Source organism: Cyclopterus lumpus, chromosome 17, assembly GCF_009769545.1.
Source record: "Cyclopterus lumpus isolate fCycLum1 chromosome 17, fCycLum1.pri, whole genome shotgun sequence".
NCBI classification, from domain to species: Eukaryota; Metazoa; Chordata; class Actinopteri; order Perciformes; family Cyclopteridae; genus Cyclopterus; species Cyclopterus lumpus.
In genome coordinates, this window is record NC_046982.1 from 5,720,577 (window position 1) to 5,948,390 (window position 227,814).

Sequence of the window (227,814 nt, forward strand, 5' to 3'; positions counted from 1 at the left end):
ATCACTCCAGTCCTGGACTCTAACAGACCTTCACATGACTCCAGTCCTGGCCTCTAACAGACCTTCACATGACTCCAGTCCTGGACTCTAACAGACCTTCACATGACTCCAGTCCTGGACTCTAACAGACCTTCACATGACTCCAGTCCTGGACTCTAACAGAGCTTCACATGACTCCAGTCCTGGACTCTAACAGACCTTCACATGACTCCAGTCCTGGACTCTAACAGACCATCACATGACTCCAGTCCTGGACTCTAACAGAGCTTCACATGACTCCAGTCCTGGACTCTAACAGACCTTCACATGACTCCAGTCCTGGACTCTAACAGACCATCACATGACTCCAGTCCTGGACTCTAACAGACCTTCACATGACTCCAGTCCTGGACTCTAACAGACCTTCACATGACTCCAGTCCTGGCCTCTAACAGACCTTCACATGACTCCAGTCCTGGACTCTAACAGACCTTCACATGACTCCAGTCCTGGACTCTAACAGACCTTCACATCACTCCAGTCCTGGACTCTAACAGACCTTCACATGACTCCAGTCCTGGCCTCTAACAGACCTTCACATGACTCCAGTCCTGGACTCTAACAGAGCTTCACATGACTCCAGTCCTGGACTCTAACAGACCTTCACATGACTCCAGTCCTGGACTCTAACAGACCTTCACATGACTCCAGTCCTGGACTCTAACAGAGCTTCACATGACTCCAGTCCTGGACTCTAACAGACCTTCACATGACTCCAGTCCTGGACTCTAACAGACCATCACATGACTCCAGTCCTGGACTCTAACAGAGCTTCACATGACTCCAGTCCTGGACTCTAACAGACCTTCACATGACTCCAGTCCTGGCCTCTAACAGACCTTCACATGACTCCAGTCCTGGCCTCTAACAGACCTTCACATGACTCCAGTCCTGGACTCTAACAGACCTTCACATGACTCCAGTCCTGGACTCTAACAGACCTTCACATGACTCCAGTCCTGGACTCTAACAGACCTTCACATGACTCCAGTCCTGGACTCTAACAGAGCTTCACATGACTCCAGTCCTGGACTCTAACAGACCTTCACATGACTCCAGTCCTGGACTCTAACAGACCTTCACATGACTCCAGTCCTGGACTCTAACAGAGCTTCACATGACTCCAGTCCTGGCCTCTCTCCACTGGCTCCCTGTTAGTTTTAGAATTGATTTTTAGATTTTGCTGCTCACTTTTAAAGCGCACTTGGGTCTGACCCCGAGCTACATCATTGAAATGTTAGCCCCATATGAGCCAGCTCACAGCCTTAGATCCTCCGGTGGGGCCCTTCAAGGCCCTTCAAGGCCCTTCTGGCCATTCCAAAGTCCAGGCTTAAATCAAAGGGTGACCGTGCACAGATAGACCCCTAGTGGTGCCCATTGCCCTGGATGAGAAAAGTGCCCCTTCTGCTGGAGCCCAATTGTTTCTTCATTCATCAGTATTTAAGAATAAAAATGACTCTCTGTCATCAATCCAAATGTGTTTTTTGATATCTATCATTTATTTGAGTTCCTCCCTCCTCCTCCATAAAATTCACATGATGATATGTTTTCAATGTCCTGTACACATAATCTTCAGAAAGTTCTAGGGCCCTAACCGTACTTAATGAAGAGAGAGACTGGCACCAAGGAGGATGCTCCTGTGAAGATCCTTTAATTTATCCAGAGCAGAGTTTTGATACGTTTTAAGTTAGAATATTTTTTTTATTGCATTTGGTTATACAATATGGCCTTGTTTTGTCTGTATTTGCCTGTTATTCATTTATTTATTCAATTTGATAATTTGAGTTAGTTTGTTAACAAAAATAAATATAGAAGTTGAAAATATCCTAGTGTGTTTTTTATTTATTATTATTTTTAATTTCATAAGTAATTTTGCGGTTTGAGCACCTGCCCCCCAGAATGTCTGCGCACGTGCCTGATCACAGCCCCTCGACTTTGGAACGACCTACCTGAGGAGATAAGGCTCGCAGAATCAGTAACTGCTTTTAAATCACTTCTTAAAACCCATTTTTATAGAACTGCTTTTAAGTGATGTCATCCTTTTATGCAGTTCCTTGGTTCTTTGTCTGTTCTGCTTTATTTTGTATTTGTATTTTTCTATTCCATTGTCTCCTTTGCCTCATGTATTTTCTGAAATATTTCTGAAATATTTACTTGTATTGATGTTATGTTTTGGCCTTGCTTCTATGTAGAGCACTTTGTAAACCCTGTTTTTAAAGGTGCTATATAAATAAAGTTATTATTATTATTATTATTATTATTATTATTACTGTGAGCTCCTGTGAATAAACCGGCAAGCTAAAGAAACCAACGTCTGCGAGTCGTTCCTGTGGACGTTAGAGTATCATGTAGCCTCTTGACATGTGTCAAGACTAAGATGCTCAGACACACAGACGCATGTATCCGGTCGTTTTTCAAAATAAAACATTTCCTTTTAAAAATAAAACGTCTTTTCGGTCTTGATTTTTGTTCTCGATTTTTCTTTCTGTGCATACCACATCATAGGCCTTGCATACAGGTTCCTGCTTACCCTCTCTGTCACACATGGCATGTGAGCAAAGCTTTTCGATACTGAAATATATCAAAATCAGGCTCAGGAGCTCACTCTCTCAACAGCACCTGGAGGCTTTTATGTTGATAGCTACTCAGACAGATGTTTTGCAGATGCTGGACAGTGAGAACATTTTATTTATTACCATGTGACTATAATGCACCTGGGCCGGCAGAGTTAGTTTAGGTTATATTTGTTAACTTATTGTTTTGTTATGCACCTGGACCAGGACAAACCTGATTCAGCCCTAACTATAAGCACTATCAAACAGGAAAGTCTTAAGTCTATTCTTAAATGAGGTGACTGTGTCTGCCTCCTGAACTGAAAGTGGAAGCTGGTTTTATAAAAGAGGATCTTGATAACTGAAGGCTCTGGGTCCCATCCTAATTTTTAGGACTCTAGGAACCACGAGTAGCCCCGCATTTAGTGAGCAGCTCTCTAGTGGGGCAATATGGTACTACAAGCTGCTTAAGATATGATGGTGCATCACCAATCAAGGCTTTGTAGGTGAGGAGAATAATTTTAAATGTGATTCTTGATTTTACAGGGAGCCAGTGCAGAGCAGCTAATACAGGAGTCATGTGATCTCTTTTCTTAGTTTGTGTGAGTACACGAGCTGCAGCATTCTGGATCAACTGGAGGGACTTAAGAGACTTATTAGAGCAGCCTGATAATAAAGAGTTGCAGTAATCTAGTCTGTAAGTAACAAACGCGTGAACCAGCTTTTCTGCATCTTTTTGAGACAAGATGTGCCTGATTTCTGAAATGTTGCGTAGATGAAAAAATGCAATCCTTGAGATTTGCTTCAAGTGGGAGTTAAAGGACAAGTTCTGATCAAAGATAACGCTGAGGTTCTTTACAGTGGTGTTGGATGCCAGGGAAATGCCATCTACAGAAACCACATCACCAGATAATTGATCTCTGAGGTGTTGAGGGCCGAGTAAAATAACTTTTTTGTCATCCATGTTTTTATGTCTTTAAGACATTCTTGAATTTTAGCGAGCTGGTTGGTCTCCTCTGGTTTGATCGATAGATATAATTGAGTATCGTCTGCATAGCAATAAAAGTTTATGCAGTGTTTCCTGATAATATTGCCCAAAGGAAGCATATATAAGGTAAATAAAATTGGTCCAAGCACAGAACCTTGTGGAACTCCGTGATTAACATTGGTGGTCATTGAGGCTTCATCGTTTACAAATACAAATTGAGATCAATCTGATAAATAGGATTTAAACCAACTTAGTGCGGTACCTGAAATGCCAATCGACTGATCCAGTCCTCCACTTTTCATTTAGTCACATCCACTCAAATTGTGAATGTTTTTTTTAAATCACTCCTTTAACCCAGTAAAACGGTGAAGAGGTTAAGTCTCCTGCAAAATGGGGGATTCATGGTGCCATCACCCCCCCCACCACCACCACCACCAATCATCACTTCATTTACTAAGCGCAACATCGCAGACGAGACTACGCTCATTTCCATTTATCCTCCGTCTGCAGACCGGTCACCTGTGAAACTAGTTTTTAAACCATGATTTGAAAGTGCACAGGCTTCAGATGTCTACCCCATCCCCTTCATTAGTGTTTATTCCCAGCCATAAAACCCGCTGGAGGGGCGCGCACCGCCAGCGCAGGTCGTTACATTGTAAAACACTGAGGGGGTGGGGGGCACACACACACTGCACATTGAGTGTCTCTGAGAGGTATTAAAGAATAAATTCCCCGCTTCCAATTAAAAGACGTGTTCCTCCTACGTGAGCGGAGGCAGGCAGCATTATCAATGAGGGGGAAGAAGACACAGTTACAACTCAGGAGGCACAATTACCGAGGCTGCTGCTGGTGTGCAATTAAAGTGTGCGCTGCTCCCCGATAATAAAACAAAGAACATATAGAGTGGACAAATGCAGGCCTTTCGGATGCGACTCCCAATCCCAACAGTTGATTTTGGGAGGGGACAGACGACTGAAATGTAAACACAAACTACATCAAAGGGAGAAGTACGTGGAGGGTACATTCTAAGGATTACTAATCACCATCTTGACACCTGAGGAAAGGGGTGGAATAACAAATACACTGCTCTTGGGAAAAGAAATAAAAAGGTTTTATTGTTGATAAGTTTCCCAGGGTAGGATCCAAATTAAATGCATGTGGAGCGAGCGCCACATTACCACACTGCCCCCTCAACTCTTACTCCGTGCGGGTTTGTTGGTGTTCGCTGGCATCGTTGTACAATATGAAGCTTTAAGCTATAGCGACAAGTAATGCAAGTGGAAAGCAACGGGCAGTTGAGTCCTTTTTTTATTTTATTATTCATGTGTCAACCCCTACATTTCAGCACATCCTCAACATTAGTATAAACTCCTAACCCTCCCACTTCCTGGTCCCCTCGGTGACTTCCAGGACTACGCTTGACCCTTGTACTGCTGGTGCAGCATGAGCACGTCTTCCTGGGAGACCCTGGTCCATCCATCGCTGTGGACGTGGTACAGGTTAACCTGCCCTCCACTGTAGGCGTCGCGGTACGTGGCCTGGTAGATGGCGCGGCGGCCAAGCTCACAGGCCTCCTCCACCGTCAGGTCCTGCCGCAGGCCGCTGTCAATCACTCCGTAGGCGTACATGGAGCCCGAGCCCACGGCGAACAGGTCGCCGCACACCCGGTTGCCCTCGGAGTCGACGTAGTACAGCCCTGGGGAGGGAGGACAAAAAGGCAGGTCAGGGAGGAGGGTGGGGGAGGCAAAGGAGCTCTAGGAAGAAACCTTCAAGGGAACAGCGTCCTTCCTTCTCCTGACTTTGTCGGGAAAGCTGAGACGACGTACATCCAACACCGCAGCTTTCGCACAAAAACTAAATGCTGTCTTGTAAAGAGCGAACACACACACAAACGCACACACACACACACACACACACGTCCTCAAGATGGGGAGAGAATATGAACAGCTGCAACCTCTCCAAGTGAAGTAAGGCCGGCAGATATGAACAGCTGCATCCCCTTCAAGTGAAAACGAAGCCGGCCACGGGAACCTGCTGACGAGGCACGGGCCACATCGCTGCCCCCGGGGGCCCTGCTACGGGTCTTATTGATCTCCTGCAAACAAAAATTAACTATCGACCCGCACAGGTAACGGCGCCTCATGAGGAAGGACAGAAGGGGGGGGGGGGGGACAGCGTGCTCACATCTAGACATCAGACACACATTCATATCCATCACACAAACTCAACATTCAGACATCTGTACCCTCAAGGCCTAATAGCCACACTTGAATGACATGTCGTCGTCGTCACCCCCCCCCCCCCCCCCCATTTTGTTCCGTAACCATGACACACTCGCTGGGGCCTGATCCCAGAGTGACGTGGAACGGGTGACTAGCCAGCACCAGCCTGTGAGCTCGCCCACGGCCAGTCCCCGCAGATGGTAAAAAGACAGCCTGCGGTAAAGAAAAGGCATGTTTTTCACAGCGCTTTCACAAAAGCGAGAAGAAAAAAAACGCTGTTAAAATCATACTCGCGGTGAGGAAACGCAGGGACACGCGCATATGAAATTGCCTGATATCCACCACATCGCTCATCTCCCACATTAAAAAAAACACTCCAAAATGCCCTCGGATTGCACATGCTCGCTTGACGAGCTCCCCGGCTAAACTAGTGACAGTCTATTAGGGATAGAGAGCCACTTGCTTTTCTGGGGGGTGGAGGGGGGGGGGGAAGGGCGAGCTTACCATTGCTTTCAACTGGCAAATTGCAGCTCCCGCAACCTGTCGTTAGCTTGCCGTGGTAATCGTCCCGTGCCTGTCTATGCACGGGGGTAATTTGCCATTTGGAGACGCGTCTGTTCCTCTTGAAGAACTGTAAGGGACTCGTTAAAAATATAATAGGCAGGGAGAAGAGGGTTGTAAAGGCGGCCTCTCACGTCGAGTGGCACGGTTGATGGCGGTGGATGAGGACTCTTCAGGAGGTCCAAGTATAGATGCAGAGCGGCACCGAAAAACACTTCCCACATCCATTTCCTTTCCAAAACACATCTGGGTCTTTGTAGAGCCCGACACGCCATCTCTTAATGGTCTCGGCGCCACTCAAACCCTGACGTAGAAAAGCACGCAGGCAGAGACGGGTGCCCAGAAGCCCCAAAAAATTATTGAACGTCCCGCTTAAAGCGGATGCGCGTATGATGGAGCACTGCAGCAGCGGCCAACAGAGACTCCTTCTACTCCGTCAATCCACTGACGGGTGCTTTCGGAGCCTTGCAGCTGGTCAGACTGACGGCTCTTAAGAGGGCGGTGGGAAGCACGGTGCGATGGATGGTTGGTTAGCATCAAATGGGTCAGTGTCTGTCCTTCCCACTACAATTCACCTCTGAATCAGGAGAGAGAGGAGGGAGAGAAAAAAAAAAAAAGAAAAAAGAAAGAGCAGCAGTTGAACAGACGGGAGGGGAAAAACATATATTACATCACTCTCCTGGGAGTGGCGGTAAAACTGACACATGGGTCTTCTCTGACGAGGTCTCATATCGTACACCGTTTCTTTTCCCCCTCTCCCTCTCATGGGGGGCTGCATCCCATTTAATCCCACGTCACCTTCTTGCAAGCTCTTTGTGTCCTTGTCGGGAGCAGTGGAGGGGGCTAGGAGAAAACAGTCTGTCGAAAGTAAAGCCGCCGCCGAGTTATCAAGCATTAACTGTACACTGATTACAAGTGCCATAACATTTGATGTTATTGCAGAGTCGTATTTGACAAGCTCCTCGACGCGGCTTTTATTCGATGCATTTTGCATGCAGCTTGAGACACTCCATCGAGGGAATAAGTGCTCTTGACATGATTGTAGCAGGCTAATGAGCTTCCCACCTAATCGAGATTGATTTCATTTACATGACATTTACCTCTCCATTCAGTCATTGGCGTTGTGTGGAGGGGGGGGAGGGGCCGTGGCAAAGCTCCCACACCTATTGAACTTATACAGGGATCATTATTTTCTCAATTGATTGTCCGGGGCTTGGCGCGTGTCATTTGCGTTTGTTGGCATAGAGGCGGGCCGACATTGTTCACGCTGTTCCCTCTGCTCCCCCGACAAAGGCGGCATCGATTGCAGCGGGTGTACGGGCATTACACGTGCGACCCAATTGTCCGGGGCTGAGACCCGGCGTCCATCATAGCGCCGCGTTCTCGCCGGCCCGCAGTCCTGGCTTCATTGATTTCCCATTACCGTGTCAGTGTGGCGGCCTCTTTAAGCACACCTTCTGTGATGTACGGCCTCACACTGTGTGGCATCCGAAAAGCCACCGCTGCTCCGGAGCACAAGAGAAGCAGCGCATGAGAGGCCGCAGTACCACCTAGTGGGGAGGTCTAAGAACTACATGGGCTTGCACTTCGAACGAAACACTTGCAACTGGGAAACCTATGGAAGCCCATTTCCGCACTGTAAGAAAAAAAATTAGGATCCTGTAAGTCATAATAATGAGATACTATCTCATTATTTCGACTTACTATCTCATTAAAATGAGATACTATCTCATTATTTCGACTTAGTGTCCGACTGAATGCGGGGCGTAACAGAGCAGAGAAGGGACGCATGGTGAAGAAACAGTGAAGCAGGTGAAGTAAAGATACGGTTTGAGTTAACACTACTCTCGTCACTGTAACTGCACTATAACCTCTGCAGGTAAAAGCCAATGAGAGGAGGCTAACGGCCGCTCAACTCCATGCAGAATAGCGATATGTTAAGCTATTTTCACCGCAGTGTCTCGGGAGGTTTTACTCGTGACAAGAGTAGTGTTAACTCAAACCGTAGCTTTACTTCACCTGTTTCTTTACCATGCGTCCCTTCTCTGCTCTGTTACGCCCCGCATTCAGTCGGACCGAAATAATGAGATAGTATCTCATTATTATGACTTACAGGATCCTAATTTTTTTTCTTACATTGGAGGAAATGGGCTTCCATAGGAACCAGACAAACGGCTTCAGAAAGTCCTTAAAATGATCAAATGATTAGCTGTGGATAGTCTGTTTTATATATCTATAAAGATTAACTGCTTATCCTGCATTGCAAGAGCTCACCACTCAAGTTTAACCTCTGTTTTGGGAAGTAATGAATGCAATTAATAATTTCTTTAAAAAGGCTAACGCATATGGCCGGTCTTTCATGACTAAAACTGCATTTAAATGAGTGAATTATTTTTGCTCACTTCACAAGCTGCAAAGCTAAAATAATTAGGCGAACTTACAAGTGGGCAGTTAATGTATGCTTTGATAAGTCTGAGTGTGTCACTCAGCCCTGAATTTGTGAAACTAAAGTTGGTTTTAACTATAACTCCATACTGTGTCGTTTTCTCAATCCAAATCTTAAATTAATTGAAAAGTTATTAGAATTTCTGGATTAATTGAGTAGTCAGAAAATGTATCTGCAACTCTTTTGACAACTTTATAATTTATTCATTCGTTTTTCAAGCAAATATTGCACATATATGATGTGAGGATTTAGTGCTTTTCTCTTTTATATTAAGTAAACGGCTTTTCTTTTGGTTTTGGACTGTTGGTTGGACAAAGCAAGACATTTTAAGACGTCACCTTGTGCTGTAGGATATTGTGATGGCCCTTACAACTGTTTCTCTGAAAGACCAATCGATTAATAAAATAACTTGTTTGTTAGTTTCAAATACGAAATTGAATTTCATTACATTGCAAACCCCATCTTTCCGTCAACAGCAAAAACTGAATTCTTTAAATTTTTTATTCTAGGTTTCACTTTTGGAAAATGTTGCTAAATATTTGAAAGACTAACCCCTAATAATCTACTTTGTGGTAGCCGTAGTTCGGTTTCTACAAAGCAGAATTGAATCGCCATGTGTGCATGTCATATGCAGCAGCCATTGTGTTTACCTGGGCCTCTCTTGTCCCAGCCACACACCATGGTTCCCATGCTGAGTCCCATGCCCTTGTACTGGTACACCATGTTGGCCAGCAGCTTGGAGGCCGCCGCCACCGAGATGCGCTCCTTGTTGCGAAGCTCGTAGATGCGGCACTGGCGGGCCAGCAGGCGCTCCCAGAAGCTGCAGTCTGCAGCTCCACCAGCCATGGTACCCAGCAGGTAGGGGTTGATCTCAATCACCTTCTTCACCGTCTGCGAGGCGATGTAGGAGCCCGCTGTGGCCCGGGAGTCCACCGCTACAATGACGCCATGCTGGAACTGAGAGAGGCAACAGCGGGAGGGGAAACACATTAATGGAGCAAATAGGCAGCGGGGGGGAAGGGGGTGGTCACACACTTATGGATCAGCGGAGTTTAATTACCTCTTAGCTACCTTCTATTTCTGTCTAGACGAAGCGTGCTGCTGCTCTACAACTGTGCGAGAAGACAGGATATGCGGCTAAGCTCTGCCAGAAAGCTGCTGCTGGATAAGAAGGAGGACCTTTGCCCTTCCCTCTAAAACCCTCCATCAGCGAAGTGGCAGTAACAACAGCTGTATAGCACTAAAGGGAAGACAACAGATTTGGCCAGCCAGAGGAAGATGTCTGCTGGAGAGGTTTTCATCTACCACCCACCCCTCTTCCAATCAGGGATTAAGGGATAAAGTTGGGAGTTATTTTATCTTTTCTTTTTATCAACAAATCCCCTGAAGAGCCCAAAACCAACCGCAGGGAGTTGGTTCAGTATTTAGAGGGCTTTGCACGCTTGACAGAGTGAGAGGGAAAAGCTGGCCGTTTGCGCTGTAATAACGGCATACGTCACCTGAAGTATGGCTCTTTTGTGTTTTTAATAGGTTTTTCAGACAACAATGGTGTTCCTATGCACAGAGGCAGAACTTATTTCAGACTATTATCTTGAAGCAATACTTCATTGATGGACTCAGTATTTTCACAGGACTTGTTGATAATTACAAAATAAGTGTCCTTATTTCTGTAGTACTGCATCTGGACTCACGCTAATCCTCTTGTATGCCCTGTTTAATTCTTTGTAGGATAAATGGACCGTGTGCCTTGAACTTTAAAAAATACATTCCCTCTTTTCTTTTTTTTAACATTCATTTTGCTTTAGGGGATCATACTGCTACTATATACACTGAGCTCATTTACAATAATGTTTTTTTTATGTTTATTAATGAGATAAACTGGTCTATTAAAACGGTGTGTTGCTTTTATGACGCAAGTTTAAAGCCAACGTTGTTGAAACATACATTTTCCAAGTTTGATGATGTCATGGGGACCAACCATTCAATATTTCTCAATCTGAATATTATGAAATAATGTTCAGATCATCCGATATTAAAGTTAACAACATTTACAGAAAGCATACGATTGCATAATTAAATAAACAAACGATGCATTTGAAAAAAATATATATATTGTTTCAATATTTACATTGGTGCAATTTTTAAAAAAGCATGCCAGGGCATATCACTATTTTCACCCATTAAATCTTCTACATGGTTTATTTTGTCTTGAATGCCAAATCGAAGAAGTACAAAAACATCTGGCTAACCATCTTTGAATGCCTCAGTTCTCTTTGAACAAGTTTATCCACGGTTGCTGTTATTTTTGGTAGTCATCATGCCTCCTACTCTCATTATATGAATCATTTATGTCATATGCATTGAATGTATTGTAACTCTGTTACGTTGTTTATTCTGTACACATGACATCTATTGTTCTGCTGTCCTGGGACAGCAGATGTCGAAGGTGTAAAGATTGTAAAGCCCTCTAAGGCAATGTTGGATTATACTAAATAAATCGAAAGTGTTAAACTTGAATATAATAAGACTTTAAGACACTTCTTTATCATATTTAACCATTAATACGCAATACAAAAAGACAGCACCTGTACTACTAGTAAGTTAGATAACATTAGGTAAATCACAAGTTGATTTCATGCCTATATTATTATTGTGCTGAAAGTGTTAACCAACATGAACATGAGCCGTCCACAGACCTGTCATCTTCGTTCCCATTCATGCAGGTGCAAATGAAGCCAGAGGATTAAAACGGTATTAACGTGTCTGTGTCGTACACAGTCAAATGGCATGCATGTGTCAAGAGTACACAGAGACCATCTGACGATCAGCGGACTGCTCTTCACCGCCAGAGACATTTAACACAAGTCATGAGGAAGCTAACGTGAACATCGGCTCCGGGAACGCGCTTCGTGGCTATGCTAGCATGCTAGCGGTGGACCTGTAGCGTTATGTAAACTCTCGGGACTGCAGTGTGCAGTCTAAAGGACTTTATCAAACACCTGTGTTGACACCAAGAACAGTCCGTCAGTCTAAGAACAGCAGCCAGCTACTAGTTAACTCACTTTAAAAGCCAAGGTGGTGGTCCCGTGCAGGAACTCTATTTTCCTCTCGACGTCATCATCCTCGCTGCTCTGGTGGTTCTTAACAGAAAAACTGAGCCCGTCTCCCGGCGTCGCGTCGAAGCCCAGCCCGCTCTGTCCGGGTCCGCAGCCAAAGCCGAGAGGTTGACAATTATCAAAAGAAAAATTCGCACAATCACTGTTCAACACACTAGCAAGAGCCATCTTTGAAATTGTCTGATGAGCAAGCCACTTCCGGCGGGAGAGGATGCGAACGTTTATCGGGTCGAGGTTGCAAAGAATCACAGCGCCCCCGGCGGACCGCAGATGTACTGCAGGGATGACAACGGTAGATAGAAAGCTGTGTGGATTGTGCAAACACCTTGCTAAACGAAAGCAACATTGTAAAGGCTACAGCCGTTTTAAACTACTTATAGTCAATATTTATTCTAGCTAAACTCTGAGGACGATGGCATACTTCTAAACTTGACCACCGACCACCAATGTTCTGCTTCAACCATCTGATGTGGTCACTCTTCTTCTTTCCTCCGCTATCTTCTCCCTCCTCTTCATGTCTCTGTAATATTCCTCTCTCAGGTCCTCTCTCGTTCTTTGGCTCCACCCCTGGGCTGTGATGTGGAAGAGGTCCACGCTGTTTCCAGAGTAGGCGTCCCTGTGAGTGGCTCTGAACACAGCTTCTCGTGCCAAGGAGACGGCCTCTTCTTTGCTCAGGCCCCACCTCAGTCCTCCATCCAGGACTCCGTAAGCATAAGGAGAGCCTGAGCCCACGGAAAAGACGTCCCCCTGCAGTCGGGCGCCATCGCTGCACACATATATCAGCTTTGGGCCGCTGTTCGGGGACGCAGAATGGGCCGTCACAGGAACATCTTGGCTACTGACAATCAATGATGGGTCCTCTGACCTCATCGCACAGTCGGCGTTACCTGCCTCCTTATCCCAGCCACACAGTGTGAGAGCCACGCACAATTCAGTACCTTTAAAGGGGTGCAGCATTAAAGAGAGGAGCTTGGCAGTGCCGCATATGGAAAGGCGACGTCTGTGCCGCAGGTGGTAGAGTCGGATCTCTCTGGCCAGAATTCGCTCCCACAGCATGCAGTCCGCGCCGCTCCCAGAGGAGGTGATGACTAAGTGGGAGTGAATCGGGGTGATCTTGTGAACGGCTGGACAGGCGACAAGTCCACCAGCACTGGCCCGCGTGTCTGCAGCTGCAATGACCCCACCTTGGAAGATGAAACCCAAGGTCGTTGTTCCATGAGACAGAGGGAAGGGCCTGCGAACCGTCGCCGAGTGGTTGGCCGGTCGATGGTGGAAAGGGCGAGAGTTTGGCAAAGTTGGCGTGAAGAACGTCAGTGGGATCCCCAAGTTTGTCCCAGATGTTTTCAGTCTCCTCGATCCAAAATTGCACAAGTCAGTCATGTGAAAAGATGCGTCCGTATCTTCGGAATGGGAGTGAGGAGCGTCTCTGAAGCCACAGATATCTTCCAAAGCCATGATAAAGCGGATACCGAGAGATCTCTTGTTCAGAAATTCAGAGTATTTTTCCCAACAATTGTCAGGGGAAAAGTAATCATTAAACACAGATTAAACCAAAGTCTGTCTTTCAGAAAACTGATCAAACTAAATTCTTAAACTCATGAATCTCACTGTATCATGGTGACAGCTGCCACCAAGTCTCACTCGCTCCTCTAGTCTGAAAGACCAACGATCGAACCCTTTTATAACCCTCCCAAATATGACACCTTGCACAAAAACACACGCCGGCCTGTGTTCAGAACCATTTGACTTGACATAAGTGATATTTCATCCAACCTGCTGTGAAAATAATATCCAGAGAAGCCCTTTTCTGCAAACCCTCTGTGTTTTGCCGAGTGACGGAGTCATCTTTCTGAAAGTGTGCAAGTTCATACATCTTCTTCTTTAAAAAAAAATCATTTTCACTTTGTTGTTACAGCAAAGCAGCGACCACCTTCAGCAGGATCTTGTGACAAACTTCCTCTCTGTACTGTAGCTGCCTCTAGTACAAGGCCTGGAGATCTATAATTTAGTTCTAGGAACTGAAGTAGGCCAAGGCCAAATAACAAATCACCTGATTGAATATCCATACCTGTTTTGAAATGATTCTGACAAAACATTTAAATATTTAACTGGTACTTTCATCTGTTTTTTAAAATAACCAAAAATCTGGAAGATGTTTAAAAAAAATGTTTACGCGAAAGCTTTTATGTGAAACATGAACTGTTGAATTCAACGTTCACACTTCGCAGTTATCGCGGTAATTTACGATACATGCAACTGCAGTACATACGACGCCATTTTGTGTCTACGTCATCTCGCAACTTAATGAGCACGTTAGCCCGTGCGGATCCAAGATGGCGTCCGTTTCCTCGTAAACCAGTGCTACGAGACAGCCCCTGTCTATCCATTCAGTCGGCTAAAACCATGGCGTCTGGCAGCACGGCGAGCAGGGTATCCTGCGGGAGAGACTTGAACTGTGTGCCGGAGGTAGCCGACACTTTGGCCGCGGTCGCCAAACTCGGGTGAGGATACCGCTGCACTCCGCGAGGTCTCTTTGTGGGGTTTTAGGGGGTACAAGTGAGCTTACGAGAGCGGCGCGCTGGTTTGCTAGCATGATGCCAGTGCGCGAGGCTCGCTAAGCTAGCCGGTCAATAACCAGCACGTGCCCATTCACAACGATGCATGATACCGGTGTGAAGTGTTTATTTTACTCGTACATGCTGTTCTGGTTGTATTGTTGTGTGAGCTGGCTGGGGAATAAGTGAAGTAAACCGTTGTGTTTGTTTGTGCTTCACCCCTGCGTGACATTTTGAATGATATCGATGCTAAAATGCGACGCTGCCTTTCTCTGGTGCGCAGGTTTGACTTCCTGTGCATGCCCCTGTTCCACGCGAGGTTCAGGAGGGAGTTTGAGTTGGCGCCCGCTAACTCCCGATCCGGCGCGCACACCCGGTCAGACCTGCTGCTGTGTGGAAGAGGTTGGTCTCTTTCTCCGCTCTTAAATCATGGAGCTTTTATTCTACGCTCTCTGTAAATAAGGGAACTGCACCCCTGGCTGCTGCAACAGGCCCCTGGTGGATGGCTGATTATGGTCGAAGCAAGGGTTCAATAACTTTATTTGAGCATTTTAGAAAACAAGAACCACGAATCTGTAAAATGTAAACATATGAACAAACAATAAAGTACACATTTGTTTTAAACAAAGCTGACAAGGTAAGTTGTTTCACAGACACTCAAAAACATTACATAAGAGATGATGGTTGTATGACAGCTTGAGATTCAAATATCAGTGTATCAGTTATAGTATACTGTTAAATATGTATGTCGTGACTTGTCTGTCCCCCAAACAAATTTAAGCTTCAGCCTTTATTTGCAAAACATGATGGCAGTACTCAAACGCAAAGGTTTGATAAACTGTTATAATAAATCAGTTAATGCCCTTTTTTCCAACTCATTGTGCTTTGTCTAGATTGGAATACTCTTATTGTTGGGAAGCTCTCTCAATGGATCGACGCAGATTCAGAGATCGAGACAGAGCGCCGGAACTCAGAGGCTGTAAGTTCCTCAACTTGGAGTATTTATTTGATGTACTTGTTGATGCTAAAAATTAAAATACAAAGTGTTTTGCTATCCAGATTTGATGTCAACCCCCTCTGAATCTGTCTCCAGTCTCGTCGCCCGCTCACCCTTCTTTTCCCTTTTTGTTTCCGTCCAGGCTCTGGCACAGGAGCTAAACTTCTCAGCCTACCTGGGTCTGCCCGTCTTCATGATCCCTCTAAAGGGCCCTCACTGTGCCAATCTAGCCCGTCTGCTGCTGAACCACATCCACACGGGACACCACACCTCGAATGTAAGACAGAACCCCAAACAAACCCAATGTGCACATGTAGATTGCTTTAAAAGAAAATTGTCTGCCAGAGAATTCTCATCCGCTAACTGTTGTCGTCTGATCAGTTCTGGATACGTGTGCCGCTGATGGCGTCGGAGGACATGCGGGAAGATCTGATCGAGAACGAACCGAGCACCTGCGTCGATGACACAAGTGTTGATGAGAAGACCTGGAGCTGGTAAGTCCACTTCCTGAGCAGGCGAGTGCAGTCTGCATGCTAAAACAGCTGCTATTGATTTCCTTTAAAACTGTGACTCATTTTGTTTACTTCTTTCGCTCCCTTTAGGTGGCACTCATTCAGAACCCTTTGTGATTACAACAAGAGGGTCTGTCTTGGTGAGAGAGAGCACACTGTGAAGCACCAGCCTGGGGCAAAGTCAGTGCATTAAGAATAAATCATTATGGTTGTGTCTGCTCCTGAAGATGTGGTTTTCTTTTTGCATTTCTGAAGCTATTGAAGTGGCAGCAGACATGCCGTCAGACGCGGTGATTGATAAATGGCTCGGAGAGCCTATCAAAGCAGCCATACTTCCCACCAGCATCTTCCTAACCAATAAGAAGGGCTTCCCTGTTCTGTCCAAAGCCCATCAGCGAATCATCTTCAGTCTTTTCAAGGTACGATTCCACAGCTTCAACTGAAATAATAAAAAAGTAAACAGCCGAACGGCGGAAGTGTTGGTTTTAATGAAAACAATCTGTCTTTTTCTCAGTTGGAGGCCCAGTTCATCTTCACAGGCACCACGCGCCACACAGAGAAGAACTTCCAGTCCTACCTGCAGTACCTGGAATACCTCAACCAGAACCGGCCTGCGCCCAATTCTTACGAGCTCTTCGCTAAGGGCTACGAGGACTACCTGCAGTCTCCCCTCCAGGTAAGGAAGTGCCCATCAGGTTTTCACAAATCAAGAAAATAAATGTTACTTTTTTAAGCGATAAAGACTAAAGGTGTGTTTTGATCTCCTCCTTCCTTCAGCCCCTCATGGACAATCTGGAGTCTCAGACATACGAAGTGTTTGAGAAGGATCCTATTAAATATTCACAGTACCAACAGGTAAGACCGTCAAACCCTTAAGTCAGCCTTTCAAATCAGACCTATCAATTCGGTATGTCTTGTGAATTTGAAGTATTCACGGAGTGCATGTACAGCGTTACGGGTGTCTTTCATTTAGAGAGCTCTCCAATCAACGTGTGCATCCGTAACTGAAGGGAGAGCTTCTACGGACAGGACTGATTGTCACTTGTGTAGTGCTCTCACACATCGACATATTGATCCACCTGCTTTATCCTTGTGTCTACAGGCTGTATATAAATGTCTACTTGACAGAGTTCCCGAGGATCAGAAGGACACAAACGTGCAGTGAGTATCTGTACCCCAAATTAAACATTAGCAACTGACAACACTTGAGACAATAATTTGAATTTGTTTGGCCTGGCAGTACACAGCCCCTTAGCTATACCACATTTAGATATCTGCTAATATACACCGGTAGTTCCTGAGCAGTAAACAAGAGAATAATGTTGCAGTTAAGAAAGTTAACACGGTAGCATGAAACACACATACTGAATTTGAAGCCGGTAAGTCTGCATCATTTTTTGGTGTTGAGCTCGATTGGTTTGTTGCTCGACTGGAGAAGGCTGAAACGATGCTGCGTCATTGTCGCAGGGTGTTGATGGTGTTGGGAGCCGGTCGGGGTCCCCTGGTCAATGCGTCCCTGCGTGCTGCCAGACAGGCTGACAGGAAGCTGAAGGTGTACGCGGTGGAGAAAAATCCCAACGCTGTAATCACGTGAGTGGAATACATGTCAAAGTTTGTGTCTGTGTAGTTTTCATCATCTGAACATACGGATGAGTCCTGTCCACTCTACCTATGAAGCAGGGCGTCTCTCTCCGTGTTCTTCACATAAATCATGAAACGCTCCTCTGATCTTACCTCGCACGCGATGCGTATCGCTGAGCGGGTTTTTTTCCTTTTTGAATTCGGTGCAATTTGGACACGTTCAATGTTTATACACTTTGAATAAACAGCAGCGGTGGAATTGATATCTGCTGAAGTGTTTTTCACTGCGGCCTGACTTTTTCAAGAGCTCATTCAGGGCCCTTGGCAAATGCTCTCGTTTTACTTTTCACCCTTTCTCCTAGCTTGGCATGTGGGTATTGGCAGTGGTAGAAGTAGTACTCAAAATCTCAAGTAAAACTGTTAATACCGCTCAGTAAAAGTCCTGCACAGAATGAAAGAACAGAAATGTTAAATGCTGGTGTTATTGTTGCCTCAAACAAACAATCTACCAACTTCTATCCTGGTTCAGGCTGGAGAATTGGCGCTTTGAGGAGTGGGGGGATCAGGTGACGGTGGTGTCGTGTGACATGCGTGACTGGGCGGCACCCGAGAAGGCCGACATCATCGTCAGCGAGCTCCTGGGGTCGTTCGGTGACAACGAACTTTCCCCCGAGTGCTTGGATGGAGCGCAGCACTTCCTCAAAGGTACTTGAGTTTTGTGGTCTTTGTCTCCCCTCCCCCTTTTTTATGTATTCATAAAAGTACCAACTAAAAAGGAAGATGCAAAGTCATTGAATGCAGGTCATCTGCCACATAAACCGCAAGGAAAGCATTTGTCCTCCATTACCCTTTCACGCTTCCCTGCATCTCAAAGCACTTTCTCTTTTCCTCGTCTGGGCACGTCTTCCTCAGATGACGGAGTGAGCATCCCCTCTTCCTACACGTCCTTCCTGGCTCCCCTGTCCTCCTCCAAGCTCTACAACGAGGTGCGGGGGTGCCGAGAGCGCGACAAGGACCCGGAGTGCCACTTTGAGACGCCCTACGTGGTGCGCCTCCATAACTTCCACCAGTTGGCTGAGCCCAAAGCGTGCTTCACCTTCAGACACCCCACAACAGGTAGGCGCAAACGCACTCGACTCGTATGGCATGCCCCAATAAAAAAATCCACTTCGACACGATGTGTTGTGAATATGTTGACGACTCTTTCGCTGCTCCGTCTTTCAGATATGAACAACAACCGGTATCAGTGCCTCAGATTCTCAGTGGGTTGTAACTCCGTGCTGCATGGTTTTGCTGGCTACTTTGAGACCACGCTGTACAAAGATGTCACACTCAGTAAGTCATCTTTATTAAGAGATGAAGTTGTGTTGTGCAAAGATTGGATCTAAATGTTTATATTGTGTGTAACAGGTATAAAACCGGCCACGCATTCACCTGGAATGTTCTCCTGGTTCCCCATCCTCTTCCCCCTCAAAGTGAGTCACAAAGACAAACACCTTCTCAATATGAACAGCACACATGCTTTGAATGCGCATATCAATGCCCAAATCTTCTTCCCGACAGCAACCTATCTCCATATCCCGGGACGAGGACGTTGCAGTGCGCTTCTGGCGCTGCAACAACGGGAAGAAGGTGTGGTATGAATGGGCCGTGACCGAGCCCTCCTGCTCCGCTATCCACAATCCAGCAGGACGCTCCTACACCATCGGCCTGTGATGATGACACGTCAACACACACACACACACTAAAAACACACGCGCTTCTGTAAGACTTGGTGGCAGTCTAATTGACCCGGCTCTCTCTTTTTTTATACATACACACCGTTAAAACCTGGACACGTGGTGCAAAACCCCTAAAGTGCAGTCCGGGTTGATCAATAGAGTTGATTGGATGAACCATGTTTTTCATTGTGTGTTTTTGAGAAGTCTGTTCAAGCAGGCATGGACCATCACCTGTACACAAAGTGTATTATTGCTGTGAGATTGGCTCATTCAGATTAGGTCAAACACCTTGTCCTCCCAACCCCCCACTGTTCTGAACAGGCGTTGCCGACACTCAATCCAACACAACCTTTGCCTTATCAAACACAGATTCCATACCGATACTTGCGTACTGATGAAATACCCTTCCCCTCAACACGAGAGGGTCGGAGGAAGGTTATGCCATTCAGGTCCCGTACATACTGTCTCTTAGTACTCTTTTTGTTTGTGTTTGAACCATGTCAATAAAAACAACACTTATGTACTCCTTGGGCTCTGAACTTTTGTCTTTTGGTACCATCCGCTCTGCAAGTTATTGGCATCATAATGTAATTTATTGTAAATTAATCATTTTAGAATGATACCACAAGTAATGTTTTCTTGTCTTTAATAGGAGACGGCAGGCTAAGCAGGGAGGATAGTTTGTTGTCCAGCAGATTGTTCCATCTCCCTCGGATGACAATCTGTTGGCTCCCAATAAATCAATAGATTCATGGAGAACTGACATGTGTACAGTTTCATTTTAATAGTTTATTTTGCTTTTAGTGTAAATGAGCCTTGTCCCTCATTAGCAGAGGTTTAGGCATTACACCCCTGTTGGATGTATCGACGCGTAGTCATCAGCTCTAAACTGCAGTTAGTAAGTGTTTTTCTGCATCGATGCAACTGTCAAAGTTCAATTTAACTCATGCAGACAATAAAAGCTGATAAATATGCTCTTCAATCACAGCTGACTGATCCAACTCAATATGATGTAATGCCAGTATGAGCATTTCTGGAGCCTGCAGTCCCACACACACATGCAAAACTAGGGACAATAGTAAAATAGAAAAATGCAGACAGTACACTTATCCAGATCATACACTGTTAAACTATTGTTTGCAGGCAGGCACGCGCACAGATAGACCCCTAGTGGTGCTCAAGCACCTGCCCTTTTGCACTGGATGAGAAAAGTGCCCCTTCTGCTGGAGCCCAATTGTTTCTTCATTCATCAGTATTTAAGAATAAAAATGACTCTCTGTCATCAATTCCCCCCAAATGTGTTTTGATATCTGACGGGGCATTTATTTGAGTTCCTCCCTCCTCCTCCTTCACTTAGTGCTCACGCAGTGCTGAGCCCGACGCCAAACGGGTGCAGCCTACTCCTTCTGTGACCTGCAGCATCAGACAAACAGGGAATGGCGGTGTTTGTTCACATGATATGTTTTCAATGTCCTGTACACATAATCTTCAGAAAGTTCTAGGGCCCTAACCGTACTTAATGAAGAGAGAGACTGGCACCAAGGAGGATGCTCCTGTGAAGATCCTTTAATTTATCCAGAGCAGAGTTTTGATACGTTTTAAGTTAGAATATTTTATTTTATTGCATTTGGTTATACAATATGGCCTTGTTTTGTCTGTATTTACCTGTTATTCATTTATTTATTCAATTTGATAATTTGAGTTAGTTTCTTAACAAAAAAAATAAATATAGAATTTGAAAATATCCTAGTGTGTTTTTTATTTATTATTATTTTTAATTTCATAAGTAATTTTGCCCCTTTTTTTGTGGGGGTTTGAGAACCTGCCCCCCAAAATGTCGTGTGACTAATTAAGTTGACAAGCCTACACTTACAAGTTCCCCATAAGCTATATAAGTGGTCAAATGGTGACTGGTGCTTGTTTTGGGCCTTTTTTTAAATGAAGAAGAATACAAAAATGAATAACAAGTTATATTCAGCAACTTTAGTGTCACCAACCTGTCAGGATCAACTCAGTGTGTGTCTTCAGGTTGTGTATTATTATCTCACCGAGTCCTAACCAGAAAGGGCGGGGCTGTGAGCCCTTTTGACAATTTGGGCTCCGCGGCGTTGATTGGTTGAAAATATGTAACGTTTCTAATTTATCGAGGGGGTCAGCTGGAGGTCAAAGGTCCGAGCATGAAGGTCACCTAACAGGCAGCCGCTGAACAAGGTGGGTCCTCGCTTCATGAGGCTGCGCGAGGTTTTACTCGGACGGGTTCATTGCTCACTCCAACCGTCTAGTCGGCGACACCGGAACCGCTCGTTAAATGTCGGTAACCGTTAACACCGTGACATGTACCAGTTTGTGACGTTACGTGTCTCGTTTGACTCTTTTCTAATTGGAGCGCGAGCCAACCTGCAGCCAAAGGAACACGGGACACCAATACCATCGGCGTGTTTCGCCATTGAGCGACGCCGGAAATGGGAGTTTTGTTAACCTTTTTTCAACAAATAAATAAAAAATAATTAACATTCTCCCTCTTGGCGGTCACAGAAAAGAGGGCGCCTCGATCTGAGGATGACCACCAGCAGCGGCAGCAGCGGTGTCGGCAGCAGCAGTAGCGGCGGCGGCGGCGGCAGCATCCGCGGGGCCAGTCCCTCGGAGCCCCGTGACCCCCGTGACCCCCAGGCGGAGGCCGGGACAGATGCCAGAGGACCCTCCGGGGTGGCTCTGAAGAAACGGATCGGCCTCCTCGGCGCCTGCGCCCTGATAATCGGTGCGTTTCCGTGAGCTGCTGGTGAAAAATGAAGCGTGTTACTACCCTCAGGCAGTGAAGCTCCCACCAGAGTTTCAAGACACAATTTTAAAGCAACACAAACATGTGTTATGACTGAATTAACTGTGTGTTGCATCAGCGGCACTTCTTACTGTGATGCTTTTATTGTCATAATGGGCTTCGGCTGAGTGGAACCAAAAGTTGATGTACTAAAGCTACATGGAGCAATGACACCAATAAGACTATAATCTCTCTCTCTCAACGCTCTCGGTTGTGAGGTATGGGCATCCTCTGTATGCTCGTCGCAGGTTTCCACGGTGATGTCGAAAGTAAAATAGACGATACGGGCGACTACCCGTTTTTGGAAGGTAATCCAAATTTATAATTGATCCCAACGAGCGGTTTCTTTTTTCTCCCACATGGGCTGAGCAGCAGTGGGCTTGTGGGGTGGAACGCATGGGGATACCCGTTTGGCCCGTACAGGTCCAGGATCAGGCTGCTCAAAATATATAATATTATAGCCCAGTATGGAACAAATCTATGAACCAGTAGAGTGGGCCATTGACAGAAATTTCACTTGTGGTGATCCAGAGGTGATATTAAAGTATTGTATCAAACCAACTTGGCGTCAAAGCACAGGGTAGGTCTGTGCAGTACAGAAGGCAATGGGCGATCATGTGGCAAGACATTGTATCTCTCCCTTTTTTTTGTATAGCCTAAGATCTGTGTCAGTGGCTTTAGTCTTGTTTTCATGCTCCCCACTCTTCACGAGCATAATATTTGCAACGTTATGCTTCTTCGTACTGAATAATTGTGACTTATTTCATTGCAGTCACATTAGTTTTATTTTATTTTTTAAATGGCATTGCTATGCAACTGCTTCTGATTTTGTTTTCTTAATTTCTCCTGTCCCTTTTTTTTTTTTCCTTTTCTGTTTTAACTCCCTCAGGTAACATCATTGGCTCAGGGATCTTTGTGAGTCCCAAGGGGGTCCTGCAGAACGCTGGCTCGGTGGGTCTGGCCGTCATTGTGTGGGTTTCTGCCGGAGTTGTCACAGCAATCGGTGCGCTCTGCTATGCGGAGTTGGGGGTGACCATCCCCAAGTCGGGGGGAGACTACTCGTATGTCAACGACATCTTTGGAGGACTGGCTGGGTGAGAACAAACGCCGTTTGTGTGAAGCCCCCCATGTTAAGGATTTAAAGAGGCAACGTCGAGCATTTAAGGAGCTCTATTGGCAGAAATGAACGATGATATTAATACTCGCCTCAAGGAGGCTTTAACGAATGTTTGCTGTCCTAAGAAACTACATTACTAGATCCAATCTCCCTCAACAACCATGTTGACATACAATGAAAGCCTTTCCTAATGTATTAAGTTGTGTTCCCAGACTGTCACTGACCCAGTTCCACTCATTTCTCGTGTCTTTAACAACCGTGCCTTTTTTTTTTTTAAATAATGCAATTTGGCAATATGCTTGATTTTTGAGTGCGACACAAGTCTGCTGCCATGTCTCATTGACCCCCTGCTGCTGTTGTCCCTCAGGTTTCTGCGTCTGTGGATCGCGGTGCTGGTCGTCTCCCCCACTACGCAGGCCGTGATTGCGCTCACCTTCTCGAACTACATCCTGCAGCCCCTCTTCTCCTCCTGCCTCCCCCCAGAAAGCAGCACGCGCCTGCTGGCTGCGGCCTGCCTGCGTGAGTCATGACATTAAACCCAATATTCAATGCCTGTCGTTTAAAGCCAGTGCATTAACAGACACGGAACATGACACGGCATTCAAAGCCCACTTTAAAGAATTCATTTCGGGCATCATTTCGGGCATCATTTTTAAACCCTTTTTGTTATAGGAACGTGTATGTGGGGGAGGAAAATGACTCAATTGAGATCATTTAATAATCTTTGCTTTAGCATAATTACAACCTCCGTACTAGTTTTGATCAAAAGGTCTGCGTTGCAAACTGGATATTGATGTCCCGGTCAACAAAAGACGTGGCATTAATAAGGCATGAGTTGTATTCTGGGCAGTGGAGACATACTGAGGACTTAATGTCAGGATATCTTTATCTATACTGCATTGAAGGCAATGTTCAGTCCCCATTGAACCCTCAGCCCTAGTCCAGACTAAACTTTAAACAATCACGCAGTATTCGGATGACCACATTTTGCACATTAGCATGCCGTCGCTAAACTAAGATGTGTTGGGCACGTGGTGTGCTGAGCTAAATGCTAACTACAGCCTCACAGAGCTGCTAGCATGGCCGTAAACTTGTGAGTGCATTTTATATTCCAATTTAATTATTATTCTTGTCTTTTAAGGTCCATAAAAGCTTTTCATTTTTACAATATATAATGTATTTTAAAGCAGCATTTTATATTCTACATTTACCCAATTTCTATTGAAGAGCCAGACATCTGTTACTTTAAAAATAGAATTTAACACTTGTTTTATTTGATCTCTCATAGAGATATGGGAAGGCACCATATTTGCATAGTTTGTATAATGGGCCAAAAGCACCACAGACATGGTTCTAACGTTTCTCTTGCTGTTCTGCAGTGTTCTTGACGTGGGTGAACTGCTACAGCGTGCGCTGGGCCATGTTTGTCCAGGATATCTTCACAGCCGGCAAGCTTTTGGCCTTGGGTCTCATCATAATCCTGGGTGTCGTCCAAATATGCAAAGGTAGCATGTCTCTTTCATCCAGACCGTTCCTTTAGTGTATTTATGTCCATATCTCTCTTTCTTTAGACGGTGGTTCCAATATCAGTTTTGACTCGGGTTGCATGATGTCTGCCATGTTCCCCTGTTTCACTTGATCAGCATTGAGAGGTCTGAATAGGGGAAAGTGTCCATGTTTCACAATACATATGTAGTTTGACTATTTCTTATTAACCCCCCCCCCCCTCCTATTTTCCCGACCCCCTACTAGAAAATCACTGTCTTCAGGTAGGATGCCAAGTTGGCAGCAATGCTTTAGCAATCCAGTGCCCCTGTGCCTCCCACAGGATTTGTGATTTCTATGTGAAAGGGGGATTACAGCTCTTCATCCCACTCATTAATCTGCAACGCATGCACTCATGTGACCTAGCCACATATACTTTGTGTGACATAGAAGCTGAAGATGCAGGAGGTGATTATTTCTTGCCTTCTGAGAAAAGAATATTCAGTGGGCTGAATTCTTAAACTGTTAAAAAAAAAAATAATGGGGCTTGATAGTCACAAGTTGGTTAATGCATCCGTGATCAAAAGGCCGTAATGAATAGTGTATAACACAGAAGGATCATAACGTTAAAAACCCTGTAAAGGCGTGCTGTGTCTGGCGCCCTCTGCTGCTCAGGCTGTGTAGTGAAGAACAACCTCATCAAGATGGACTTCAGGGGCCTTCTGACGTTGGCCGTGTGGTTCTCAGGTCACTATTACTGGTTGTCGCCAGTTAAAGCTTTTGAGACCTTCCGAGACTACGACGTCGGTCAGTTGGCGCTGTCCTTCCTACAAGGCTCCTTTGCTTACGGAGGCTGGAACTTCCTCAACTACGTCACAGAGGAGCTGGTTGACCCGTGCAGGTAACTGCTCAAGTATCAAAGCGCAGAAAGAACCATAGTTTATTAAAGGGTTTGAGATTAAAAATGCAAATGGTTTTATGAAGACCTTTTTCAAAAGAAATGAGAAGTTATAGAATACTTTGCGCGCGGAGAAGCAATGCACACGGTTCAAGCAGTTTGGAGATGCAGATGCAATGGATGGACTTCTCATGGTTCTCGAGAACCAATGACAAGTCCATCCATTTACAATTTTGTTTATATATATTTTTTTGCTTTATAAATCCAAATGTTTCACCGTTTGTTGCATTTCTCTGTGGGAGCATCAAACTTCAGTCACAGAAAAATGTTTAATACACCGTGAACCTTGTCTTGCATCCTCCCCAGGAATCTGCCTTACGCCATCTTCATCTCCATGCCTGTGGTCACCTTAGTTTACGTGTCCGCCAACCTGGCCTACATCACAGCCATGAGCCCCCAGGAGCTGCTGGCCTCCAATGCTGTGGCATTGGTGAGAGGGCACAGCCACACAAGTCAAAAATCTGAATGTATATGCGTGTCGCTAGAAGCATATCAGACTGTACTTACTTTGAAATGGTTGGTTGCATTTAGAGTAACCGCATTAATCTGACGCGTCGCATCACAGCAGAGCTATAATCCTTGTTTTAAATGTCTTGATTAGTCGCTGTTCTAATGTGTACTTGTTCTCTTCTCTCTGCTCCTAAAATTTCTCCCAGACATTTGGAGAGAAAATGCTCGGACTAATGTCATGGATCATGCCCATCTCTGTGGCGCTCTCCACCTTCGGGGGGGTCAATGGCTCCCTCTTCACATCGTCTCGGTCAGTTTGTGTTGCCCCTTCTGTCCAGTTCATCTTATTGCAGCTGCTATAGTTTTTGTTTTGACACTTGTTCCCATGCTGATTATTGCACCTGTACCTGGAGAGGGCTGGACAGGGGGAACATGAGAACCGTAAATAAAAAGAAAAAACATGGGCACTGTAAAAATTCATCAGCTTAAAAACTAGATTTCAGATTGTTTGGAAAGCCTGAATAGTACATTCTCCTTTTTTTTTTTTGAGAATTCTTTTTTTTAAGGTGCACATTTGAGTTGTAAGATGATCCTACTTGATCAATAATACCTCCCAAAGTACTGCACGCATTGTTCTCCTGTTCTAGTCCCCCCCCCCCCCCCCTCTGCATTTTTGAATTGTCGGTCTCTTCACCGGCGCTCCCATAATCACCCGAGCGTCTCCCCTCGCGTGAGGAGAACACAGCTGGCGCTGCTCTCGGGACTCTTAACGGCTCTCTGGTTCTGTCGCTCAGGCTGTTTTTTGCCGGCGCGAGGGAAGGCCATCTCCCACGTCTGCTGGCCATGATTCACATCAAAAGCTGCACTCCCATCCCAGCCTTAGTGTTCACTGTGAGTCTACTTTGTCTTTTTTGTCCTCGTCGTCTTGTGCCGAAACGTTAACCTCGCCTCTCCCCGCGTTCAGTTTAGCTCCACCCTGCTGATGTTGTGCACCAGTGACATGTACACCCTCATAAACTACGTGGGTTTCATCAACTACTTCTTCTATGGCATCACTATCGCCGGGCAGGTTGTGCTGCGCATCAGAGAGCCTGACCTGTATCGGCCGTTTAAGGTGAGGACCCGGTCGGAACAACTATGAATTTTAGGCCAAACGTCTATATAATTCATAACCAATGATCCAATTTCACAAAATCTTTAAAAAAATAACACTGACCAAGATAGCTGGCAAACAAAAATATTTATACTGATGAGACCATATCTACAACACCACCTGCTCTTCCTCCACCAGGTGAGCCTGATATGGCCAATGATCTACCTGCTGTTCTGGGCCTTCCTGCTGGTCTTCTCCCTCTACTCTGAGCCTGTCGTCTGTGGTACTGGTCTGGCTATCATGATGACCGGTGTCCCAGTATATTTCCTGGGAGTCTATTGGGAAAACAAGCCGCAGTGTTTTGATATTGCTATTGGTAAGGGCAACATCCTGGTGTCTTGCATAAAACAAAATGTTATTGGAACTCTGAGATGGCTGCCAATGGGAGTCTGCTGGTTAAATGTAGCCATTGACCAGATACACAGATGTTCCCCTTTGCTGCATTAAAGGTGAAGCTGCTTCATTTGGCTTCTTCACAGATTTCAAATGTAATATTCTACATGTGTAAAAGTACAAGATTTATTACCAAGTTAACCCACTGTGATGGAGTACATAACAAGACGTTAAAGGGTTACGTGTATTTCAATTTAAGAACAATGAACTCTTACGATCAACATGTTTGTCCCCCCTGCATCCAGGTAAAATTACTCATCTGTGCCAAAAGCTCTGTGTGGTGGTTTATCCAGTCATGGAGGAGAGCAGCGGGCCTGAAGATGAAGATGATGATGATGATGACGACGACGACGACTGAACATGTGCATGAACGAAAGCTGGAAATGTCTCAAACTTTTGGGTTAAAAAAAAAAAAAACTCTTGGTGAAGACCCTCAAAGTTATCATACATATTCACTTGTGTTGGACAACACTGGACTATCCCGCTCTGCTGTGACAACCTTAATGCTCACCACCATTTCAGTATGTGGTCTGGGGACAGATGGGAGATGAAATGTCACTTAGTTTGAATTCATGAAAAACTGAAATGATGACACACGGGTCTGTTTTCAGGTTGGAATTAAACTTTGTCCTGTCTTTAAGATGCAGAGGAGCATTTTAAGAAGTTGTATGTACTGTTCAGACGTTTATATTCACCCCTGATTATAGGAACACTAAAATGAGATTTACCACATGGCTTTATGTTTCTCATTCGACTCATGCCACGTTGTATTAATAATCCATTCAAAATGTTCCACTTTGAATACACAGAGGCATAGTTGGCTTTAGAGAGCAACACTAGAGTTGAGAGCTGGCTGATTATTTTTCCTTCATGTTCGCTGAAGCTTCTCCTTAACAAATTTAAGAAAAATACTATATTAAATATTTGTATTTTTTGTGTTGTTGGTATGTCTGTTAGATGACACTGGGCTGCTTGGTACCCCTCACTGCGTCTATATTGCCCTGCATGTAGTCTTTGTGGTCTTGGTACAGTGCTGCCTACTGCACCTCATTAATGTTTTAGCCACCTGTTGGAGCACCTGACGTAGAAGGGGCGGAGTCCACGCACAATGAGCGATCGAATTGCGGAAGTCATGGGTGGCTGTGACGAGCAAGGAAGGAACCTGGCTCAGGATTTCACATTGCCCTCAATAAGAGCGGAAAGTGGATGAATTTGCTTTTCGAAATAAAAGCCCGAAACGCCCGACTGCCAAATGATGCCTGGTTCAAGCCAGAATTCCTAATTCATGCAGCCTTGATCACATATTTATTTGCTTATGTTTATTCACTTACAAACGCCTACAACGGTACACATAATGTGATATTGTCTGAAACCACAAATATAATTTCCAAATGCAGGGTAAAAATACTGACGCGCACTAAGCCTCGGTCTCTCTGGGGCATTTGCACACTTTGCCAGTTGGGTAATCCAGCCTTTGCTCTACTTAGTGGTTTGTTGTCACAGATTTTTTTTGTGCCACTATTATGGATCAGCAGTGTGAAAGCTACTCTTTTAAGCGTTGTTATGAACCTTTTTCACCTCCTTTTCAAGAATTTAAAGGAATCTTTTCATCAAGAAAAGTCCACTTGCACTAAAAGGGAATAGTTGGGATATGTGTACGTTAAATATATTTATTGTGTTGTATAATATTTATAGGAGGATGCAACTTGACCTGGTCATGACAACTGCCAAATACATTTATCCAAGGTGTTCAATGATTATATTTGTACTGGAACAGTTTTCTACACTGGTAGGCTGGTTGAAAGGCCTGAAAAAAGGCTATACAGTAGACCACTGGTTGCTAAGTTACTGTAGCAATAAGCCCTCTTGTAGAACTGACTTGTCACAGCTGTGCTGTTCATACTATGACACGTCAAAATGTCTGCTGTTAAACATTGTGCTGGTGTTAAAGAACATATATTTGAACAGTTAAATTAATACAAATTTGGACACAAAACAGGATGTTATCTTTTTTGTATCGAGCCACACATTTCTCAGCCGGGTGGAGTTCTGCTTGGGGAATTTACATTCGTGACCTCAATATTTCGGAGGCCTGGCAGTGACCCTGGCTCTTTACCAATGCGTTTTTTTCAAGTAAGCTCATACCAGTGAGGCAGGTCGAACAACACACTACAATGCCCTCGAACTTGCATACCTAAATGACAAGCATAATTAATGTTATTAACTGCGGTCTGTGCTCAACCTGCTATGACGATGTCAAATTGTCTCGCAGGAAAAGAACGTCTACCTGAGAGTGATCAAATAGTGCATGATGACCTCTCCAGCCAAATCCCTGGTCCCTTTTGTTTGATTGCTAATGTTATCTAAATATTTTTAAAAGTCATTATCCGAATACAACATTTATCAAACGGGGTTTTATTTTGAAAGTTGTGACAGGAAGCCGTGTGATTATTATGTTTTTGTTGGGGGGAGGTTCCATTGAGACTGTATGGATACACAGTATTCAGGGTTTCCAGCCAACTGACTGCTGCCGTGTGTCAGAGGGGGTTCTGTTGAACCGGTTTCCTTTTTGAAATACTGGCGTCTCTCCGTACGGTGAAGAGGTACGTAACGTTAGTTATGTTCGGAGCTTCCTCCGTTCACGTTAACGGACTGCCACGCCAGCGCTCGAGCTCGACGCTCCCTCACCGGGGCTTGACAGCCAGGTTAGGTTAGCTCTATCCGGTCACTCGGCTAGCCGCTGCCTCGTTTCACTGACCGGCATCTTTAGCTTCGAGCTAACTCATATGTATGTATGTGTGTGTGTGTGTGTGTGTGTGTGTGTGTGTGTGTGCGTGTGTGTGTTACGTGAATGTATTTTTACAACGTAAATAAGTCACGTTAACGGGGAGGAACATATGGCGTGAATGACGCGATACGACACTGACACCAGGAGCAGAAGTCAGGTTTACCAGACTTGAAACGTAGTTTGAACATTTTTCTGTGTTTAAAAAAATAAAAATCTATACACAATTATGTTGCGCGCAGCCCCTCTAAAGATAAGGTGTAGTTATTATGGTGTAGTAACAGCTTTGTCGTGACCTTAACGTCACACACAGACACCTTTTTCAGTACCAGGAAGTGAACAAATGACCTGTGAAACTCTGCATAGTAGAGTAGTTTGTTCTATGTTAATTATTCTGCTAATATTTATCTAATTGAATTAATGTCCATGACATCACATACACACATACCAACACGCACATGCATCCTCCTCATCCACACACACACACACACACACACACAGCCATGTCTCCATCGGTGCCCCTGCAAGAGATGATCCGGGCCATCAGGTCAGCGAGGACGCAGTGTGAGGAGCGTGGTGTCATCCAGAGGGAGTGTGCAGCCATCCGGGCACAGTTCAGGCAGGCCGACAATGGGGGTCGATCGCACAACCTGGCCAAGCTGCTCTACGTGCACATGCTGGGCTACCCGGCTCACTTTGGTCAGGTGAGGGGCTTTTGCTCTAATGCCCGTCATGGGTTTGCTTGTGCATTGAGGGGGGTTAGCGGGGGTTAGAAAGCATCACGCAGCTGGAGGATCTGGGTCTCAAGTCATCGCTGAGTTGTCCTTGTGTTTGGGGGGAGGCGTTATCTGTGTGAGCGTGTGATGGAGCTAATACTAACGATATTAGTATTTTTACTGCTCTGTGCATTTTTCAGACTTTCCCTGTCATGAGAAAACTTTCAATTGTAGTTAATTCCCTCAAGCAAACTCTGCAGCATCGCAAACCCATGTCAAAAAGAACTGGGCCACTAAATCCCTCTCATCTCTCAGGGCTGCTGCTCTTTGCTGACCTCCACTTGGAGTGAGCAAAGAGCAGAAAATGTCCCCGGGGCCCCGTTGGTTATCGGTTGTGTCAGTCTTTTCGAGTCACTTCACATTTAAAGGGGGATGTTGCTGTTCCTGCTAGATGGAGTGCGTTCGGATGATTGCCAGCCCTCGCTACAGCGAGAAGCGCGTGGGATACCTCGGAGCCATGATGCTGCTGGATGAGAAGCAGGACGCCAGCTTGCTCATCACCAACTCCATCAAGAAGTAAAGAAAACACATTTGAAAACAAAATTAAAGTTGTATTTTCTGTGCAACTTTTTTTATTTGAACCTCTGTATTTAGCAGTTATAAACAACTAAAGGGGAACTAAAAACTGTCCACCTGACATTTCTATCAGAGTGTAATGCAAAAATAATTGGCGGAGCGCTCGTTTAATACTCATTTAATAAAAGGCTTATACTGCGTTAAAATAGAGTTATCAAAAAACGGAAACTGTTAAATATTTCTTTACATTTGTACTCTTCACATGAAGCATCTGCCACATATATGCGTGGCAGATGCTTCATGTGAAGAGTACAAATGTAAAGAAATTCCTTCCTAAATGCAGATGAGCGCTCTAAAAAATTGATTTTTTCAATAATGAAAGTTGGATAACACAATACAACATAGCTGTAATTATTATCTCTGCATACACCACTTATGAATGCTTTATATCGGCATACTATACTATACAGTGTAGTAGCATATTATACATTTATAATTTATATACATCTTATAAATACTAAATGAGGGGGTTAAATTACATGTTACCAGAGAGGGGGATATTATTGTATGATTTCAGTCCTACATTCTCGCACTCACTGTCGTCCTTTATGTTTGTTTGTTTGTTTGTTTGTTTGTTTTCCAGTGACCTCGCTCACAGCAACCAGTACGTGCAGTCTCTGGCTCTGTGCACGCTGGCCTGTATGGGCTCGGCTGAGATGTGCAGGGATCTGGCACCAGAGATCGACCGGCTGCTCCGAGCATCCAACTCCTACATAAAGAAGAAGGTGGGCACCAGTAACGCCGTAACAATATTCAATATATCATAAGCTAACGTTAGATATAGGCGTTCTCGTTGGCGTGATGGTCTTTAGTGGTCTCGTTTAGCCATTTGATAGCAACGGACTTTTTTAAAGCTTCCACATTCTAGAGAGGTGCATTTATTGATGTGTCTTATATCTATACATAACAACTAAAATGACGATTTGTATTTAAGGATCTCTTCCCTCAGAAACAATATGGCCTCGGCATTGAAAAAGACACCGTAGTTTGTTATGCCCTGCTCATTCCTACCGTTGGGGGGCTGATGTTCATGCAGCTTAAAGCAGTTGTTGTCCACCGACTCCAATCTGTCGTCAGCAGGGAGAACTAAAGCGGTTCCGCTGTCACTCCGCTCAGTGCGCCGTGATCTCACGGTGCTGACGAAGTGCTCGCCTCTGTTCTTCCAGGCGGCGCTCTGTGCTGTTCACATCGTGAGAAAAGTCCACGAACTGGGGGAGCTCTTTGCGCCCGCCGCTCGTTCCCTCCTCTCGGAGAAGAACCACGGTGAGTTGACCGCCGTGACTCACACCGGGGAGCTTTCCTCGTGGGCGCCGTTTCCGACCATTTCGCCCATCTCTCCCCAGGCGTGTTGCACGGTGCCGTGGTGCTCATCATTGAGCTGTGTGAGCGGAATCCAGAAACACTGGAGCGGTTCAGGAAGGTACTGTGGACACACACACACACACACACGTCTTGATCTGATGAGTTCAGTATCTCTCCTCGGATGCTGTCATTGTGTTTGTGTTGTATATTTCCAGACCGTGCCAGATCTGGTTCAGATCATGAAAGGTCTGGTCCTTTCGGGTTATTCTCCGGAACACGACGTGGCAGGAATCAGCGACCCCTTCCTGCAGGTCAGCACGGACCCGTGGGCTCATATTGACAAATCATATCTTTGCTCGATAATTAAAAAAACAAAAAAAACATGCACAAACATCAGGGACATCTTATCTGTTGTAATTAATTATTTTTTTTCTGACACTGTTACAACAGTCAAAAGATTTCATTTGATTTCATCTCAATGCAAACCAGGAACTTTCGAGCGCTCGGGTTAACATTTAAAAACAGAACATATGGGACATATAAAAAAGAAAATTGTGTACGGACTGCTAATACATTGTTTATATTGTTCTGTTATATTGTTGTTCAGTTTCTTTCTCTCTAACACGCACAGACTTTTATCGCTGATGGCGTGCACCAAAATAACTTCCCTCTCTCCGGTCTCCATCCTCAGGTGCGCATCTTGAGGCTGCTGAGAATCCTCGGCCGCAACAACGAAGGAGCCAGCGACGCGATGAACGACCTACTAGCTCAGGTACAATGTTCCCTTTCAGGACGAGTGAAGATGTCCGGTTTTTTGTAAAAAAAAAAATGTAATGCTATTTCTTTCTCAGCCAAATTCAAGTTTGTTTGTTTTTAGCGCTGAAACATTCTGCATTCCCCAATTTCTATTGATGAAGCTTTTCTTGTACATGTTTCAATATTTGTTATTTCAATAGTTTTTCATGTAACAGACGTAGTTAGTACCCGTTACAAATAAATGCACGTGTGTGTTTGACTTGCCGTTCAGGTGGCGACCAACACGGACAGCACTAAGACAGTGGGCAACGCCGTGCTGTACGAGACTGTCCTCACCGTGCTGGACATTAAGTCAGAGAGCGGCCTCCGGGTGAGAGACGGGCGGCCCTTCTCACCTTCATACACGGGGGGGGGGGGATGTGTTATGTCACCTAATTATTGTCTACAATGCTTCATTTCACCTGCGCTACAGGTTCTGGCCGTGAACATCCTGGGAAGATTTCTCCTGAACAACGACAGGAACATTCGGTTAGTGTCGCTTCACATTCCCGTGTCTCGTCCCCGCGACACCTCCTCCCTCAGTCCTTCCCTCCTTCCTCTCGGGCTCATTTGACCTTTTTCCATTCCACAAGGCCAGCGGCAGCAAGTCAGAGAGAAGCCGCTGTCAGTCTGAGCCCGCTAATCTCTTTCCCTGGAGCTGTTCCTCCAGAGCCGCTACAGAGGGCTGCTGTCTGTCTGTTAATGCTGATCTCTCAATTTTTGGGCCATGTCACTTTTTTTTTATTATCTGGCAATGTGTTACACGTCCCTCTGGATTTTGTTATGCTGTTCTTTCTTGGAATAGGGGTTGTGTGGCCAGGTGAGCCTGTCTGCTTTTAAAATTTTATTTTTTACCTACGGGGCCCCCGAGTCTCTCTGCTGCTGCTTGACAGTAATAGGACTGGTTTTATTCCTGCGAGACCTGCCTGGATAGATAGCATCTCCACTGTGCATACATACATATTTGAACAGTCCATGAGACATTTCAAGTGGAAAGATGAATTATTTATTTCGCCAAGTTGAGCAAAGTTAAATTTACTCTTGATTGTTAGCTGACTGTTAGAAAAATCACGTTGTAGAAGCTATTTGTTTGTGGGATAGATTCTGCTGCACTTCACACTCACATCCCATCACCATGACTCGGCAAGAAGCAGAAAACATGACGCTGTTCCGTGTGCGTGTCCAGGTACATTGCCATGACGTCTCTTCAAAAGATCGTCGGGACGGACCACAATGCAGTGCAGCGCCACCGGGGAACCATAGTGGACTGCCTGAAGGACCAGGACGCGTCTGTCAAGCGGTAACGTTCAACCTTTTTTTTTCTCTCCGCTCGCCAGGTACAGCCATTATGTCCCTCGCGCTTTTCCAATGACACCCCCCTGATTATTTTTTTGTCTTCAAATGTTCAAATTGGATCAGTTCATTTTGAAGATGCAGATGAGCGCTCTAAACGTATGTCACAATATCCTCGTTTTCTGATGCTCTCCTTAGAAGTAGTAACTCGACGTCTCCCCCTCCTCTCGATACAACCAAGCAAGAGGACATAACAGTGCTGTGTACAGGTGCTGATGCTGATCAATGGGCATGTGTATCTTCCACAAAACAAAACAAAAGCAGTAGGACGTGATTGATGGAGCAGGTTTTGTTGTCAGAATTGTTTATTGATCCTGTTTGTTCTCTGCTGGAAAAGATGAGTAGGATCTAGGGAGCTCACGTACGAATCCAATCAGCTCCTGTATCTATTTCCTGGGTGCACCTCAAAGGTACTTTTAGTAGTCTACTTTGTTTCCGCTTCACACTTTTGACCAACGCTCCATTGTGTTTACGTTCAAAACAATGAAGGTTATCCGTGATGTGAGCACGGGACTTAATAATATTAATATTACGATGCAACGTTATACAGTCTCTTGTGATGCATCGTCGATACTGGTGAATCAATACGTAATCGATACACTGTGATGTCAACTTACTGTACAAATTTAAAGTTTGATTTCATGCTTTGTTAAAAAACAATAATGCCCTTTTGACACAATGATGCGCCATCAATGTTTTTTCACGGTCATCATCTAATCACCTGCCTTGCGATTTATGAGGATAAAATATCATAAAGATAGCTTTACACCGTGAGCTTCCCGGGGATTTCCAGCTCCACTAATGAGAACGTGAAGAGAGCAATACGGTACCTAATTGGTTCAATACCTAATTGGTTCTCCTCACATGTCAGTGTGTTGCTCGAGAGCACGTCAGCAGAGTGGGGTTCTGTAGATACGGGAGCGTCTTCCTGCTCTGGATGTTGATGGACGCCGAGGGGTCGGCCATTGTTCTGCACCCGCTGAACTGCACCATTGCGTCCGGTCAGTTGAGAACACACTGGCCTCTCGGCTGCGTCAGCACAGAAGCGACAGCAGTCTAAATTTAGATTTTGAATTAAAAGAGAAATTGCACCGGACTCGCGGTTGCAGCACTCTTGTTGTTTTTTTTTTTTTAAAGGGCCGGCGTGCATCCTGCGTACACGCCCACCGACATTAATCCTCTCTTGCCATCCCTCCAGCCGCGCGTTGGAGCTCTCCCTGGCGCTGGTGTCGGCCTCCAACATTCGCTCAATGATGAAGGAGCTGCTCCTCTTCCTCTCCTCCTGCCCCCCTGAGCTCAGGGCACACGCTGCCAGCGGCATCTTCAACGCCGCAGAGAGGCGAGTGACACCGCGCAGACACACCAACGTGCATGTACACCTTGCGCGTGCATGGGAGCACACGTGTGCATGTGAATACATTTAATGTGACCCAGCTGTTAAAGTGTTTAGGCCGTAAGAAAAGAAAGGTCTCTGTGCTTCTGTATACGTGTGGCGTCCCGCTCTGTGTCTCAACCACGCGCACTGTCTCTTTAAGCGGCTCTGAGGCAATGAATAGTCCTCTATGTTTCTGCTGTACACTCTCTTCCTCTTGATGCACTTTGTTTCTGTGGATGATTTTGCAGATGGACTTGTGTGTGTGTGTGTGTGTGACTCGCCCTCAAGCACCACTGAGAGTGTGTGTGTGTGTGTCTCTGTCTCTGTCAGGTATGCTCCCTCCCAGCGCTGGCACATTGACACCATGCTGCATGTCCTCATCACGGTAAATACAGACCGGGCCACTCGCCCTGCTGCCCTCTCTCACATGGGTTTCTCTCCCTCACGACTCACGTCAGGTTGTCCCTCTGCCGTCATTAATGCACCGGGGGTTAGTGTAGATGCCAGGGGCCACATGTGTGAGGGCTGCGTATGCTGTGAGATGCTATGTTTGCATTTATATAGACAATATAGATGTTTGATAAAGATGTGGCCTGGATTAAAGCTTTAACGAGATGTGTAAATGTCCTTTTAAAAATGTAAACAAGCTGGGATGTGAAGCCTCCAAGTGAGGTCATTGTGTCTGGGAGGGGATGTAGGGCGACCCAAATACTTGGGCCAGCTGTCTAGCTAATGGAGTTTGGTATCTCGGAGTGTGTGTGTGTGTGTGTGTGTGTTTGATTCACTCTTGATTTCCACTCTGCCAGGCAGGGGGCGACGTGAGAGATGAGACGGTGCCCAACTTGATCCAGCTCATCACCAACGCCTCAGAGCTGCACTGTTACACCGTCCACAAGCTCTACCGCGCGCTGCTCGCTGACATCTCTCAGGTGTGTGTGTGTGTGTGTGTGTGTGTGTGTGTGTGTGTTAAAGGAGCACTGACTCATTGGTGGCTTCCTGCTGAACCTTTATCAAACCATAAACAGTGCTAAAGTGAGATTAGATCCATCATTGAAAGATTGTAAGACTGTAAATCCGCTCTCATTAAAGGTTACTTTAAATTGTACCCCCCCCCCCCCCACCCTCCCTCATTACAAATCAGTACCTCAGTTAGTTGATGCCATTTAAGTAGCATGATCTAACAAACAAAAAAGACAAAATACGATAATGCAGTTTTTGTTTTCAAGCAAAATAAAACAAATGAACAAACTCGACCCACAAGCGTAACCCTTCACTCAGAGTTAAAGAACAAAACAACAGGAACCTTGCCACAGGTGCCAGGACCAAACTATTTAATCGTAGGCTTTGACAAAGACTTCAAATACAATAAAGAGGAGATGTTGGTCTGCGGGTCCACACACACTCTCTCTCAGTCTGAGCAAAGCAGACACACATAGATCCACTCTGACAAAAATAAATCATGTTTAAAACGTGATGCTACAACTGGTCTGAGATCAGCGCGGCTAAGATGTGAACTTTAATCAAATATATCACAGTTCAGCTGGACAAAAGGGAGGACTATAATTAGTATTATCATTTATTTGAGTTTATTAATTAGACGTCCTTGGTTAATATCCATTCTCATGTAAATCATGTCATTTCAGTTGTGGATTGTTTTGGTGTGCAAAACACCAGCGACGTGAGCACATTTTCATATTCAGGAATGTCTGTCGGTCCGGGAGCAAACAGCAGCTTTGCTTCCACGGCCAAGAGAATAATAGCGAGGCTCTCGCTTTAAAATTGGCTGATGCGAGCAGGTTTATTTTTGGATGAAGTCGGATGAGATGCCATGTACTCATCTGCAGTGCGCTGCAGTTTCCCCTTCCGCCACACACATTAACCGCCAGTGAATTCAAGGGAAAGGTGGCTCTGATCTTCCCAAAATATAAAGCACTCATATTTGCTTTTTATTTTATGATTTTTTGTAACTCATTTTGTGGATACGTAGTTGTCTGATTGTGTCACATTTGTGTGCGTGTGCAGCAATCGCTGGTGCAGGTGGCGTGCTGGTGCATCGGAGAGTATGGAGACCTGCTGCTCCGAGGAGACTGTCAGGAGACTGAGCCTGTTCAGGTACCCACGTTATGGGATGCTTTAATATCCGTGGTCGGGATTCAGCCTTTTTGCTCGATCGTGAAAGGTGTTTACATTTGCAGCTCAGGTGGGGCACAAAGGAACAGGTCCTCCAGAGTCCTCAGCTCAGTTTCTTTATCATTCATCATTCTTTATCAAATGTGATGGATTATCAGCCAGATGAAGATGCTCTTATGCACACAAAAAAAGACGTCCGCTTTCAGACCCCGTATTGACCACGTCTCTCTCAATCAGGTCACCGAGGACGACGCCCTGGACGCCTTGGAAACGGTTCTGCAGTCGCACATGTCGTCGCCGGCGACCAGAGGCTTTGCTCTCACCGCCACCATGAAACTGAGCACGCGCATCACTGATAACGTGGAGTAAGAAACACTTGACCGGATACCGTTGAAAAGCACACAGTGACAGTAGGAGTTGCAGTGATGTCTGTTGTCCTCTGACTGCTGGTCTTTCTCTTCCTCACCAGTCGCATCAGAAGCATCGTCAGCATCTATGGCAGCTGCATAGACGTGGAGCTCCAGCAGAGGGCAGTTGAATACAATGCCCTGTTCAAAAAATATGACCACATGAGGTACGCCATGAAGAAGTCCACTTGTCCTGTTTGTTTTTTCCTTTAAAACTAGAAGTCGAACGCTTTTCATTGCAATGAAAGTTTTAGCGATTCCTACAATTAATGGTAGAAGCAGGTCTTTTTTTCCCTTCTTCTCCCCTCTGGCCATAAAGACGATGAGACGTTCCCTCTGTCTGCAGGGCAGCCGTGCTGGAGAGGATGCCTGTGATCGAGAAGAACTCCCCGGGTCATACCAACGGAGAGTCGACGGGGGAGGCCACCAAGGACACCCCGACAGCCAAACTCAAGCAGGGGGAGCTGCTGCTGCCGCCACAGCAACCCGCCAACCAGGTACGTTATGTCGACACAAAGTCAAGGCCGGGCCGATGACCTCTGACCCCGAGGCCGCTCTCTGTCAAAAGAAAAAAAGAAGATTTCCGGCAGGAAACAAAAAATAGCAGCAAACAAAAAATAGCAGGTTTTTCCGTGATGTGTTGCGCGATCCGTGACGTCTACTACGTCCCGTTGCATTTTTGCAGTGTGCAAGCCAGCATGCTTTTCTGGCTACTCGGACCCACATGATTCCATGCATATGAGCAAGAGGGTCGAAAGTTCAAGGTGCCACGTTATTAGGACGTGGTATGTCCCAGTGGAATGCATACTGCATGCAACGGTACATACTTTGTGAGGGCAGCTGCTGTTTGCGCTAAAAGTATTTATAAAAGCACCGATGTTCCAAGAACGCTGATTTGGTGGGAAATGGATCCGCTTGTTCTTTTATAGAAGAGAGAGGAGCCCAGCGAACCGGTTTGGCCGCAATGTTCTGGCGGAACGCACAAATACACGGGGCGACGGCGCGCTTGTAGACTTTGAACTGAAAGGCACAGAAGTTGCACCTTGAAAGCTAGTCGCTGCCTTTTCTTTTTTTCTGGTTTGTAAAGCTACGGGCGCATTCGCGTAACGTTCACAGAGCCTCGCTTTGAATACATGTGTTCTCATTGCCTCCTCCTGCCCCTGTCTGTGGGGGGTTTGAAGGTGTGTGATCTCTTGGACCTGCTGGGAGGCTCTGAGGAGACTCTGCAGCCCAGCCCAGCGTTCGGCGGCACGGCACCCGGCCCGTCCGTCAACACCGCCGGAGGAGACCTCCTGGATCTGCTGGGAGGGCTGGAGCTTACCCCGCTCGCACCAGGTGTGACTCTCAGAGTGACACACACACACACACACACTAGTTTACACTGAAATTAACACCATAGAGGAAATGATTCTGAACATGAAACTAGAGAATGCAAAGTTTGGGGGCTGAAACTTGTGTCCACTGAAACAAGCCTTCAGATAACCTCTCCAAATCTCCTTTTATGTTTTCCGTTCATTTTATTGGTTTGTTGAAAGGAATGCGTCGTTTATTTAATAAACGTCTGTTTTTTCCGTAGCTGACCCGGTGCCGGTTTACGACAAAGGCGGCGTGACTTTGACTCTGAGCTGTGAGAAGCAGTCGGACACCGGCCTGACGGTTACACTGACGGCCTCCAACGCCACCGACTCGGACATCAGCAGCTTCACCCTGCAGGCGGCCGTGCCCAAGGTGGGTCTCCCTCTCCCGCCAGCAGACGCATCTCTTTTGACCGCCAGCTGCCGTTCCACGGCGACACGGATGTTTCAGTTTGACAAGTGACCGTGTTCACTGGTGACTTTCAGTTGCTCATCGTAACTGAAAATAAATGTTGGGACAATGAACACCGATGTGTTGAACGCGTTTGGCTGCCACCGGGCCGGTCGCAACCGCTCGCGTTCACAGCAGCCCGTGTAACATTACGCCATTACAAGCTCGGCTTCTCCACCAAATACATGCGGCCACTAAATGTCCGGCCACTTGCCGACGTACTCCGTCGCCTCATTGATGGCACACGGATCTGGGGAGTCCCATTTGTCTGGGTTGCATTCGCTGCCCTTGATGGTTTAAGCCCTTAGATAGCTTGACGAGCTGTTCCCCTCAAACTGTAACGGGTCTCTAGGTTCCCTCACTAGCTCAGCCGAGGGTCCACCAGAAAGTCCAGCAGCTCGTGGCAGAATGGACATTTGTTTATCTCACACAGATGCCTCTTCCTGTCTCTCTGCATCTTCACCAGTCACCGCTGCTCGCAGCTTGTGGGTTTCAGACCCTGTCGTGTTCTTGGTGGTCGGCATCAGTGCAGCAAACGGAGCTGAACAACACGCATGTGTTGTCCTTCTTTAAAGTTATATTTGATTTCACCCCCCCCTCCCCAGAGTGTCCAGTTACACATGAAGGCTCCCAGTGGGGACTCTCTTCCTGCACGAGGCACAGCGAAGGTGACCCAGATGGTGGTCCTGAACAACCCAAACAAGGTGGGTTTGACACACACACACACACACACACAAAAAGGAGAACATTATTTAAATCCCAGTTGGTGCAGAGCCAGTCCGAGCTGTATCGCTACTAACTCCTCCTCCTCCCTCCTCCAGGTGAACCTGAAGATGAGGGTCCGCGTATCTTACACCCGCCTAGGGTCGGCCTTTCAGGACACGGTCCAGATCGACTCCTTCCCCGGACTCGACGCTGCCGGACGCTGACGCCGAACACTCACTCCAACGGGACAATGACTGTGTGTCTGTGGACGAGTCAGCAGGCGTCGCCCCTCACTGATGGAACGTTTTCCCCTCTGCTGTCACACCCTCCACACGACCGTCCAAGCTGCTGCTTCTGAAATTCCTGGTTCGGTCAGCGGTTCTCCGGCTGAAGAACGAATGTTCCTTTGGCCTTCCTCCGGAATCCAAGTGTAAATGTGACGGTGTGAATAAATATGGCACGAGTTTGGAATATGCCCTGATAATACACTAAAATATGAGTTAATGAGTTTTCTGCCCTTAGAACTGTGTACCATCCACTTTTTAAAAAGTTTTTTGACCAGGCTCCTCCCAGTACGCACCACTCGTTTATTTTCCTTTTTAAACATTTGCCTTTACCATCCTCACCTCTTCGAAAGCAGCTAATCACCTCCCAATGAGCCGTTGCTATCATAATAGGCTCTAATCCACTACATTTGATTTTCACTGTTTCAGTTTTTCTTGCCTCATTCACCCAAACGGCTCAGAGAACCCTCCTCCAGATTAATTCTCCTGTGCCTTTCATCCCCTCGTGAATTGCAATTATATTTGGGTTTGAGGCCAGGAAACGGTTTTGAATGCTCGCAAGGCAGTCATTGAACACCTCTTTTAATCATTATCATTCAAGCATGCTTTTTCCCTCCCAGTATCTCCCTGTCTTTTGTTTACAGAGGCTCCGGAGTTATTGTATTTTTCTGAAGACTGTATAGTAATACAAGCTGTAGATTTCAGATTTTAAGTATGCAAGCACAATTAGAGGATCAGTCTTTTGGGAAAACCTCTAACACAACCCTTTGTTGTAGAAGGAAGACGCACCTTCAGTGTGTCGTCTCATGATCACGGACCTCTCGTTTTAAAAACACTCCTGGATGTCAGCAATGGTGCTCTCAATGAACGTTCATCTTTTTCAGATCACCACTAAACTGTAAAGAAAATGACGGTGTATTCTGTCAGTGACGTCAACTGTCTTAAAAATCTTGTTTCGCGTCATTTTCTATTAAAAAAATTAATTAAATAAAAATGTTTTCAGAATCCTCAGTGGCATTGTGTGTGTGTGTTAGATGACAACGCTTCACTCAACTTCAGCATTTATTCACAAGCAAAAAGTTTTCAAACTGTTTTTTGTACTGCATGGGGTTCGGCATCAACTGGTCAAACTCAGAACGCCAATGTGGGTTTACAAAAAATACATCTACAAAGGAATTAGAACGTCTTTTTTTCCTCTCTTTTTTTGTTGCCGTTGTTGGTTGGTTATAATAATATTTTTTTCCGCGTGGGATTTCAGATATCTGTGCTGAAACATGGTTAGACGGTGACGAGACACGGAAAGCGTTGGCACTCATGACGAATAGGAGAGGCGTATGCAGGGCCAGCGCGGCGTTGAGCCGCCTCGGAGCGCCAACACAAGATGGAGCACCGAGCCCCCCTGGATCTTGTAGTCCGCAGCTGTCTTCTCATCATTCCTGAGAGAGCACAAGATGGTTTAGAAACATCACGGTTGGGAAATATGGGGCATCTCGCAGCAGCTACGGAGCAAGATGGTTTTGGCCACGATTGGGGGGGGTACTCACATCTGTTTGCCGCTGTAGATGAGTCTCTGTTGCTGTGGGGGGATCCCTTCCTTCTCCTCCACCCTTTCTTTAATCCGCTCCACCTTCATTCACATAAAACCAAGACATTTAGAAATGATACATTGCCTTCAGCAAGACGGGTTTGTGTGTCGTTTTTCTATCCTAGAGAGACACGTTGTATTTCACCTTGTCTGTGGGCTCTATGTCGATCTCGATTTCTTTTCCAGTGAGAGTCTGAAAAACAAAATGTAAACAGTCACATCAACACACACACAAAAACATTTCAATCAACACAAAGCAGAATTCACAACAACAAACAGACCACGTAACTTTGTATTGAAGTTTGTATGCGTTACACACAATTCTGTGACCCATCAGATTGTGACCTACAATATTGCTTCAAATGTTCGACCCGAGGGGCTCATTAGGGGCGTCTAGATAACAGACAGCCAGCGGTGCGTGAATAAACGGTTTACTTATTGATTCATCAATCCAACCGTTGTTTTTCTATTCCTAGAGCCACGTTTATTTATAAATAGAGGGAGGGGCGCACACAATTAATGGCGCAATTTCCCAGAGTGACGTTGTATTATCATTGGCCTGGTTTCGTCCCAGCCATGGCATTAGCAGGAGTAGCTGCAGGGCACCAACTTATCTAGTAGCGGAACTGGCTAGCCTGCTTTGGTGATTGCACTCAAGTTAGCAAGCTATCAAACAACAGACTAGCTCCTAACGGCGACGCGCACTGACGTTACCCGAAGAGCTGCACGCCAAGAGCTAAAAACCAGGCCGACATACAACGTTATTAGAAATATGTGTAAATTAGAATATAATAAAATGACTGCTCCCCCACTGACCCACAAATAAATTAGCGAACCGGGTCATTGGTGTTAGCGGGCTACCAAACAACAGCAGCTACGAGCCCGCGGAGAAACAACGGCCTTACCTTCACTTTGATCAGCATCTTGAATAACTAATACACCTCAACGCCAAATGATGTGAAATGTTTCCGTTTACTGACGAAAACACTTTGATATACTCGCGATTTACAGCCTACTTGTGTCAGGCTGACTTGACTTTACTTCCTGTGTCCACCGCTAAGCCCTCCGGACGGGAAGGCGTCCGACCACACGAGCAAAGTGGTTCCGCTCTAGGATAAAATATCAAATCAGCTATTTCTAAAGCTTTCATATGGACAGAAAATATTTGCATCCCCTAACTTGAGAAACATACAACATCATGCTTGACATTTTTTTTAATCTACAATTATACATCAAAATGTGTATTAAAAAGGTGCCTAAAAGTATGAAAATGGTATTGGCAAAATAAAAGTACAGTGATTTTACATTATTGGATCATTATAACTGATGGAGGTGGAGCTAATTTTTGTTTTATAAACTGATCTTGTTTTATAAACTGATCTTGTAAAATTATGTAAAATATTAATACGTGAAGTAACAAACTCCCAGTCCTAAAAAATACAGTATTGCATTTCGGAATAGTCTAAACGAATACTCCAAAAACTCTCCAGTAGAAGTAAACGCCGCCCTGCTCTCGCACAGATGTTAATCGTTTAGCTAATTTGTGCAGGACTACAAATAGTGTCAGTTCCAGAGGGTTCCAGATCATTCAGTCATGATGACTCATCTCTACCTTGGTGTGATAATCTTGGCTGTTTTCGCAACGCCCGTTGCCAACGCAGGTATTCTTTGCACATGGAAGTGCGTCAACCTTCTGTATGTTTTTCCATGTTCTGAGACTCATGAGAGGTTTGTTTGCAGATATCAAAGTTGTCTGTGCAAAAGACTCCATAAGCATCTTATGGAGGATCAGCGAGGAGTTGGTGCCGCATGCAGCCCGTCTCTTCCTCGGAACCTGCATGCCCTCCGGTTTGAATGTGCTGCCCACCGGAGAGGGGGAGGTCGTGTTCAACTACAAATTAGCAGACTGCAAATTTAAAAGACTGGTAATGCAAAAAAAAAAGAAAATCGTAACTAAAAATCCTCTCTGCCTCTCGTGTCTCAATAAGCTTGTTTTTCCACAGATGAAAGGTAAAAATATCTTCTTTCAAAATGAGCTGACTTACAGGCCACAGCCGAGGTCAAAACCGGCTGCCTTTCTGTATCCCATCGAGTGTGTTTATAAAAGGTAGTATTTATATTTCAATTCTATTTTTAAAGCTGAAACGTGAGCGAAAAGCAATGCTCCCGTTTGTATTGTTAGACCCGAAGGATGGATTCCAGCTTTCCTGAACCCTGCGTCGGGTATTTCTGAAGGCCGAGGCAGTCTAGTGTTCCACATGGCGCTGCTCAATGGTGAGTCCTTGCGCTACCAAATGCAACATTGGTCCACTCAAGGGGACGCGCTAAGACTTTTTCTTTGTGCCCTACAGATGAACTGACAAGTGTAGCAAAGACAAATGTTGTTCCCCTGGGCTCCTTTATGCCAATATGGGCGGCAGTGGAGCAGAAGTCCCATCAACCCTTGCTGCTGCTCATAGAGGAATGCGTGGCGAACGCTTCCCCAGAGCTGGAGCCTGGCAGCCATGTTCACCCCATCATAACCAATAAGGGGTGGGAGATTCATGCACTGATTCGTCTTGCCAATGATTTTCTGAAATTTAAAAGTATTGTTAATCTGTGTGCGATTTGACTTTCTTCAGATGTCTTTCGGATAGCAGGAAGGGAAACTCTATGTTCCTCCCTCGCTACCAGTCGTCTGCAGTGACCCTTTACCTGCAGGCCTTCCAGTTAGGTTTTGGAGAGGAGGTGAGGGGGAAACTGCCATAAGGAATATTGTAACTTTGTATTTCTCGTAACAAATTGTCCTGTGCTCCACAGGTGTACATTCACTGTAAACTGGTTGCATGGGATCCTGAAGTTTTTGATGAAGGAAAGAAAGCCTGCCATTATAAGAAGGAAAGCGAGAGGTAATTTGGGGGAAACCTGTATTTGCTTTCCTGCTGAGAGCTCAATGATGTCATGTGTGCCAAGTATGCATCTTGAGCCAAGAGGAGGTTGGCTGTTCTTGGAAGAACATCAAACGATGCAACTAGAAGAGAATGACCATCTAATAAAACTTTGAATGCACTATATTGTAGATTGAAATATTAATTCACTTGACACATATTTGTCATTATACTAATTACATAGAAGTATTTCTATGCTACCTACTTGCACAAGGTTTTCTCAAAAGAAATGGCAGTTAAACTCAACACATTTGAAACATACATTTGTTATGGGTTGTCTGATGTCCACAAAGTAGAATAACTCATTGCTCCTTTTCCAGTTGGGAACTACTCGATGACCCCTCTAGGAGCGCCATCTGTAGCTGCTGTGACTCAACCTGCAAGTCCCGCAACAAAAGAGGAGTTGACTGGGGTATCACTTTTCTGCCAAGTGTTTTATCCATATTTAAAAAGTAAAAATGTTCCATGAAGTCTTATAATAATTATTTTATTTTTTTTTCCTCAGAAACCAATGCTTTTAGTCACAATTCTGTGTTGGGACCCCTGATCATAATGGATTCTTCTACCAACAGTGTCTCAGGTGTTTGTTCCTGCATCTTACCCTCAATACAGTTTCAGCTCTGTTCTGAAATGGGAAGTTTGGTTAAACAAACTAAAGCTCTCAATGTGTTCTCAACAGGAGGCCCAGTCTAAGCTGACGAAGACTCCACGATGACCTCTGCCCCTGACTGATGGAAACACTGGGACGTCAGCTTGACATGATCTCAACTTTTAACTGTTTGCATATTCATTTGACTCTTCAAATGTCTTAAACTCTCTATCCAAATAAACCAGATGTGAACTCTTGCTGAGAATCTATTGTGTGTTTGGGCTGTAATTACTGCTCCAGGGACTGATCAAATCAATTGTTTATTAGGCAAATATTGTTGCACATAAAAGGAATATTTATACTTTAAAAAGAGTATATATTATAAAAGTGCCATGGGTATTTAATAAAAAACTGCAAGGGTGTTGAAGAAATAGAAAGGTATCCAGCTTTAAAATATCATATCTTCATGTGACCCTGATGTCCATGTGGTAAATGTTGTCCTGTAACGTCTCCTTGTTTGTCTCAACTAACTCCCAATACACTTAAATCTTTGACCAGGAAGCCCTTGAATTTTTAGTGTGCATCTTGGCTGTCAATTAAAACACGTTATTTGGTCTTCAGACTGCTATTTATAGGCCACGGGATTTAGAAGCTATATAAGCCCTGCTCTAAGACATAGCAATCTACCGAATACCTAACTTTTACTGATCTTTACATCATTCCTGATATTGCTATATATATAGAGAGAGAGAGAGAGGCAGTATTGTTGCAGATCATGTAAACAAAAAGGCTTATTAAAAATAAAACCACATCTGATTTTGGCCAATTTAGCCTGCAGGGGTTTTCTTAATCTGGCCCTAAATATAATATCAGGAGAGAATAGACCAAACTATTGTATAGGCATCTACTTGGTGAGCAGATATATTTGTTTTCAACTCTGCTCAATGAACCACTTCTTACATCAACGGTGCATTTCACCTGCAGCGATGGTGGGGAAAAAAAGTGTTTTTTGTTGTTTGGTTACCGTGCTTCATGGCCGTGATACATATTTAAACGTGTGTATACAATTGCTTTTGCGAGCTGCAATCAGTCTGAAGGCCTCTGCACCTGAGGCCGTCGACACACACCAGCTGAAAGAGGTTGTCTTGATGAAAATTGCCCCGGTAACAAGGAATAAAAACACCCACAGTGTCCAGAGCCAGTATCCATTCATGATGGCTTTCTTTTGGCAACGTGCACTGCTTGTGAGCCTGGCTGCTGCCGTGTCGGTATATGCAGGTAATATTGGACAAAACGCTGGACAAAGTTCTGATATTTTGCTCTAACAAAAGCTTGTTTGACTAGTAACTTGACTTCTTGTGTTGCGTCCCCTTCCAGACATGAAGCTGGACTGCGGCACCGATTTTGTGACGCTGGTGTGGACGGAGGGCAGGTCCCGGGCTGATACCTCGCTCTTCCGTCTGGGGAACTGCTTCCCCACCAGCTTCTCGGCCACAGAGGCTGTTTTCAGCGTGGACTTCGACGACTGTGACTTCAGGAGAATTGTGTGTAGAACCTCTACATATGTACCTGTAAACTGAGTCCACTGTATGTCCTGCAGCTTGGTAACATGTGTGTCTCTTGTAGGTAACTGGGGATCGCATGATGTTCACCAATGATCTGACCTACTCTTCTGACTCGGCCCCTCTGTCCTTCTCTCACCCCGTTGTCTGTGCATATGAGAGGTGGCTGTTCACACTACTTCAGCATTGGCAGTTTGGTAACATGGGAGCTGTTGCTTTAATCTTGCGTTTTGTTGCAGGCCTGAAGACTGGTACCCGCGGCTTTATGCCCCAATTTTCAACACGTATGGCCTTGGAGATCTAGAGTTCCACTTTGGCCTCATGAATGGTGGGTGTGAAGCGTGACCTCACTGGAGATGGCAGCTCTCCCAGTGACCCCTGTAATGACTCCTCTCCTATTCGCTACTGTAGCTGACTTCTCCGGCCCCGCTGAATCTACCTCCTTTCCTCTGGGCTCCTTTATCCCGATCATGGCTAGCGTGGCGCAGGAGAGCCATCAGCCCTTGCTGCTGTTTCTTCAGGAATGCGTAGCAGCTACCACACCGGAGCTGCAGCCTGAAAGCACTTTGTACCCGATAATCGCCAATGAGGGGTAATCTGGTTTCACCTTTCTAGCATTTTGTTGTCCAGGAATCAGACTTGACCGTTTCTTTCTCAACCACACAGATGTCTTGTGGACAGTCTGGTATCGCGCTCCAAATTCGAACCGAGGCAAAAATCCTCTGAGCTCCACCTTTCCCTTCAAGCCTTTAGGTTTGGTCTCGGTGAAGAGGTAACACTAACTTGTGCACGTTCATTTTGAGATTCATGGCTTTATTGGGAAAACTGGAAGCCAACTGCCTCACAACCTCACTTCTGACTCAACAGGTGTTCATCCACTGTAAACTTGTGGCTTGGGATCCCAACAGTCTGGACAACACCAAGAAGGCCTGCCACTACGTCAAAGAGCATGGGTAAAATGTCACTGAAACATTCACAATATGTTCTCTGGGTTCAATCAGACTTGTATGATGGAAACACTGAGATTAATTTTCTAAATTCTCCAATCCTCTTGAACTCAGCTGGGAGCAGTTGGACAACTCTGCATCCCGCTATCTCTGTGCCTGCTGTGAATCTGACTGCAAGTCCAGGAGGGTCAGGAGTTTAGCATCAGGTATTGGTGTGACTTCTGCTTATCAACTTGTCTGGTTTGACTTTTACTGAAACTTTTTTTAAATTTTAAAACAGGGAAGCGTGGTATGGCACAACAAGCTGTCCTTGGGCCACTGACCATCACTGATGTGAATTATTGACTTATTCTCCAGGTTAGTTTTAATTTGACATTGCACTACATATTAATCCTAAACAACTACTTAACCCAGTCTTGTATTCCCAAACAGGAAAGGATCCATCTTGCACACTGTCTCCTTCAATCTGAATTGGATTTTTATTCTTGTTTGTAAACTTCTAAAAGTGTGATTACTCCCCGCATTTAACATTGTAGTAATTCCATTAAAGCTGTAACGATACTTGAAAGCTCTCTGCTTATTGTTCTGTGTAATTGTCTTCAAGGTCCAGTATTTTCATAGTCGAGTTCTTGGCGACTGCTGGGCTTTATTTTCAAGAAGCCAAATCTTAAACATTTCAGAATTTTGAACCACATTTGTTTGAAGGGCTGTCATTGGGAACATCCTAATGGTTGTCATGGTAAAATAATGGCATATGATGTTTAGCCAATGATTAAGCTAAAATGCTTCTTGATCTTGGATATGGTGTGTTGCAACTGCTGATTAGTAGGCCTATTCAAAAAGTCTCATCCTAACTTTCTGTGCTCAACAAATTATGAATATATTTCTAAGGTCTAACCTTTTGTACGGTGACTTTAAAAAAAAAAGAAGCATTAAAACCATGTTTCACTACGTGACAAAGTAATCTTTTAAAAAATATTGGAGGTATACTGTCAATGATAAATGGGCTCCAACTGCAATAGCAGACGTTTGATCGAGACGCTCGGGAATGTTTGTCTTACGTCAATTGGAACGAAGATCAAGATCTGTGTCTGGAGTTGCTTTGCATGTCTGATTGCCTGACGTAGTTTGGGAAGGGGGAGTAGTTTTTCACTGGGTTTTTGCAAGGAACACATCGGCTAGAGTACGTGGAGACTACAAACATCTGCATTGTGAAAGTAGCAATCATGGCTTATGGGAGTGAGGATGAAGGTTGGGATTACTGACTGAGGTATGGATTGGCAAAGTGTAGTAAAATAAAAATGTCCGTAATTCAAGCAGTTCAGGAGCAGAGTCTGATAAAAAGGTCAACAGCGACGGATAGTCATGCCGAGGGCTGAAATCCCAAATATTTAATTGGAAAGTCACAGTTGTGTTTGAATATTTCCTTCTCGTTCTAGAGAAGGATGTAGGTACAGTGATGTATGCAAAGTAATGGAATATGAAGCAAATATTGTATATGCAATGAAGGGAGAACAACAAAATGCTTTACTGAGAATAAACATCCTGGATGGGGAAAGAAGTTCAAACTCATGTTCCTAGCTCAGCTACTAGACATAGGGGACTCATTTCTGGAGACGAGCTATCTCTCACAATGGAGGATATTAAAACAGAAATGAAAGTGATTGATGCAAAACGTATTACCCGAGAAAGAGCACAGACATTATCAGTAATCCTTGACTTTGAATATGACCTCCCAAGGAAAGTTCTGATAGGTCTCTTCAGCTACTGAGTAAGAGAGTTCCTTCCTCCAGCACCAAGATGCTTTCAATGCCAAAGAACGGCTCATACTGCCAGCCAAGTGTCAAGGTAAAGAACGATGTGCTCCATTTGGAGGTAATCACGCTTTTCGGAAGGATGTTGTAATTGTTTAGGAGATCACAGTACAGGTTTTGGGGGATTTCATTCCATCCAATTCACATTCCCAATTAACATGAGCTGCATGTCGGAGGAACCTGGAGAACATGGAGGGATCCCATGCTGCCACGGTGGAGAACGTGAGACTCCACACAGAAGGGGGATCGGGAATCGAATTCCGGCCCCGAATAATGTGAGGTAACAGTGATGGCTACTACACCACCATGCAGCCCCACTTTTGGGGGATATGAAGTACAAAAGCACGCAAGAGAAATACAAAAATTTAAAGTACTAAACAAAGTTTTGTATCATATGTTGTAGAAAGAAGAAAGATGTTAAACGAATATGAGAGTGGCTTTATAAAAGAAAGATCCACAGCAGATGCTCTCATTAACATAAGTAACAAAATAGATAAGACCCTTCACATGAAGGAAGGGATGGCTTTCGTTTTCTTTGACGTTGAGAAAGCGTATGATTCCATGTGGAGAGATGGACTGCTAATTAAAATGAACATAGGCACAGGTGGAAAGTTATATAACTAGACAATGGACTTTTTAAAAATCAAATAGAACATGTAAAGTTCAAGTAGGATCAGAAATCTTAGAAGGTTTTGACCTCATTAACGGGATACCTCAAGGTAGCGTCATCAGCCCGATACTTTTTAATATCATGATTAATGATGTATTTTAAAAGACAGGAACAATTACATACATACATGCAGAAAGCAATCATCAATGTAGAGAGATGGTCTTATGACTGGGGAGGTTAAACCAATGAAAGTAGTTATATGTTCAGATTCTGCAGCTGCAATATGAAGTATACAATCGGGTCAAACCGTTAGAGAGGATCTTTTAACTGAAGTTTATATGTTAATATTGAATTTACAACAATTAGGAATAGAGGTACACTTCTGTTGGGTACCGGCTCATCTTGGAGTAGAGGGAAATGAGGTTACAGATAAACTTGCCAAAAGCGCATTCAAATAAATTTATATTTTAGAAATTTATTTTTGGAAGTCAGAAGCAAAATCAGTAATACAGCATAATTCAGATTCAGATTCAAAATTATTGTCATTGCACAGAGTACAGATACTGAGGCAAAGAAATGTTGGTTAGCATCTGACCAGAGCAGTGCAAAGAAAGCAGTATATATATTTTAAAAAAGTGCATTGCAGATATAATATAGGTATAAATATGAAAAATCATGATGTTACACACTCCGGTACAGTAGGTGGCGGTATGCACCGTAAACCTTAATTTGTAAACTGTAAAAAAAGAAGAAGAAGTCTGAAGGCCTCTGCACCTGAGGCCGTCGACACACACCAGCTGAAAGAGGTTGTCTTGATGAAAATTGCCCCGGTAACAAGGAATAAAAACACCCACAGTGTTCAGAGCCAGCATCCATTCATGATGGCTTTCTTTTGGCAACGTGCACTGCTTGTGAGCCTGGCTGCTGCCGTGTCGGTATATGCAGGTAATATTGGACCAAAACGCTGGACAATGTTCTGATATTTTGCTCTAACAAAAGCTTGTTTGAGTAGCAACTTGACTTCTTTGTGTTGCGTCCCCTTCCAGACATGAAGCTGGACTGCGGCACCGATTTTGTGACGCTGGTGTGGACTGAGGGCAGGTCCCGGGCTGATACCTCGCTCTTCCGTCTGGGGAACTGCTTCCCCACCAGCTTCTCGGCCACAGAGGCTGTTTTCAGCGTGGACTTCGACGACTGTAACTTCAGGAGAATTGTGTGTAGAACCTCTACATATGTACCTGTAAACTGAGTCCACTGTATGTCCTGCAGCTTGGTAACATGTGTGTCTCTTGTAGGTAACTGGGGATCGCATGATGTTCACCAATGATCTGACCTACTCTTCTGACTCGACCCCTCTGTCCTTCTCTCACCCCGTTGTCTGTGCATATGAGAGGTGGCTGTTCACACTACTTCAGCATTGGCAGTTTGGAAACATGGGAGCTGTTGCTTTACTCTTGCGTTTTGTTGCAGGCCTGAAGACTGGTACCCGCGGCTTTATGCCCCAATTTTCAACACTTACGGCCTTGGAGATCTAGAGTTCCACTTTGGCCTCATGAATGGTGGGTGTGAAGCGTGACCTCACTGGAGATGGCAGCTCTCCCAGTGACCCCTGTAATGACTCCTCTCCTATTCACTACTGTAGCTGACTTCTCCGGCCCCGCTGAATCTACCTCCTTTCCTCTGGGCTCCTTTATCCCGATCATGGCTAGCGTGGCGCAGGAGAGCCATCAGCCCTTGCTGCTGTTTCTTCAGGAATGCGTAGCAGCTACCACACCGGAGCTGCAGCCTGAAAGCACTTTGTACCCGATAATCGCCAATGAGGGGTAATCTGGTTTCACCTTTCTAGCATTTTGTTGTCCAGGAATCAGACTTGACCGTTTCTTTCTCAACCACACAGATGTCTTGTGGACAGTCTGGTATCGCGCTCCAAATTCGAACCGAGGCAAAAATCCTCTGAGCTCCACCTTTCCCTTCAAGCCTTTAGGTTTGGTCTCGGCGAAGAGGTAACGCTAACTTGTGCACGTTCATTTTGAGATTCATGGCTTTATTGGGAAAACTGGAAGCCAACTGCCTCACAACCTCACTTCTGACTCAACAGGTGTTCATCCACTGTAAACTTGTGGCTTGGGATCCCAACAGTCTGAACAACAGCAAGAAGGCCTGCCACTACGTCAAAGAGCATGGGTAAAATGTCACTGAAACATTCACAATATGTTCTCTGGGTTCAATCAGACTTGTATGTTTGAACCACTGAGATTCATTTTTTTGACACTTCTCCGATCCTCATGAACTCAGCTGGGAGCAGTTGGACAACTCTGCATCCCGCTATCTCTGTGCCTGCTGTGAATCTGACTGCAAATCCAGGAGGGTCAGGAGTTTAGCATCAGGTATTGGTGTGACTTCTGCTTATCAACTTGTCTGGTTTGACTTTTACTGAAACTTTTTTTAAATTTTAAAACAGGGAAGCGTGGTATGGCACAACAAGCTGTCCTTGGGCCACTGACCATCACTGATGTGAATTATTGACTTATTCTCCAGGTTAGTTTTAATTTGACATCGCACTACATATTAATCCTAAACAACTACTTAACCCAGTCTTGTGTTCCCCAACAGGAAAGGATGCATCTTGCACACTGGCTACTTCAATCTGAATTGGATTTTTATTCTTGTTTAAACTTCTAAAAGTGTAATTCCTCCCCGCATTTCAGATTGTAGTAATTCCATTAAAGCTGTAACGATACTTGAAAGCTCTCTGCTTATTGTTCTGTGTATTTGTCTTCAAGGTCCAGTATTTTCATAGTCGTGTTCTTGGCGACTGCTTGACATGCACATCTGGTCATCAACATACACAAGAGCTTTAAAGCTGGGCTTTATTTTCAAGAAGCCTAAATCTCAAACATTTCAGAATCTTGAACCACATTTGTTTGAATGGTTGTCATGGTAAAATATTGATGGCATAATTTATTGCTCCTTAATGCACAACTGAATAGATGCGGTATTTCCACAGGAAATGGTCTAAACATCTCTGCATATTCTTCGCGCACATCTTTCAAGGCTAAACGCATTATTTTTGCAATGGGTTGAATTGCTTTCTACCAGAACTAAATTGTAACATTAGATTGGTTTGTCTTGAAGCACTCATGATACCTTGTCCCATCAGGTCCAACATTTACACTTCACTTGTCTTTTTTTTTTTTTTTTTTATTGTAGGTTTGTGTAAGGTAGTCAATCTAACATGTTTTTAATTTTAGTCATTTTAATATTCACCATCAAGAGTTAAGACTTTAAAAATGTTCTGTTCAGCACAAAGTTGTGATTAGACTCTTTGAATGCACATTATAGGCCTACTGATCATCCAACCCACACATAGCCAAGGAGACTTGTTGCAACACACCATGTCCTGCACAGTAAGTTCAAGAAATATAGCTGAATTGATCCTTGGCTCACTATTTTTGTGCTGCTGTGGATTGGGGCAATAGACTGGATGACATATGGATCAGATGGTCATTTAGATAGCGGACATGTTAGACCTGATGGGACAGGGTAATGTGAAGGGTGCTACAATACAAACCATGTAAATGTTCAAATGTATTAGTTCTGGATAAAGAACCATTTAACCCCAAGCAAAATACTGGGTTTCAAAACTCGTGGCCCGTGTGCCAATTGCGGCCCCCTACTTGATATTAAAGTTTAGTGTTAGTGCTCACGCGCACGATTTTTAGACACTTTCATTTGATTGAAGTCTGCGAAACCCCCTCTGGAGAACGGCCGGTCAACGCGGAAATACCACATCCGAAAGTAGTTTCTGAAGAACCGTTCCATGTTCTGAAGAACCTGTTCAACTGTTCATGTTCGTTTATTTTCTGAAGAACCCATTCAACCGTTCATGTTCTGAAGAACCGTTCATGTTCGTTCATTTTCTGTAGAACCCATTCAACCGTTCATGTTCTGAAGAACCGGTTCAACCGTTCATGTTCTGAAGAACCGTTCATGTTCTGAAGAACCCGTTCATGTTTTGAATTAATAAAGATTGAGAAGATAAGTGGATAAGTTGTACTTTTTTTTTGGAATGCCCAGCCTCACCCAGACTCTACCTCCAGCGGCCCCCAGGTAAATTGAGTTTGAGATCCCTGATCTAAGCTCTCCGCACCAATCCCACGACATGGTGTTCCAAGAATTCAGGTCTGACACATGGCACACACACATTTTTGCAAACAAACACCTACAAGAAGTTGAGAAATATATTTAGGCAGAACACATTCACATGAAGCCGTCTATCACAGTCACGGTATAGTCGAGAGAGCTAATCAAACAATTCTAAAATAGCTCAAATTTCCTCAAAAGGAGAGAGATCGTTTGACAGGGAGACCCATGCAGGGTCTACAGAGAGCTAGGAGACAGTCCTAGGCTTGACATATTTCCAGAATATTTTGGGGAAATAACTGACCAGATCTTTTTTCTCCAAGCAGGTAGCCGGAGCCCACCAGGAGCCAGCTGATGAGAGAGTCATCAGTTGAACCAGGTGACTGGATCTGCCTGCCAAAGCATCACAACTAACCGCTGAAGAGTTGCCGAATCAAGAGGGCAAACATCCTAAATTTCAGCCAGAAGCCCGGACTGGAGAACTTCTCTGTGCTTCTACCTTTCATCCTCAGCTGCATTTGTCTCTCCATCAACGATCTTCATCTTGTACCTGCCTGCTGTGTTGAACCTCACCATCAGATAATACATTTATTTATATAGCACCTTTAAAAACAGGGTTTACAAAGTGCTCTACATAGAAGCAAGGTAAAAACATAACATCAATACAAACATTTCAGAAAATGAGGCAAAGGAGACAATGCCATATAGGCAATGAACACAATAGAGGAATAGAAAATTACAAATACAAAATAAAGCAGAACAGACAAACTAAAATAGGGGAACCACAGAACTGCATAAAAGGACAACATTTTGGAGGTAATAAAGGTGTACCAGTCCGGTTTTGGGGAGTGGAGTCAGCAGGAAGAGTAGAGGGTGCTGGGGGAGCTGTAACAGTTCCTAATTTCGTGCCACCATCTCGCTCTTGGGGACTGTTGTTGAGATGACGAGCTGCAGCGATGCGCTCGGCCAATCAGAGGGAGGGGATGGAAAGCGATCAGACCAGGAGCAAACAAACCCTCCGCGGGAGGCTCTATGGATGCAACGGAGCCGACGAAGGAGTCCGAGCGCCTTGATGGCCGAGACGAACGGAGGAGCATAGAAGCCGTTGAGCCCGAGGAGCTGCGAGGTGGAACACTGCAGAACCACGCCAGCCGGGGAGGACGCAATCGCCAACCACGGACCGGACCACCGGAGCACCAGGACCGCCGAGAGGCGACCAGCCTCAGAGCAACAGCATGGAGTCGGCCGGCTCGCCGGCAGCAAGAGACCGTCGGCCAAACAGCAAGAGACTGTCGGCTAGCCAGCAAGAGACCGTCGGCCAGCCAGCAAGAGACTGTCGGCTAGCCAGCCAACGCCAGTTGTCCAGGATTGTCCAGGCGGCAGCAGTGGAGAGCATCCAGCAGGGAGTCGGCTGGCTCGTTGGTAGCCGCCGGCCAGCAAGCGACTGTCGGCTAGCCGGCCAACGCCAGTTGACCAGATCGCAGTGGTGGAGAGCAGGAGCCAACGGCAATCACAAAATAAAAAAATCATCCAAGATTTTCAGAAGAATGGCTACACTGTTAAATAAAATTACAAATAATTTAAATGAATGTTAAATTGTAAAAAAGGTAGAAAAAAAACAGTCCTAGACGGAGCGGCGTTAAGTTTCGCCAGCGTCCCCGTTGCCAGGACTACTAGTTGTGACTACACAACACAAGATGAGCCCCGCTTGCAGAGGACTACCGTACACCTTCAACACATTGATGCAAATTCTAACAAAACACAGAAGTCTAGATTGTTAATAATCAAAATAATATAGATGAAGTGTTTGAACTTGTTGTTCTGTTATCCGAGACAAATCGAGGACTGCAGGAGAGCACCGGGAAGGAGATTATGGAGAGGAAGGAGCGCAGAGAGGAACAGGAACACAGAGACACATACATAGATAGACACTTAGACAGATACGCAAACAATAGATCAAATTAGAACATTCAAGAATTTAAAGATGTTTACCTGTGTGATGAATAGAACCACACTGACACTTAGTATCATTTAGTTACCTTTAAGGACAGGGTTAAAAGGAGGGAGTGATGGTTTTCTTCCACAGGGACACGGGCGATAATAAAGATTGTATTGAAATGTTTACACTAAAGGTCTAAATAAAATCCATTACAAAGATGTGTATACTATGGAATAATATAAAAAGGATGGAATTGAGGAGCAATGTTTTTTATATATACTTGCACAAAGATATGATAATTAATAAGGGATATTATGAAGAATATTCTGAGGAATGTATTAGAAAAACAGGAGGAATTTCACACCCTGATGGGCAGACGGAGAGGCATTTCGGACCCCCTGAAGAGATCAATGAACAGACTATGCGCAGATGTATTTCCTGTAAAGCTAACCAATGAGAAGTGAATTTGTTTTATGCACGGGGCTTACAAAAATCTAATCTTAGATTCATGCCAAAGGAATGAAGCTACCTCGCCCAGACCAGAGAAACCTGGTGAGACGAGCTCTAGGGACGTGGACGTCACCTCGCTAGCGGGGAAAGAGCCAAAGCTGGTGCGGTATAGTTGGGCTTTATTTTAGATCTTTAGTGTGTTTATTTGGGGTACTTGTCATACTCCAAAACTCACCAAATGTTCCACAGGCTTGGTGAACATAGCCATCTGACATAGGTGTTATATGTGTCAATGTTACCATAGAAACGGTTATTTGTGTCCTGCATTGATTTGGCACATGCATTTTTCCTAGATGTTGATGAAAAGGACGGAGTTATGAATTCCGTCCTATTTCAAAAGGGGGATTGGGGTAATTAAAATGTGTTTGGAACAGAGGGGAAGACGAAGCAGTACAATGGGAAGTGCAAGAGAGAGAGGGAAGTGCAAGAGAGAGAAGTGGACCGTTTAAAGCGGACTGGAGAGCTTATGGTAGGTAGAGAGAAGAAGTAGAAAGAAGGGAAAAAGAAGAAAAAAAAGAAACATCCCTGATGAAAGGATAGAAAGAAAAGGAGTTTTTAAAAAGCTGGCTCTCCAATCTCAACATCCAGCGTCTGACTACCCGTGATGCCTTAGAGGGAGTGCATGGAAAGTTGTCTGCCACCTCTATAATGACCTTTATTCCAAATAACACAGCCCCAGATGGATCGTTCAGTAAGGTCTCAGATGGTTTGAGAGCAAGGTCCCATGAGTTGGCAGAACACTCAGGCAAAGACACCCCCCTGAATGATTGGCTAAATACTATGGTCTATATACTGTGTTCCTTTCAATAGTTATAGTAGTGATGGCCTTATGTGGATGTTGCTGCATCCCCTGTATTAGACAGTTATGCCTGAAGTGTATCACCACAGCAGTGGACTCCAAATTTCCCCCGTCACATCAAATGGTCCTGTTAGCAGAGGAGCTACAGTTGTTGGAGGAGGATGGCGAGGAGGGTAGGGTAAGATTCGACATCACTGGATCCAAAGAAGAAACTTAGTTAGACACCTCATTTCTTTACACAACTTGCGATTTTATACTGTTTTTGATTGTGCCATACTATGTGCTTAGAGGATTATATAGTAGAATGAGGGGGTTACAAATACCTAGAGACAACGGTTCTCTAGTACGAGGGTATATTAAGATCCTGGATATAGGTGGGTTTGCGCTTAGCTTTCTAATGGTACACTAATTGCAAAGCTAGCCCAAATCTGTAGGGAGACTAAAATGGATTGGCTGACGGCTAAGCCATTGGCACTGATGAGCATGAGGATGCAAACGAACCGTAGTACACATTTAACTTAATTGACAGCCTATGCCGTGCCGTACCTGAGGGGACCTCATAAAGGTCCCCCGTTGGATCTGTTAGTCAAAGAAATACGCTATGTTCAGCGATTTGCATACATAAAGTGCTTTTCCCGCAGGTAAAAGGAGCCACAGAGGAGAGACACGTGGGCCCGGACCACAGAAGGAGGCAGTCCATCAAGGGGAGTGGGTCTACCTCAAGACCTACAAGAGGAAGTGGGATGAGCCACGGCGGACTGTACCCTACCTGGTGGTACTGACCACACCCACCACCGTGAAGGTTGAAGGGAAGCCGCACTGGTACCACACCACACACACTGCACCACGGCGAAAGCACCTGACGGAAGGCCAGAGGACAAAAGAGGAGACCATCACGGCGAGAGGCGGGAGGCTAACCACATCAGGAGACCAGTCAGTGAAACCTCCCCCGGCCAATGCCAGCCAACCTATCGTGACGTGCTGAGGAAGCTGGAGGAGGAGAGTGCCCTTGACACTCAAGAAATACAGAGACCCCAACTGAAAGAACAATGCCCCAATCCTAAAAAAAAAAAATTTAAAAAAAAAAAAAAAAAAACCCATCAAGAGGAGGACGGGGTCCCCAGCGACAGGAGTTAAGTCATGATCAGGCTAAAGGTAAAATTGACCTGCGGTAATGTCTGTTTACTAGGGTGGTTCTAAAAAAAAAAAACTGCGAGTGTGACACACGTATTATATAACAATGTAATCTAGCTTGCATTTATTATCAGGTCGAACCTGGAAGAAAAAAAAAAAAAAGGCATTTTCTGCCATTTGCCTAATCGAGTTGCCTTAAGTGACAGTAGAGTGTAACCCTTATAAGAGGGCAGTTTTTTATTCTCCAGTTCTTTTAACGTACATGTGATAGTAGTGGATAACCAGATATAAGCAGTAACGGCCCCCACCCCAAAGAAGATCCTCATCAACTCATGCATTCAACCGCAAGGTGCTAGTAACCTTATGCATGAGTAGTTCCCTGCTGTACATGAACCAATACACCTTTAAGACAATTACCACCAAAAGATTAAGTGAAGAGCTTTCAAGTATAATTCCATCTTTAATGGCATTATTACAATCTCAAATGCACGAAGGCATGACAATTTTAGAAGTTCAAACAAGAATAAAAATCCAATTCAGATTGAAGTAGCCAATGTGCAAGATGGATCCTTTCCTGTTGGGGAATACAAGACTGGGTTAAGTAGTTGTTTAGGATTAATATGTAGTGCAATGTAAAAGGAAAAATTACCTGAAGTCAATAATTCACATCAGTGATGGTCAGTGGCCCAAGGACAGCTTGTTGTGCCATACCACGCTTCCCTGTTTTAAAATTTAAAAGTAGTTTCAGTAAAAGTCAAACCAGACAAGTTGATAAGCAGAAGTCACACCAATACCTGATGCTAAACTCCTGACCCTCCTGGACTTGCAGTCAGATTCACAGCAGGCACAGAGATAGCGGGATGCAGAGTTGTCCAACTGCTCCCAGCTGAGTTCAAGAGGATTGGAGAAGCGTCAGAAAATTAATCTCAGTGTTTCCATCATACAAGTCTGATTGAACCCAGAGAACATATTGTGAATGTTTCAGTGACATTTTACCCATGCTCTTTGACGTAGTGGCAGGCCTTCTTGGTGTTGTCCAGACTGTTGGGATCCCAAGCCACAAGTTTACAGTGGATGAACACCTGTTGAGTCAGAAGTGAGGTTGTGAGGCAGTTGGCTTCCAGTTTTCCCAATAAAGCCATGAATCTCAAAATGAACGTGCACAAGTTAGCGTTACCTCTTCGCCGAGACCAAACCTAAAGGCTTGAAGGGAAAGGTGGAGCTCAGAGGATTTTTGCCTCGGTTCGAATTTGGAGCGCGATACCAGACTGTCCACAAGACATCTGTGTGGTTGAGAAAGAAACGGTCAAGTCTGATTCCTGGACAACAAAATGCTAGAAAGGTGAAACCAGATTACCCCTCATTGGCGATTATCGGGTACAAAGTGCTTTCAGGCTGCAGCTCCGGTGTGGTAGCTGCTACGCATTCCTGAAGAAACAGCAGCAAGGGCTGATGGCTCTCCTGCGCCACGCTAGCCATGATCGGGATAAAGGAGCCCAGAGGAAAGGAGGTAGATTCAGCGGGGCCGGAGAAGTCAGCTACAGTAGTGAATAGGAGAGGAGTCATTACAGGGGTCACTGGGAGAGCTGCCATCTCCAGTGAGGTCACACTTCACACCCACCATTCATGAGGCCAAAGTGGAACTCTAGATCTCCAAGGCCGTACGTGTTGAAAATTGGGGCATAAAGCCGCGGGTACCAGTCTTCAGGCCTGCAACAAAACGCAAGAGTAAAGCAAGAGCTCCCATGTTTCCAAACTGCCAATGCTGAAGTAGTGTGAACAGCCACCTCTCATATGCACAGACAACGGGGTGAGAGAAGGACAGAGGGGTCGAGTCAGAAGAGTAGGTCAGATCATTGGTGAACATCATGCGATCCCCAGTTACCTACAAGAGACACACATGTTACCAAGCTGCAGGACATACAGTGGACTCAGTTTACAGGTACATATGTGGAGGTTCTACACACAATTCTCCTGAAGTCACAGTCGTCGAAGTCCACGCTAAAAACAGCCTCTGTGGCCGAGAAGCTGGTGGGGAAGCAGTTCCCCAGACGGAAGAGCGAGGTATCAGCCCGGGACCTGCCCTCCGTCCACACCAGCGTCACAAAATCGGTGCCGCAGTCCAGCTTCATGTCTGGAAGGGGACGCAACACAAAGAAGTCAAGTTGCTACTCAAACAAGCTTTTGTTAGAGCAAAATATCAGAACTTTGTCCAGCGTTTTGGTCCAATATTACCTGCATATACCAACACGGCAACAGCCAGGCTCACAAGCAGTGCACGTTGCCAAAAGAAAGCCATCATGAATGGATACTGGCTCTGGACACTGTGGGTGTTTTTATTCCTTGTTACCGGGGCAATTTTCATCAAGACAACCTCTTTCAGCTGGTGTGTGTCGATGGCCTCAGGTGCAGAGGCCTTTAGACTTCTTCTTCTTTTTTTACAGTTTACAAATTAAGGTTTACGGTGCATACCGCCACCTACTGTACTCCGGTACAGTAGGTGGCGGTATGCATGTAACATCATGATTTTTCATATTTATACCTATATTATATCTGCAATGCACTTTTTTTGTATATATACTGCTTTCTTTGCACTGCTCTGGTCAGATGCTAACCAACATTTCTTTGCCTCAGTATCTGTACTCTGTGCAATGACAATAATTTTGAATCTGAATTTGAATTATGCTGTATTACTGATTTTGCTTCTGACTTCCAAAAATCCATCCATCCATCCATTTTCAATACCGCTTATCCTCATTAGGGTCGCGGGGGCGCTGGAGCCTATCCCAGCTGACATAGGGCGAAGGCAGGGGACACCCTGGACAGGCCGCCAGTCCATCGAGGGCACATGTAGGGACATACAACCATTCACTCTCACATTCACACCTATGGGCAATTTAGAGATCAATTAACCTGCAGCATGTCTTTGGACTGGGCTGCACGGTGGTGTAGTGGCTAGCACTGTCGCCTCACAGCAAGAGGGCCGCGGGTTCGATTCCCAGTCCTTCTGTGTGGAGTTTGCATGTTCTCCCCGTGGCAGCGTGGGTTCTCTCCGGGCTCTCCGGCTTCCTCCCACAGTCCAAAGACATGCTGCAGGTTAATTGATCTCTAAATTGCCCATAGGTGTGAATGTGAGAGTGAATGGTTGTATGTCCCTACATGTGCCCTCGATGGACTGGCGGCCTGTCCAGGGTGTCCCCTGCCTTCGCCCTATGTCAGCTGGGATAGGCTCCAGCGCCCCCGCGACCCTAATGAGGATAAGCGGTATTGAAAATGGATGGATGTCTTTGGACTGTGGGAGGAAGCCGGAGAGCCTGGAGAGAACCCACGCTGCCACGGGGAGAACATGCAAACTCCACACAGAAGGACCGCTCCGACCGGGAATTGAACCCGCGGCCCTCTTGCTGTGAGGCGACAGTGCTAGCCACTACATCACCGTGCAGCCGGACTTCCAAAAATAAATTTCTAAAATATAAATTTATTTGAATGCGCTTTTGGCAAGTTTATCTGTAACCTCATTTCCCTCTACTCCAAGATGAGCCGGTACCCAACAGAAGTGTACCTCTATTCCTAATTGTTGTAAATTCAATATTAACATATAAACTTCAGTTAAAAGATCCTCTCGAACGGTTTGACCCGATTGTATACTTCATATTGCAGCTGCAGAATCTGAATATATAACTACTTTCATTGGTTTAACCTCCCCAGTCATAAGACCATCTCTCTACATTGATGATTGCTTTCTGCATGTATGTATGTAATTGTTCCTGTCTTTTAAAATACATCATTAATCATGATATTAAAAAGTATCGGGCTGATGACGCTACCTTGAGGTATCCCGTTAATGAGGTCAAAACCTTCTAAGATTTCTGATCCTACTTGAACTTTACATGTTCTATTTGATTTTTAAAAAGTCCATTGTCTAGTTATATAACTTTCCACCTGTGCCTATGTTCATTTTAATTAGCAGTCCATCTCTCCACATGGAATCATACGCTTTCTCAACGTCAAAGAAAACGAAAGCCATCCCTTCCTTCATGTGAAGGGTCTTATCTATTTTGTTACTTATGTTAATGAGAGCATCTGCTGTGGATCTTTCTTTTATAAAGCCACTCTCATATTCGTTTAACATCTTTCTTCTTTCTACAACATATGATACAAAACTTTGTTTAGTACTTTAAATTTTTGTATTTCTCTTGCGTGCTTTTGTACTTCATATCCCCCAAAAGTGGGGCTGCATGGTGGTGTAGTAGCCATCACTGTTACCTCACATTAATCGGGGCCGGAATTCGATTCCCGATCCCGGGTGTCCCTTCTGTGTGGAGTCTCAAGTTCTCCACCGTGGCAGCATGGGATCCCTCCATGTTCTCCAGGTTCCTCCGACATGCAGCTCATGTTAATTGGGAATGTGAATTGGATGGAATGAAATCCCCCAAAACCTGTACTGTGATCTCCTAAACAATTACAACATCCTTCCCAAAAGCGTGATTACCTCCAAATGGAGCACATCGTTCTTTACCTTGACACTTGGCTGGCAGTATGAGCCGTTCTTTGGCATTGAAAGCATCTTGGTGCTGGAGGAAGGAACTCTCTTACTCAGTAGCTGAAGAGACCTATCAGAACTTTCCTTGGGAGGTCATATTCAAAGTCAAGGATTACTGATAATCTCTGTGCTCTCTCGGGTAATACGTTTTGCATCAATCACTTTCAGTTCTGTTTTAATATCCTCCATTGAGAGAGATAGCTCGTCTCCAGAAATGAGTCCCCTATGTCTAGTAGCTGAGCTAGGAACATGGGTTTGAACTTCTTTCCCCATCCAGGATGTTTATTCTCAGTAAAGCATTTTGTTGTTCTCCCTTCATTGCATATACAATATTTGCTTCATATTCCATTACTTTGCATACATCACTGTACCTACATCCTTCTCTAGAACGAGAAGGAAATATTCAAACACAACTGACTTTATAATTAAATATTTGGGATTTCAGCCCTCGGCATGACTATCCGTCGCTGTTGACCTTTTTATCAGACTCTGCTCCTGAACTGCTTGAATTACAGCCATTTATCTTTCACTAAACTTTCTGCCAATCCATACCTCAGTCAGTAATCCCAACCTTCATCCTCACTCCCATAAGCCATGATTGCTACTTTCACAATGCAGATGTTTGTAGTCTCCACGTACTTTAACCGATGTGTTACTTGCAAAAACCCAGTGAAAAACTACTCCCCCTTCCAGAACTACGTCAGGCAATCAGACATGCAAAGCAACTCCAGACACAGATCTTGATCTTCGTTCCAATTGACGTAAGACAAACATTCCCGAGCGTCTCGATCAAACGTCTGCTATTGCAGTTGGAGCCCATTTATCATTGACAGTATACCTCCAATTTTTTTTTTTTTTTTTAAAGATTACTTTGTCAGGTAGTGAAACATGGTTTTAATGCTTCTTTTTTTTTAAAGTCACCATACAAAAGGTTAGACCTTAGAAATATATTCAGAATTTGTTGAGCACAGAAAGTTAGGATGAGACTTTTTGAATAGGCCTACTAATCAGCAGTTGCAACACACCATATCCAAGATCAAGAAGCATTTTAGCTTAATCATCATTGGCTAAACATCATATGCCATTATTTTACCATGACAACCATTAGGATGTTCCCAATGACAGCCCTTCAAACAAATGTGGTTCAAAATTCTGAAATGTTTAAGATTTGGCTTCTTGAAAATAAAGCCCAGCAGTCGCCAAGAACACGACTATGAAAATACTGGACCTTGAAGACAATTACACACACAAGAACAATAAGCAGAGAGCTTTCAAGTATCGTTACAGCTTTAATGGCATTATTACAATCTGAAATGCGGGGAGGAATTACACTTTTAGAAGTTTACAAACAAGAATAAAAATCCAATTCAGATTGAAGTAGCCAGTGTGCAAGATGGATCCTTTCCTGTTGGGGAATACAAGACTGGGTTAAGTAGTTGTTTAGGATTAATATGTAGTGCAATGTCAAATTAAAACTAACCTGGAGAATAAGTCAATAATTCACATCAGTGATGGTCAGTGGCCCAAGGACAGCTTGTTGTGCCATACCACGCTTCCCTGTTTTAAAATTTAAAAAAAGTTTCAGTAAAAGTCAAACCAGACAAGTTGATAAGCAGAAGTCACACCAATACCTGATGCTAAACTCCTGACCCTCCTGGACTTGCAGTCAGATTCACAGCAGGCACAGAGATAGCGGGATGCAGAGTTGTCCAACTGCTCCCAGCTGAGTTCATGAGGATTGGAGAAGCGTCAGACAATGAATCTCAGTGGTTCCATCATACAAGTCTGATTGAACCCAGAGAACATATTGTGAATGTTTCAGTGACATTTTACCCATGCTCTTTGACGTAGTGGCAGGCCTTCTTGCTGTTGTTCAGACTGTTGGGATCCCAAGCCATAAGTTTACAGTGGATGAACACCTGTTGAGTCAGAAGTGAGGTTGCGAGGCAGTTGGCTGAATCCTAAATCTAAAAATGAACATGCACAAGTTAGTGTTACCTCTTCACCGAGACCAAACCTAAAGGCTTGAAGGGAAAGGTGGAGCTCAGAGGATTTTTGCCTCGGTTCGAATTTGGAGCGCGATACCAGACTGTCCACAAGACATCTGTGTGGTTGAGAAAGAAACGGTCAAGTCTGATTCCTGGACAACAAAATGCTAGAAAGGTGAAACCAGATTACCCCTCATTGGCGATTATCGGGTACAAAGTACTTTCAGGCTGCAGCTCCGGTGTGGTAGCTGCTACGCATTCCTGAAGAAACAGCAGCAAGGGCTGATGGCTCTCCTGCGCCACGCTAGCCATGATCGGGATAAAGGAGCCCAGAGGAAAGGAGGTAGATTCAGCGGGGCCGGAGAAGTCAGCTACAGTAGTGAATAGGAGAGGAGTCATTACAGGGGTCACTGGGAGAGCTGCCATCTCCAGTGAGGTCACGCTTCACACCCACCATTCATGAGGCCAAAGTGGAACTCTAGATCTCCAAGGCCGTACGTGTTGAAAATTGGGGCATAAAGCCGCGGGTACCAGTCTTCAGGCCTGCAACAAAAAAAACATTTTTTTTAAAAAGTGTTAACAGCTCCCATGTTACCAAACTGCCAATGTTGAAGTAGTGTGAACAGCCACCTCTCATATGCACAGACAACGGGATGAGAGAAGGACAGAGGGGTCGAGTCAGAAGAGTAGGTCAGATCATTGGTGAACATCATGCGATCCCCAGTTACCTACAAGAGACACACATGTTACCAAGCTGCAGGACATACAGTGGACTCAGTTTACAGGTACATATGTGGAGGTTCTACACACAATTCTCCTGAAGTCACAGTCGTCGAAGTCCACGCTGAAAACAGCCTCTGTGGCCGAGAAGCTGGTGGGGAAGCAGTTCCCCAGACGGAAGAGCGAGGTATCAGCCCGGGACCTGCCCTCAGTCCACACCAGCGTCACAAAATCGGTGCCGCAGTCCAGCTTCATGTCTGGAAGGGGACGCAACACAAAGAAGTCAAGTTGCTACTCAAACAAGCTTTTGTTAGAGCAAAATATCAGAACTTTGTCCAGCGTTTTGTCCAATATTACCTGCATATACCGACACGGCAGCAGCCAGGCTCAAAAGCAGTGCACGTTGCCAAAAGAAAGCCATCATGAATGGATACTGGCTCTGGACACTGTGGGTGTTTTTATTCCTTGTTACCGGGGCAATTTTCATCAAGACAACCTCTTTCAGCTGGTGTGTGTTGACGGCCTCAGGTGCAGAGGCCTTCAGACTGATTGCAGCTCGCAAAAGCAATTGTATACACACGTTTAAATATGTATCACGGCCATGAAGCACGGTAACCAAACAACAAAAAACACTTTTTTCCCCCACCATCGCTGCAGGTGAAATGCACCGTTGATGTAAGAAGTGGTTCATTGAGCAGAGTTGAAAACAAATATATCTGCTCACCAAGTAGATGCCTATAAAATAGTGTGGTCTATTCTCTCCTGATATTATATTTAGGGCCAGATTAAGAAAACCCCTGCAGGCTAAATTGGCCAAAATCAGATGTGGTTTTATTTTTAATAAGCCTTTTTGTTTACATGATCTGCAACAATACTGCCTCTCTCTCTCTCTATATATATAGCAATATCAGGAATGATGTAAAGATCAGTAAAAGTTAGGTATTCGGTAGATTGCTATGTCTTAGAGCAGGGCTTATATAGCTTCTAAATCCCGTGGCCTATAAAGAGCAGTCTGAAGACCAAATAACGTGTTTTAATTGACAGCCAAGATGCACACTAAAAATTCAAGGGCTTCCTGGTCAAAGATTTAAGTGTATTGGGAGTTAGTTGAGACAAACAAGGAGACGTTACAGGACAACATTTACCACATGGACATCAGGGTCACATGAAGATATGATATTTTAAAGCTGGATACCTTTCTATTTCTTCAACACCCTTGCAGTTTTTTATTAAATACCCATGGCACTTTTATAATATATACTCTTTTTAAAGTATAAATATTCCTTTTATGTGCAACAATATTTGCCTAATAAACAATTGATTTGATCAGTCCCTGGAGCAGTAATTACAGCCCAAACACACAATAGATTCTCAGCAAGAGTTCACATCTGGTTTATTTGGATAGAGAGTTTAAGACATTTGAAGAGTCAAATGAATATGCAAACAGTTAAAAGTTGAGATCATGTCAAGCTGACGTCCCAGTGTTTCCATCAGTCAGGGGCAGAGGTCATCGTGGAGTCTTCGTCAGCTTAGACTGGGCCTCCTGTTGAGAACACATTGAGAGCTTTAGTTTGTTTAACCAAACTTCCCATTTCAGAACAGAGCTGAAACTGTATTGAGGGTAAGATGCAGGAACAAACACCTGAGACACTGTTGGTAGAAGAATCCATTATGATCAGGGGTCCCAACACAGAATTGTGACTAAAAGCATTGGTTTCTGAGGAAAAAAAATAAAATAATTATTATAAGACTTCATGGAACATTTTTACTTTTTAAATATGGATAAAACACTTGGCAGAAAAGTGATACCCCAGTCAACTCCTCTTTTGTTGCGGGACTTGCAGGTTGAGTCACAGCAGCTACAGATGGCGCTCCTAGAGGGGTCATCGAGTAGTTCCCAACTGGAAAAGGAGCAATGAGTTATTCTACTTTGTGGACATCAGACAACCCATAACAAATGTATGTTTCAAATGTGTTGAGTTTAACTGCCATTTCTTTTGAGAAAACCTTGTGCAAGTAGGTAGCATAGAAATACTTCTATGTAATTAGTATAATGACAAATATGTGTCAAGTGAATTAATATTTCAATCTACAATATAGTGCATTCAAAGTTTTATTAGATGGTCATTCTCTTCTAGTTGCATCGTTTGATGTTCTTCCAAGAACAGCCAACCTCCTCTTGGCTCAAGATGCATACTTGGCACACATGACATCATTGAGCTCTCAGCAGGAAAGCAAATACAGGTTTCCCCCAAATTACCTCTCGCTTTCCTTCTTATAATGGCAGGCTTTCTTTCCTTCATCAAAAACTTCAGGATCCCATGCAACCAGTTTACAGTGAATGTACACCTGTGGAGCACAGGACAATTTGTTACGAGAAATACAAAGTTACAATATTCCTTATGGCAGTTTCCCCCTCACCTCCTCTCCAAAACCTAACTGGAAGGCCTGCAGGTAAAGGGTCACTGCAGACGACTGGTAGCGAGGGAGGAACATAGAGTTTCCCTTCCTGCTATCCGAAAGACATCTGAAGAAAGTCAAATCGCACACAGATTAACAATACTTTTAAATTTCAGAAAATCATTGGCAAGACGAATCAGTGCATGAATCTCCCACCCCTTATTGGTTATGATGGGGTGAACATGGCTGCCAGGCTCCAGCTCTGGGGAAGCGTTCGCCACGCATTCCTCTATGAGCAGCAGCAAGGGTTGATGGGACTTCTGCTCCACTGCCGCCCATATTGGCATAAAGGAGCCCAGGGGAACAACATTTGTCTTTGCTACACTTGTCAGTTCATCTGTAGGGCACAAAGAAAAAGTCTTAGCGCGTCCCCTTGAGTGGACCAATGTTGCATTTGGTAGCGCAAGGACTCACCATTGAGCAGCGCCATGTGGAACACTAGACTGCCTCGGCCTTCAGAAATACCCGACGCAGGGTTCAGGAAAGCTGGAATCCATCCTTCGGGTCTAACAATACAAACGGGAGCATTGCTTTTCGCTCACGTTTCAGCTTTAAAAATAGAATTGAAATATAAATACTACCTTTTATAAACACACTCGATGGGATACAGAAAGGCAGCCGGTTTTGACCTCGGCTGTGGCCTGTAAGTCAGCTCATTTTGAAAGAAGATATTTTTACCTTTCATCTGTGGAAAAACAAGCTTATTGTGACACTTGAGAGGCAGAGAGGATTTTTAGTTACGATTTTTTTGTTTTTTTGCATTACCAGTCTTTTAAATTTGCAGTCTGCTAATTTGTAGTTGAACACGACCTCCCCCTCTCCGGTGGGCAGCACATTCAAACCGGAGGGCATGCAGGTTCCGAGGAAGAGACGGGCTGCATGCGGCACCAACTCCTCGCTGATCCTCCATAAGATGATTATGGAGTCTTTTGCACAGACAACTTTGATATCTGCAAACAAACCTCTCATGACTCTCAGAACATGGAAAAACATACAGAAGGTTGACGCACTTCCATGTGCAAAGAATACCTGCGTTGGCAACGGGCGTTGCGAAAACAGCCAAGATTATCACACCGAGGTAGAGATGAGTCATCATGACTGAATGATCTGGAACCCTCTGGAACTGACACTATTTGTAGTCCTGCACAAATTAGCTAAACGATTAACATCTGTGCGAGAGCAGGGCGGCGTTTACTTCTACTGGAGAGTTTTTGGAGTATTCGTTTAGACTATTCCGAAATGCAGAGGTGGAACTTAACAAAGTGAATTTGATCAAGTAGTTTACTGAAGCAATTAAAAAAGTATTTGTACACACATTTTAGTTAACCCCTCCACTTTGCAAGATTTCAGAGCCAAATATTGTAATTTTTTTTAATTCTGTTTATTTTTACTCTACTGTATTTTTCACTTCACGTATTAATATTTTACATAAATAAGTAAGATCAGTTTATAAAACAAAAATGAGCTCCACCTCCAATAACTGCAACATTACAATGCTTGCATGTTGCTGAATCAGTTATGATGATCCAAGAATGTAAAATCACTGTACTTTTATTTTGCCAATACCATTTTCATACTTCTAGGCCCGTTTTAATACAAATTTACTTTGATTTATAATTGTAGATTAAAAAAATGTCAAACATGATGTATGTTTCTCAAGTTAGGGGATGCAAATATTTTCTGTCCATATGAAAGCTTTAGAAATAGCTGATTTAAAATTTTATTTATTTTTGGGTCAGTGGGGGAGCAGTCATTGTATTATATTCTAATTTACACATATTTCTAATAACGTTGTATGTCGGCCTGGTTTTTAGCTCTTGGCGTGCAGCTCTTCGGGTAACGTCAGTGCGCGTCGCCGTTAGGAGCTAGTCTGTTGTTTGATAGCTTGCTAACTTGAGTGCAATCACCAAAGCAGGCTAGCCAGTTCCGCTACTAGATAAGTTGGTGCCCTGCAGCTACTCCTGCTAATGCCATGGCTGGGACGAAACCAGGCCAATGATAATACAACGTCACTCTGGGAAATTGCGCCATTAATTTTGAAGGGTCTTTTCTATTTTGTTACTTATGTTAATGAGAGTATCTGCTGCGGATCTTCCTTTTCTAAAGCCACTCAGATATTTGTTTAACATTTTTTTTCTTTCTACAACATGACATGATTTTTTTTCTTTAAAACCTTTGTCAAATAAAATCTTTTGCCATCAAAATATGTTTTTTATTCATCAAATGGTGTGAAAATAATGGGAGTTGTTCGATACTATGCTTTTCAACAACAACAACAACAACAACAACAACAAACAGGTCTTTTCTCACAGGTGTTGGGGCATTTCACATTTTAGACAGAGACAAGCAGCACATTGAGAAGGCAGAAGCGCTATACTGCACAGGAGGCTTGTGATGTCATTTTTAACTATGTTGAGGAAAAGAATGACCAGGTGGACAATGCTGAACATCATGAGGAAGAATCAACTGATCAGGAGGATTCAGGTTCAGAAGAGAAGGAAAATAAGGATGAGGTAATAGATCCAACATAAAAACAACGTGCTACTTCTTCCTCTGAAGAAGCCCCCAAGAAGGGTATGAAGTGAAATAACATAATGAACATTGTGTTGAGGTATAATCTGAAGTGTCAGAAGTGGAGGACTGCACTTATTATGATGAAGAGGAAGAATCAGAGGAACCAGCTGTGATAGAAGAATATTTCCAGTCAAAGGACAAAACATTGATCTGGTCTTCCCTCCCTCTCTCCCAGTGACGGACAACGCATGTTGACAGCTGAGAGAACAGAGAGACAAGCCACCATGGTCCAACCACATATTCAAGGTCTCGTATTGATGACATAAAGTCCACTTTTGACCTGTTTCTGCCCACGCCTATTGAAGAGGTGCTGCTGAACATGACAAACAAGGACAAGTGGAGCACGATGGATCCAATGGACCTGCAGGCATATGTGGGTTTGTTGATTCTCGCTTGTGTGTACCTATCCAGTAAAGAAGCTACAGCTAGTTTATGGCATGCCGAGTAAACCAAGGAAATATGGGATACAAATATGGGCAGCATGCGATGCCAGGACCAGTTATGCATGGGAAATGAAAGTATACACTGGCAAACCTGCTGGTGCGAAGCCAGAAAACCATCAGGGCATGCGAGTTGTCCTTGGCATGACAGAAGGTCTCCAGGGGAAAACGATCACCTTTCTTACATATTTCTTTTATTGATTTTTTGAAAAAAACGCGACAAAACATCATAAATGACAAAAAGAGAAAAAAAGACAGACAAGTAGAATATATGTATATAGTAAAGTAAATTAATAGGGGGCCATCAATCGCTCTTTACAATTGTTGATTCATTCTTTTCAGGTCAGCTGAGAACATTACTCATCTTTTCCCTGTATACAGTCCATTTCCCCCAGCGTTGTTCATGGGACCCTGCTTTGATCCTTAGGAAGAGAGTATATTTCCTCTACAATGTCTAGCCACTGTCCAGGGCTTGGAGGGTCACTTTTCATCTAGCTCCTTGCAATGGCCTTTTTACTTGTGAGTATCAGGATTTTAAAGAGGTAGATGTCCTCCATTTGAATTATGTCGCCAGGTGTAAAAAGTACACAATCCGTGGGTCCCTTGGAATCTTGTATCTCCTCCAGAGTCTGAATAACTCTGTCCCAGAATGTTTGTATTATTATAAATGTCCAGAAAATGTTTCGAGTGGTTGGCATTCATCTGCCCACACTCTCCAGCATGGCTGCTCTTTTTACTCAATTGTTTATGTTTTGTGTGGTGTGTAATGAGAAAGTGGATTAAGTTCTTCCAACCAAATTCCCTCCATCTTCTATAGCTGGTGGAAGTTTGTTGCGTTCTACACATTGAATGCAAATCATTCAGTTTAATGTTCAGTTCTACTTCCAATTTCAGTTTTACATAGTGTGTTTCTTCCGTTTCGGTTTTGTAAACTCCTGTAAAATTGAGACCAACTTTTAGAGTTTGTTTGCACCAGTCAATTTGATCACTTCCTTACCTACTGCTGATATTGCTTTTTTAATTTCTGTATCAGGTCTTAGCTGTAAATATCTGAACAGGTCCACATTTATATTAAATTATCTTGAGTTTTTCAAAGGATTTAAAGGTTTTCTGCATGGTGTTGGAGATGCTAGCAACGTCAACTCTATTCCTGAGCGCTTCTGTGTATCACATTCATTGACTTTGGAAATATATTCATAATTTCTTGGAATTAGACTTACTTGGAATAATAGGCCAACTAATCATCCCAACACACCATATCCAAGAAACATTGTAGCTGTATCATTGGCTTAACACATTTGTGCTGGTGTGGATTGGGGCAATAGACTGGATTACCTACAAAAAGATCAGACGACAATATAGGGAGAGTGTAAAGGTTGGCCCTGATGGGACAGTGTAATAAGGGTGCGTCAAGACAATCCATTTAAATGTTACAATTTAGTTCTAATAAAGAAAGCTATTCAACCCTGTGTAAAATACAAGTAGCCTTGAAAGAAACTCGAAGGAAAAAATATGCAGAGAGGTTTTAGAAAGACATCAATTCAGTATATTAAGGCGCAGTCAATATTTTCCCATGAGAGATTAGGATGTTCCCAATGACAGCCCGTCAAACAAATGTGGTTAAAGATTCTAAAATGTTTGAGATTTAGGCTTCTTGAAAATAAAGTCCAGATTTAAAGCTCTTGTGTATGTTGATGACCAGATGTGCATGTCAAGCAGTCGCCAAGAACACGACTATGAAAATACTGGACCTTGAAGACAATTACACACAACAATAAGCAGAGAGCTTTCAAGTATCGTTACAGCTTTAATGGCATTATTACAATCTGAAATGCGGGGAGGAATTACACTTTTAGAAGTTTACAAACAAGAATAAAAATCCAATTCAGATTGAAGTAGCCAGTGAGCAAGATGGATCCTTTCCTGTTGGGGAATACAAGACTGGGTTAAGTAGTTGTTTAGGATTAATATGTAGTGCAATGTCAAATTAAAACTAACCTGGAGAATAAGTCAATAATTCACATCAGTGATGGTCAGTGGCCCAAGGACAGCTTGTTGTGCCATACCACGCTTCCCTGTTTTAAAATAATTTAAAAAAAAAGTTTTAGTAAAAGTCAAACCAGACAAGTTGATAAGCAGAAGTCACACCAATACCTGATGCTAAACTCCTGACCCTCCTGGACTTGCAGTCAGATTCACAGCAGGCACAGAGATAGCGGGATGCAGAGTTGTCCAACTGCTCCCAGCTGAGTTCATGAGGATTGGAGAAGTGTCAGAAAATTAATCTCAGTGGTTCCATCATACAAGTCTGATTGAACATATTGTGAATGTTTCAGTGACATTTTACCCATGCTCTTTGACGTAGTGGCAGGCCTTCTTGGTGTTGTCCAGACTGTTGGGATCCCAAGCCATAAGTTTACAGTGGATGAACACCTGTTGAGTCAGAAGTGAGGTTGTGAGGCAGTTGGCTTCCAGTTTTCCCAATAAAGCCATGAATCTCAAAATGAACGTGCACAAGTTAGTGTTACCTCTTCACCGAGACCAAACCTAAAGGCTTGAAGGGAAAGGTGGAGCTCAGAGGATTTTTGCCTCGGTTCGAATTTGGAGCGCGATACCAGACTGTCCACAAGACATCTGTGTGGTTGAGAAAGAAATTGTCAAGTCTGATTCCTGGACAACAAAATGCTAGAAAGGTGAAACCAGATTACCCCTCATTGGCGATTATCGGGTACAAAGTGCTTTCAGGCTGCAGCTCCGGTGTGGTAGCTGCTACGCATTCCTGAAGAAACAGCAGCAAGGGCTGATGGCTCTCCTGCGCCACGCTAGCCATGATCGGGATAAAGGAGCCCAGAGGAAAGGAGGTAGATTCAGCGGGGCCGGAGAAGTCAGCTACAGTAGTGAATAGGAGAGGAGTCATTACAGGGGTCACTGGGAGAGCTGCCATCTGCAGTGAGGTCACGCTTCACACCCACCATTCATGAGGCCAAAGTGGAACTCTAGATCTCCAAGGCCGTACGTGTTGAAAATTGGGGCATAAAGCCGCGGGTACCAGTCTTCAGGCCTGCAACAAAACGCAAGAGTAAAGCACGACTCCCATGTTACCAAACTGCCAATGCTGAAGTAGTGTGAACAGCCACCTCTCATATGCACAGACAACGGGGTGAGAGAAGGACAGAGGGGTCGAGTCAGAAGAGTAGGTCAGATCATTGGTGAACATCATGCGATCCCCAGTTACCTACAAGAGACACACATGTTACCAAGCTGCAGGACATACAGTGGACTCAGTTTACAGGTACATATGTAGAGGTTCTACACACAATTCTCCTGAAGTCACAGTCGTCGAAGTCCACGCTGAAAACAGCCTCTGTGGCCGAGAAGCTGGTGGGGAAGCAGTTCCCCAGACGGAAGAGCGAGGTATCAGCCCGGGACCTGCCCTCCGTCCACACCAGCGTCACAAAATCGGTGCCGCAGTCCAGCTTCATGTCTGGAAGGGGACGCAACACAAGAAGTCAAGTTACTAGTCAAACAAGCTTTTGTTAGAGCAAAATATCAGAACTTTGTCCAGCGTTTTGGTCCAATATTACCTGCATATACCGACACGGCAGCAGCCAGGCTCACAAGCAGTGCACGTTGCCAAAAGAAAGCCATCATGAATGGATGCTGGCTCTGGACACTGTGGGTGTTTTTATTCCTTGTTACCGGGGCAATTTTCATCAAGACAACCTCTTTCAGCTGGTGTGTGTCGATGGCCTCAGGTGCAGAGGCCTTCAGACTTCCTCTTCTTCTTCTTAAGTTTTTTTTTTACAGTTTACAAATTAAGGTTCAAGGTGCACTTTATTACATTTGTCATTTTAAACACAGTAATATTGTTTTAAATATTATAAATTCGGCCTTTCAGTCTTTCTCTTTCCACACTGAACTTCCTGCACTCTATCAATAAATGTTTAACAGTTATTTTTAGGTGCACATCTCACATTTATCCGTCAGTCTTTTTCTTGGTCTATAACGTGTCATTGAGTCCTCTATGTCCTAATCTGAGGAAATGAGGTTACAGATAAACTTGCCAAAAGCGGATTAAACAAAAATGTGTATTTAGAAATTAATTTTGGGAAGTCAGAAGCAAAATGAGTAATACAGAACCGAATAATGACATCTTGACAAGATATGTTGAATAATGACAATTTATAACAAAGTGAGAAGTGATGAGAGTTAATGTAGAAGATGTTACTCTTTGCAGATTAAGATTAGGACATAGAGGACTCAATGACACGTTATAGACCAAGAAAAAGACTGACGGATAAATGTGAGATATGCACCTCAAAGCAACTGTTAAACATTTATTGAGGAAGTTCAGTGTGGAAAGAGAAAGACTGAAAGGCCGAATTTATAATATTTAAAACAATATTACTGTGTTTAAAATGACAAATGTAATAAAGTGCACCGTAAACCTTAATTTGTAAACTGTAAAAAAAGAAGAAGAAGTCTGAAGGCCTCTGCGCCTGAGGCCGTCGACACACACCAGCTGAAAGAGGTTGTCTTGATGAAAATTGCCCCGGTAACAAGGAATAAAAACACCCACAGTGTTCAGAGCCAGCATCCATTCATGATGGCTTTCTTTTGGCAATGTGCACTGCTTGTGAGCCTGGCTGCTGCCGTGTTGGTATATGCAGGTAATATTGGACCAAAACGCTGGACAAAGTTCTGATATTTTGCTCTAACAAAAGCTTGTTTGAGTAGCAACTTGACTTCTTTGTGTTGCGTCCCCTTCCAGACATGAAGCTGGACTGCGGCACCGATTTTGTGACGCTGGTGTGGACGGAGGGCAGGTCCCGGGCTGATACCTCGCTCTTCCGTCTGGGGAACTGCTTCCCCACCAGCTTCTCGGCCACAGAGGCGGTTTTCAGCGTGGACTTCGACGACTGTGACTTCAGGAGAATTGTGTGTAGAACCTCCACATATGTACCTGTAAACTGAGTCCACTGTATGTCCTGCAGCTTGGTAACATGTGTGTCTCTTGTAGGTAACTGGGGATCGCATGATGTTCACCAATGATCTGACCTACTCTTCTGACTCGGCCCCTCTGTCCTTCTCTCACCCCGTTGTCTGTGCATATGAGAGGTGGCTGTTCACACTACTTCAGCATTGGCAGTTTGGTAACATGGGAGCTGTTGCTTTACTCTTGCGTTTTGTTGCAGGCCTGAAGACTGGTACCCGCGTCTTTATGCCCCAATTTTCAACACGTACGGCCTTGGAGATCTAGAGTTCCACTTTGGCCTCATGAATGGTGGGTGTGACGCGTGACCTCACTGGAGATGGCAGCTCTCCCAGTGACCCCTGTAATGACTCCTCTCCTATTCACTACTGTAGCTGACTTCTCCGGCCCCGCTGAATCTACCTCCTTTCCTCTGGGCTCCTTTATCCCGATCATGGCTAGCGTGGCGCAGGAGAGCCATCAGCCCTTGCTGCTGTTTCTTCAGGAATGCGTAGCAGCTACCACACCGGAGCTGCAGCCTGAAAGCACTTTGTACCCGATAATCGCCAATGAGGGGTAATCTGGTTTCACCTTTCTAGCATTTTGTTGTCCAGGAATCAGACTTGACCGTTTCTTTCTCAACCACACAGATGTCTTGTGGACAGTCTGGTATCGCGCTCCAAATTCGAACCGAGGCAAAAATCCTCTGAGCTCCACCTTTCCCTTCAAGCCTTTAGGTTTGGTCTCGGCGAAGAGGTAACACTAACTTGTGCACGTTCATTTTGAGATTCATGGCTTTATTGGGAAAACTGGAAGCCAACTGCCTCACAACCTCACTTCTGACTCAACAGGTGTTCATCCACTGTAAACTTGTGGCTTGGGATCCCAACAGTCTGGACAACAGCAAGAAGGCCTGCCACTACGTCAAAGAGCATGGGTAAAATGTCACTGAAACATTCACAATATGTTCTCTGGGTTCAATCAGACTTGTATGATGGAACCACTGAGATTAATTTTCTAACACTTCTCTGATCCTCATGAACTCAGCTGGGAGCAGTTGGACAACTCTGCATCCCGCTATCTCTGTGCCTGCTGTGAATCTGACTGCAAGTCCAGGAGGGTCAGGAGTTTAGCATCAGGTATTGGTGTGACTTCTGCTTATCAACTTGTCTGGTTTGACTTTTACTAAAACTTTTTTAATTTTAAAACAGGGAAGCGCGGTATGGCACAACAAGCTGTCCTTGGGCCACTGACCATCACTGATGTGAATTATTGACTTATTCTCCAGGTTAGTTTTAATTTGACATTGCACTACATATTAATCCTAAACAACTACTTAACCCAGTCTTGTATTCCCCAACAGGAAAGGATCCATCTTGCACACTGGCTACTTCAATCTGAATTGGATTTTTATTCTTGTTTGTAAACTTCTAAAAGTGTAATTCCTCCCCGCATTTCAGATTGTAATAATGCCATTAAAGCTGTAACGATACTTGAAAGCTCTCTGCTTATTGTTCTGTGTAATTGTCTTCAAGGTCCAGTATTGTCATAGTCGTGTTCTTGGTGACTGCTTGACATGCACATCTGGTCATCAGCATACAAAAGAGCTTTAAAGCTGAGCTTTAATCATATTTTTTTAATTCAAGAAGCCTAAATATCTGACTCCTTTGTTTAAAGGGCTGTCATTGGGAACATCCTAATTGCCGTCATGGTAAAAATATTGACCGCCTATATGTTCCTCAATACACATAACTGAATGTCTACAATGAATGATCTCTAAAACCTCTGCATATTTTTCTTTGAGCAGGTCTTTCAAGGCTGAACACAATATTTTACTAGGGGTTGAATAGCTTTCTCGGCCAGAAATAAATTGTAACATTTAAGTTTGTCTTTCATCACTTATGACCCTGTCTCAAGTCCAACCTTTACGCTCTCCCTAAATGGTCATCTGATCCTTTTATTGACTGTTTTTATTAATGTATTTAACCAGGATAAAACCTCATTTGAGATTTAAAATCTCTTTTACAAGAGTGTCCTGGCCAAGACAGCAAAAGCACATTTAACAAAGTTTCAGACATACAACAAAACAGTGACAGACAATAAAAACTTTAGTAAAACTAAGATTCAAGTCATCACATCTCAGTTCACACAGGTGCACAGTCAGAAAAACATCTACCACCAGATGAACCTTCCTTTCTTACGTAGACCAGTCTATTCCCCCAATCCATAAGTAAGCTATACTGTTTCTTGGATATGGTAAATGGACCTGCACTTTTCTAGTCTTCCGACCACTCAAAGCGCTTTAACACTACGACATTGGGAGGGGCTAAGGTTCCACCTGCACATCAGGACTAACTAACATTCTCACACCGTAGGCACAGCTGCTGGAGCAATTTGGGGTTAAGTGTTTTGCCGAAGGACACATCGACATGGGCTAGCAGCCGATCCTCTGAAGGGTGACCCTGTTCACCACTGAGCCAGTCACCCCACTGGGGGGAGAGGGGGGGACAGATATGGTGTATTGAAACCAGTTTCTTGGTTGTGTTGGGATGATCAGTAGGTCTATTATTCCAAGAGCAAGTCTAATCCCAATTTCCCAATATATTTCTGAAGTCTATGAACTTTTTGGATGGTTACTTTTAAAATAAAATGACTAATAAAAACCATGTTGAATTGACTACCTAATACAAATGTCTTGGAAAAAGAAAAGCTGGCATACTTGTATACTGTCAATTAGGGTTAAATGGACCCAAATTGCAATAGACGTTTAATCGAGATGCTCGGGAATGTTGCTTTTACTACGTCAATTGGGATGGAGAATGAGATCTGTGTCTGGGATTGCTTTCCATGTCTGATGGCCTGACGGAGTTTGGGAAGGTGGAGTAGTTTTTGAGTTGTTGCAGGAACACATTGCTTGGATAGAGTATGTGCAGAATACAAACATTTGTATCGTGAATGTAGCAATCATGACTTTTGGGAGAGATAATAAAGGTTGGGATTATGGAGGTATGGATTGGCAGAAAGTGCAGTACAAAAAAAGAAAAATGGTCCTAATTCAAGCAGTTCAGGAGCAGAGTCTGATAAAAAAGATCAAGAGAGCGAAGGATTGCCAAAGGCCGAGGACTGAAATCCCAAATAACGATTGTAATGTCATAGTTGTGTTTGATGAGCATTTCCATCTCGCTCTAGAGAAGCATGTAGGTACAGTGAAGTATGCAAAGTAATGGAATACGAAGCACATATTGTGTATGCAGTGAGGGGAGAACAACAAAATGCTCTACTGAGAATAAACATCTGTGATGGGGAAAGAAGTTCAAACCCATGTTCCTGGCTCAGCTATTAGAGTGGCTGTAACTCATGGGGAGAGTGGTCGTCCTGTAACCACAGGGTAGCCGGTTCGACCCCCGCTCTTTCCTAAGTCGCACCCATGCCCTGAGATATTGAAGGTGCAGGACATTGTTGGCCTGTCTTGGATGACACCCGTTTTCAATGTCGCAAGGGGTTCAGGAACAGTGCAATGGAATTTAAATAAAGCATTTAATGTGTGTTTTGAAGTGGAGACTTTCATCTTTATTTCAATGGCATCTTTAACAGTTTTAGAATTGCAACCATTTTCAAAAGGCTCAAAGAAATTGGACAATTGTCTTACAAATGGTTTGATCACCAGATGTGGTCTGTTCCCTCAATATTAGGTCTGGAGATTTCAAAGTTTTGATTTTAGCCGATCCAGGAAAGTCTCAGCATGAGGACAGAAAAGTGTCCATGCAAGTGAAGGAGGACATTAAATTCCTGAAAAACGAATGAGTAACATTGTTTGATTCCTAAAAATACAGAATGTACTGCCAAGCTCACCAACACCAAATGGCCTGGAAGACATGTAAAGTAGAAATTTCCTTGGAGAAAAAACTCTTCATAACATGAATACTGAGGAGGTAGGCATCATTGTTGAAGTCTACAATCGAGAGGCCTTTATTAATCTGAAAACAGGGTTTACAACAAGGTGCAAACCACTGGAACACTGAAGAACAGGAAGGCCAGATTAGACTTTGCCAGATAACACGGCTGAATAAGCCTGATCAGTTTCAGATGAAGGTTCTTTGGACAGATGAAACCAAGATGAACTTGTACCAGAATGATGGTAAGGAACGACACCTGATCCAAAGCAAACCACATCATCTGGTTAACATGGCGTCTGCTTGTATGGCTGCCAATAGAACTGGGTCACTAGTGTTCATTGATGTCACAGCTGATAGAAGCAGGATTAATTTGGAGGTGTTTAGGGCTATACTCTCTACTCAGATTAAGCCAAATGCTGCAAAACTGACTGGACGATGCTCATACAGATGGATAACGACCCAAAACATACTGTGAAAACAGCCCAAGAGCTTCTCAAGACAAAGAAATGTAATATCTTCAATGGCCAAATCATTCACCTGATCTCAACCCTAGTGAGCATGCTTTTCCTTTACTTTAGTTAAAACGGAAGGCAGAAAGACCCACAAACCTGCAGCACCTGAAGAAGGCTGCATTAAAGGCAACGCATCTCAAGGGGGAAACTCAGCGTTTGTTGATTACTAGGGTGCAATCATGGACTGCAAAGGATTTTCCTCCAAGTATTAAAAATGATTATATTCACTATATTAGTTTGTCCAATTACTTCTGAACCTCTGAAAACGTGGGGAACTGCGTGACAATGGCTGTAAACAGTTAATGCCATATGTTATATCCATTGAAATAAAGCTGAAAGTCTACGCTTCAACCACATATTTACTGCTTTATTTAAAAATCATTGCTATCGTGTAAATAGCAAAAATGTGTTACCATCCAAATACTTATGGATCTCTATTTGTTTGAAGCACCATCATTGGGAACATCCTAATCACTGTCATGGTATAATAGTGACACTCCTGTAGTTCTACAGTGAATGATCCCTAAAACATCTGTGCATGTTTTTTTCTAGCAGGTTTCCTTTAAGGCAAACACAGTATTGAGAGAGAGATTAAATGGTTCTTTACCCAGAACTAATACATTTGTACATGGTTTGTATTGAAGCACCCTTCACATTACCCTGTCCCATCAGGTCTAACATGTCCACGCTACCTAAATGGCCATCTGATCCATATGTCATCCAGTCTATTGCCCCAATCAGCAGCAGAAATATATTGAGCCAAGGATTAATTCAGCTATATTTCTTGAACTTACTGTGCAGGACATGGTGTGTTGCAACAAGTCTCCTTGGCTATGTGTGGGTTGGATGATCAGTAGGCCTATAATGTGCATTCAAAGAGTCTAATCACAACTTTGTGCTGAACAGAACATTTTTAAAGTCTTAACTCTTGATGGTGAATATTAAAATGACTAAAATTAAAAACATGTTAGATTGACTACCTTACACAAACCTACAATAAAAAAAATATGACAAGTGAAGTGTAAATGTTGGACCTGATGGGACAAGGTATCATGAGTGCTTCAAGACAAACCAATCTAATGTTACAATTTAGTTCTGGTAGAAAGCAATTCAACCCATTGCAAAAATAATGCGTTTAGCCTTGAAAGATGTGCGCGAAGAATATGCAGAGATGTTTAGACCATTTCCTGTGGAAATACCACATCTATTCAGTTGTGCATTAAGGAGCAATAAATTATGCCATAAATATTTTACCATGACAACCAGTCAAACAAATGTGGTTCAAGATTCTGAAATGTTTGAGATTTAGGCTTCTTGAAAATAAAGCCCAGCTTTAAAGCTCTTGTGTATGTTGATGACCAGATGTGCATGTCAAGCAGTCGCCAAGAACACGACTATGAAAATACTGGACCTTGAAGACAAATACACAGAACAATAAGCAGAGAGCTTTCAAGTATCGTTACAGCTTTAATGGCATTATTACAATCTGAAATGCGGGGAGGAATTACACTTTTAGAAGTTTAAACAAGAATAAAAATCAAATTCAGATTGAAGGAGACAGTGTGCAAGATGGATCCTTTCCTGTTGGGGAATAAAAGACTGGGTTAAGTAGTTGTTTAGGATTAATATGTAGTGCAATGTCAAATTAAAACTAACCTGGAGAATAAGTCAATAATTCACATCAGTGATGGTCAGTGGCCCAAGGACAGCTTGTTGTGCCATACCACGCTTCCCTGTTTTAAAATTTAAAAAAAGTTTCAGTAAAAGTCAAACCAGACAAGTTGATAAGCAGAAGTCACACCAATACCTGATGCTAAACTCCTGACCCTCCTGGACTTGCAGTCAGATTCACAGCAGGCACAGAGATAGCGGGATGCAGAGTTGTCCAACTGCTCCCAGCTGAGTTCATGAGGATCAGAGAAGTGTTAGAAAATTAATCTCAGTGGTTCCATCATACAAGTCTGATTGAACATATTGTGAATGTTTCAGTGACATTTTACCCATGCTCTTTGACGTAGTGGCAGGCCTTCTTGCTGTTGTCCAGACTGTTGGGATCCCAAGCCATAAGTTTACAGTGGATGAACACCTGTTGAGTCAGAAGTGAGGTAGTTGGCTTCCAGTTTTCCCAATAAAGCCATGAATCTAAAAATGAACGTGCACAAGTTAGTGTTACCTCTTCACCGAGACCAAACCTAAAGGCTTGAAGGGAAAGGTGGAGCTCAGAGGATTTTTGCCTCGGTTCGAATTTGGAGCGCGATACCAGACTGTCCACAAGACATCTGTGTGGTTGAGAAAGAAACGGTCAAGTCTGATTCCTGGACAACAAAATGCTAGAAAGGTGAAACCAGATTACCCCTCATTGGCGATTATCGGGTACAAAGTGCTTTCAGGCTGCAGCTCCGGTGTGGTAGCTGCTACGCATTCCTGAAGAAACAGCAGCAAGGGCTGATGGCTCTCCTGCGCCACGCTAGCCATGATCGGGATAAAGGAGCCCAGAGGAAAGGAGGTAGATTCAGCGGGGCCGGAGAAGTCAGCTACAGTAGTGAATAGGAGAGGAGTCATTACAGGGGTCACTGGGAGAGCTGCCATCTCCAGTGAGGTCACGCGTCACACCCACCATTCATGAGGCCAAAGTGGAACTCTAGATCTCCAAGGCCGTACGTGTTGAAAATTGGGGCATAAAGCCGCGGGTACCAGTCTTCAGGCCTGCAACAAAACGCAAGAGTAAAGCAACGACTCCCATGTTACCAAACTGCCAATGCTGAAGTAGTGTGAACAGCCACCTCTCATATGCACAGACAACGGGGTGAGAGAAGGACAGAGGGGTCGAGTCAGAAGAGTAGGTCAGATCATTGGTGAACATCATGCGATCCCCAGTTACCTACAAGAGACACACATGTTACCAAGCTGCAGGACATACAGTGGACTCAGTTTACAGGTACATATGTGGAGGTTCTACACACAATTCTCCTGAAGTCACAGTCGTCGAAGTCCACGCTGAAAACAGCCTCTGTGGCCGAGAAGCTGGTGGGGAAGCAGTTCCCCAGACGGAAGAGCGAGGTATCAGCCCGGGACCTGCCCTCCGTCCACACCAGCGTCACAAAATCGGTGCCGCAGTCCAGCTTCATGTCTGGAAGGGGACGCAACACAAGAAGTCAAGTTACTAGTCAAATAAGCTTTTGTTAGAGCAAAATATCAGAACTTTGTCCAGTGTTTTGTCCAATATTACCTGCATATACCGACACGGCAGCAGCCAGGCTCACAAGCAGTGCACGTTGCCAAAAGAAAGCCATCATGAATGGATGCTGGCTCTGAACACTGTGGGTGTTTTTATTCCTTGTTACCGGGGCAATTTTCATCAAGACAACCTCTTTCAGCTGGTGTGTGTCGATGGCCTCAGGTGCAGAGGCCTTCAGACTTCTTCTTCTTTTTTTACAGTTTACAAATTAAGGTTTACGGTGCATACCGCCACCTACTGTACCGGAGTGTGTAACATCATGATTTTTCAGATTTATACGTATAATATATCTGCAATGCACTTTTTTTGTATATATACTGCTTTCTTTGCACTGCTCTGGTCAGATGCTAACCAACATTTCTTTGCCTCACTATCTGTATCTGTGCAATGACAATAAAGTTCAATCTGAATCTGAATTATGCTGTATTACTGATTTTGCTTCTGACTTCCAAAAATAAATTTCTAAAATATAAATTTATTTGAATGCGCTTTTGGCAAGTTTATCTGTAACCTCATTTCCCTCTACTCCAACATGAGCCGGTACCCAACAGAAGTGTACCTCTATTCCTAATTGTTGTAAATTCAATATTAACATATAAACTTCAGTTAAAAGATCCTCTCGAACGGTTTGACCCGATTGTATACTTCATATTGCAGCTGCAGAATCTGAACATATAACTACTTTCATTGGTTTAACCTCCCCAGTCATAAGACCATCTCTCTACATTGATGATTGCTTTCTGCATGTATGTATGTAATTGTTCCTGTCTTTTAAAATACATCATTAATCATGATATTAAAAAGTATCGGGCTGATGACGCTACCTTGAGGTATCCCGTTAATGAGGTCAAAACCTTCTAAGATTTCTGATCCTACTTGAACTTTACATGTTCTATTTGATTTTTAAAAAGTCCATTGTCTAGTTATATAACTTTCCACCTGTGCCTATGTTCATTTTAATTAGCAGTCCATCTCTCCACATGGAATCATACGCTTTCTCAACGTCAAAGAAAACGAAAGCCATCCCTTCCTTCATGTGAAGGGTCTTATCTATTTTGTTACTTATGTTAATGAGAGCATCTGCTGTGGATCTTTCTTTTATAAAGCCACTCTCATATTCGTTTAACATCTTTCTTCTTTCTCCAACATATGATACAAAACTTTGTTTAGTACTTTAAATTTTTGTATTTCTCTTGCATGCTTTTGTACTTCATATCCCCCAAAAGTGGGGCTGCATGGTGGTGTAGTAGCCATCACTGTTACCTCACATTATTCGGGGCCGGAATTCGATTCCCGATCCCGGGTGTCCCTTCTGTGTGGAGTCTCACGTTCTCCACCGTGGAAGCATGGGATCCCTCCATGTTCTCCAGGTTCCTCCGACATGCAGCTCATGTTAATTGGGAATGTGAATGGGATGGAATGAAATCCCCCAAAACCTGTACTGTGATCTCCTAAACAATTACAACATCCTTCCCAAAAGCGTGATTACCTCCAAATGGAGCACATCGTTCTTTACCTTGACACTTGGCTGGCAGTATGAGCCGTTCTTTGGCATTGAAAGCATCTTGGTGCTGGAGGAAGGAACTCTCTTACTCAGTAGCTGAAGAGACCTATCAGAACTTTCCTTGGGAGGTCATATTCAAAGTCAAGGATTACTGATAATGTCTGTGCTCTTTCTCGGGTAATACGTTTTGCATCAATCACTTTCAGTTCTGTTTTAATATCCTCCATTGTGAGAGATAGCTCGTCTCCAGAAATGAGTCCCCTATGTCTAGTAGCTGAGATAGGAACATGAGTTTGAACTTCTTTCCCCATCCAGGATGTTTATTCTCAGTAAAGCATTTTGTTGTTCTCCCTTCATTGCATATACAATATTTGCTTCATATTCCATTACTTTGCATACATCACTGTACCTACATCCTTCTCTAGAACGAGAAGGAAATATTCAAACACAACTGTGACTTTCCAATTAAATATTTGGGATTTCAGCCCTCGGCATGACTATCCGTCGCTGTTGACCTTTTTATCAGACTCTGCTCCTGAACTGCTTGAATTACGGCCATTTTTCTTTTACTACACTTTGCCAATCCATACCTCAGTCAGTAATCCCAACCTTCATCCTCACTCCCATAAGCCATGATTGCTACTTTCACAATGCAGATGTTTGTAGTCTCCACGTACTTTAACCGATGTGTTCCTTGCAAAAACTACTCCCCCTTCCCAAACTACGTCAGGCAATCAGACATGGAAAGCAACTCCAGACACAGATCTTGATCTTCGTTCCAATTGACGTAAGACAAACATTCCCGAGCGTCTCGATCAAACGTCTGCTATTGGAGCCCATTGATCATTGACAGTATACCTCCCCAATTTTTTTTTTTTTAAAGATTACTTTGTCAGGTAGTGAAACATGGTTTTAATGCTTCTTTATTTTTATTTTTTTAAAGTCACCGTACAAAAGGTTAGACCTTAGAAATATATTCAGAATTTGTTGAGCACAGAAAGTTAGGATGAGACTTTTTGAATAGGCCTACAAATCAGCAGTTGCAACACACCATATCCAAGATCAAAAAGCATTTTAGCTTAATCATTGGCTTAACATCATATGCCATTATTTTACCATGACAACCATTAGGATGTTCCCAATGACAGCCCTTCAAACAAATGTGGTTCATGATTCTGAAATGTTTAAGATTTAGGCTTCTTGAAAATAAAGCCCAGCAGTCGCCAAGAACACAACTATGAAAATACTGGACCTTGAAGACAATTACACACAACAATAAGCGGAGAGCTTTCAAGTATCGTTACAGCTTTAATGGCATTATTACAATCTGAAATGCGGGGAGGAATTACACTTTTAGAAGTTTACAAACAAGAATAAAAATCCAATTCAGATTGAAGTAGCCAGTGTGCAAGATGGATCATTTCCTGTTGGGAATACAAGACTGGGTTAAGTAGTTGTTTAGGATTAATATGTAGTGCAATGTCAAATTAAAACTAACCTGGAGAATAAGTCAATAATTCACATCAGTGATGGTCAGTGGCCCAAGGACAGCTTGTTGTGCCATACCACGCTTCCCTGTTTTAAAATAAAAAAAGTTTTAGTAAAAGTCAAACCAGACAAGTTGATAAGCAGAAGTCACACCAATACCTGATGCTAAACTCCTGACCCTCCTGGACTTGCAGTCAGATTCACAGCAGGCACAGAGATAGCGGGATGCAGAGTTGTCCAACTGCTCCCAGCTGAGTTCATGAGGATCGGAGAAGTGTTAGAAAATTAATCTCAGTGGTTCCATCATACAAGTCTGATTGAACATATTGTGAATGTTTCAGTGACATTTTACCCATGCTCTTTGACGTAGTGGCAGGCCTTCTTGGTGTTGTCCAGACTGTTGGGATCCCAAGCCACAAGTTTACAGTGGATGAACACCTGTTGAGTCAGAAGTGAGGTTGTGAGGCAGTTGGCTTCCAGTTTTCCCAATAAAGCCATGAATCTAAAAATGAACGTGCACAAGTTAGCGTTACCTCTTCACCGAGACCAAACCTAAAAGCTTGAAGGGAAAGGTGGAGCTCAGAGGATTTTTGCCTCGGTTCGAATTTGGAGCGCGATACCAGACTGTCCACAAGACATCTGTGTGGTTGAGAAAGAAATTGTCAAGTCTGATTCCTGGACAACAAAATGCTAGAAAGGTGAAACCAGATTACCCCTCATTGGCGATTATCGGGTACAAAGTGCTTTCAGGCTGCAGCTCCGGTGTGGTAGCTGCTACGCATTCCTGAAGAAACAGCAGCAAGGGCTGATGGCTCTCCTGCGCCACGCTAGCCATGATCGGGATAAAGGAGCCCAGAGGAAAGGAGGTAGATTCAGCGGGGCCGGAGAAGTCAGCTACAGTAGCGAATAGGAGAGGAGTCATTACAGGGGTCACTGGGAGAGCTGCCATCTCCAGTGAAGTCACGCTTCACACCCACCATTCATGAGGCCAAAGTGGAACTCTAGATCTCCAAGGCCGTACGTGTTGAAAATTGGGGCATAAAGCCGCGGGTACCAGTCTTCAGGCCTGCAACAAAAACATTTTTTTTTTTTTTAAAGTGTTAACAGCTCCCATGTTACCAAACTGCCAATGCTGAAGTAGTGTGAACAGCCACCTCTCATATGCACAGACAACGGGGTGAGAGAAGGACAGAGGGGTCGAGTCAGAAGAGTAGGTCAGATCATTGGTGAACATCATGCGATCCCCAGTTACCTACAAGAGACACACATGTTACCAAGCTGCAGGACATACAGTGGACTCAGTTTACAGGTACATATGTGGAGGTTCTACACACAATTCTCCTGAAGTCACAGTCGTCGAAGTCCACGCTGAAAACCGCCTCTGTGGCCGAGAAGCTGGTGGGGAAGCAGTTCCCCAGACGGAAGAGCGAGGTATCAGCCCGGGACCTGCCCTCCGTCCACACCAGCGTCACAAAATCGGTGCCGCAGTCCAGCTTCATGTCTGGAAGGGGACGCAACACAAAGAAGTCAAGTTGCTACTCAAACAAGCTTTTGTTAGAGCAAAATATCAGAACTTTGTCCAGTGTTTTGTCCAATATTACCTGCATATACCGACACGGCAGCAGCCAGGCTCACAAGCAGTGCACGTTGCCAAAAGAAAGCCATCATGAATGGATACTGGCTCTGGACACTGTGGGTGTTTTTATTCCTTGTTACCGGGGCAATTTTCATCAAGACAACCTCTTTCAGCTGGTGTGTGTCGACGGCCTCAGGCGCAGAGGCCTTCAGACTTCCTCTTCTTCTTCTTAAGTTTATTGGCGGACTACAAATTAAGGTTTAAGGTGCATACCGCCACCAACATCATGACTTTAGGACATTTGTTATTTATATTAATATTATGATAAATGTAAAACACAACCCAAAATTGTTCCCGGTAGCTGTGTCTACAGTGTATGAATGTGAGTCGCTTTGGATAAAAACGTCAGCTAAAAGAAATGTAATGCAATGTATTGTAAAAAGACTTAATATAGCTAGCACCCGGCCTTTCAGTCTTTCTCTTTCCACACTGAACTTCCTGCACTCTATCAATAAATGTTTAACAGTTGCTTTGAGGTGCATATCTCACATTTATCCGTCAGTCTTTTTCTTGGTCTATAACGTGTCATTGAGTCCTCTATGTCCTAATCTTAATCTGCAAAGAGTAACATCTTCTACATTCACTCTCATCACTACTCACTTTGTTATAAATTGTCATTATTCAACATATCTTGCCAAGATGTCATTATTCGGTTCTGTATTACTGATTTTGCTTCTGACTTCCCAAAATTAATTTTTTGTTTAATCCGCTTTTGGCAAGTTTATCTGTAACCTCATTTCCCTCTATTCCAACATGAGCCGGTACCCAACAGAAGTGTACCTCTATTCCTAATTGTTGTAAATTCAATACTGACATTTATCCTCTTGAACGGTTTGACCCGATTGTATACTTCGCAATGCAGGGAAAATGTATTTGTGTATGTACTTATTTAGTTCATAAAATTTATTTTAGGAAGTCAGAAGAAAAATCAGTAATACAGCATGGAATAATTACATCTTGGCAATACATTTAGAATAATGGCAACAAGGGTAGGAATTATAACAAAGTGAGAAGTGATGAGAGTAAATGTAAAGAAGAAGATGTTACTCTTCGCAAGGACATACATGACTCAATGTCACGTTATAGACCAAGAAAAAGACTGCACCTGTAAAGAAACTGTTGAACATTTATTGATAAAGTGCAGGAAGTTCAGTGTGGAAAGAGAAAGACTGAAAGGCCCGGTGCTAGCTATATTAAGACTTTTTACATTTTTATAATATTTTATTATATTTAAAACAATATTACTGTGTTTAAAATGACAAATGTAATAAAGTGCACCTTAAACCTTAATTTATAAACTGTAAAAAAAAACTTAAGAAGAGGAAGTCTGAAGGCCTCTGCACCTGAGGCCATCGACACACACCAGCTGAAAGAGGTTGTCTTGATGAAAATTGCCCCGGTAACAAGGAATAAAAACACCCACAGTGTCCAGAGCCAGCATCCATTCATGATGGCTTTCTTTTGGCAACGTGCACTGCTTGTGAGCCTGGCTGCTGCCGTGTCGGTATATGCAGGTAATATTGGACAAAACACTGGACAAAGTTCTGATATTTTGCTCTAACAAAAGCTTATTTGACTAGTAACTTGACTTCTTGTGTTGCGTCCCCTTCCAGACATGAAGCTGGACTGCGGCACCGATTTTGTGACGCTGGTGTGGACGGAGGGCAGGTCCCGGGCTGATACCTCGCTCTTCCGTCTGGGGAACTGCTTCCCCACCAGCTTCTCGGCCACAGAGGCTGTTTTCAGCGTGGACTTCGACGACTGTGACTTCAGGAGAATTGTGTGTAGAACCTCCACATATGTACCTGTAAACTGAGTCCACTGTATATCCTGCAGCTTGGTAACATGTGTGTCTCTTGTAGGTAACTGGGGATCGCATGATGTTCACCAATGATCTGACCTACTCTTCTGACTCGACCCCTCTGTCCTTCTCTCACCCCGTTGTCTGTGCATATGAGAGGTGGCTGTTCACACTACTTCAGCATTGGCAGTTTGGTAACATGGGAGTCGTTGCTTTACTCTTGTGTTTTGTTGCAGGCCTGAAGACTGGTACCCGCGGCTTTATGCCCCAATTTTCAACACGTACGGCCTTGGAGATCTAGAGTTCCACTTTGGCCTCATGAATGGTGGGTGTGAAGCGTGACCTCACTGGAGATGGCAGCTCTCCCAGTGACCCCTGTAATGACTCCTCTCCTATTCGCTACTGTAGCTGACTTCTCCGGCCCCGCTGAATCTACCTCCTTTCCTCTGGGCTCCTTTATCCCGATCATGGCTAGCGTGGCGCAGGAGAGCCATCAGCCCTTGCTGCTGTTTCTTCAGGAATGCGTAGCAGCTACCACACCGGAGCTGCAGCCTGAAAGCACTTTGTACCCGATAATCGCCAATGAGGGGTAATCTGGTTTCACCTTTCTAGCATTTTGTTGTCCAGGAATCAGACTTGACCGTTTCTTTCTCAACCACACAGATGTCTTGTGGACAGTCTGGTATCGCGCTCCAAATTTGAACCGAGGCAAAAATCCTCTGAGCTCCACCTTTCCCTTCAAGCCTTTAGGTTTGGTCTCGGTGAAGAGGTAACACTAACTTGTGCACGTTCATTTTTAGATTCATGGCTTTATTGGGAAAACTGGAAGCCAACTGCCTCACAACCTCACTTCTGACTCAACAGGTGTTCATCCACTGTAAACTTATGGCTTGGGATCCCAACAGTCTGGACAACACCAAGAAGGCCTGCCACTACGTCAAAGAGCATGGGTAAAATGTCACTGAAACATTCACAATATGTTCTCTGGGTTCAATCAGACTTGTATGATGGAACCACTGAGATTAATTTTCTAACACTTCTCTGATCCTCATGAACTCAGCTGGGAGCAGTTGGACAACTCTGCATCCCGCTATCTCTGTGCCTGCTGTGAATCTGACTGCAAGTCCAGGAGGGTCAGGAGTTTAGCATCAGGTATTGGTGTGACTTCTGCTTATCAACTTGTCTGGTTTGACTTTTACTAAAACTTTTTAAATTTTAAAACAGGGAAGCGTGGTATGGCACAACAAGCTGTCCTTGGGCCACTGACCATCACTGATGTGAATTATTGACTTATTCTCCAGGTTAGGTTTAATTTGACATTGCACTACATATTAATCCTAAACAACTACTTAACCCAGTCTTTTATTCTCCAACAGGAAAGGATCCATCTTGCAAATTGGCTTCCTCAATCTGAATCCTGAATTGGATTTTTATCTTAAAGTGTAATGCCTGCATTTCAGATTGTAACAATGCCATTAAAGCTGTAACTATACTATACTATCGATCTTGCACACGCTAATCTGATTTGTATTGTTTTTGTAAACTTCTAAAAGTGTAATGCTTCATTTCAGATTGTAATAATACCATTAAATATGGAACTATACTTGAAAGCTCTCTGCTTTATCTTTCTAAATGTATTGCATTCAAGGTCCAGTATTTTCATGTTGTTGTAGAAACATGCACATCTGGTCATCAACTTCATACACAAAAGCTTTAATGCTGGGCTTCATTTTCAAGAAGCTTAAAAAATGTCAGAAATATCTTTACCCACATTTGTCTGCCGGTGTCATTGGGAACATCCTAATTGCTGACATTGTAAAATATTGACACCATTGTATTTTTACAGTGACTAATCTCAAACATCATTGAAAATTGGTTTCTGTCAAGGCTAAAAACTGCAGTTTACGAGGGTTAAATTAATTTCTTTACCCTGAACTACAAAGTCATTACAACCACAAGTCGATGTATAGAAGCACTATACAAACTTGACCCAGTCAAAACATCACTACCTAAATGGCCATCTGAGCCTTATATCGTTAGTTTGGGTGATCTGTAGGCCTATAAAGATCACCACTTTGTGCTGAACACATTTCTAAATCTTTTGGAAGGGTGAAGAAAATGGCCTAAAACCACGCTGAATTGACTACCTCACACAAACTTCTAAAGGCATGCTTGTCTCCTGTCAACGATGGTTAAATGGGCCCTAACTGCAATAGCGGACGAATCACAGGCGAGATGCGGGGGTTTACTGCGTCACTCGGCCAGAACGAGATCCGCTACTTGCGCTGAGGCGGCCGATCCGAAGTCAATGAGGACACTTCTAACTCACTCCTGAGCACATTAACGGGTACGGTGGGCAAGATAACCATGTGTGCGGATGTCCTCTAAAGGGAAATGACAGTTGAGTCGCTTTCTTATCTTCTGTTCGTAGCCAAACGTAGCAAGTGCAATTTCCATAATGTAAGCTAATGTTAATTAGCGTTAGCCATTTTGACGTCACTGCACAGGTGTAGTAAAAACATTAAGTGTGGCCATTAGGCTTGTCAGGACATACTATGCATGCTGCCTCACTGGAACGACTGTAACACAATACATTGAATGGGACCGCAATTAAGTTAATCAATTACACTTTCTTACCTTGCTATGACTTGGCAAAATGGTTGTTGTGAAAAGGGCCTATAGTATAAATTGTTAGCATTGTCAATAAGTAATATTAGCTAGCTAGCTTTGTCTTCACTTCAGACAACTGTACCTAACTACTGGTGTGTGTGTGTGTGTGTGTGTGTGTGTGTGTGTGTGTGTGTGTGTGTGCGCGCGCGCGCGCTCGCGTGGAGTCGGAGTACCCTAACCTAATGCCAAAGTGGTTCAGTTATTTGTAACTTTTTGCATGAGGGTGTATGTGATGAATTTACATTGTGTTAATTTGCGATTATGGGCAAGAAATTGCACAACCCTAAATGTTTATTAAAACCTATCTACGTACTGGAACATCATATGGACAAAATATCATACCTGACACCTTTTGAACAGGCCTTTTATTATCCTTGTGCAGTCATGCTAATATATTGTTGGTAGTTTCCACAAGTCTGGGGAGACTGGAGTGTTTGAGACATGTGGGACCGACGTTGGGTACTAAGGCCTGGCTGACAGCCGATGTTCCACTTTGTCCCAAAGGTGTTGTCTGAGATGAGGTCAGGGCTCTGTACAGGCCAGTCAGACCGGGAAAACCGTTTCTTTATAGACCCGGCAGGAAGCTGTGGGATATTGTAATGTTGAAAAGGGCCAAAGCAGGAAGTCCACACCAGGAAAAACAACCCAATACTAAAAGTACACAAAAGTGTGTTACCACATACTCATGGTCATATACTCTAATATTTCATGTTACATAATCACATTTGTGTTGAATGTGTTTGCACAGACGGAACCCCACAGGACTAAAAATGGACTGGTTCCACTGTAACCAGTGCTTCACAAGGAGAGGGTCGAGGTTTGCTGTGTCCAGCTGTGGCCACATCTGCTGTGAAGCATGCATTAAATCTAGTGAGACTAAGTCAATTTGCTTCCATCTTTTAACTATTATTTTTCAAAGTTACTGGGAGGAACTTTTAACTGGTTGTGAAACAGTCAAATTAATACAGATGGCCCTATCTGACCTACATAAGTAAACAAGACCATCAGCGAGTGCTGGAAGCAAACACAGACGACACACTGCTGGAGAGCCAGGCCGTATTGCTGGGCTCGCTGGAGGGAAGGGAGGCACAAGAGATCCAGAAACAGAGCGGGGCAGACTGTCAGACCCCGCTGCAGTAAAAAAAGAGGTTTTCTGAAGGGAATCTGGTGCTTGGAAAACCCTACCACTTTCGTCCAAACGGACAGAACATGAGACTTACTTGTAGTAACTTTAACATCATTACTTAAATTAGACAGTTGGAGGCTAGTTATGGTTCTTGTGATTATGTCTTTTCCCACAGAGCAGTGCAGTGTATGCGGGTCCAGCTGCAGTTACTTGCCCATCACAGATGAGGTTGGTGAGTTTATCATCTCCACTGTAGGTTACTGTCTGATCCAGAGATTGACCTTATTTAAAATAGCCATCTTATTATATTTGCACAACTATTCTATTTCAGATGAAGCCACAGGAAAAGGTGTTTTTCAAGGACCCCGTGAAGCTCATCCAGTCAAGGCTGGAGCACATTTTAAAGGTCTGTCTCCTCTGTGCAGCGGCCACCCAAGCTCCCTCTCTGCTGTCATTTTAATTGCTGTACAGGGAGTTTAAATGTCAGAGCAGCCAGTCAATTAGTAACCGGTGAGTGAGTCATTCAACAAGAGATCAGTTAGGGATATTTGACAAGATTAAAAGCATCCTAAATGGTCATCATCTTGTGGGAATCTCTGAGCTTTAATCCAAAAGCAAAAAAATTGAATCACATAATGTTTTTATTTTCACTAAAATAATATTTGATAGTGAGGTCTTCATGCTCCTCAGATTACACTTTTTCAGCGGACACAGACGGAGAGAGTCACGGCGCACTTCAAGCATAAATCTGTTGAACTGGAGAGGCGTCTGAAGGATGTCACTGAGCAGGGTTACAGGTACTTTCCATATCTATTGTTGTTTCTTTGTGGCCCTGTAAGTAACCTCCCAGATTACAAAGCTATTCTTCCCACTTCTGTCATCATAAGGCAACTCTCTGAGCTGAAAAGAGAGAACGCTGACTTAAAAAAGCAGCTTTCCGAGCTGAAAAGAGAGACTGCTGATTTGAAAAAGCCACTTTCTCAGCGAAGGGTAAGTTTTCTGGAAGTTCAATATAGAAAATGTTAGTGTTGCCAAACTTGCCAACGTTTAGGTAATAAGTTACATATCTAATTTAGCTTGCGCACTTTGTGTTTGCCACAGGTTTCTCCAGGACAGTTTCATACAAATGGGTAAAACCATATTTTCCTATTCTGTTTAATCACAAACCTTCCTGTATTTCAACTTTTAACTTATTGTCTCATATATAGAACTCAACGGATGTCACTCCCTGTGGCTGTCACCTCTCCAGGTAAACCCTGTGCTTTAAGTTGAATTGTTACAGTTAATGTTTTTGCTGTTGGTGGTCCATTTTGAATGTTATAATTCAAGTTGATGAACGTGTGCATGTTTTCTTCAGTTACCCCTCGTTCAAGAACCATGAGGTACATACTACATGCTGATGGATTTCATTCTGTATTTGCAACATCATTATGTACCAACACTTAATGAAATGATTGCAAATCATTTTATACGGAAATATGTTGTCTGTGTCTTAGTTACTTTGGTTCAGCCGAGTCTCAAGGGTTGGCCAGAGACAGAGGTCCCAGTCTGTCCTCCCTCACAGTAAGTCTCAGAGTTATATTGTAATTTTCTGTAGAAATGATATATTGTTGGAAATCTTAAGTGTTTTCCCAAAAACTGAAGAAAATACATATATATATACATATACATATAACAGTTTGACATCCAAAATGTGTAATTTACATAAAAACTGCCCCAAGTCCCTCTGCAGCCATTTCATGTCTCACCGCCTGTCTTGGGGAGATAAAGACATGGATGAGCAACAACTTTCTCCAGTTAAGCAGTAGCAAAACTGAAGCCCTCCTTGTTGGCACTCCACACCAGGTTCAGTCATCCTCCATATCTCACCTTCAACGTTCAGGTCATACCCCTCTCCTCCACAGTCACTAATCTGAGAGTTAGGTTTGATCCTCACTTGACCTTTAATGACCATATAAAACACATGTGCAAAACCTCCTTTTATCATCTCAAAAACATCTCCAAACTCCGCCCCACTTTAACCCTGTCAGATGCAGAGAAGCTCGTCCACGCATTCATCTCCTCTAGACTGGACTACTGTAATTCACTCTTCACTGGGATCACTGGCAAGAACATCCAGAAACTGCAATACATTCAAAACAGCGCTGCCAGGATCCTGATGAGAGTCCAGATATGTGAGCACATAACACCCGTTCTCCACTCACTCCACTGGCTCCCTGTCTCAACCCGGATTGACTACAAAGTCCTACTCCTCACCCATAAATGCATAAATGGAAATGCACCTCCGTACCTACAAGAACTCATTACTCCCCAAACCTCCACCCGCACCCTCAGATCTACAAACCGCTCGCTCCTTCGGGTCCCCAACACCAAGCTCCGCACCATGGGCGACCAGCCTTTTGCTTATGGAACCTTCTGCCTGACCACCTAAGGGCAACACAGACCCTGGACTCTTTTAAGACTGGCCTAAAAAACTTTTTATTCATGAAGGAATTTATGACTGAGTTGAGTTTTATGACTTGTCAACTATTCCTTTTTTATTATAGTTAGTTTTAACTATGTACTGGCTCTGTGGCACTCTGAGATTCTTGAATGAAGAGTGCCTTACAAATAGAATGCATTATTATTATTGTTATGAATTCACGGTCAACTAAATAGCTTTTACCGAAGCTTTTCATAAGGTCCATCTTGCTCAGCGAATGGAGTTTGTTCTGTTAAGAAGATGCTATCTCCATGACAACTCCATCCACTGATGAATAATATGAAATGTGGTTGAAATCTCTGAAAAGGGAAAGTAAGTAAGAGCAACGTGCATGCTAAAACCCTGAGTGGATCAATTTAGGAAAATTATTGAGTACGAGTGTTTAAAATCTGCTCAAGACAAAACAGAAGTGACGTGTGCTGAGATCATAAATATGAATCACTGCTAATTTTGACACTGAAGAGGTTGAAAATGGAAATGTGTATGCTTATGATGGATTATAACCTCATAATTATGAGCCTGATGCTCTAGAGACTGGCAATAGGATATTGGCAATAAATTAAGTCGTCCAATGTTTTTTCACACTCATTACACATTCATGCGATTAACGATTAACTTTAAATTTGGACTTCTGTTTTTGTCAGACTCCTGGATCAGCTACCTCTATTTCGAGCCACAGTTCTCTTCATGAATATGTACACAGTAAGTATTGTTGCAAAGACACTTTTGTAACTACCAGAGGTTCTGTTACTTAACTGGATACGTTATACAGTCTATCTTTAATCAAGATCCGTTCACCTGTTTTAAATAGGAACACACACATCCTTTAGCACTCCTACAAGGTAAGAAATGCTTTACAAATACCTTACCATGAAACATTGACGTCGATGGGAAGATTTTCTCATGCAATTGCTGAGGCAGTCTATTTCTGTCATCCTCAGAACTCAACGCCAGACACCTAATGTTTTCCCGTTCCAGTTTATGAATGGATTATCAATACATTCACCCAGACGTTAATGAAAAAGGCCCTAACAATTGTACCACTTATGGAGCCTGTAGCCATGTGTGTTTGTTTCATTGGTCTTGGCCCATTAAGATTTGGCACCAATGATTTAATGTCTTCTACATTGTTGAGTACAAGTACTTAAAAGCGTTATGTTTACATGGATGTTGTCCTGTTACCATGTGATCCATCTGTTTTATTAATGTATCTGCCAAATTGTGTTATTGATCATTGGTTGACTAATGGCCCTCCATTTTTTATAGCAACAATTTATAATACAACCGTTGCTGGATAAAGCATTTTGCATACAGCAGAGAATTTACATATAATGAAAAAATTAATTTGGTCTGTCAGAATCAGTCGCAGTCATTACAGCACACAGAAAAAAAACATTGCTTGCACGCATGATTAGAAAGGCAAATCCTTTACTGGTTTCCAGTGACACAATTGTGCAAATGAGGACTTGTTTCTTATACATGGAAGACATCTGCAAAGGAAGACACTAAGCGTTATGGACATTTCCCCACAGCATGACACTTGCATTAACTTTTCATTACTAAAAGAATGACAGAACACAGTGATGGACACTGTTTTATCAACAGTCTGGTCATCTAACATTTATCCAGACTTTTCTAATGAACTCTGACTCAATTTAAAGCCTACTACTACTAAGAAGTACTTTAAAATGTGGAGTTTTTCTGAACGGATGACCTGAATGTGTAATGTTTGTGCTACAGTTCATAATTTGAGTTATTAGAAATGTATGTTTTCTTTGGATTCAAACCATTTGCTACTTATACAGTACATGGACCCCCCCATCCGTTATTTTGTCTAGTTAATCTAGATTATAAACCATCAAGTCACACTCTATAGCTATTAAAACAAAATAGATATACAAATACTGACTGAATTAATGAGTGCAAATCAAAATTGAAGTTTGCAATTCTGACATCTGTATGCTGTGAATGCTGCCCTCTTGGTACTGTTATCCTTGTGAATCGTGTGTTACAGCAGAGCGTCTAAAGGAGAATCTAGGAATGTGTATCAGAAATATGCTGGAGATATTAGTAGAATTAGCTGGACCGTGCTGTTTCAAAAGACATGATAATAGGTTTCAGTGTTAAGGGGTCAAAAATGACATGGTTAAGTTAGGAACTAATGTTTTGTAAAATAATTGGATTTAATGAATATGACAGCAGGCTCTAAAACCAAAGTGCAAGATGTCAATTTAAAGTGTACATGTCCAGTGTGCTTTTCATGAAAAGGAATTATTGGCTGTAAAGGAATGATTACACACAGTGATCAGTCAACAAATTCATCAACAGACATCTTTCTTGAACAGTTACTCGTCTGCTTTAGTCAGGTACTACAAGTACAACCTGTTTAAATTATACTGCTACAATAGCATACTAAAACTTCTGTAGTAGAGATATCTAAACGAACATAATAAGATCAAAAAAATAAAACAAACCAGTGTACAAGTTACTGTTCTATTTACAGCAACACGGGCAGCACAATTATATTTCAAGTCCAAAATATATATTAGGATAAGCAGGAAATGCAGCATATGTATCAAAAACAAACCTTTTTTTAGGCTTGTGGTGGGAAGACCGGATGTTACAAACCTGCTAAATTAAAGCAATTTAAACCAAAGTAACAACTATGCTTGTTGGTGCAAAGGATGCAAGCAGCACTCCACCAACCTAAAGAAATGTTCTCGAGTCTGGTTCCAGGGTCTTAATCAGCAACAATTAGTTTTTGTTCAGTACCTCCAGCATCCTGAGCTGCAAACCAATCTCGCACTTGCTGGTAGCTCATTTTAGATTTCTTGCATAGAGAGTCAAGGTCTCTTTCGTGTAGTGAGCCTGTTGCAAGGTGATACGTGACCAATGGCTGGATATCAGGAAGATCTGCACTCGTTGCATTTGCTTGAGATTTTCGTTTGCGGCTTCCTCCAGCCCGAGTAGATGTTCCAGAGCCACTTCCGTTTGTCAAACCACTGCTGCTTTGCTGAGCTGCAAGTTCTGCCAAGAACTGGTCGCGGACGCCCTTCACCCAGCGCAGCTGGCCATTTTTAACAGCATACCGTGTGTCCCCAAACCACTGGATAACATCTGCCCGGGGTAAATGTGTAAGCTTAACAAGTTCAGTGTAATCTTCACTCTTGGGCCACTGGCAGCGCAAGAAGTGCTGCTTCAACACATCAAGCTGCTCCTTGGTTTTTCTTGGTCGCCCAGCCGGGGTGAGGGCAGTGGATGCGGATGAGGGAGCCTTTGAGACGCGCAAAGGTGTTGGTGAAGGACTAGCTTTGGCTGACTGGGCTGACTTCTTTGATGTGCTGATGTTGTTTGAAAGCGGTTTATTAGGGGAGGCAGTCGGCGGTGGGCTGCCAGAGGGGGAAGAGCAGGGAGAGGTTTTTAATACATCCGATGGTTCCTGTGGAACATCTGGCTCAATTTTGCAGGTCTTGGTGAGCTGCAAGGGCAGCTCCTCACTTTGTTCCTCGTCTTTCAAACTGTCCCCGTCACCAGAAAGCTCCTCCATACCGTCATACACTTCTGCCTCAATGACCCTGTCCCCGAATGCTTCCAAGCTGTTGGACAAGAAGGTCTGAAAGAAATGTGAATTTCTAACCCCATTGCTACGGGCTGCCTCCTGGCCCTTCACCCCGTTTAGTTGACTGGTCTTTTGTGTAATAAGTGGGAGAGGTTGGATTTGTTGATCGTGTTTACCTCCAGTGTGTTGCGAGTAGTTCTGGGCTGCGGCAAGGCTCCCTCGACCAACCCTAAGCTGGTACCGGCTGTCACTGAACCACTTGCGAATGTCGTTACGACTCAGCCCAGTTTCTTCCTGCAAACGTCTAAGCTCTGCTTCCGCAGGCCAGTTCTCTCTCAGAAAACTCTTTCGGAGGGCAGCAAGCTGAGCTTTAGACTTTTTGTAGCGCCCATGGCGGTGCTGTCGTGAAGGCGACTCCGAAAGGTCGAGGGAGACATCGGCCGCTGTGCTAGCTGGCGTTTCCGCTGGTGGGCGGTAGAAATAGGAATCCTGAGGCGGTGGGAGGGTGGAACTGAAACACGGGGGAGTGGGTTTGGCTGGTTTATAGGAATCTGGTGACTCACACTTTAGTTTCTTCTTTGGGGGACTCGGGGGAACACGCTCTACCTCATTTTTATCCTTATCCTTCTCCTCAATCACCAATTCCTCACTGTTGTCACCCTTGCTCTTTATTTCAGCTTCCTCGTTGGTTTCCGTAGAGTCATCACAAATCTCAGGCACTGCAAGCTTTCGCCGTGTCTCCTCTATCTCCTCTGAGGACCAGCTGATACCGTATTTAATTCTCTGCACCATAAACCACACCTTAACTTTGTCCAGTGGCAAGGCACATACCCGAGCCAGGGTGCTAACCTCGCGAGACGATGGATATGGAAACAAGTTAAAGGCTTGGATCAGCTCTGAGATTGTGTCGAGTTCGCGGGTTTGATCCGACTGCGTCCATACCAGCTTCAGTCCCTCTGATACGAGAGGCAGACACACAACAGAGTTGTGGTTGGTGGTGAAACTAGCCACACCACTCACATTGCTGTCAGCTGAGTGGCGCAAATCCTTGGAGGAGCGTTTAGCTTCAGGTTTCCCTTCACATTCTGTCTTTGTTGCTTTTCCTTCAAAATGCGCCTTAATGCCCATGAGTAGTCCATTTCTGCCAATATGTTCACTGTAGGTCGCCATCTGGGATATCAAAATAGGCTCTTTCACCTAGAAAAGAAATTTAAAAAAAACAACACTGATTTAGTTGCCATTTTCCTACTCGTCTCAGCTGCCAAACAATTTTTTTTTGTACGGCTAAGAGTACAAACTATGATGTTAAAAAGAACTTTCAGTTCTCATTCAAAGTCAATTATCTGACAGCTGTTCCCCCTCCCCCACCCCATACTTTGCACTCCTTATTCTGAACTCCCAGTGAAACTAGTCGTATACTCTGTCCAGACTGGGTTCCCCTCCCCCAGTGGGGTGACTGACTTTTGTTTTGTGTGAGTGGGGGGATCGGTCGCAAAGGGGGTGGGTGCGCGGGGAATGGGGATCCATGAGAAATCCATCACAGTCTACTTTCTCACCCTTTCCCAGTTAGGCTTTGTTCCACTCCCAGATCCTCAGTCCCTAAAGATGAGTGTAGCCTCTTCACAAAGGCAGATGCCACAAGAGCGACCTGTGGAAGGAGAAAATGAGTTGCATTAGTCACACTCAAGTCCAAGTCTAGGCACTCTAAGCCCTTAACTAAAAGTAATTTAGTTCTTTAGCAACAGGTGCTAAGCCAGTACATCAACCCATCACACGTCTCGTAGTTATAATGCTAAATACAAGGATTACAAAAATTCAGATATAGCATTTTTTTTGGTGCACTTATTCATTTATTACATCTATTATATTATATTACATCACTATATTAATACGGTGCTTGTGACTACTTATTGTGTATTTTTAGTAACTGTGTAGTCACTTTTAATTTACCAGGAGAGGCTGCTATATTTGGAGTAAATATTGGACATTTAAGTAAGGTTACGCCATGGTCCCTTGAACCAAAAACATTAGAAAACAATTATGAAACCAGAGTATTCGTCATCCGTGACACACTAAACCCACGGGGTGAGATCATGTGGTGACGTCCGATGAGTTACTTCCCCGCACTGTGCGAGTTCGTGCGTTGTATTTTGGTTTTAGTGTGACAAAAAGCTATAAAAGTTGCTCCCGGTGCCAATCACAATAGCAGCCCAGTGTGTCTCCTCCTCCCCCCCCTCTCCCTTTATGGCGTACTAACTAAACCGCTCCACACTGCACAGGCGCACTTCACCACCAGACACGCTTCACTGAAACACACAAATAAACTTACCGAAATGCAGGTCTAACCCGGTTTCCCCCGGTCCGTTAAAGCGTCGAGGAAACAAAAAGAAAGCAGGAGTTACCCCTCCGCCGCTCCGCCTTTTATGGCCGAAGTTTAGAGCAAGAGCGCGGAAACAATACCGTCCGTCTGTCGGTTTGACCCTCGTCTTATTTATCAAGCACCTCGACGGATTACGGTCGGGACACAAAGATGCGAGGCGACCAAGTTTGTCGCCTTTTCGGAGGAGTTCAGTCGTCGGTTCGGTCGTTTCCCCGCGCCGGGAACAAAATATCTCAATCCGCGAGATTCTGGTGGGAATCTGAGTCGCCGTTACTTCGCCCTCCTCGGTCCATCCGTTGTTGCTTTTGTTCTTTAACTGAGAAGTGTTTTCGCCGTCCGGTCTGATCGAGGCGAGGCGGAGCTGAGGACCAGGAAGCCCACAAGGCCCAACCGACTCTCCCACACGGTGACGGCGGGGTGGGCGTGGCCGTCGGAGAGAGCGGGCCGCGGATTGGACGGGACGAGGCGCCCGGATAGTAACTCCGAGGGCAGTGGGCTAAACATGTAGCACGTCACCACCCACCCACCAGGCCCCACCACGCGAGGCCCACAAACACGTCTTAGGGATTTCCAACGAGAACCATCCTCTTGTTAAATTGAACCACCGCTTTAATCCAACTCCAAGCAGAACAAACACATGTCTACAGGAACCCTCCTTCTAGCCTCCCCGAGGACCACATTGATGCAGCTTCTGCTCAGACCCGGCCACAAAAGGACACTGTTTTCTGGAAATGTGGCAATTTTAGCAACATGGGAGAAGTTACGTTAAAGATTTTAAATATTACACATTCATGGCATTTCATACGGATTCCTCTCCCTTTGAGCAGGCAAATAACTAAACGAAGATGATGGTTTTCAAGTTGAGATGCAAATTAAACTGAACAGTTCATTGACCATTTGAGTCAAATAAAATGTGCATAAAATCCAAATAATTAAAAGCATGGCTATCGATTCCTGAAATATTGCCAAAATTAAAGACCCAGCATGGTTTAGACATACTGATAAACCCAAGGAAAAGTTTACAGCCCGTTAGATTTTCCTTTGTATTATAAACAAAATGGACGCATACAATCAGTGTTCCAGTGATACGGTGCTTTGGTCTTTGAGCAATTTGCTGATTTCAATGATGCTGTGTTTCTTAGTTCGAGGTAGCCATTATAATTTAATGTTGGTGCTAAATAATATGATAAAATAGACAAGATGTAGACAATCTTTCTGCAATAAATTCAACCCTTTTTATTAAAGACATTTGTTTCTATCAGTTTGAAGATGCTTTGTTATTTATTTCAATAAGGAATGAGAAGTGAAAACAGCCACAAGTTAACGTTCCTTTATTTAAGCAGCTGTTACATAACCGGTCACATATCATAGTAGTGCTAGTAGAAGTAGTGTTGGGCGTATTTACACATTATATATATTCATTAGAAATATAACAAAGCTAGAAATTAGTCAAAAATACAGATTTAAATGTTTCATCCGTAAATAGATGGTGCATACTGCTTAAGAAAATACTTAACATGTGGTAATAAATTCACATTGTGCGGCTTCACTCATAGTAGTGTTAATGTTAAATTAATGTAGATCTCAAACTTCATAGAACTGCCTTCATTAAGAACTCTCGTACTCGTACACATACATACACACACACACACACACACAGCAATTTCAATAATACTCCTTCATAGAAACATGGCAACTATATGTTTAGCTAGAATTTGGCACATATGGTTGACATAAAGTATGCTATTGCCACTTCAGTGCTGATGTGGGAACAGTTTAGAAGCGGTTACTAGCGAGGGTGAGCACAAAGCGTGGCAGGTGTATGAATGAAGGAACAACAGCCGACAGCCAGGAGAGATAAGGGACCCGGCTCAGGAGGAATGTCAGAGAAGTGTAATCGGTTACACTCCGTCCTGGAAATGAACAGAGGAACAAAACATTAGAATCACGTGACTCCGCATCATCAACACAGGCAGCTGATATAAACTCACCATCAATGTCTTTTATGCCATAGCGCTTTGCCAGGTCGCAGGTCAGAAGTACTTTCCCAGTCAGAGACATCAGATGTTTATCTTTCAGGAAGGAGAAAGTATGCTTAGTTTGCAAATGAACAATTATTAACAGTTGAGCAAGTAAAAACATTCTTTAAAAACTACATCTGCCAAGTTCCTCAATTGCTCATTTCTATAAAACCTTCCTGGCTCGTATTCAGTGAGCCGAATACCGTCTCATACAGTGCAGTCCTACCTTTTGCCAGGTTGACAATGCACATCCCGCTCACTTCTGTGGATTCCCCATTGGCAAAGACTTCTTTCAACTGAGCCAAAGAAAACAGATTTAGCAAAAGACTAAAACAACTAAAATAGTTACCGGAGAAACGGATTTGCTGTGACCTTACCATGGGATCGCCACCCTGTGGTGTTTCTTTCTCCAACACCAACTGAGTCACCAACTCTGTTTGTACGGCTCCCGGCCACAGACTGACAGAAGCCACTCCCCTTTTTTTAAGCTCAACAGCCATGTCTGCTGCCAGCCTGTCACACTGCAAAAAAACAGGTTTTTATGACACCGTCTGACCTGATTATACAGCACATGTACTTTAATGTTATTTGGCTCTTGATAACATAAATCTGGGACTAAATGAGAACCTACTGCGGCTTTGCCAACGCCATATGGCACATTGAAGAGATACCGCAGACCCCCCATGGAGGAAATTGTGACGATCAGACCCTGACCTTGAGCCACCATTATCCGGGATGCGTAAACTGAGAAGAAATAGTGTCCCCTGCCCGACAAATGAAAATAGATATCAGTCAAATCATTGTTACCTGCTCCTGTTGTAAAATACCTGCAATACAGTGCCAATGAATACTGCTTGAATTTACAGTAAACATGTCGCACTACGTTTCCTGAAAAAGCATCACCACTCACAAGGAGATGACTCGGTCGACTCGTCAGACATGACTAAACAAAAGCAGCATACCTGAGGCCGGTGTTGTTGATGGAATCCCAAATGGACGGATCGGTTTCCCAGAACTTCTTCCCCATATTCTCAAAGATGGCCTGGAAAGACCCATCATGTTTTAAGAGTTCAGGCACAAAGTTTACGCTTGGCGCTCCTTACAGCATGAAGTGTTCCACAAGTAATTCAAGTGCATCCGGTGGCGTTCACGCCAGTGCATCTACCTGGACTCCAGCATAGGCATTGTTCACCAGGATGTCCAGCCGGCCATTCTGCTCACGCTTGATCCGTTCAAACAGGTCTTCGATGTCTTTTTCTTTCGTGGAATCGCAGATCACTGGCACGCAGTTTCCACCCCTCTCCTTCACCTGCGTATGAGAACAAACGTGTCAAACTGACTCGAGACTCGGGCGCCAGCATTTCAGGTGCAGCCGCTATCGAAGCCGCCGAGACCCGAGCTGAGCCTGCGGATCGCAAATGTATTGCGCCGTTGTCGGTAAGAAACGCCGTCGTCCGCCACCACGTGTCACGGTCTGATAAGAAATCCACGCTCCAAACGTCACCTGTGCAGCAGTTTGTTTCAGACTGGTCTCCTGGCGCCCGGTGATGTAGACGGTGGCTCCGGCCTCAGACAGCTGGAGAGCGATGCCCCGGCCGATGCCTCTGGAGGCCCCCGTTACTACACACACCCAGCCAGACAAGGACATTCTCCCTAGGGGGCAGCACACGTAAGATAAGAAATAGGCTCAAATACACCAAGACGACTTGAAGTAGGTAAGAGGTCTGTCAGTTAGATATCATCAGGTAGACATCATCATGTAGATATCAGGTAGACATCATCATGTATACATCATCAGGTAGATATCATCAGAGGTTAAGTGGGAAATAAAAAAGCTGGAACAATGTGAGCCAACTGCTTAGAGTTCACCTCAAATTGAGAGGACACCTTGTTTATCATGATATCAGTAACTTAACGGTGATAGTTACTGATTATGAATGAAGGTAAACTTTGGACCCATCGCATAATTAATAAATAATAGAAATACATACATACTTTAAAATGCCACAGCGGTGTTATTGCTAAATGTTAAAGGAGGATAACACAACATAATGAAAGTGTTTTGATTGTTGTGACTACTGACTATGACGGCGTCATGATGACAACCAGAAACATATGTTTCAAATAAAACGAGAAAAAAACAAATGTATAACGAGCTCAAACTTAATTCTCATTCTTGTCACAGAGCAGCTCACTTTTTCTTCTTTTTAAAAAAACAACATTTTCCAAAATGTCCTGGTTAAGATAAGCTATAGTACGGCTTATGACGGCTGGCTATGCCACACCATTGTATCACATTGCAAAGAACCATAATCAGAGGGGAGACTGTTATTCAACACAGGTTACTTGAAACATTTTTAGAAATCGCTTGAACAAAAGCAAACAATACCTGATTCCACAGAAAGCGCCTGACCTCAGTTATAGTTCTTCCGAGGAAAGCGACAAGGAAACGTATCGGTAGTCAAATGTCACGTCTGCTTTATGCTGCTCTTATTATATCAGTGACGAGTGCTGCGAGATACAACGAGAGCGATGGTATTTATGAGGCCACTAAGGCACCGTATTCTCTAGTCGTAATATCGCGAGAAGACGCCAAACGAATCAAAGAGTGGAGTAGAGCCGCTCCGTCTCGTGAGCTACTGACGGCGTTTCGGTGTCAATTATTTCGTTAAATGAGTGAAAAACAACTGTAAGTGTCGTGTTTGACCCTCTAGAAGTATTCGTTACGGGTTTCACCTAGTTGTAGGAGTTGTAGGCAGTTGGTGTAGAGTTTTACAATAGTTTATATAAAACGATAGGCCGGAGATTTCAGGGAACTTTCTTACTGTGAGTGTCGGAACTGGGGTCTTTGTTTTAGCTTACGGTTTTACACACGATGGCGCCACAGTCCTCCTAAAAATACACCAATTAATGTTCGTATTTCAGGGCCTGTGTGTTCACAGGAGAAACGGAGGTTTAGCAGTAAAAAAATAAAGCAGCAACACAAAATGTGTTAATTTCCTATTCTGTGTTTTTGATAGAAGAGAGGCAGAGGTTATGAGCTCTGAGCTGATTAGCAGCTGTATACTACCGTAAAGGAATCACTCGAGGTCTTTGCTCTGGCTTCCTGTCCAACGAAGAATTGACTTTAAAATCCTGCTGCTGGTTTATAAAGCACTGAATGGTTTAGGGCCTGAATCGAGACAGCTGTCAGGCCTCCAGACGTTACAAACCACCCAGGGAAACCATAAGTATCTCCAAGGATTCTTCCCCAATCCCCACGCTCGCAAATCATGAGCAACTGCTAAAGCTAAATATTGCTATCCTGGTTTCTGATCGTCTGCATGTCGCTATATGTTATAACGTCTTGAAATTTGTCCAAGAGCTCACATACGATCTTGCAACCAAGAAGGAAGCGCTGCAGAAAAGCGTCAACACTAGGCCGAATGAGAAGAATAAGAAAAACGCCACGTTGAGTGAGTAAAGAGGGAACATGCTGTCTAGTTCATAACTGTGGTAATGGTCTGAAATATATGTTTACAATATACCATTTCTGTGTTTCTCAGTTTTTGAAGTCTCAGCTCTGCAATACCAATTCAGAAACCTCGAAAAAGAGATGCACAATGACAACGCAACATCGTCTTCAACAATTACTCGTAAGTGTCTCATTTTCTTCAGATCTCTGAATCCCCTTCATAAAGATGTCATACCGTAATTAAGCAATAAGGTTCGAGGGGCAGGACTGTATTGTACAATAATGTCCAGCTCAAGGGGCAAACCCTTGAACAGGACATTATTGACGATACAGTCCTGCCTCGAGGACCTTATTGCTTTTATAATATGGTTGCCAGCAACATTATAAATAGTAAGTAAATAGTAAGCTGCCTTTCACCACAAAATAGTTGTAGCCACCAAACGTTGTGTATCGTATTTCAGTAGCCGAGAGAAAATAGTCCCCATGTGTGGGGCTGTTGCTATGCAACAGACCAACAGCATTGGGAACATCACGTTTCTTAGCCTAGCAAGATCTTGCACCATCTCATTCATTCACATTGCTCATTTTATAAAATTTGCCATTAAAATAACAAAGATGACAATACACTTTCTACTGTAACCGAGCGTTCTGGGTTCGTGGGTGAGGTTCACTTATAACCGGTTAATAAACGGAGTCGGGAGATAAGACATGTCGTTCAGCCCACGGCTTCGCTCTTAATTTTGATTTGTCCCCCCACAGTTCAGTTACGTTTCCCCTCTACGGCAACCCCGAAGGGACATATCATCTCCAACACCAAAACACATGAGACAGTCTGTTACACTACGACACTTTGTTCATGTTGATTTGGATATCTCCATATACTTGTGCATCCGTGGAAAACGTTTCTCGTGTCCCCTTTGTCTCTGATGATCTCGCTTCTGACCACTCTTGCTCTCTTTGCCGGTGGCTCGGTGGTGAAGTGCCTTCTCCAGAAGGATATTATTGTTATTATTATTATTATTATCACTCCAACGCTGTCTTTCATTTAGATTTGGTGCCAGTAGCTTTGACGGGAGCTTTTTTTCGTTCGCTAACCCCTCGTCAAAATATAAAAGTTCACATGAAACATGTTTGGTAACTGTGAAGCTTGAAATGAAACTAACGGGCGCACAAAATCTACCTGTTATTGTGAGTGCGCACTGATATGGAACGCTCAGATAAATGTAAACAGGTTGTACCGGACTTTATGGCTGAATAAAGTACACCCAGTTTTCTCAATGAGCATTCTCAACCAATCAGAATGCTTGATTTCATCTACCCGTATTATAATGCACAACAGACTTGTCTAGAGCTGAGGAAGCGACTGCGGGCCAAAACGGCGGAGCACTCTCGGGTTCAAGCTAAGCTCCAGGGTAAGTTATGAAGTCTTGCTGGAGTGTTTTGGTTGCTGCAGGGGAAATATACAGCAATGACTGACATTACTTTTCAATCAGCCCTTCAGACTCTGCTTCAAGCCAAAGAAAGGGAACATGCTGCTGCTCAGGCTGAAGAGAGGTGAGTTGATTGTTCTCAGTAGGACTCTGAAGAGAGCTTTTTCTGACCTGGTTTCCCTCTTTTCACACAATAGAGCTGCAGAGGAAACTGCGTTTGAAGAGTGAAGAATGCTCTCGTCTTGAGAGAAGGCATCAGGGTGAGTTGTAAATATGACTTCAGTTAAATGCTGCGATGATTCATGTTTTAGTGTCTGTTATGGTTCGGTGTACATGTGTGTGTTTCTTTCAGAGGTAAAGGCTGAACTGGAACAGAAGATTGCAGAGCTGAACAGAACCGGAGACTCCAAAGCAGCACTCAGTGAGTGACGTCACACTGCAGCGTGGCCTTTGTAACTTCAGTGCAATGTTCACATATAGCAGACACGCCCTTTTACATGAGAGCCGTCTCCTGCTCAGTTGGTTCCAGAAGCATGAACTGTGTGGTGATGTCTGCTCTGTTTACCCGAGTCAGTTCTCAACGTGATAAATCTGCACGAGGATCCGAAGACTCTGAATCACCGGATCTCCACCACACAGATCCAGACCTGATCTCAGGTGAACAGTTCACTCTGCGAATGTGTGTCTGTATTGTTTTTTCCATTTGGTTCAACCAAATGTAACTAGTGAGTTCAAAAACAACAACAGGTATTGAGAAGACCAAATGACGTTGAGATTGAATGGAGGCGCCCGGATAGTAACTCCGAGGGCAGTGGGCTAAACATGTAGCACGTCACCACCCACCCACCAGGCCCCACCACGCGAGGCCCACAAACACGTCTTAGGGATTTCCAACGAGAACCATCCTCTTGTTAAATTGAACCACCGCTTTAATCCAACTCCAGGCAGAACAAACACATGTCTACAGGAACCCTCCTTCTAGCCTCCCCGAGGACCACATTGATGCAGCTTCTGCTCAGACCCGGCCACAAAAGGACACTGTTTTCTGGAAATGTGGCAATTTTAGTAACATGGGAGAAGTTACGTTAAACATTAATGTATGTTGTATACATATTAATATATTTATTTATATATACACACATACATACACACATGTATACATATACATGTATATATATATACATGTATACATATATGTATATATATACATATACATATGTATATATATACATATACATGTATACATATATATGTGTATATATATACATATATATGTATATATATATACATATGTATATATATACATATACATGTGTATATATATACATATACATGTGTATATATATACATATACATGTGTATATATATATATATATATAGACACACACACACACTCATGTGTAGCCACCGAGAGAGAACCCAAACGCTGAAAACAGTGCAAGGAACTTTATTCTTCTGAAAACCAAGGAATCTCACAAAACAAAAAGCTCTACACAGGGAGATCACTAGGGATATAAACAGGAAGAACCGACACTGGGGTAGGAGACAAACAGGGTTTAAATACACTGGGAAGGTGCAGGTGATTAGACACAGGAGGAAACAATCAGGGAGAGGGCAGACAATCACAGGGACAGGAGGTGCAGGGAAACCGAGGACAGGAGACAAGGACATCAAAATATAACAGGAAACAAGACACAAAAATCCAAGACCGTCACACACGCACACACACACACACTGTTTAGAAGCGGTTACTAGTGAGGGTGAGCACAAAGCGTGGCAGGTGTATGAATGAAGGAACAACAGCCGACAGCCAGGAGAGATAAGGGACCCGGCTCAGGAGGAATGTCAGAGAAGTGTAATCGGTTACACTCCGTCCTGGAAATGAACAGAGGAACAAAACATTAGAATCACGTGACTCCGCATCATCAACACAGGCAGCTGATATAAACTCACCATCAATGTCTTTTATGCCATAGCGCTTTGCCAGGTCGCAGGTCAGAAGTATCTTCCCAGTCAGAGACATCAGATGTTTATCTTTCAGGAAGGAGAAAGTATGCTTAGTTTGCAAATGAACAATAATTAACAGTTGAGCTGGTAAATGCTTCTCAGCAATTCAAAAAATAAAAATGAATTCCTCAAATGCTCATTTCTATGAAACCTTCTTGGCTCGTATTCAGTGAGCCGAATACTGTTTGTGCTGCTATTTTATTATATATTGTGCATTTTTCATACTTAATATTAATACTTTATGTTTACTCTGTAACGTAGCTTGCTGCTACAACCAAATTTCCCCCTGGGGATGAATGAAGTATCCATCCATACAGTGCAGTCCTACCTTTTGCCAGGTTGACAATGCACATCCCGCTCACTTCTGTGGATTCCCCATTGGCAAAGACTTCTTTCAACTGAGCCAAAGAAAACAGATTTAGCAAAAGACTAAAACAACTAAAATAGTTACCGGAGAAACGGATTTGCTGTGACCTTACCGTGGGATCGCCACCCTGTGGTGTTTCTTTCTCCAACACCAACTGAGTCACCAACTCTGTTTGTACGGCTCCCGGCAACAGACTGACAGAAGCCACTCCCCTTTTTTTAAGCTCAACAGCCATGTCTGCTGCCAGCCTGTTACACTGCAAAAAAACAGGTTTTTATGGCACCTGATTATACAGCACATGTACTTTAATGTTATTTGGCTCTTGATAACATAAATCTGGGACTAAATGAGAACCTACTGCGGCTTTGCCAACGCCATATGGCACATTGAAGAGATACCGCAGACCCCCCATGGAGGAAATTGTGACGATCAGACCCTGACCTTGAGCCACCATTATCCGGGATGCGTAAACTGAGAAGAAATAGTGTCCCCTGCCCGACAAATGAAAATAGATATCAGTCAAATCATTGTTACCTGCTCCTGTTGTAAAATACCTGCAATACAGTGCCAATGAATACTGCTTGAATTTACAGTAAACATGTCGCACTACGTTTCCTGAAAAAGCATCACCACTCACAAGGAGATGACTCGGTCGACTCGTCAGACATGACTAAACAAAAGCAGCATACCTGAGGCCGGTGTTGTTGATGGAATCCCAAATGGACGGATCGGTTTCCCAGAACTTCTTCCCCATATTCTCAAAGATGGCCTGGAAAGACCCATCATGTTTTAAGAGTTCAGGCACAAAGTTTACGCTTGGCGCTCCTTACAGCATGAAGTGTTCCACAAGTAATTCAAGTGCATCCGGTGGCGTTCACGCCAGTGCATCTACCTGGACTCCAGCATAGGCATTGTTCACCAGGATGTCCAGCCGGCCATTCTGCTCACGCTTGATCCGTTCAAACAGGTCTTCGATGTCTTTTTCTTTCGTGGAATCGCAGATCACTGGCACGCAGTTTCCACCCCTCTCCTTCACCTGCGTATGAGAACAAACGTGTCAAACTGACTCGAGACTCGGGCGCCAGCATTTCAGGTGCAGCCGCTATCGAAGCCGCCGAGACCCGAGCTGAGCCTGCGGATCGCAAATGTATTGCGCCGTTGTCGGTAAGAAACGCCGTCGTCCGCCACCACGTGTCACGGTCTGATAAGAAATCCACGCTCCAAACGTCACCTGTGCAGCAGTTTGTTTCAGACTGGTCTCCTGGCGCCCGGTGATGTAGACGGTGGCTCCGGCCTCAGACAGCTGGAGAGCGATGCCCCGGCCGATGCCTCTGGAGGCCCCCGTTACTACACACACCCAGCCAGACAAGGACATTCTCCCTAGGGGGCAGCACACGTAAGATAAGAAATAGGCTCAAATACACCAAGACGACTTGAAGTAGGTAAGAGGTCTGTCAGTTAGATATCATCAGGTAGACATCATCAGAGGTTAAGTGGGAAATAAAAAAGCTGCAACATGGTGACTCAACTGTCCAGAGTTCACTTCAAATTGAGAGGAGCTACATTTCTTCCGTTGCCTTACACAACTCCTATTTTCCCAATGTTGAATAACAATTCAGCATTGCTCAAGTGCAGTCGACACCTTGTTTATCATGATATCAGTAACTTAACGGTGATAAAGTTACTGATTATGAATGAAGGTAAACTTTGGACCGATCGCATAATTAATAAGTAATAGAAATACATACATACTTTAAAATGCCACAGCGGTGTTATTGCTAAATGTTAAAGGAGGATAACACAACATAATGAAAGTGTTTTGATTGTTGTGACTACTGACTATGACGGCGTCATGATGACAACCAAAAACATATGTTTCTAATAAAACGAGAAAAAAACAAATGTATAACGAGCTCAAACTTAATTCTCATTCTTGTGACAGAGCAGCTCACTTTTTCTTCTTTTTAAAAAAACAACATTTTCCAAAATGTCCTGGTTAAGATAAGCTATAGTACGGCTTATGACGGCTGGCTATGCCACACCATTGTATCACATTGCAAAGAACCATAATCAGAGGGGAGACTGTTATTCAACACAGGTTACTTGAAACATTTTTAGAAATCGCTTGAACAAAAGCAAACAATACCTGATTCCACAGACAGCGCCTGACCTCAATTATAGTTCTTCCGAGGAAAGCGACAAGGAAACGTATCGGTAGTCAAATGTCACGTCTGCTTTATGCTGCTCTTATTATATCAGTGACGAGTGCTGCGAGATACAATGTGAACATCCCGAGTCTCTTATCTGCATCTTAGTCCCTCCCACCAGGAATGTATGGAGAGACGCAAGGAAACCATTCGAGGAGAGAGGAAACGAGGCACGGGCGTTTGTAGGGTGAAAGAAAGGGGGCTAAGCACAGCGCGCAGCAACTTTTTCTTGGGGCCCCTGATATCCATTGTTTCTGACAGTTCATAGATTGGTTCAATCAGAATGTGATTTTGCTTTGTAGTTTTGCTTGCATTCAGTATATGATAACACAAGAGACAGAATTTCAGGGTCATAGTGATATTTTATGCTCATTTGGACACTATCACTGAGATAAAGATGGACTAGTTTAGTATCAAATATACCATTCATGCAAAGAATAGAGAGATGTCTTGTATTTTCGAATTCGCTCGTTCACACTCTTGCTCACTGGAGACAGTTTCTAACTTCCCTTTCATTTGCCTCAAATAAACCTGAATGTAAGCAGGTAACACTCGTTAACAGCTACCGACAGCCACATTCTGTAACTACCTGGACTTACAGGTAAACCTGAATGTAATCAGGTAACACTCGTTAACTACTATGTGGAGCCATGTATTCCTATAGACCTCAGTAGTAATGACTTCATGAACTTCTTCAATGAAAAGATTCTAACTATTAGAGGCAAGATTGATGATCTCTTGCCCTCAACCAGTGCCGATCTGTCCTCAAGTGGAGTGGCCTTGGAAATGTCTGTATACCCTGGTGTATATTTGGATGGCTTTTCTCCCATCAACCTAGACCAATTGTCTTCAACGGTTTCTACTTCTAAACCGTCTACCTGTCTCTTAGACCCCATCCCAACGAGGCTGCTTAAAGACCTTTTGCATTTAATTGGCACCTCTCAGTTGGATATTGTTAATGCGTCTTTGCTAACAGGCCATGTACCACATTCCTTCAAAGTAGCTGTAATTAAACCTCTCCTGAAAAGCCCACTCTTAATCCAGAGGTGTTGGCTAACTACAGACCGATCTCTAACCTTCCCTTCCTCTCTAAGATCCTTGAGAAAGTAGTCGCAAATCAGTTGTGCGACTTTCTACATCAGAATAGTTTATTTGAGGAGTTTCAGTCAGGATTTAGAAAACACCACAGCACAGAGACAGCACTGGTGAAAATTACAAATGACCTCCTAATTGCATCAGATTAAGGACTCATCTCCGTACTGGTATTATTAGACCAACACCATTGATCATGACATCCTATTACAGAGACTGGATCAGTCGATTGGCATTTCAGGTACCGCACTAAGTTGGTTTAAATCCTATTTATCAGATTGATCTCAATTTGTATTTGTAAACGATGAAGCCTCAATGACCACCAACGTTAATCACGGAGTTCCACAAGGTTCTGTGCTTGGACCAATTTTATTTACCTTATATATGCTTCCTTTGGGCAACATTATCAGGAAACACTCCATAAACTTTCATTGCTATGCAGATGATACTCAATTATATCTATCGATCAAACCAGAGGAGACCAACCAGCTCGTTAAACTTCAAGAATGTCTTAAAGACATAAAAACATGGATGACCTGCAACTTCCTGATGTTAAACTCAGACAAAACCGAAGTTATTTTACTGGGCCCTGAACACTTCAGAGATCAATTATCTGGTGATGTGGTTTCTGTAGATGGCATTGCCCTGGCATCCAACACCACTATAAAGAATCTGGGCGTTATCTTTGATCGGGACTTGACACAAAACAAACTAAGTTTAAATGTTATGCATTAAATAATGCATAACGTAATGCATTAACCTGTCTACAGGTTGAATTGGATGGTGTCAGTTGATTCAATTCAATTCAATTCTAGAATTCTTGCACCTTCCATGAAGTGCTCACATTCTCTCCCTGGACACAACACCTGTTTATATTCAAGAGACCAGTCAACTACCAAGAAACTTTCGTGTTCAACTAAATCAAGACTTCATAAACTTCATTATGAACGACGCGATCATCAAAGTGGAGGATGTGGAATTTGAAATCAACACGACCATCCTGTGTAAATGCAGCCGCTACTTCCTGTGAGTTGATTATCTGAAGCATGTTAATGTATATCCTTCAAATTAGCAGAAAAATAAGGGGTAATGATCTGAGAGACTAATCGCAATACGTAATGAGTTCAGTTATTTATTATTATATTATTATTATTATGTGAACACTACAGTAGTCTGTCAGTTCCATAGTAATGTGCTTTTAAGCAGATCAGTAAAGTGTAGTAGCATTGAGTATTTTGTGTGTTCAGAAAAGTGACCAGATTAATTTAAGGCAAATTGAGATGGTCGATTCAATGCACAAATGGAACAGAGAAGCTGTTCACAGCTACAAAACACTGAGATGAATTGAGATCACAAAAGAAAACAAAAATGAAAAACAAATGTAATATCAAATATTTGTGACATTCTTATGTTGCGTTCACACCAAACGCGTCGCGAATATTCGCAAAGCGATTTACTCGCGTGAGTTTCGTCGCCCGACAAGTTGTGTTCATTCCCGTGCTGCGTTCATACCAAACGCGCGTCTAGATCCCATGCAAAGTCAATGCACAGGCACGTTAGACGCGAAAAGGGGGCGTGGCTTATCTTTTTCTTGGGTTATCTCCGTGGCTTGTCTCCGTAATTAAGCAATAAGGTTCGAGAGGCAGGACTGTATCGTACAATAATGTCCGGTTCAAGGGTGTTGTTAGGCCCTTGTTATCAATGTTAGAAGAAAAATCTCCATTTCCAACCCTTTGCTTTTGTGTCTACCCTTAACCCACAGTGATCTCTTCCAGTGCTCTCTTCCAGACAAAAGGGTATTTGCCATACGGGGAATGTCTCCCGACATTATGCGGCTCATCATTGAGTTTGCGTACACCGGCTCCGTTTCGGTGACGACAGAAAACGTGCAGGAGCTGCTGCTGGCGGCTGATCGGCTCAACGTGATGGACGTCGTGCAGAATTGCTGCGACTTCCTCGGGGAGCAGCTCTGCGCGGAGAACTGCATCGGCATCTTTCGCTTTACCGACATCGTCTTCTCCACCAAATTGCAGCGCAAGGCCTACCGCTACATGGTCGACCACTTCGAGGAGGTCGCTCACCACGAAGAGTTCCTGCATCTGCCCCTGCAGCAACTCATCGACATCCTCGAAAGAGACGACCTCAACGTGAGAAATGAGAGCGTCGCCTTCGAGGCCGTCCTTCGCTGGATCGACCACGTACCCGAAGAACGGAAAGCACACCTGGCCGTGCTCTTGTCTAAGGTATGATAACCTTCTGTCACTTTGTTTAGACTTACACCTTCAGCATTTGGCCTGTGGTGACATCTCGATTGCAGTAACAGTCAATTTAACAACCTTAGTTTCAGGATGCTTTCATACAGTTTGTGTTCAGAGACAAAGTGTTTTACAAACTTGGTCTTAGCCAATAAAACCTTGTTGCTGCCCTTTCAAATGTTAAAACGCTATATGATAGCATTCTGAAAGGAGACTGGTCAAAACCAACAGTACGTTAATCCTGCTATCTAATACTGTATGTGTATCCAAGCCAGATGTAGCTTATTATTTTTTTCTTTGAAAGCATTCATCCACGGTCCACTATTAAACATTTCCCCGACTAAAATATATATAGAATGTCACCAGTCCATCAAGTTCAATTCAACGATCCTGTCCCGTTTCTCTCTGTAGGTACGACTGGCCTTGACGACTCGGGTTTACATGCGGCTCAATGTTTTGTCCAATGAGCTGGTGAATACCAACGCTGAGTGCCTGACAATGGCCTGGGATTCCCTTGAAGCCATAAGTCACATCAGGACAAGCAGGCCCTCTGTTGCTCATCTCAGCAAACCGGACGCCCGCCCTCGCCTGCCGAACGCCATCCTGTTGGCCATCGGAGGCTGGAGTGACGGCGAGCCAAACAACGGCATCCAGGCGTACGACATCCGCGCCGACTACTGGATCAACATGACAAACAATTGCGAGCGGCCCCGCGCCTACCACGGCTCCGCCGTCCTCAACGGGAGCATCTACTGCATTGGCGGCTCCAACCGGGTGGAGTATTTCAACAGCGTGCGCCGGTTCGATCTGAGCACGTGCGTCTGGCAAGAGGCGGCCTCCATGTGCCACCGCCGCTGCTACCTGAGCGTCACCGTGCTGGGCGAAAGCATCTATGCCTTGGGAGGCTTTGATGGGTGCACGTGGCTCAGCAGCGCCGAGCGCTACAGGCCCGAGACCAACCAGTGGAGTCTCATCGCGCCGATGCAAGAGGTCCGGAGCGACGCCAGCAGCACAACGCTGCACAACAAGGTATGATATGACAAGTAATGATAATGATTTAAAGAAACTTTGGTAAGATAATGCAACGTATTAGATGTTAGAGACCAATACCAATAGTTGGGACGATTAGGGTGATTCCTCGGTGATGATTCCCAATATGATCCTGCAATAGAGTAGAAAAATATCTCTGTATAATTTATAACCTGTTGAAGCCGGGAGAAGTGATTCTTTACTTAAAACCCCTCCTATTCTCCCCAGGTTTACATTTGTGGGGGGTTCAAGGGGAACAAGTGCTTGCAAACGGCTGAATGTTACAACCCAGAGACCAACCAGTGGACAATGATCAGCCCCATGAACAGCCGGCGCAGCGGATTAGGCATCGTTGCATATGCAGGTCGTGTCTATGCAGTAAGTACACAGGAAACGGTGACATGCCAACTCGTGTGAAGGGATTTAGTCAACAGTCAACAGATGAATCTTTTTTGTTTACCATGTATTTCACTCCCAAAAGGTCGGCGGCTTCGATGGCACCGACTGTCTGTACAGCGCAGAGGCATACGACCCCGAGAACAACAGCTGGCATGAAGTGTCGCCCATGTGGACTCCCCGCAGCAACTTCGGCATCGAAGTGCTCGAAGATCGGCTCTTTGTTGTCGGGGGCTTCAACGGCTCCAACCTCTCCGACATTGTCGAGTGCTACGACGCGACGACTGATGAGTGGACGCGGGCTTGTGACATGGAGATTTGCCGCTGTGCCCTGAGCTGCTGTGTGGTGTCCGGGCTCCCCAACATGGCCGGGTACGTTGTCTCCCGGGACGCCCTGCCGTTTATAAAGAGGATGCAAACTCGGACGTACATTCCTGAACTGTGCCCTGTGCCATCATCATCCACCTGGTTTTAAGACTTAAACCTACAAAAGAGAAATACAATTTCTTTGTTCATTAATCTGCTGTCACTTTCTTTAACTTTTCCGTTTGTGCAACTGATAAGTAAGTTGCATGTTCTGTGAGGAGGATGCTGTGTCCAACCCGCAGACACAGGGTTGAGCCAGAGTGCAGCACTGCAACAATAACTCCTAAATACGACAGAGCTGTTAGAGGGCTCATTCTAAGCTTCTCTAGTATCATCACCTGAACATAAGAATTGTTGTGTTTCGGGTTTTTAATCACGTTTTCGCATCGGCCATCGCAGTTCTCCTACTCGCTTGGCACAGCTTTAAGAAGTTTAACCGGCTGCAATCTGCATCGTCCCCGCTAGCTGCCGACAAATACACCCAATACACACACTACCTTTTAAATACATCGCATTCGTATTTCAATCCCCTTGTCCTGTCAAGTTTGAGACATTATAATAATCTATATTAATGCAAAGAATGTCGATAGTTATATCTTGTATTTCTAATTCGCCCGTTCATACTTCCGCTCACTGGAGACAGTTTACTAACTTCCCTTTCCTTTGCCTCAAGTAAACCTGAATGTAATCAGGTAACACTCGTTAACTACAGACAGACACATTCTGTAACTACCTGGACTTACAGGTCACTCCGTGCATCATTTACTTTGAGCTAAATTCCTGTCTGTCATTGACGAGAGATGTTACTTGGCTGAGTGAGAAAACCAGCGCAGCAGCCTCCCCAAGGTCCTAGTGCCCGGGGATTATAAGTATGATGATGGGCTATTGAATTTGAAGGGGGAGAAAACATACAAACCTGAACGCACGCACATATGTAGCATGTTAGAGTTATAAATAACGTGTCCATGTCAATAACAATAGTTTAATTTAATGACATAAAAACATTTTTTTTTTAATTTTAAAGCCAATAATGCAAAATGATTTGGGGGGGCTGAAGAACATTTTGGGGTGGCTAAAGCCCCCCCTAAAATAGGCTTAACGACGCCCCTGAAACAAGGAAATATGTTTTAAGAGAAATGAGGCGTCCTTTCCTCGAAAGCGTCACGTGAAGCAACGTTGGTTTCTGATGACTGTGGCCGCTGATCACATCTGGATCAGCTGTCAGTCGACTTATGAAGGAGATTGTCTCTGAACACATGATCAGTGGAAGACAGTTGTTTTCTCGTCCTGACAGTTTTTAGTGAACATTCTAACAAGAATCCACTTAAAATATTGAGACAAATGATCGTATAATGTTTTTAGTTGGTTTAATTGTGGTAAACTACTACTTATACTAATAAAGACACAGTTATCATGTTTTATCTGTGGTATGTTACCTGACAAGCAAACTGCGTTGAGTATTTATACACAGTGTGTGGTATTTATACTGTCTTCTGTGTCCTGCTTTTACGCGCAGGATTGATTTCTACCAGCGGAATGCTTATTTGTCTTATTTATTAATTATTTGTGTCTGTATGTTTTGTAATTCTAATTGTGACATCATGATAAAATAAACCACAATATGATTATGGTTTCTCTTCAACAATGGCATTATTTTTTTAGGCTCAATGTGTCAGGTTAAAGTTAAATTATTTAACTCATCAAACCCGACACTCAGTAATGATCAGCCTCACGTGACTGAATAGAAATGATGTAAAAAGTGTTTCCTCTCTCTCTGACTATAATTGTATCCATAACAAAAGTTATTGAGGGAAATAACAGATCAAGAAAAGACAAATATTTTGAAGAAATTTGTTTGTGGTCGTTTTGTTGTTCAGTTTTACAATGGGCAAATATATTTTAACCAGATGGTGAACACTAATCTAATATATAATTTGAGTTTAATCTGTGATCCGTCTTCACTCTGGTATGAAACTCCAGCGATCAGTCCGATCAGCTGCAGCGTCCAATCAAATAACTGTGAGGGGGCGTGTCGCGCGTTAAAACACTTCCTGGAAGCCCGCTCTCGTGCCTCCTCGATCATGGCTCCTTCGAGATTCCTCCTCGATAACTCAGAGCCGAATATGAGCTTTGGGACGGCCGTCAATATGGCGGCGCAGAACAACTTCCGGTTCAATCGAGGATTGAGGGAACGACAATTTGGGATGTACCCAATGTGAGGCCACCAAGGCACCGTATTCTCTAGTCGTAATATCGCGAGAAGACGCCAGACAAAGAGTGGAGTAGAGTGGTTCCGTCTCGTGAGCTACTGACGGCGTTTCGGTGTCAACTATTTCGTTAAATTAGTGAAAAACAACTGTAAGTGTCGCGTTTGACTCGCATGCTATACAAGTACTTATTATGGTTTTCACGCAGTTGGTGTAGAGTTTTACAATAGTTTATACAAAACGATAGGCCGGAGATTTCAGCGAACTATCTTACTGTGAGTGTCGGAACTGGGGTCTTTGTTTTTGCTTACGGTTTTACACACGATGGCGCCACAGTCCTCCTAAAAATACACCAATTAATGTTCGTATTTCAGGGCCTGTGTGTTCACAGGAGAAACGGAGGTTTACAAAAATAAAGCAGCAACACAAAATGCGTTAATTTCCTATTCTGTGTTTTTGATAGAAGAGAGGCAGAGGTTATGAGCTCTGAGCTGATTAGCAGCTGTATACTACCGTAAAGGAATCACTCGAGGTCTTTGCTCTGGCTTCCTGTCCAACGAAGAATTGACTTTAAAATCCTGCTGCTGGTTTATAAAGCACTGAATGGTTTACATATATTTGTGATCTGCTGCTAGCTTATGAACCATCCCGACCCCTCAGGTCCTCTGGGACAGGTCTACTTTCTGAAGAGTCAGAACTAAACACAGTTTTTCTGCTCAACATACCTGGAACAAGGTCCCTGAAAGCTGCAGGTCTGCTGAGACCCTCAGCTCCTTTAAATCCAGATGGAAGACTGTTCTGCTTGCTGTTGCATTTGAATTAAACCAGATTCAAGGATATTAATCTATTTCTGTATTTCACTAGTGCATTTTATTTCTTAAACTGCACTGAAACTTTTCTATTCTATCTTTAGCTTTTAATGTGTTACGGATTGTTTTTAAATCATCCTTTTGCATTATGTTTTATAGTTATAGTTGTATGTGAAGCACTTTGAATTTCCCGGTTGTTGAAATGTGCTCTACAAATAAACTTAAATAAACTTGTCTTGCCTTACTGACCAAACACTGTGCCGCACGTGCAGTAATGTCTCCGATATTAATCTGATAATCATGTTGTGGGATCTATAGGAATACTGCACTCATAGCATGCATTTTATTTCTGTCTTATGGTATGTGTAACTAATTGTTCACATGTTATTATTCCCAGTCTGTTGGCCCGTGACTGGGTGGATTATTGTCTTAGTCGCCAGATTGGATCAAGAGTACACACGAAGAGTGGGGCTACAGGTTGAATAAGGTTTCTTTTAATATAAATCATTTGAACAATTACAGTACAGTCTTGCTCTCAATAAGAGGGGGAACAAATGCAATAATTGTGGGTAGGGGCTTATTTAGGAGAGGCAAGTTATTGACATTGTATCGCCTGCTTGTTGGGAACTAATGAAACACCACTCACATTCATTCTTAATCAGCATTCCTAGTTTTCAATTTGTGTCTAAACTTGTGTTAACTGGCATCACGTAAATATTGACTCAAATGAAAAAATCATTTAGTCAATTATTTTCAACAACTTCAATTCAAATTAAGCAAATACTTTTTAATTAACATTTGAGCAAACACTATATATTTGCTTCTATTCAATATGTTGAAGACAAACTACTTCCTTGTCAGTTGTGGCCAAGGACGACCTCTTGTCTTTTTTAGGAAAGTGACTTTAAACTTAATCTTTTTTAAGATGATAATTCCCAGCAGGGCTTCTTCACCCAGTGCCAATCTGAGCAGAGGTCTGATCAATACCGGGAAACGCTTGTGTGCATGAGGATTTGTTTTGGAACACTTTTACTTTTTTGATGTGCAATTATTGTTTATAGAGGTTAAAACGTGAGCAATCTAATCTTCTACAAACACAAACTAAATGAGAAATAAATGAACACAAATAAATGAACAACTCTTTAAATGATATGCTACTTTTCGTTACGGTGCATTCATATTTTGAAAACCCCAGAAAGTTACATTTCTTCTTTCTGCATTCAAAATGTCCTCATTCAACGCGTCTACGTGTTAACGGGGTTAGTGATTCAGAGTTAGTTGTGCAGGTGATCACCTACATGGCACGTAGTCATGACTCGCCAAACAAAACCAGCAGCAACAACTCGTTAAACATTTACTGTTACACTATTTTATTGCAAGAAAAATGACCAGAATAAAAAAAAAAACATTTCGTCAATCATTATCAACCCATGTGCTTTACGAGAAGCCTGCGCATGAAACACTGTAAACAGAGGAAGAAGCTGAATAGTGATTCACTCATAAATGCTCCAACGGTGTTACGTTAGTAAACTCTTTTACAGCAGATTGGACATTATTCAAACAGCATGTATCTGCATGGGATATTTGATCTTGTATTTTGAGAACATTTTTCTTTTTTTTTCTTTCTCTATTCGAAGGTTAACAAAAAGATCACATGTCCGAAAATATAATGAATTACTATTCATCTACATTCACGCTGATTCTTAAATCCTATTCTCATATTTGTTGAGGTTACTGGTTCGCCAGTATGGACAGTTGACATGGAGACAATATAGATATATAGACAATATTGAGCATATATAGAGCAGTATTAGTCAGCCTGCTGCCTGGTGGGGTTCGTACCTCATTCCGATAGAGCAGTAGCACGCTTGGACCTCCGAAGTAGAGATCATTTTTACCTTGCTTCTATGTAGAGCACTTTGTAAACCCTGTTTTTAAAGGTGCTCTATAAATAAATGTATTATTATTATTATTATTACCCTCCAAATTCTCCCTATCCTTTCCCAGCCAGACATCCAGCGGAATCACTGGAGCCCCTTCGAACTAGAGAAAATATGGCGAACAGCCAGTACTTTGATGTTCAGTGGTGTTATAAGCATACTACAGCTCCGGCAGGTACTCAACCCACCTCCTTTCCTACTCCGGGCGCAGGGTCCGCAACAGATCATGCAGTGTCCTATTGAAACGCTCACACTGCCCGTTCCCCTGGTCATGATATGGGGTTGTTCGACTTTTCTTCATCCCATACACCCCTTCAGAGACACTGGAAAACCTCAGCCTCAAAGCACTTCCCCTGTTCAGAGTGCAACCTTGAAAGGACCCCCATATTTCACCAGGGTCTTTGCAACTGTGAGTGCACGCTGGTCTCTGGTTGGCACCGCAACTGTAAACTTGGAGAACACATCGGTAAAAAACCAAGACATTCTTTCGTCCATCTGATGACGGTTCCAGCACGGTGAAGTCCATTGTGACAACTTTAAGTGGCCTAAAAGCCAACAAACTCCCCAAATGCTGCAACCACCCTTGGCTGTGGTGCTTTAGAAACAATACAAACGATCACAAGTCTTACATAAAGCCTCAACATCCGCGAACATTCCTAGGCCAAGAGCACCGACTTCGAACCAACTTGAATGTTCTTTCTACCGCTTGGTGCCCATGGTCAGTGTGCATGCGAGCAAGCACCTCTCGGTGTAACACAGCTGGCAACAAAAGCTGCTTAACCTGTCCTTCCTTCTGGTCACACAATGTCCGGTACAGCACACCCTCCCACTCCACAATCCTTCCCCACTGTCTCAGAAGTCCAATTGTTCTGTCACATTCCTGCAACCTCTCGTCCCTACCAGGTTTTACACCCCTTACCCAGTATGTTCGACAGGACGATATTACGGAATCTACCTGCTGCAAGCTAGCCAAGGCAGACATGTCAAATGAAGGAAAGCTAGACATGGAAGCTTGCTGGGGGCTGGCACTGGTCTGCTGACACAAAGCCGTTTGATGGGGGTTTGGACAGAACTGTAAGCCTTCAACTGGAAACGGTGTTTTTATTCCCTGGACTGCTCATGAAACCAAGTTACTGGACAAAATGAATCAGCTTCTGGGGACGCTTGATAGCGATACATTTCTGAGTATGTTTGCCCTGGCGTCAAAAACTTTAAAAACATTTTGTTTATTGTTTTGTGCAGCACACAATTTATTTAAAACATGTTATCATAGGGCAATGACCTTTGGTGTAATCTTAGATGAATCTACATTTTCTTCTAGTCATGAAAGTCATTGCACTCACCAGAGAGGTGAATTCAGTACAGAGGAAGGTGAAACATGCTGCAAATGGTTCGGAAAACAAGTCACATCAGAGGTGAGTGTTGTTTTATTGCTCCACAAAATCTTTACAATAAGCACCACCCTCTACCGTTACCATCGATACAATGAACTCCAAATCTCAACAGCTGAGAGCCGTATCGAGACGCCGGTCAACTCTGATTCGCACAAAGGTTATGCCAGACACAGTAAATGGTTCTGTTTGTGTTTGTGTGTGTACGTTCAGTTCTTCAGATCATCTCACTGCAAAATTTGATCTGGGAATTGGATTGGAGATCAACAAGAGGAGATCTTCAGGAACAGCTGGACGGGAAGATCGGTGGGCTGCGAGGCGAAGGAGATGCAAACTCAGCCGGTCAGTATATCGCTCCCTTTCTGTACACATTTTCTTTTCATAACTCACCACGTTAAAGACTTTTCCTGACACACGTTGTTCCATGTATGACAGCATCATCTGCATACAGGGACATGAAACATGATCATGTGATAGCCAGACAGCCTGCACCAGTGGGTCAAAAGGTGAAGCGAAGAAAGTAAGGGAGAGAGGTTGCAGATGTGGCCTTCATGTCAAAAACTACACCCGAAACTTTTATCTCAGAAATATGTTCTCAAATACTCCTATTTAAGATATCCATGTTTACCTGCCTTCGCCCTATGTCAGCTGGGATAGGCTCCAGCGCCCCGCGACCCTAATGAGGATAAGCGGTATTGAAAATGGATGGATGGATGTTTATCTGGTTCTCTTTGTGGAATCAATAGTTGTTACAAACATGTCCAAATGTGTTTAAGATCTGCAGAAGGACCTGGATGCCAAAATGAAGGAACTGCAGTCCAACTCTGAGTCTTCCCTTGGTGAGTGGTGGAGCTGAGCTACCAAACAGGGACACTCATTGAGAAACTGGTCTGCATGGAGTCTGACGTTTTGATGGATAAAAGAAAACTAGAAACAATTTGAATGCTGTTCTTTAGTTGAACTGTTTTCTAATGTGTCCAGTTCAGCTCTTCAGGTTTCTACATTAACCCTGCAACTGGAGGAGCTAAAGAGAAGACGACAAAATGCTGAATCTGAAAACCAAGATTAAAGGTCAGAGTGTGCTTCATTGTCATTTTACAGTTAAATATTGCCCATATATTCCATCCTTGCTTGATATAAAGTATATTTTGTTTCTTTTGTTTTAATATTCATGTTTCTGAAATATGTGAAGTGTTACTCTCATTAAGGCACGAAGATTAACGGATGTACACGGTAACGTTTTATTGTTGTTCTGCAGAACTTTAAGGAATTACAGATGAGAAACATATTGAACTGACCCAAAAAACTGCAGAGCTGAAAGCAAGAAGTGCTCCACCACAAATAAGTGAGTAGAACTCGAACAACCCATTTAAAGAACCACTAGACTCTACTATATAGCTGTAATTAAGATGGACGTGCTAGAGCAAGGGTGGGCAAACTACGGCCCGCGGGCAAAAGTTTCTTTACTTTTTAGTTATTGGCTTTTACTTGTAATTCATATTGGTTCACACAAACACTCCATCAGGGGCGTCGTTAGGCCTATTTTAGGGGGGCTACAGAATGTGTCTGTAGTTGTTAACGAGTGTTACCTGATTACATTCAGGTTTACCTGTAAGTCCAGGTAGTTACAGACTTTCAATGCAATTCAATTCAATTCAATTCAGTTTATTTTGTATAGCCCAATATCACAAATTACAAATTTGCCTCAGAGGGCTTTACAATCTGTACACATACGACATCCCTGTCCCAGGACCTCACATCGGATCAGGGAAAACTCCACAAAAATATCCTTTGACAGGGAAAAAAGGGAAGAAACCTTCAGGAGAGCAACAGAGGAGGATCCCTCTCCCCGGATGGACAGATGAATAGATGTCATGTGTACAGAATGAACAGCATTTACAAAGTTACATAAACACATTACATGAATATGACAATGTATGAATGGAACTCCAATCCATGAAACAGAAGGAGGTAGAGAGGAGGCGCATCAGCAGGGCCAACGCGGGAGGCCGGCTCACCAGGCATCAGACACAGCCAGGTCCAATGGACCCTATGAGACGTGAAGTCACAACGACTCCGGGGAGGAAGTAGAGTTAATAAGGTGTAATGGAGGGATGTAAATTCATCCATAAGGAGAGAGAGAAGATGAGATAGGTGCTCAGTGTATCCTAAAACATCCCCCAGCAGCCTATAAGCCTATAGCAGCATATCAAGGGGCTGGACCAGAGCAAACCTGATTCAGCCCTAACTATGAGCACTATTAAAGAGGAAAGTCTTAAGTCTATTCTTGAATGAGGTGACTGTGTCTGCCTCCCGGACTGAAAGTGGAAGCTGGTTCCATAAAAGAGGAGCTTGATAACTGAAGGCTCTTGCTGAATGTGTCTGTCTGTAGTTAACAAGTCTTACCTGCTTACATTCAGGTTTACTTGAGGCAAATGAAAGGGAAGTTAGAAACTGTCTCCATTGAGCGATTGCGAACAAGTGAATTCGAAAAATACAAGAAATAACTATCGACATCTCTCTATTCTTTGCATTAATATAGATTATTATATTTTTTTCCATTGAATTACATATTTTACACTGAACTAGTTCATCTTTATCTCAGTGATAGTGTCCAGATGGCCATAAAATATCACTATGACCATGAAATTCTGTCTCTTGTGTTATCATATACTGAATGCAAGCAAAACTACAGAGCAAATTACACTATTTCTGAATGAACCAATCTATGAACTGAAAAATGTCAGTGCGCGCACACATTCACCAGGGTGACGCTCCCCTTGGGGCTTAGCCCCCCCTTTCTTGGAATCCTACAAACGCCCCTGCTCTCCATCCATCTGATACCGGCCCGGCCCGTCTGTCAAATTTTATAAGTCAATGTGGCCCCTGAGCCAAAAAGTTTGCCCACCCCTGTGCTAGAGTGTGATTATCAATGTTTGATGCTTTTTTTACAGTTATACAGATCATTGCAATACACACACAGATTGAAAGGTTGGTGAGTGTAGCAGCAAATGAGACATATTACGATAAGATAAGAGGTGAGTGACAGAAACATACCTTTCATTTCATAACCAGTCCAAGCAAAACACATGCTGACATGAAATAATGTCTCTTGTTTGCAGCTCTCGAAGACCATTCAATACATTACATTACATTATGATTTAATTAACGGAATTAAAGAAAATGAAAGTACTAAACAGAGTGAGTCGTCATCACAATGAAAGTAAACATTTGATTGTTCCATCGCCGCTGGTCGTTTGGTTGTTGACACTGAATTCATCCAATCCAACGTTTCTTCCATTTAATGCTTCAGTGTTCAAAATCTTGGCCCAGTGAGATTTGATAGTGAGAAAAGAGTCAGACACAAGCAGCACTGGAGAGAATGAAAGGTGGGGAGCAGCATGTACAATTTACAAATATATTCAGAATACTTCTTCATACATTTTGGGGAAATGAAACATCCGGTCGGTCTTTCTCGAAGATCTGCAGGATGAGCTGAAGCGCCTCAGAAATCCGATAAAAGAAAAGACACCGGCGCTGGACGAGAGAGAGAGAGAGAGAGAGAGAGAGAGAGAGAGAGAGAGAGAGAGAGAGAGAGAGAGAGAGATTGCTAATTTGTGTAAGTGTTCCGCTCTATTTTGGTCAGAAAACAAAAGTCTATACAGAATCATCAAATGGCATCAGAACACTAAAAGTATCTTGCTTTGTCCTTTTTTTAGCGGCTCAGATTATGGAACTCCAAAAGAAACTCAAACCACTGGAGGACGAGATATCAGACATGAAAGAGCTGACAATGTCACAGGTAAAGAACTAAATGTGATTGTTACAATGAATACGTACACTCATTTTGATTTTGTATTTCATTGATGTCGAAAAATAATTTCCAGAGCTGCAAGATAGACTGGATCTGACAAATAGGCAACTGCAAGACAGTGAACTCATGCTCAGGGTAGCGGATGCAAAGAATTTCAACTCGAGTGAGAGCATTTTTTTTTGTTTGCTTATGTTTCATGTTGTGTTTGTTTCGTTTGAAGCGCAGAATAACACTGCAACTGTGTCTCTGATAGTAATGGAGATTGCTGAGGACACAAAAGGCATCCCAAGCTGCTGAAAAACATATTGACGGTTTGTCAATGCTTCTTTCCTCTGCTGTCATCCAGCACATTATTTCTTACTGTGCATGCTGCAGTAGATCTTATGAGTATTCCTAAGACTAAGATTAATCCACTCTATAATGATCAAATATCTTTTTCATGAAGTATGGTTATTTCTGTCTTCTCTCAGAAATTGAACGACGACTACAAACACAACAAAAAGAGGACACAAGACTTGAAAACACAAACAAAGGCACATTTAGCGAAATGTGCTTTTTTTTCAGAAAGTTAGATGAGATTGATACCACACGTGCAGAAAGAGGTACAGCCAAAGGCCGGTTAGCTTAGCTTAGCACAAAGCCTGGGAACAGGGGGAAACAGCTAGCCTGGCTCTGTCCAAAAGGTTACAAACTGTGTCGTGGCCGGGTCAGGAACTAGTCCGTCAAACACAGGCCCCTGCTGAGCCACGACTTGGAGTTGTTACACTTTGTTTTTTGTACGTGTTAAAAAGTGATCTTTAAAAGGTGCCCCAACGTTTCTTTGTTACTAGTCTCTATGCTAAGCTAAGCTAACTGTCTTTGATCTACTCTGTCTCTCGGCAAGAAGGCGAATGTTGAGCTATTCCTCTAAACCTTGTTCTTGACACTCGCTGTTTGAGACGAGTCAGCGTTTCAACCTGCTTCCTCTGTCAGACTGAAAGCAAGAGGTCAAGGAACTAAAAATGTGCTGAACCAACAACAACAACACACAGCGTGACGGTGAGATCCTCCATGTGTACCCATTATCACTCCATACCTGGAGCTGATGTAGTTTTTGAACAAGATACTTTATCAAACAGATTTACAAAGACAACTGCAGCAGAGCCAGGAGGACGCGGCTGCTGCGCGAGAAGGATGCCACCCTGAAGCTGCTGCAGCAGGAGTTAAGACGACCAGACCAGGGAGAACAACAGGCGGCAGCACGAATACAGCAGTAAGTACCACGGACAAAACCAGTACATGTAGTCGTACTAGAGGACGGATAATAGTTCACTTAAAGCAGCCAGTGTCATGGTGGGATCCATTTCCCCTTTGGATCAGGTGTGTCATGTGACGTCCTGTACATTTCGTTTCAACAGACTTAGGGCGACAGCTGCAGCAGATCCAGGTCAACGCGGATGACCCGCAGCAGCAGCTGAAGGAGAAGGATGCCGCGCTCGACCAGCTGCACGAGGAGTCAGAAGAACAGACCGGGAAGAATAACAAGCTGCAGGACGACTGCGACAGTATGTTCAACCTGCTGGCAAGAAGTCGATTCATTCGCATATATTTATATTTATATAAAAACACATGATGTCCTTTCTTTCTTCTCAGATCTTCAAAGTGAAGTGGAACATAAGACGATCCATGGGCAGTGAGTCACACACAAGAGTGCATTTCATTTCTTAGAATTTTTCCGCTCTGCAGATTTTTGGTATATTTATATTTTGAATGAACGTTTAAATCCTAAGTGATAAATGTTCAAACTGCATAAGTGTCATGAGAAAATATATCCAATCCTACTCCCAAACAGACAGGTCACATGTTAGATGTGAATCTAAGTGTATGGAGGCCTGATGTTTGTTTAATGTCTTTTCTGGCTCTGGAGGAGCTTTGTCAAGTCTGGGAAAATTAAAGTGTGTAAGACAGGGAATGAAAGATGCACGCCAGTTGCATCACAAGAAATGTAGTCCAATCCTATGTTTTGTAGGTTGACCCAGGCTAAGGCCCAAAAGTCAGGATACCTCTGCTCCCTACATTTTGACCTTTTTTTTTTGTGTGTCACTTGTGACTCCCTGAACTTTATGGAAGTGACATACTAAATGACTGGAGGGACTGCTTTAAACTCCTTAGTGTCAGTTTCCTTTAAAAAATGTGATGTAAAGATACACGCGATCAAAGACATTTCTCGGTTTTACAGGTAGGGTGACCTTGGATCCAAACACTGCGCACCAAAGAATAGCTCTGTCTGCAGAGAACACTGAGATATCCACTTCTGTGGAAATACGAGACGTCCTCGACAATCCAGGCCCGTTTGATGTGAATCTCGCCATCCTTGGCACAATTGGCTTCTCATCTGGCAGACATTACTGGGAGGTGTCTGTTGCAGAGAAGCTTTGTTACCACCTTGGGATGGCCAGTGAATCTTCTCAAAGAAAGGGAGCAATAACATTCAATCCGACAAATGGCTTCTGGACTATAGTCCTGAACAAACGGGGTCAGTACACAGCAGTCGATAGGAGAGACGTTCTTATTCCGGTTCAGATGCAACCGCTTACATTTGGAATTCTGTTGGACTACAAAAAGGGACAGAACTCATTCTACGACGCTGGTCGCAGGTCTCATATGTACTCATTTGTAGGTTAAAAAGTTTACTGACCAAATCTATCCGTTTATTAACGTTTGTGTTGTGAATGTTGAAAGTCCAAAACCAATTGTCACTTTCTCCTGGATCGGTCGACTGGATAGAATAGAAAACATGGCAAACTGTGTTTTCTTCCGTGTCGAACCGCATGCATCTCATTTACGGTGATCTCAATAAGTCTTAAAACAATCCCTTGAGTGGTTCTCATACTGTTGTGGTCGTTGCCGCTGCTGAATGTAAAAAAACAAAACAAATGTACAATTATGTATTTTGTTTATTATAAGAGAATGTGTCCTCTTGTCCATGTCATTCCTGGTGTTTCAAATCACCAGGTCCAGAACAGAAAAATGAACCCGTTAGATGTTAAACCGGTTAATCTCAAGTTCACGCCATTGGGTCACGACATGATAGAAGCATTCAGCGAAAAGTTCTGAACTGAAAAGTGTTGTGTGACGCAGCCCTGGAGAAACAGCTTATATGAGCATGTGTGCTCTTATAATGAAAGGTTTTATCTGCAACAATAAATCCCATGGACAGTTACACTAACACTTCTCTGAAGAGACCTACCTCTGTTTCAATACACATTTACAAACACATGCCACCTCTTTAACACATTTTGTTATTATCACTTGCTTTTTCCAATCACAATGCAAACGTTAGTCAGTCTCTTCCCGATGTACCGGCTACGCTCCTGTAAAAGTGGCCAACAAAAACTGGGTCCTGTTCTTCCAGTATGTGCAGGAAATGATTCCTCTCCTCCTCTCCCCAAGACTCAAACCACTGGGTCCACAGGCGCAGCTGGCATTCATAGATGTTCGGTAGTCTGTCTTTAACCTTGCAGGTGTACAACAACAACAACAAAGAGAAAAGCAGAAGTTACATTTTAAGAAATGACACAACATCACTCTCTGTAGCATCTGTTAAGAAGTGACAGGAGGTACCTGAAGAGTGCTGAGCGAATCCAGGAGTGTGCACACTTTCCCAGGTACAGCTTTCCCCAGAAGGTCCTGCAGGAACCGCTCCCTCTGAGCGGCGTTCCAGCCCTGGAACCAGCTCAGGACGCACCGCTGCTCCTGGAGGCTAACGTAGGAGATGGGCTCCGGCTCCCGAAGCCTGCCCGCACCCGGAGAAGCGCAGGACAGGTTCCCGAGGCTGGGGGGGCTGATAACCCCCCGCGGAGCCGATGGAAAGTCCTCCGGGCTGGGAGTGGAGCACCCGGTCCAGCGCTGTGTCGCCATGGTCGGGGACCCCTGTGTCGGAGCCCTGAGCCGGGAGCCGAGCACGTCTGTGGCTGCGAGTCTGTCGCTGTCAACGGGCTGAGGTCGCTGCTGCTGGTTCAAGTCTTGACTGACGTGATTGAACCACGACATCTTCGCAAAGACAGGTTTCTTTCAGTCTGAGAAGAGTCAGCTATTCCGGTAAGTTAATCAGCTGTGGCAGCTGCACACAGAGGACCCCTCCGGTCTGGGTGCCGTTAACATGTAGCTTAGCTGAAACCTGAGCAGATCTACCATCGAAGTCGGAATTCAGCGTCGCAACTATCCGCTCTAAGCATCAATGTTTGCGGGCGTCCATCTTTTTCTCAAACGCAAACCACCTTGTTGTTGGCATAGTGTGAAAGTAGCGGTGTTGAATGAACGTCGCACTAATCTCTCTGACAAATACATCCAGGAAGAGTGTGCGGTTAACCCATTAGCCTTGTCGTGGAGGAAATCAAGCTTGCGCAGATTTTGCGCAACGTTTATTGTTGGTGAAATAAACAAAATAAAAAAAGATTAAAAAGGTAATATGTGTGTACTATTTAAAAAAACATGAAATAGTACTGACAAAGAATGGTGCGTTTTCGTGGCTTTACGTTTTGAGAAACGTTACATGTAGCGTTATTTGATATATGGTGAGGGGGAAGTCGTCGACGATGACGCTTGTGGAGGAAGGCGTTGCTCGTCGCTCTCGCTGGTAACTGACTAGAGGAACGGAAAATGGCGGACCTCGAAGACGTTACGCTGGACGGGAGACCGCTCCAGTCCCTTCGGGTGGCGGATTTAAAAGCTGCTCTTGAGGAGAGGGGGCTCTCGAAAAGCGGGCAGAAGAATGCTCTCGTCAAACGACTCAAGGGGGTGAGCTCCGCAGTGAAACACGGGGACCGCGGTCGCCTCGCGCGAACGTTAACGATGAGACGGGCTGGCGTTCTCTCGAGGGCCGACGACTGAGTGTCGGTACTGACGAGCAGCGCAGGAGAGTTGTCGCGGGTTAACGACCGTTAGTCGGCGGAGAGAAACGCGTCCATTTGCCCGACGCCGTGGTTGAGCGGTGTTTTCGCCGTGCAAAAATAAAAACCCACCGTCGCACCAACGGGAGTTCAATCAACTTGGAGGCTAATTTAAAAGTGTGTCGGGAGGGGTGGGGGGGTTTGATGTTGTCCTGTTAGCTCGTTAGCTCCCCCGGCTAACACTGTTCCTTGAGCGGTGGCCTGCTTCGCTGCTACCAATAAAACCGTTCACGGTGTCGGTCCGGGTTACACGAGTTTAGCCGGGAGGGTTTATGTCACGCAGGTTTAGTAACCCGACAACTATTATCCGCTGAACTCCGGGCGTCTTATTTAATGCAAACGTAATGCTAATCAATTAAGGCGGATTTCACTGTTTTCCGCCCAATTTAGCAATAGTTCTGACCTACCACAGGCCCCGGTGAGCCGCACAGGTACCGTGTGAGACGGTTTGTTTACATTGCGACAGGCCATCTACCCCTCCGTGAAAGTTGGGACGTTCTGTTCGTGGTTTAAGCGGGCGATCTGGGTCATTACCATTTGTCCGCTGAATGTGTGCCATGGGAGCTGCGAGTGGTGTTTACATTGCCTTTTCCGTGTTGAGGCTACGAGTGGCAGCAGCATAACGGAGGGACGCTCACTATCGGGACAGAGGTGGATACTAAAACCAACAGTATGTTTTTATTAAAAATGCGTAAAATTCAAACAGTCAGGTCTCAGGTCCAGCTTTTTTCTTCTTCTTGCATCTCTGCCTGACCCACATCATTCTCAATCTGGTCTGCGCTCCACCACAGTCAGTTACCTTGTCTGAATGACACTTCTGACTGTGGAGACTTGGTTGCTTTTGCTTTCTCGTCTCCCCCCCCCCCCCCCCCCCCCCCCCCCCCCCCCCCCCCCCCAAGTTTCCCGTTGCTTTTCATTTGTACCTTCATCAAAGCCAACTTTCTCGGAACCAGAAAGTATTAAAAAAGGTGGACAGAGATTCAGAATGACGTTCGTTGCATCTATGCTGTGGCCATTAATTAGGCGCACAGGGGTACACTCATAAAAGTTTCTAAAGGATGAAAATATTGGCAGCCATAATGAAAAGAGTTACTGAATTCAGTTCACAGAAACTAAGTTGTCATAAATTCAGCACCGGATCTTATGAACTTCAAGAATACCTGCACGTTATTTACATTGGTTCAAATGCATCTCTTGTCTCATTGACAGGCTCTCATGCTTGAGAATCTTCAGAGGACCTCCACCGCTCACATCGGACTGCAGCCAAATTCGCATGTAAGTGTCTCAGATGCTTATGTTTTCACATCACCAGCTGAAGCCAACTTGGAGAAATGACAACATTGGCATTTGCACAATATATGTAAATGTGTGAGTGGCCTTGAAGGCTCCCTTTCAACCTATTTTTGATGGTCTCCGTTTAGATCGGTGAGGAAATGAGCCAGAACAGCTTCATCAAGCAGTATCTGGCTAAACAACAGGAGCTCCTGAGGCAGCGGCTGGAGAGAGAGGCCCGCGAAGCATATGACACAAATGGTAAGCATTGATAGAGTCCAGCGCTGACACTAGTGCGTTATTGTACACATCACGGGTACTCGTGTAAAACATTTTGGTGATTTTATGTTTGTCTTTTATCAAACAGAGCAAGAGGACCACACAGAAGTTAACAACAGTACATCATGCCCTCCTCAAGCCCAGGTCAGACATCAATTTCTTTTCTTATCTATTGCAATTGGTCACACCATCATCTTTTTGTCTCGAGATTCTGTGCTGCACATTTAAAAAGGAAAATGCTGGTATGAATTGTTCCAGCTCCTTTACTTGAAAGAAAAGGAACATTGCTATGGCAAAATAAGCCTCACCTCCCTTTCTGTCCTCATCAGGATGCCGCACCGGCATTGGTTGAGCAAAACAAGCCGCCTGGCCCCTCAGGTGTCGACGGATTGTTTGGTGCAGTGAATGAGGACGAGGGCAACAGGGACCAGGAGGCTGACCTGCCCTGTCCTCCTGCTTCTGGCTCAATGGCCATGCGTGTTCCTGGCGGTGAGGACCGGCCAGAGAAGGGCTCTGCCTCAAACGAAGCCGCTGCAGACAGCGACGACGACGACAGTGATGACGGCGATGAGGATGGAGACGACGATGACTGGGAAAGTGGTGCTCGGAGGAGAGGCCACAGAGAGCCGGCCACAGCGCCCACGACCAGAGAGAGGTCTGGGGCATCCTGTCAACCCCCTCAGCAACACATGCCTTCCCTTTTGTCCCCTCAGCTCCGCCAGCCAACTCCTCCTCCCTCCCCACCTCCAGAGTTGTCATTCCCCCTGCCTGACACCCCAAAACAGAGCCCCCCTAGTCCAGATGTAGCCCCAGCTAGGCGCTCATCGAGTACCTCCAGCTCCGGGTCTTCTAGCAGCGGCAGCCGCAGTAGCAGCCCAGAGCCACAGAGGAGTGGTCATGCCGAGCGCAAGCCGGGCCCGCTGACACTTCTGGCACGTAAAATGGAGTCAGAAGGTGCTTTCTCTGGAGCAGGTTGGCACCGCGCCGGTGGGGAAGGTGAGAGGCAAGACGGCAGTTCTCTGGCTACATCATTTCTTTGCAGAGGGCTTCCAGAGGGTCTGGTATCTGCCATCACTCACACAGCCAATACTGCAGGTCACGTGTCATTTCCCACAATTCCAGGCATTAACCAGGGTCTTTCAGGAGCACATTCGGCCCATATTCAGCTACCCGTTAGTGTGCTCAAGGCCACTGCAACAGAGGAGAGGGACACTGAGATTGAACGAGAAAGGGCCCTTGAGCTGGAAAGGCAAGAGAAGCAGCGTAAACTTGAGCAAGAACGAGCGATGGAGGAAGAGCGGGAAAGAGCTCTTGCGATGGAGAGAGAGCAAAGAGAGAGAGCTCTGGAGAAAGAGAGAATTGAACGACAGCAGGCCATAGAAAGAGAAGAACAAGAAAAGGCTTTGCAGCGGGAGAGAGAACTTGCCCTTGAACGAGAGAGGCAGGAGAGGGAACGAGCTTTGGCTAAAGAGAGGGAAGAGCGGGAGCGAGCTTTGGCACAAGAGAGGGCCCTGGAGATGGAGAGGCAGAAGGAGCTCGAGAGACAGAGGGCCCTGGAGAGAGAGAGGCGAGAGAGAGAAGAAATGGAGAGAATAAAAGAGCTAGAGAGAGAAGAAATGGAGAGAATAAAAGAGCTAGAGAGATCCAAGGCCTTGGAGCAAGAAAAGAAGGAGAGAGAGAGGGCTCTTGAGCAAGAGAGGCTTCAGAGGGAGAGAGTTCTGGAGGCTGAGAGAAAGGAGAAGGAGAGGATTGAGAGAGAGAAGGCTCTGGAGCAGGAACGGTTGGAAAGGGAAAGGTTAGAGAGACAGAGAGCCTTGGAGCAAGAGAGACTGGAGAGAGAGAGAGCCTTTGAACAAGAGAGACTAGAAATGGAGAGAGTCCTGGAGCAAGAGCGTCTCGAGAGAGCGAAAGCCCTGGAGCAGCAGCGCTTAGAGAGGGAGAAAGTCCTGGCAAAAGAGCGACTAGAGCGAGAGAAAGCCTTGGAGCAAGAGAGAATAGACAGAGAAAGAGCTCTGGAGCAAGAAAGGTTGAAGCAGGAGAGAGCCCTAGAACAGCAGAGGTTAGAGCTTGAGAGGAAGGAAAATGAGAGAATTGAGAGAGAGAAAGCATTGGCGCAAGAAAGGATCGAGAAGGAAAAAGCCTTGGATCGAGAACGGGAGGAAAAAGAGAGATTCAAGAGAGAGGCAGCCCTGGAAGAGCAGAGGAAAGAGAAGGAGAGGCTGGAGAGGGAGAGCGCTCTACAGCAGGAGAAGCTTGAGCGGGAGAGAGCCTTGGAGAAGGAGAGAAAGGAGAAAGAGAGGGCTCTTGAACACGAGAGGCTAGAGAAGGAGAAGGCCGTGCAGAAAGAAAGGGAGGAGCAGGAAAGGGCCCTGGAACAGGAGAAAGAGAGAGCGAGGATGGCTGAAAGGGAGAGGGAAAGCCACCTCCCTCCATCCAAGCGCGGCCGTGAGATCGGTCTCAGCGCCCTGCCCACTCCTCCTGCCTTCTCCGTCGGACCAGGTAGAAAGTCATCAACTGAGGCAGGAGAGCAGGATGAGGACCATGCTTCAAAGTCCCGGGGAGAAGCAGCAGAATCCAGTGCACTCATGTCACCAACGCCTCCGTTGCCTCAATCCTCATTCAAGAAGTTCCGGTTCTTAAGGGACACCCCGATTCAGCTCCAATCTTCCTCCCCTCCCATGGTCATCAAGCGACCTCGCAACTTTTCCGATACCCCCCAGCCTCGGGTCTTGCCTGTGTCCTCCCTCACCGATGTCGGGGAACGGCGAGAGGTAGAACTCCAGTCCTCCACTGAACAAGAAGACCCACAGAAGGGGACAAAACAGGAGGCTGTTGCCAGGGCGCCGGGGGCTGTGGAGGCCGCGCCCGCGAAGGAGCCCGCTGTTGGTACCACACTGGTCCAGAGTCCCAAAAAAGAAAAGGCCACAAGCCTAGTGTCGGAGGACAAACAAAAGGAATCCACCAAAAAAGTAGAGGAAAGCAGTCCTGCAAACCAACTGGCTACTGCACAGCGTAGGGGAAGAGATGCAAAGAAGGAAGAGAAACACGCAAGACGAAGGTCATCGTCTAATGACTCCTCTTCCTCAGAATCAGACTCTGGGTCCTCATCATCTGGGTCGTCTAGCTCATCCTCATCCTCTCAAGAGAAAACCTGCCCCACTACAAGAGGTAGAAGGGTAAGTGAATCTAAAAGAAACTTCTCTCTCATCATCTTGGAACTTTTTCATTTTCTACTCAGATGGCATTATCACTGCAGTCTTCATGTACATGTTTGGGGATGCATTTAGGTTGTTGGTGCATAACATGTTGCTTTGTTTGTCTCTTTTTTTAGGAAAAGAAACCTGACAAAGACACCTCACCACAGCACAGGGTGACACTAGAGACAAAGGCTGGGGGCTTAAAGGAAACTCCAAAAGCCTCCCCTTACAAAAGAGACATGTCTGTAGAGAAGAGTAACACGGCTGCTGTTGGAGACACTCACACCATGGTCAGTTTCTCATAAGTTAATACACTTGGTTTCAACAAAGATTTATCTAAGATAAAGTAATGGTACAGACAAATCTCATGGCTTTATTTCTGGTATTTATTTTGTACCTTCGATGCTGTTACCTGAACTCCGTAAACAACTTTTTATTATTATTATTTCACATCCCCTGTCCTTTTTAAATCCTCAGAAAACATTAAAGGAAGCCCCGAGCAGAGAGGATTCACAGGGGAAGAGAAAGGACAACGAGGGAGAGGCGGAAACGGACAAAAAAAGGTCTGCTTTTAAGTCTTGGTCCTATGACTCACCGTGTGTGTACATCTGACACACACACACACGGGTGAATGAATCAGTCCCGATGGTCAATTTGACATTCACTTTATTGTCAACAGTGCATTCTTTAATTCAGTACTTCAAAAGTTAAAAGGAGGCTCTCTGCTTCTTTTCTCCGCTTGTACTTTTCAAGATGCAGCACAAGTGCATATGTGACACTCACTGTCACATACTTCCACTCCACTAGAAAGGGCATGCAATTACAAATAAAAAATGTCATTATGCACCGAGGAAATAAGTGGATTAAAATAAATGATTAGGGGTAACCTAAATGTGTATATGGTGGGAAGCAGCACATGCATTTTTTGGGGTTGCACACATCGCAACATTCTTATCGCACTACTTGATGGAAAACATAATCGCATGTGTCTGAATGCACAGGATACAGTGTCACATGCAGCCCACAGGGCAAAAGTGGTAGCAATATAGGTGTAGGGATATTTAGAAATGCACAGGATGTCGTCATAGAATTACTACTATTTCCTGCCCACGTTCTTGAAGGCAAGTGAAAATACAAGAAATTATATAACAAAGTAGTGTCTGGTTGACTCGATGGCACCCATTTTAAATAGTCACCATACTTCATCTTCTGTGCATATGGTAAACATTGGAATCAGTGCCAGACTTCTCTGAGCGAGTCTGTTCCTCAATGTTGTTTTAAAATACCCTCTGACTGAAGACATGTTGGTACATGGCTGCACAAATAATGACAATTATGTGGCCATTTGTATGTGGACAAATGTAGCTTTGTAAACTCACTTGGTCAACGGCTCATATTTAATGCCACTACATTAGAGCTTTAATGCTGTATATGTATGAATACATCACGGCAATGATGCAGCGGTGACATAAGAGATGCCGGGTACTGACTTTCCCATCAGGCAAGTGATGAGACTGCCTTGAAGCCGGTGCGGCTGAGAAGATGCGGGTCCTTTTTTTTGTTTCTTTTTTTTTTTTTTAATACGCGATCCTTCTTTCATTCGTTCCGACATTGCTGTTCTCCGACGGTGGTTTTAGCTGCTGGTGTCGGCCTGTTTTCCACACAGCGGGCGACGGGTTGTCCGTCACAGGTTGTGGTTGCCACACGACGAACGCGTTCAGAGAAGAGTAGTCTCTGCGGAGAGGGAGGGAGGCAGGGAGGGGAGCGAGGAGGCTCGCTGCGACGCAGCCGCTTTAGCAACAGTCGCAGCCCGTTTGCTGCGTTTGATCCGAGCCGTTTTTCGCGGTGTAGTTAATTGGACTCTGAATGCGTGCACGTGCGCGCACGAGGATGCCATGAGAACGCGAGGCGCGCGCTCATTATTCAGGTCTCGTGCGGTTGTCGTTGACCGCTCCGGTCGGACTGCGGTGGCTCGTCTCCTCGGCTCAGTCCTCCGACCCGCGTTGAAGAATTGGGAGCACCGTGTTTGTGACATGACAAAGTGACTCTGGTCAACCGTGAGATGCGCTCAAGGCGCCGTTACTTTAGCGTCACCTGGTTGCTGTTGGTCTCTCAGTGGAGTAGGTTCAACTGCTGAGATTTAGCAATAGCTTTTTTTATGCTGCCTTGTTCATTTAAAGAAAATGAATATCTACTTATGTTGTTTAATGAGTTTTAAAGGAACATAGTAGTGCTTTTGCATGTTTACAGATTATGTGTACTTCATGTACCAAGGCATTCTGTAATGATATTTGAGAGGGCTTGCTATTCTCACATTTTATTATTTATAAATCTTACATAACTTGCATTATGTGGTATTGGCATATTACGTTCAGTTTAATTAGCTTACCCTTGCTTTAGAAAATGAATGCACAGAAATAATAGTTTTCCTCCATCTTACTGGTCTGCTTATCTGATCCCTCCTTTCGTGCTCAAATGTATTTCTCACGCTGTGCAGGCAGGTGAAGGAGACTGCCATGGCAGAGCCGGAGAAGCTTCCAGAGACCAGCGAGGAGGTAAGGCACCTGGAAAAACCACAAATCATCTCCTCAAAGCTGTTGGAAGCCGAGGATGACTTTAGGGGGACGGACCCATTTGTTTTTTTTAAAGTTGAATCTTCATAGTTGAGTTTTATTAACCTGTGCAGTTCAACAAATGTAGGTCCTTTTTTTTATATTGTTTGTATATTATTATGGAAATATTTTCTCTACATTTACAATATATTTCCACCAGATTAATTAATAAGCCCTTATGACAAGTGGTAGAATGTGTATAGGAAATTACATATTTTTATAAAATATGGTTGTTTAGTAAAAACCTTTGTTGGCACTGTCATAGGCAGGAACATCAAGGTCGTTTTCTCACTGTGGCTGATGTTTAAACCCCAAATGATTGCTTTGTTATAAAGGTGCTCATGCCTCTTCCATTGCCCCTATTGGTACCTGCATACCTCTGCCACTACTTCTACTACTGCTGCACATGTTCCACTGTCACCAAGAATCCAGAGTTGGCCACAGATAAGCCCCCATGGCTGCACTGCAGAGGGACACCCCTGGCAACAAAGGCTGCCTCATTTTCATGGATATGGCTGGCCAGAGCTATTGATTGGACCAGGAGAGTTAAAGAAGGGGTTGGCTAGTCAACGTGGGCCACCTCTTGGCCTTTTACCCACTAATCAGGCCGCATGCCCTTAAAATCAACATGGAGACGAGACCAAGGATGTGTGCTCACGTCAAGTCAAGGCTGCTGTGAAACTCAACCACTGAATAGTTTTCATATTACTTTGAGACACTTTTTTAACCCACTTGACATGAAATGTCATTTAATATGGTTGGTGAACTGTAACATGCTTCACAGAGGACATTTGGGAATCTGTTAATCTCTTGGAATCGGATTCTGAATTCTCCAGCAAAAAACCTTCTCGGATACAACTTGAGTTTTCAAAGAGGCCAAAGCTTTTACCTGGACTCAACGGGCTTGACAGTTTGTATTTGACCTGAAGAAGAACTTCCTGTCGGTTCCTTTCTACAACGGCCGTCTCTGGATTTTTGCTACTTTGTGACTCAATACAAACTTTCTGCGCTTCACACAAAACTGAACACTTAACATCCAAATTTGGCGTTTGTGTGCACAGTGGCTGTTGACAGCGTTCAACATCTGGTCTCCAACTAATAGGACTCATCGTGTCCTCCTGTCTATAAGAGCCTGCTGTGTTTTTTTTAAAAGGACTAATCACAAAACACCTGAGGAAGACTGCTTTGGCCAAAAGCAGTTCAAAGCCCTACCCCAATGAACTATTGACACCATCGTGCCAGCCAACACGCTTTCAGATTTCCATCCAAACATCTCAGCCACCTTTGATTGGACCCTTGTTGCCTAGATACAGTACATGCAGTCGTGATTGGGCCATATCCAAACCAGTAAGGATCAGGTGTCAGTGGTACCAGGGAATAAGTAGACGTTTACTCAATGTTATATTTCATAGCAGTTATTTTGAAAATGCTTAGTTTACAATCATATTCTGTGTAGTCTTTGCTGTGAGAAGCATCTTAAAAATAAATAAATAATAATGTGTATCTTATTTGTGGCCACTGCAGTTTAATCTAAGCTTTATGCTTCTGTCTTCAAACATTTAATCTTAGTTGAATTTCACTTCTGTGAAACTAATTAGAGATAATGTGGCTGTTCAGAAACATTTTTAAAATAACAAGAGTTTAAGCTGCAGTATTTCCACCAGATCCTTGTTTGTATGACGGAGACTGCAACTACAGTTTACTATCAAGTAATTATGAATGGCATGCGCTGAACTACAAGTACAGTACAAAATAGCCCGCTGCCATTTAGTAGACTTGAATTTCAAAAAAGATTTTGCACAGCAGTTTCTATCATTCGCGCTCAGCCCATACTTGACCCCTTCCTGTTATTGTTCCACTTTTCCTCCAACCTGTCCCTGGCCACTTGGTGTCCGCCTCTCACCGCTCCCTTGTATTGGGTTGTTTTCTATCTTGTGTTGCAGACACCAAAGGCCTTCTCAGCTCGTAAGATCTCCATCAGCAGTAAGTCGCCCTCCCAACTCGCTCTCTTTAACTGCATTTGCATTATAATGTCTAACATTTGGGAACTCCACATGAAGAAATCATCATTTGGATCATCATTTTTAGACGTATGCATAGATTTGTGATGTCATGCCTCCTTATGCTATAAATGCCATGTACTACAGGATTAATATTTTATGGTTTTCCCTTGTCTTCCAGGCAGTAAATTATCCCCTGGCAGTGCAGAGGGCGAGCAGGACTGTGGGGCCGCGGCCGGTCGCAAGAGGAGGTGGGGCTCCAGCACAGCCGTCACTGCCAAGAAGCCTTCCATCAGCATTACCACCGATTCACTCAAGGTATTTTAAGCATAGGAAGACTGATATTACATTGCAGGTGATCGTAACGCTTGTGTGGCTGCACAGATGCCCTGTGAGGCACTTGCATGGCCTCTGTCTTGAACATTGCTGGCCCGTACATCTTGTGCATTATCTTTGCCCTCAGTCTCTGATACCAGACATTGGCCCGTGTCTCGGGCAGGAGGCAGCAGTGGACCTGCACCCAGAGGAAGCTGTCCTCTCTGGAGCTGAGGATGAAGAGAGGGAGCGCTCCGACCAAGACCTTCAGATCCGTCGCACTGTCACACAGGTTTGTCTACAGCTCTTAACTGTTTTACACGAGTGACAAGCTTGGAGCGGTCTTTAGTGTCAAATATAAGACGTTCCTCATGAAAGTCCAGTCTTAATCAAGAATTGCTTGTTTACGAAGTAAAACACGGATGCATTCTAGGTCAGGCTGGTCCGGACAAGCTTTGAACTCTTGGTATCAGCAGTACCAGGGCAAAACGAGACCAGGAAGGCGCGCAATATAACGCGACGTGCCAACCTTTTTAAAAAATCCACTTGATCCCACGCCACACCACTCCCATTCTCTGGTGTTGATACCTTCCTTATATTGCAGGTGGTGCACCTGGAGAGCCAGGAGAATGGACAGGAAGAGTCAAAGAGGAGCAGACACGAGGAGTCTGAGTCTGATGACCCACAGGGAGATGGAGAGAGGACACAGGTGCATGAAGAGAAGATGGAAACCCCATTTCCTGGAGCCATGGAAACCCAGTCTCCATCACACATCAGCCATGATGTAGAAGTCAACACTGGTAATGTGGTTAAGGTGTAATAAAGAACATATCTCTCTAGTGTAACAGGTACTGTTTCAATGTAGTAATAGAGACGCGATGTTGACTGTTCTTCACTCTTTATCCCAGTGACCGCCAGCGACACCCTCATTCGTCGCTCCATCAGCCAGCAGAAAACGGGTGTTTCCATCACAATCGATGATCCCGTTCGCGCGACCCGGCAGCCCTCGCCACCTCGAGGCAAAGTCTCCAGCATTGTTCACATCAGCAACCTGGTGAGAAAACGTCGTCGTTAATACAACTACAAGTTCTCCTTAAGTATTGACATGTAGTGATGGCGGCGTTCACAGATGGAAAAGAGCAAGTGTGGTGGCACCGGTGGTATTGGAGCGGCTGCCTGTGATTGCAGACGCATACCGACAAACATACCCAGCCTCAATGTACTGGTTTTATTAAGTCCAAAATGCTACAGCCAGGCTCCCCGTACTGAAGAAAATAATTGGCCTTCTTACAAGAAGAAAGAAGCATGTTTTACCTAAAGGATTAGATTGTTGGTCAACTAATCCCATGAAAAGAACAAAATACACTGTTTTTTTCTTGCAGCCACAACCTCATGCATAAGAGCCATACAGGTTGCATTGGTGGACATATCCCGTAAATATGATAAACAACTTATTCCTGACGTCATTAGGAACACAAAATAACTTCCCTATGCATGCACAGGATGTCTGCCGGTGCCACTGTCTTTGAATGACAGTGGAGTTCTGTGGCTCACAGGCATTTTGCTCTGTATGTCAGAGTTTTCTTTTTAGGGCATTTGTTCATAACATCCTAAAATGATGCCAGGATTATTCTTGAAATGCGCTTCACTTCCAGTGATCCTCTACCTATTATCATAACCTCTTATCTTCCTCTACACACTTCTTTCAGAGGTCAAACCAGCTCTTGTCGCTTTCTTAAAAATGTGTTTGTAGTCTTGAACTCAATGTGCAGTTTCTATTATTGTTTATCCTTATGCTATACAGCGGTACTATTTGAATATGTATTGTTTGTATATTTGCTCATTAATTGTGGAACGCAATCACAATACTTCCTCTGATATATTGTCTAGGTGAGGCCGTTCACTCTGGGGCAGCTGAAGGAGCTGCTCAGCAGAACTGGCACCCTGGTGGAGGAGGGCTTCTGGATCGACAAAATCAAGTCTCACTGCTTTGTCACCGTGAGTTATTACAAGCGTCTGCTTCCTCTGATAGATCTGAGCCAGCCTGCTTTTGGCCTGTGGACGGTTCTTCAGTCTAACGGTGCCACCCTCTTCTCTGTATTTAGTACTGTAGCTCTGAAGAGGCCGTTGCCACACGGGCATCTCTTCACGGAGTAAAATGGCCTCAGAGCAACCCAAAGGTCCTCAGCGTAGACTTCTGCCAGAAGGATGAGGTAAGACCTTTTTGTTATCAGTCAGTTTCTCCCTCTTTTGCCCACAATGCTCAGCCATCTGTAGCCTGAGCATATCTCTGCTCTGTAGCTGGACTTCCACAAGGGCACAGCAGACAGACCCGCAGCCGAGGAACAGGGGCTCGGTACCAACCGTGGCCGAACCGCGGGCCTGCCCCCTCTCCTTCCTGAGCGAGACCAGTGGGCCGAGCGCGAGCGTGAGATGGAGCGCCGGGAGAAGGCTCGAGCAGAGCGGGAGTGGGATCGCGACAAGGTCAGAGAGTTCGGGAAACCGGGTGAAGAGAAGGAGGGCGGTCCCCGGAGGTCACGCTCCAGAGAGAGACGCCGCAAGGAGAGGGGAAAGAGCAAGGAGAAGAAGACTGAGAAGAAAGGTAAGGGAGGCAGCCACGAGTTGAGGCTGCTTTCACACCGGTGTGACAGGCCGTTTATGCCATTTTCTGCCACGTTAATAACAAAACTAATAAATTGTGAGCCAATGTTACGGACCTAATATTGTGTGTTTTTGGCAGAGAAAATGGCTGAGGATCCCCCTGCAAAGCTGCTTGATGATTTGTTCCGCAAAACTAAAGCGGCCCCTTGCATATACTGGCTTCCACTTACGGATGAACAGGTGAGACACGTGCCCGTTTCCACTCTGTTCGCTGCTTTTAATGCGTCACAAGTGCATAACCGTCTAATTAAAAAATATTGCTCTCTGCATTCTCTTAATTGTAGTTTGTTCAACGGGAATCTGCCAGAGCAGACCGGATGAAGGAACGTGAGAAACGGAGGAAGGAGCAAGACGAGGAGGAGGAAAAGAAAAGGGAAGAGGAGCGCAAGGAGAGGATGAAAGCTGGAGGTGTTCCAGCTGGAGAGCGCAGTGAGGGTGAGAAGGAGAAGGAGAAGGAAAAAGAAAAAGACAGGGAGAGGGACAGAGACCGAGGGAGGGACAGGGAGAAGGAGAGGGAGAGGGAGACTGACAAACGCAGGGATGACTACCGTAGACCAGAGGGCCGCGGGGCAGGCGGGGGCCGACGCTCACGCAGCCGCAGCGACCCACGAGAAAGGCGACGTTAATGGCCAACCAACTGATGGAACTGTCCTCGAGACCACCCTCTTCCATTTGCCTTTCACTACATGTACTTTGTTACAACTAAGACCCAACAGAGGACCAACTGATGTCGTCACCATCTCTCAAATTGTCACCTTTCTTTAAAGCACATCTACACCTACACAGTCATGCTTAAAGGGGACCATGGTTTATTTTGCAGTGTTTCCCCAGGGTGCTGTACGCCGCGCGTCTGTCGAGTATGATATATTTTCTTCATACGTTTCCCTCTTTTTCCTTTTTTTTTTTTTTTTTTTTTTTTTTGTCTTGACGATTTTCGCGGTATGGCACGCTGGGTAATTTTTTATAATTTCCCCCAATGTTCCCCCTTTGCCTCAAAGTGTAGGTGCCAATTATGATTTGCTATGATCAGTCGTCGTCGCCTCGGTGTTTTAACAGCTCTGGAATCAGGATGAGGAATCCTTTTGTTGCTGCATGTAGTCTGCTGCCTAAAGAGAAAACTCTGACCTCTGTGCAGAGGCTTAAAAATCAGAAAATATTGGAATAGGTGTGTTTGGCATTTTGTACAGACATAAGATAACTAAAAATCAAGTCTTTAAATGAGGCAGCTCCGGGGTATTTTTGGACAGGTGTGGAATAACTACTAACGCAATGAAGTGTTCCTCTCTCCCTCTGTTTAGTTAAGAGATGAGACGATTCTATGTGTGTGTGGGGAATCGATGTCCGTCACAGCTGACACGAGTTATTATGTCCTTATCATTGAGTCTCTTCTTCCTCCTTTCTCTTCTCCTCCTCATCCTCCTCTTCTCTTACCCTGTCGCGTCAATACAGGCCCGAGAGGGGAGGTTGCATTATGAGTTTCCTCACCAATGGTTTTAATATTGTTTTTTAATCTTTATTTTATCATTTTAGTACAAAGGTATGTTTTTTTTTGTTTTTTAAAATTTCTTCTTTGAGTACGCCTATCAGTGGTGAATGTACAAATAATAAAAATTGAAATTTGAAATTACTGTGACTTTTTTCTTTCTCCATTCTCCTTGCTGACATGGTGTGGATTTTAGTTTCTTCGTAGGTTCTGGGGTTGCAAAAAAAAAAGTCCTAATTTCCTGGGAATAGTTCAGATCGAGCACAGTTTAATCTGTGGTATACACTTAGAATCCACAAGGTGTCAGTCACACCATATTGTGGACCAGGTCAGTTGAGGGGAATGACTTAATGCAGAAAAGCTAAGCACATAAAGGAAGATACACACATTGACCAGCGACCATACGATCTATGTATGGCAACGGTCTCCTTTTCCCAGCAAATCCTGCGTCTGCCCTCTCCTGTTCCATCTCTCCGGTCTTGACATTCATCCCGCTGAGCTCAGCAGTGCTCCTATGTAATTACAGCCCTATGGTCGCTGAGCAGAACATTTTTCTGCCCTGATGCAACACAGTGTGTCTGGACTCTGAGGACCAGCGAATCCCTCGCCCTGGCATCTCTATAGACGACCCAGGAACACCGTTCCCACTGAAGCAGCCTGCTTGGGATGAGAGAGCGCTCTTCAGAAACATTTAGTCCTTCATCTCTCGTAACTTTTGTTCAGCAAGCGGGGTGATGGATGTGTTGGCCAAATGGGAAGCACGAAGAGATCAAGTGTTAAAGTGAGAAGCGGGACTGTGGTAACTGAGGGGAGGCAATAATGGCCGCTGTCAATAAGCCTACAATATTGAAGCAACGGGGGTTTCCTCAAAGAAAATGTCCTTCCTGCCTGGAGATCGTTCATGACACCCAACCACAACCTCACGTGTTGGTAAGTTGGTCTCTCTGGGATATATCTGCCTCCTTAATGTTCTAGTTACTTTCTACCGTTGCCCCTCTGCTGGGCAGGTATCACGCGGTTCTTGTCTTTTTTTTTTTGTCTGCGTCAAAAAACATCTGCTTGCTGCAACTTGCAGACCGGAACAAACCACACACGAGTTGTTTACCCCGACTTTCACGGCTTGTTTTCGTCTTCGACAGTCGAGAAGGACTCGACAGCGAACAGAGTTACGACTCCCCCCCCTCCCCCCCCAAAAAAGGTTGCTATTTGCTCCGCATTTGTCTTCCTCTGTTTATTCACTGGTATGGCTCCATTGGGCGAGACACAAGTGTTTGTCATTGGTTGCGAATATCAAAAAGAATGATTAAATATTGAAATATCTGAGATTTGACTGGCAGCGACCGGATCTGAAGACTTAAGATGGTGATAGTAATGTGTGATCTAATGTCTAGAGAGCACACTGTAACCATTGGAGGTCGATGCCTCACAGGAGTTTCTTTAACATTGAAACCCCAACTAAGACATTTTTTTAGTTTGCTTCTACCACTTTTTCAAATGCACAACTTCAACGGGCGAAGCTGCCCACTGCGACTAACGCAGCGTCCTTTGCCAGGAAGGCCAGCTCAGTAAGAATGCCGGATCTGGCTGTGATCCTTCCTGTAAATCTAAAGTGGACCGGCTGGACAGCCCCGGGACCAGATGTGAAGAGAAAAAAGATGACGCAAGACCATGTTCTTCTTCTTTTTGTTTATTTAGACAGAACCGCTGGTGACTGCGCAGCGGACCACCTGTGTCTCAACGCTGAAGGCCTCCCTGACCAGCCAGTCAGCTGTGCAGGGCCGCTGACGAGTGGCGCAGTAAAAACAATAAGTTTTCGCTCTGTAAGCAGACCCCCCCTCCCCCTCCTCGGTGTAACCACATGGGCCTTTGTGTCCAGCGCTGTCTCAGCATAGAGGCCCACGAGCTCCGCTTTCAAAGGCACCGTCTGATGTGGCCTTTCTGATCTCTGCATGTCTCACTGACTCCACTGACTTTGAGTTTCACTGACTTTAGACCATGCCCCCTCCCCCCCCCCCCCCCCCCCCCCACACACACACACACACACACACACATACTCTTATAGATCTCCTTGTGTTCTTTGACTTGTGTTCTTTGGCTTCAGTCTGGAAGACGCACGCAACGAAAGTTTGATATCTGGACAGTAGGTCTTACTCCTCCAGGAAGTTCCAAACTTCCCTTGATGCATACACACCCTTCCCCCTCCTCTTTCAGTCCTCCCCTCTTGTCTCCCCCTCCCTGTATTTGTGATGACATGTATGTGCTTATGGAAACCAGATGTGACTTGTTGCGCTGGAAGAGGCGAGAGAGAGAGAGAAAAAAACATGCATGAGGTTGTGCGTGACTTCATTAACTGACTACAGGAGATCTAGGGAGGGTGGTTAAGGGGGGGAGGGGTCTTGCTGCTTCTCTCTTGTGGTCTTCAGAGTCCAGACAGTGACTGTATATATATTTAGTTGCCAGATGAAATGTGCCCACAATCCTGACCAGGGCCCTGAGCGAAGCAGGAGGGGGGGGTTTCCTCGCGGATATGGCTGGGTCAGGGCGAGGGTAGCCTGAATCAGCATCTCCTATGATGGAGGTGTTTTTCTGCATGGCTCTGAAGAATAATAAAATGCAAGTTGATTGTTCAACTTCCTTGCACCTGTATCTTTTTGTCGCCCACTCAACGGCTGCCTCCGGTTTTTTAAAGAGGCCGCTCCCACGGCACCACGCCCGATTCAGAGTGCAGACATTGTGCTCAGTGGAACAAAAGCCGGCACGGAGCCGATCATCAACCCAAAACGGTTAACATATCGGATTTAAACAGAAACCTGAGATTAGGACCTCTGGAGCGCACACAAAAAAGGTTGAACAAATGGGGAAAGTTATTTTCCATGCACATCCCCGCGTGGAGCTAAATGGAATAATAAGATGCTGACACAACGGAAAAAGTATTAGGTATTGATCTCGCTCTTTCACTGGCAGCAGCTCTACTCTTAGAACTGCTCGTGTAATACTTTGTTTAAAGGTCAGCATTGAGTTTCTCTTCTGTAAAACAATGAAAGCACTCGAATAGAGGGACACACTTCCACCAAGACCCGGGAGACCCTTTTTCTGGTGTTCTGACATCTCACAGCAGGGAACGCACTGCTGTGTGATTATTAACTTCAAAGATGGCCGCTCACGCCCCTGGCGTTGTGCTTGCTGGCTTCCTGGAGCGCTTGAATGGAATTGGAAATTGTGCATATGTCAGCGGCGGATGGTGTCCTATGAAGAACTCTCATCAAATCTGCTTTTCAGGGCTAAAAAGAACATTGTTGTTTTTGAGTTTGCTATTTGTTAGAATATTGATATAAACGCTCTCCATTATCTCAAATTGCATTCTGGGAGTTGTTAATCCTCAGGTGATCATTCGTTCTTTTTTTTCTCTTCATGTTCTATCCGTGCGTGCGTGTGTGAGAGTAAGAGATGTGGCGGCGCTTTAATGATGCAAATGAAAACCACGTGTAGCCAATATAGCCACTTCAGAAATGCCCCTTTCCCCCGTCTCACGTCCCTGTTGCCAGGCAGAGTGCAACATCCACCGTTCTCTGGTAATCATTCAGACTCATTTAACGGGGAGAAAGAAAATGAAATCTTCTCTCTGAGGTCGGTCCTGCAATTACAGCATGACATTCGGGTCGGCTACGAGACACAATAGCCAAGAGCGGGACTTCCCCTATTTGGAAGTTTCCACTCATCGGCCTGCAGGCCGCTCACTTGCCAACCGGAAAGCGTCCCGCAGAAACATCAAAAAGGGGGGCCTGTTAATGACGTCTGCTGAGTGGGGGCTCGATGGGAGACGGGTGACTTTTTGAGATGAGTGGAGGAGATGTGAGGCACTGGGCGCGCGGAGGAGGCTGTGTTTGTGACTCCTGCTTTTGTGGAAAAGGGAATTCGGGGGGAAATGAACTTTTTCATTGGTTTATCTGGGGTGAAATGTGAGAGCCTGAGGAGTGGAGGTGGCTGGAAGAGGCCGGTGCCCGCGGTGCTCTTTTGTCCGGCTTTGTGAAAAAAGGAGTGAGTCATTTCGCAGACAGTGAAGAAAAAGCTCTCCAGTTACACAGAGAGGAGAGAGAGAGGGGAGCGCCGTGGGGAGGGGTTCTGCTGAGGCCAATCTTTTCCTCGCTCCGCGCAATCAGCTGGGGGCAAAAAAAACAGACACCATCAGTACCGTGACCCCCGCAGCCTGACGTCTGACCCTTGGAGATGATTTGAGCAAAGGTCATCGTGTAACCAACGGACCAAGATGCCCACTGAAACCCCAACACAGTAGAAAACCAAAGCCAATTAAAAACATCCAAACCAACCCCCATCCCGCGTCCCGCTGTGTGTCTGGCCTGCATGATGCAGTTGGAATTCCAGATGTTGCTCACGGAATTCTGCTCCATCTCTGGCATCCGAATGTGACTTAGCCCTCCTCACTCCCCCTTCAGCTCCTCCTCCCTCCTCCTTCAGCTGCTCCTCCCTCCTCCTTCAGCTGCTCCTCCCTCCTCCTTCAGCTGCTCCTCCGTCCTCCCACAAAAAGCCTCGTGACTTGTCCCTCCAGCGCCCAGCTCTTTAAGACGCTGCAGCAAAGTGGAGACAAATGGGCGCCCGAACCCTTTTGGGCACAATAGGAAAATACCTCATCATTTTCATTGCATATAGCCCCATTGGTGCAATCATATAACACATCACAGAGGCGATGACCCACTCTTTCTCAGTCATCTTTGCAGTGGGTGTAATGGCTGTTCGGCCGTTGTTCATTAGTGGGATCATTAAGGAGTGGGGAGACAGCTGAGTTTGCTGTTTGAGCTTTTATTGGCTCGTGGTGGCTGGGAGTGGACATATACACCATGCATAATGCACAAATAAAGGCGTTTATAGCGGTGCAAAAACATGCACGAGAGCATGTTTGTATTGCTATACTTGCGGGGACCTACAATGACCACATTCATCATAGGATATTAAACCTCGCCACATGCTTATCAAACCCCAGATCCAAAGAACTTGTGGTCCACTTCCCTCATCCACCTTCTCTTGTGAAGAGGCTTTGGTCCTCATAAGTATGGACAAGAACACACACACACACACACACACACACACACCGTCTAACTGTATAGCAACGACTTTACACAATCCTCTTCATCCCTGTTCCTACTTAAGCTTTGGATCCAGTCCGCTTTTTCCGACCCAGATTCTGGCCTGCCAGTTTCCGAGCCCCAGTAAAAGAAGAGTATTGCAGTCGGGGGAGCAAAAAACCTGGAGGTCCAGGAAGACATGGTGAGGACCCAATGGCGAGATCAATATGAGAGCATAAGAGGCCTCCAGTTCTGCTCTAAGCAGTTCACAGAAAGATGACATAAAGAACGGAATATTAAATGGCTTACGGAGTGAAAATCAAAGCACAGAAAGCCTTTTGAAGTTACTTTATTATGTAGGGAAAGCTTAAAAAATATAAGTGAGTAAAGAAACGCACACACACAATCTCATTGAGGAAGCTAGATGGTTATCAGCATCAGTATCACTAGTATCATTATCATTGTTAAACTACTCATAACCCCGGACTCGTAATGTAGCACCATGAATTCAAAACTACAATGAGGAAAAAAAAGGAGCCATTTTCAGATCTTCAATTTATTTCATTTGTGATTGATTCGAGGTAAAAAAAAAACAAAACAAAAAACAATCAAGTTTCAAGAATACATAAACCCCCTTCCCCATTCACTGTCCCCACACATTTATAAAATTAAGGCCACTTTAAAAACTGTATGTCACTGTCCAGCAGGACGTTTTAATGACAATGTACAACAAAAAAAAAAATTCTTTACATGTAGGACAACAACAAGAATAGTATTAGTCATAATAATAATGACAACATCATTTATAATAATAATCAACACTAAAGGGTGTTTATTGCTTTACTCTGATACGACTGTATCTCAGGCTTCAGAAAGACTTAAGCTAATGTTTTGTTTTCCTTTTAATGGTCCATACTGGCTCTGACATAGTACTCTACTGGAAGATTAAAAACCACCGTGACAACGCCACTGTGCTTTCCAAATGTGTTGCTCGGGGAACAAGAAGGCACGGAGGATCAAACGCGCTCCTCGAACATGCGAGAACATGCGTCATGGAGATGCAGGTTCCAAGCGGGAATTCACTGACCTCGGACAGGAACTAAGAATAAGACTTTGAAAAAAAAAAAAAAAAAGAGGCTAAAACAAACAGCAAAGACCTGGCGTCAGTAACCACGAGGAGAGAGAGAGAGGGGGGGGGGGGGGGGGGGAGAGAAAAGAAATGGAAGGATGGAGTGGTTGAGCGATGGAGCAAAAGGAATCTGGCAGTGGTACGAATATTGATTAAAAATGCAACTCTGGTGCTTCTCCTCCTGCTCGTTCGCCAGTTTTCTTTAATAGTTTTTTAAAAATCTCTTCTGCTCTCATTATCTGTGTTTAAGATTTCCTTCCACATTTTTTGTTCTCGTTCTCTCCCTGTCTCCTCCTCCTCCTCCTCCTCCTCCACCTCCTCCTCCTCCGTCTACACCTTGTCCAGTAAAGATCGTTGGCAGTAGAGGAGTCGGCGGGGGGTCCCGTACCGACGGAAAAACACCAAGGCGGCCAGAGTCGCAATCACACACACTAACAGGAACAGCGGCACCACCACAGCAGCTGCTCCACTGCCACCCCCTAGCCCTTCCTCCTCGTCCACTTCAATAATGATCACCTCCGTCTCCTCCTCCTTCTCCGTGTCCGTCTCCCTCTCTCTTTCCCTTTCCCTGTCTCTGGTTCTGTCCTTATCCTCCCGGTCCTTGTCCTTCTCCCTCTCTTTGTCCTTGTCGTGTCCTCCTCCGCCTCCTCCTCCTCCGCCTCCTCCTCCGTCCGTCTTGGGGTCTTCGTTGGGGCAGCCCATCCAGTCCCGAAGTGCAGATTTGGGGTATCCCGGCTCCACGCGCATCATCTGGTTGTTGAACTTCCAGTACTTGTTGGCTTTGTAGAAGTAGGTGTACGCTGGAGGGGTTGAAGAAAGAAATGTGAGAAGAACAACCTGAAAAGCAACATCTACAAGTATTGGTTCACACTAAGGTGTGAGAAAGAAAGTCCAGGTGATATCCTACCTTGGTCCTTGCTCATGAAGGCGGCCTTGATGTTGTCAGGCACTCCTTGCCACACACTAATAGCCTTTGGATAGTCGCTGTCGACGCTTCGTGAACCTTCGTTGAAACGGTAATATCTGGGTCAAGACAGAAACGGGCTATGGTGAGTTCATGGTCTCATTCAGAGCCCTGAAAGACTTGAGTCTTGACTTCTGACAGACAGAAGACCGGACTTGTAAAGAGATTTGGGAGACTTTTCTTTGGCCAAAAGGTTTTGGGACTTGTTCTTTACGTAGATTCCTTTAAGGAACATGTGACTTGTAAAAGACAAGAGACTTGACTGAAGACTTGATTAGGAGACTTGACTTTCTCTTGACCCCAACAACTTGAAAATGTGCTTTAGTGATTCTGCTGAACTAAACCATCAAGGAGATCACAATATGGGGTTTTTCTGTCAAAATATGGCCGATAGATGTTTTCTTTTTCTTTTTTTTAATAACAGCATACACTTGTCATGGACTCTGTTTACGTGGGTGGCTGTTTGCACTGTAATCCCCGATTGCCACATTTCACTATAGTGTAAACACGGTGGGGCTTAGCAAGCTTTAAAGTTCCTCCGAGTTTATTTCAATGTTTAAATGAAATGCAGGTTTGTAATTCAGGATAAGTGGCTAACGTCTGGTCCTTTACCTTATATGGTCAATATTCAAACATATCATTTCGTTGGTATTGACACAAATGGACGCTCTTTGGAATCAGTAGTTTATAAACTTCAGAACAGTTTCATTGCGGTATATAACACACACACACACACACGCACACACACACACACACACGCACACACACACACACACGCACACACACACACACACACGCACACACACACATACACACACACTCAAGAAGATGACTAACTTGTTGGCTCTGAAGTAATATGTCTGTCCAGTGGGGGTGTAGTAGAGAGCAGCGTCTATTCGATCTTTGGGAAGCCCAGTGCCCATTTCCGTTAGACTCTTCGGGAAACTAGGATCCAGAACTGATTCAGTGAATACCCAGTACCTGTCCCCTGGAGAGAGAGAGAGAGAGAGAGAGAGTTACACACATGAGATAACGGCAAGATGTTGACCGTTTCAATGTTATGTTACTATTGTGAAGCCAGACTTGCCTTTAAAGAAAACAAATTTCCCATCTTCCCTTTCAAAGGCGGAATTGACATGGGTGGGCAATCCCCTCCAAAAGTGGCCATTCGGCATGGGATATCCATCCAGAACCTGGTTGTTACGGACCCTCCAGAACCATTTATCCTGAAAGGGAAAAGAGATTTAATAAACAGCCTGCGCGTCATAACAGTCATAATACTAGTCCAACAAGGTTGTGAGCGTTTACCTTGAACACAAACATTTCTCCCCTGAGGATGGCGATGGTGTCAAAGTGTCCGTCACAGATGTTGGGGCCATAGTGAGGCTTGTCAGGTGGATATGTGGGCTCTGGGTTGGGGTTCGGCGTGCGGGGTGAAACATCTGGGGGCTGAGGGCCTGATCCAGAACCTATGTGAAAAGGATTTTAGTAAACCTAATGTCAACATTTACACTTGACTCCATCTACTGCTGGTTCTGTTGGCTCCAGTGAAGCGTAATGAGCCCCCATGGAGAAACTAAATAATCCTAGCAGCAGGCAACAGAGTACCAAGGATCACACAAACAAAATATTCAACAAAAAGCGAACGGGTCTTACACATCAACAATGTATCACTTCAGTTAGGAAAATAAAGAGAGTGATTTGGATCGCAAAGTGTCAGCTAACGCACCATAAAGTTGCTGTACGCCTCTGCGATCGTCGTCAGGAAGTTGGAAGTTGTCGGTGTCCATCCACTGGTAAAAGGGAGCCATGATGGCTGAAGGGTCACCGGAGTGCTCCAGACCCAGAGCATGGCCCAGTTCATGGACCGCAACCAGGAACAAATCATTACCTGAAACAGTGTCAACACCAAAACGTCATTTAACTCAAAATAAGTGTTCCTCTTGTGCTGTTGAGGCAATATATACTGAAGAAGGAGTAAATGTTGCCGTTTCCTCATTTTGAAGTGACTCAAAATACTTCAGTAAATCAAAGAGTGAATCATCTGCAGATCATAAGGAGATGTGTCACTCAAACAGCTGACAGTGCAACGCTGCTTGTCTGAGCCAGAATTAAACACTTCTTAATTTCTGCAGCATTAACAGAGTATTAACTCCCTTAAATGTACCGGCACAAGACTGGATATGTTGCTGCTTGTGTTTGGCCCACACAATTCAGAGTGCTGCCGACTCCCAACATACAGAGTGCCTCCCAACGTTGTGGCATCATCAGTTTTAGGGTAACCACAATTGAAAAAAGTTCCCCCTCATTTATCAAAATGTCAGTTTCAACACAGATTCAACAGAGCCTCACCGAACAGATTCTTGTTCCCAACAGTCCACGGCTCAGCCGCATCAAAGTGGGTGTCCCCGCCGATGCCGTGACTGGGGAAATAGGCATGCGCTAGGAAGCCCCCCTCTCCATCGAATGGGCTGCTGTCCCCGTGGAAACCCTCGGCGAAGAAGAGCATAATGTCGGCAAACTCCTCCACCTTGTCCCGTATGTAACTGTAGGGGATTTCCCGGAAACGAAGCGGGGTGACGCCCTCCCACACCTTGAAGGCCTTCCTGATGGCCTGGTTGCTCTCGTACTCACCCACCTTAGGGGTGTAGTTCTGTATACTGCAGAGTGTGTGGTTGTGTGAGGGTGAGGGGGGGGGGGGGGGGGGGGGGGGGGGGGGGTGAGAAAGATAAGACATGTAATTATATCCTCATTATAGAAAAGAACAATCTTTCAGTTGCTCATTAGTCCCCTCACCAGTTTGGGCTTTCTCGAGTCGGTTCATTGAGTACAAAGCTAAGTTCCATCATCCACATTTACTTACGAGAAAGTGATTTCATTCTTGTTCCACTTCAGGCCCTGGATGGCGTATCTCTTCCTCCTCAGGTTGCTCTTCAGCTCGGCCCCAAACTTATCTGGCACGCCACAGCGCGGCCTCTGCATGGCCCTGCGGAAAGACGAGACGCAGTCCACTCAAAACACGGCGGGGAGATAGCGTAAGTTTGAAAAGGCCGGCACCGTTTCTACATGCGGAACGCAGCAGTTTGAGGTCGCTCACTCAATCGTGTTGGTGTCAAAGGTGCCAGTGACGGTGAGGCCGTAGAACTTCTGCATGGAGCCGATGGCCGAGGAGACGGAGTGAGGGGAGCGGAGGGCGTGCGTCCTCAAGTCCCCCGGGGGCAGGTAACCGTACTGCTGCAGCCATGACTTTGAAGCAAGACATAAAGGAGAAACCAGTATATGAGCCATGAGACAAAATGAAACCAAGGAAACTCCAGTCTCATGACATGGGAGAAAAAAAACACTTTAATTAGAAACAGACCCATAAACAAGTCCTATTGCACCTGATTCTTGTTGTTTAACAAAGCCGATCCAGGGTAGAGGAACAACTTGGTATTATGTTGATTATGACATTACAAGTTCAAGATGTTTTTATGCGACTGCAGCAACAACACATTCCTCACTGACAGCAGAAAATAAGCTCTTGAGTCTTTCAGTGTTTTGATATCTGGATATTGGGACAGTCAGGGCAACATCATTTCAAGCACCTGGCATGTCTCTCTGTTCAATGACTAAACACAAAAGCTATTCAGCCATCGACGTTCATCTCTCCACTGAAAAACATATTTCATTTACACTACGGTCAGCATTTAAGAAAAATGCCACGCTTAAGCCGACATTAAAGCGTCAAACAAAGGCAGTTCAGGTTTCAACAAAACCCCCGCGAGACAGAAACTGAACAAGGAAACCCCCTCAGAGAGTTAAACATTAACTTCAGTTTCTACATTGAAGTTATTCTGCAGCTACTTGTTTGTGTTTCAGTGCAGATTGCAACACGTATACCTGCACACATGATGGGCAGTGAGTTCCCTGGGTCTCAGCTTAGCTTGACCTTGCTTTCCCCTGGAAAGCCATTTCTCTGCGGTGCCGGTCTGACATCTGGACCTCTACCAGCCGCTCTGCACCTCTCCCACACAGCGTCTCCTACACTCTTCCCCCTCTCAAGCGAGAGCTGATGAATAACACTGAGGCTATTGTGAGCGCAGGGAAAACCAAAACCTCCTTTGATATTCTGCTGTACACAATCACTTTGTGAGCTCGTCGTGAACTTTTGGGATGCGTTTTGATTCGCTAGGGCTCGATGTGACTCAACTTACTGTGATCTGCTTTGCATAGTTATGATTAAAAAAAGATGGGCGTAGTGGGTGTTTGGGCAGTGAAGAGGATTGGAAAGAGAGAAGAGAGAAAGATAGGGAGTGTCCCAGGGTGAGACTCAGGCCTTGGGCAACCTCAACTGATGTCTCCAGTGGAGCAGCAACGTCAGTCAGTAATTTAACTGGGAATTTCTTCCTCTGCGCATCCAAACCTCAGAGTCAAACTCTTTCCCCCACGTCCATGTCCCTGTCTTCTCCTCGTCACTCCACCCCTTCTCCTCTCCTCTCCCTCATCCCTCTCTCATGGAAAACCCAGAGACTTCAGGGTAAATACTTATAAACAACCACACCCAGAGCCACTCAAGTGTTGCTGTATGGGCATTTTCATTGCCATTCTGTTAATGGGGCAACAGCTGTGATCCCTGTTTACTTCCTGTCAGCTACAAAATAACAAAACAGAAAAAATGCTATAAGCCCATTTAGATTTAGGTGGTGAGATCTAGAAAAAACATCTGTAGCTCATCTGTTGCAAGATTCAATGAAGGCAGAACATGTTTAAGCATGTTTAATAGTGTACAGTACAAAGCAAGGTAGTGCTGACATAGATTATCTGAATATGTGTGCAAGTCTGTATGTTTTTTATGTAAAACATGGCTATACTGTGAGTTAGGCAGCAGTGAATGGCAGAATGGCATTTTGGAGGCCCTTGATGGTCTAATCTCACTCTGACATGGAGTTCTCAGTGTTTAGACGTCACCCCTGAATGAGCCCTTTCTGGTTCTGACTCACCCATGGAGCTCCAGTGGACACATAAAGACTCACTGTTTTACACTGTTCCAACACATCCACATAAGCGGAAAAGTCAAACACAAGCGTTAGCATCTCAGAATGTATATTTCACTGTGATTATAAGGAAAAGGGGTGCTTGAAACCTTATTCTTCTCTTTCAGACATTCACTGTGTTTTCTTTTCGACAAAATTAGTCAAAAGACTGCTGTTGAGTGACACTGAACACTTGTTTTATCTTTTAGGCTCACACACCTCTTTCTCCGGTCCCTCGGGTGACTTGACAAAGTCTTATTCACTGTTGCACTCTGCTATTTCTGACCAGGCTAATGGGCTGAGTAGCTACAGCAGTAGCAGGAAGAGGGAATGGTCTCTATGGCGTAGGAGAAGAGAGCCCAAGCTAATACAGTCCTTTGATGTAGAGCAGTGGTTCTGAACCACTCGTACGCGCACAGCCTTGTCAACCCATCATTTTCATTATTTATACATTACTTTTAGCAAGCAATCTCAACCATTACTTTGTGCAAACTATTTTAACTGTATGTTCAAATATTAGCTATTTTAACCCATTTATGTAGTACTTTAAGCTATTTAAACTATTTATCCATTACCGTACTTTAATCTAACTACTTAACAATTTATCCATTACTTTAAGTTAACTATTTCACTGTTCATCCATTACTTTAAGTTAACTACTTTACAGTGTATCCATTACTTTAAGTTAACTATTTCACTGTTCATCCATTACTTTTAGTTAACTACTTCACTGTTCATCCATTACTTTAAGCTAACTATTTCAACCATGTATATATTACTTTTAGTTAACTATTTCACTGTGCATCCATTACTTTAAGCTAACTATTTCAACCATGTATATATTACTTCATGCTAATTCTTTTAATTGTTTACCCTTTTAGCTAACTGTTTGCTAGCTAAATAGTGTTCCAGCACTCTCAAAACCTGGTGTTCACGTACTACAGCGGACTTAATATGACAATAGGATTTATTTTATTCAAAAACAAATTAAATTAGTTTCTAATACATCGAGCTAGGTTACTCCACAATCTTTCCACATGCACCCTGAGGTAACCTACTGTACCCCTGACTGTGAACCACTGATGTAGAACACTTCAAACTGCTGCATAAACACACTTTATATAGTGTCAACGTCACTCTTTATCCTTTAATTTCCAACAACGCACTAACATAGACAAGCACAGAACAACGGTACTTCGAGGAAGCAGCTCGTTCATATGCAGCGAATGTGAGTTCATTGTTTAATGGAAGATCCACAGGAATCAAACAGCGGCTGCTCTGGATGTCAGGAGGCAGAGTGCTCATTTTGCATAGGATGACAAGAGGGAGACGGAGGGATTACATTTCAGAAAAGAAAGAGTCAGTTGTTCCGTTTGGTGGGGGCCAATGGAAAGAAACTTTGGTCAACAGCAATGGGAGTCCAACTGAGGCATGCTGGGTATACAGCACACACACGCAGGTCCTCATGACACATCCACTCAGTCTGTCCAGAGGGCTTCAGTATTATGTCCGACGTGAGCTCCCACTACACTTGCAACAGCTCATTATTGCCTTGTGATTGTGTGCTTTTGCGTGTGTGAGGGAGTTTTTGTGTACTGTAGGTATATTCAGCGCAACAAGTTAAAATCGGACTTAAAAGAATTCTTCATGCTGTATGAAAATTTGTCCGAGCCTAATGCTGTTCCTTTAGGATAACATGTGTGATGTTACTGACCCCTCTGGCCAGAAGCTCTTCAACACGGATGTAAAAAGGTCTTTAAATGTGTATAAATGTGTGTTTAAATCCACCAGCTGCTGTCTATTAAAACAACCATTCTCCAGCCAACAACAATAAGACTTTGTGACACAAGAGTGGAAACAAAATTCATCTCTGCCAATGTCATTTGAGCATCAAGACAATCCCAAGCAAATCTCAAAGGCAGGAAAATGCTTCCCTGAGATTTGTCTCGTTGCTCGCTTCCTTTATGAACAGGAAATGAGGTAATGACTTTGCGTATTACCTTATTTCCTTTAACACCTCCTATTTGTCCTCAGGGAGGCCGCCCTCAGGCCACCCTCTGGCGATCTTAAGGATGTGGCTTTGTCTAAAAACTACGTACCCTTCTTCCTTCCTTCCTTTCCGTTGAAAGACTCGTCGGACATCAAGCTTGGACTGGTTCAAAGTTACCAGTTAAAGCAGTCTGAATTCGCTCACTGCTTAGCAAGCAAGGAAGGTGACTAATTCATACAGGATGTGTGTGTATGACAGCTGTGATCTACATCCTGTCCAATTCAACTGGATAATTGCTCCATTTCCCAACTGTCCTTTTCCCAGATTGCATCACTCGCATCGCCACAATGCCCTCCTTTCTAGTCATCAACAGCCTCCTCACTGTCTTCCCCGGCTTTGCTTTCATCATCTCGCCCCATGTACATTTATCTTCCTCTGCAGTGAATGACCTCAGCATGTAGCCATTCCTGTGTGAGTGTGCAAAAGAAAAGATCTGTGCACATACGAGATTAGGTGTGTGTATGTGTGCGTGTGTGTGTGTGTGTGAGTGTGCCAGTGAGTCTCACACAGACTTGGTTGCTGACACACCAAGGTGTTTTTTAGCGGTGAACGAAAACCCACTGCCCACTTCCTGTCTCTACCACAGACCACAGGAAATGACCTCTGCATCCTCCCAACCCCCGACTGTTCACCAACCCACTCAGACCAGCGGAACAAGAATCAACCACTCACTTAATTACACTTATTGTTCATTAACTCAGTTGGTTTGTGGAGGCAACGTATGCGATCAGAAACATCTCATGTTTGAATGAAGTAAATATAGAGACAGGAAGCAGTGTTTTTTATAAGAACAAAACTCATCAAACATAGGAGGTGAATCACTAAATGAACATAAACTTATTGAACAAACACACTTTACAGGGCACTTCAGGCCGAGCTGGCCCCATCAATTTTCTACAGAAACTTGATGGCTTTTCTACTTCCCACTACCACGAAAATCATGTATGTTCCATTGTGATGGAGCTAAAAGTTCCATTTCCTCTCATGCGGACATTAGACATGTCCGACGCCCCCGTTCATTGGGTTACCGGTTGGTACATGTTGATGTCGCTGTTCTTTTTGATCGTGTAGATACAAGAGGATCAACTCCAAAGAACTTGTAACTCATCTCCATGTTTCAATTCCTACTGTACATTCAGTTCATGGTTGATAACTATCACATCGTTGCTGTTTTCCTCCAGGATCAATTACAGGAAGAAAAAACCCCACAAAATTAAACCTTTCTTTTATTGTCAGACATTTCCGGCAGCTCTTTTTGCTGATACAATAAACATGGCTTAAACGTTGTTTTAAGGTTCAGACCTTCCGTATGTTGAATCTCCTCCAATGTGTGTCCACCATTAAAGCCTAGAAGTCATTTAGTTGATATAATAAATAGTTTGGACCTTTATAAAGACATTTGTAGCACAGCATCAGGAGAGTCAGAGCACAATGTTGCGTCATTTTTTACAATCCATTGGTATCTCATCTAATAATCCATTCAGGAAATTCCTTAAAATGTGCATCCCTAAAGCTACTGTGTTAGCCACTGGCTACATATATGCTCATTTGATAACTTTACAAACAACTCACACATAAGCCATTTGATTTATAGAGAAAGAGCATATTGTTGTGTATTTCTTACTTGATCTTAATTGGGAAATATAGATATATCTTGCTCGTGTGCTAACATATGGTGGTGCTGGGCCATTTAAACATTGAAATCACAGATTGTGCCTTTAAGTTGACCGTCTTAAGTAGGTCAATGGAGTTTTCTTCCACTGGCTGAGCAAAAATTATAATTCCGTAGGCAGGATAAAATGACGAGAGAGACGTTTGACCCCACTGTATGGCCCACCATAAGAAGTATTGACTTATGTGGGAAGCAGGTGTGTAGGGGTATCATAACGATGTCCTACAAGATAAATACAGAACTTCCTGAAGCTACGCTGGCTGTGAGGGTGGAGGACTGCTGACACTGCAGACAGATCAGATCAGATGTGACGGAACAGAACAGAGAAGAACAGGAAACTCTTCCCTGCGCTACTTAGACCTGGTATCAGCTCACTGGGTTAATACACCCACCTCACATCCTGGACAGATGTCAACAATTACATCTCCCCCATCCCTCTGAATATAACTGCACCCACAACTACTACCCCCCCCCCCCCCCCCCCCCCCCCCCCCCCCCCCCCCCCCCCCCCCCCCCCCCCCACACCCCACCCACCCCCTCCTCCATTCCAACAAAAATGGCCTCTGTCTCTGCCCGCAACCACAATACAAGCTTGTGCAATTCTCCTCATTTGCTTTTTTTCTCTTGCACTACCACTTTTGCCCTCTCAGCATTTTTGTGTTTTCCCTAGCGCTATCATCATTATGGTCTGTTTCCTCTAACCCAGGGTGAAAGCCATTCCCAGATCCCTGGGCAAACTGTTGAAATAACTGTCCATCAGGATGCAAACTTTTAACTAAGCCATGACGGTGGTCACAAACAAAACCATATTATATACAGGCCTGTGAAATCAAAGTTGTTGTCAAATCAGAACATTATTTAAATTAGAAGGGAAAGATCCTTAAATCCTACATATGAGGGCACAGCATATTTCTCAGTCACACACACATTTGAACTTTTCTGAACCCTAAATGCATTTCCTTATCCAAGCTTTGTATATCCTTCTACTCTAGATTTATTTGTTGAGTTTTAATGATCTATTTTGTATATATATTATCTGGCTTATTCCTCTACTGCATTCACCCCTCTGCATTCTTTCCTAGATTTATTTATCTGGCTTTATTCATTGATTCTGGATTTAATTATCTGGCTTTATTTTGACTTTATTTATCTGGCTTTATTCCTTGATTTTGACTGTGGATTTATTTACAGTATCAGGCTTGATTCCATAATGCCGGGTTTATTTATCTAGTTTTATTCCTTGATTATGAGTTTACTTATCTGATCTTATTCCTTGATCCTGGGTTATTTATCTGGCTTAATTTCTAGATTTTGGATTTATTCATCTGGTTTCATTCCTCAATTCTGAATGTATCTGGATTTATTCCTTGATTAATTTTTCTGGCTTTATTATATATGTATTTATCTGGCTTTATTCCTTAATTATGACTGTATTTATTTATCGAACTTAATTCTTTAATTCTGTATTTATTTATCGTTATCGCTTCATTCTATTTATGCATCTGGCTTCATGCCTTAATTCTGGATGTATTTATTCTATTGCTTGATTCTGCATTCATGTATCTGGCTTTATTCCTCTTTTGTGGAGTTATGCTCTCCTCCATTTGGCCTGTTCCTCACCTGGATTGATTCCTCACCTCTGGATTGATGTGTCGCTCCGTCGCTCCATGCGCGCTCAGCTCCCACACCACCGCCAGCAGCAGCAGTCGGACAAGCGATTTGAGCTCTGGTGCCATCACTTGACTTTCCAAAAATAATAAATAAATACAAAAATAGACAGATCTTCCTGTAACAGTTTGCGCAATCTTTACTTTGCTATTCGTCAAAACATTTTCTGTGAAAAGACGTATCCAATAAACTTGGCGCAAAACGAGTTTCCAGAAGATATGCGCCCTCTGCAACTTATTACTGGAGTTACCTAAACCACGAGAAGTGTGTGTCCAGTGTGCATTCTGCTCGCGTTTGGGTGAATGTTAACCAAAACTATTAGACCTCACTGGAAGCAGGAAGTCTGTCGGGGGCTCTGGGGCTGCAGGCTGTGCGTATTTTATGTCCAAATTCAGTTTGCGCTTTCGCTCCAGATGTTGCAGCCGACCTCGTTTTCATGAAGCAGTCCCGACTCCTCGACTTCTCTATCCTACAGCCGGTTTATTTTGATCCCCTCTCCTCTTCCCCTCTCTTCCCGATGCAGACGTGGTAGTTTGATACTCCCCGGAGACCTTTAGCTGGAAAGTAGAGGGTTGTAAACCTCCCCCTCCTGAACCAGCCCGCCCTCATGGAGGGCTGGAATCAACTGGGTGACCTTCGCGTTAGACTCGGCACGGCTTTGCTTTTACTCTTAGCCTGTGATTAAAAGCCTTATTGCTCCACAACATGCATAACGTTATAATTATTAACAACAAAGAGAGTGCAAACACTGAGCCGAACGACAAATCGACAAATTGCGCAGTTCGAACTATTTGAACGCGCAACCAATCCAAGACATTCGTTCTCCTTAAAACAAAGTTGTTACCCACACCCTTCTTTTCATGGCTAAGGCAATAACCACAAAACACTATTATTTATGTTAGACTGCTTAGGTTTTAGACACGGGGGACTCATTATCAGTTGATTGCCGGTGGTTCTTTATCTTAATGTATTTTGCACGTCACACATTGATACTGTATAATAATACTGATTTTTATTGAATGCTGTTCAAAAAGGCAACAAACTGTAAACAATATGCAGCGCCACATTGTGTTTAAAAAGGGGGAAATTGCGCCCTCTAATGCACACACTTCACATGTCCGATAAGGAATAAGGTATAGCCTCCCATCATACATCCATGCGTCACACTGACTGATTGTCTTGGCCGAGAGCAGAGATCAATGACGTGTGACTGTAAGAGATTGTGGATGTTATAACTGGGCACACACACACACACACACACCATTTAGTGAGAATAAGTCAGTATATCAGTTACAATATGATTTGTTGTCTAAATAAAAGCGCAAACAAGCCAGATATCTTTTCAAAATTCCTATTTAATATGGAGCACTGAACATACAGCATACAACACACAGACATAGACTTCTGATATATTTATAGCAACTTAAATGTTTTAGTAACTGAAAAGCGTTACGGATATTACTTTTGGACCAAACAACAATCATAATATTCACAAAGCTGAAGGTCACACACAAGACCATGTCCTCACTGGGTTCACAAACACTGCAGCTGTGCTTCTGGTTTGACGGGACAATATCGTGAAAACTAAAATCACAATGACATGAGAGTAATTTAGCTGAACCACAAAACGGGACTACAAACATAATATTCCCCACAGAAAAACATTCAGTTTGTTGGGCTTGTGTGCTCACGCAAAGCACAACTTGTTATCAGTTCCTTCAGTGACTGCAGGAAAACATCTTTTAGATAAGAAACAGACCTAGGTCGGGAAGCATTTGCAAAAAAACAAAAAAACATTTTGGTTAGCTTGAGCCTCCTTTGGTGCCAGTTGGATCAGATTTGGAAGTACAAACATGTTTAAATACTGACATTTACTTATTTTAAACTATTCTTTTAGTGCACTCTTGTGACTCACTAGCTAATGTCAAATATAAATCAATTATTTGACCCAGGTCTGATAAGAAACATTGATACATCAGGGATACTGTTAGAATGTGCATCAAACTATTAACAACTTCAGCCAGACAATGGTAGTGTCACTTTATAAAATCAAGCAAAAACTGGACTGTGTTACTTCTTGAATATTTTCATCTTTATTTATACATTAGCTGTCTCTTTTCTTTTAAACACCACAAGACCAAGCTGATTGACTCACAACTTTGACGTACAAACATATTACTCTGACTATCAAACGGACGGGCTAATTGAAATGTGTTAAGGAAGCAGGTACTACGCAAATGTTCATACGGTTTCACCAAAAGGTAAACATTGATTGAAAACACCAGAACATTATCCAGCCAATCACGCCGACTCGAGTTATGACTCCTCACTAGACTCTTGCCCAGCTTCCTCAGCGGCTCTTGGATCTAACTGAGATCGAATAGGCGATTTTGCCGACCGTGCAGACTCATCGTCTCCTTGGCCGCCAGCAGTCGGGTCATCGGTTGGCTCGCTACTGGTGTTGAGGAAGGCTTGGTACTGGTTCCAGAAGCCTGCTGAGCTCCTGGTGGCCGGAATATTTAAGGAAGTCATAGATGTAGAAGAAGGAAGTTGGTCAGCGGAGGAACGACTACTCCGGGCTGGTGGACGTATTGTTTTGGTTACCACACCATGGTGCTTCATGTGCCCCTGGGAAGATAAAACAATATTTTAGCAAATCTTAACAAATATTTTTTTCATTTTATAGCTTCAGTTCTGTACTAAAGCATTAAAAATTGTTTAAATCTCCTGAAAAAAAACATTTTAATACAAGTACCCCATCCAATATATATATTTTAAAAAAACATTTTAATACAAGTACCCTTCCAATAAATAATATATATATATATATATATATATATATATATATATATATATATATATATTTATTCATTAAAGTTATCATAAAATGTGTCGTCTTCACCTTAAGTCCACTGCGACTGGCATACTCCTTTCCACACTCCGCACAGCAATAGGTCTTCTTCTCAGGGCGAGACATTGGAGATGGGAGGGTTGGGGTAAGGTTGATGGGGATTGAACCATCCAGTGTTTCAGTTGGAGCCAATCCACTAATCTTAACAGCTACTCCCCGGTCTTCCCTCCCATATGAACCAAAATGAAAGCTCTGACGTGTCTCCCTTACAAAAGTGGCAGGTCTCTGTGATACATCCATTACCTGAGCCGCAACAGTGTCAGCAGTCTCCAAAGTGGATGACACGTTGGGGTCCTCGTCAGGCACAGTTGCTTGGTCTTGCTTTGGTGTCGCTTGTGCAGAAGACTGATCTTGGTCCTCGTCCATGGGTTCTGGTGATTTGGGACGTGGGGAGACAGACTCCGTTTCCAAGGTTGGTGTTTCAACAACATTAGGAACATCTTGACTCAGGATGAGATCAGAGGAGGTACTGGGACCGATGTAAGCAAAGGAGTCACCAAGGACAGGTGTGCTTTGTAAGTCCTCCAGGTTTGATCTGGAGCCATGGAACGCTTCGGAGGAGGTAGAAGCTTCATCTTCTACACCGTCCACAACCATAGTATTAGCTGACACTGTGGTTTTTTTGGTAACCGTTGAGGAGATTGGAGAGGGGGTGGCTTTAGTAAGATGGACATCAGCAGTAGCTTGTTGTTCAACTTGGTTGTCTCTGCCAACTGGGGAAGTCAGATCTGTCTGCTTGGAGGCTGGCAAGGGAGCGCTGACACAAAGGAGAGGGGGTTCTACACTGCCTGGTGGGGGAGTTTTTGTGGTGGGATTCATGAATGGGTCAGGGCTAAGGTCAGATGGGGGGATGAGGTCTGGGCTGGAGGACCCTGACCTGCTGGGATTTTTGTTAAACTCAACTGATTGTGCACTGCCAAATACAGGGACTGAACCTACTGCTGGAGTTTGAAATTCTGAGCTTGTGGCTGGGCTCTTAGAGTGGCCTGCTAGAGGAGGTGTTTTACTAGAGACAATATTTGGGTCAATTGACTGGGATTGAGATTGTGACAAGGGTTTGGCATTTGATTCAGCTGGCATCTCATGTGCAGAATCGTCTGTGCCATCTGTGGGCAACTGTCCACCAAGATGCATACGGATGTGGTGCTGAAGCACTAGGGCATTAGTGAACTTACGCTGACACAGTGGGCAAGAATTTTGGACGCGTGCATTGGGTGGTCGGGCATGATGGGTGGCTAGATGTGACCGCAGGCTGCCTTTTGTAGAGAAGGATCTACCACATATCTTGCATGGAAAAGGGCGTTCTCCAAGGTGCGTAGCCTGGTGCAGACGCAGTGCTCTGGGACAACTCAGCACCCGTAGACACACCCCACACTGATTGGTTGTCAGGTTACCAACTGGACTTGCGATACTTAGTGATGGTAGCAAGCCCCCCGCAATGGTACCCGCGCCATTGGCACTCATGCCTAGGGCAGCCACCATCTCATGTGTGAAGTTTGAAACAGAAGTGGAAGCACGGGTCGAAGATGGTGGGGACGCCATGACATATGTAGTCGAAGTGCTGGCATTTGTGAAACGACTTGAAGAGGAAGTGGCACTGCTTGATAACATCTCCAGCATGGAGGAGGAAATAGAAGAAGCCGTCCATGGAGAAGAAGAGCGGGGAGCTTTTTCTAGCTTTTCCACCAACCTCTGCAGCTTGGAGGTTTCAGATGTAGGAGTTGAGGTAACCATGGAGGAAGGCAGTGTGGATGGAGTGGTGGTTGGTTGACCTTGGACTTTAGGAAATGAAGAGAAAGGGAACGAAAGCTGAGAATGGCTTGAAGAAGCAAGCTGGTGGGAGCCTGGAGTAGTGGGGAGTGGGGTGCGTAGCAAGCCTAAGGCTGGATGGTTGTAGAGGGATGAGTGTGCAGCAGAGGTAGAGGAAGTGGAGACAGATGGGAAAAGGAGCTTAGGCAGGTGGGCTAGCTGGGAGTAGGCTGCAGGAGAAAGCATTGGGGCATGAGGGGGGGTGTTCTCATCAAAGTGCTGCTGCTTTGCACCCTTGAATAACCCTGTGATGGTGGAAGAGGATGACAAGGAAGGATTGTTGAGGAGGGAAGTAGCCAGAGAAGAGGTGGAGGTAGAGTGGGATGAGCCAGAGGTGATAGAGGCTGCAGCTGCTACAGCTGCAGCCCTATTGAGCTGCAGGAGAGAGTGGGAAATCAATGCCAGGTCTACACTAGGGGGCAGGGGAAGGCTAGAAGGGGTAGATCCTCCAGAGGCTCCCAGAGAAAAGCCAGTTCCACTGACCTCTGCATTATCTCCACATGTCTCATCCTCATTCCTGTTTTTTTGCTTATTTTGCATCATATTCATGCCACTAGTACTGACACCACTGCTCATGGTCTGTCCCATTTCTGTACCCCCAGTGGCCCCTAATGCTACCCCAAACAAAGAAGGTGGCAGGAGTGAAAGTGAGAGCTCTGGGTTTTGCTCCCGATGGCGTAGGAAGTGCACCTTCAGATTGCCTCGCGTGGTGAAGCGGCTGAGGCATACTGGACACTGGTAGGGTCGTTCCCCTGTGTGTGAGCGTAGATGTATCTGTAGGGAAGAGTCACTGCTGAACATTTTCCCACAAAAGCGGCAGGCATGTTGGAGGCGGCCAATATTGGTGGAGCTGGACGCAGAGGAAGAGTCTGCTCCTCCAGAGTAAGACTGCATAGCATTTTGGGAGTTTGTGACCATAGATACTGATGTGGGGAGGGATGAGTTCAGGAAGGACATGCCACTGTGCCCACTCACTGAAGTGGTATTTGAAGATTTCTCATGAAGATAGCGGTTGGGCAGAGCTAAAGACAAGCCTAGCGGATAGGTGGAGGAAGCCATGGAGATGGCAGCAGAGGAAGAGGTGGAGGGCGCTGAGGGCCGAGAACTCACCCTCAGATAACCATGAGCCCCTGCAGTCCCTCCCGTTCCTTCCATCTGGGGCTTCTGGGGCTGCAGGATTTGAGACAAGGAACTGCTCGTCTTTGTGGGTTTGTTGGCTGCCTGAGAGGGTAGCAGAGATGAGAAACATGCCAGGAGAGGAGCAACAGAGGTGGAAGGCTGAGGTGCAGTTGGGCAGGATGCCCCTTTGCTGCCTTCCAGGCAGAGCTGGGGCAGGGGAGGGAGAAGATGCTGGGAGGGTGTGTCTATGGTATAGGATGCTCCACCAAGGCGGAGCACCTGTCGACAGATCTCCTCGGTTATCTGCATCTGATGGATCTGCCTTTGCTGAAGCACCCGGAGCTCCTCCAGGATCAGGGCAATGCTCAGTTGGGCCCTAGAGGGTGCAGCTGAGGCAGATGTCACTCCTGGGCTGGGAGTGGGAGTAACAGGACTTGGGGGCCCCTCAGGCACACGGCTGGGGCTTCCAGGGTGCGGTGGGGGACATAAGGAGGCAGAGGACGAGGAGGAGGAAGAGGAGGTGGTGGTAGTGGCTGACAGCCCCAACTTTGGAGAAGCCATGTGTTCGCTTCGAGAGGAGTGGATGAGGGCACTAGCAGATGATGCAGATTTGCAACCAGGCGGTTGAAGGGAAGGTTGATGATGAGTTTGTGAAGAGGGAGAGCAGTAAGGGAAGTCAGGAGAGAAGGAGGGCTGTGGGTCTTTGAGGGGCAGGTGGGACAACTGGCTCAGTGAGCAGGATAGTGCTGAATCCTCAGTGGGTAAAGAGGGGGTCTGAGAGCCCTTAATAGATGAAAGGAGAGTGAGGGGCAGCTGGGAGCTTTGAAGAGAGGACGATGGAGAGCACGAAGGAGAATCCAGGTTAAATGGAAAGGAGTTTGACTTCACTGCCAAGTTGTCATCTAGGGAAATTGAAAAAAAGGAAATCAAAATGTGATTTTATCCTTGTTAATGACAACAAAACAATCAAGATTTGCATAAGGGTCTACAATCTTTATTCATCATATAGCTTTCTAAAAAACTTTAAAAACAAGTTACAAAAAACATCTGTGAGAAATAAAGGATGTTGTTATTAGGTGGTTACTTATTGTCTAGATAGTGAAATGATTTGGTTGCCCAAGAGATGACTTAACCTTGGGGATTAAATTCCACCTTATCTTCAACCACTGTTATCCTCTTTGTCCTATCCGTCCTCATCAACTGTCACCTCCTGACCACAGTTGCCACACACACACACACACACCATGCATGTATGCATGCATGCAGGCACACATGCTAACACGCACACACATTACACTGATCTACAAGAATACACTGCTCACCCGTAGAGGTGTCTACCTTGTTTCCAGGGCAACACGCACAAGACAATGGAACCCCCCAATAAAAAGAAGCCACATACACACTTCCATCCCTTTGCCCTCTTTCTTCTGTCCTCCATTCAATCTGTCTCTTTCATCTCCTTAAGAGCCCTTCCCCCAGTAGCCCAATGGGGCACTAAGGGTTAGGTGCTGGTTAGGTACTGGACACTGTACTGGGTGCCTGATTGGCTGGCAGTCTTGACCTTAAACACTCTGAGGTCACATTCCTTATACGGTTTAGGGCCAGGAAGAGAGGTGGTGCACAAAGAAAAACAAACAGCCCCGCAGACAGACGCAAGGACTCACAGCCTATCAACAAGCCAACTTAACCCAAAAATGCAGAGACGGATGTGAAAGCACATAGCCCTACACACAGCCTGTCAATGTACAACACAGACGCAAAGGAGAGCATTGTGTGTGCACAGGGTTGCTCACACTAACACATACAGAACTTACTGCCGTTTGCTTGAAAGCTACAATTTTGTGACAATGTGGGCCCTACTCCTGTAACTGGAAAGAACAGACAGAAACAAACACACACACACACACACACGGGTATGTTCATGCTTCAGCGCCCAGCAACAAAGCTGAAAGGGGACAATGGGGTCTAATGCTATGGCAGTAAGAACACTTTATACAGTGCCTCACAAAGTTTCATTTTCCTTGACCTTCTCATGCACATCTCTTTGCTCCTACAAAACCTATGTATTGCTTCTCGTAACACATTTTCCTAATTCACTATATTGTTATTTACCAATTATTTCTCTGGATATTTACTGTATAGCCTCCTATTCTGGGTGGTCTGTGTCTTTGAACCTGGCAGTGATGAGGAGTGAAGACATTTGGGTTTTACAGGGCAAAGAAAGCAGCTAATGGCTGCAACCGCAGATAATTAATTAAAGACTGAAGGCCAATTATTCCAACAAGCCTTCTTTTTATAAGCGTTTAACACAATGAGAATTGAATTATGTCAGTGTTTAATAATTCTGGTAAGAAATCATATAGAAATAAGGATGGAGATTAAATGAATACCCCTCATCAACAAAATGAACGTGTCTTAACTGCCTCTAATGACATTGCTGTTTAAATTCCAAACTGATTTTCCCCATATAAGGTTGAACAAGCCATCCTAGGTCACAAAGTTAGTGCAACAAGTTAAATAATCAATTTAAGGCCTTCACACGAATGATACAGTAGATATACCATAACGTACCATCACTATGAGCAACTAATTGGTACAATCTCTGCATGTTGAGGAACAGTGAATTGTTTTAGTTCTAAACTTCCCAACGGATGTGAATCCAATCCCAGTGAATAACCAGTATTCTTTTGATATATAGTCTCAGTACATTTCTCACCATGCTCAAGTATCCGACAGGCACCGAGGGTCGGGTTCATAAGCTGCTGGGGTTGTTTCTGTTTCCGACGGGACATGCTTCTGCAGGATGGGAACGACGCAGGGGCGCATTGGCCAACACACAACTTTTATTCTGTCTCCCTGCGCACTGAAAAAAGTAGGTATCTAAATTACTTACAGGGGAAAAAATGAAGAAAAACGTTCCAAAAATGTAACAATGGATGCTCCGGATTGATTAGTCTCAAAGCGTGTCCACGTTGGTGGCATTGTGGTGCAGAGAAAGAAAGACAGAACTAAAGTGCCAAAGAGGCATGTGTGACAGTTTTCTCTCAACAAGTCCCCCCTTTTCTCAAAACTCACCGTTGCCCCCCCCCCCACCCCACACACACACAGAATCACACACACACACAGCTCACTTGTTCATCCACTACTTTGCATTCAAATGGCGAGTGAACACCCCTTCTTTTGAGCCAAGAGTCTACTGCCTCCCTCTTGTAAACCCTCATACATTGGCGCTCAAGTTCATCACATAAAAAAAGGCCCTTGCCTGAGCTTTCGATTACCGATATGATCCTATAAAATCTGAACGTCGCCGTGTGCGTGTTCCTGTGCGTAACAGAAGGGAACCGTGCGCACAGGTGGGCGTAAAACCCGACGCCAGCTCGGTTAAATTAATTCAGTTTCTTTCTTTCTTTCTTTTCTCCATTAAACCAAACATATTGTCACACATGCTAATATCCTAGTCTATTCGGGATGTGTGATACGTGTACGTGTGTGTGTGTGTGTGTGTGTGTGTGCGTGCGTGCCGCCTCTAAAAACAGGCTCCTGTGTGAGCTCTCGGTAAACAGCGCGGCTGAAATGAGGTGGAATTTGCAACAATGGCGTATAGGGAGCACAGCTGAGTGAACATCACCCTCTCAGAGCCTCTCCAACACATAAGGCCACTGACTGGAGGCACAATGCTCCCTTTTCTTTCGCCCTCATCTCGACTGCTCACCACGTGGAGAGAGGTATCGAGAGAAAGACACAGCCAGAGAGAAGAGGAAAATAATGTTTCACCCGGACCCTGTGACAACACCGCCCCTCCTCCTCCTCCTCCTCCTCCTCCTTCTCTCCGTTTTACTGAGGCTTGGACAGAATAATAAAATGTCCTCGAGATTTGACATTAAGTCTGAACGTTAAGTCGTCACAAGGAAGCAGTCACATGTGTGCGGGAATTATTATTTAAAAATAGCCGAGGAATCCCGTTGTAGGACAGTGAGTCCGACTCGTTTAATAAGACTTATTGTTCGGTTCGGGGCCGAGCGACACTTTTCTTTGCAAAACGAGCAGTGATTCCCGCACAATATAAAATTAATTAAAACGGGCAAAAAATAAATAAGTCGGCTTTAAAAACATGCGCATCGGTGCGTCGGCTCATCGCTACTATTCGGTCGGAAAGAGACAGAAGTAATAATAACTCATAGTTGCAAAACATCCAACAGAGAAAATATCCTTGTTGTTTTTTCCACCAGAACTCTATTGTGCCAACAACGCGTTTCTCGTGCCATCTTGCCATTATGTTCGCGTGTGCGACGGTCCGACGGTTTTTCAACACCAATGTCTCCATACGAGCGCAAAATACGGCGCTGGGATGCGCGTCCCCGCTACTGTACGGCGACCTGTTGCACGCCACGCGCGCTCCCACATCATAACAAGTTATGATTCATAAAATATTATGACTTCACGAAAAAAAAAAGAAAAAGAAAATACGGTCCCGGATGTGCATTTCCCCCACAGGCCGCTCGTCGCCGACACAACCGCTCTGAATATAATAAAAAAAAACACAACTTACCATGTTTGAAACGATGATTTTTTGGCCGCGATATTGTGTAATGACACGGGGGAGGGGGGGGGAGAAAAGCTCAGGAGCTTAGGTTGGGTGAGATCGGCTCCGTCTCTCAGCCGGGACACTGGCGCAGCAATTCCCTATTCACTCCCAGGGATGCGCAGTCGGACAGACGCATTTTTTTTTTCAATTATTTATCCCCGTCGCAAAAACGCGTTTCTTTCTCTTATAACAAAGGGTTATTATGCCTGAATGTATTTACTCATAGTCCACTGGCAGCAGCAGGAGAAGCAGGGGCGGTGCAGGTAGCTGGAGGCTAAACTCGCTACACGGGGAGGATTATTCCTCTTTTCGTGGCCGTGCGTGCTGCTCTTCCTCCTTTCTTTGTATCGGGTCGGGGCCTGTCAGGCCTGTCTACGCTCTCTGCGGAACTGTCTGTCTGTGTGCTTAGCAGGCTAGCTGTCTGTCTCGCTGCCTCTTATAATTAATGGCCCTCGCCGCCAGACGGTCCTCTGGGGAACAGTGACCACGGTTACCTCCACATTGGCTCTCAGTGTGCATCCCACATAGGAGTGCAGGCCCGGGCACACACCGCTCCAAAGCGGGATCAGACTGACTGACGGGGATTTAAGGATTACACAGGTGTGCATGATTTACCCCCCCCCCACGCACACACACGGTTGTTTATCAGACAGTCATAATTCACATTTTTCATATTTTAATCAAACATTTTCAAATGTAGTCTTGATAAGTATAAGACCTAGTTGTGGATATTGGATTGTTGGTAGTGCATGTGGAATCCTTATATATGCGATGGGTTTACATTGCTGTCTTTATTGAGCTATTTTAGGGACTGTGACTCACAATGTATAAAACAGACCAAATGTACCCCAGTAAACCATTGAGACAACGGCTGGGACCTCTTCACCATCGTCAATGGGTCATTTGGACACAATATACTGAACATATACAGAATAAAGCCATATATATGTATACAGAGTTTATATATATATATATATATTTATAAATATATTTATATATATATATATATATTTATAAATATATTTATATATATATATATATATTTATAAGTTTCTAAGTGAAACCTTATATTTAGGTATTAAATCTAGTCTGACTTATTTTATGAATGAATTGCCTTAACTAGGGCTGACTATGCACGGCTGATTAACTTAATTCAAGTTAAGTGGATCTTTCTCGGGGGTTATGTTTATCTAGATACAACATATTACAGGACCCCCTTTTTTGCCATTTTTAGTCTTTGGGATTGCATGCCGGTGTATTGTCAACTTTACCTGTGAAGAAAATATTGTGTGAAACGTGGGAGACTTTTGTTTGCTCTAGGTCATTTTTTGTTTCCACCCGTCATGTTCCACCGATAACAACACTGCTTCAGATAGTTTACATCCCATTCAATACAATACAAACCTAGTCTCAGAATAATCATTGGACCTAACACCCTTTCTCTGATGATATTAAAATGAACCCATGTGCAGGGTCGGTCGATCAGCAGCTTGCAGGGTCAAAGGAGCAGCATGCCGGTGAATGTGTCTGCTAACGATGTTGACCACCTGGATGCCTGGAAAATGTTCCAACTTTACACATTTGGTTTAATTTCCATTAGATGGATGGGACGTGTTGCCGGTGGTATCATGTCTCCTCACTGCTCTCTGCATAAGTAAAGCCACTGTGTGTCTCTCAAAGACAAAACATGTTGCAATTAGTACTTCATATTTAAATGTTTAAACCTGACATTAACCACAAGTCTAAATAATGCAGATATATAGCTTTTTAAAAACAATCAGTGTATTTAATGTTCAATTCGTTTAATGTATTAAAGATAAACAGTAGAAGCAGGTATATATCAAAGACAAATATAAAAAGTACGGTCCCTCTATAAAGACAGTTTCTTCAGCTTATGCTCAGAAGCATTTTCAGTTGTTTAGACAATTGGTGTGTGTGTGCGTGTGCACAGACATCTTGGTACACTGGGGTAGACGCTGAAGGGTTCGGCATGTCATGAAAGAAAAAGATGATTCAGAGGTAAGCCACTATACAAGGGGTGTGATGAAAAACTCTCTCTTACATCCCTTTTTATACCACAAACTAATTAGAAAGCTGTCTCTGTCTGGGAACTGTCCGTTAGTTTGTCCCTCGAGTCTTTGAGGCTCATCAGAGGCGTTTCACTGCAGGGAAGAGCCTATCAAAGGGCTAAGATAGATGCCTCAAAAAAATCCCTGACCTTGGTTCCTTGTCAACTTCCTGAAACAAAAGAGGAAGAGAATTGTGAGCGTCCCACCCACCAGGCCCCAAAACTCTGAGCCGGTTCGTTGTGTCATGTCTCATGAGGGCTCCGCGTGGCTATGAACAGACCCAGAAGAAACATGGCAGGGAGGAGGCAGATGATGGGGAATAGCAACAAGGAGGATCTGGTGTGGATCAGGACGGTATTGTCCAAAGGGGAGGGGGACAGTGAAAAGGTCTTGGTGCTTTGTGCGGGGCCACACTGGACAGGCCACCAATAAGGACCTCTGGAGGTCAGTCCCAAGCGGACCAACAGTCGTGCGATGCAGCGGGCCCTGGCGAATAAGTAAAAGGTTGCATTAAAAACCAAAAGAGACTGCGGTCCCGATCTGAATGAGATCTGTCAGGAGCAGGTTCATGGCAGGATTGTATTTGCTCTGTCCTTCTGGAGTAGAGGCAGGAGAGCGTCGCAGGCCAGGCAGACTGCAGGTAGTCCTACAAGGAATATCACAGTCTACTACAGTACCCATAGTATTTGTGTAAAGGACAGGATCATTACCACAGAGAAGTGAAGCTCTTTCATGTGTCCCAGACATCTGCCGAGCATTGACCTTGATGCTTTCAGCTTCGATGATTTTCACAGAGTTGTATTTGTTGCTATTTCTAATGTATCCTGTCAACGTATGGCTAGATTCAGCAGTGAGCCTGATAGAGTCGTGCACATCGGATACTATACTGTGTGTCACTTGCTGCTAGCACACACAAAAACAAACAAACACATAAACTGAAGTTATTTACTTTCATTCAGTCGAGTAGTGAGAGCTTTGAAGTAACGTTTTGTCTGGTGGTGTAAATGTACATATCCTTACAGGCGATTGCTAGTTTAGCTTAGCATAAAGACGAAACTGTGGTATTATCGTGAGATCTGGGCAGGACTAATTGTGCCTCTGGGTTTTTTGTTACCCCTTGACAGAGCCTGGCCTACTGTTTCTCCCTGCCTATGTAATGCTAAGCTAAATTACACATTTAGATTTGAGTGTGGTATCAACCTTCTTCATCAAATTTATTACAATCCATCCAGAGGGGGACATGAATGTGTGGACAAAATCTCATGACAATCCATCCAACAGCTGCTGAAACGGATCACTTAAAACTACAAAGGTTGGCCCCATGGGGGTGCTAGAGGGAAAGTAAAGGATCTCAAAAGCCCTTTGGATACATAATCTACACACTCGTGTAAAAGCAAACGATACATATCATATATATTCTTTTTTTTCCAACTCTCACCATGCAGTGGATGCCCTGAGCTTCCTTGATTACCTTGTTGCTTTCTCCCTGGAGTGTTTGATAATGGCTACTGACGGAATCAGCCTAAAGTTGTGTTTGTGGTTTAAGGGCTATGAAAAAAAAATGCTGGCCTCTCAGCTTTGTGAAACACGCCTCTTTTGATCTTGCAAATGTGAGGGCCTGGACATTTACAATCCGTTAAATGAGGAAGTGAAAGTAAACCAGTGCTCGTGCAGTTATAAGTGGTACTAGCCCAGAAAAGCATGTGACATTGACCGCAGGCTGAAGGAAAATCTTTCTTTCTGTCCACTCACAGTGTCACATAATATGTGTTAAACAGGACCCCTGCTCTACAATTAAAAAAAGATTCACTAAGAAGATTATGTTTTACATAAAAAACAAAAGAGCTGATGTCACGGTGGTTTAAAGGGTGCCGTGTGCTCACTAAAAATAAATGAAACAAGTCTTCTGAGAACAGTTGACCTAATAATTCCCCTCCTCCCCTTCTAAGGGTCATGTGACCTCTCCGAGTCCAGTGCCACCAAGGGTGAGGGGGAGGTGAATCTTTTGGGATTAGCCTCCAAAGTCAACACACATGTCACCCACGCTCACCGATGGCCACAGGCTGCAAACACCACGGCACCGGCAGGTAAGAAATCCCACCTCTGTTCCAGACATTTACTCAGATTCTCCTTCAATTCAGTTGAGATGAGCATACGTGAGTTGGCGGTGAAACGTGTCAAAGTGGAGCACGGATAAGAGTGTAAATCAGACCAGCAAGCTGTCAAGGATGATCTGCTGATCCCCTGTGTATGGGTTTGACTAAAGTTCAGTGTTGCAACCCTTTACCCTGACTGTGATGACCAGCAGGGCATGCTTTTATACATACCGTTCACCTACTTCCTCCCCTTAGGTTGTGAGATGTTATTTTTGTCCCCAGTAATAGTGGTTGTTAAGTATTCTATTCATAGATCAGGGTAGGCAAAAGCCCGGTCGACAGGATTACTGGTCTGAGACTCCACCAGCTCAATACCGGCTGACTTACAGCATTGTGCAACTTGTGCAAATGCTGTCTCTCCTTTGGTGTCGCACAAGACGTCTGCATGGTTACATTTCCTTCGCATGTTCACTCACTGACTGCGATCCAAATTAGCACTGTGTTTTGATTCCCCTCTGATCCACTGTTTCTTTAGAAGCTTTATGTGACACACACACCCATCGGAGACCCTTCACCCGCTCACCATGGCGTCCCTCGAGGAAGAGCTGACCTGCTCTGTGTGCCGAGACTTCTTCAGCCAAGCCCACCCCCTGCCCTGCGGACACAGCTTCTGCCCCGCCTGCATCCGCGAGGCGTGGTGCGACCGGGGCGAGGGCAAAAGTCGCTTTACCTGCCCCCAGTGTCTGGAGGAGCGCAGGGAGGTGCCGTGTGACTGCTGCCCTCCCGCTGCGGATGAAGGACAGCCACCGTCGGCGGTCAAGACCTGCCTGAGGTGTGAAGTGTCACTGTGTGCCGCGCACCTTCAACCCCATCTGGAGAGGCCGGCGTTCAGCTCCCACCTGTTGGTGGACCCGCTCAGGGACCTCACCCAGCGAAGGTGTCCGACACACACGGAGATACTGCGCTACTACTGCGCCGACGACAAGGAGTATGTGTGTGGCGACTGTCTGCTGGACGGAGGCCACGCTGCACACAAAGTGAAGGCGCTGAGGCAGGTGGAGGAGGATCTGAAGGTCAGCTGGAAGACTAGATGTGTGTTTTGACGTTTGTTTGTGCCACGAGTGCGTGTCTGCTCACGTATGTGTGTGTGTGTGTGTGTAATTGCACAGGTCATACTGCAGACTCTGCTCAGCAAAGCCGAGGAGAAGCTGAAAGACGGAGAGCGGATCCTCAAGGAGCATGAGAGTATGGATTCAACCATGGCTGTGAGTCAAAGTATTTCGATGGCAGGGAAAATGCAACGTAATGACCCCCCTCAGTAGGTGCAGTGTGCACCTCGTACGGCTCACGCTATCAAGGAATCCCTAAACCCCCAGACTGGTCTCGTTCTACGGATTTTCCAATGGATCAGATGTTCTGATTATGTCTCAACCACCAACCTCTTGTGACTGCTTTCAGGACTCCCTCAAGCAGGAGAACACCCAGGTGGAGCGGCTGGGCTTGGACCTGCAGGTGCAGGTGATGAGGCTGGTGGTCGCTCTGAGGGAGATCACCAGGAGGGAGAGACAGAAGGTCATAGAGCGCGTGCAAGAAGACTGCTCCAAGGTGAGAAGCGAGATGAGCCAGGCGCTGAGCATCCAGCACTACCTGGCCTCGCTGATTGCGGAGACGGACCCCTTCCTGCTCATCTGGGTAAGACTCTCTGCTGCGCATGCCCCCCACCCCCCCTCCGGGAACAACATGATACGGTGGAAATGAACCGTTGATACAATTTAGCTTCTGGCGTGCTAAGCAGAAGATTTTATACCCGCTGGATCGGTTCTCTTTAAGCTAACCACATTCTCCAGTCTGTCCACCACATGGGTGCAGACTGGAATACCAGTATAACAATGGCCATTTGTGGTATTCAGATGATGAATTCTACTTACTGGCTGCTCTAAGCTGAGGTTGAGGTTTTGAGTGAAATGTGGCAACAACTGTCCGGTGGATTGCCATGAAATTTTGGTGCGGCCAGTCAAGCCCCCCTCAGGATCGCCCCCATAGGACCATCATCAGGTCCTCATCAGGACCACACATTGTCATGGATGAATTGTTGGCATGCTAACACGCAGCCACTAAAAGAACATTCAGATTGTCATTGTGAGCACGATGCTATGTCAACGTTAGATTAACGTTAGGTCTTCACATTGCTGTCAATACTAGAAGTTCTCCGAGGCATTAAATATGAACGAGAAAAGAACTCTTTTTATCCGTTTCATCCTGCCTGGGTGGGTGTGGTTTCATTTGAATGACGATGCTAAATCATGACACGTGGGCCCAAACCAGTGAGAAGAGAACAGATATTTTTTTATATTTTTTTAACGAGAAATTACCAAAAGTGATGGCCGAAAATGTAACATTAATGTTGGGCCCTTTAGCTAAAAAAGGTAAGAAAAATATTTCCAGTGCCTTCAAACTGTCCATTGTTATCTAAAAGAGGCACATAGTTTAGTTTCTGGCCCACAAGGTATGCTGTCGTAAAACCGCTTTAGGTTATCAGTCCTTTAAGAAGCCGAGCAATGCAGCAGAGCCATATGCAAACATTATGGATAATGTTTCATCAGCTCATATATTGTGGAGAGAAAAAGGTGGAACATATCCAGGGCCACGGGTGGAGTTAGTTATATGTTGAATGGCTTGGTGTTTGTTTTCTTTCTTATCCTGATACACAAGGAGAATGGACATTATTTTAGCCTGTGAATCCTTTTATGTCGTATTTTTCTCAGCTGTCCTTGAATCTTCTTTCCTCAGGCCTTTCAATCAGATGACACAAAGTAAGTCAATATTAACAAGTCAGTGTCTCAATGTGTGTTGGTGTGTGTGTGCGACTGTGTGTGTGTGTGTGTCCTTTTGTGCGCTCATAGTGCAGCATGTGTTGTGCTCTCGTGTTCTAGGTTACTGGCCGACCTGAACAGCCCACTCTTCATGCCCGACGCCGTCAGTCTGGACAGGAAAGACATCTTGGAGGACATAGAGAGCAAGTATCGAGAGTTCATCACCGGCACCCTGCGCTGCCTCAGTGAAGTCAAGAGGGAGCTCTGTGAGTGGCAGATGGGTGACATCCCGACCCGTTCCTTTCACGTAGAGGAACGTTTTTTTCTCTTTCTTGTGAAGAGTTGGAGGAAGAGATCGATACCGTCGGACCACTCCCATATTTGTTCATTGAGTATGAAGTATAATTGATATACAAATATACATTACATTGACCTTATTTTACTTCCCTCTCACACAGTAACCAGTCCCTTGACTCTGGACACTAACACGGCCCACCCTCTGTTGAGCATCTCGGATGACCTTCGCTCGGCGACGCGGGTCAAAAGCCGCCTGCCGTGCGCCGTTCACCCCGAACGGTTCGACCACTGGCCGCAGGTCCTCACCGCCCAGGTCTTTACCTCCGGGACTCACTACTGGGAGCTGGAGGCTGAAGGGTTCTGGGATATTGGCGTCTGCTATAGAAGTATTGGACGGAAGGGGAAAGAGGGCAACGCCTTTGGGAACAATAAGGTACTATGGTTTATTTGACGGCGCATTAAATATGATGCGTTTAACACATTTTGCATTATTCATTTACTTACAATGAATCATTTGCTTTGCCAAAAATAGCTGAAAAGAATTCCCAGCGTGCAATTCAGATTGATTGTTGTGTCCCAAAGTCAAAGGTCAAGTGGTTTCCGGTCTCAGGCAGCAGAGAAAAGCCACGCAACATGTTAAAATCATCAAAATCCGTTGGCAGTCGACTAAAACCTGTCCTCTCGATTAAATTGCCTGAGTTGAATTCGCAGGTGTCGTGGAGCTTGACGCAGCAGCACGACAGGAGGCTGGCGGCCTGGCACAACCGCAGGAAGACCCGCCTCACGTGCCACATGACCGGCAACCGAGTGGCCGTCGCCGTGGACTACGGCGCCGGCACCGCCACCTTCTCCGAGGTGGGGCCGTCGAACAACCTCACCCACCTCCACACGTTCTCCGCCACCTTCACTCAGCCGCTGTGCTTGGGCTTCGGGCTCTACAAAGCGGAGCTCAACAGTCACATCTGTATCGTCAAAGTCTGAGGAGGAGAAGAAAGTGGAAAAGGGAGGACAGAGAAGAAGAAAAGGACCCCGAGAGGCTGGTTCAACTTAGACAAAGCCATGCCAAGACAAAGTGGTGGTCATTGATTTCTCCACTTCTGGAACCACGCAGCCTGCAACTCTGATGTTTCTCTCCCCCTCAGCTCTCAGCTTGAGCTCATCTTCTTCCTCAATAAAGCGACAAAACCACCCTTCCTATAAAACTGTGATCGGGTGATATTGACATGGACAGATGGAGATATCTGAGAATAGAGCATCCATTGAGTGAATATGAGTCGATCCTAGCGGGACAGCAAATGAAAGAAAAGGCTCCTTTTGGACAGAAATAGGTTTTGGTGAAAAAATGTGCACGATTGTTGTTGATGTTGCTTTTCATTCCATAAAACTGCAGATGATCGTTGATCTGAGGATCCAGCGATCGCGTTAAAGAAGGATGCAAACGTTCGTGTTGGTAACTGGACACTAACTCGTGCCGTCCTTTGCTGAAGCGTCTCTGATGGTCTTCCTCAGTTCGACTTCATTGAGCTTCATTTAGTGAATTCCAACATAGTGTCTATGTTTTAGGACATCAGGCGTATCTCCATCAGGCTGGTTTATGTGTTCATAGACTCAAAAAATCAAATAACGCCCTCATAGAGAAATGGATGCTCAACAGAAATGTAAATGTTTTGCTTGAAGGGACACATGGAGCATTTGAAACTTTTAAACTCAGCTCGAGGCCACAAGAAGGGATCACTGATTTGATTGCGGTATTAAAGTTTTTTTTTTTTTTAAAAGAAGGAGAAAAGCTGCTCACTTCTATCTTTGCTCTTGGAAGCAGCTCAGATACCCAATTATTCTCCCGTTTTCTTTATTTCTCTGCAAAGGTGAGTGGGTGGATGTAACATAGCGGGTGAGAAAGAAGCAGAAGGAAAGAGGGGGGGGGCGCAGAGAGAGAAAGAGCGAGAGAGAGAGAGACGGAGAGATATGAGCATACTCTGGCTTGGTTACGATCACACTGACTGCCGTGCTGTGAGATTATGTGACGAGGGATTTTTGAGCGCACAACGCTACTTCGGCTTGGATATGGAATACAAGATTGTTCAGACGGAAACAGGTGATCATCTATTTTTGTATTCACTAAAATATACTAGCGTTGCACTGCACTGCGAAAACGGTCCAGTTTATTATTTAGAGCACGTGTCTTAAGGTTGATCACAGTTGATTATTTTGCTGTGTGAATCCTTCTCCCACCAAATAGCAGCTGTATTGTGTGTGTGGTGAGTAGGTTGTAATAAAGCTGAGAAAAAGATGTTCTCACACACACTGTTGCTCCTCTTGAGCAAAGATAAATGAGTGGTGTTTTCTTTTTAAAGTACAGTTTTTAACTTAATATATATAATAGCATCACCTGATGTCAAAAATGGCTCCGATCTACAATTTCATATTCGATTCCTGTGAGTTAATCAACAGAAATGCTGAGAGAAATTAAAAGAAACCAAACGGTGACATTGTTTTTAATGTATGCGTACTGTATTTGTGTCTGTAAGTGTGAAAAAAGCAAAAAGCACAAGTGAGAGGAAGAGTGTGAGTGTGAGTGTGAGTGTGTGTGTCTGTGTGTGTGTGTGTGTGTGTGTGTGTGTGAGGGAATTCTTGTTGATCAGCGTTTGGAGGGGGGGCGTTTGTGTAAAAGACAGATGGTCACTCAGTGGAGTTGTTCCCCCACACCCTCTCTCTTTCTCACTTCCGTCTAGGTCCTAGATCCTTTTCCTGTCACCTCTCCAGAATCTTACCTCATCTGTTTTGTCCCACCCCCCTCCTCCTCCCTTGCCTCTCATCAGCATCTTTCATCTTCCCATCCTTCCCTCCGTCTCCATCAGTGAAAGTCTGAACTCTTTTCTCACTTTGCTGCGCCTCGTCTTTGCAAACCCGTTCCTCCCTTTCACAGCTACGTCTCTTTTGCCTTCTTCGCAGGTTTTTTGCTGAAGTCAACTTGAAAATACCAAGAGATATATATATAACTATATATATATACTTTTTTGTTTGTTGTGATTGTCATTCTGGCCCCTGCTGACACAGCACGTAGGACACTCAAGAGCTTTGGGATTTGTGGGGGGCAAACCAGACAGACAGAAAGGGAATGATTGACAGCTATGGCCAATGAAGAATTCTGAGTATTTCTTTCTGAATATTATTTGGTTCTGAGACATCTGCTGGTTCGGTGCATATATGTATGTACTTCCACTGGTACCACCCAAAACTACACAGAAGTTTAAGTTTGGACCATTAGTTTCACCGTAGCATGTTTGTTTTCATGCCAAATTGTCCAAAGTGACGCTTCTGTCTAGTAGAATCGATCCCAGATATTCAACCACACGCCCCAGGTTCAGTCATGCCCCCGAGGTCAGTCACCTTCGACCTCCCCATATTGTTGGGTGTGCTCCTGTTGTGGGGGCCAATGGGGTCTCGGGGCCAGAATGACACAGAGCCCATCATCCTCGAGGGGAAATGCTTGGTCGTGTGCGACTCCACTCCTTCAGCCGAGCCCGGCGGTAACGCCCTGGGCATGTCGGTCCGCTCCGGCTCGGGCCGGGTGGCCTTCTCCGCCAGCCGCCAGACCAACCACGAGCCCACGGACATGAGCAACCGCACCATGATCATCTACTTCGATAACGTGAGCATGTGACTGCTTCTGTGTCTCTCGGTAACAGTGTGCATGGCTTTGCAGAGCGAATAAAGCCAGTGAGTGACATGAAAGGACAAAATGACGTCTCTGCCAATAGGATGCACGTACGATCAGAGTGTACTGACAGTGAGGGGAAACGCTAACGGGGTAAACATTGAACTCCTGGACTCGCTGGGCTGCTTTTTCATGGACATGTTGTGCTTTCTTTTTGTATGTCAATGTAAAAAAAAAAAAGTCAGAGCTTTAACTGCATGGACAAAAAGAATGACCTAAGTGCCTCCCTCCTTTTTTTTCTCTCTCTCTCCCTCCCTTGCTGTTGCATCAGATTTTGGTGAACGTGGGCACTCATTTTGACCAAGAGAGCAGCGTGTTCCTGGCGCCAAGAAGAGGCGTGTACAGCTTCAACTTCCATGTTGTGAAGGCCTACAATAGACAAACTATTCAGGTGCCATACCTCAACTCGGACATTTGTCATTGCACGTGGAGCGACGTGCCCTCTCTAAACCCTCACTTTGCTCCCCTCTCACTGTAGGTCAGCTTGATGTTGAACGGCTGGCCCATGATTTCAGCTTTTGCAGGGGACCAGGACGTGACCAGAGAAGCTGCCACCAACGCCGGCCTGGTGATTATGGAGAAGGGGGACAAGGCCTACCTCAGACTGGAGAGAGGCAACCTGATGGGAGGCTGGAAATACTCCACCTTCTCCGGGTTCCTGGTCTTCCCCCTGTGAGGAAGGCGGATGAGGTGTTTGATGGGTGATAGGAGGAGAATTGGATAGAGGAGAAGTAAGAATTAGGCGAGGGTAGAAAAGGAGGCCTTCAGTCTGCAACTCTCTATACATCGCACGAAAATAATGTGTTTTATGCAAAAATGAGATGAAGATTGTGCGAATAAGGATATTTAGCACTGGAGACCCAAAAGAAGGAAGTTCAGTAAACGTGACTTACATTGGGTTACATTTTCTCTGTTTCTGTGAATAAATACATGTTGGGTTTATATAAGAGATACTTTAATTGTGACAAAATACTAAGTAGCCGTGTGCAATGTAGGCTTCAGTGATAAGATTCTTTTTTTTTTTCAAAGTGTTTGAGACATGGCTGTGCGCCACATGACATCCTGGCTAACGTGGAAAACTTTCCCTTTACTCTGCTGTGTCGTATGACTGATGCCTCTCTATATGCCTGTCCCCTGCAACAAATGTTTATTTACACAGAAATTTCTATGGAGGGGGAATTATTGAAATAAAATGGCTCAGTGTATCAGTTTTTTGTATGCGTGCATTGTCAAATACTCCTTCCATGTAAAAACAGTATCTCTCACCAGTGCCACGGCAGCTGTTTGTAAATATAGCTCTCACCAGCAGAGTTAGCGTTGGCGTGGACTAAGCAGACCAGCATGGGGCAGAGTGTAAGTGTGGTGAATAGCGGATACTCCTCGCGGGGCCACAGACAGATGGAGGCCTTGGCGACCAGGCAGGCTCTTCTCTACAGGGCGGCCATGGATAAAGCGTGGTCTGTCACACCTCGTCAATTACACTTCCCTGGTTCAGGACCATCTCTCTCTCTCTCTCTCTCTCAATTCAATTCAATATGCTTCATTGGCATGGATGTTGCAACAACAATATTGCCAAAGCACCACGACATAACCACACAAAAAATATACAATTCATATGGATAATAATAATAATAATAATAATAACAATAATAATAATAATAATAATAATAAGACAGAGAAATAACTACCGTTGTGTTTCTTGGGACAGAATAAAGGAAGTGTGAAACAAAAGCACAAGTGAGAGGAAGAGTGTGTGTGTGTGTGTGTGTGTGTGTGTGTGTGTGCGTGTGTGCATGTGTATTGGTCACTCACTGTCCCTCAGAGACCTCTGTCTCTCTCTCTCTCTCTCTCTCTATGTCTTGTATTGGTAAACACACCTGACCTTATTCCCGATGCAGATAATTAGCAGATTTGTAGTATCATACTGTATATCATACATATTTAGCTGAAGGGAACAATATAGGTGAGATAAAAATGAAGGCCAGATTAGGCTACCGACTGTGCAAAACAGGCAACTTCCTCTGGGGGGCCCTGTGCTAGGGGGACATGCACAAGTTGTAGGTCCCCTGTGCGACAATTGGTTTGAGGTAACATGAGTTGTTTCTTGTAATTGTAAAAATGTGCACTGCTAAAATACAATATCATCTTACATGCAAAAGGCGTGGGCAAGGGGTGGGGTTATAGGGGCCCCTTTCTACCCAGATGCACACTATTAGCAGACTCATTTGGCCATTCTCCATAACAGCCAAAACGGCTAATAATCCTATTTCAGTCCGTCGGCACTAGAGGGCGCCAACCCTCCCAGTCACAGAGAACTGAATTACTAATTGAAGCACACAAATCGCACTGGTAGCTCGCAGAAAGCGGTTGTAATATGTAATAATACTCAGGAGAAATCCGCCAACGTGCCCGCGGGGTTTCGGGCTCTGTCTTTAGACAGCAAAGCAGCATCACACGGTGAGGATAACTGCTGAGCAACCAATGTAATAAAGCCCTGAGGAAAAGAAACTGACATTGTCATTGACGACAGAGGCCTCTTGGGTTATGCAGCACATTGACCCGTTCAGAAGATTATAACACCGTCTGACCCACGGTCAGCTCTAAAGGGCCGGCGCTTTCCAATGTGAGCACCTATGTCCGTGAAACGGCAACGTTGGCGATCCCTTAGTCAAATGATTCCACTAGGCCGCATTTATTGTGTTTTCAACCGAACTATGGCTCTCGGTCCCGCCCATGAGCAGCCGTAAAAGTGACGGATTGCTCCCGCAACCAATGAAATAGCCGCATGCTGCCGGCTCGGGAGAAAACGGACCAATCACCGCTCGATGGCAGACGAGGGGCACGCTTTCTACGCTTTCTCTGGCAAGAATGTTAGTTCCTGCTCTTCCCTGGCCGTTTCCTGTAATCGTACAGTGTTGTGAGACGGAGAAAGCCATGTGTGTCGATGCAAAGGTAAATTTAGCACCCCGAAATTATTACTGGGAGAGTTGGGGCAGTGGATACCACGGTTATTTTCATGTATTTTTGCCGAAAATCAGACGCGGACCAACCGAAACAATATTGCGGCCTAACCCGTGTCTGAACGTTGTCGAGCAATGGTTATTATGGCACGTTGCTTTGGTTTGGTCCGGTTTGTTGATGAGATTGAAGGAGTCCGGTGGACTGAATGGTTGGTGGCAGATGACCGAGAAGGGGGGGGAAAGGTTTCCAAACATACAACACATTACGTCCTTTGGACCGAATATGCTTTCGGTGCAACGCAGGCTTTTGTAAGAGGCACATCTTAGTTGCGGGACAAGCTAATGCTAGCCGACGGTTTAGTGAGAGACTGCAAGCGGAGCGGAGAGGAGCGCATCCTGCCTGCAACATCAGTACCCTCCTCGCCTGACTCCACGACCGACTGCTTTTATTCACGGAATGTGCCCACGGTAGCACGGCTTTGGATAGCACCTGGGAAGAAGCCTCCTATTTGTGTATTTGTTTAACTAAAAATATAACTTTGAACGCGTTTTCTGGGCGAGGTGGCAAAGAGTTGTGTTATTTTCAAAACAATATTGTTGTCTTTATTGCTACAATATCTTGGCAAACATTTTATTTACTGGGCATTATGTGTCAGTAAAAAAAAAAAAAAACGTTTCATTTTCAAAAGTGTTTTTTTTTTATGTTCGAGTGGTGTGATGCACTTGACTCGCAGTGGACTAAACGTGATCGTTTCAGTCCCAGCTCTTACAATACATAAATGTGTAATGTTCATAAGAAAGTGGCCTGTTTTTTTTTTAGTAAAGACTGCATTAGTTCTGTAAATTATGAACCAAACTTGAGTGTGTGTGTGGTGTTGATGGGCATCAAAGAAACATGGAAACAGAATTGACCAGGACTAAAAACATTCACGATTGCCTTTTGCCATGCAAAGACATGCGTACTATAACCATTGATGACACACCACATTTCAGTTGTTTTATACAGATTTGAGCTGCACAATCAGCATAACGTTTGTTTGAGTAATGCTGAAGTCAGACGTGTTTATTGTGTGCTTCACTGACATCAGTGTTTCTCCTTCTTTTACCAGCTGTTTACTTGAAAGTTGAGAAGAACTGGCCCGCAACTACTTAGCTTCCATCTCGGAGTCTTTTTAACTCCGTGCCCGTCTCCCTGTGTGGAGTGGGCAAGATGGCAGACCCCATCATGGACCTCTTTGAGGACACACCCCTGTTCAACCTGGATGCCCTACCCGACGACTCCTTCTCTCATGGCTCCTCGGACCCCGTGGAGGAGGCCCTTAAGCTGGCGTTGGGCCAAGTGGACCCACTGACCGAGCCTGAGCTCACAGTCAACGCAGACTTGGGTGTTTCTGTAGCAGCTCCGGCCATCCTGGAGCCTGCCCTCGTTCAGCTGTCCACACAGCAGCCGGCTCAGACTGTTTCCATAGCTGCGGCTCCCACTGTCGTCTCTGTTCCTGCACCAGTTGATACTTTACCTCAGATCCAGGTCCAGACCACGATACCCACCAGTAGCACTGTCCTGCTGAGCTCACCTCTGACAGTTTCCAGCTCCCCAATCACCACCACCGCCACCACGCAGCAGATCACACAGATAACTCATCAGCTTACTGCACAGCAGTTAGCTGCCATCACACAACAGGCCGGGGGCAAAATTGTCATCCTCAAAGGTCCCCAGGGTCAAGCCCAGGTGCTGCAGACTGTGTCAGGAGCCACAGGCCAGACAGGTGGAAAGGTCATCCGTGTGTTGTCTGGCACTGCTCTTAAGCCCGGCATGTCCATACTGCAGGGGGGAACCGTCTTGAATCAGGCCAGTCTGGGACATGCTCAAGTCAAGGTGGGTGCTGCTGGGGTGCAGAGGTTGCTGCAGTCTCCCAACGGGCCAGTGAAACAAATGCTACTGACCTCTATTCCCCAGACACAAGGCCAGACCATTCAGTTGCAGATTCCTTCCCAATCACAGATGGCTCAAGGCCAGAATCAAGTCCAAATCCAGACCCAAGGTCAGGTGCAGCTCCAACCAGCCATGCAGGCCCAAACGCAGGTAAGCACCACCTCTTCCGCTACAGCAGGCAGACCACAAGGTGTCACTCTGACAGCCACACCCCAGTAGGTGACGCCTGAATCCAGCAATGATCCAAACTGTATTTTTAGGTCAGTCTTTTTGTCATAATGAGTCTCATTCCGTGTATCTGATTGTAGGGTGGCGAAGCAAAGCGTATCACCCTGGTTCTCCAGCAGCCTTCCCAGGCTGGCTCTGCTCTGGCAGTGGGTCAAACCCAGCAACATATGCAGATTCAGACAACCCAAGGGGGCCAGCACCAGATCCCAGCTAGACTGGTGCTGGGTCAGCTCCCGGGAGGTAAACTGGTTATCCAGGGAAGCCAGCTAGCAGCCCTGACACAGGCTCGGGCTGCAGGCCAGGCTGGAGGGCAGCCCAAAGTCCTCACAATTCAGTTGCAGGTGCAGCAGCAGCCCAACCAACAAGGAGGAATTAAGGTGCGAAACAAAAGTGCAATAAAGTTTGGATGTGCCTGTTAGTTTAATCAGATTAGTGTTTTCCCCACAATACATGTTTTTTTTTAATATTCTCTTGTTCTCTGATGTTCTCGTTTGTGATCGTGTGGAGCGCTGTCTCCATGCTAGCTGCTAGTTTTCTAGTGATGCCTTTGGAACAGTGTGTGGGAGATCTTGAATTTGACTGATAATAGAAGGAATTGTAATTCCCAATACACTCAATATAGACATTTGTCTACCTGTAGTCAAATTTTCAACCATGCCCCAGGAGTCGATTCTTTCGAAAAGGTGTACATTTGTAATCTTGACCCCCGGTGACATGTTGCTGCCCGGCAAAATGCTACCAGCTTCCGCAACGACCGTGGCTCTGTGTGACCAGTGTTTTAGCTTGCTAACATTAGTGTTCGACTAGAGTTGTTTTTTCTGCTTGTTTTAGATGGCCACACTTAATATTGCATGTGCTGTTACAGTACACCATAAATGAACAATGGCTATCTTTGTGCAGCAGGGACAGATCAGTCCAAATCATGAATATTCCCACATTGACTCTGCTAACTAGTATCCATTAACAGTTTAATGTTAGAACTCGCTGCTTTTATTTGCCATGTAAGGACATTGGTTGTTTTGAATGTGTCGGCACACTGTAGCCAGTGAATACCCGATAGTGGAGTGGCCAAGTGCTCGAAAATGAATGGAGATAAAGAAAAGGAAGGGATTTGAGCATTTGTTGCATAAGACTGAATGTTTTCATGTTAAAAATCAGCAATGTGGCTGTTTTGAATCGAGCAGTACGATCAAATGGATTGTTGGCTCTCGAGTTACAATGTACCACATCATTTCCACATAATAACCTTTAATCACAATGGTTAATGGTTTCCAAATTATCACATCATTTATGGTGGAGATTTACAAGAGTGTGCCTGTTTGGTTTACTGTTGTTTTATACTCTCACGACTGTATTTTCCACCTCATTAAACCAACATGGCAGCATTTTTGGATATGCGTTTGTTTGCCCACAGAGTTCGATATTAAAGTTTCATCTCTGCATTCAGATCAGACGTATGTTCAGGATATGTTTATCCCAGCTTCGCTCAAAGGTTGGAAGCTTAAGGAACGGTCAGCCTAGCTCTGTCAGCTGAAAAAACACCCTTGTCCGATACCCCATTAGAGTACAAAGATGACATTGATACAGCTATCAGACAGTAATATAAGACGCCAGACAGATTTTACAAAATGTATTTAATGTTCTTTCAAATCCTGCCAAATTCTCAGATCATATATTGTCACTGCTTAACTGTTACATCTAACATTGGCTCATTTAGTTCTTTTTTTTAAAGGGTACTGTGGCTTTACATGTCGGTTCTCTCACTCTTACAGTACCAGCTGGTCTCAGGAGCTGGCAATACTGGCAGCCCACAGGTGTTGCAGATCACGCAGGGCCAAGGAGGGCAGAGAGTTGCGGTGCCAATCAAAATGCTTCTGCAGCCACAGGTAGACCTCCAGATGTGCATAGACATTTCCTTATTTTCATATGCGTGCATACTATTATATAAACGGGTTGGATACAAGACCGGTGTGACAGAAAGTGTTCTGCACTCTCACACATTCTCCTTCACACAGACAAGCTCGGCGTCCTCAGTCGGCGGCACGGTCTCTGTGGTGAAGGTCATCAACACGTCGGCCGCAGGCCCCTCCACTACAACCACAACTCAGTCCCAGGCCATCCGCATCACCAAGGCCTCCGGCGAGCCGGCCTCTGTGCGACGAGTGGAGATCCTCTGCAAGCAGGAGAAAGCAAACCGCATTGTGGCTGAAGCGATAGCGCGGGCCAAAGCGCGTGGTGAGAAGAACCTGCCCAGAGTCCTGAACCAGGATGAGCTTCCGGCCACGCAGACCTCCCCAGAATTGGGGGGCACTGTGACTGTGGTGTCCACTGCTAAGAAAAAGTCCAGCGGAGGAGGAAGCAAAAAGAAAAACCCTGTAGCTGGAGGAGCGACTCCCAAAACCGCAGGTGGGGCCGACAAAAAGGGCAAAGTGAAGACGCCAGGAGGAACAACCGGAGGGTCTGGAGGCACAGTCGTCCCCGGGTCTGGGAACAAGAGCAAAAGCAAGACTAAGACAAAGTAAGTTATACAGTGTGTGTGTGTGTGTGTGTGTGAGGATGAGGAGGTGAGGGGGCGAATCATTTGAATTGAACGCATTTCTTTATGTTTGGGAAATGAAGCTTTGTAGAAAACAGTTCTCACGTTCACCTTTTGTCTTCGTTTGTCCTCCCTCCATCTTCCCGCAGCACTATCACTCTAGTGGGAGCAAAGAAAAGGAAGCGCAATGCGTCTTCAGACCACTCTGATGGGGAGTTGAGCCCTGCCTCACCGGCTGCTCTGGATGATGACTTGATTACGGTACGAACGTATCCATGATCACATAAATGAGATCAGTGCACTTTTTGGGAATTATTATATTAAAAAATGGTGCGCAGACTGCCAACGTAGACTGTAATTGGTTACATTGAGTCAGCTAAAACAGGGTTAACGACACAATTTGAGTCAACAGAATTTACAAAAGCGCGCTTCTGCTTTTTTTTTTTTTTTTCTTTTTTTTTTTTGTCTGAGTTGATGTTTGTTTTGGTGGGTCTTCTTTTTTTTCTTCAAAAAAAACAAAACACACTGAATTTTAAACCTGTCTTCTGGCCAGAAGAGGCGCTCCAATCGCGTAGTGAAGAGGAAGAAGTACACTGAGGACCTGGATATCAAGATAACGGATGATGAGGACGAGCAGGAAGACGTAGACGTTACTACCACTGCGGCGGCTGTGGCCTCCATCAGTGGCGGGACAGCAGCGCAACTCAAACAGGAACTCGAGCTGGATGTTGACGGACAGCCCAGCATGCAGTTCTTTGTGGTGAGTTTATATCTACCGGAACAAATGTGTTTCTTTGGGGAGATTGAAAGTATTGTCATAAAGAGACACACTGATTGAAATTGAGTGGGTTTGGCTTTAGTGTATGACATTTATTTTTGTATTATTCACAGGAAAACCCAAGTGAGGAAGATGCTGCCATTGTAGACAAAATTTTGTCTTTAAGGTTGACGAAGAAGGAAGTATGTTTATTCCATTAATGTAATTCTAATACAATTACTTTATTAATTAATTTGTGAGAATCATTAAAATCCCCAAACCTCTATTTGTCTTCAAGGTGTCCCTGGGCCAGTACACCACTGTTGAGGAATTCTTTGTGAAATACAAGAACTAGTACGTTTTGACTCGTCTCAATGATTAACTGTGGCCTTGCTATTTATTTCTCTTCTATTTACACGAGTAAAACTCTTTTGGTTCTCAGTTCATACTTGCACTGTGAGTGGGCCAGCTTGAGTCAGCTGGAGAAAGACAAGAGGATCCATCAAAAGATCAAGAGGTTCAAGACCAAGCACGCACAGATGAGGCATCTCTTCCAGGAGGTGAGTGGAGCAGATCCTGAAACCTCTTGTTTTAGGATGCAGTTGAGCTGCAACTACGTCTACTGTGTCTGACCCTGTGGTTCTGTTTAGGATGAGGAGGCTTTTAACCCAGACTATGTAGAGGCGGACAGGATCCTGGACGTGTCCCACAGCGTGGACAAGGACAACGGCGAGGTGAGAGACCAGTCCTTGTAGAGGCATCACTTTTACAGCTGGACAAAAGAGCTCAGCGGTTCCTCTCTCGGCTATCGAGCTGTTTTTGTTTTGTTTTTAATTATCCTCTTCTTTTAGTGGTTGGCATGTTTGCAATAGTTTAAAACTGTCTCTCACTCTTTTCCCTCTAGCCTGTTATCTACTACTTGGTGAAGTGGTCCTCTCTGCCTTATGAGGACGCTACCTGGGAACTGAAGGAGGACGTGGACGAGGGCAAGGTCGAGGAATTTAGCAAAATCCAAAACCGACAACCTCGCCTGAAGAGAACGGTGAGCCGTCAAGTGGAAGTCAGCGAAGTGCGATTGTTTAGTTCCTTGTTCTCTTCCACTCATGCATTTTATTTCTCCCCCTCTGTCCTCAGCCACGGCCGCCTGCCAGTTCATGGAAGAAGTTGGAGGAGACCAGAGAGTACAAGAATGGCAACACACTCCGAGAGTACCAGCTTGAAGGAGTCAACTGGCTCCTCTTCAACTGGTACAACAGGTATTTATCACACACCCTCCATGTGTTGCCTTTAGCACTCCTGTATCTTGAAGCCACATCAAAATGGATTGGCGGCGCTATTCAATTGGGAGCAGTTGCAACTTTAGGATCTGGATACCACGAAGAAGGCATTGTGTCGTCTATATTCTGGCAAACATACGCCCGGTTGGAACGTTACTCGTTGATCAAGCCCAAGGGATTCACCTTTTCCTCTGGTTCTTGTCCCGCAGGCAGAACTGTATCCTGGCAGATGAGATGGGTCTGGGGAAGACCATCCAGTCTATCACGCTGCTGTCTGAGGAGTACGGCGCTGGCGTCCAAGGCCCCTTCCTGGTCATTGCTCCTCTCTCCACCATCACCAACTGGGAGAGGGAGTTCAGCACATGGACCAACATGAACGCCATCGTCTACCACGGCAGCCTGGCCAGCCGACAGATGATCCAGCAGTATGAGATGTACTTCAAGGACGACAAGGTGGAGTTATTGATTACGCTTGTTGTTGGTGAACTTTATTGATGTTGAACGTGTCGAATGAAGATTGTCTATTCTGTCTACAGGAGCACTTGATCCCAGGTGCGTACAAGTTTGATGCCCTCATCACAACATTTGAGATGGTGTTATCCGACTGCCCAGAGCTGAGGGAGATCTCCTGGCGCTGTGTAATCATTGATGAGGCCCACCGCCTCAAGAATCGAAACTGCAAGCTGTTGGACAGCTTGAAGGCGCTGGATGTGGTGAGTGGACCACAGCCGGATGTGGATTTTTGAACAAAACCAATGGTCAAATGTGCAGAGAGTAACGGGATGCTGGTCGTTTTTTCTTTAATTCTGCTTGAATATTTGGTCCTACTTAACGTTCTTGCCTGCCTGCCTCTCCGCCCCCTGTCCTTCTCTATTTGTCTCTATAATTGTGTTCTGTTCTTGTGTGTTCTCCCAGGAACATAAGGTGTTGTTGACCGGCACTCCTCTCCAGAATACTGTGGAGGAACTCTTCAGCCTGCTTCATTTCTTGGAGCCTGCTCAGTTCCCTTCTGAGACTGAATTCCTCAGAGACTTTGGAGACCTCAAAACAGAGGAACAGGTGAGAAATATACAATCACTCTCATATTCACAGACAATATTCTTTGGTCTTGGCATTTTGTAGCAGTCACTGAGCAAATCCTTGATTTATTTTTCTTTCTCTTCTCTCCATGGGTCCACAGGTTCAAAAGCTGCAGGCCATCTTGAAGCCTATGATGCTACGAAGGCTCAAAGAGGATGTTGAGAAGAACTTGGCACCCAAACAGGAGACCATCATTGAGGTTCGTGGAAATAGTGCACATTCAATGTAAACTCTTGTGTGAGGTGATCTGAACGGCACCGATAAGGTTAACGATTTGATTCCTCGACTGCGTTTGCTCTCAGGTTGAGTTGACGGATGTCCAGAAGAAGTACTACCGGGCCATCCTGGAGAGGAACTTCACTTTCCTCAGTTTAGGGGTAAACAGTAACAGCAATGTCCCCAACCTGCTCAACACTATGATGGAGCTCCGCAAGTGCTGCAACCACCCCTACCTCATCAATGGTAGTGCATCAGAATATTAACTCAATATTAGCTCTTGGTACATGCTGGGCATCTTGCTGTTTGCATGTATGTTTGTTAGATTCAGCCTGAAACGTATCTATTTCAATGAATAACTAACTTGTGCCATACTGTCCCTATAATCATAGGGACGGCAATTCAATGTAGTATTAACATCTTGGCTGAAAAACGGTAGTCATTTTAGTATATATTTATTTGTTGCCATTTTACAGATTAAGCATTTATTAAATCCTAAATTGGCTGTTTGTTCGAAGCTGTCAACAAGCGGTCTGCGCTGCATTTGCTTGTGGAAAGCTAGCATAATACAATTGTACCTCCTTTTGTCCAGGCGCGGAGGAGAAGATCGTAGCTGAGCTGCGACAGGTCTACGACCCCATGGCGCACGACTTCCATTTGCAGGCCCTGATTCGGTCGGCCGGCAAGCTGGTGTTACTGGACAAGCTGCTGCCTCGCCTCAAGGCTGGCGGCCACAAAGTGCTCATCTTCTCCCAGATGGTGCGCTGCTTGGATATTCTGGAGGACTACCTCATCAACAAGAGGTAAAAAGGCCAAGTGTATTTTATTGCAGCTGGTGATTTCGAATTTATTTTTATTATTAATTATTGCTGTTACTGTTCAAGTATTATGAGGACTTATGTGATGTGTTAATGTTAAATGTGGTCACTTATTGTTTAAACAGATACCTTTATGAGCGAATTGATGGCAGAGTGCGTGGGAACTTGCGTCAAGCTGCCATCGACCGCTTCAGCAAGCCTGACTCGGACCGCTTTGTCTTCCTGCTGTGTACCCGTGCTGGCGGCCTGGGTATTAACCTCACTGCTGCCGACACCTGTGTTATATTTGACTCCGACTGGAACCCTCAAAATGACCTGCAGGTACCAGATTGTACTGTTCTTCTTTCTGGTATAAAGAGAGTTCTGAAACAACAAACATCTTTTAGATAAATGTCTTTGTTTACTCTCAAGTGTGTGTGTGTGTTTTTTTTTTCTTCTTCATTTTAAGTTCAAAACTTAGAACCATTTTCATCTGTGTTTGTGTCAGCAGCTCCATGCGATGCACTTTTGATCCTCCTTTTTATTCTTTTATCAGGCACAAGCGCGGTGTCATCGTATTGGTCAGTCTAAGGCGGTCAAGGTGTACCGTCTGATCACGAGGAACTCCTACGAGAGGGAGATGCTGGATAAAGCTAGCCTGAAGCTTGGCCTGGACCGGGCCGTCCTGCAGAGTATGAGTGGCAACAAAGAAACCAACGTCAATGGGGTAAGAGAACCTACTTGTCAGATATGTTGTATCTTTTAATATAATATATACATCTTTATTTTGAAAAATGAGTTTGCTAAAACCAGTTTGGGTTGCTTGTGTAAATGACATCTGTGTCACCTTAAGCAGGTACAACAGTTCTCCAAGAAGGAGATTGAGGACCTGCTGAGAAAGGGCGCCTACGCTGCCATCATGGATGAAAACGATGAAGGCAATCGCTTCTGTGAGGAGGACATTGACCAGATCCTCCAGCGAAGAGCCACCACCATCACCATCGAGAGCGAGGGCAAAGGCTCCACGTTCTCCAAGGCCAGCTTCGTGGCCTCTGAGAACCGCAATGACATTGCCCTCGATGACCCTGAATTCTGGCAGAAGTGGGCCAAGAAGGCCGACATCGACATGGAAACCATGAACCGAAAGGTAAGTGGAGGGTGTTTTATAGTGCTACTGCCACAGCATGGTAAACACTCTATATTTCACTAATGTATTATTTTGCATTCTTGTATAAAGGCTTCCGCATTACATTCTCAGAGTAATATGTAATTGACTAAAAGTGACTTTGTTCTCCACAGAACACCCTTGTGATCGACACTCCCAGAGTCCGCAAGCAGACCCGCCAGTACTCCAGTTTACGAGGTGAAGGTGGAGACCTGTCTGATATGGAAAGCGACGATGAGTATCCACCGGCCAATTCTAGACAGTCGCGTTCCGCGAGGCGCACCGAGCGCCACAGTGGAGGGGGTTACGGCCGCACTGACTGTTTCCGGGTGGAGAAACACCTGCTTGTCTATGGGTACTTGGGCTTTGCTGCTCACTTTGTCAGTCTATGCTCGTAACCTCTGTCCCCTGTTCTCACTCAAATACCCGTTTTCTTTTTCTCCAGTTGGGGTCGCTGGAGGGACATCCTATCCCATGCCAGATGTAAGCGCCGTCTGAGCGAGCGCGACGTGGAGACAATCTGCCGAGTCATCCTGGTCTTTTGTCTGCTCCACTATCGTGGAGATGAGAACATCAAAAGTTTCATCTGGGAGCTCATCACACCGCCAGAGAACGGCCGCGAACCCCAAACACTACTTAACCACTCTGGTAGGAGCTTCACACAGAATCACCCTTGCAATGTTTTACACAGAATAAAGTGGATTAATTCGTTTGTTTGGTAGAAAAGAAACACATTCCTATCTTTCTTATATAGTCATTGCTGGTGACATTTTCTTGTTGTCAGTTGAAATTAACTCTATAACGTTGATCTCTGCCTAGGCCTGTCTATCCCGGTCCCAAGAGGCAGGAAGGGTAAGAGAGTAAAGGCCCAGAGCACGTTTGACGTCCAGAAAGTGGAGTGGATCCGCAAGTACAACCCTGACACCCTGCTTCTGGACGAGAGCTACCGCAAACACCTCAAGCACCAGTGCAACAAGTCAGTGAAGCGTGTGCGTGTGCGTATGCGTGTGTGTGTGTGTGTGTGTGTAACCTCTCCTCTCCTACCACAGGGTGTTGCTGAGGGTGCGCATGCTCTACTACCTGAAACAGGAGGTGATCGGCGAACATGCAGAAGCTGTCCTGAAAGGGGCTGTCAGCAGGTACCTGATGCTGTCCTTTTGTGCATTCAGCCAAACGCAGGCTCAATTACTGAAGTTCACTGTGATGCACTCCAACCCAGTGCGCCATGCATTAATCTATTTGTTCTCAGGGACGTCGCTATCTGGATGCCTGAGATGGAGCAGCAGGAGGTCCCTGCAAGATGGTGGGATACTGAAGCAGACCGCTCACTGCTTGCTGGCGTATTTAAACATGGTAGGTTTTCTCTCTGTATGTTCAAAGCTTTAACGAGAATCGTGTCAGGATTTGTTGTATCTTCAAGGGACAGTGTCGGCTTGTAGCTCCGTCACTTCGAGCTAAACACTTAACAAAATCACGACTGTTTGCTGTGCTGGCTCCTCATTGGTGGTGGAAGAGCTCCCCACTGACATCAGGACAGCAGAAAGTCTCTACACCTTCCGTCGCAAACTAAAACCACATCTTTTTCGGCTATACCTTGAATAGGGAAGGTAGCGCCGTAGTAGCACTTTAGTAGCACTTAAATGTCTCTTACTGATAGCACTTTGTAGTTTAACTTTATTGAAGAAATTGTACTTGATTCTTGTTGTTCTGAGTTTGGACTCATGGTTTAATGCACTTATTGTAAGTCGCTTTGGATAAAAGCGTTGGCTAACATGTAATGTAAGTGTGCAGAACGTGGTGGCATGTAGCGATGTGGTTGTGACATCCCAACCAACTGACCCCCCTCGATTTTTAAGACTGTAACTGCTGAGTGTGAAACCCTGGTAACGCCGTTGGCCTCCGTCAGAGGCCGTTCTTGCAATAAATACACACTACTTGGGTTCAGCGGTGGTCTTGTTTACCATCATTGTAACATGTCAAACAGCTGACGTTGCCTCATTTCTGGTGCTTTTTATGAAACCCGCGACTCTTTCTCTATGACCAGGTTATGAGATGTACACCACTATGCGAGCTGATCCCTGCCTCTGCTTCCTGGAGAGGGCTGGTCGGCCTGATGACAAGGCCATTGATGCCGAGCAGCACACTGGTGATGTCGAGATGGGAGATGAGTGAGTTATCTTGGCTGATGGACAATTAAAACATATTTGCCCGAAAGATGTATGGCAGCCGTACAAGTTAACTGGATGTTGTAACATTTTTACATTTGTTAGTTTCAAAGTTTTGTGTTCAATCTCTTAGAATGAACTCTATTAAAATGTTTTGTATAGTGGTGTCCCTTAGACAAATGTCCCTGCTTAACGGTGCTTATTGTTTGTATTGTGTAGTCCTGATTATGATAAGTACTCAGAGGACCCGGAGTTCAAGCCTGCATCAAGACACGCCAAAGATCTTTTCGATGAGGTACGAATCTGAGCCGTCACATTGAAGCCGTTCTGTCTGCAATAGTCTTTCTGACTGTGAACCAAGCGATGAGCAATTGAATGACTCCGTTTGACCTCGTCTTTTAGGCTGATTCCATGAACGTTGACGATGAGATTTCCGTGGAAGACAAGGTGGGGCCAGTGATCACGGAAAGCTTCTCCAGCCAGAGTGGTGCGTGTGACTGGCCCTCGAGCTCATCACTTACAGCGCGGTTGCGGCGACTGATCACAGCTTATCAGCGCAGCTACAGGCAGGAGCAGCTGAAGCTCGAAGCGGAGGCAAAGGGCGACCGCAGGCGCAGGCGGTGCGAACAGGCCAGCAAGCTGAAGGAGATTGCACGGCAGGAGCGCCAACAGAGGTACATTGCGGTTACGTTATTATTGTCTCTTCTATGGAAAATTAAGGTTATACATTCCCATGCTTACCATTTTTCCACAGACAATTCAAGCCTTTTTGCATATTGTAAAAGTGTGCAGTACTCATCGTTTAAAATGTTTACGTTCAGCGTTACTTAAAACACTTTGCTTGTATCTTGAGGTGTCATGAATGCCATTCCTTCCTCACAAAACCTCATTTTCAAAACCTTATCGTGCACATGCAAGACCTAAAACATCATCTTTAGGCATATGCCAATATGTTTTTGATAGATATTCAGTAAATATTTCTTCTCCTTTACTTTCCTTTCCGTCTTACGCCCAGGTGGACACGTAGGGAGGAATGTGACTTCTACCGTGTGGTGTCGACTTTTGGTGTGGAAAAGATCCTAAAGGAGCAAAGTTTTCCTGAGGGAGGAGATCCTGAGTTTGACTGGAACCGCTTCCGGACTTTTGCTCGTCTGGATAAAAAAACTGATGAGAGCCTGAGTCGATACTTCCGCTCTTTCGTTGCCATGTGCCGGAGAGTTTGCCACCTGCGCCCTGGCCGCGGTGAAGGTAACTACCTAACCTGATGCATGCTGCCAAAAAATAAATCCAGCTTTTTATACTCTTAATATGTTAACGTACAGTTTTCCTTTGTCGGTTTGATAAAAGCAGAACGTGCTGACTTCAGTCACACACCAGTAAATATCTCTTGTCTCATCCTGCTCAGAGTCTTCAGATCTTTCCCAGACTGTCGCCGCCATCACTGAGGAGCGTGCTTCCCGAACCCTCTACCGCATTAGCCTCCTGCGTCGCCTTCGTGAGAGAGCGCTGCCCCACCCGTCCCTGGAGGAGCGTCTGTCTCTGGCTCCGACCAGCTCCGAGTTGCCCGGTTGGTGGAATATTCCGGAACACGATCGTCAGCTGATGCTGGGCGCCGCGCTGCACGGTGTCAGCCGCACCGAGCTCTCCATCTACTCAGACCCACAGTTCACCTTCTGTCACGCTCGGGAAGAGTTCATCCAGAACCAGCAAGCCCCGCAGCCTCCACCTGAAGCACCGCCCATCATGCTCCTCATCCAGCCGAAGACTGAGGAGGAGGTGCCTGGTGTGAAGGAGGAGTTGGCTATGGAGGACGCCCGGTTGCTTGGAGGTGAAATCAGTGCTGCCCTGCAGAGTACGCCTCTGAATCACCAAGACGGCAAGGCACGAGGGCCGGGTTGGAGCCTTAAGAGGAGCAGGGGGAGGAGCGGAAAAACAGGAGAAAGGAAGGGAGAGGGAGGGTCTGACTCTGACTCTGACTCTGATTCTGGCTCGTCGTCATCGGGGCGATCGGGCAGCAGTGACGAGAGCGGAGAGAGTGAAGAAGAGGTGGAAAGAGGTAAGTTGGTCGTTGCGGAGGAAAAACAAGTTAAATGCTTCAAGAATACACTCAACCAATCTAATTAAGTTCCCCTTTTCTTCATAGCAGGCATGAAGCTGTGTGACGTGGATGAAGAAAATAGTTTACTCTCCATGACTCCCTCTCAGGATGGCATTCCTCCTCCTGATCCCCTCAGAGTGGATTGGCCCAAGGTAATTAATGCACAGTTCTCAACATGTATGTCTCAATTTCAAAGTATTTCTCATGAAGGAATGAACCAGATGTTTGTCTTTGACTGATACACGGGGCGCCCTTTTTTTTGTCTCAGGACCGTGTGCTAATCAACCGTCTGGACAGTTTGTGTACGCTGATGCTGACGGGTCAGTGGCCCTCAGGGCGGCGCTACATGCCTGAGGCTCAGCTCAACCCGAGCTCAGAGCTGGCGGGAGACGAGATGGCCTACACAAGGGTGATCCGTAAACCCAGCGGCGCGCCTGGTGGTCCCGGGGAGGATGGAGAAGATGGAGAGTTCACCGTCAAGCTCCTTAAGGTGAGTCATCAGTAGAGGGTGAAACAATGTTATCTGAGGCATACGCTTTAAAAATATACCCAAACATTATTTTTGCTAATCTTTGCATTGTATGAAAGTGTCTGAAAAGTCTGTGTTTTTTAAGTCAAAAACAGACACTACACGGTGCAGCTGTGATGTGTAGATCACGGCCTAAATTAGAGGTCTCTCTGTTTGTCACACTGTCAGGAGGAGGGGCTGAAGCTGACCTTCTCTAAGCAGGCACTGATGCCCAATGGGTCAGGGGGAGAGAGCAGTGGCCGCAAGAAGCGCAAGGACCACGAGGTACGTGTGTCGGAAATCCATCCGGCTGGCGACTGTGGCTCAGTGGTAGAGCAGGGTCGTCCGTCAATCAGAGGATCGGCGGTTTGACCACTAGTCCATGTCGGTGTGTCCTTAGGCAAGACACTTGCTACTGTAGGCTGTGCCAGCGGGGTGTGAATGAGGGTGAATTGTTAGTTGGAGTCCTGATGAGCAGGTGGAAGCATGCATGGTAGCCCCTCCCATCAGTGTGTGTGTGTGTGTGTGTGTGTGTGTGTGTGTGTGTGTGTGTGTGTGTGTGTGTGTGTGTGTGTGTGTGTGTGTGTGTGTGTGTGTGTGTGTGTGTGTGTGTGTGTGTGTGTGTGTGTGTGTGTGTGTGTGTGTGTGTGTGTGTGTGTGTGTGTGTGTGTGTGTGTGTGTGTGTGTGTGTGTGTGTGTGTGTGTGTGTGTGTGTGTGTGTGTGTGTGTGTGTGTGTGTGTGTGTGTGTGTGTGTGTGTGTGTGTGTGTGTGTGTGTGTGTGTGTGTGTGTGTGTGTGTGTGTGTGTGTGTGTGTGTGTGTGTGTGTGTGTGTGTGTGTGTGTGTGTGTGTGTGTGTGTGTGTGTGTGTGTGTGTGTGTGTGTGTGTGTGTGTGTGTGTGTGTGTGTGTGTGTGTGTGTGTGTGTGTGTGTGTGTGTGTGTGTGTGTGTGTGTGTGTGTGTGTGTGTGTGTGTGTGTGTGTGTGTGTGTGTGTGTGTGTGTGTGTGTGTGTGTGTGTGTGTGTGTGTGTGTGTGTGTGTGTGTGTGTGTGTGTGTGTGTGTGTGTGTGTGTGTGTGAGAGAATGATGTCATGTAGTGTTAAAGCACTTTGAGTGGCCGGAAGACTAGAAAAGCGCTGTACAAGTGTAGTGCATTTTACCCTTTACATGTGCTCCACTCTAGTTCAGGAAGAGTTGGATGCAAAAACAAAACTGCTCTGGATTTAGTTTAACTTTTTTCTGGCTGTCTCTCTTTTAGTTATCAGACCCAGATGGACTCAATGATCCACTGGAGCGTGCTCCTCGGCGCAGGGACCCTCCCACCTGGTTAAAGGAGAACCCAGATTATGAGGTGGAGGGAGACATGCTGGAGGTATATATTCGCGATATGGACCGGGACCAACGGTTCAAGTTTTTAATTAATTTTTGCCTGGCTTAATATAAAGCCCTGGTCTCCGGGTAATAAGGAAACAAAATATCCTAACTATGTTTCTGCTTTATTACATAATTTGTCTTGTTTTCGCAGCTTCTTGTGAACAGGAGCAAGAGGAAGAGGAGGAGGAGGGCAGATAAAGCCCTGACAGGCAGTGAGAAGGTCAAAGTCATCAACATGAGGACAGGAAAGAAGGTGAGACGGGCAGCAATCGGCATCTTAGACTTGGATTTGTCTTTGATCTCTTGCCGACAGACAAACATCCAAATGTTTCTCCTCGGTAGGTCGGAGCCGCTTTCAGTCCGATGCTGCAAGACCTGAAGGAATATCTGGAGGAGAATCCGGATAATGCCGTAGCACCCGACTGGTCCGAAACGGTTCGGAAATCTGTACGTACTCAAAAATGTTATGTTTTTACAAGACTTTGTTTTCACCGTTTCCACGCAGACAAACTAGGAACTGTCACTGTCATGACGGGTGATACGGTCCGACTTTCAGAGTAAAGCTTAAGTTAAATTCAAACTAAGTGTACGCTGATTTGCTAAAAAACGACAATTTTCCAAACTGATCTCATACAGAAAAATATTTGTTCTCCCTGAACGGTAAATGTGGTTCAATAGGACTGGTTACAGCCACATCGAAGAAGGAAAACCATTTCCAGTTTAAAAAATATATATATAAATATGTGTGTGTGTGTGTATATATTTTCACAGGGCTTCCTCCCTGCGACCTTCTTCCACCGGCTGCTGACCGAGCACTCGGAGATCCCGAAAAAAAGCCGCCGCCGCCACCATCACCACCATCACCACCACGTTGCAGAGCCCATCCCCGAAGACCCCAACTTGGATGAAGTGGAGGAGGAGACTCTGGTGTCGGACGGAGCCTACATGATGGACGAGGAGGACCTAGAAACCACCCATCATTTCCTCACCAGTCCGGACTTTGACGTGAAAATGGAGGGCGGCGACAGCCTTTCCCAAGGTGACTATGACAGCTCGGATCAAGAGGCGCTATTGGACGATGTCATCATAGCACAGAAGGACTCTGACTCCTCATCAAGCTCAGAGGATTGACTGAACCCCTCTTGCCGAACACACCTCACTTAGTCCCCTTCTCATCAATGAATCATGTAATTCCTCGTAATTTACTTTTAGCCCCTTTATGTATCGAATTATGGATGAATGTGTTTTGGGTTTTTTTTGTGGCTACTTTTATTCATTTATTTTATATAGTTTTTTTTCTTTTTCTTCTCCTTCAAGGAGCAGGTTTGCACCCATCTGGTTCCTTTTTCATCATCACATGTGTGTTTTTATCTTTCTCTCCTGATCCTTTTCTCTGACAAAATGGCAAAAAGCTGAGCTTTCTTTCTTACTTCACGACTCGTCGTCCCCCTCCGAACCTTTTCTTTCCCATGACATTCCCAGCCATGACCAAAAGGGGACCCCTGCTGTACAGATACCCTTTTTCTTATCAAATAACCTCAATGCTGGTCCTCTAGCGCTACATGAAACTGGACATGTGTACTGAGCAGAGCCCGGACCCAGATCCCACTATTTCCCCCCCACCCCCCACATCTTGTTTGGTCACGTCTTCTGGGTCCAGACGAGTCTGTGAACTGTTATTGTTTTCACTCTATGGGAGGGGTGGGGGTTGAGAGGGAGGGAGAGGGGATATGGTGTATTAGTTACTGAAGCAGTGCTAGGAGGATGGGTGTATTGTCCAATGTAGAGCTGGTCAATTATGTACTAAGGTGCTAAGATGACGGCAATGAGTTCCTATTCTTGTTTTATGATCTGAGTGTATCTGTGAAATGAATAACAGCAATCTACAGTGAACGCAGGTGTGTTTATTTTTGTGACTTTCACCAAGCAGAAGCAATAAGGAGGTTTACCGTTTGTACACCAGTTTGGTTTATCCTATGTATAGCATTTGATAATGCAGAGGAGCTTAAATTATTCCTCACTAGTACTAGATAAGAACGGTACTATATCAAATTATTTGAATTGAGTTAAAAGCCCCTTACATAACCACTGTTTCATCCCTTTTTAAAAATAATAATTTAAAAAAAAAAGTAATTATGGATCGGTCTGAAACGAGGTAGTGAAGATATAATATTCGTCTCTATGGGTACTACACTTCACGAGAGAGGCCTTGCTGCCTGACCTCTGACCTGTGCCTACACAACTCTGATTTGGAAGACTTTGTTAAAGGGGAATGATGTAACTTGCTCAGCCCAGACGATGGAGGAGACAGACTGATTTGACTGTTCTCAATCCTGTTTGGCACTCTCACTGATATTAAATATAATTTTTCAACGTACAATTGCGAATGATAATATTGGTTTAATAAAAATAGGAAGAAATCTGCCATTGATTGCAGGGTCTGTCAGGTAAGTTACCCACTTTCCTATATTTATAACTAGCATCAAAAGGAAGAAACTTGTACCACTCCAAGAAAAGAATCAAACTTTTTATTAGTGCTCATGCTGACTTGAACTCTTAACGCTCTTAAAATCAAATAAAAACGAAATACCATTTATATAATAGATACCATAAATGTAAAATATGATCTTAAAAATACATTAATCTTCAGGGGCTACTTTCTTTCCCCTTTGCATTAGAGTGGGAGTACATTTGTTTGTGTATTTAGGTGGTGAGGAGGGGGATGCAGGACTTTTGTACTAAAACAAAATACAAATTGCACTGAAAGGTTGTTTAATGTAGTTTTAGAAAATGTATATATCACTAGAACATAAATACAGAATAATATCACAACATGGTCATATTACATGAATGCCAGTGAGCATTGATTTGGTGATTTTGAAGGTCTCAACCAGGCTAACTGGTTGTAACATTCCACAAAAAGTGAGTTTACAAGGTATGAAGTGATGTATTGTAGTGAAGCCAGTTTAGGTCTCTTTCCACAAATGTCCTTTGGAGAGGAAGGAGAGCGCACGAGCTGGAGTTCCCGCTTGAAGTCGGTGTTGCCTTCAGGGCCTTTTCTTTGCTCGTACATGTAAATAGAAAAAACAATCCAACATTGTCGTAAATATGAAGAGGTCTTTAGATCAACTGGTGGCTGCCGTTTCATGTGAGACTTGAAACAAGTGTATCTGATATTTTACTGGCTGTTTTGATTGCTAACAACCATGGTTATAAATAATGCTAAAAGGGTATCCTTTGTTCGCTTGGAAAGCTATTTGTGTTCGTGACAGTCTCGTCTTAGCGAGTCACATAGCTGGCAGAAAGTTCATAAATACGACCGTCATTACGTTATATATGTATTAAGTAGACCTTAAGTACCGCTACGTGTTTAACGGAACAGTTACACATTTCCCGACAACCCATGAAGGCACCACTCGCTATGATTCGGACATGGTAGCATCACAGCAGCGTATGAATGGGTTCGTGGTAGGCCTCCTGCAAGCTTTGCTCCCCGGGGAGCGAGTTCATAGTGTTTTTTATAACTTATTTGACTGCTATCAGTATCAAACACCCCTCTTTGTCCCAGGGCAGCCTCGAGCTTCAAAGCTATACAAACAATAGCTGCGCTCCATCTCCTCGGCCATGGCGGTATGCTAACCGGTGGCAGAGATTAGCTAGCAAGACGCTAGCAACTTTAGTCAATGTTGTGAGCGTTGAGCTAACTGTAAATGGGTAGGACGCGGAGGAATCACCCCTTTAGACTAAGTATAACACGCGTGTGTTTGGAGTAAAAACATCTCAAAATGGACCTAAATTTCTACTCTGACTTGTCGGATGGCTGTGCTCAAAATGTTGATCCGGAGTTTCTGGACACCCAAGCCTACGGTGGATACGCCGAGGAGAACAAGGTAACCCGACGTCACCAGGCTTCAGTGAAACGGTGGTCTTTGACCGGTTGGTTATTTAACGGTGACTATAAGCTAACGGTCTGTTTCAGTTCTCAGAAGGCAGCGACAGTTATCTCACCATCAGTGGAGGGGGCCACCCTTTCCTGTCGGCTGAGGTGAGTGAGCGACTTGACGCCGGCTAAAGTGGAGCAACATGGTGGCGTCAGAGCGGCGTAACGCGTCTTCACTGTACGTTTCCGGTCCTGTGGGGACTGACCCGTCTCTCTGTCTCGTTCTCCGCATACAGCAGACGTTCCATACGCCGAGTCTCGGGGATGAGGTTTTCGAGATCCCCCCCATCTCCCTGGATCCGGACCCGACTCTGAGCATCAGTGATGGCGTGTCACACTTTGAGTTGACAGATGGGCCGGGCGGGCCCGGGGGTTCTTCGGGCTCCCGGAGCCTGGTCAGCAACCTGGTGGTGGAGGCCAATGACCCGTCCTTTGCCTCCACCTTTGTGAACTCTGGGTCTCAGGGCCTGGAGCAGCTCAACCTTGGGGCGATGGGCCAAGCTGGAGGGGGAGCCCTGCTGAGCTCCTCGGCTCTGGTGAGCATCTGGTCCCTGTGGACCCTCACGCTGAAAAGCTGTTTGCGTGTTGAATGGAGTTAGTAGGTGTTTGCAACCCTTTTTTGTGTTCAAATCCCTCTGCAGGAACTGGGGAACTCCAGTGGTTCACATTTCAGCAGTTCGTCCCCCATGACCATTGATGTCCAGCTTGGCGACATCAGTCACAGTCTTTTGGGAAGCGGCCAGTTGAGCACTATTAACCCATCTGAACTGGCACTTGGTCTTGGGGGTGATAACATTGGGCATCCTTCGGATACACTAGAGCAGCCGCTCTCGGCAACGCCATCACCAGCCGGCTCCCTGCAGGATGAGGACATGGATGACTTCAAGGTGAGAGGTTCCACCCGTAGAAGCCCACGTACGACCTTAACGTGCGCTTGCGATGCGTTCCGGCAGCCTTGTATTCATTGATGTCGGATTTCGTGCTGTTTATAAGATCCGACAGTTAATGTCTTCTACCCCTGTCTTCCACTTTTCCCCTCTCCCTACTCAGAGGAGTGTGCTGGTAGACGCCCCCATGTATCTATCCTCGTCCCTTTCCCACATGTCCTCCCACCCTGCTCCTACGTCTTCTGTGTCTCCGGCTATAGCCAGGAGGGGCGGAGGCAAGCCGGCCTCTCTGGCCTTGGTGACTGCGGCACTGGGCACTAAGAAAGGGAGGAAGAAGAAAGACCCAAACGAACCACAGAAGCCCGTCTCAGCGTATGCGTTGTTCTTCCGAGACACCCAGGCAGCCATTAAGGGCCAGAACCCCAACGCCTCTTTTGGGGAAGTGTCAAAGATTGTGGCCTCCATGTGGGACAGTCTGGCTGAGGAACAGAAGCAGGTATAGGGATCCTTATAGATCAATGTCCTGTGTCAGTTTTGGGGGAGAACAAATTATTTCAATGATTGTACTTGTCTCCACTAGGTGTATAAAAGAAAGACGGAAGCAGCCAAAAGGGAGTACATGAAAGCCCTCGTAGCTTATAGAGAGAACCAGCTTACACAGGTAAGATTGCGCTGTCCTCTAAATGAAAACCTGGTGATTGCCGTTTGGGATTTTCATTCATATTTCTATTCCATGTTTCTTTGAAACTGTCCTCACCACAGCCTGCCACTGAGGAGATGGAGACCCCTTCACCACCACGACCTCCACCACCGGTGGTCAGTCTGGCACCTGGGGCCTTTTCCTTAGCTGGTCACCAGGCCATCCGTCTGCCGACCAGCAACCTGGAGGAGAACACCATCACCAACATTTGTGCCTCCAACATCATCCTGGACGTCCCGGAGATGACCACCCGTTCCCGCACGGGGGCAAACAAAGTCCCTTTTCCAGCAGCTGCGGTACCCCCGTCCCCGACCATCACGAAGATTATAATCCCAAAGCACATGTTGCAGTTGGGGGGCCAGGTGGTGACTGTGTTGCACGGAGGTGTCCGTGCTTTGCAGCCCGCACTGGTGGTGTCGGGTGCCTCTCGTCAACCACCCCCGCTGCAGCAGATGCAGAACGCTCCGCCTCCGCCGCGGCTCCAGCAAATGGCGCCAGCGCCTCCGCCCTTGCAGGCCAAACCCCGCAAGGGAAGCTCCACGCTAGGTGTCCCCGTGTCCATCACGGCTACACCTCCGCCTCCTCTCCAGATAAAAATAGTTCCCGCGTCCTTGCAGGGCAAAGAGGCTCTGCCGATTATCGTCCCCAATACAATGGCTTTGTCGTCCACCGCAACCACGGCTGCTATGTCTGCACCTGTCGTGTCGCTACAGGTGATGCATTCTGCTGACACGTTGGGCAACACGGACGACGACGAAGTTACAGAAGTGCTGCATCCAGAAGAGGTACGCGTTCTTCATGCATTACTCTTCATTGTTTTGTGTGAGACCTTGTTTATTCACAAATAATTTATTTGATTGTTGACAACTTTCAGTTCTTTTGAAGCCGACTCATAATTTATCCTCGCACAACAAAAAGCTGTTGTCGTAGCAACATATTCCCAACTGCCTCACAAGTCTGAAGATGTTCAACTTTATCTCTCCCACTAGTGCAACAATAGTAGCCACACATCCTTTCTTGTTTTAAAGCTTTGAATGGGGTCAATTATCTCAATGGAAAAACAACTAAAAAACCGTCTTCTTATAACGGCACAATGAGTAGGACTTTCAGGAAAAATATGATAGATTGATACGCTAATAATAACAATAACCCTAACCCTAATCTAAGTTTGCATCCAAGAGGAAGCTATGGAAATGGTGGACATAGTCAGTAATCGGTCTTGTATTTGTGTGTGGATGTGGGAAAATGGATGTACCGAACCAAAAGAGCAGCACCGGCGTCAGAGAGGGAGAGAGAACCTCGGCGGGCAGGAAGGGAGAGACCTGAGCAGAAGTACAGAGTCCAAGAAAAGGGTATTGAGTGATTTCTCTCTAAGAAAGAAACTCTGCGTTCAGAGAAATGAGTTAAGTCATTAACTGGGGAAGGATGCAGATTCTGCACATCTCAGAGTCTGGTCATTAGAAAATAATCCAAAGAATATGGCACAGCTGTGAATCAGTGTCTGTGTGAGAAGAGCGAGACCACCAAAAAGGCTTTGAGCAGCTAAATATAAGATAAAAGATGTCCACACAAATGCTGCTGGTTCACCAATTTTGTGTGAAAGAGAAAGCACTCGCATGACATCTGGGCGAGTTGAAAATGTGCCGGTTATGCAAGTTGACACGGATTGGTCAGTTTCACACAGATGATTGAGGGGGAGGGGTGCAGGGGATGCTGTGTCATCACACAGCTGTCAAAGGAGCCTCGACTAGTTACTGAGGTGACTGTTGCGCAATCAGTTATTGTGTGTTTTCTATCTGTTGACTGTAGGGCTGCAACAACGAATCGATAAAATCGATTATTAAAATAGTTGGCAACGAATTGCATTATCGATTTGTTGTGTCACGCGATTATTGTGCCACCCAATAAGACGCGGAGATGTTTGAGTATAACAACAACAAAAATTGAGTTGAGCGTGGAGCGGAGCAACAAAAAAAAGCCGGTAGAGCAAAGACCATCGGAGAGACCCGTAACGTTGTGCGAGAACTAACTTATTTCCCAGTGGGGTAAGGGCTGTTTCTACGGAGACAGGCCACGCCCCCTTCCCTTCCTGCCCGCCTGCATGCTGCTGCTGCTCCGGCAGCGCTGGAAGCGGAAGTTATCGAGACGGAGTCGGTGAAACTCCGAGCTGTGTGAGCCTAGGGATGATGTTGGCCGTTTCTCAATCCAAAGTACGCTGAGTACAGAATTGTGTTCTTTTGGAGTCTGGACTTGGGAGTTTGGACTCTGGAGTCCAGACTCCAGAGGACGGGAGGACGCAGGACGGTCTTTCTGCAATTGGAACAGCAGCGAACTTGATGACGTCACCACGTCAGCTATTCTTGCTCATGAGTTTACTCGAATTATTCACTGTAATTTATTAACAGTTAGTATACAATATAGTTATTGTAATTGCAACCCTCAGTTAAACTGATTTAACCTGTGAACTAATAATAAACTCTGTGCTCGTTAGATCCTCCAAACAGAATGATATCTCATGTGTAACCGCTACGGAGACACCAGAGCCAGCGGATCATTTGAAAAAGTCCTGCCGACATCAGGCTGTTCTCGGCGGCCACACTGAGCGCTGACCGCCTGGCGCTGCAGGCTCACCGGTCCCAAGAGCCGGAACTCAAATCTCCGAAACCTTCGGCGCATATTTTTTATCGGCTGAATCTCGACAAACCGACCCCAGATTTGATTCTTAAACTAATAACTTCTCACCTGAAAACGTCCTAAAATTCCGTGACTCAACAACAGTAGTATTTAGAAAAAGTCAACTTTCAGTTGAGTATTTTGCCCTTCCCCATTGCTCCCCGTCGCTGGTGCGAAATGCATTGTGGGATATTGGCTCTCCAAAGTACGCACAAGTCTCCTCTGATGCATCCTTTGGAAACTGGGCGGATCAAGTCACATCCGGGCATTTTTACCGTGCTTTGCGAGAAGCGGACTTTTGAATTGGAACAGTACTTGGGCCGCGACTGATGACGTTTCACAAGTCCACGAGAACACAAGTACGGACAACAACGCATATTGAGAAACGGGCGTTATGAACCCAAACACCAGGGCGTTAGATGTTCCGACGTTTATGGGATGTCCACAACAAGTATAAAGCAGAACTAGTGGTTATTTATTCCGTGGTGAACGGTGGAAATAACTGTTTTTACGGAGACAAGCCACGCCCCCTTTTAAGTGCGTCTTATTTATGTACAATTTCTTTTTTCTTTTAGCAGGTGCGGCCTATAGATAGCTGCGCTCTATAATCCTGAATTTACGGTACCTGTTACCTGTGCATTTTCTGGCACAGTTCTGTTTAATAAAGGGTTGGAAATTAATGCTTTTTTGTTTTATTATCCGTTTAATCGAACAGATAATCGACAGATTAATCGATTATCAAAATAATAGTTAGTTGCAGCCGTAGTTGACTGTGACATGAAATCTTTTTTCTCTTGGTCTGGCAAAAAGTTGAAAAACAATAATTAAAAATGAACTGGGTCCCCAATATTAATGATGCTCTCCCACGTATTTCCTGCTCTTTCTCTTCAGGAAGAGATGACGGTGACTGTGTCCGGCGATGCCAGGGCGTTGAGAAGCGTGTGCATCAGGACGGGCTGCACCAACGCAGCCGTGGAGAGCAACGACTGGGACAGCGAATACTGCAGCAACGAATGTGTGGCCACTCACTGCAGGTGTGTACAGAGGTTTGAAACGGCCACTTGGTTGACTTTTGTGTTCAAGACATGAAAGAACTTTTCTGAACTTTTTGTTTCCTCTTCCAGCACTATATTCAAGGCCTGGTGCTTGAACAGGAATCAGACCATGTAAGTGGTGAAATAAGGAGCAGCTACCAATCACAGAATACTTGTTTTTCCACTTGGTGCCAAATTAAGCCCGGCGATTCCACCTTTAACATTTTTGGCACCGTTTTTAGTCAGATGTCAAGCGACTTCAAGGCAGCTACGGGGGGGAAAAATCAGCACAGTTAAGTGTAACGGCTGGTCAGAAAAAAGGTTTTTATTTTTCATTAGCTCACAGGTCAAGCTATTTGTATTTACTGTAAATTGGGAGTTTGTTTCTCAAAACGCTCTGACAAAGTTCATTTCTACAGCAGTTTGTGACATGACTGTTACAGCACCCTATGATTTGAAAGTCATGCTCTGTAATGTTTTTGGTGTTTCATGTGTCCAAGCAAGCAAAGCAACATTTCCAACGCTTTCTTAACTACTAACTAAGGCTGAAATATGTCCTAGTTTGAGTGTGAAAACAATTAGTACCACTGTATACTTTGTTTTTGTTCACAGAATAGTGGCCTTTAGGTTTATTATTGCCTCTTTCTTTTTGTTAAACATTCTGTTCAGATCGCTGTTTAAAAAGAAGTTTGACTTTCATGTTTTCTTAATAAATAAGCGGATTTGCTCAATCCAGTTCTTAAAGCAGGACTAACTCTTGTAACTAACCCCCCGTGGCTCAGTTGAATACTTGTCTAGATGTCGCTGTGTACCTAGCGTTACAGAGTGTGACTCCTCCCTGAAAACGTTCCTGCAAAGCTACCTTTTCCATGAGCCCGTACTCAACACTTGTTTTTAATTTAATTAATTTTAACCTGCAGGCTACCAGCGGGGGTAACTGAATTTGTTTTTACATAGGGTCTCCAATTTTATTTTTTTCACATTCTTCAGTAGGATTAAATAAATACTGTAACATCATAAATAACTTTGAAATGTACAACATGTTTTGTGTGCGCGCGTGTAATGTCCCAATTGACTGTTTTGTGTAACTTGGATGTTACGTCACAGTGCAGATGCTGGACGGGACAAGAGTGAGCGGTGAGTTAGCCAGCGTGCATCGTCTTGTTTTGGAGGCCAACGTTACAGAGAAGCACTTTATTATGCCCAGGCAGTGTATTACGGGACAGTGTTCTGAGAGTCGATGGTCGAGTTTTGTTTGCAACGCAACTTAAATAACATTACGGACGGTTTGAAGCCACCTTCCTGTTCCCATGCAATGTTAACTAAAACTACCATTTGCCTCATTTTGATTGTTGTATTTTTCATAAAAATGTAATGATGTTCCATCCATCCTATGTCGGTTCTGATGCTCAGAAGCATCTCTATCGAGCCATCGTCTACTTCTTTGGTCGTCCTCCTTCGTCTCTGATCTCCCCCTCGAGACCGGACCCTGCATCGGAACCGGTCTCATGTAGCGTTGACCTCATCTCCTTTTGAACTGTCGGTGGGTCTCGGTCCACAGTAAGCAGAAGGTTTTGGGTTCGCTTCCCCATGAGCATCGTTGCCGGGCTGCGTTCTGTAGTGTTCCTGCACGGCCAAATGCGGGTCGTTGCCTGCTCATTTAGCATCAGCCTTTTGGCTGCTTTCACTATCCCATTGCTCCACGGGTGAGTCAATGACGTGCTAAAAATCGAGCTCATAGTTGGTATGTCAATAGAAGTTTTTTTTGGTATCATTATGCTGTGATCGACGTGTTATAGTGACAGAGAGACATCATCATCTTGATATACAATATTAGTTTGTTCCTTTGGTGTACATTTGATTCATTTGACCTATCATCACCAAAGGTCACATTTAGCCTGAGTACACCATTTCGGCCTTCGTAGGGGTTTAAATGATCAGATCCCTTCCAGGTAGCAGGTGCTTGTGATTCTATTCAGGCAGTAGGACACATCTCTTGTGATTAAAGTTAACAAAGTCAAATGGACTTCTGTTGAGTCTTTAGGTCAATTCTAGCTAACAATAGCTAGGTCAGCATGATATTCTATTGTAGATAGCTAATGTCAGCTAGGTCAACAAAATACAACTTGAAATAGAACTGTATACTTGATCAACTTGAAAATATTATTTAGATTTTCTTTATCCACAGTGTTTTGGTATGGCTGGTCGCAGTCATTCCAGATTTACAGCTGAATTGGTCATGGAGATGCTACATGAAGAACAAGATGAGGAAGATGCAGCAAAAGAGAAAGAGATGCGTTGACAAAGTAGAAGTCATGGCCTTTTATTGGTTTGACCCTCCTTGCAGGGACACACGCTGGGATGTGGCCCTGCAAGGAGCTGTTTCTGGATCTACTGCAAAGTCCAATGGACAAGCTCATTGAGAAGAACCTGAAAATTGTGGGGAACAAGCCGGACATACGCCTGTCATGAAGCCATCCAAATCGAGGGAGAAGCATAGCTCCATTCAGTGGCAACATGACCGTGGTGAGCAATGTGCCAAAAAAGGGAAAGTGCTGTCCTCCTGAGCACCATGCATGACAGAGCAGTGGATGAAACAGTGTGAAGAAGAAACCAGAAGTGATCCAGTACTATAACCCAACTATCAGATGGTTCACACCTACACATGCAAGCAGAGAACACGGAGGTGGCCCATGTTGCTCTGGCACAATGTGCTGGATGTGGCCACCCTCAATGCCTCCACCAACTGGTGTGAACCAATGCACTGCGGATATTCATCAAGGAGCTTGTCATGCCACATATGAAGAGGCGCATGGAGGGCACGCCCCACCTCCAAACCCCATATTATACAGGCAATAAGAAGATGTGGGTTAAAAAATAAACGCTGCCACCACCCAGCCACATGAGGACATCAGACAGGAGGGCCAATGTTGTCTTGTGTATGGTTGTGTGCCAAATGGACAAATACATATTAAAATAAATATTTGTTCAAATCACTGCAAAAATAATCTTTTTTTTAACAAAATCATTATTATCGTATGTTTTATTTAAACTTATCACACTTACACACATGGGTCATTTTGTGTTTGTTTACATTTTGTGTCATGTTTTTAACTCACTGGACTTTTTCTTAGCGACTGAGGATGCCGAGCTCGTCTGTGTGAAGTAGAATGTGTGAGAGTGCAGAACACTTTCTGTCACACCGGTCTTGTATCCAACCCGTTTATATAATAGTATACACGCATATGAAAATAAGGACATGTATCTGGAGGTCTACCTATGGCTGCAGAAGCATTTTGATTGGCACCGCAACTCTCTGCCCTCCTTGGCCCTGCGTGATCTGCAACACCTGTGGACTGCCAGTATTGTGCTGATTCTGACTGACACTCAAACTAGCTCCAACCAAAGTCAGTCTCAGAAGAGGTTATGAACACAATCAGAATCAGCTTTATTGGCCATGTGTGCGAACATACAAGGAATTTGAGTTTTTGCCGATGCTCTCAGCGTAGATACATTGTAATAAACAAAAAACAGAGGTAAGCATAACCATTTGTACAAATATATATATATATATATGAACACAAAACAGATCAACAATCACAACACAATGGAGGAAATTGTGTTTATTTTTACATTGTGTGAATTTAGAAAAAGTGGCCGTTCAAACAGTCGTCTTATTTCTGTTCTGTCTCATAATCATATATGTTGGTTACGTAATGCTGCATTTAACTTTTTTTAAATGGTCTCATATTCGAAGACCCGCCCACTCTTGCGCTTCGACCGTGTTTAGGCCCCGCCCCCACCAGGAAGCCCTCATAAACTCAGCGAGGCGCTTTCGGTTTCCGCGAAGTGGCCCCGCCGAGGACGTGAGCTGTTAGTCAGCCTTCACGGCTGAAACTTATTACCCCCCCCCCCCACACACACACACACACACTTTTGGAAGAAGAGGGAATGAAGAATGGAAGACGCGGAGAAAACCCAGCTCGAGGAGCTGCTGATGTGCCCGGTGTGCCAGGACATCTTCCGGGACCCCCGGCAGCTGCCCTGTGGACACAGCATGTGCATGGGCTGTCTGGAGAACGTGATGGATCACTCCTCGGACGTTCCCTTCCGCTGCCCGGACTGCAGGGCCGATTTCGGGCCGGTCATCGCGGTGCATAAGAGCTACGCGCTGGCCAACATCGTGGAGGACTTCAGGGTGAATCGGAGGAGGAGGGTAAAAACTACAATCTATTAAATCATAACACTCAGACAACGTGGCGCATATACAAACAGCTGTGGGCTCTAACACACCTTGTGCTCCACATCTCAATGTGCAGAAGGAGCAGACACAAAGTGTGTACTGCGACTGCTGCCCGGAGAGAAGGACTCTGGCCACCAAGACGTGCCTGAAGTGTGAGGTGTCGCTGTGCGCGGAGCACGTCAAGGGCCACCTGGAGCTGCCGGTGTTCTCGGGGCACCCCTTGGTGAGGCCCCTGGGGGACCTCCTGGAGAGGAAGTGCCCGCGTCACGAGGACGAGGTGCTGAGGTACTACTGCAACACGTCCCGGCGCTACATCTGTAACATCTGCGCCCTGGAGAGCAGGCGGCACAAGGAGGCCACCGAGGCCTCCTGCGTCCTGCGCAGACAGCTCACCGTGAGTTTGGAGCATGGCGCACTTTTACGCGCAGAGATAAATCAAATCAATCTTTTTTTTTACGTCAGGTTGGATTCCCAAAGGGAGTTTGTGGGAGCAACAGTCGGTCATAAACAGAGTGGGTTCAACCACCACTGATTGTTTTAGGACGTTGTTGTTGTTGTTGTTTGTGACGTGGAGAAACAGGATTTTATGGTCTGACTTTCAAAAGGCTAAATAATATAGTGTCAGTGCAGAATATGGTGATGGTATTTTCCAACATAAAGCTACTTAAGGAAAAATCCAAACCCGGATGTCAAGGGGTGTAAAGCTGAGCGCTGTGTTCAACAGGAGTACATGGACCAGCGCTTTGACGTGCTCAAGGAGCAAATCGGAGAATCCATCGAGTCTGTAAACAAACTGCAGGAAGACATCAAACGTGAAGTAAGCTGCGTTCACTTAATCGTCTGTCTGTGATTGTATTGAACTCTTTAAGGGTTCTGCTCCAACATGCATGTTCCCCCCTCACAGAAACGGACGGGGAACCCGTTCGTCCCGTCCCTCAGCGGTGTCACAGTGGTGCTGTTCTGTCTGTGGCTCATCGTTCTGTATTACGGTGAGGTGATGGTGATGGTGGTGATGATGATGATGATGCCACTCGTGTGGAGCCTGTCTTGCATGTATGAGGGTCCACTCACCGACGTCGTCTCTTCTCGTTCCCCCATCCAGCGTACAACTACTCCGTGGAAATCCAGACGCTCACCGACGCGCTGGAGGAGCAGCAGAACCGCGTGCGTCACATTTACTCCACCATTGTGGGTAAGAAGGCCGGCTGGTGTGTTCAGCACATCTTGTTTCGGGGTTGTGTGTCAATGTGGCTGTTGAAGGAATGAGTCAACATTTTTGGGAAACACGCCTATTTGTATTAAAGTAAGTCGTGGTTTCACAGGACGTTATGACCAACTGGTCCTTGGTCGGACTCGGTGCCTCAAGATGAAGTCAACTTGTGTCTGATCTGATTCTCCACTTGCAGGGCTGCACTTGGATAATCTTTTCTTTTTCTTTATCCCTGCATAGAACACTTGGTCACTCATCCAATACAGAGCCACACGCATACGGAGACGGAGGATCGAGGTACAAAATACGATCTCTTGAAACTTTGGAACAGTAAACTTAGTTAACGACGGGTTTGAGTTGGAGTATCCTGACCGGCCTGAAGAAGATGCCATCGGATCATGTGCCTTATGAATATTACCATTACGCAGACAGTGTGTTCACAGCCACATTAATATTCTGGTTTTGAGCATACTTGTGAAGATGGTTATTACCATCACCGTTAATATTCTAATATCCAGGTTTCCGATTGTCTGCATCGTTTCTGTAACCACGAAGTTCCCTCAATAGTTGAGGCTGAAGCCCGTTTGGTTTCTGGCTCCCTGGACTCTGCTGCCTTTACTCCTCTGGTTTAGTTTCATCAGTTATGAGAGCAACAATATAATTATAGTTAATCACTTTTGTTTCAGCGTGAACATGTTTGTTTTGCTTTTCTCACTGATTATTTGATTTGAGGACCTCTAAAGAATGTTTGTAAAAAAGTTGTATTTAATATAAAAAAATCTAATTAAAATGACTTTCAACATACTATGACTTGACCTTTACCTAATATACCATGAATGAAAACTTTTTAAAGCTTACCATGATTTTTCATGACATACTACACTATCAATATTTGCTGACCTTTTCAACGCCATATGCTGACTTTTTTGACAGTCATGGTTTTTATAGGACCATCTTTGACATAGTAAATTATTACTTTTTGGACTATACTGAAAACATTTGAAGAATTTTTTCGACAAACTGACTTTTCTGAATGCTATACTCAGTATGTTACTCCTGTGTATTAATTAATGTTCTTCTAACGTTACCCTGCTAAGCGTTTGATTCATAGAAGACTGTAATTTAGAACATATATCACTGGCTTTTATTTTGACATTTGACATTTTGACATTCGTTTTAAGCACTTCCGTTTTGTCGTTTTTTGATTCAGACGACAAAAACGGCAAACGGAAGTGGTTTTCCGTTTTCCCGTTTTTGGTTTCAAACAGAAAACGAAGAAACCACGGTATTTTCGAATGAACCATAACACTGAATCCGAAAACGGAAGTGCTTAAAACGAATGTCAAAATAAAAGAGAAAAAAAAGTAACTGGACTTGGGGAAACAAATAAATAAAGAGTGAAGCCGTGGGCTGAACGACCGGTCTGATCTCCCGACTCCGTTTGTTAACATGTTATAAGTGCACCTCACACACGAACCCAGAACGCTCGGTTACAGTACGACGACAGGCAGTTTAATATTCATTCCCATATGTGTACACAGCAAGAATAAACTTTTCAATTAATGGTAAACATTAATTAATGAGTTAAACATTAATCAGATCTGAGACATTGCAGTTGAAACACTTGGAGGGCTAACAGACTGTTGAGGTTGATGTAAGGCTGTTCCTTTATCCTGCTGTTCTATATGAAGGACTCCTCTGTGCTTTTGGTGACACACATTGCAATCCAAGCGACTCCTGCAGTCTTTGCTTATGTGGCCTACTTTCAGGCAACCAAAACAAATACCCTGTTCCTTGATAAAAATCGATCTCATCACGATGTCCTTTCACTTTAAACTGTGGGCATTTATCCATTGGGTGACAACTTTTTAAACAAAACAGACAGTTGTGACTAGAGAAAGACTTGGTCTTGTTTTCTGTATACGGAGTACTGACTCCTTCTTTTACTGCAGTAACATTGGTGGCAAAACTGCTTCTCTTTTTCCTTTATGTCAAATGACCAATGCTAGAGGCTTTCAAGTTGGTGGATTGTTTCCAAAAAGTGGATCTGAGGCAATTCTGACCTGCTTTTCAATGAATACAACAAGATCATTAAACAGTGCTCTCCGGCCACTTCGCTCCTGCAGATCACAAGCAACATTTCTCCACCTTTCCCTTAATTTATAAGGAAGTTTCAAGATGATGCTCCTCATAATGGATGGTAGGTCCAGTTCCTTCATATGCATCATTTGCTCTGTTAGATTTGAGCATCCTCGAAGAAAGAGAGAGAATGATTTTAATGCTTTAAGATCTTCACTTTTAACAGGTGTCCAGCTGAGAATTTTTTTCCATATAGGCAGATGCAATGTTGTACTCGTTTCCAAAGTGCTCTCCTAGAAAACTTTTGGCTCTTTTGGTATCTTTGTTCTGAACGTAAATGTTGACAACTGCACACCAGGTCTCTTGGCTGCCCCCTGGTGTATTGTTCGAGAAAGTGTAAACAGTCACTCCAATTAGTTGTCTTCTCCTCCACTCCATTTTCAAAAGCTCTGATGAAAGACCTGTATTGAAGAGGGTCTCCATCAAACACAGGAATATGTCGTACAGGAAGGACAGAGCACAGATGTTGCTGAACCAGCAGAGCAGCGATGTCATTTCGTCTTTGCATAACATTTACAATGTCATTCTGATAGTTCTCAGTCAGAGTTTGGGCTTGAGGTTGCACACGTCCTGCTTGGTTTTCATTCAGTTTGTGTGGCTGGCCTTTGCTTAGGCCTGACAACTTGTGGTTGAGTTATGGTATCAGAAACAAAAAACCCATGATCTCTTTCATCCATGTTAACTGGAACAAAGGTGTAGGCACGGGGACTTCATTTAATTGCTTTTTGAGAAGTGTTCCTTTCAAAATAAGAGTTCATGCCGTCCGAACATTTTGAACCACACGGTATGAATTGATTTCCAAGACATGAAGCTTTGCATTTGTTACTGCCAATTCTGTATCAAGCTCCAATTGTTTCTTTTCTTTCCTCAACCGTAACTTTTCTTTCTCCAAACGTTCCTCTTGATCCTCTATTAAATGTTTCCTTTTTAGAGCTGCCCTGTCGGCTTTAGCTTCAATGCCTGCTGATGATGTTGATGACATCCGTGATAGCTGGGAGTGTGTCCTCACAGAGTTGACCTTTTCCTTGACACGTTAGAAGCACTATCTTCAGGGTGTATCTCATCTGCGACACGCTGGTCGTTGAGGTCTTCATTTGGCTGCATATGGTTGACCCATTTCAGACAGCCAGCCTTTTACTTGTTCAGTGAAATCATAGAACATTGTCATTTTTTCTTCGTGGTTCTTATTTTGCCTTGCAACTTCATCTTGTGGTAAGGGTAAGTGCACAACAGATTCATGCGTTTCATTTGCGTCTTGGTAACACGTGATTTACTTAGTAAGCTCAGCAGTCACTGAATTGACATTTTCATTTGATGCCATCAACGCACGTATGTTTTTCCCAAACACCTTTTGGCTTGTTTACATGTTGTACTCCCCTTTGGGTGGCACATTTCCGAAGCCCAAGCCCTTAGAAGTTAATTTAATGTTCCTTTTTGCTGACGGCGATTCAACCACACTCACCTCAACGTCAGACATGTTGAACGCTTCTTCTAAACTGCTTGTTGCACAGCAATCGGACATAAATATACGGTTGAAGGGCAGCAAACAGAAAGAGTGCTCACTGGCCGATCCGATCCGTTTCATCACACACTGAAGTCGGGCTTTTAAATCAATAAAAGCCGCTGATGGTGGTGCGCAGGTATTGCGCAATGATCCTATGCAGCGATTCACCGCTGTCACTCAAACTTCACGAAACATGGATGTGAACAGTGACTTTTAAACTCCGCTCGTTTGGCCGTTGTCCTCTACAGCGGTCGTGTCACGTACCAGTTTCTTGTGAGAAGGTTGAGCTCTTAGTTGATGAATAAAATAATCCGTTCTGCCCGTCCATCCGAAATCCGACCCGACCCGATCCGTCCAATGGTGCGGGATCCGTCTCGAGTTCAAAAGGCAAGGTTTTTTACTTTATGTAGTGGCCATTTGTCCAATAAATCAAAAACAAACATAAATCAAAATTGCCACTGACGCACGGTGGGTTTGTGGTTTACGCAGCCAAAAGAAAGCATTGTCCATTCAGGATTCCGTTTTTCTGATAATTTATTTAACTAAACAAAACAAGCAAACAAACAAAAGAACAAAGGAACTCCTAACGCTGCCTCTCCTGCGCTGATAAAAAACCATAGGCCTACATGCATGCTGGTCCTGTACCTGCCTACTCCATATAACCACAGGTGCCCACAGTGTTACCCAATTAACGAACAAATGAACAACCAAGAGACTAAATATATCTAGACAACAACAATAAAAAATTAAACTAAACCAAAAACTATTACAAGAAAAAAGCTATTCTAATACATCAACACATCTAACCTAAATAAGCAAACAACCTGAATGATTAAACAATACTACTTGTCAATAACATAACTAAATACTAATATTGAATAAATAGCTCGAACAGTAAGTATTATTTACAGACTAGAGTTTTGGGGTTTTCTTAAAAACATCAATAGAATATATATATACAAACAAATCACAGAAAATATTATATATATTTGATGGACATTGTTAAAAGGTTTAAGAAATTATGTAAAATCGACTTACTTAGACTGCAAAAAAAACAAGTGTAAAAGCAGAAGTACATTTACTGAATTCTGCTGGTTACCATGGATACCTGCACCACATTTCATGGCATTCCATCCAAATATTTCAACTAAAAAACTAAAAAACTGAACCTGCAGGTGGCGATTGAGAAAAAGTGAAAATCAGGATTCAACAGTTGAGATATTTCAGTCTGGACCCACAGAAAACATACCGAAAGCAACAATCTGTCTTTATTCATACTTTAAAGTGTTTGACTTTAAGATTAAGATGAACAATTCATAAAAAACCTGAGTACATGTTATTAGTTTAGAGGAAAG

At 44.6% G+C, this 227,814-nt stretch overlaps 30 protein-coding genes and 1 long non-coding RNA gene across 45 annotated transcripts; 17 read left to right on the forward strand and 14 right to left on the reverse strand.

Moving 5' to 3' along the window:
• Nucleotides 1-4,869: 4,869 nt before the first annotated feature.
• Nucleotides 4,870-12,129, reverse strand: psmb5 (proteasome 20S subunit beta 5). Its single transcript, XM_034556014.1, has 3 exons — nucleotides 11,871-12,129; nucleotides 9,459-9,765; nucleotides 4,870-5,275 (listed from the first exon to the last, which is right to left on the reverse strand). Exons 1-3 carry the CDS (start codon nucleotides 12,090-12,092, stop codon nucleotides 4,992-4,994), a joined length of 813 nt encoding a protein of 270 aa, XP_034411905.1. The 5' UTR covers nucleotides 12,093-12,129; the 3' UTR covers nucleotides 4,870-4,991.
• Nucleotides 12,130-12,422: 293 nt separating this feature from the next.
• Nucleotides 12,423-13,379, reverse strand: psmb11a (proteasome 20S subunit beta 11a; the record flags this gene model as incomplete). Its single annotated transcript, XM_034555345.1, has 2 exons — nucleotides 12,790-13,379; nucleotides 12,423-12,717 (listed from the first exon to the last, which is right to left on the reverse strand). Coding segments are annotated over exons 1-2 (885 nt in total), but the record flags the coding sequence as incomplete, so codon positions are not given.
• Nucleotides 13,380-14,295: 916 nt separating this feature from the next.
• prmt5 (protein arginine methyltransferase 5) lies at nucleotides 14,296-19,816 on the forward strand. Its single transcript, XM_034555993.1, has 16 exons — nucleotides 14,296-14,425; nucleotides 14,763-14,881; nucleotides 15,373-15,458; nucleotides 15,619-15,753; nucleotides 15,858-15,970; nucleotides 16,079-16,128; nucleotides 16,244-16,407; nucleotides 16,503-16,664; nucleotides 16,766-16,843; nucleotides 17,091-17,149; nucleotides 17,456-17,578; nucleotides 18,099-18,274; nucleotides 18,482-18,685; nucleotides 18,794-18,904; nucleotides 18,980-19,044; nucleotides 19,133-19,816. The coding sequence occupies exons 1-16, from the start codon at nucleotides 14,328-14,330 to the stop codon at nucleotides 19,283-19,285; spliced, it is 1,896 nt and encodes a 631-aa protein (XP_034411884.1). The 5' UTR covers nucleotides 14,296-14,327; the 3' UTR covers nucleotides 19,286-19,816.
• Nucleotides 19,817-21,849: 2,033 nt separating this feature from the next.
• Nucleotides 21,850-28,125, forward strand: slc7a8b (solute carrier family 7 member 8b). The gene is made up of 11 exons (XM_034555347.1): nucleotides 21,850-22,048; nucleotides 22,998-23,202; nucleotides 23,593-23,744; nucleotides 24,605-24,730; nucleotides 25,458-25,611; nucleotides 25,975-26,098; nucleotides 26,325-26,428; nucleotides 26,913-27,009; nucleotides 27,083-27,232; nucleotides 27,410-27,587; nucleotides 27,910-28,125. The coding sequence occupies exons 1-11, from the start codon at nucleotides 21,850-21,852 to the stop codon at nucleotides 28,020-28,022; spliced, it is 1,602 nt and encodes a 533-aa protein (XP_034411238.1). The 3' UTR covers nucleotides 28,023-28,125.
• A 1,968-nt stretch (nucleotides 28,126-30,093) lies between these two features.
• Nucleotides 30,094-42,965, forward strand: ap1g2 (adaptor related protein complex 1 subunit gamma 2). Its single transcript, XM_034555987.1, has 22 exons — nucleotides 30,094-30,267; nucleotides 30,951-31,153; nucleotides 31,617-31,741; nucleotides 32,385-32,526; nucleotides 32,968-33,064; nucleotides 33,145-33,221; nucleotides 33,319-33,414; nucleotides 33,795-33,875; nucleotides 34,131-34,229; nucleotides 34,332-34,387; nucleotides 35,085-35,198; nucleotides 36,450-36,590; nucleotides 36,957-37,011; nucleotides 37,433-37,555; nucleotides 38,649-38,738; nucleotides 38,994-39,121; nucleotides 39,226-39,330; nucleotides 39,510-39,660; nucleotides 40,345-40,498; nucleotides 40,740-40,891; nucleotides 41,575-41,673; nucleotides 41,791-42,965. Exons 2-22 carry the CDS (start codon nucleotides 30,953-30,955, stop codon nucleotides 41,896-41,898), a joined length of 2,394 nt encoding a protein of 797 aa, XP_034411878.1. The 5' UTR covers nucleotides 30,094-30,267; nucleotides 30,951-30,952; the 3' UTR covers nucleotides 41,899-42,965.
• Nucleotides 42,966-43,007: 42 nt separating this feature from the next.
• On the reverse strand, nucleotides 43,008-44,648 carry nedd8l (NEDD8 ubiquitin like modifier, like). The gene is made up of 4 exons (XM_034556026.1): nucleotides 44,449-44,648; nucleotides 43,689-43,736; nucleotides 43,503-43,585; nucleotides 43,008-43,394 (listed from the first exon to the last, which is right to left on the reverse strand). Exons 1-4 carry the CDS (start codon nucleotides 44,464-44,466, stop codon nucleotides 43,271-43,273), a joined length of 273 nt encoding a protein of 90 aa, XP_034411917.1. The 5' UTR covers nucleotides 44,467-44,648; the 3' UTR covers nucleotides 43,008-43,270.
• Nucleotides 44,649-45,100: 452 nt separating this feature from the next.
• LOC117746707 (zona pellucida sperm-binding protein 3-like) lies at nucleotides 45,101-47,328 on the forward strand. The gene is made up of 10 exons (XM_034556007.1): nucleotides 45,101-45,204; nucleotides 45,284-45,468; nucleotides 45,547-45,650; nucleotides 45,726-45,817; nucleotides 45,895-46,075; nucleotides 46,165-46,270; nucleotides 46,343-46,431; nucleotides 46,791-46,882; nucleotides 46,976-47,050; nucleotides 47,150-47,328. The coding sequence occupies exons 1-10, from the start codon at nucleotides 45,138-45,140 to the stop codon at nucleotides 47,161-47,163; spliced, it is 1,005 nt and encodes a 334-aa protein (XP_034411898.1). The 5' UTR covers nucleotides 45,101-45,137; the 3' UTR covers nucleotides 47,164-47,328.
• A 924-nt stretch (nucleotides 47,329-48,252) lies between these two features.
• LOC117746717 (zona pellucida sperm-binding protein 3-like) lies at nucleotides 48,253-50,115 on the forward strand. The gene is made up of 10 exons (XM_034556019.1): nucleotides 48,253-48,337; nucleotides 48,437-48,603; nucleotides 48,686-48,783; nucleotides 48,861-48,949; nucleotides 49,033-49,213; nucleotides 49,288-49,393; nucleotides 49,489-49,574; nucleotides 49,683-49,774; nucleotides 49,849-49,925; nucleotides 50,001-50,115. Exons 1-9 carry the CDS (start codon nucleotides 48,271-48,273, stop codon nucleotides 49,911-49,913), a joined length of 951 nt encoding a protein of 316 aa, XP_034411910.1. The 5' UTR covers nucleotides 48,253-48,270; the 3' UTR covers nucleotides 49,914-49,925; nucleotides 50,001-50,115.
• A 2,671-nt stretch (nucleotides 50,116-52,786) lies between these two features.
• On the forward strand, nucleotides 52,787-54,743 carry LOC117746706 (zona pellucida sperm-binding protein 3-like). The gene is made up of 10 exons (XM_034556006.1): nucleotides 52,787-52,937; nucleotides 53,039-53,205; nucleotides 53,288-53,385; nucleotides 53,463-53,551; nucleotides 53,635-53,815; nucleotides 53,890-53,995; nucleotides 54,091-54,176; nucleotides 54,288-54,379; nucleotides 54,454-54,530; nucleotides 54,606-54,743. The coding sequence occupies exons 1-9, from the start codon at nucleotides 52,808-52,810 to the stop codon at nucleotides 54,516-54,518; spliced, it is 1,014 nt and encodes a 337-aa protein (XP_034411897.1). The 5' UTR covers nucleotides 52,787-52,807; the 3' UTR covers nucleotides 54,519-54,530; nucleotides 54,606-54,743.
• Nucleotides 54,744-60,944: 6,201 nt separating this feature from the next.
• On the reverse strand, nucleotides 60,945-62,834 carry LOC117746719 (zona pellucida sperm-binding protein 3-like). Its single transcript, XM_034556020.1, has 10 exons — nucleotides 62,753-62,834; nucleotides 62,485-62,651; nucleotides 62,305-62,402; nucleotides 62,139-62,227; nucleotides 61,875-62,055; nucleotides 61,695-61,800; nucleotides 61,514-61,599; nucleotides 61,312-61,403; nucleotides 61,167-61,237; nucleotides 60,945-61,091 (listed from the first exon to the last, which is right to left on the reverse strand). The coding sequence occupies exons 1-9, from the start codon at nucleotides 62,817-62,819 to the stop codon at nucleotides 61,173-61,175; spliced, it is 951 nt and encodes a 316-aa protein (XP_034411911.1). The 5' UTR covers nucleotides 62,820-62,834; the 3' UTR covers nucleotides 60,945-61,091; nucleotides 61,167-61,172.
• Nucleotides 62,835-66,333: 3,499 nt separating this feature from the next.
• Nucleotides 66,334-68,207, reverse strand: LOC117746721 (zona pellucida sperm-binding protein 3-like). Its single transcript, XM_034556022.1, has 10 exons — nucleotides 68,126-68,207; nucleotides 67,859-68,025; nucleotides 67,679-67,776; nucleotides 67,503-67,591; nucleotides 67,239-67,419; nucleotides 67,059-67,164; nucleotides 66,894-66,979; nucleotides 66,692-66,783; nucleotides 66,541-66,617; nucleotides 66,334-66,465 (listed from the first exon to the last, which is right to left on the reverse strand). Exons 1-9 carry the CDS (start codon nucleotides 68,190-68,192, stop codon nucleotides 66,553-66,555), a joined length of 951 nt encoding a protein of 316 aa, XP_034411913.1. The 5' UTR covers nucleotides 68,193-68,207; the 3' UTR covers nucleotides 66,334-66,465; nucleotides 66,541-66,552.
• A 925-nt stretch (nucleotides 68,208-69,132) lies between these two features.
• On the reverse strand, nucleotides 69,133-76,902 carry LOC117746298. The gene is made up of 19 exons (XM_034555348.1): nucleotides 76,827-76,902; nucleotides 76,560-76,726; nucleotides 76,380-76,477; nucleotides 76,215-76,303; nucleotides 75,951-76,131; nucleotides 75,771-75,876; nucleotides 75,590-75,675; nucleotides 75,397-75,488; nucleotides 75,265-75,317; nucleotides 71,258-71,357; nucleotides 70,994-71,178; nucleotides 70,810-70,913; nucleotides 70,643-70,734; nucleotides 70,385-70,565; nucleotides 70,190-70,295; nucleotides 70,029-70,117; nucleotides 69,578-69,669; nucleotides 69,411-69,485; nucleotides 69,133-69,311 (listed from the first exon to the last, which is right to left on the reverse strand). The coding sequence occupies exons 1-19, from the start codon at nucleotides 76,891-76,893 to the stop codon at nucleotides 69,298-69,300; spliced, it is 1,977 nt and encodes a 658-aa protein (XP_034411239.1). The 5' UTR covers nucleotides 76,894-76,902; the 3' UTR covers nucleotides 69,133-69,297.
• Nucleotides 76,903-77,830: 928 nt separating this feature from the next.
• On the forward strand, nucleotides 77,831-79,709 carry LOC117746722 (zona pellucida sperm-binding protein 3-like). Its single transcript, XM_034556024.1, has 10 exons — nucleotides 77,831-77,912; nucleotides 78,014-78,180; nucleotides 78,263-78,360; nucleotides 78,438-78,526; nucleotides 78,610-78,790; nucleotides 78,865-78,970; nucleotides 79,066-79,151; nucleotides 79,262-79,353; nucleotides 79,426-79,502; nucleotides 79,578-79,709. Exons 1-9 carry the CDS (start codon nucleotides 77,846-77,848, stop codon nucleotides 79,488-79,490), a joined length of 951 nt encoding a protein of 316 aa, XP_034411915.1. The 5' UTR covers nucleotides 77,831-77,845; the 3' UTR covers nucleotides 79,491-79,502; nucleotides 79,578-79,709.
• Nucleotides 79,710-84,134: 4,425 nt separating this feature from the next.
• LOC117746708 (zona pellucida sperm-binding protein 3-like) lies at nucleotides 84,135-85,961 on the reverse strand. The gene is made up of 10 exons (XM_034556008.1): nucleotides 85,852-85,961; nucleotides 85,586-85,752; nucleotides 85,406-85,503; nucleotides 85,240-85,328; nucleotides 84,976-85,156; nucleotides 84,796-84,901; nucleotides 84,623-84,708; nucleotides 84,430-84,521; nucleotides 84,279-84,355; nucleotides 84,135-84,203 (listed from the first exon to the last, which is right to left on the reverse strand). Exons 1-9 carry the CDS (start codon nucleotides 85,916-85,918, stop codon nucleotides 84,291-84,293), a joined length of 951 nt encoding a protein of 316 aa, XP_034411899.1. The 5' UTR covers nucleotides 85,919-85,961; the 3' UTR covers nucleotides 84,135-84,203; nucleotides 84,279-84,290.
• A 2,695-nt stretch (nucleotides 85,962-88,656) lies between these two features.
• Nucleotides 88,657-90,538, reverse strand: LOC117746716 (zona pellucida sperm-binding protein 3-like). The gene is made up of 10 exons (XM_034556018.1): nucleotides 90,454-90,538; nucleotides 90,187-90,353; nucleotides 90,007-90,104; nucleotides 89,830-89,918; nucleotides 89,566-89,746; nucleotides 89,386-89,491; nucleotides 89,205-89,290; nucleotides 89,012-89,103; nucleotides 88,863-88,939; nucleotides 88,657-88,788 (listed from the first exon to the last, which is right to left on the reverse strand). The coding sequence occupies exons 1-9, from the start codon at nucleotides 90,518-90,520 to the stop codon at nucleotides 88,875-88,877; spliced, it is 951 nt and encodes a 316-aa protein (XP_034411909.1). The 5' UTR covers nucleotides 90,521-90,538; the 3' UTR covers nucleotides 88,657-88,788; nucleotides 88,863-88,874.
• A 1,382-nt stretch (nucleotides 90,539-91,920) lies between these two features.
• LOC117746720 (zona pellucida sperm-binding protein 3-like) lies at nucleotides 91,921-93,792 on the forward strand. The gene is made up of 10 exons (XM_034556021.1): nucleotides 91,921-92,002; nucleotides 92,102-92,268; nucleotides 92,351-92,448; nucleotides 92,526-92,614; nucleotides 92,698-92,878; nucleotides 92,953-93,058; nucleotides 93,154-93,239; nucleotides 93,350-93,441; nucleotides 93,514-93,590; nucleotides 93,666-93,792. Exons 1-9 carry the CDS (start codon nucleotides 91,936-91,938, stop codon nucleotides 93,576-93,578), a joined length of 951 nt encoding a protein of 316 aa, XP_034411912.1. The 5' UTR covers nucleotides 91,921-91,935; the 3' UTR covers nucleotides 93,579-93,590; nucleotides 93,666-93,792.
• Nucleotides 93,793-95,729: 1,937 nt separating this feature from the next.
• On the forward strand, nucleotides 95,730-99,584 carry LOC117746713 (RING finger protein 212B-like). The gene is made up of 12 exons (XM_034556015.1): nucleotides 95,730-95,829; nucleotides 96,261-96,313; nucleotides 96,417-96,491; nucleotides 96,776-96,882; nucleotides 96,973-97,075; nucleotides 97,187-97,215; nucleotides 97,294-97,334; nucleotides 97,443-97,467; nucleotides 97,582-97,648; nucleotides 99,212-99,269; nucleotides 99,379-99,409; nucleotides 99,509-99,584. Exons 1-12 carry the CDS (start codon nucleotides 95,730-95,732, stop codon nucleotides 99,582-99,584), a joined length of 765 nt encoding a protein of 254 aa, XP_034411906.1.
• Nucleotides 99,585-100,279: 695 nt separating this feature from the next.
• On the reverse strand, nucleotides 100,280-104,906 carry homeza (homeobox and leucine zipper encoding a). The gene is made up of 3 exons (XM_034555992.1): nucleotides 104,456-104,906; nucleotides 103,683-103,774; nucleotides 100,280-103,323 (listed from the first exon to the last, which is right to left on the reverse strand). The coding sequence occupies exon 3, from the start codon at nucleotides 103,294-103,296 to the stop codon at nucleotides 101,308-101,310; it is 1,989 nt and encodes a 662-aa protein (XP_034411883.1). The 5' UTR covers nucleotides 103,297-103,323; nucleotides 103,683-103,774; nucleotides 104,456-104,906; the 3' UTR covers nucleotides 100,280-101,307.
• Nucleotides 104,907-105,821: 915 nt separating this feature from the next.
• On the reverse strand, nucleotides 105,822-109,039 carry dhrs1 (dehydrogenase/reductase (SDR family) member 1). The gene is made up of 9 exons (XM_034556012.1): nucleotides 108,917-109,039; nucleotides 108,032-108,180; nucleotides 107,693-107,836; nucleotides 107,490-107,569; nucleotides 107,159-107,291; nucleotides 106,905-107,048; nucleotides 106,754-106,823; nucleotides 106,498-106,578; nucleotides 105,822-106,419 (listed from the first exon to the last, which is right to left on the reverse strand). The coding sequence occupies exons 2-9, from the start codon at nucleotides 108,173-108,175 to the stop codon at nucleotides 106,283-106,285; spliced, it is 933 nt and encodes a 310-aa protein (XP_034411903.1). The 5' UTR covers nucleotides 108,176-108,180; nucleotides 108,917-109,039; the 3' UTR covers nucleotides 105,822-106,282.
• A 98-nt stretch (nucleotides 109,040-109,137) lies between these two features.
• LOC117746726 lies at nucleotides 109,138-112,482 on the forward strand. Of its 2 annotated transcripts, XR_004611350.1 has the most exons (8): nucleotides 109,138-109,216; nucleotides 109,890-109,982; nucleotides 110,073-110,162; nucleotides 111,321-111,393; nucleotides 111,475-111,535; nucleotides 111,609-111,671; nucleotides 111,764-111,832; nucleotides 111,986-112,482. It is a non-coding gene; the product is annotated as an uncharacterized LOC117746726 (long non-coding RNA). The 2 variants fall into 2 exon arrangements; XR_004611349.1 differs by having other exon boundaries at nucleotides 111,764-112,482.
• A 428-nt stretch (nucleotides 112,483-112,910) lies between these two features.
• Nucleotides 112,911-115,277, reverse strand: LOC117746704 (dehydrogenase/reductase SDR family member 1-like). Of its 3 annotated transcripts, XM_034556004.1 has the most exons (8): nucleotides 115,017-115,277; nucleotides 114,678-114,821; nucleotides 114,475-114,554; nucleotides 114,144-114,276; nucleotides 113,898-114,041; nucleotides 113,747-113,816; nucleotides 113,365-113,445; nucleotides 112,914-113,286 (listed from the first exon to the last, which is right to left on the reverse strand). In XM_034556004.1, the coding sequence occupies exons 1-8, from the start codon at nucleotides 115,158-115,160 to the stop codon at nucleotides 113,150-113,152; spliced, it is 933 nt and encodes a 310-aa protein (XP_034411895.1). In that variant the 5' UTR covers nucleotides 115,161-115,277; the 3' UTR covers nucleotides 112,914-113,149. The 3 variants fall into 3 exon arrangements, with proteins under 3 accessions (XP_034411893.1, XP_034411894.1, XP_034411895.1); XM_034556003.1 differs by having other exon boundaries at nucleotides 112,913-113,286; nucleotides 113,747-114,041; XM_034556002.1 differs by having other exon boundaries at nucleotides 112,911-113,445; nucleotides 113,747-114,041.
• Nucleotides 115,278-117,773: 2,496 nt separating this feature from the next.
• Nucleotides 117,774-121,343, forward strand: LOC117746700 (kelch-like protein 10). The gene is made up of 4 exons (XM_034555997.1): nucleotides 117,774-119,327; nucleotides 119,751-120,368; nucleotides 120,597-120,746; nucleotides 120,850-121,343. The coding sequence occupies exons 1-4, from the start codon at nucleotides 118,899-118,901 to the stop codon at nucleotides 121,237-121,239; spliced, it is 1,587 nt and encodes a 528-aa protein (XP_034411888.1). The 5' UTR covers nucleotides 117,774-118,898; the 3' UTR covers nucleotides 121,240-121,343.
• Nucleotides 121,344-134,209: 12,866 nt separating this feature from the next.
• Nucleotides 134,210-135,669, reverse strand: c17h14orf119 (chromosome 17 C14orf119 homolog). The gene is made up of 2 exons (XM_034556016.1): nucleotides 134,895-135,669; nucleotides 134,210-134,787 (listed from the first exon to the last, which is right to left on the reverse strand). Exons 1-2 carry the CDS (start codon nucleotides 135,321-135,323, stop codon nucleotides 134,614-134,616), a joined length of 603 nt encoding a protein of 200 aa, XP_034411907.1. The 5' UTR covers nucleotides 135,324-135,669; the 3' UTR covers nucleotides 134,210-134,613.
• Nucleotides 135,670-135,870: 201 nt separating this feature from the next.
• Nucleotides 135,871-150,185, forward strand: acin1a (apoptotic chromatin condensation inducer 1a). The gene is made up of 18 exons (XM_034555984.1): nucleotides 135,871-136,070; nucleotides 137,432-137,497; nucleotides 137,644-137,755; nucleotides 137,862-137,917; nucleotides 138,103-140,949; nucleotides 141,105-141,260; nucleotides 141,448-141,533; nucleotides 143,468-143,525; nucleotides 145,526-145,565; nucleotides 145,764-145,900; nucleotides 146,046-146,189; nucleotides 146,502-146,697; nucleotides 146,806-146,951; nucleotides 147,788-147,895; nucleotides 148,003-148,110; nucleotides 148,199-148,499; nucleotides 148,638-148,738; nucleotides 148,843-150,185. Exons 1-18 carry the CDS (start codon nucleotides 135,933-135,935, stop codon nucleotides 149,182-149,184), a joined length of 5,142 nt encoding a protein of 1,713 aa, XP_034411875.1. The 5' UTR covers nucleotides 135,871-135,932; the 3' UTR covers nucleotides 149,185-150,185.
• Nucleotides 150,186-150,441: 256 nt separating this feature from the next.
• Nucleotides 150,442-187,722, forward strand: trim110 (tripartite motif containing 110). The gene is made up of 9 exons (XM_034556027.1): nucleotides 150,442-150,971; nucleotides 182,063-182,200; nucleotides 182,745-183,282; nucleotides 183,379-183,495; nucleotides 183,686-183,901; nucleotides 185,000-185,022; nucleotides 185,143-185,288; nucleotides 185,481-185,752; nucleotides 186,031-187,722. Exons 3-9 carry the CDS (start codon nucleotides 182,794-182,796, stop codon nucleotides 186,298-186,300), a joined length of 1,533 nt encoding a protein of 510 aa, XP_034411918.1. The 5' UTR covers nucleotides 150,442-150,971; nucleotides 182,063-182,200; nucleotides 182,745-182,793; the 3' UTR covers nucleotides 186,301-187,722.
• On the reverse strand, nucleotides 155,488-168,234 carry mmp14b (matrix metallopeptidase 14b (membrane-inserted)). 2 transcript variants are annotated; one of them, XM_034555994.1, is made up of 10 exons: nucleotides 167,590-168,234; nucleotides 160,313-160,461; nucleotides 160,079-160,201; nucleotides 159,568-159,875; nucleotides 158,945-159,106; nucleotides 158,524-158,684; nucleotides 158,303-158,441; nucleotides 158,053-158,203; nucleotides 157,159-157,274; nucleotides 155,488-157,051 (listed from the first exon to the last, which is right to left on the reverse strand). In XM_034555994.1, the coding sequence occupies exons 1-10, from the start codon at nucleotides 167,686-167,688 to the stop codon at nucleotides 156,582-156,584; spliced, it is 1,878 nt and encodes a 625-aa protein (XP_034411885.1). In that variant the 5' UTR covers nucleotides 167,689-168,234; the 3' UTR covers nucleotides 155,488-156,581. The 2 variants fall into 2 exon arrangements, with proteins under 2 accessions (XP_034411885.1, XP_034411886.1); XM_034555995.1 differs by lacking the exon at nucleotides 167,590-168,234 and adding an exon at nucleotides 164,330-164,447 and having other exon boundaries at nucleotides 156,314-157,051.
• sall2 (spalt-like transcription factor 2) lies at nucleotides 168,989-178,400 on the reverse strand. 2 transcript variants are annotated; one of them, XM_034555985.1, is made up of 4 exons: nucleotides 178,009-178,400; nucleotides 176,176-176,322; nucleotides 170,523-174,361; nucleotides 168,989-170,248 (listed from the first exon to the last, which is right to left on the reverse strand). In XM_034555985.1, exons 2-4 carry the CDS (start codon nucleotides 176,249-176,251, stop codon nucleotides 169,937-169,939), a joined length of 4,227 nt encoding a protein of 1,408 aa, XP_034411876.1. In that variant the 5' UTR covers nucleotides 176,252-176,322; nucleotides 178,009-178,400; the 3' UTR covers nucleotides 168,989-169,936. The 2 variants fall into 2 exon arrangements, with proteins under 2 accessions (XP_034411876.1, XP_034411877.1); XM_034555986.1 differs by lacking the exon at nucleotides 178,009-178,400 and having other exon boundaries at nucleotides 176,176-176,497.
• Nucleotides 187,723-188,689: 967 nt separating the features above from the next.
• On the forward strand, nucleotides 188,690-189,820 carry cbln12 (cerebellin 12). Its single transcript, XM_034556017.1, has 3 exons — nucleotides 188,690-188,971; nucleotides 189,309-189,428; nucleotides 189,516-189,820. The coding sequence occupies exons 1-3, from the start codon at nucleotides 188,690-188,692 to the stop codon at nucleotides 189,711-189,713; spliced, it is 600 nt and encodes a 199-aa protein (XP_034411908.1). The 3' UTR covers nucleotides 189,714-189,820.
• Nucleotides 189,821-191,856: 2,036 nt separating this feature from the next.
• Nucleotides 191,857-210,022, forward strand: chd8 (chromodomain helicase DNA binding protein 8). 6 transcript variants are annotated; one of them, XM_034555982.1, is made up of 40 exons: nucleotides 191,857-191,989; nucleotides 193,107-193,873; nucleotides 193,955-194,080; nucleotides 194,239-194,535; nucleotides 195,931-196,044; nucleotides 196,174-196,676; nucleotides 196,844-196,955; nucleotides 197,248-197,454; nucleotides 197,586-197,654; nucleotides 197,750-197,805; nucleotides 197,894-198,011; nucleotides 198,102-198,185; nucleotides 198,356-198,493; nucleotides 198,586-198,707; nucleotides 198,938-199,181; nucleotides 199,265-199,441; nucleotides 199,644-199,787; nucleotides 199,909-200,007; nucleotides 200,111-200,270; nucleotides 200,617-200,827; nucleotides 200,968-201,163; nucleotides 201,378-201,548; nucleotides 201,675-201,968; nucleotides 202,121-202,341; nucleotides 202,432-202,634; nucleotides 202,806-202,962; nucleotides 203,036-203,125; nucleotides 203,236-203,339; nucleotides 204,031-204,154; nucleotides 204,371-204,446; nucleotides 204,554-204,825; nucleotides 205,167-205,399; nucleotides 205,557-206,207; nucleotides 206,295-206,401; nucleotides 206,518-206,739; nucleotides 206,947-207,042; nucleotides 208,014-208,127; nucleotides 208,281-208,382; nucleotides 208,472-208,576; nucleotides 208,901-210,022. In XM_034555982.1, the coding sequence occupies exons 2-40, from the start codon at nucleotides 193,208-193,210 to the stop codon at nucleotides 209,258-209,260; spliced, it is 7,545 nt and encodes a 2,514-aa protein (XP_034411873.1). In that variant the 5' UTR covers nucleotides 191,857-191,989; nucleotides 193,107-193,207; the 3' UTR covers nucleotides 209,261-210,022. The 6 variants fall into 6 exon arrangements, with proteins under 6 accessions (XP_034411873.1, XP_034411869.1, XP_034411872.1 ...); XM_034555978.1 differs by having other exon boundaries at nucleotides 193,107-194,080; XM_034555981.1 differs by having other exon boundaries at nucleotides 193,107-194,080; nucleotides 206,298-206,401.
• A 1,144-nt stretch (nucleotides 210,023-211,166) lies between these two features.
• Nucleotides 211,167-220,319, forward strand: tox4a (TOX high mobility group box family member 4 a). Of its 3 annotated transcripts, none has more exons than XM_034555989.1 (10): nucleotides 211,167-212,019; nucleotides 212,109-212,174; nucleotides 212,309-212,605; nucleotides 212,711-212,956; nucleotides 213,120-213,452; nucleotides 213,537-213,617; nucleotides 213,719-214,441; nucleotides 217,221-217,363; nucleotides 217,454-217,495; nucleotides 219,552-220,319. In XM_034555989.1, the coding sequence occupies exons 1-10, from the start codon at nucleotides 211,915-211,917 to the stop codon at nucleotides 219,784-219,786; spliced, it is 2,271 nt and encodes a 756-aa protein (XP_034411880.1). In that variant the 5' UTR covers nucleotides 211,167-211,914; the 3' UTR covers nucleotides 219,787-220,319. The 3 variants fall into 3 exon arrangements, with proteins under 3 accessions (XP_034411880.1, XP_034411879.1, XP_034411881.1); XM_034555988.1 differs by having other exon boundaries at nucleotides 211,173-212,019; nucleotides 212,306-212,605; XM_034555990.1 differs by lacking the exon at nucleotides 219,552-220,319 and having other exon boundaries at nucleotides 211,284-212,019; nucleotides 212,306-212,605; nucleotides 217,454-218,094.
• An 872-nt stretch (nucleotides 220,320-221,191) lies between these two features.
• On the forward strand, nucleotides 221,192-223,620 carry LOC117746709 (E3 ubiquitin/ISG15 ligase TRIM25-like). Of its 3 annotated transcripts, none has more exons than XM_034556010.1 (6): nucleotides 221,192-221,579; nucleotides 221,683-222,000; nucleotides 222,331-222,423; nucleotides 222,511-222,600; nucleotides 222,709-222,798; nucleotides 223,057-223,620. In XM_034556010.1, the coding sequence occupies exons 1-6, from the start codon at nucleotides 221,322-221,324 to the stop codon at nucleotides 223,132-223,134; spliced, it is 927 nt and encodes a 308-aa protein (XP_034411901.1). In that variant the 5' UTR covers nucleotides 221,192-221,321; the 3' UTR covers nucleotides 223,135-223,620. The 3 variants fall into 3 exon arrangements, with proteins under 3 accessions (XP_034411901.1, XP_034411900.1, XP_034411902.1); XM_034556009.1 differs by having other exon boundaries at nucleotides 222,511-222,595; XM_034556011.1 differs by lacking the exon at nucleotides 222,511-222,600.
• Nucleotides 223,621-227,814: the final 4,194 nt, after the last annotated feature.

Coding starts and splice junctions, on each gene's coding strand:
- psmb5 (XM_034556014.1), bottom strand. CDS start 12,092: ATGGCTCTTGCTAGTGTGTTGAACAGTGATTGTGCGAATTTTTCTTTT. Junction 9,766..11,870: donor CCACCACCTTGGCTTTTAAA/GTGAGTTAACTA, acceptor TGCCTCTCTCAG/TTCCAGCATGGCGTCATTGT. Junction 5,276..9,458: donor CTGGGACAAGAGAGGCCCAG/GTAAACACAATG, acceptor CTCCCTCCCCAG/GGCTGTACTACGTCGACTCC.
- LOC117746717 (XM_034556019.1), top strand. CDS start 48,271: ATGATGGCTTTCTTTTGGCAACGTGCACTGCTTGTGAGCCTGGCTGCT. Junction 48,604..48,685: donor ACTGTGACTTCAGGAGAATT/GTGTGTAGAACC, acceptor TGTCTCTTGTAG/GTAACTGGGGATCGCATGAT. Junction 49,575..49,682: donor CACTACGTCAAAGAGCATGG/GTAAAATGTCAC, acceptor TCTTGAACTCAG/CTGGGAGCAGTTGGACAACT.
- cbln12 (XM_034556017.1), top strand. CDS start 188,690: ATGCCCCCGAGGTCAGTCACCTTCGACCTCCCCATATTGTTGGGTGTG. Junction 188,972..189,308: donor TGATCATCTACTTCGATAAC/GTGAGCATGTGA, acceptor CTGTTGCATCAG/ATTTTGGTGAACGTGGGCAC. Junction 189,429..189,515: donor ACAATAGACAAACTATTCAG/GTGCCATACCTC, acceptor CTCTCACTGTAG/GTCAGCTTGATGTTGAACGG.
- chd8 (XM_034555978.1), top strand. CDS start 193,208: ATGGCAGACCCCATCATGGACCTCTTTGAGGACACACCCCTGTTCAAC. Junction 201,549..201,674: donor AAGAAACCAACGTCAATGGG/GTAAGAGAACCT, acceptor TGTCACCTTAAG/CAGGTACAACAGTTCTCCAA. Junction 206,402..206,517: donor TCAGAGTGGATTGGCCCAAG/GTAATTAATGCA, acceptor TTTTTGTCTCAG/GACCGTGTGCTAATCAACCG.
- LOC117746721 (XM_034556022.1), bottom strand. CDS start 68,192: ATGATGGCTTTCTTTTGGCAACGTGCACTGCTTTTGAGCCTGGCTGCT. Junction 66,980..67,058: donor GGTTTGGTCTCGGTGAAGAG/GTAACACTAACT, acceptor CTGACTCAACAG/GTGTTCATCCACTGTAAACT. Junction 66,618..66,691: donor GGTCAGGAGTTTAGCATCAG/GTATTGGTGTGA, acceptor ATTTTAAAACAG/GGAAGCGTGGTATGGCACAA.
- LOC117746706 (XM_034556006.1), top strand. CDS start 52,808: ATGAAAATTGCCCCGGTAACAAGGAATAAAAACACCCACAGTGTTCAG. Junction 53,206..53,287: donor ACTGTAACTTCAGGAGAATT/GTGTGTAGAACC, acceptor TGTCTCTTGTAG/GTAACTGGGGATCGCATGAT. Junction 54,380..54,453: donor GGTCAGGAGTTTAGCATCAG/GTATTGGTGTGA, acceptor ATTTTAAAACAG/GGAAGCGTGGTATGGCACAA.
- LOC117746707 (XM_034556007.1), top strand. CDS start 45,138: ATGATGACTCATCTCTACCTTGGTGTGATAATCTTGGCTGTTTTCGCA. Junction 45,651..45,725: donor ATCGAGTGTGTTTATAAAAG/GTAGTATTTATA, acceptor TTGTATTGTTAG/ACCCGAAGGATGGATTCCAG. Junction 46,883..46,975: donor CAAAAGAGGAGTTGACTGGG/GTATCACTTTTC, acceptor TTTTTTCCTCAG/AAACCAATGCTTTTAGTCAC.
- LOC117746700 (XM_034555997.1), top strand. CDS start 118,899: ATGTCTCCCGACATTATGCGGCTCATCATTGAGTTTGCGTACACCGGC. Junction 119,328..119,750: donor TGGCCGTGCTCTTGTCTAAG/GTATGATAACCT, acceptor TTCTCTCTGTAG/GTACGACTGGCCTTGACGAC. Junction 120,747..120,849: donor ATGCAGGTCGTGTCTATGCA/GTAAGTACACAG, acceptor CACTCCCAAAAG/GTCGGCGGCTTCGATGGCAC.
- nedd8l (XM_034556026.1), bottom strand. Junction 43,586..43,688: donor ACATAGAGCCCACAGACAAG/GTGAAATACAAC, acceptor ATGTGAATGAAG/GTGGAGCGGATTAAAGAAAG. Junction 43,395..43,502: donor ATCTACAGCGGCAAACAGAT/GTGAGTACCCCC, acceptor GTGCTCTCTCAG/GAATGATGAGAAGACAGCTG.
- LOC117746720 (XM_034556021.1), top strand. CDS start 91,936: ATGATGGCTTTCTTTTGGCAACGTGCACTGCTTGTGAGCCTGGCTGCT. Junction 92,003..92,101: donor TGCCGTGTCGGTATATGCAG/GTAATATTGGAC, acceptor GTCCCCTTCCAG/ACATGAAGCTGGACTGCGGC. Junction 92,449..92,525: donor GTTGTCTGTGCATATGAGAG/GTGGCTGTTCAC, acceptor GTTTTGTTGCAG/GCCTGAAGACTGGTACCCGC.
- LOC117746709 (XM_034556009.1), top strand. CDS start 221,322: ATGGAAGACGCGGAGAAAACCCAGCTCGAGGAGCTGCTGATGTGCCCG. Junction 222,001..222,330: donor TCCTGCGCAGACAGCTCACC/GTGAGTTTGGAG, acceptor TGTGTTCAACAG/GAGTACATGGACCAGCGCTT. Junction 222,596..222,708: donor GCTCATCGTTCTGTATTACG/GTGAGGTGATGG, acceptor TCCCCCATCCAG/CGTACAACTACTCCGTGGAA.
- LOC117746713 (XM_034556015.1), top strand. CDS start 95,730: ATGGACTGGTTCCACTGTAACCAGTGCTTCACAAGGAGAGGGTCGAGG. Junction 95,830..96,260: donor TGAAGCATGCATTAAATCTA/GTGAGACTAAGT, acceptor CTTTTCCCACAG/AGCAGTGCAGTGTATGCGGG. Junction 97,649..99,211: donor CCAGTCTGTCCTCCCTCACA/GTAAGTCTCAGA, acceptor TGTTTTTGTCAG/ACTCCTGGATCAGCTACCTC.
- LOC117746708 (XM_034556008.1), bottom strand. CDS start 85,918: ATGATGGCTTTCTTTTGGCAACGTGCACTGCTTGTGAGCCTGGCTGCT. Junction 85,157..85,239: donor CCACTTTGGCCTCATGAATG/GTGGGTGTGACG, acceptor TCACTACTGTAG/CTGACTTCTCCGGCCCCGCT. Junction 84,356..84,429: donor GGTCAGGAGTTTAGCATCAG/GTATTGGTGTGA, acceptor ATTTTAAAACAG/GGAAGCGTGGTATGGCACAA.
- dhrs1 (XM_034556012.1), bottom strand. CDS start 108,175: ATGTCCTTGTCTGGCTGGGTGTGTGTAGTAACGGGGGCCTCCAGAGGC. Junction 107,837..108,031: donor TGAAACAAACTGCTGCACAG/GTGACGTTTGGA, acceptor TCTCATACGCAG/GTGAAGGAGAGGGGTGGAAA. Junction 106,420..106,497: donor TGGCATAAAAGACATTGATG/GTGAGTTTATAT, acceptor GTTCATTTCCAG/GACGGAGTGTAACCGATTAC.
- c17h14orf119 (XM_034556016.1), bottom strand. CDS start 135,323: ATGTCGTGGTTCAATCACGTCAGTCAAGACTTGAACCAGCAGCAGCGA. Junction 134,788..134,894: donor ATTCGCTCAGCACTCTTCAG/GTACCTCCTGTC, acceptor TACACCTGCAAG/GTTAAAGACAGACTACCGAA.
- LOC117746722 (XM_034556024.1), top strand. CDS start 77,846: ATGATGGCTTTCTTTTGGCAATGTGCACTGCTTGTGAGCCTGGCTGCT. Junction 77,913..78,013: donor TGCCGTGTTGGTATATGCAG/GTAATATTGGAC, acceptor GTCCCCTTCCAG/ACATGAAGCTGGACTGCGGC. Junction 78,971..79,065: donor GGTTTGGTCTCGGCGAAGAG/GTAACACTAACT, acceptor CTGACTCAACAG/GTGTTCATCCACTGTAAACT.
- mmp14b (XM_034555994.1), bottom strand. CDS start 167,688: ATGGCACCAGAGCTCAAATCGCTTGTCCGACTGCTGCTGCTGGCGGTG. Junction 160,462..167,589: donor AGCGACACATCAATCCAGAG/GTGAGGAATCAA, acceptor CTTGCTTCAAAG/TCATGGCTGCAGCAGTACGG. Junction 159,876..160,078: donor AAGAATGAAATCACTTTCTC/GTAAGTAAATGT, acceptor CACACTCTGCAG/TATACAGAACTACACCCCTA.
- trim110 (XM_034556027.1), top strand. CDS start 182,794: ATGGCGTCCCTCGAGGAAGAGCTGACCTGCTCTGTGTGCCGAGACTTC. Junction 183,902..184,999: donor ACCCCTTCCTGCTCATCTGG/GTAAGACTCTCT, acceptor TTCTTTCCTCAG/GCCTTTCAATCAGATGACAC. Junction 185,753..186,030: donor ACGCCTTTGGGAACAATAAG/GTACTATGGTTT, acceptor TTGAATTCGCAG/GTGTCGTGGAGCTTGACGCA.
- LOC117746298 (XM_034555348.1), bottom strand. CDS start 76,893: ATGATGGCTTTCTTTTGGCAACGTGCACTGCTTGTGAGCCTGGCTGCT. Junction 75,676..75,770: donor GGTTTGGTCTCGGTGAAGAG/GTAACACTAACT, acceptor CTGACTCAACAG/GTGTTCATCCACTGTAAACT. Junction 70,566..70,642: donor CCACATGGCGCTGCTCAATG/GTGAGTCCTTGC, acceptor TGTGCCCTACAG/ATGAACTGACAAGTGTAGCA.
- LOC117746716 (XM_034556018.1), bottom strand. CDS start 90,520: ATGATGGCTTTCTTTTGGCAACGTGCACTGCTTGTGAGCCTGGCTGCT. Junction 89,492..89,565: donor CCGATAATCGCCAATGAGGG/GTAATCTGGTTT, acceptor TCAACCACACAG/ATGTCTTGTGGACAGTCTGG. Junction 88,940..89,011: donor GGTCAGGAGTTTAGCATCAG/GTATTGGTGTGA, acceptor ATTTTAAAACAG/GGAAGCGTGGTATGGCACAA.
- tox4a (XM_034555988.1), top strand. CDS start 211,915: ATGGACCTAAATTTCTACTCTGACTTGTCGGATGGCTGTGCTCAAAAT. Junction 213,618..213,718: donor GAGAGAACCAGCTTACACAG/GTAAGATTGCGC, acceptor TCCTCACCACAG/CCTGCCACTGAGGAGATGGA. Junction 214,442..217,220: donor AAGTGCTGCATCCAGAAGAG/GTACGCGTTCTT, acceptor CTTTCTCTTCAG/GAAGAGATGACGGTGACTGT.
- ap1g2 (XM_034555987.1), top strand. CDS start 30,953: ATGTCTCCATCGGTGCCCCTGCAAGAGATGATCCGGGCCATCAGGTCA. Junction 33,222..33,318: donor CACTGGAGCGGTTCAGGAAG/GTACTGTGGACA, acceptor GTATATTTCCAG/ACCGTGCCAGATCTGGTTCA. Junction 33,415..33,794: donor TCAGCGACCCCTTCCTGCAG/GTCAGCACGGAC, acceptor CTCCATCCTCAG/GTGCGCATCTTGAGGCTGCT.
- LOC117746704 (XM_034556002.1), bottom strand. CDS start 115,160: ATGTCCTTGTCTGGCTGGGTGTGTGTAGTAACGGGGGCCTCCAGAGGC. Junction 114,555..114,677: donor ATGCCTATGCTGGAGTCCAG/GTAGATGCACTG, acceptor GGGTCTTTCCAG/GCCATCTTTGAGAATATGGG. Junction 114,042..114,143: donor ATGGCGTTGGCAAAGCCGCA/GTAGGTTCTCAT, acceptor GTTTTTTTGCAG/TGTAACAGGCTGGCAGCAGA.
- sall2 (XM_034555985.1), bottom strand. CDS start 176,251: ATGTCCCGTCGGAAACAGAAACAACCCCAGCAGCTTATGAACCCGACC. Junction 174,362..176,175: donor CTGTCGGATACTTGAGCATG/GTGAGAAATGTA, acceptor CAATTTCCCTAG/ATGACAACTTGGCAGTGAAG. Junction 170,249..170,522: donor CCAGTCGCAGTGGACTTAAG/GTGAAGACGACA, acceptor TTATCTTCCCAG/GGGCACATGAAGCACCATGG.
- prmt5 (XM_034555993.1), top strand. CDS start 14,328: ATGGCGTCTGGCAGCACGGCGAGCAGGGTATCCTGCGGGAGAGACTTG. Junction 15,754..15,857: donor CGGGACACCACACCTCGAAT/GTAAGACAGAAC, acceptor TCGTCTGATCAG/TTCTGGATACGTGTGCCGCT. Junction 19,045..19,132: donor CCATCCTCTTCCCCCTCAAA/GTGAGTCACAAA, acceptor TCTTCCCGACAG/CAACCTATCTCCATATCCCG.
- acin1a (XM_034555984.1), top strand. CDS start 135,933: ATGGCGGACCTCGAAGACGTTACGCTGGACGGGAGACCGCTCCAGTCC. Junction 136,071..137,431: donor TCGTCAAACGACTCAAGGGG/GTGAGCTCCGCA, acceptor TCTCATTGACAG/GCTCTCATGCTTGAGAATCT. Junction 148,500..148,637: donor GAAGAAGACTGAGAAGAAAG/GTAAGGGAGGCA, acceptor TGTTTTTGGCAG/AGAAAATGGCTGAGGATCCC.
- slc7a8b (XM_034555347.1), top strand. CDS start 21,850: ATGACCACCAGCAGCGGCAGCAGCGGTGTCGGCAGCAGCAGTAGCGGC. Junction 22,049..22,997: donor CGCCTGCGCCCTGATAATCG/GTGCGTTTCCGT, acceptor TAACTCCCTCAG/GTAACATCATTGGCTCAGGG. Junction 26,099..26,324: donor CCTCCAATGCTGTGGCATTG/GTGAGAGGGCAC, acceptor AATTTCTCCCAG/ACATTTGGAGAGAAAATGCT.
- homeza (XM_034555992.1), bottom strand. CDS start 103,296: ATGGCGACCTACAGTGAACATATTGGCAGAAATGGACTACTCATGGGC.
- LOC117746719 (XM_034556020.1), bottom strand. CDS start 62,819: ATGATGGCTTTCTTTTGGCAACGTGCACTGCTTGTGAGCCTGGCTGTT. Junction 62,056..62,138: donor CCACTTTGGCCTCATGAATG/GTGGGTGTGAAG, acceptor TCACTACTGTAG/CTGACTTCTCCGGCCCCGCT. Junction 61,404..61,513: donor CACTACGTCAAAGAGCATGG/GTAAAATGTCAC, acceptor TCTTGAACTCAG/CTGGGAGCAGTTGGACAACT.